General features: G+C 42.3%; 1 protein-coding gene across 1 annotated transcript; it reads left to right on the forward strand.

The window, feature by feature from the left end:
* Nucleotides 1-5,053: 5,053 nt before the first annotated feature.
* On the forward strand, nucleotides 5,054-221,579 carry LOC126412885 (protein O-mannosyl-transferase TMTC1-like). Its single transcript, XM_050082776.1, has 8 exons — nucleotides 5,054-5,121; nucleotides 134,054-134,243; nucleotides 141,280-141,401; nucleotides 156,932-157,099; nucleotides 164,994-165,107; nucleotides 179,868-180,008; nucleotides 221,172-221,383; nucleotides 221,542-221,579. The coding sequence occupies exons 1-8, from the start codon at nucleotides 5,054-5,056 to the stop codon at nucleotides 221,577-221,579; spliced, it is 1,053 nt and encodes a 350-aa protein (XP_049938733.1).
* Nucleotides 221,580-288,358: the final 66,779 nt, after the last annotated feature.

Genomic DNA, 288,358 nt, shown 5'->3' on the forward strand with positions numbered 1-288,358 from the left:
TAGCTGGTTTTCGAATACGAATAAAATGAGATGCTTTTTTCTGACTCGGTACTGTTTGTGTGAGAGAAGCATGTTTTCCTCCAGGACGCCATAGATTTTGAGCTTAGAATGTGCTCTAACATATTGCTGCAGACGAACGCCAGCGAAATTAGTCGATAATTGTGTGTATACGATCTATTTCCCTTTTTGGAAACAGGAGAGGCCTATGATCTTTTCCAGTTACACGCGAATGTTCTCTGTACAACAAATCATCGATAAATAAAAGATGGGACTGGAGCTAATCCCGTTCGTGTGAAATCTAACTCGATTAGGCAGCTTGTTCGCTTTAAACAGTCTTCACCTTTTTTCGATGCCAGAGAAAGTTTGGTTCCGTTTGGTGTTTGAATTACTATTCGCGATGCCATGTGAGACTAATTTTCGCAGCAGACGTTCCTAGCAAAAAACCCAATCCATCAGCCGGAGAAAACATCCAACACAACAAAGGATTTTGTGAGGGCGCAGTATTCCATGATTCGAGGAGTGCATAGGGGTATAGAGGCAACTCTGAGAATATTTGTGCATTTGTTATTACTTTACGATTAGACAATGTCCTGTGTGAGGAATTCATCTCAAAATCATGTCTCTCTCACACACCCTTTGTTTGACATTACAGTTTTCCCCGAGAGATTGCAGGCTGCCAGTTATTTCCTGTGATTAGGATTGCATGCGACTATGTATCCTGAAATGTGCCCATATGAAATGTCCTCATACACGAAATTTAGATTATGAAATCATATAATAGTGCTACCTGACTGCGGCAAAAGAAAAACAGGAGTAATTTACTTTGGGCAACATACTGATATTGATCATTCATATTTGAACATACTAAGTTGTGGTAAGCATACAAAACCACCAAGATAAAGCTTCTGTTATCGACCTCATAGCCACGTTACGTGTGTGGAGCATGCTTGGCCTAGCACTTGACCTTTCTGTTTACGACTACGAGAACACAAAGACGTTTTGTATGTAGCGTTGAACGCCAGTTCTCTCCGTAACAGCCACGGCTGACTCGCCAGGGATCATGAGTAAATTTTAGAATATTTAGGTAAGAAAAACAGGACAAAACAAGAGCAAAATATCTGATAAAAAAAGAGCTCTGAAGCGCATACCTTAAGAGATATGAGCACTTACTCCCTTTTGATACTATGAAACAAATCTCTTCTACTGCAAGCTCTTTGCTTTTGTTGTTTGGGAGGAGGCAGTATGGACCAAAACAAGAAAACATACTTTATGCGCTGTGAGCACTAGTTCAGTAGAAGTCGTGTGTTTCACACTAGCAAAGAGAAGTAAGTACTCGTACCTCTTAAGGTCTGCATTCTAGGGCCCATGTTTACTATACATTTCCTTCTTGTTTCTGTATCAGAAATCTGTCCCTAAGGTTTGTCGGTGAAGTTTGGGACACTCAGTATAATTGCAATTAAGACACGCCCAAGGTCACCATGATCCACACAACATTCTCGAGTAAAACGTGTGGTGCAGGGAACCGCTGCATGTAAAGTGTTTAAACAAAAGAACTATGTGCATTAGGAAATAAAGAAAGAAGCTCAGTGGGTGGTAATCTGACAACTTCCAATGCTGCCGTATTCAGATGTATTAATACAAACCTGAATCCGGCACTTGCTTCGGTAGTTAACCATATCTTCCAATTTCTTACCAAACAACTTCAAACGAATATGAACACGTCAAAGTCCTGAAAGTACTGTTACTACCTTCAATTTAAGCTGTAAGCTTTATAATACACTCCAACGAATAAGCACGCATTTATAACATGATATTAGTGAATGGACAACAGCCTTTGATTGCATACGTACTGAGATCTTACTGATTTGTGCAGTGTCATACCACACCAGCGCATCGCTTCCCTCAGAAACCAAAACTCGACTATTTTTGTCTGCTGAACCGATCGTTTCCCAGCTACCCATGCACCCTGCTCACTTTTCATAGGTCCGTCGCAACCGGCACCTCGAACAGCTTCCAACTAACATCCTAATAAGCTTGATCAAAGTCTTCCATGTTTTCTGAGATCGAGTGCTCGGTACAGAGTATATCTTAGCAGAATAATTGCGATTTCAAATACACGCAGCTAAGTTGCTGCTGAGAGTTGCAATTTTGATAGAAAATTTTGAAGATCTGAAAACGACATGAAGATCCCACGGATAAAACGATGTAAGTCACATGGAGCACGTTATTCAGGAGAGGATATCTGATCATTAAAGATCACAAAAACCACTTAAAACTCCAGTCGAGTGTAACCAGGATGATTATATGCCAAATGTACTGATTGTAGAAGAGTAACTTAGAAAAAATAAAACCTGAGATTACACAATAACACACAGAGTATATGCAAAGAAAGCACTTCCCTGCCGCGAAAATAACGTCATAACTCCATCCCTTCTTGGACGGCGTTCGTTCCTATTTTGTGTTGTTTGACTTCGGAAGTTTCTTTTAGCTGGTCTTGATTTTTGGTTCGTTATGTGGTAGACTGGAATAGAGGGTTCTTGCGTCTTGACCACAAAACTTGTCGGCACCGATAGCTGAGTGGTTCGAGTATAATGACTTTTCTGGAGACTAGAATGGTTCAAATGGCTCTGAACACTAAGAGACTTAACTTCTGAGGTCATCAGTCCCCTAGAACGTAGAACTACTTAAACCTAACTAACCTAAGGACATCACACACACCCATGCCCGAGGCAGGATTCGAACATGCGACCGTACCCTGGAGACTAGGAATCTACTCTGTAGGAATCAGCATGGGTTTCGAAAAAGACGATCGTGTGAAACCCAGCTGGCGCTATTCGTCCACGAGACTCAGAAGGCCATAGACACGGGTTCCCAGGTAGATGCCGTATTTCTTGACTTCCGCAAGGCGTTTGATACAGTTCCCCACAGTCGTTTAATGAACAAAGTAGGAACAATGGACTATCAGACCAACTGTGTGACTGGATTGAAGAGTTCCTAGATAACAGAACGCAGCATGTCATTCTCAATGGAGAGAAGTCTTCCGAAATAAGAGTGATTTCAGGTGTGCCGCAGGGGAGTGACGTAGGACCGTTGCTATTCACAATAAACATAAATGACCTTATGGGTAACATCGGAAGTTCACTGAGGCTTTTTGCGGATGATGCTGTCGTATATCGAGAGGTTGTAACAATGGAAAATTGCACTGAAATGCGGGAGGATCTGCAGCGATTTGACGCATGATGCAGGGAATGGCAACTAAATCTCAATGTAGACAAGTGTAATGTGCTGCGAATACATAGAAAGAAAGATCCTTTACCATTTAGCTACAATATAGCAGGTCAGCAAGTGGAAGCAGTTAATTCCATAAATTATCTGGGAGTAGGCATTAGGAGTGATTTAAAATGGAATGATCATGTAAAGTTGATCGTCGGTAAGACAGATGCCAGACTGAGATTCATTGGAAGAATCCTAAGGAAATGCAATCCGAAAGCAAAGGAAGTAGGTTACAGTACACTTTTTCGCCCACTGCTTGAATATTGCTCGCCAGTGTGGGATCCGTACCAGATAGGGTTGATAGAAGAGAAAGAGAAGATCCAACGGAGAGCCGCGCGCTTTGTTACAGGATCATTTAGTAATCGCGAAAGCGTTACGGAGATGATAGATAAACTCCAGTGGAAGACTTTGCAGGAGAGACGCTCAGTAGCTCGGTACGGGCTTTTGTTGAAGCTTCGAGAACATACCTTCACCGAGGACTCAAGCAGTATATTGCTCCCTCCTACGTATATCTCGCGAACAGACCATGAGGATAAAATCAGAGAGATTAGAGCTCACACAGAGGCGTACCGACAATCCTTCTTTCCACGAACAATAAGAGACTGGAATAAAAGGGAGAACCGATAAAGGTACTTAAAGTACCCTCCGCCACACACCGTGAGGTGGCTTGCGGAGTATGGACGTAGATGTAGACGGATTGCCGTTCTACGGGCCCTGGTTCGATTTACGGTTGGGTCGGGTATTTTCTCCGCTCAGGGACTGGGTGTTGTGTTGCCTTCATCATCGTTTCATCCCCGTCAGGCGCGCAGGTCGCCCAGTTTAAGACGTGCACCTAGGCGGCCGGACCTGCCTCGTTATGGGCCTCCCGGCCAATGACGCCAAAGCTCATTTCCATTTACCACAAAACTTGAGGGTCTGCATGTTTTGTCGTAAGACATTGGCAGGAGCTCCGAAAGTACAGGGTGATCAAAAAGTCAGTATAAATTTGAAAACTTAATAAACCACGGAATAATGTAGATAGACAGGTACACATTCAGTAACCGCCTATGAATATCTACGATGCTCTGGTTTTCCGCAAAAAGAAGCTGTACGACAGTTCTTTGCCTGGACTGCACCTCCGCCACATAGTCCAGTCTGAAGTCTACATATAGCGCCGCCATACGTAGAAAGTTCAAGAAACTATAGGGGATGAAGCGGGAATATTCCATGATGTTCCACAATAAAAATCTGCACGTTTGCAACCGAAATTATCCGAAGTGTGCTTCGTTGCTTAGTGAACGTCCCTGGTAGATGTAAATGAATGTGGTAAACTTTTCAGCAGTATAGGCAGTCGTTTTAGTAAAATACGCGTCGTACAGACCTTTCGGGAGAGGCTTACGGCGGACGTCGGCGGACCTGCCCGCTCGGCCGCAAAGCCGCGCTGTCGACCGCGGTCGGCGCGGCGGTCGGCAGTGGGTGGGTGACGTATTCGGCAGCGCCAGCCGCAGCCGCAACCCGCGCTACATAGAAAGCACGCCGCGCTGCGCCGCGATTCCGCTATGTTTTATTCGGCGCGCTGTTTATTTTTCAGCGGCGCCGCCGGCACATAAATCGATAGTCGGCCGCGGCCCGGACGCTAAGCGGCAGAGCACAGAGCACAGAGCACAGAGGCGCTTATTGCCTGCCGCCCGCCGGCCCCGCGATCACAGCCAGCGGCCGGCCGCCGCGTCCTGACCCACTTAGCGGACAGTGCGGCGCGCTTTCTGCCCTCGCATGGGAACGGCGCCGCGCGGCGTCTGCAATGCAGATGAAGGCCTCCGCTCCTCCACCGGGGAGCGCAGAGGAGGACGGGCCCACCAAAGAGGGACGGCAGGCAAATAATAACAAATGCAAAATTTCGGCACTGCAACACTGTCGCCAGACCAGAATGCCTTTCGTTAAATTCACTCGTGCCTTTAAGTGAAACAGAGAATGAGAAAAATCGTGAGGAAAATATTGTAAATCAAGAAATAATAAAGAAGTTTATGAAATAATAAAAAGATTGTTAGGCACAATGAGAATGACAAGACGTGTATTCCATGGATACCTAAGAAGGGTTCCTCATTTCCTGTTAGAAAGGTCAGAGTACGTAGTTATCGACGAAAAATCATCGAGTAAAACAGAAGTAATATCTGCTCAGCCCCCCCCCCCCTCCCCAAGGAAGTGTTATAGTCCTTCTCTCGCTCCTAACCTACATGAACAATGTAGGAGGCAATCTCAGCAGCTCTCTTACATAGTTAGCAGATCATGCCGCCATTTACCATCTACTAAAAACATCAGAAAATTCCAAATTAATTGCAAAATAACTTAGACAAGGTATCTGTATGGTATGAAAAGAGACAATTGTCTCTAAATAATCAAAAGTGTCAATTCATCCACGTGAGTACAAAAATAAATCCGTTAAATTTCGGATACACGATGAACCAGACAGATTTGTCCGCTGTAATCGGTCATTAGAGAGCCCAACAGTACAGAGGTAAGAAGTTGCACAATCTGATTGCTGTCTGCTGTCAACACACTGCCTGAGATCTTGGTAGTAAGGCATCTGAAGCATCGGCGTAATAAGGACAGGTAATTATTCTCTGACACCTCTCATTTGGTGGCACAGTACTCACGATTTTGCATGTGGATTTTTCATAGAGTTCCCATTTCTGATCGGCATTTTGTGGCACAGTCGGGGTTTATTATCATCTCTGCTCATTGACCCACTCATAACAGATAACCATATTTAGTATTTCAGAGTAGATACCCCTTAAGAAAAACTGCCAACTACTTACTCTCAACCTCATTATTTAGTGCCCTTATTCTATTACAGCGCTATTTTGTCAGTCACATATTTACATCTTTATTAGATAAATTATATCTCTTTGTGATTCATGATTTGTTTATCATTTACCAGGCAGATGATAAATTTCAAGTTTGCCCCATTTTTATAGCTATTAAGCATAGAGCTTCGGAGTAGGTATTAAATTCCATGGAGAAGAAATAAAAACTTTGAGGTTATCTGATGACATTGTAATTATGTTAGAGACAGCAAAGGACTTGGAAGAGCAGTTGAACGGAACGGACAGTATCTTGAAAGGAGGATATAGGATGAACGTGAACAAAAGAAAAACGAGGATAATGGAATGTAGTCGATTTAAGTCAGGTGATGCTGAGGGAATTAGATTAGGAAATAAGACACTTAAAGTAGTAGACAAGTTTTCCTATTTGGGGAGCAAAATAACTGATGATCGTCGAAGTAGAGACAATATAAAAATGTAGACTGGCAATGGCAAGGAAAGAGTTTCTGAAGAAGAGAAGTTTGTTAACATCGAGCATAGGCTTAAGTGTCAGGAAGTCGTTTCTGAAAGTATTTGTATTGAGTGTAGCCATGTATGGAACTGAAACATGGACGATAAATAGTATGGACAAGAAGAGAATAGAAGCTTTCGAAATGTGGTGCTACAGAAGAATGCTGAAGATTGGATGAGTAGATCACATAACTAATGAGGAGACATTGAATAGAATTGGGGAGAAGAGGAGTTTGTGGTACAACATGACTAGAAGAAGGGATCGGTTGGTAGGACATGTTCAGAGGCATCAAGCGATCACCAATTTAGTATAGGAGGGCAGCGTGGAGAGTAAAAATCATAAAGGGAGACCAAGAGATCAATACACTAAGCAGATTCAGAAGGATGTAGGTTGCACTAGGTACTGGGAGATGAAGAGGCTTGCACAGGATAGAGTAGCATGGAGAGTTGCATCAAACCAGTCTGAGGACTGAAGACCGGAACAACAACAAGCATAGAGCTTGATTTGTAACTCTATTAAATTATAGTGTGTGAGAAATCCCTTTTACTACTCATCTGCAAGGTCATATTATTAATTTTCATGTCGTTTATTTATCGATTATGCATAAGTTAAGGCGGTAGTCAAATAGGAGTTTGAATGTACGAGGGCCGTTCAATTAGCAATTCCCCACATTTTCTTTCTCAGAACATACGTATTGTCAAGAGCCAGAATTTGGTGTCAATGTACATCAACATCTCTTCTTCATGTCCTATTATTCTGCGTAGTCTCCATCACGTTCTATGTCCGTACGCCAACTTTGTGGAAGAGCATGTATTCCCTGCTGGTAAAAGCTCTTGTCCTGTAGGCGTAGCCATGTTTCCACTGCATGACTCACATTCTCGTCATCTTCCACTTGTGTGCCCCGTAGAGAACCTTTAAGCGGCCCAAAGAGATGTAAGTCCGAAGGTGCCAGGTCTGGACTGCGGGTGGATGAGGCAATGATGTCCAGCCCAATTTTACGATGTGTTCCTAAGTTCTCAGACTTAAATGTGGGCGTGTATTATCGTGTTGGAGCAAGATTTCTGCTGGATTCTTGTCCGATCCAACACGTTGGAAATGGTTCTTAAGTTTATTCAGAGATTTCACATATGCCTCTGAATTGATGGTTGACCGTCCCTGGCATCACATCCACGAGAATGAGGCCATCACAATCCCAGAAGACTGTCGCCATGACTTTTCCGGCAGAGGGAGATGTCTTGAATTTCTTCTTTTGTGGTGAATGAGGATGATGCCACTCCATGGAATGCCTTTTTGTTTCCGGCGCAAAATGATGCACCCAGCTTTCGTCCCCCGTAAGAATCAGTGACAGAAGGGCCTCTCAGTCGGTGTTAAAACGCTCCTATAATTCAGATGAAGTGGCCTTTATTTGAATCTTGTGGTCCGCTGTGAACATTCGTGGAACCCTTCGTAAACACTCCTCTGAATATCGGAGAGTTTCGATCATTTCAGACGCACCTCCAATGCTAACCGACAACTGTAGAGCCAATTGTTGAGTTGGGATGCAAGGGTCGGTACGAATAATGGCATCCGCACGATTCAGCATGTCTGGAGCAGTGGCTGTGACAGGCCGTCCTGGGTGGGGCTGATCATGGAGCCTAGTTTTTGCATTTTCTGAGGCTGTAACTTTCTTTACCCACTGTCCTACTGTACTCTTATGAACTGCAGCATCGTCATAGGCTGCACACATAAAAACATACTATACCTAATAGCTATAATGTTTATTCTGAAAATGAAGTGATTACCGATGCACATCATTCTCAGTCACCAGTGAAAATATCTGCACTATTACCCATTACATCTTGTATGTATATATCAGAGATAGTCAATAAATAATGCAATATATTTTTTTCTTGGCCAGTACTGGTTGAAAAGTTGCGGAATTGGCCGTGGGACGTCGTGGAATATTGCCACTTTCGTCCCTATCCTATAGTGTCATCATGTTCCGATCTTTAAATTTTTAAATAGAGGTGGAGCCCCTCCACGCCCACACCGGCATGATGGCCAACACAAAAGGTCTACTGCCATCTCTGCATAAGGGTTAGTATTCACTAAAGTGAGGTGTCGCAGGATGTGGGTACTGCGATGTTTGCGTACGTCTGGTTAGGATTAACCATTAATACGCGCTCATCTGGAGATAGATTGGTCGAAATCTGACGAAGGGTAGCGGTTTGAAGGGCAGAGGAAAAAAAAGTGCCAAGGCAAGAGCCAAGGGAAAAAAAACCTCTGCGAAAGTTTGGTCGGGCGGCAAGAGCAGTAGCGGTTGTCTTGCTGCCTGCGATAGGTTGTGCAAGGATAGGCTTTGTTAGTAGTGGGTATCATGCATGTCGATACCTTGACGTTGTGCGTTTGTGCTGCTCGGCGGCTGGCGCTGGGTGCTGGTACAGAGTCCTCGTTCAGCGTCCTGCAACCTGCAACAGTTATGTTTGTTATCGGTCTTGTGTCCGATAGGTCATATACCGGAGGCACAGTGTGAGGGAGTGTTGGGAGATTGTTCGTGCGTCTGTGGGCGAGCTCGTCGGTGTCCCTGCTGTGGCCTGTTGGTCGGCTCTAATAGCAGCTGGTAGTTGCCAGTCAGTGTTGCTGATATGCAGGGGCTTACCGACGTTTGTCGCTGTTTGCGTATGTTAGTTTACCATAGGTGGTTATGCCCTAGCTAGCAGTGTCTTTGGTCGCTTGTGTTTCCACCTGTGGTTGTGATCGTAGTTTCCCAGAGTGAGGATGAAAGGATTGTTCGAGTGTCTCGAGTTCCTGTATAGTCGTGTGGCGTGTTTCTTGAATACTTCCTTGAGGGTATCAAGGCGGTATTCATGGTGAAGATCCACGGTGCGTGTGTAGCGTGGAGCATTGCTAATGATTCGTAGCACTTTGTTCTGTATGATCTGCAGGCGGCGCAGTCGTGTGGGAGCTGCATATCCCCAGACGGGAGCTGCGTACGTCATCAGAGGTCTAATCAGTGTCGTGTATAAGGACCTCGACACCCTCCTATTCAGTGTGCTTTCCCTGTTGAGCATTGGGTAGAGCTGTTTGAGCCTCGCGTGCGCTCGGTTGGCAACGTATTCGATGTGGTCCCCCCATGTAAGTTTCCGGTCCAGCCAGACACCAAGGTATCTGACTTTCTCTCGGAAACGTATTGGGCGTGTATGTAGTGTTATCGGTCTACAGTGTTGGTGTTTGCGCAGTAGTTTCGGTCTGCGTGTGAACAGAACTGCTTCGCACTTGTCGACGTTTACTTTAATACGCCATCGCTCCAGCCAAGGTTCAGCTGTTCTGAGTGCTGTCTGTATTCGTGAGTTGATGTTCGACGGTTTCCAGTCTTGCGAGAGGATGGCTGTGTCATCCGCGTAGACGGCTAACGTCGTGTTTCGTGTCGCTGGGTAATCATTAATGTACAGGTTAAACAAGATGGGCCCCAGAATGCTTCCTTGGGGTACTCCAGCTTGGATACCGTGTTGTGTTGATTGTTTATCCTGCACGTTAGTGTTGAAACATCTGTTCGTGAGATATGAGTGTATGAGACGTACGAGTCCGTCTGGGAAACCAGCTTCGCTTAGTTTGCATATGAGTCCGTTGTGCCAGAGACGATCGAAAGCCTTTTCGATGTCTAGGAACACGGCCCCTGTGGCTTTGTTCATGTTGTAGCCGTGTGTTATATGTTCGACTACGCGGAGGAGTTGTTGTGTTGTCGAGTGGTGATTCCTAAAGCCGAATTGCTCCGGTCTTAGGGTGTCGTTGGCGATGCAATGCCTAGTGATACGTTTTAGTATTACCTTCTCAACAATCTTGCTGAGCGAGCACAGCAGACTGATGGGTCGGTAATTTTGTGGGAGGGAGTGGTCTTTCCCTGGCTTCCTGAACATCAGGACCTTGGCCACCTTCCAAAAGTCAGGGAAGTGTTGGTGTGTCAGGATGGCATTCGTTAGGTGTGTGAGGTATTCTACGGCTTTATCCGTGAACTCCTGGAGGACACGGTTTTGAATGCCATCAGGCCCAGGGGCTTTTCTAGCGTTGGTGTGCTTGATAGCCCATGTGACTTCATTTGTGCTAGCACGTCTGATTACGTCGCGCGAGGGCTGGGCTACAAGTCGTGTAACCTCCTGGTCCGTTTCAAGTGTGAATGCTGGGTCTGAAGGAACCAGATTCGGCATGAAGGACGCTGCAAGTGTTGTGGCCATAAGCTCTGCCTTCTCCGTCGCGGAGTAGGCTGGGCCGTCTGGTCCTTGTAACGTGGGAATGTAATGTTTCTCCCTGGTGAAGTGTCTGGCCAGCTGCCACACGCCAGGACGTGTGGTATCCAGCCGAGCGAGCCTCTGTCCCCATTGTTCGTTTCTGAATGTTTGGATTTTATTCCGTATTATGCCCTGGAGTCTGTTGACGTGCAGTTTATAGAACGGGCGCCTGGTACGCTGCCAGTATCTCCTGAGGCGGTTCCTCATTGAGATAAGGCCCAGGATTTCCTGGGGCAGGGCCGTCGAGTGTTGTCTTGGTGTTGTAAATGGAATGGCGTCAGTCATTGCGTCTTGGACGGCAGTTGTGAGAGCCTCCACAGCCTCATCGATTTGCTGTGTGTTGTTAATTTCGTGGGTGTCAGGAATGCGACTATCAAGCGTTTCCTTGAACAGTGTCCAGTTCGCACGCTTGTAGTTAAGCATCCTGCGTGGTTCGATGTCCTGCAGTGTCTCTTCCATGTGCAGTATTACAGGCATGTGGTCTGAGTCCAGATCGTTTTCAACCGTTAGGTTGAGTGTGCATGTGATGCCCTTTATGAGGGCTATGTCTAACACGTCTGGCCTTTGTCGGGCCTGTGTAGGCACAAACGTGGGAACGTCCGGCCCAAGTATAATGTAGTTTCGGCCTAGTGCGTGTTCGTACAGTTTCTTGCCGTTGGAGGTTCGTATTCGTGAGTTCCAATCGGGGTGTTTTGAGTTGAGGTCTCCAGCGGCTATTATCCGCGGTGCCATGTTGAGTACTGTGCTGATATCGCGTGTTACTATGTTTTTAGGAGGATTGTATAGCGATACCAGTGTGGTGTTGGCTCCGTTGAACTTGACCCTAACGGCCGTAGCCTCTAGTCTTTCAAGTGCTGGGAGCTCGATGTTCGTGTGGTCTATGTCTCTGTGTATAATGATTGCCGTGCCGCCTCCCCTCCTGCCATCCGCTCGGTCGGTACGATAGACGCAATAACCTGGGAGGTTTAGTTGTTTGCGAGGCGTAAGCAGTGTTTCGTTCACAAGAGCGATTCGGATACCCTTTCGCTCCATGAACGCGGCCATCTCGGCTTTTTTGTTTGCGATCCCGTTGGCATTCCAAAACAGGATCTGTGTGATTGTGTTTAAGTCTGCGTTTCGGGGCTGGTGTGGTGTATTATCCATGTAGTAGTGTAAAGAGCGGTGTGATAGTGGCTTGGAAGCTAGTCCAGTTGAGCGTACCCGACATGAACTGCATGAAGAGTTGTGAGACACACCCCATAATCTTCGTGACTATTTCGGTGGTCGTGCGTCCGGGGAATAATGTTTCCATTATTCTCTGGAATGTTGTTGTGATATTGGTCATGTCGGCCTGGGAGTTGTTGGTCGTGTTAGCGGCCGCTTGTTCCAGTGTTGGCGTTTGGTGAGGGCTGGCCTGCGAGTCGGTTGTTCGTGTGGCAGTTGTGGGCGCCTGTGTATTTTCTGAGGTGAGTGGGTGTGTTATGTGGGTTGTTGAGTTAGTGTCCGGGATGTGTTCGTGGGTGTTGGTGTTCTGTTGACTGTGTATTTGTTGTGGTGCGGTCGTGTTCCTCGTGCTGCGGCTGTTTCTCCTTCTCCTCCTCCTCTGACGCTGTGGTTGTCCCTGTGTGGGTGCGTTTTCTGTAGCGTGTGGTGGGCTGCAGTTCGCGATCTCAGGGGGTAGAGTGGTGTTGTTGCTTGTTTCGTGTGGTGTGCCCGGTGCGGGAGTGGTGTCATTTGTTGTGCTTGTCTGTTGTGTGTCTGTTGCTGGGGGTGTTTGCTGAGCGTGTTCTGAGCTCTGGGGCTCCTCTGACCGTCCCGCGCTGCTGGGGCTGCCAGCGACCACTCCAGCGAAGGATATTCCACTTCTTACTGGGCGCGGGGGCGGTTTTGGAACTGTGATGGCGGTAGGTTTCGCATGTTTCGCGATTTTGCGCCTCAGAGCTGCTTTGTAAGCAATGCACCCTCTGTAGTTAGCCGGATGGGCAGCACCACAGTTGGCGCACTTGCGAGGTGCTGTATTGGGGAGTTTGCAGCGTTGGGTTGTGTGACCGCCAGCGCAAATGCGGCAGCGGGGTGCGAGACCGCATCTGATACCCGCGTGCGCATAACGCTGGCAGTTGTGGCATTGTTGGGGGGTGCGCGGCGTGTTGTACACCTCTACATTAACGACCATGTGAAGAAATAATTTTAGCTTCAACAGGTCGCGGGATTTGGCCGTGTCGGCCAGCTCCGCCATGTAGTTATGTGACGGTCTCGCTGTGCCGAACTCTGACATCCGGTTTACCCGAATGCACTCCCACCCGAGAGCAGAGAGTTCGTTGTGTACCGTGTCGGTCGGGGTTCGTGAGTCTATCCCCTTAATCACGTACTGTTGTGTTTTTTCCAAGACTGTCCTGTACGTGAAGTGTTCTACCTTCCTTTCTTTAAGAAAGTCCAGTAGATTCGTGTAGTCTGCCTTGTTCGCCACGTACAGTGCGGCGTGTTCCCCGGTGAGCTTGGAGTAGTATGTTGTGGGGCTGTGCTTATTGTTAAATTCTTTGTTTAGGAGACTTAGGTCTCCATAGTTGTGAATGATGACCGGTGGGAAGCCAGTCGCGGTGTTGTTAGTGTTCTGCGTAGCTGCGTGTATGTTTGTGGTTGCTGCAGTCGCAGGGTTGTTTGTGTTGGTCCCTGTGTTGTTATTGTTTGTTCGCGGCGTGGATGGTGTTGGCAGCAGCGCTTGGCCGTTGCCTCGTGAGTTTGTGGGCTCACTTGTTTGTGTAGTTGGTTGCTGTTTGCGCCTTGGGCCGACCTGCTGCCACGGCCCGTCTTCATCGGTGTTTGTTGTATCCTCTGTCGGCTCTGGATCCGGTTCCGTCGGTGCCTGGGCCGCCAGAGGTGAAATAGGGGGCATGTCCTTCTGTTGTTCAGCAGGTGCCTGTGTGTGTGGTGTGGGTGTTTCTGTTCGTGTGTTTTCGCTGCCCATCAGCTCTGCGATCAGCTCCAGCTGTTCCGCGATCTGCTGGTCCTTCAGGGCAACCTGCTCCTGGAAGGTGGCACTGTACATAACTTTCAAAATGACGTCTGTAAATCAGGAACATTCCAAGGAGAGAGCTGCCATTCAGTTTCTTTTAGCAGAAACGCAGAACATCGCAGGTATTCATAGGCTCCTTCAGAATATCTACGGAGACATGTCGGTGAACAAAAGCACGGTGAGTCGTTGGGCCAGGTGTCTGTCATCATCGCAACGAGGTCTCGCAGACCTCTCTGATCTCCTGCGTGAGGGTCGGTCGCACATAGCTGCGCCTTCTCCGATGTTGAAACGTGTGGACACTCTCATTTGAAGTGATCGATGGATCAAAATCAAACACCTCGCTGCACAACTAAACGTCTCAGTTGAGAGTGCTGATGTGCTCGTCCAGTAACTGGGGACTCAAAGGTGTTTGCTCGCTGGATTCTTCGCCGCCTAACGGAAAACTATAAACATCAAAGAAGGATGAATCTTCCTGGCAGATTAAAACTGTGTGCCCGCCCGGGACTCGAACTTGGTCCCGAGTTCGAGTCTCGGTCGGGCACACAGTTTTATTCTGCCAGGAAGTTTCATATCAGCGCACACTCCGCTGCAGAGTGAAAATCTCATTCTGGGATCAAAGATGGATATTCTATGTGGAGTTGTTTTTTGCGGTACGAGGCTGATCGTGGCAATTTTCGGTCGAACATCGTCACAGGCGATGAAACATGGGTTCACCACTTCGAACCGGAAACAAAACGACAACCAGTGGAGTGGCGCCACGCCACCTCTCCTTAGAAGAAAAAAAACCAAGTCGCACCGTCAGCTGGCAAATTCACGTCGACGGTCTTCTGGAACTCTGAAGGGGATATTCTGCCTGAGTACTCCCTCATCGTGCAGCGATTAACTCTGTAGGGTATTGTGATATCCTATTGAAGAATGAACTTCAGCGTGTTCGTTGCCACAAAAATTAAAAGGAACTTCTCCTTTTCTGTGACAACGCAAGGCCTCACACAGTTCTTCGACCCCAGACAGAACTTCACTAAAACTTCATTGAGCTGTTCTTTCTTATCCACTCTATAGCCTAGATCTCGCACATTCCGACTTCCATCTGTTTGATTCAAATGGCTCTGAGCACTATGGGACTTAACATATGAGGTCATCAGTCCCTTATAACTTAGAACTACTTAAACCTAACTAACCTAAGGACATCACACACATCCATGCCCGAGGCAGGATGCGAACCTGCGGCCGTAGCGGTCGCGCGTTTCCAGACTGAAGCGTGTAGAACCGCTCGGCCACCCCGGACGGCAACCTGTTTGGTCCAATGTACTGTACATAGATGATGGGTACCTTATTGATGCAACAAGGTGTTGGCTCCGACATACACCAGTTGAGTGGTGCCACGTGTGCGTACAGGCCATCCCTGCAAGGTGGTGTAGGGCCGTGGCGTTGAACAGAATTTATGTTGAAGAACAGGGTTTCGTAGTCACAAGAACTTACTGAACGCCCATCGTATGTAATGGAGTATGAGTGCAGATAATGTTGTCGACAACTGATGACAGCCTGATGAACAACATTACATCAGTGTTTACTTCATTTACAGACTACTAATTAGAGCTATTATGTGTGGTACGTTTCTAGTGTAGAGGAAACTGTTCTAAAACGTGTATTTCGTTAAATTACAGACCGGGTATTTACACGACGTCTTGTTAGAAATAACCTAACTGGGTTGATGTTCGATTGTTTGTCGCCTAGAAGAACCCGCTGTGCTTCCGAACAGCGTAGATGTGGAGAATGTAATTCCCTGCCGGCCGTGGTGGTCGAGCGGTTCTAGGCGCGTCAGTCCGGAACCGCGCGACTGCTACGGTCGCAGGTTCGAATCCTGCCTCGGGCATGGATATGTGTGATGTCCTTAGGTTAGTTAGGTTTAAGTAGTTCTATGTTCTAGGGGACTGATGACCTCAGATGTTAAGTCCCATAGTGCTCAGAGCCATTTGAACCATTGGATTTGTAATTCCCTCTGGTTACTAAATTTTGTAAATCACACACAGTTTTTACCCTGATCCCGCGAACATTGGAGGGTTATGCTATATATCTGTTCACTTATCCCTGTAATCATCAACGACAAGGTAATTATCGTAAGAGTGGCATGACTCTAAATACGACATAAACATAGCCCGCGTGGTTTGATAGATGTCAGATTCCGTTTTGCCCTCGCCGCGAAGCTTAGACCACTAGTGGACAAGCAAGTTGAATTCTAATGGTCAGTGCCCGAATCTAATGGCGGACGTGCGATTTACACGCACGACCTTTCAAGCTGTAGTGTCTGCCAACTCACTTTGAAAATAACAGCACGATCGTTTCTAACAGTTCCCTCCAAAAGGCACACTTCACTCACGAAAATGCACCAGTATTAATTTCAAAGAAAGAGACTGTTTGACTAAAAGAAAAATATTTGTAACTAATGTCGGGTCACAAAGCTACATTGAAAGTTAATAGTTCAATTCCAGCATTTTATTTATGTACAAAAAGTTAAGAAAAAATGGAAGAAAATATTTTTGTAATGAAACAAACGATTTACAATATGAACTTCTCATTTCTGTTAGTCATTAACAGGGGGAGAGCGAACATCAATGCAGTTTATCTGTTCGTTCTTGGATAGGCGTGGCAGCGTGTTGAGATGACGGCAGCGGCTTTTGATGATGCAGATTAACGTTCAGTGACAACTCAGTTTGTGGTATTTCCGCGGCGACGTATGCTAGTGAAGTCCCTTCTCAGTTAGGCTGCAAAGTTATCCATAGAGGTATTTAACAGGCCACTGACTGTATAGACATAATTGGTGGTCATAATCCACAGTTTATCATGTACACGTTTATTACTCGTTACACTAAACTGAAATTCTATTTTCAGTACTTTATAAAATGTTCGTGATAATTTCCGACCGCGATATGACTGTTCGTGATGTTCGCAGATGTCTACCGCAATAGCAGATTCACAGAGAGTGAAACAGTTTTTGCACCAGATCCGCAACTGTAATTTCGTTAACCGCATCAGTTACGGCTTCCAACACTCAGCTGTTCAATAAGAAGACAAATATAGTACACAGTTTTAAAAAGCCTTGGTTCTCGCGTTCGGTTAAGTGTAAAAATTGTTTCACTCACACGGTGAACTTTGTTAGCATCGACAGAGACACAGTCCATTTAATATTACTGAAACAGTACGATCTTTCTGTTCGTAATGATCACTCGATTTTCATTGTTCACTACGACGTTAATCTCAATCGTCGGTCGTTAACTTCCACTATTCACTGTTTCTGGAGGTTTTTTCATCTCAAATCAACAACCTGCGTCTCCCCATTCTGTCGCGCACACACTCACTAACACCCCCTCACCGTATATCGCTAATCAGCTGCGCTTTCGATGTCGCTCTCTGTGCTTTCATGTCTACGATTTACATGGCACGTATTCACTTTGCCATTACTATTAATTAACAAAAGAATTTGAAGTCATTCTCCATCAAGTAATTGTAAGATAACGTATTTATCCATTAGAGAAAAGAAAATAATTTGCAGTTACATTTAAACATTATCACCAGACACAGCTCTGCTGCACTAACAGATATCTGAGTTCTTAGTCCAGAAAAGTAAAAGAAATGAGAGAGAAAGAAGAGGAAAAAATTACTTATGGTTAAGGGTCATATCTTCACATTATGTCGGTAAATACTTCTGAGTAGAAGGACACAAGGCACAAGTAAGCGAAGCACTGATGTGTGTAGGTATTAAGGTATTACTGATCACAGTATACGTACGTCTACCTCTAATGCCCTGTTTGGTGACAGACAGAGAAATGGAGAGAGAGAAAGAGAGAGGGAGAGAGAGAGGGACAGAGAGAGGGAGAGAGAGAGGGAGAGAGAGAGGGAGAGAGAGAGAGGCAGTGCAAGAAAGTGACCTACACCGGACCCCCATTTTGTTAATAGCATGTTATATTAAACTTATAATGTTGCTTAACAACATAAGTTAAATATTACCTGCTTTTAACAAAATGGAGGTCCAATATTGGACACTTTTTTTCAATGTCTCTTGTGCTATTAGAAGATATAACTAAACGCTATTGCGATTAGAAATTATTTTCAGAAGCCTTACATTTAATGAGCTTGAAAAATAATTCTCAAAATTCGACAAGTACTAAAACTAATCAAAATATCACTAAACAAAATTAGAAAAGATACTAAATTAGAGGAGAGATAATCCAGTTATGATGAAAGTGTAATATAACATTTTACAGAAACTGTTAGAATTTTTCGGTGTTGTCTTTGCTGTACGCAAGAGGCCAGCTATAGCATGTTCCTCAAGGCTTTCTTTACGACTGTTCAGTTCGGTGGATTTAAAGAAAACGACTAATCCACTTTTTCCCAGCAATTTAGTCTTCGAAAGGGTGCTCAGTGTGATTTGTTTCTGCCACTGGTACGGCCTTTATTAACTAATCATTGCAACTAAACTCAAAGAAAGAAGCCTTCACAGCGAGACAATACTAAACCAGCTTTTATGCAAGTTGCTTACCCAAAACTGTTATAGAGCCCCTTTTTCTTCTACTTCCTCAGGTGTGCCGACTTCATGCTGCACAATCTATAAGTTCTATTTTTGAATAATTAAACTGTTTACTTGCCTTCTTCCACCCCAGGTCCTTTTTCTGAACTGCACCAATAGCTTCAGTCATTTTAGTTGGATTCCATTATCTTTCAACAATGTTGCCCATCATCTACAATAGAATTTTAAGAGAATAAAAAGTGACATAGGCAGACTTTAAACATGAATAAGTAAGATGTCCTGTTGAGGCATTTGAAGGGGGAGATCCACTTTATGCGACTACAGCCTAATTTTTTTGACTAAATGTCGGAAAAAGAAAAGAAATTAATAAATTCTTTTAGATGTTTTCAGTTCACTCAAGATGCAGTAGTACCAGTGGAGTACTTGAAATGATTACATTTACAGACAATTCCGGTGTTCGTGCGGGCCAGAGAAGTAGGTGCAAGTCTTGAGGAGCACTTTGAGTTTCACGGGCAGTTTTTGGGCAAGCTTTAACCTGTTCGAACAACAAATCATCCTCCTGTTGCAAAAACAACGAAAGAAACGGTCTAACAACATTCTGGTACATCATTCGCTGACACATCAAAGGCGAACAAGAGCTGTAGCTTGTCGCATCCCAGACGAGACGACCTGTGTTGTGGCCAGTGTGTCTTGGACGAATGCACCGTACGACACAGCGCTCAACATATATATCTACGTCGTACACGCAAAAGGCCGTCACTTACGAGCAGGCAGGATCTGCTTTCATCACTGAAGACTACGGCGCGCCATACCATCTTCTAAGTGACCCTCCGACAGCACCAGTCTAGCTGTGCACGTCGATGCTACGTCATCATCGGGTCAAAATCGATTTCATCTGTCCAAGTGCACAAATTTTTTCCGACATAGTGTCATTCAAATGGTTTGGTCATGAAAACTAACTTTAAATCCTGTATTGTTAAACGATGCAAGTAGGTTGAAAGGCTTACCTGCTAATATCACGGAGAAATAAAGAAAATGTAGCGCAGTGCAGAAATATTTTCCATTGGTAAAATATGTAATGGCGAACTCATAAGTGACAAGTGAAGAGAGTGACTTGCCCACTGCGCTACAGAATAGTAGAAACTTAAACTACTATTTACACTTTCACACAGTTCCACTAGTGGTCAGGAGAATGTAGAGCCAAGTACCAAGGCGGTCGGCTTTTAAAGGGGGGGGGGGGGGGGGGGAGAGCAGTCCAGTTTAGGTCACTTTCAAATGCAAGATGTTTATTTAACTTGACTAAATATCTAGGAACTGACACGTCGTATTACGACAGTGTTGTGGGTGAAAAGTCAGTATAAGTGAAGCCAACGTATGTCTGTGCCACACCTGGCCACTTGCTGGCCATCCCTCCTGCTTGGGAGGGGTGAGCTTCGTATTTTCAACTGGGAAACTCCACTTTTACTGCACAGTCGGACTCTGCGTCAAAAAGTACGTCGTGGTACTAGTAGATGGCATTGTAACTGACAAATGTTTTTGCAACTAAGAACCGACGAATTTGATTCTACGTTTCATTAAATTAAACGTAAACCTTTGTGTTCTGACAGTTGATAATACGTTTTACTTTAGAGTCGCAAACTTGACTGTACAGCACAATACCGCTATCCGGTTCAATCTCTCATTAGAAATTACGTTTTTGTGGTGTTCGATTTCGGTAAGTCCCGTTGTCTCTCACCATTGGGAAGCTTGATTTCTATGGGTTTCCTTTTCTCTCACCATTGGGGTGCTTGATTTGGCAGGTGCGCCTGTCACTAAAACTTCAGAGACGTTTTACCTTATTATAATGGCTGTTGTTCGTATTCCTCTGGTAGCCACGTAACGGCCAGCGCGAGAGTTACGGTTGTTGCATGGCAGCACACACTGAAATCTGTCAACATGATGGCTGTGTTGTAGAGCATCCAGAGAAAACAATCTGTATAATGGTTTCGGCACTCACCGCAGTCAACCCCGTAGAGAACAGAAAACTACTGTGCCATACGGGTAGCTTATTTTCCAGAAATGTCAGTGTCTAGACCTATTATTGGTGCTGTGCAATTACATTTGGAGCACCAAAATAAATTTCAGGCCTAAATACCAACCGTTAAAACACAAAGATCTACAAATACATCATCAATGAAATGACCACGTGCTTAATAACTTATTTGTCCACTTTGGAATGAAATACATCACTGATTCTGCGTATCATGGATCCGAAAGTTTATTGGTACGTTTGTGGAGGTGTGTGACGTTAGATATCTGCACACAGGTCATGTAATTTGCGTAAATAACGGGCCGCTGATTTGCGTACCCTGTGGTAGTGCCCGATAGTGACCCAGATGTGTTCCATAGGATGTACTTGAGGCGAGACATCAACCTGCTCAAACCACTGTAGCACGGTTCTGGCTCCGAGACATGGACAATTATACTGCTGACAAATGACATCGGAGTGGGCGAAAATATCAAGCATACAGATATGTATGTGGTTGACAGCTGTCAACGTGTCTTCGATTACTACCACAGGTCCCATGCCAGAACAATAGAATGTCACCATGGCGCGCTGCACATTCCGAGCTGCCGTTCACCTCGATGACGACGTTTGTAGAGACGACCATCTATCCAGTGTAGCAAAAATGTGATTCACCCGAAGAGCCGACACATTTCCATTGATCGATGGTTGAATTCCAATGGTCCCATGCCCACTACAATAGTAACTGGCGATGTCGTCTGGGCAACATGTGAACACATGGTGGTGGTCTCCAAATTCACTCCATATTCAACAATGCACAATGACGGTCTGTTCCGAAACAATTCTGCATGAACCAGCATTGTGCTCTTTTGGCAAAGATGCTACAGATTGCCATCTACCTCAATTTACAGAGCAGAAAGGCCTCTGAACCTCACGTTCTATAGAGGGTCGTGGACGTCGAAGCACTTATCGCCTAGTGGTAATTCGACTGTCCATCTAACTCTTACCGTAGATGCTCACGACGGTAGCACATGAACATTCGACCAGCTTTGCCGTTATCGAGAATCGTGTTCACAGGCCTTGCTTAATAGTAGTCTGCCCTTGTGTATTGGGCATTAACCCGGGGACCTAGAAACGACGGAGAGGCTTCGCCCTGCCGTAGCCCTCAGTGGTTCACAACCACTTAACAGGGCACAGCAGTCCACCCACCCCACCGCCGCCACACACCGAACCCAGAGTTTGCCCTTAGTCAAAGTCGCTTATCTCAGTGGATTTCCCCATATGCAGCACATGTCTTTTGTAGTGTGATCCCCCCGTCCGTGTCTGCTTCGCTAACATATTTTGGTCACCGTGTCACCCGCCCGGAACGCCAGCAGGCTGCATCTATCGTCACGGTGGGTGGTGGTCATAATGATTTGGCTTATCAGTGCAGAATCGAAATAGTCGATTCTTAATTGCAAAAACATTCATACTTTTTGTCGATTACAGCGTCATCTACCACGAATGGAAAACAATGATTAGAGTAAACCGTATGTATTTTTTGGCGTAAAGTTCGACAACGCTATAAAATGGAAGGGGGGTTTCCTATTTGAAAATACGAAGTTGATCCCAAATACGCAGGAGGAGTGGTTGGGAGATAGCCAGCTGTAGCACAGATGATGTCCGTTTTACTAATATTAACTTTTCACGTGTAACACTGTTTTCATTGTTTTCATACGATGCGTCGATTTGGACACATGTAGTTATGACCAACGCTATGTGTATGTATCGATGCCTCTATACAGCTTAACCATTTATGCACACTTAAAAATGGTTAATTTACAAGAGCTCGTCCAATACATGACGTAAAGGGGGTTGTGGCAGCTCTTGTTAGATCCGCAATGAATGAAAATTAAGGCGCAATAAGCCTGGGTGCAATTGGTTTTATACTGTATCGATTACATCAGTACATATTCTGGCTTTCTTCAGGTTAATACTGAATTGCCGCATCTCTCCGTCTGGCGAGGTAGTACACGAATTTGATATCCGAATCTTTCTTTCTAGAGTGGGACACCTACCCTGGCTACCCCCAGCAGGTTACTCATTCTTGACACTTTACGCTCTGCATTGTCGACCAGACAGAAATCACCACTGCATATGTGAAATTATAATGAAATCCAGACTTTTAGCTGCTTACAGGCGTTGATAAATATCAACGGGGACAGTTGAAAAATGTGTGCCCCGACTGGGAATCAAACCCGGGACCTCCTGATTACATGGTAGACACCTATCCGACTGAGCCACCGCCTGTAAGCAGCTGAAGGTCTGGATTTCATTATTTCTTTCTTCGAGAGCTGCAAGATCACCAATGGTATCTGTACAGATACCAGCTTAATACTGTATTATGTGGGTCAAAGTTATCAGTTACCTAGAACGTACAGAGCTTCTGCATCCCCTAACAATAGCTACCCTCTAATCCGCTACTGTGATTCCCATTCATCCAGACTTGTTTTCTCTGACGAAGGTTGTATTGACGTTCGATCACTGTGAGGTAAGCGTTCTGAGCCCATTTCTTACCTGTTTTCTTGTTTTTCCATCACAATTCAACCAGTGCGGTGAGGCCTTAACGGATTTTTTTTTCTCGTATCCCGGGAATCTCTTAATTTATGGCAACAGTGTTGTATACTATGACTCATATAACTCTGCACTGTGTATTTTATTGTTTCATTTATTTGTGTCTCCGAGGTTAAAGTGAGGAACCAACTTGTCATTTCTTAACACGTTGTGTGAAACCGGCAAACATATTCATAACTCTTAACGCTTTGCAGTTTCGGCCGAAGTGGCTGCTCAGAGACGCAAAGAGTCGCCTCTCTGCTATGCAGTGCTCGCTGCCCACAAAGCTGTGTTAGTTCACCCACAGCTGCGGGCGGAAGGAGTCTCTCCAGAGGCCAGCTTTTAGCCGCCCACGGGCGCTGCACGCACGTTTCTTAAGAATTTATGGTCTCATTTCTCATTCGAGGCAAGACGTCTTTCGCAGAAGATTTCTAGTGGAAGAATCACGGCTTTGTGGACTGCATGGCCTATATTTTCTCTGAGGATGTAGAACAGAGGGACGGAAGTGCTTACTGTTGGAGCCTGTGTGCGAAAGGGTTAGCGTTCTTTCTACTAAAGGTAACGTACCTGAAACAACTGCCTCCTACAATATGCCACCGTATATTTATTTAAAGGTTAGATATGAAGTCAAAAATTTGTGACAGTAATGAATTTTATGGTTTTCGTGGCCTCCGACGCGCATTATTCGATAACCAAAGACGTGGTAGGAACACCCTCCTCCAGTTTCCCTGTTCAACTACGTCCGACAGAGCAAATTATAGTTTCATTCTAAAATACTCTTCTTCTAAATTTTAATACGGTTTCTGCACAGCAATGATGATTCTTACTCTCACACTACCTTCTTTTACTTATTATCTGCGACTATTCAGTTTTCAACTTTAGTTTTATAAAAGGAATCAAACTAGTCATGCAGAAAGAACACGCTGTTGCAACACACAAAGGACGCATGCACCGAACGGCTTACCAATTTTGATCGTTTTGATCGTCTTCCGCGTGGTTGCGGTACATTCAGTACATTCGCAGATAGAACAGATGCTGCTGCAGTACGATACGTATCTCCATCATCTTCTAAACATCAGGTTCAAAATTATACTGCTCTCGTTCAAACGAGGGCTATTCAGAAAATAAAGACCGAAAGGTCACGAAATGGAAACGACTGTGAAAATTGGATGATGTGTTGCACAGATGCGTTGGGCAGTATCTCTTGCATGCACGTCTATTGCGTGACGTCGCTCTTTTCACTTCTGAGCTTACAGTGGGCGCGTAAAGACGCCTAGAACAATAGTGTCTTCCGCCAAGTATGAATACCAGCTGCGAGGTTCCGCATGATGTCATGCAGCCCACACAACATGACTGTCATGCGTTTCCTTCTTAATGACAATTCTCGGCCACATAGTGCACGGGAAACGAGGACGCCGATGCAGCGTTTTCGATGGAAAACCTTTGATCACAGCCCGGACTTGGCTTCCTCTGATGTTCACCTATGCTCACATGAATCGATGCCTATGAAGACAACATGCTGGCTTAGACAACGAACTGCAGACCAGCGTAGAAAAATGCTTGAAACTCTGGAGGCTGCCTTCTACGACGAGAGTATTTGAAAGTTTCTAGAAAGATATTTTCACTCTGCAGCGGGGTGTGCGCTGGTATGAAACTTCCTGGCAGGTTAAAACTGTGTGCCGGACCGAAACTCGTACTCGGGACCTTTGCCTTTCGCGGGCACACAGTTTTAAGCTGCCAGGAAGTTTCATACCAGCGCAGACCCCGCTGCAGAGTGAAAATCTCATTCTGGAAACATCTCCTAGGCTGTGGCTAAGCCATGTCTCCGCAATATCCTTTCTTTCAGGAGTGCAAGTCCTGCAAGTTTCGCAGGAGAGCTTCTGTAAAGTTTGGAACGTAGGAGACGAGGTAGTGGCGGAAGTACAGCTGTGAGGACGGGGCGTGAGTCGTGCTTAGATAGCTCAGATGCCGGAGCTGAGTTAACGTATTAACAACGAACTAAAACGGGTGTCTTGTGACGTCCGCTCCGAGCAGATGCAACGAACGAATACGAACAAAATGAGATAAAAAAAAAAGTTGATAGAGCACTTGCCCGCGAAAGGCAGAGGTCACGAGTTCGAGTCTCGGTTTGGCACACAGTTTTAATCTGCCAGGAAGTTTCTTATTTGAAAGTTGGTACAACACTACGGGAAATGTTTCAGTCGGAGCGGCGACTAGGAAGAGAACTAATTGGAAGGTGAGTTAACTGTCGCAAACAAAATATATTTTTGATTTTCACTGCGGTTTCCATTTCGATACCTATCCGACCTTACTTCCCGAATAGCCCTTGTACTATACGAGAGGATCAGCTGTCAATCAGAAGCGTTTGCACAACCAGATAAGGTGCTCGACTAGAAGCCTGTTCGTGATCCATTCGAGGCAGCTTTTTGTAACAAATATTAAATCATGCTTCTTCGAAAAGGAACAATGGCATTTATTGTGGTACGTTAGTAGCGAGTTACTGTCAAAGTGTAATAAGATATCCGAAAGTATCTAACCAAAATTGTATCTTTCTATTCTGTGAAAGTATCAGTGATAAGATTGTCCTAAATTAATTATTCAGCAAACCTGCATCTGGCTGCGTCTGTGAACTTGTTTCTTGCACTCCTCTATTTTTCCATAAATGCAACATGTATTTGACTTAGCAATCTAGTTTAAAAAATAATGCCGTTTCAGCAATGGCTTTAAGATGATGCTGGAAAATTAACTTTTGGCCCTGATGCTTACTTGGTTCTTTCATTGGTGGGTAACTTTTGTTTACTACTTATTTTCATATTCAATACGAGCAAAGGATGTGGATTATGGTTCAGGCTGTTAGATTTAAACACAATGTTGATCTCAATATTGTATTGTTGAAATTTTAAGTCATAGACAAAACCTACCATTTCAAACATTTTCGTAGCACGAATCATTCTTACAAAAAATTTTAAAAAACGCTTACTGTGTCAAACCTTGGACATACAAATACTAACTCTGAACGTTATCTAACAAAAACCAATATGAAATGATTATACATTTTCTCTCATTTACGTGCTAAATTTTGGTCAGGGGCAGCGACCTAGCTTAACGCTGTCACCACACGTCTGCTTCCTCCGGGCACCTACCTGCGACTCTCCGGGTTTTTTTTTTTTTTTTTTTTTTTTTTTTTTTTTTTTTTTTTTTTTTACTGCACGCGCCCGGCTCTCTTAACCATCAAAGATCCTCCTACTGAAAGATATTATACTCGTTCCACCTTGCGGTTGGCAACTACCGACAATTTTCTGGAGCTACGCTGATCAGACCTTAGCACACACCTTTCAAATCGTAATTAAATATTCATTTATGGGTACAATCATGGTTTCTGATGATGTCATTGCACGACTAAGGAAAGTTAGCAGGAGTATTCCAGTTGATGTATACCTGTTTGTTGTAAGTGACATGAGGATCTGAAAATCCTCGTAATGTGTCACAAGTGTTCTGTGAAACAAACTCTGTTATTCAAATTATAAAAATTACTAGTTTTTATTATCAAGAAACGGTTATCCGTATTGCTAACCTACAATTTCTAGGGGTTGGGCACCTCTGTTTCGTCTACCGCACAAGAAACGTTCTGTTCCCTGCCGTTATACTTTCTGCCGCTCTTAATTGAGTGGTAAAGCGAGCAGTAATTCATCACGCCGGAATGAGATGTTTCACGGAGGTGTTTCCGCGCCGAGCCTAGGGCGCTTAACGACGGATTCGGCGGCCTTTGAGTGAGCGCAGATCGGGACTTTGCGTGTGGCGCCTGACGTGATCGGCTGACGTATGCCGACAGCGGCCGTCCCTCAGCTAGATGCCATCGCCCGGCAATCAAACGCAATTTCGCCCCGACGACGGCCATTATGAGGCTATTAATAGGGCGCCGGGAGGAAGGAGATACCGGCGGATTAACGCTGCGGCGCGCACCCCGCCGGCGCCCATCACCCGGCGCTAACCCCCGCACTTACCCAGCCACCCCAGCAGCGTCAGCGCTGGGGGAGGGAGGGAGCGCCTGTCACAAAGCAACCGGCTCATAATTGGCCTCAGCTGTGGCATTGGATTTCTACTCGGCGCTGATGCGTTATCACACGTGAGAAAGCGATTATTGCCTTCTAAAGAAAGCAATAGAGAACGGACGAGGTACTCTCAGCTAAAAAGGACTCGAACCATGTTTCGCTTCGTCCTTCATCCTCTTCTCCCCCCCCCCCCCACCCTCCCGCTCTTCTTCCTTCTCCAACCACTACTGCGAAAAGTATTTAAACCGACAAACTCTGGGAGGTTGTAGGGGACATAAAAACAAATATTTTCCCTAATGTCATTTTTTTCCCGTGAGGATTATTTAAACCAGGTGGATGCCGTATTACGCTCTTCAGTTGTAGGCAAGTGCTGTCCACCAGTGTAGTAGTGCATTGTCTCTGTCTGCTAATGGAGCGATACACCTGGAGTGACTACACTGATATGGTTGGAGCGTACTGCGTAGTGCACCACAATGGACGAGCTGCACAGCGAGTTTATCAACAACAATATCCTACTCGCCGTATCCCGCATCATACGACCTTTGCTGCTGTGTACCAATGTCTGCGTGAGACCGGATCATTTAGCAGATTACCTGGACAGGGACACCGTCGCACGGTAAGAACGCTGCAATTTGAGGAAGATGTCTTGCATCATGTGGAGCGAGGTCCTTCAATCAGCACTCTTGCAATTGCATGTAACATGGGGACGATTCAGACGAATTTAAGAACAGTCCTTCGAGAGAAATTCTTACGTCCATTTCACTTACAGCGTGTCCACAACCTGGAACCAGTTGATTATCCATCCAGAGCGCAGTTTTCGCAGTGGTACCTGGAACAGTGTGAAATGCATCCTACATTTCCATTCTCTGTGCTGTTTACCGATGAAGCAACTTTCAGGCTTGATGGCGTCTTCAACATGCACAATTCGCATATTTGGAGTGAGTATACCCCTCATGCCGCAGTTACTAGCGCTCATCAAGTGCGGTTCTTCGTTAATGTGTGGGTCGGGGTTGTTGGGGACTGTTTAACTGGGCCGTATCTGCTACCTAGGCCATTAAATGGCAGGCACTATTACAATTTTATCGCCAGAGCATTGCCAGAATTGCTGGAAGACGTCCCGCTCCCTACAAGACAACGCATGTGCTTCCAACATGAAGGGGTGCCGGCACATTTCAGAGGACATGTGCGTCGATTCCTGGACCGACGGTTCCCAGAAACGTGGATTGGCAGAGGTGGTCCTGTACCATTGCCTGCTCGATCGCCAGATATGTCCCTTCTGGACTTTTTTGTGTGGGGAGAGATGCGCAACCTTGTTTACGCAACTCCTATTGCATCAGAAGAGGATCTGGTTGCCCAGATAGTAGCAGCAGCAGTAACAATTCAGGGTACTCCTGGGGTTTTTGCCCGTGTCAGACAGAACATGATCCGACGGTGTAACCGTTGTTTACGTGTCAATGGAGGCATTTTTGAAAATCTACTGTAACTGAAATTGGGTTGTGTTAATGTGTTGTCTCCTGGTTATAAAAATGGAAAAGTGTTTGTTGGTTTAATTAATTTGCCGCCAGAGAAATCTTCCTCTACCGGTTTAAATACTCCTCATAGGAAAAAATTACATTAGGGAAAAATATTTGTTTTGATGTCCCCTACAACCTCACAGATTTGTCGGTTTAAATACTTTTCACACTGTGTTTTTCATTATCGCCCGTTCTCTTCTAACAAGGGAACCGTGGTAACTTCTCCTTACCAATTTAATTCATATTGACAAAACATATTGGGCACCTCTCTGAATTTGCCATACGTTTCCGTTTTCCGAGAATACCATGTTTAAAAATTTTTTCGCGTCCTTGTAAAGAGCATTCGGAAATTCCCGTTACAAACATCTAGGATTTTTAGAGTGGAGTGAGTTCATAATATTTTACATAGGAAATCACGTGAGGAAACGTACCATTTTAGTTCTATGACGATTTCAATTCAGGTGTTTAACTCTTCCGCTTCTGCTCGAGGAATTGAATTTGACGTGACGCAGTACAACTGTTATGTAACAACTGGAAAGGGAACAAAAAAGAACCCAGCATACTGTACGTCCAGAACAGTACTGATGTGTTGCAACAGCGGCTCGCCGTGGCTACCACCAACGTTGACACAGACACTGACCTGCGAAGCGTGTTCCGGTACACACTCTCCACCCTACCTGGTGTCTCTTCAGTTTCTAGTGCAGCGGCCAGAACTCGTGCCAGCAGCTCTTCCTTTATCTCTACGCCAGTCTCGTAAATTAAACTTTGCATACGACCCCAACAAGAAGTAGTCCATAGCAGTTAGTACACGTCATGCTGTCTACACTGTTGTATTTCAGGACAAGCAGCTCCGGGACTTTTCTGTTTCCCAAAGCAGCTGTTGAAGCGTTACACATCTTAGTTGAAACCGTCGCACAACGGAAACGATGCGTTTCCGGACATGGGTACCCATTCAAAATGTTATGTACTCACTCCACTCTATAAGTCCTAGAAGTATGTAACAGAAACTTTCGAACACACCGTATATTTTGTATTATCGCTAGAATTCAAGTGAGTAAACGCTTACTGCCGAACGAGTAAACGCTTACTGCATCCATTATCGCTGTCGGCACATTTTTAGGGTTCCGTCCCTCAACCTGTAAAACCGGATCCCTTATACGTATCGCCCTGTTGTCCGTCAGTCTGTCTGTCTGTCCGTCTGTCCGAGTGTAAAGAACCCTCTTCCTCAGAAAAAAGTAGACATATCAATTTGAAATTTGTGTCACATTTTGAGGTCTTTGGGCTCTAGGCAGCGGAAAGACTGTAAGCTTCTGTCAGTTCAGTCAAAAGATATGGCCATTTACGTCACATATTTTGAGATTCGAAAACTCCCTCATCGTGGGGTACTTCCCCTTGATCTCAACTACTGGCCATTAAAACTGCAATACCAAGGAGAAATACAGATGATAAATGGATATTCATTGAACAAATATATTGTCCGCAGCTCGTGGTCGTGCGGTAGCGTTCTCGCTTCTCACGCCCGGGTTCCCGGGTTCGATTCCCGGCGGGGACAGGGATTTTCTCTGCCTCGTGATGACTGGGTGTTGTGTGATGTCCTTAGGTTAGTTAGGTTTAAGTAGTTCTAAGTTCTAGGGGACAGATGACCATGGAAGTTAAGTCCCATAGTGCACAGAGCCATTTGAACCATTTGAACAAATATATTATACTAGAACTGACATGTGATTACATTTTCACGGAATTTGGGCGCATAGATACTGAGAAATCAGTACCCAGAACAACCACCTCTGGCCGTAATAATGGCCTTGATACGCCAGGGCATTGAGTCAAACAGAGCTTGTTCAGAAAAATGTTCAAATGTGTGTGAAATCTTATGAGACTTAAATGCTAAGGTCATCAGTCCCTAACCTTACACACTACTTAACCCAAATTATCCTAAGGACAAACACACACACCCATGCCCGAGGGAGGACTCGAACCACCGCCGGGACCAGCCGCACAGTACATGACTGCAGCGCCTGAGACCACTAGGCTAATCCCGCGCGCCAACAGAGCTTAGATGGCGTGTGCAGGTACAGCTGCCCATACAGCTTCAACACGATACCACAGTTCATCAAGAGTAGTGACTGGCGTATTGTGACGAGCCAGTTGCTCGGCCACCATTGGCCAGACGTTTTCAACTGGTGAGAGATCTGGAGAATGTGCTGGCCAGGGCAGCACTCGAACATTTTCTGTATACAGAAAGGCCAGTACAGGACCTGCAACATGCGGTCGTGCATTATCCTGCAGAAATTTAGGGTTTCGCAGGGATCGAATGAAGGGTAGAGCCATAGGTCGTAACACATCTGAAATGTAACGTTCACTGTTCAAAGTGCCGTGAATGCGAACAAGTGACCGAGACGTGTAACCAATGGCACCCCATACCATCACGCGGGGTGATACGCCAGTATCGTGATGACGAATACACGCTTCCAAGGTGCGATCACCGCCAAACGCGGATGCGACCATCACGATGCTGTAAACAGAACCTGGATTCATCCGCAAAAATGACGTTTTGCCATTTGTGCACCCAGGTTCGTCGTTGAGTACACCATCGCAGGCGCTCCTGTCTGTGGTGCAGCGTCAAGGGTAGCCGCAGCCATGGTCTCCGAGCTGATAGTCCATGCTGCTGTAAACGTCGTCGAACTGTTAGTGCATCTGGTTTTTGCCTTGCAAATGTCCCCATCTGTTGCCTCAGGGATCGAGACGTGGCTGCACGATCCGTTACAGCCATGCGGATAAGATGGCTCTGATCTCGACTGGTAGTGATTCGTGGCCGTTGGGATCCAGGACGGCGTTCCGTATTACCCTCCTGAACTCACGGATTCCATATCCTGCTAACAGTCATTGGATCTCGAACAACGGGAGCAGCAATGTCGCGATACGATAAACCGCAATCGCGATAGGGTACAATCCGACCCTTATCAAAGTCGGAAACATGATGGTACGCATTTTTCCTCCTTACACGAGGCATCACAACAACGTTTCACCAGGCAACGTCGGTCAACTGCTGTTTGTGTATGAGAAATCGGTTGGAAACTTTCCTCATGTCAGCACGTTGTAGGTGTCGCCACCAGAGCCAACCTTTTGTGAATGCTCTGAAAAGCTAATCATTTACATAACACAGCATAGAAATTTTAATGGCCAGAAGTATAGAATCATGAAATTCACCAAGAATCAAGGTTTCACAGTGCATTTAAAATAAAAAAGTACGAAACTCGTTAAATTGCATTTATATCACGTAAAAATTATCTTTTGCCATTTTAACGTAGAAAGGTGGTTAGCGAAGTTCTCGGAATCACCACGAGAGTCAGCGCTGGCGCAACGACTTATTCACCTGGTATTTATTAATTTGACTCTTGCCTGTAAATACGTGCCACATCAGTGCTCTTGGAAGAAAGCTGTGGCATGGACATGGCTCTGTGGTTGTTCCCACGTAGTGATTTGCGAAGATGGAAAAAAATTACCATTCGTGCAGTGATTAAGTACTTCGTAAAGAAAGAAATGAAAGCAAAGGACATTCATGCCGATTTCCAGATTACACTAGCGGACTCTGCTCCTTCATATTCAGTTGATGTCAAGTGGACAAAAGAATTTAAATTAGGTCGGGAGAGCTTAGATGATAATCCGCGCAGTGGTCGACCATGAAAAGTGTCACTACTCCAGAAGTCATTGCGAAAGTTAACAAAATTACCATGGAGTAACGCTGATTGAAAGCTGAAACGTCCCCTTAGAAATATTAGTGAATTATAAATGACTGAGCTTAAACTGACACACAATATTTTTAGCGCAACTCAATCTGACTTTCAAAAATCCCTACTAAAGAATGGCCCTGACTAACATTAACCTATACGTTTCACAAATCACTTACCTCACAAAAATCTTCGTTACTCGAACTACTGCAATACAGCGAGCGCCACTACTGCCAGCTAAATAAAAGATTAAAACTACTGAAGGCACTAACTACTGATAGGCACAGTTAGCAAAAGAAAGATTTTGATAGAGAACAAATAATGTATTTACCTTAATATTGTTCAAAAGTCATGTTTTATATATCAGTTCATGACATCCAGTGTTACAAATTTACTCTTTCTTAATGAGATACATCCAGATCGTCCGCTCTCAAAATTCCGCCATCAATCCCCCCACATCCACCACTGCTGGCGGCTCACCTCCAACTGCGCAACGCTACATGCTGTTAACATCCAGCTGCCCAACACAACAATGGCGAATATTACAACAATGCCACCCAGCCACAGACTGCACACAGCACAGCCAGTGATTTTCATACAGAGTGCCACGTGGCGCTACCAATATAAAAACCTAAAAAGCCTACTTACATAGCCCCCATGCTCCCCACAGAAAATTTTACAAATTGATTTGGGCAGTGGCCAATACAGATTTGAAAAAATTTTTCATTGTTACAATAACAAAGATATCAAATGCACACACTTATTGATACAATGTTGGTCAAAAGCTAAAATTTTCTCACAGTCCATAAAGACAGTCCTGATCATTCATCACAGTACAATTGCAGTTTCTTTTTCTCAAAGTCTGAGCAGTAAAAGAAAATGCACATGGAAGTAGTAGATTTCCATGCAATCTTGGAGAAGTAGTGTTGTCCTTCCAACGGAAAGACAGTGCTGACTCTTGACATGCAGACAGGTAATGGTCCACAACAGAGCAAACCCACAGCAGAGTCAGTCGAAGTTTTGAAGAATATTGGTAGGTAGGTCATCACAGAGCAGACCCACTGTAGTCCTGGTAGAGATTAGGTATTGCTGGGCCACCAGAGGTGCAGACCCACTGCAGTCCTTGTAGAAATAATGGTATTGGTGAGTCATCAAAGGTGTAGACCCACTGTAGTCCTTGTAGAGACGGCCGGCAGCCACCTGTTGCGACTGTGCAGATGCACAATCACCATCGAAGAGTCTTGCGGAGAATATAGCAAGTCCATAAACCACCACTTCTGCACTCACAATGTTTTTGGAATTATCCTTAGAACCAGCAATGCTGTTAATCAGTCCCTTGCTGAATTATTAACACATGTCTAAACATTAACAGTCCTCTTTTTTTCACATATTGTGCATATACTATGACCAACAGAAATATGTGCGGTGAAATGAAGTTACTTAATCTGATGAACTGGTGACAATTACAATTTTATAACATGGGAATACAATAACAAAGGTACAAAATACATCATTAAAGAACATAACAATACAGATAACATTTGTAGTAAAACAGGCTTTACAAAGGAATAGAAATAAACATGTACATCAGTGTTACAGGAATTATGACACAAATAAATATATAAAATAATGAGAATAGTTTTCGAAACATTAATTTCACACATGAGCATTAAAACAGAACAGAATAAATAATGTCTAAACATCTTTACAAAGAAAATAACATATTATAAATGCAAATTATATTTGAGGATAACAGTATTCCTCATCATAGTGAATGTAGCTTAGTACTAGAAAAATTCTACAACATAAATCTTATTAGCTAAACACATAAAGACAGGAAAAACACAAATACACAAGAGTACACAAACACATAGCAGAATAACACAGGAGGAAAAGACAGGGTTTGTTTTCAGTGTAACATTTGTTACTGCAAACCAACCCAAAACTTCATTCCATAGATCTTTCGTCTCATTTCAACATTTGTTTCCACCAAAAAAATCCTATCCAAGCATGCTTTCTGTATTCTGTTCACATCCTCTTTCAAAAATAGTTTTTCTCCACTGTACACTACTTTTTTGGTCAAACCATTTTCTTATAGCTTCTCAATGCATTTCTTCCAATTCATCATAGTTAGTTTCTTATATAGTCTACCCCCTCTTAAGGTAGCTTAAATCTACTGAGCTCAGATATTAAACTAAGGGACGAGGCAATGCAGCAGCACAAAACAATTAACACAAACAGCAATGACAAAAAATTCAAATTGGCAAAGCAAGCAGCAGTATATATAAATTAGCAAAGCAATTGCAATATTACAATTAATATAAGGCAATGTGCAGCAAACAAGAAAAATAAATCAGTAGTAAAACTGGCTGAACACAAGGTAAAATTCAGTAGAACTATGCCTGGCAAACAGCAGCAGCAAATGCTATAACTTATACCTAAACATGTCAATGCTCAAGCAGAAAAAACATTATACTGAGGACAACAATGCAGATAATGGAAATGTCTATTCACATCTTAATGTCTATGTAATTAAAGTGGTGCACCACAAAAACTTATTCCAAAAAATTACCAAGTACTTGAAAAGAAAATTATGTATGCAGTTACTGTTATTAGTCCCTTCTTATTGTTGTTTCCTTTCCAAGTGCTCCTTTTTCGAAGAAGGTGGATCATAAAAGTATTATTTAACAGATCTGTTGACAGAATGTGTTCACATTAGAAAATGCATTTAATTTTAGTTTATAAATCCGATGCTGCAACACACCTGGAAACCAGATATTAAACAAAATGAGCAATCTCTCAACTAGAAAGACAATAGATGTAAAATGTTTCTCATCATTTCATTAGGCATTTTAGTAAATACCATAAATTAAGAGCTCCACAGTGTAATCATATGTTTTCAAGTTCGAGCGTGTCATATTTGCGATGCTTTCTACAAAGGACTGTCAATAGCGAGATTAATGATCTCTCTTTTTTTTTCTCCACCTAATGGCTTTTTCTCTAGGCAGGTGGCACAGCTGGGCAGCAGTGACAGTCTTATATAAAAAAATTTCACAGGTTGAGAATTTGCATTACAAATGCATCGAAACAAAATCCTACAAATATAACAGCGACCAAAAAATTTTCGTCGACATTGTAATACATTCACCCATTTACACACATTTCGTAACTCTTAAAGTACGATTCTTGGTTTCCAACATCCTTTTTCACAAATCAGAGTCCCTAACCACTACTCATTATTCCTTACCTTATTACACATATACATATTCGTAGACACGTCAATCTTGTGTCGACACATCAATATTTGATCATAACAAGTACGTAGCATAATCAGATTCCTCATATAGCATCAGCTTATTGATCATAAACATACCTTAACAGCATAATACAAATCATCATCGTAATAATATCATCATAGCAGATCAATTACATCTCAAAATCGTCGCAGCTTCTTTCAATAATTGCAAGACTTTCAAGAAAGTCATCTACCTCAAATGTACTTCAAACATCATGATCCCTTACCAAGTACATCATTCAAAGCTCTCATATTATCAAAATGGTTTCCGAAAAAGATGAACAGTTCACAAAGTACAGAGAAAATACAATTTCATAAGTGTGAAGTTATCCAACTGTGCAATTACGTAAACATCTGTCACTGATGTAGTAAAATAAATGTTTGTCTCTCCCAGTTAAATGATCAGATAGCTGTGTAATTTATGTGTTAGAGAAATATGGTACCGGTGTGTAAAGTTGTATAAGCAAATACCATATTAGCTACGGCTCCTTGTGCTTGCCAAACACATGGTACACAAAGTAGGCGTGTACCCCCGGAGGATTAATGTAATTATACCCTCAGGTGTTACAGATTACAGCAATGGAATGAAATGTATCATGGAAAACCTTTCTATTATTGTAATTCAAAAATCTTTAAAAATAAATGTTTTAAGTACAAAATTAATCACTCAAATACGTGTACTGTAGCGCTAAACTGTGCGTCTTGTTGTAAGATAATCTCTGTGGAAGTGTCGTAGTTGTCGTCCTCCGAAAACTAAGTTCTGCCGAAGCCAATGTACTTACTTCATGATAAACAAAAGTGAAATGCTTTGGTTATACATATCTTACTTATTATGCTTATTGCCGTGATGAAGAAAGTACTGTGCTGTAACGCATTGTTGTGCTACGGAAAAGGCTGCCTCATTGTAGCTATACCACAAAAGTTACAACTAAAACATGTTTTCCCTTCCAGAAGAATTCAGAAACACTGTGCAGATATGAAACAGAAACACTGCAAAAGCAACTTTGTAAATTGCCAGTCTTTAGTAGCGTCGTGATAAAATCGTGTGGCTGTCACATAAACTAACCACTGTGTCATCTGGTATCTCACAGAAAGTACTTTAAATCCAGAATGTATTTTCAAGTAAACCAAAATGTTGCACTAAAATCTCATTAGCAGTACCAGTATATGTTCTAAGTATGTAAGCCTGATAGTCGTTACGTAATCGTGCAACTAACAAGCAGGAATATACAAATAACAACACTGTGTTGTCTGTTCACTATTACAATGCATTCGTAATTTCTGTTTAAAAATGTTCCCTAGGTTCTAGACTGGATAGTTAACTACAAAACATTGTTGCATGTTAACAGTTTCTCAGTGTGACAAATTGTACTAGTAGTGTGAAGTGAAAAATTTTATGGCAAAGACTAAGTTAAAAAGCAGATTATCTTTCAATAAACGGTTTTACATGTGAAATGTGGTGCAAGCCTTTACTCTTGCTACTATGCAGAGCTCCAGCTTCAACGGAATTATCATGTGGTATATGGTACATCGATAAAGAATGCTGAAATTTATCTCAAGCTTAGCATCTATGTTATTTTTCGCTGAGCCAGCCGGCGCACGTGGCTTCCTGCGGTGCGAGTCGTTGTCTGTATCTTTGTTGGCGCGCGTCGTTATTGGGATAGGGAGACCTAACTTCTACAAATTCACCTTGCCGAAACGGTCCTGCCCTGTGTGAATCCTGCCAGTTCTGATGCAATTCTGGTCTGTCGTTACGATTATATCGTCTGTCGTCATGTCGGTAATTTCCGTAATTAATTTCTTGTCGGACACGTGGTGGAGAATTTCTCCCTGAATTATCACTGCACTGTGGACCGTTGCGTCTGAAGTTATTCTGTCTCACGTGATAGCAATTATTTTGGTTTCCATATTGTCTGTATCTCTGATTGTCTCTGTGATAGTCATTACCGTGGAGATGTGATCTTTCTCTGTAATTCTTACTGCTCTGCCAACGGTTGTCATACCGGTGGTGTCTGTTTTGGTCACGATTTAAGTTGTAATAATAGCCTTGTTGTGTCCACTTATTATTTCTGTCATCGCGGAATTGTGACGGATGTGACCTGTAATTGTTGTGCTCCTATTTTCGCGTTCCGCGATTGTCAGTGTCAATTTACAATGCTTGTAAGAGTCCCTGAAAAGTTTCAATGTTGTCTTTGCAACGTCCAGCCAAAATAATATGTCGTAAATGTTCACGTAATTTGATTAAGCAAATGCGAATGAGTTCTAAGGGGCTGTATGGGTTTGACAGGTACTGATTCTTGTGCAACATGTCTTAAATATATTTCACAAGACTGGAAAATTCAGATTGTTCGAAATGTTTCCTCATTATGATGCTATGTTTTACTCGGTCTTGTGTAGTTTGAGACCAATATGCTGAGGGGAAGGCATGATAAAATTCTCCTTCACTGTGACAATCGTGAATGACCGATCGCATTCTTACAGCTGGTTCATTCTCTAAGTAGCCACACACAAATTCTAATCTGTGCTCTAATGACCAGTTGGGAGGTAAACAATGAGAGAATTGATGGAGCCACGCTTGTGGATGACTGTCGTTGCCAGAATTCTTAAATTTTTTGAATTTACGTTTAGTAATGAACAGCTTATACTCAAAATCATCGTGTCGGCGAGTAGCATATCAGTCATTGTTACGTCGTGTCGGCGGTTCCATCTCAAAATTTGGTGCACCTTGCCAATTTCTTTCATAATTTCCGAAATGCCCTGTGTTATTATTTTGTGGCTTTTCCGTATTTCTAAGTCCCTCTTCCCATGTTGGAGCGCGAGTGTCCTCTGAAATATGTAATTTTTGTATTACTTGTGCCAACTGATCTTGTACTTCCCAGATTTCTCTTTTGTGTTGCGTATTAATTTGATTCTGATTTTGTTTGAATTTCTTAATTTGTTCATACACTTCTGTGTCAGTGATGGCTACAGGTCTTGTGTCATTCAGATCATCATCTACTTTTGCAGATAAGTTAGTGAACTGAACCGAAAGTTTGGCTTCTTTTTCCGATAGTGTACTTATTTCCTCAGTGTGTTTTTCTGAACCAAGTTTCAGAGTGTCCATTTGTGTTGAAATCCTATCTACTGTGTCCTTTAAGTTTTCCTGAGTTTTTGCAAGTTGCATAACCGAATCGGTAGATGCAGCTGAGTCAATTTTAGCTTGCAAGTTCTCATGATTTTCGTGAACAATAGTTTGCAGTTCTTTTATGGCTGCTTCGTGATTCTGTAATGTATTTTCATGCCGCAAAAAATAGGTTGGAAATGCTCACAAATTTGTGTTTTTACGTCATTACAGACTTTTTGACATTTCGATTCGATTTTATGTAATTCAGTAGTTAAATCTTCATGTGTTTGTTCAAGCCTATGTTCCACTGAGTCTAACTTTTGAAGCTTTTGTTCCATTGCGTCTAACGGTTGCTGTGTTTGTCTCTCGTGTTGTTCCATTGTGTCTAACTTTTGAAGATTTTGTTCCATTGTGTCTAATTTTTGTAGCCTTTGTCCCATTTGTTGCATTAACTGTAATAACAATGCACTGGTGTCTAAAACATGTTCCTCAGTGCTATTCAGCAGTGAAGTTGAACCGGCAACATTCACATTTTGACAAGCAGAAAATGTGTCTTGACTTATTTGAGAAAACGGTGAGGACCCAAAACCTGAATCTGTAGTATTTGCAAGATTGTGTCCTGTCATTCCCGATTCCTGAGGCGGGCTGTTGCCGACCGATCGATCGATAATGCTTCCCTGTTCACTAATTGTTTCACTGTCTACACCATTGTTTGCCACCTGCTCCAATTCCCTGTGCACAATTACCAAATTACTATGTCGAACATTAGTTAATTCATTACACGGTGTCGCTAACACACTGCTTTTGTCTTCACTGTCATTTCTCAGTTTACTTTGGAGCCTAGTATTAGGTTTTTCACACGCCATTATTGTCACAATATTTCACACGATAACACAGAAAAGCACAATTTGAACAGCAAAAATAAGAAAACACATTAACATAGCACTTAAAGTAATATCTAGTTAATCATAAGTGCAGCTGCGAAATACTTGGTGCAAATCTACATGCATGCCACAACTGTTTTACTGTACAACAATGAAAGACTGCAACTACAAAGGAGATTCTCTCTACAATTATGTGCTAGCAATAAACAAGAGCTACACTACTTACACAAACTACAATAAAGAATCAGAAGATTCCAGTGAGGTATCCTGGCAGGGTCGCCATATGAAACGTCCCCTTGGAAATATTAGTGAATTATACAAGACTGAGGTTAAACTGACACACAATATTTGTAGTGCAACGCAATCTGACTTTCAAATATCCCTATGAAAGAATGGCCCTGACTAACATTAACCTATACGTTTCACAAATCACTTACCTCACAAAAATCTTCATTACTCGAACTACTGCAATACAGCGAGTGCCACTACTGCCAGCTAAATAAAAGATTCAAACTACTGAAGGCACTAACTAGTGATACGCACAGTTAGCAAAAGAAAGATTTTGATTGAGAACAACCAATGTATTTACCTTAATATTGTTCAAAAGTCATATTTTGTATATCAGTTCATGACATCCAGTGTTACAAATTTACTCCTTCTTAATGAGATACGTCCAGATCGTCCGCTCTTAAGATTCCGCCATCTCTCTCCCCACATCCACCACTGCTGGCGACTCTCCTCCAACTGCGCAACGCTACGCGCTGTTAACATCCAGCTGCCCAACACTACAATAGCGAATATTACAACAATGCCATCCAGCCACAGACTGCACGCAGCACAGCCAGTGATTTTCATACAGAGCGCTACGTGGCGTTACCAATATAAAAACCTAAACAGCCTGCTTACATAAGTGCGTGAAATTTCTGACGCTTGCCAAATGTCATCTGAAGGGGTATATCATATTTTAAGTCCGGAATTAGAAATGAAAAAATTATCTGCAAAATGGGTGCTATTATTCATGACGCTGGATCAAAAACGCATGAGAATGGACACTGTTTGGCCCGTTTTAGGAGAATCGAACAATATTTTTTGCACCGGTTTGTGACCACAGATGAAACTTGGGTGCACTACTATACGCCAGAGACAAAACAACAGTCAAAGCCGTGGGTAAATGCTGATTCTCTGCCACCAAAGAAAGCAAAGACAACTCCTTCGCGGGAAAGTTCATGGCATCAGTTTTCAGGGATGCGAAGGGGATCCAAGCAATTACTGGAGAACACTATGCTAACCTTCTGGACAAACTGCAACAAAAGTTACTCGAAAAAGGGCAGGTTTAGGAAGGAAGAAAGTCATCATCGATCAAGACAAAGCGCGCCCGCACACATGTGAGGTCCACATGACAAATTACACGAAGTAAGGTATGAATTATTGCCGCACCCGCCTTATTCACTTGATATGGCTCCGTCAGACTTCCATCTCTTCCCAAAATTGAAAATTTTTCTTGGCGGACGAAGATTCACTTCAAAAGAAGAATTGATAGCCGAAGTTGACAACTATTTTGCAGGTCTTGAGGAGACTCATTTTCGAGATAGGGTCAAGACACTGGAACATCGGTGGACCAAGTGCATTATTCTACAAGCAGACAATATTGAAAAATTAAAAAAAAATCATTGATGGAAGTACCTTTTCTGTATTCCGTCCCGAGAACTTTTCAAACTACCTTCGTACATTGCATTCGTCTTCCGTCAAAAGCATAACAGACGAACGTTACTCCATGTAAACATAATATGTAAGTTATAGTCATGTTTTAGTAAGTAAGTAACAAACGTTTTACTTAATAGTCTCTCTCCACGTATATAAAGTGAAATCCCATGCTCGCTTCTTTTTATACGTCCGGCCTAGTCTGAGGAACTACTGCAGAAATTTTGATACGCTCTTGTTATTCCACTATCTCACCGGTAACAGGCAAAAATCGTTGACAAGCTCGATTCTCAGGATGGAAAATTTATGTGTATGATGAAATAAAAAGCAGCCAGATGCATATGAGAAGTTTTATTTCTTGATCGGTTTCGGGCACTTGGTGTCCTTCTTCAGAAGCCTGCACAGGAAAACACACCACGAATAAGTATAAGTCAGATAAAATTAGGGGCAAAAAGTTTGTTTCGCTTGTTTGTGCTAGTTTCAGGCAGACACCATGAATACATATTGGTGTCTAAGAGAGAATTAATGGCCTTAGTACTGTATTACTTACTGCTTCTGCATATATTTTTAGGATCATGGGATTGTGCTACATGCACTCGCAAATAATGCGACAGACGTAAGTGTGTAAAATTTTTATCATTAATTTTTTAAGTATTTTTTTAACTTTTGTCCTTAATTTTAATATTCTTATCTGATGTATACTTATTTGTGGTGTATTTTCCTGTACATTCTTGTGAAGAAGGTCACCAGGTGGCCGAAACCGGTCAAGAAATTAAATTTCTCACGTGTAGCCGGTTGCTTATTATTTCATTATAGAAGTCTACAGTTGCTGAAGATACTACATCATACATATGCATCACAGTGTTTGCATGGAACCCTCAGCGTGCGAGAACTACTCGCACGTGGCCATTTTTTTTATTCCCACGTAATTATAACGAGAGAATTATTACGACTGTCCAAATTTTCAGTACTTAATGAACCATTTTTTAGTTTCATAATGTTTATCCTGAAAAATGGGGAAAGAAAGCACCATAAGGAAACCGTAAATGAGAAAACGTTAGACGAGAATTTTCAATGAAATTAGTATGATACAGTCATTTTATTTATTTTATTGTATCTACATTTAAAGCAAGTATAATGTGTAAGTTGTGAAGCACTGCCCGAAGCAGGATAATACTTGTCACAGAAATAAGGAAGAGAATAATTATTTAGAAATACAGCGCTAGTGATGAACGCCGAATTTTTGCATATGCGTAGTTTTCTCAGTGGGCCCATTTCCCATACCACCCATATCTGTTATTAGATTTGTGTGAAAAAAAATAGCGGCAGCAAGATTCGTTCCACATACCTCGTGTTTACGGAGCTAGGCGCTTAATCTCTCGGCGTCGGTATCCTGAAACAATAGCGGCCATACAGAGGATACAGGGTGTTTCAGAAGTCACGTTACAAATTTCTAGAGGTTGTAAAGGGGATCTAGTAGATCAAGTTTCAAATAGGACTCCATGTCCAGAAACGTCGTCCAAGGACTCTACAGCGTGCTGAAGTTACAGGCACCGGCGGGTGTAAAAGTATGTGTTTACAGGGTGATTCCGTGATGATGTTACAAACTTTCGAGGATGATGGAGATGGATAAATGTATCATTTTGGGGTAAGGGCCTCCGGTTCGGAAACAAATGAGTCGGAAATTACAAGCGAAAATGATTCTGATACTTCTGGTAGTGGAATACATGTACCGGTTTTTTTGTTGCTAAGAGCTAGAATATGAAACTGTCAGAGGCCGTAGTGCTCATAGCTCTTGAGGCATGCATTTTAGAACCCATATTCACTGGATATTTTTTCTTGCCTTGGTCCACACAACAACCCCTGAAACTTTTATACCCATCAACTTTAGCAGCAGCAGTACCAGTATACGTATTTCACTATCAGAGGTATCAGAACAGTTTTCGCTTATAACTGTGACTCGTTGTTTCAGGTACAGGGACCCTTACCTCAAATTGATATATTTATCCGTCTTCATCATCCTTGAACGTTTGTAACATTATCACTGAATCACCCTGAATGTACATACATTTGACGCTCTGTAGCGTCGTTGGATAACATTCCCGGACATGGGTTCCTGTGTAAAACTGGATCTACTGAATGCCTTCTACAAGTGTTAGAAGTGTGTAACATGAATTGTGAAACACCCTCTATAACCGTGCCTAAAATTCAGAAACTCTATTGATATGGCCTCTAAACCCGCTGGGCAGAACAGGTAATAGGATTCTCGAAAGGGCCAAATAGGTTTAGGTCAGTTTCTCCTTCTAATTGTAATTTATTAATTTTTACAACCAAAGCGGCACATAGCCGGACCTTTACCGAATGCAACTCTTTCACGGCTGAAGGTCTCCAAACAAGAAATCTTAACAAATCAACAAGATAAAAATCCAATTAAGATGGCAATAAAATCATTAAAAAAACATCTCAGCAAAGTAGATACAACCAACAAATGCAAGGTGCAATACAAATGACTGAACGCCACATTTAAATTTTAAAAATTTTAGTATATATTACCATGGACCTTTAAAGGCAGAAGGCCAGAATGTTTAAAAACAAGAAATCTTAAAAATCAACAATATAAAAATGCAATAAAAGAGACAAATTAAATAAATAAAAAACATATCACGGGTAAGTGGAAAGCCTCAACAGAAAGCAGATAGAACAAACATATGTAAGGTGCAATACCAATGGCTGAAGGCCACAACTAAGTTTCATAATTTTAAAATAAATTACCATAATCTTTTAAAGGCAGAAGGCCGCAATGTTTAGGCTTGAAAGATAAATTTAAAAATTAATTTTGTAAAATTTTTAAGAAAAAAGAAAAACTAACCATAATCCTTAAACTTTAAGTAGCTGAAAACAGATAATTAAACACCTTTGGCACTCAGAAGCCTCCAGGGAGGTCGGTCTGCCCTCGTTCACTTAGGCGAGATAGGTGGTGACCCGTCCGAACCCAACCAGGGGACAGCCGCGGACCGACAGACACAACGACTTGCTTCTCGTCAATCAGTACTCAATCAGGAAAGGTTACAAACGTGATAATCCACAATGGAGTGCGTGTTAGCTGTCAAAATTAAACACCATGTTGGAGAGCGACAACAGGTGAGGAAAGGACGCTGCCTGAAATTACGTTAGTGGCCAGGGCAGGTAACCGGAACACTAACGGCCACTAGGCAGAAAATTCCGCTGGTACACTTGAATTTGAAACACGGTAATATAGCTAACTTCACCTAAAAGAACACTGCCTGAAATTACGTCAGTGTCCAGGGCAGGTAACCAGAACACTAACGGCCACAAGTCAGAAAATTCCGCTGATGCCCTCTAATTGTACTCAACCCAAATAGTTAATTGCACCGCATGGCGGCTAAATTTCTGCAGTAGAAACACTCCGTGTTGCTCACAGGAAAACCTCCCCAACAGTAAACCATCAAAACGAACCACCAGGACATGATTGGACGTGGCTTGGGTAGTTGACACCACTACTCAACTTTGACGTCCTGGATCGGTGAACCACAAAGCTCGTAGCGATCGGACAGCTCCACACATGCTCCGAAATTGTGCAGAGGCTGCCAGCGGCCCCAGCCGACTGCACCGCGCGGACATAACTTCCCTCGTCCATAACAACCGACCGACTGCCTCCAGACCTCCTAGTCGGAAACTATATGCACTAAACCAAAGATGGTACACTGCGCAAATAACGATAAACATCACTGGTGCCACATGTAGAAGGAAGAAGAACCACGACATAACCGCAACAAGGGCGGAAAAAAAAACACAGACAGCGAAGTTCACGAAAACGCATAGTTGGGAGTGAGCATGGCTCATCTGCTTTTCTCGAAAAGGGTTGAGAGTTGTGTTTTCCTGTTGACATTATGTCCAAACTGTGTCCAACACACACTATCAATATGAATCAGATCAGTGAGGGAAAGTTCGTACTGTCCCCTTGTAAGATGTATCAAATAAGAAACCCGTCTTAGGTAAGGCTCGCTGATCATAATTCTTCAAGTATGAACAAGACTTGGAAGGTCGGGCTACTTACTGGACCTTCTGTTAATGAGCACTCGACGGCGCTGGTAACACGTTTCAGCTGTCATTTGTTTCCCTACGTTTTGACTGCTATACTTGAATAGCATAGGAAAGTATGACCTTTTCAGATACGAGGAGTAATTTTTTAATACTTTACTATGAATTTTATATGTCTGAAAGATCTTTTACTCATCTTTAAAACTGTGTAAATAAGTTTACTAAATTATTGGTGTCTGGAAGTAGTCAGTAACGGAACGTGGAAAAGTAGGATGTATCTCATAACGCCCGAGTGGGCCTTGTCTAATATGTTTCTTGTAATAATAATATTGATTAATGTTATAAACTGTAGAGTGCAGCAATCAGTCATCCTTTTTTCGATTTTATTACGCAGATCCAGATTTCGCCTAGTGGCTAGCCATTCTCAATGCACTATTTTCTATTCTCGATGCATGTAAGTTCCTGTTGTTCGGGCATCAGTTACATTTCTTACTCAAAGTGTTCAAAGAAGGAACCTGAATAGCGATTAATTTTCTATCCTGAGAATCACATCATACTGTATCATTTACCATAATTATTTGGCGTTTATGTGATTACTCGCACTAGTTAGATCTCTTTTTTATTACGAAGGTTAGTAATGTCAGGGGATGATGTGATTAGTAACATTAAGAAAACACCTCTAAAGAATAATGACTGAGAAATTTCTACAGTGTCTAGTGCATGCCGTAAATTTTTTCAAGATATTTTATCTACCCAAAACTGAGCCATAAAAGTACTATAGGACGTAAGGCTATAAATACCGAGGGTAATTTATTTGGAAGTCGTTGTATGCCGATCGTGAAGATGACCTGTAACATGATAACTTAACATTTCACCACCAGTTTAACGGAAATTTTTATACTTAATTTTACATCTGCTTTGCTCCCTTTCATTTTTCTGTTTGTAAATCGTAATAGATTTTGTTTTCATTAGCGAGGACTAATGCTTTTGTATTACAATGAATCATTTGCAGTTGAATTACTTTGTTACAACAATATAACAACATTAAGTCTGATGGTGTCGTTAATTTCCTACTTTTATAATAATCTAAGGATATTTGTTAAGTACCTCTACTGGGTTTTATTTAAAACCCATTGTATTATTAAGGCTCACTTAATGAATAACATAAACATTAATATAAGTAAAAATTTTGAATTTCTTCATTTCCCCTTTTTTCCAGTAACAGAGAAATAAACTTACTTTCTAATAATCTAAATAGCATGTTCCTGAATGTTCCAAGTAAAAATTCAGAAACTACAGCACCTTAAAAGGGCGTTAATCGATACACATATCTTCGTTTAATGTTTTTGCTCATATCTTCTTCTGCAGTTCTAATCTGTTAATCTGAATATATTTTCAAAAAGTTTAGCTCCTGTTTAAAAACATATTGGTGGACGTTCAACAAGACTAAACAAAGTTACTCGTTGAAGATATAATCATCTGGAAAATTACGCCGTGCCATATTCCTCTTCGAGCTTTGTTATCCCTTCAAAATTCTACGTTTCGACCCCTGAGCTGGTATCTAGCTGAGGCGTTTCTGGTGTCCCGGCTGGTAGGACATTGTCGAAAAGCAGTGTCGTGTGCAAGTACAAAAATGTTCTCCCGTGTTTTCTCCTTAGAAAGGGTGGAGTAACCAAAATTTCATTGGCTAGCATTATCGGGCCATAACCACTGCGTAAGTAATGGTAGCTCGTGGTGAAACAGAAGGAAATACTACCTTGTAAGTAAAGTCCTTTGGAAAAACCGTTGAAGTGACATACATAAGTAAAGCAAAATGTAAAATGTGCTGCAGCTGAAAACTAGGATCGTGTCAGATTTTAAAAACACATGAGCGCTAGCCAAAGACTGAAATACTTTTAACTTTTGTTGTCGTGATCCCCTCAGTTGCATGCAATTTTTTGTTGATAATTATCGCTGTGGATGCGTCTAAATTACAATTGAATGAAAAGAATTTATCGTGCCGTACGCGTTTCGGCTTTCCTAACTGCAAGGCAGATAAGTGGCCTGAAATATATGTATATATATATTTGACATTATACACAGTTACAAACAGTTCGGGCATCTCCTGCGTTTCTGTGAGGTAGCAGTATTTTAATTTACACTTACAAAATTGGTACATGTAGCTCTGCATCTGTTCTTCCACGTTTTACCGCTGTTGTTTTTGATCTGCTTGCTGCCATACGCTATACTGTTTGCAAAGCACTAAGAAATAATACTCATTTACTTGATGTTATGTTTTAGATGTTGTTGCCAACGGCTGAATTTTATTGCCAACAAATAAATAGTATCCGTTTATAAATCTAAATGTATTAAAAGAAATACAAATTCACACACACACAACACAGAGACAGATGACTGATATCTCAAACACATTTTCGATGGTTGGCAATATAACATTCAACACTTGACAACAAAATTCAAAACATAGCATCAAATAATTGAGTGTTAATTTCCGGATGGTACGAAAATGAAATTTCGTACAGTTGTAAGCAGAAAAAGAACAACTGGAAAAAGAATAAATGTAGATCAGAGACCACGAAGTTTTATACATGGATATTTACAATGTAATTACGTCAGAGAAAAACAGAAAGTCTCAGAACTGTTTACAACATTGCGTAATGTACAATACGTAAAAAGAAAGTGAAAACACAATTATGTACAATTTCAAGCACTGAAGATGTCTTGAATATAATAAAGGTGAAACGCATATGCCAAGAAAAGTTTGTTTTGTTCAGTTGTAAATAGACGGATCCCAAGTAATAATTACCAACGTAATGACATATTTACACAAAACAGTAAGAAGGTGAAATCTCTAAGACTACCTGTAATTTCAAAAGTGGTGTACTAGTAAGCTTCCAGCTTCGTGTATTTCCTCTGTCAAGAAGCATTAGTCCGTGAAATGTGTCAGAACTATCAGGATGCCACTAAGGCGGCACGAAAACAATAATAATGTAGTAACATCCTCCCCACCCCCATTCCCTCTCTCTTTCACTAGTATCTTTAAGTTTCTACCTGAGAGACAAGGAAAGTGGACGTGGCACAGGTTTTCAGTAGTGTTCAGACTGCTGAAGACAGCAAGAGTCGCTTGAGGAAGCTTGCAGCGTAGTAGCGGAAAGTCCACATTTCGAGGAAAAGTATGAGGAAATGTATGACTCAACCTAATTATCTACAGGACTTTTACCTTCAATGATATCTGCCACGAAAATCCGCAAAATTATTCAATAACTTGCACTTCAACAGACTGGGTATCCTGCCTCAGTATGTCATACTGCTGACACACGATAGTTCAGTGACTGTCATAGGGGGGAGTAAGTGATTTTAATTATAATTTGTCCTTAATAGATTTCGGCAGCATCTAACTGTCAAGGGGCAGTGTAGTGTGTAACGCTGCTAATGGAAATCCATCCTATCCACGAATTTGGACGTTCAACTCGGTGGTGTCCTTGGTGGTCTTCTGCAAAAAGTAGATCTCCGTCATCTCTCTTATCAACAGCTGAAACAGATACTGCACTTAAGGAGCACCCATCGCAATTACCAACATTTAATAATTACGTAAGTGAACTAGCAGCCATATTAAAATCCAGATGAGAGGTTAGAGCCAGGCAGTCAGCCACATGGAAAATTGAGGAGGTAACAGACTTGCATCATTCTTAACGTGCGCCCTTTGAGACTGTCGTCATTGCCACAACATCCGGCTGGCATTTAAACACTTAGTAGAGGCGCGATTAACTGAGGATTTGGACTTCCTTTCATTCGACATTTTTGTTTCTCACTATGATAATGTTGTTTCTATCAACAATGATTTACAATAGCCATTATCCAACACTAAGAGTAGTTCTGAAGCATTTGAACTGGTAGTTTTGCTCTCAATGACCCATTGCCATGCACATCTAGTAGACCCTGTTCTTATAGCACGGTGTTTTGTCATCATACGATGCATACACAGTCGGAAAGAAAATTAGTACACATACGAAGACAACGTCGATTTTGATCCGATGATGACATACCCAACGCGGAGGATAGCAGATAAACTGATAATGGTTTCAACGACGTCCGCCTACAAATATCGTACTGGTATGGCTACCAGAGCGCAGTTTGTGTCTAACCTTTGATGGGGAATTTTCACAGTCACAGGGCTCAGTGTGGTGCAAACGTGTGAAGCAAGCAGGAAACATACCACAGAGGCGAGCAGGAAGGAAACATACCACAGAGGCCTTCTCGTGCTTTCTACAGCTATCTGAGCGAGTTTGTGGCCTTTCGAATGCGCGATAGTCCTTTCGAGAATTGTCACACAGGCTGAAAGTGCTGCGTCAGTTGCGGAACGAAGCTGGTATCAGCGGTCACGTGAGCAATCTCACACCTGTAGACGCTGTTCTGGACGTCCACTCAGCACAGACGCCCGCCAGAATCGTAGCACTGTAAGGGCAGCAGTGGCAGATCGTACAGCTCGCATATCTCAGGAAAGAGAAATTGTGAGTACAGACGTTTCAACGCGAACTGTTGTGAATCGGTTTTCAGCACACCTCTAACTCGTCTTCCACTCACACCACAGAATCTACGTGCACGGCTCGATTGAGGCCATCAGAGGATAACTTGGATATGGAATGGCTCGGCGTTTTCTTCAGCGTTGAAAGCAGATTCTGCCTGCACGCAATTAATGATCATTTGCTCTTGCGAGATAGACGTGGTGAGCGGTGTCTCGTAGTATGCATTCATCCGAGACGCACTGGCCCCACCAGAGGCCTTATGGTCTGTGGTGTGATAAACTACAACTCCCGTTCACCTTTGGTGTCTCTGGAGGGGGCGTTAACCAGCGCCTCGTATGTTCAGTGTCGTTACACCTGTTATTTTGCCATTCTTGCAACATGAAGGTGATGTATTGTTCCAGCAGGATAATGCTCGTACGCAACCTGCCCGTGTAACTCAGCGTGCCCTGCAAGACGTGCTTCCCTGGTCAGCACGATCTCCGGACTTGTCTCCTATCGAGCACATATGGTGTGTGATGGGAGAAGAAGTGACTCGTGCGGCTCGTCATCCAACAATTCTTACAAAACTACATGAACAGTTCGAGGCGGCGTGCCTTAACGTATCCCAGAATAGTATTCAGTATCTGTGTGATCGACTGCATGCCAGACGTAAGAGGCTACATCATGTTCTAATATGGATATCTGAGCAAGGGTCGATACCAGGTGCTCAGAACCGCTTATATTATTGATCCGTAACTGTAATCATTTCATGTACTCCATATTTATTGTTACAACAATAAGTCTTGAGTGAATTGGAAACCGCTTAAAGTGTAAGTTTTATGAGCATATGCTAAATAGCGCTTTGGCCCACTTTTAGAACGCTATGCAACAGCGATCCTGTGCGGCATGGATTAGAAAAGTCCTTGGTTGACTTCCGCAGGTATGCTGCACCGGATGTCTATCCACAGGTCACCCATCAGCCGTAACTTATGATGAGGGCTTGGAGCCCCATAATGTCCCAGATGTATTTCATTGGGTTCAGATCAGGCGAATTTGTTGGCCACGACATCAACGTGAGTTGACTAGGACGCTCCTCAAGCCACTGCAACACGATGCTGGCCTTGTGCCATGCACAGTTACGCTGTTGGAAGATACCAACACCGTCGGGGAAGACATCAATCGTGATGGGATACAGAGCGTTCAAATAAAGTTAATATATACAGAGCGTTCAAATAAAGTTAATATAGTCCACAGTTGTCACGGTGCCTTCTGTTACTATCTAGAGCTAAGCCCGACTAAAAATACTGTTCGGTAGTTTTTTTGCAGTACATAAATGACGTCGAAATGGTAGGATTACAGGTAGTATTGGTACAATATGTGATCAAAAGTATCCGGACACCTGGCTGAAAATGACTTACAAATGCCCTCCATCGGTAATGCTGGAATTCAATATGGTGTTGGCCCACGCTTAGCCTTGCTGACGGCTTCCACTCTCCCAGGCATACGTTCAGTCAAGTGCTGGAAGGTTTATTGGGAAATGGCAGCCCATCCTTCGCGGATTGCTGCAATGAGGAGAGGTATTGATGTCGGTAGGTGAGGCCTGGCACGAAGTCGGCGTTCCAAACCAACCCAAAGGTGTTCTGTATGATTCACGTCAGGACTCTGTGCAGGCCAGTCCGTTATGAGGATGTTATTCTCGTGTAACCACTCCACCACAGGCTTTGCATTATGAACAGGTGCTCGATCGTGCTGAAAGATTCAATCGCCATCCCCGAACTGCTCTTCAAAAGTGGAAGCAAGAAGGTGCTTAAAGCATCAATGTAGGCCTGTGCTGTGGAAGCGCCACGCAAAACAACAAAGGGTGCAAGCTCCCTCAATGAAATACACGACCACACCATAACACCACCGCCTCCTAATTTTACTGTTGGCACTACACACGCTGGCAGATGACGTTCACCGGACATTCGCCATACCCACACCCTGCCATTGGATCGCCACATTGTGTACCGTGATTCGTCACTCTACACAACGTCTTTCCACTGTTCAATCGTCCAATGTTTAAGCTCCTTACACCCAGCGAGGCGTCGTTTGGCATTTACCGGCGTGATGTGTGGCTTATGAGCAGCCGCTCGACCATGTTTTCTCACCTCCCACCTAACTGTCATGGTACTTGCAGTAAATCCTGAAGCAGTTTGGAATTCCTGTGTGAAGGTCTGGATAGACGTCTGCCTATTACACATTACGACCCTCTTCAACTGTCGACGGTCACTGTCAATCAACAGACGAGGTCGGCCTGTACGCTTTTATGCTGTATGTGTTCCTTCTCGTTTCCACTTCACTATCACATCAGAAACAGTGGACCTAGGTTTGTTTAGCAGTGTCGAAATCTCGCGTACAGACGTATGGCTCAACAGACACCCAACCACCTGACCACATTCGAAGTCCGTGAGTTCCGCGGAACGCCCCAATGTGCTCTCCTGCACATGTCTAATGACTACTGAGATCGCTGATATGGAGTACCTGGCAGGAGGTGGCAGCACAATGCACCTAACATGAAAAACGTATGTTTTTGGGGGTGTCCGGATACTTTTGATCACATAGTGTAGTATTGGTAGACAATGAGACATAAATGACTATGTGAGAGAGAAGTTTGGAGCCAAGGACTTCTCTTTCTTTTTTCGTTCTTTCTTTGTTTTGCAGATAACTAGAACCACATCCTGTTCAGTGTTAGTCCACTGAATAGCTTAAATCCCTGAAAAACGTAAATTGCATTTTATGGGTAATAAAAATTAATTGATCACGTAACTTCGGCGTTTTTATTCAACGAAGGCAATTACTTTTGTTGAAAGTACAGTTTACATGCAGAAACACAAAAAAATATGTAATTATTGTTGTTATTTTGTGCGGAACATAACGATCTTCATCGTGATCAAAGACAAGAGTTTCCTGTTATTATTGATACGGGCGAAAGTTGTTTAGGAGTAAGAGAAACACGTTTTATAGAAGTACTGAAGCGATAAGAATTATGTTTTTGTTTTGTAATTTCTTGTATTTTACCTTTTTTTCAGGAAATCGCGTTTTCTGCGCTATATGATAAATCTGCATTCTTTTAGTTTTACAACAACATCCCTCTGTTACACACTGCAAATCACCAATTTTCGAATAAAACCAGAATTAAAAATCGATTACTTGAATTTTGTTATAGATACTGTTTATTTTTAATTAACAGGCAGGAAGATAACGACGTAGAACAAAAATGCTCCGTGTGTTACGAGGCACTTTATATGCCGTCATTCACTTTCCAAATGGTTCATCGCTGTCGGTTTCTAGGGGAAAGTAGTAAGAGACTGATCGCATACATAAACAAGACGATAGACATGAGATACTGCCCAAGAGGTATGCAATACTCTTAACGTATAGTAATGCGATTATGGTATTAACTGATTAAAGCTATTAGGAAAAGTATCGTAGTTTTCGCTGACTTAAAATAGTTCGTATCAACCTACGACAGTTTTACAACCCAATTAGTACCGCAGGGCCCTTGGAAGCCTATGTCAATTTTCTCCCGTAGCATAATGTCACCCTTACCTGCATAACCTACATTTTGAAGAAAAAAGTCATGCAAGTTCTTAATACTATTAAGAAAGGCAACGTTTTAAGGTTTTGCCAAACATGTAGGTGAAGTGAATTTCTATGGAAACGTGAAACATTTTAGATAATTGTAATTCATTTGCTGTCCACCTTTGACTGGAAAATAAACTCTTGTTTTTATAGAACAATACTGTGGTGTTTTTGATATTTGTTGATGACGGTACCCGCCGTAAACTTGTAAAGGTGTTTGTAACTTAACACTACCATGTGTACATATTGTTCGTAATTATTTTCACGGCTTTTTTACAGTAAATTTGAATTCGTATATCAGTATTACGCTCTCAAATCTGTTCTGAAGGCACTTACACCTCTAGGTAAGTTTATAATTTGGGCCTCATTGCATTGAGTGGTTTAATTTTGACAGGCCTCCTGGATTTTCGTACGTGGTTCACAACACAATACAGAAACCATTGAAGTTGTTTTTTATATTACGTGTTTCGCTCGGGTGACACAGATTGGAAGTTGGATGCTATGACACGTTTTGGTAAATTTACTAGACTTGGTGAGCCTCCAGTTTACGGAATGTTATTTAACAAATTTTTCTCTCAGTGGCACGGCGTTAAGCTTGTTAGTGCAGGGATGGCACACTGGAGATTCATACGGAAAAACCAGGGTTCCAAGACAAGTCTGGTCATTATGTAATCAGTGGATTCTAACAAATGCCACGATGTTTCTTTGAAAAGGTGTCAGATATTGTCCAGTCGAAGATTGTTCCCCGTCACTAATAACCGCGTCATCATCTGGAAGTACGATCTTCCTTTAATTTTTCCTGCTTTATTATGCCGCAGACAGTATTTCAGTTAACTGAAGCTCATGTTAACGATCGCAAAGCTCTGAATGTATGAAACATGCCTGGAAGCTGGCTACATAAACTGATGTATATTGATATCTAACCAATTATATTTGGGATACCTGCATCACGTATGTTTGTATGAATTGACTGACTTTGGAACGATTCGGCTTGTCTACTCGTTTCATTGTTACGTTAACATGACATCACCCTGCCGGAGCCACAGAAGCATGTGTGTGTGTAGGTCCATATCTGTAGCTTGCGTCTTTGTACGAGCACCATCTACGGACGTAGCAATATCTGGTATAGCTTTTTGGACTCGGAAGTAGGTAGGCGAGTGACATGCCTCACAGGACGCTCTTTTGTGTCGCCAGCCACTGAAACCCTTTTAACCTCGAGAGTTCGCTTTAAGGAGTTTAACATTGGTGTGGTGTGAATGTGATACTTTTGTTTCTGTTTTGGTTCTGGCCTCCACACGGTGGCTCGTTACCGATCGCTGTACTGTGTTCACTTGGTGCTAGTCTGATAGCGACATCGCTACATGCTATTGGCTTCAGCAATGTTTTGCAAGTACAGTCAGCTGCATTCTTGTATGACGCAGTTACTGTTCTGATCTCGTGATTAGGTACAGCAAATCTTTCACTTTTCTTTGGAATTTTGATTGAGAACGGAACTTAGTTTATTGCGGATAGCTGAAGTAAAATATTTGTACAAAATTGTTAAGGCTTCCGTGGCCACTTGTTGGCAAACTGCCTATTGGCTTCTGTCTCAGGTTCTTCGGCCGACGTTCATCTAATGATTTTCCTGACGTTTCGCCAGCACGAGTGGCTGGCATTGTCAAAGCTTCACCCTCCATTGCCGGTGGTGAACTGGAGGCGAGCTCGCGGCCGCTGACTATATGTACCTTGCGCGCCAACGTCCGAGGGCTTCTCCGCGGTCATTCCCGGTGCCGTTCTCCTCTTGCTACCTGCGACGGTCCTTCGCTGCAGTACGGGAAGCCAGGATCCGTTTACCTTAAGGCTTTCCTCTTTCTTGTTTGAAACTGTTCGCGTGTTTTTGGATTTCTACCGCTTCTCTGAACAAGAGCGTGTAATAGTGCTTCTCTACAGCCAGAACTTCCGTGTCGGCGAATTTTATTACGTGGTCGGTCTCATTCAGTGTGTGCTCTGCCACGGCCGATTTCTCCACCTGCCCCAACCTGCAATGTCGCTTATGCTCTTTGATCCTGGTGTTAATTGATCTTCCAGTCATTCCGACATAAACTTTTCCGCATGAGCATGGTATACGGTATATTCCCGACATTGCAAGAGGGTCTCTTTTCTCCTTCGCCGATCTAAGACACTCTTTGATCTTCCTTGTCGGTTCGAAAATCGTATTTACGCCATGTTTGCCCAATATACGGCCGATTCTGTCCGTTACTCTGGGAATGTAGGGCAGAAAGGCCGTACCCGACATTTCTTTTTCTGGTTCCTTTCTTCGCCGAGTGTTTGGCTCTATTACACTTCTAATGTAATTTGTGGAGTAGCCATTGCTCCTCAGAACAGTTTCCAGGTGTTGCATTTCTCGTTTGAGGTGTTGAGGCTCACATATTCGTCCTGCTCTCGTTACGAGCGTACTAATCATGCCTCTTTTCTGGCTCGGCTGGTGGTTCGACAGTTTGTGCAGGTATCGGTCCGTGTGTGTCGGTTTTCGATACACGCTGTGTCCCAGGTTTTCGCCGTCCCTTGTGACCAGCACATCTAGAAATGGCAATTTCTTGTCCTTTTCTACTTCCATGGTAAATGTTATGTTGGCATGGAGGCTGTTCAAGTGTCTCAGGAATTCACAGAGCTGTTCTTCACCATGGCTCCACACCACGAAAGTATCATCGACGTACCTGTACCACACCTTAGGTTTGCAAGTTGCCGAGTCCAGTGCCTGTGCTTCGGATTGTTCCATGAAGAAGTTGGCCACCACTGGACTGAGAGGACTACCCATGGCGACGCCTTCCAGCTGTTCGTAGAAATCGCCATTCCACGTGAAATAGCTCGTAGTGAGACATGCATGGAAGAGCTTTTTGATGTCTTGCGGGAACATGGGACCGATGTGCTCCAGAGCGTCATTGAGTGGCACTTTCGTAAATAACGAAACAACATCAAAACTGACCAGGATGTCGTTTGGCGCAAGTTTCAGTTTCTTCAGCTTCTCAATGAAATGTTCTGAGTCCTTAATGTATGTGTCGGTCTTCCCCACGTGTGGCTGGAGCAGAGAGGCCAAGTGTTTCGCCAGTTTATACGTCGGTGAGCCAGGAGCGCTAACGATCGGTCTCAGTGGAACGTTGTTCTTATGGATCTTGGGTAATCCATACAGCCGAGGTGGTAGGGCTTCTGTGTTGCGCAGGTTTCTCTGTATGTCCGCCGGCAGAGAAGACGCCTTGATTAATCGATTCGTATTCCGAGTGATACGCTGCGTCGGATCTGCGCTTAGTTTTCGGTACGTCGTCGGATCTAATAGGTCTCGGATCATTTGCTCATAATCTTCGGTCTTCATTGCGACGGTCGCATTCTCCTTATCTGCAGGCAGTACCAATATACTCTTGTCGGCGTTTAGATTCTTAATAGCTTGTACCTCTTCTTTCTTCAGGTTGCAAGTTGGTGGTTTTTCTCGGCGCAGTATCCTGGCTGTTTCAGTGCGTATTTCCTCTGCCCTTTCACAAGGGTTCACCGACGTATAAACTGGCGAAACACTTGGCCTCTCTGCTCTAGCCACACGTGGGGAAGACCGACACATACATTAAGGACTCAGGACATTTCATTGAGAAGCTGAAGAAACTGAAACTTGCGCCAAACGACATCCTGGTCAGTTTTGATGTTGTTTCGTTATTTACGAAAGTGCCACTCAATGACGCTCTGGAGCACATCGGTTCCATGTTCCCGCAATACGTCAAAAAGCTCTTCCGTGCATGTCTCAGCACGAGCTTTTCACGTGGAATGGCGATTTCTACGAACAGCAGGAAGGCGTCACCATGGGTAGTCCTCTCAGACCAGTGGTGGCCAACTTCTTCATGGAACAATTCGAAGCACGGGCACTGGACTCGGCGACTTGCAAACCTAAGGTGTGGTACAGGTACGTCGATGATAATTTCGTGGTGTGGAGCCATAGTGAAGAACAGCTCTGTGAATTCCTGAGACACTTGAACAGCCTCCATGCCAACATAACATTTACCATGGAAGTAGAAACGGACAAGAAATTGCCATTTCTAGATGTGCTGGTCACAAGGGACGGCGAAAACTTGGGACACAGCGTGCATCGAAAACCGACACACACGGACCGATACCTGCACAAACTGTCGAACCACCAGCCGAGCCAGAAAAGAGGCATGATTAGTACGCTCGTAACAAGAGCAGGACGAATATGTGAGCCTCAACACCTCAAACGAGAAATGCAACACCTGGAAACTGTTCTGAGGAGCAATGGGTACTCCACAAATTACATTAGAAGTGTAATAGAGCCAAACACTCGGTGAAGTAAGGAACCAGAAAAAGAAATGTCGGGTACGGCCTTTCTGCCATACCTTCCCAGATTGACGGACAGAATCGGCCGTATATTGCGCAGACATGGCGTAAAGACGATTTTCAAACCCACAAGGAAGATCAAAGAGTGTCTTAGATCGGCGAAGGAGAAAAGAGACCGACTTGCAATGTCGGGAATATACCGTATACCACGCACATGCGGAAAAGTTTATGTCGGAATGACTGGACGATCAATTAACAAAAAATGGTTCAAATGGCTCTGAGCACTATGCGACTTAACTTCTGAGGTCATCAGTCCCCTAGAACTTAGAATCCTAACTAACCTAAGGACATCACACACATCCATGCCCGAGGCAGGATTCGAACCTGCGACCGTAGCGGTCGCTCGGTTCCAGACTGTAGCGCCCAGAACCGCACGGCCACTCTGGCCGGCCCATCAATTAACACCAGTATCAAAGAGCATAAGCGACATTGCAGGTTGGGGCGGGTGGAGAAATCTGCCGTGGCAGAGCACACACTGAATGAGACCAACCACGTAATAAAATTCGCCGACACGGAAATTCTGGCTGTAGAGAAGCACTATCACACGCGCTTGTTCAGAGAAGCGGTAGAAATCCAAAAACACGCGAACAGTTTCAACAAGAAAGAGGAAAGCCTTAAGGTAAACGGATCCTGGCTTCCCGTACTGCAGCGAAGGACCGTCGCAGGTAGCAAGAGGAGAACCGCAACGGAAATGACCGCGGAGAAGCCCTCGGACGTTGGTGCGCCAGGTACATATAGTCTGCGGCCGCGAGCTGGCCTCCAGTTCATCACCGGCAATGGAGGGTGAAGCTTTGACAATTGCCAGGCACTCGTGCTGGCGAAACGTCAGAAAAATCATTGGATGAACGTCGGCAGAAGAACCCGAGACAGAAGCCAAAATATTAGTGTCGGATATATTCATAAGACGAGACAAACCTGGGAACCTTATTATTAATTATGCTGAGTGGGTCATAAGTTGTGAGTGGACAGGTCATTTGGTGGGAGCACTTTCCACAAAAGGCAAGGCTGTGGGTTCGAGTCACGATCCGGCACACAGTTTTATTGCACCAAGAGGTTTCACAGCGGAATGCATTCCACTGCAGAGAGAAAATTTATTCTAGAAAAAAAAAATTTATATTACCAGAGAAGCTGTTACAGGCATTCGATTGTGGACGTTAGCATTCGTAATAAGCCCCGGGAGGGTACTTTCCGCATTTTTAGGACGATGTATACAGTTATGTAACTTTGGCAGCAATATCCCTTAATCAGTAGGCTTCCACTGCCGTCTGTTACACTCGCTGAATTAGGATGTCAGCCTTGCACGTATGCCCAGCGTTGCCCAGGTTTCACAACCAGCATTCACTGAACTGTCACACTAATGAACCGTCATCATTAACTTTCGTATCTGTAATATTATACAGCTCGCTGAATCAATGATAAATTGGTCATGTAAACATCCATTTGTGGTCCCTTAAGGCTTTCACCTGCTTGTTTTATTGATTCGAAGTACTTGTTCACTTCGAAGTGTCGTGTGAAAGAAGAAAAGCAAACGGCATTAGTAAAGAAAGTAAGTTACCGGAACACTAACAATAATCGATTGTCGGGTGTAGCCTTGTTCGGCTCCTCGGTTTTTCGTGGGTGCAAACAAAATATTACGTACAACTGATTACGCGCACTACGTACAAACCTAACAATTCACACGAAATAATAAAATAGATATGAGTAGATTCCAGAATGAATCTTTAACTCAGTATAAAACTATATAATCATCTTGTGGTGTTGCAGTTCTGCTTGCTACGAAAATAGAACGAAGAATTCCGCCTTATGCAACACACCTTTTTTTTGTTTTGTTTCACCCAGACGTTTCAGTATCTTTTGTGGTAACTTCAGTGGGTTATTTTTTATTTTATAATTTTAAAATTGTTGATACATATTAACATTTAGTGAAACTTTTGGTACATAATATTTACGATTGTGAATGAATAATTGTTGTTAAATATTATACATCATTTGTTAATAGTTCACAGTTGAGATATGTATTGACAACCTGATCACTCTGTGTTGCTTATAACATTATGTCAGAACTCTATTTAAAGCTTAATTGGCAATTGGCAATTGGTTTATATACCTTACATGATGCTATTGAACATTTATTTTGGTAGCTATTCAGCTACACAGTCTAAAACTTCTCATCTGCAAACCACAAAACGTAACTTTTATTTTTCTGTTTATTATGCATATACAATCTGAAATGAGTATATATCACGTTTTTCGTGTGTAACTTACGGTTTTGATATTGTGGTGCGTTCTCATATGTTGTTGTCGAAGTGAAGACGCTTATTTTGTGACCTTTGGTCGCTTGACACTGCACTTTCTCCGATTTTTCAAAACATAGGCATTATTTTCGCCGCCATTACGTGTTGTTGTGGCTATGTAGTATTCATTAGTTTCGTGCATCTACATCTACACCTAGGTGATTACTCTGCTATTCACAATTAAGTCCCGGCACAGGGTTCAATGAACCACCTTCAAGCTGTCTCTGTACCGTTCCACTCTCGAATGGCACACGGGAAAAACGACTTCTTAAATATTTCTTTGCGAGCTCTGATTTCTCTTATTTTATCGTGATGATCGTTTCTCCCTATGTAGGTGGGTGCCAGCAGAATGTTTTCGCAATCGTAGGAGAAATCTGGTGATTGAAATTTCATGAGAAGATCCCGTCGCAACGAAAAACCCCTTGGTTTTAATGATTCCCACTCCAATTCACGTATCGTGTCTGTGGCACTATCTCCCCTATTTCGCGGTAATACAAGTACAAAACGAACCCCCCTTCTTTGAACTTTTTCGGTGTCACCCGTCAGTCCCACCTCATGCGGATCCTACACCGCACAGCAATACTCCAGAATGGGGCGCACATGTGTAGTGTAAGCAGTCTCTTTAGTAGATCTGTTGCACCTTCTAAGTGTTCTGCCAATGAATCGCAGTCTTTGGTTTGCTCTAACCTCAACATTATCTATGTGATCGCTCCAATTCAGGTTATTTGTAATTATAATTCCTAAGTATTTAGTTGAATTTACAGTCTTCAGATTAGTGTGACTTACCGCCTAATCGAAATTTACCAGATTTCTTTTAGTACTCATGTAAATAATTTCACACATTTCTTTATTCAGTATCAGTTGCCACTTTTCGCACCATACGAATATCTTATCTAAGTCATTTTGCAATTCGTTTTGGTCATCTGATGACTTTACAAGACTGTAAATGACACCATTGTCAGCAAATAATCTAACAGGGCTACTCAGATTGTCTCCTATGTCGTTAATATACATCAGGAACAAAAGAGGGCCTATAACTCTTCTTTGGGGAACTCCGGATATTACTTCTGTTTTTCTCATTGACTTTTCGTCTATTACTACGAACTGTGACCTTTCTGACAGGAAATCACGAATCCAGTCGCACAACTGAGGTGATATTCAATAGGCACGCAGTTTGGTTAGAGGACGCTTGTGAGGAACGGTGTCGAAAGCCTTCTGGAAATCTAAGAATATGGCATCAATTTGACATCCCCTGTCGATAGCACTCGTCATTTCATGAGTATAAAGAGCTAGTTGTGTTTCACAATAACGATATTTTCTGAATCCATGCTATGTGCCAAGAAATCTTTTTCATTGAGATACTTCATAATGTTCGAATACAGCATATGTTCCAAAACCCTACTGTAAATCGACGTAAGTGATATGGGGCTGTAATTCAGTAAAAAAAAATGTGTGTGAAATCTTGTGGGACTTTAACTGCTAAGGTCGTCAGTCCCCTAAGCTTACATACTACTTAACCTATATTATCCTAAGGACAAACACACACATCCATGCCCGAGGGAGGACTCGAACCTCCGCCGGGACTAGCCGCACAGTCCATGACTACGGCGCCCCTAGACCGCTCGGCTAATCCCGCGCGGCGTAATTCAGCAGATTACTCTTACTACCCTGGTGTGACGTGACAAATTTTCCAGTCTTTAGCGCTTTTGGCTGGGTGAGGCGTGCGTGTTTGAAGTGTATTCTGCATCTGTGGTGTTGTGTGAGTGTGCGTGTGTGCGCGAGCGCACATGTTTGTGTGTGTGTGTGTATGTGTGTGTGTGTGTGTGTGTGTGTGTGTTCAGGACTGGGGCAAAGAGGAACAGAGAGAGAGAGGGGGGGGGGAGGGGGGTGGAGAGAGAGAGAGAGAGAGAGAGAGAGAGAGAGAGAGAGAGAGCGAGAGGGAGAGAGAGAGTGTAATGGAGAGAGAGGGAGGGAGAATTTTGTTTTCCCACGAGTACTGCCGTGGGTGTTATTCTACGTTTGTGTTATTCTTCTATTGTGGCGAAGATGGTTTTATTGCACAGTCATATGTATTCACTGAGTACTTTCTTTCCTTGGGCTACTGATTTTTGGATGTGATGGTTTTCTTGTACAGTTTGTTTTTGATATAAGCTTCTACTAGTTTTAAGGATGTGTAAGTCAGTTTCAATGCTTGTTGGGTGGTGATTGTGTGCTATCAGGTGGTCTGCAAATTTTGCGTGTGACCTATTGCTTTTCAGTGCTCTGAGGTGTTCTGTGAACCGCTTCTGAAATATCTGCATGTTTGGCTCACATATACAGATTGACAGCATTTGCAAGTACGTTGATTTATACCAGACTGGCTGTATTTGTCAGTGTTGGTGGTATTTCTTACAAGTCTGCTAAGTCTGGTGCTGGGTTCTGTATTCTAAGTTGAGTCTTTGTTTCTTTAGTATATTACCCACCCTGTGTGTGACTCCGTTGTTGTAAGTTATTATGTGCAATTTGTTGCTTACTGTTTGCTGATTTGTTGTGCATTGTGTTTGTTTGTGTGTGTGTTTCATGGTTATGTGTTGTTTGTTTTTGTATTTTGTGGCTTATTTTGTCTACTCTCCTTGCATCATATCCATTCTCCTGTGCAATTTGTTTTGTTGTGTTCAGTTCTAGTGTGAAATCATGTTTGTTCATGTGTATTTTGTTGAGTCTTTGTAGTAAATATCTGAAGCTGGCTTCTTTGTGAGTTATCGGGTGATGGACTGGTTATGAATTATGGTGCTGGTGATTGTGGGTTTTCTGTAGATTGTGGATTCATGTTTGTTGTTTCTCTCGTGTATCGTGAGATCTAAGAAATTAAGTTTTTCATCTGTCTGTGTTTCAGTGGTGAAATGTATTTGTCGGTGTATGGTGTCTGTGTTGTCATAGAGTTCTTTTGTGCGAGGCTATGGTTCATCTATTAAGCAAATTATGTCATCTTCATATCTGTACCAATATATTATTTTGAACTGTTTTGGTGTTACTATTTTCACAAAGATTTGCTTCCTATCTGATTGAGGAAAATGTCAGCTAGGAGGCTACTGATTGGTAGTCCCAATGTTAGTCCATCTTGTTGAGAGTAAAACCTGTTGTTGAACGTGAAGTAGTTTTGCTCTGTGATGAGCCTGGGTGTAGCTGATATTTCTTGTATGTTTGTTGTGGGTATGTTTCCTTGTAGTTAGAGGTTTCTTTCTATGATGTTGACGGTTTCTTCTGTTGGGATGTGTGTGTACATGGAAACTATGTCAAATGCGATCATTGTTGCTGTGTTTGGTATGTTTTCATTTCCTATTTTTTCTATTAAGTCACTTGAGTTCTTTAGACTTCTGTTTTCAGTGTACTTGTATATTGTCTGTAGCAGTGTGTGTGTGTGTGTGTTTGTGTGTGTGTGTGTGTGTGTGTGTGTGTGTTTGGCTAAGTAGTATGTTGGTGCTTTGGTAAAGTTTATCAATGGATGTGTAGGTATTCTGGGTTTGTGAACTTCAGGCAATGCTTTTATGGAAATTTCTATGTTTCTATGTTTTTCAGGGATCTCTGTAACTTACTTTGGTATCGCCACAATAGAAGAACTATACAAATAACACCCACACCAAAACTCTTCATGGGTAAAGAAAAAATTCTTTCTCCCTCCCTCTCTCTCTGTCCCACTCTCTCCCTCTCTCTCTCTGCCCCAGTCCTAAACACACACACACACACACACACACACACACACACACACACACACACACATACACACAGACACACAGGCACAATCACACAAACCAAACACCACAGAAGCCAAATACACTTAAAACTCGCACGTACACCCAGAAAAACACGCCACGAACAAATGAATACAACACAGCCACAACAACACGTAATGGCAGCGAAGACAATGCTTATGTTTTGAAAAATCGGAGAAAGTGCAGTGTCAAGAGACCATAGGTCACGAAATAAGCCTCTTCACTTCGCCAACAACATTTGAGAAAGCACCACAATATCAAAACCGTAAGTTACGCACAAAAAACGTGATATAATCTCATTTCAGATTGTATATGCCTAATAAATAGAAAAATAAAAATTACGTTTTGTGGTTTGCAGATGAGAAGTTTTAGAATGTGTAGCTGAATAGCTACTAAAATTAATGTCCAATAGCATCATGTAAGGTATGTAAACTAATGCATGCATCCAGTCCTTTTGCCAATTAAGCTACAAATAGAACTTTGACATAATGTTATAAACAACAAACTGTGATAAGGTCATCAATACATATCTAACCTGTGAACTATGAACAAATGATGTATAATATTTAACAACAATTATTCATTCACAATTGTAAATATTATGTACCAAAAGTATCGCCGAATTTTAATATGTAACAACAATTTTACAATTAGAAAATAATAAATAACCCCCTGAAGACAGCACAAAAGTGCTGAGACATGTCTGGGTGAAACAAAATAGAAAAAAGGTGTTGTGTATAAGGCAGAATTTCTCGTCCTATAAAACTATATATTTAAAATTACTGAAATGAAGTGCAACGATCCACAAATACCTCTAAACTCTTATATTTTATTACTATTATCGAGTTCGGGCATGTTCAAATATTTACAGTTATTAAACACACTACGTGTTTAGCAATAAGTCGTCTGGTCCTAAAACGTACTGGACTGATATATGTTCTATTCCTCTTTTCTCCATATGCATTTTTGAGAGAAAAACGAAAAGCATGAAGTTAAACACTGTACAACCGAACGTGACTCATGAACAGACGTGTTTTTAGCGAGCTGTGTTTTCGTTCACAGACCACGTATGAAGTTCAGCAACATGCATTATGCGTAAGAAATGTGGAAACTTTGTGCCAGAGTGAGTCTCGAGATCGGACTATTACGTTAGGTGGGCAATGCTCTTAACGCGCCGCAAAGTTTTCACTAACGAGGAAACATCACAGACTCGATCTCCTATTTTAAGGATAAAATCGCACATGTTCAAGATACTAGTCACAGCAATTGATCCTGGTCGAAAATTTGGGCCATTGTTCTTACCGCAGTTATGACCTTCTGAAAGTACAGCTTTCAAATATGTGCGCGCATGGCCTGTTTGTCACTCGCTTGTGTTAGTATTTATTCCTTTCAATTTCGTTGTAGAAACAGTAGGCAGCTTCATGAAGGAAAAAATCGACTTACTCTTATGTCTGCTGCTTACTTACCAGATGATGACGATCACGATAAAGAGGCTGCCCTTTCACCACAGTCACATCCGTAGAACAGCGTCGGTGGTGCAATGGATCATGAATGTGAAAGCGAGGACGTAAATAATAATGAAGCTTGATCTGAAGATGCAATATCGTCGAATATCACTTTGCCCCTGTGCGCAACAGAGGTGTATATGAAACGAGCTATCGCCGTTTGGAAAAGTAGAAGAAGGGGAATCTCTCAGGACTACCAAGAAACTCACCAAATTATTAAAACAATAAAGAGATCTGTACACCTGGAGTAGACACCTCAAAACCATTGCTTGCATTAAACAAAGCACTCTAAGGTCAATAGAATCTGTCTATGTAAATTTAACAACGCAAAAAGATGTCGGTCCACGATGTTAATATACAGCAGTGGGGCGTTCAAGTCGCAATGGAGATGGGCCAAAAAGGTTTACAGCATCTTCTGGGCGGGTTTACGCTTTCAAGAAGTACCATAGCATTGCGCCGTGAAAAATAACTCATGTTACTACAACTAAAAGACTGGATAATGAGATAACGATGGTTAATGTGTGTGAAGAGTTTGTCGCTAACATCAGAGCTACACTGAAGCGCCAATGAAACTGGTATAGGTATGCGTATTCAAATACAGAGGTACGTAAAGAGGCAGAATACGGCGCTGCGGTCGGCAACGCCTATATAAGACAACAAGTGTGTGGTGCAGTTGTTAGATCGGTTACTGCTGCTACAGTGGCAGGTTAGCAAGACTTAAGTTTGTTTGAACTTGGTATTATAGTTGGCGCACGAGTGATGGGACGCAGCATCTCCGAGGTATCGATGAAGAGAGGATTTTCCCGTACGACCGTTTCACGAGTGTACCGTGAAAAATCAGGAATCCGTAAAACCTCAAATCTCCGACATCGCAGCCGCCGGAAAAAGATCCTGCAAAAACGGGATCAACGACGACTGAAGAGAATCATTCAAAGACACAAAAGTGCAACCCCTCTGCAAACTGCAGCAGATTTCAGGATTGGGCCATCAGCAAGTGTCAGCGTGAGAACAATTCAACGAAACGTCATCGATATCGGCTTTCGGAGGTGAAAGCCAACTCGTATACCCTTGACGACTGCATGACACAAAGCTCTACGCCTCGCCTGGACTCGTCAACACCGACATTGGACTGTTGATGACTGGAAACGTGTTGCCTGGTCGAACGAGTTTCGTTTCAAATAGTATCGAGCGGATGGACGTGTACGGGTATGGCGTCGACCTCATGAATCCATGGACCCTGCATGTCAGCAGGGGCTGTTCAAGTTGGTGGAGGCTCTGTAGTGGTGTGGGGCGCGTGCAATTGGAGTGATATGGAATTCGAGATACGTCTAGATAAGACTCTGATAGGTGACACGTACGTAAGCACCCTGTCTGATTACCTGCATCCGTTCATATCGATTGCGCATTCCGACAGTATTGGGCAATTCCAGCAGGACAATGCGGCAGCCCATACATCCAGATTTTCTACAGAGTGGCTCCAGGAACACTCTTCTGAGTTTAAACACTTCCCCTATCCACCAAACACCCCAGATATGAACATTATTGAGCATATGTGGGAGGCTTTGCAACGTGCTTGTTCTGAAGAGCTCTCCACCCTCTCGTACTCTTACGGATTTATGGACAGCCTTGCAGTCCATACTACGTCGTGTTGTGACACTTCTGGGTGCTTGCGGGAGCCCTACACGATATTAGGCATGTGTACCATTTGCTTTGGCTGTTCAGTATGTAATGGAAACGGGCGGTAAACAGAATGTGTGCACATACATCAGAGCGGGTTTAATTTTGAAATAAGGTCCGATCGATCTCTTACCAAGAATGACAGAATCGAGCAACACATCGAGACGTACCGCTGCACAATAATGCCGACGGTATCTGAAGATGGAGCCGACCGGGACGCTTAGGCCGCGACTCACAGCTTGTTTCATGCGGACAGTGTTCTAGAAGTTGCCTTATCGCCTGAAAAAATCAACAAGGAACATTTACCGATATGGTGACTAAAGGTGTTTCCTGAAATCGTACAAGGTCACAGAAGATCGCTTTTAATTGTGGATTCATTTTACGGCCACAAAAGCCTGTCAATGCATGAAGAGAACGTACAAGAAGAGATTGCAGTTTATGTATTGATAATACCACTAGGTGGAATAAGATACTTTCAACCGCTGGATGTATTTAGAGTTCGCATATTCAGATGTTTTGTCCGCAGGTTTACCAACTTGACACGATTTCTGAGCGTCGATGTGAACTTCGGCCAGCAAAACAACAGTCTTAAAAATCAGTTTCTTCTTTAAAGGTAGTCATGTGCACCAGTATTTCGGCTAGTTTTCCTGTATGTTAGGTACTTAAGCAGCTACAACAGTAACCGGCCAGATCAGGGGTGGGCAACCTTTTGAGTCGGAAGAATCAGAAATTACAATTTATAAAATTTCACAGTTTTTAAAGAGCTACAAAAATGTTTCCTGCCAACAATAAGTAATAACTGCGTAAATAAAGTTTTCTGACGAAAAAAATCTATTCAAAAAAATGTTCAAATGTGTGTGAAATCTTATGGGACTTAACTGCTAAGGTCATCAGTCCCTAAGCTTACACACTACTTAACCTAAATTATCCTAAGGAGAAACACACACACCCATGCCCGAGGGAGGACTCGAACCTCCGCCGGGACCAGCCGCACAGTCTATTACTGCAGCGCCCTAGACCGCTCGGCTAATCCCGCGCGGCAAAATCTATTCATTCATAAGAAAAATATATATATTTATTCATATACTATAAGTAGTGTTTTTTCACAACAAATTAGACAATATAAATATTATGTAATAATCACTTATTATTCAAGTAAAATATTAAAACAATCAAACATTCACTTACAAAACTAACTTGTATTTCAATAACAAACAATTGAGCAAACAAATTCAATGGGAGCGATGGCTTTGCATGGTTATTCAAGTATAAAATTTGAACTTCACTAAACAATGTAACATGTACTTAAAAATGAAAAAAAAGCGATAACAAACATTCGAGCGATCAAATTCAATGGGAGCGTGGGCTTTGCATGGTTTAAGAAAGTTTGGATAAATTTGGCTCATAACGTGTTGTTTTGAAGTTTGAAACACGAATATACTCGTAAATTTTCATTCGTTAGTTGGCTCCTAACTTTACTTTTAATTATATTCATACAAGAGAACGCTTGCTCGCACGAATATGTCGATCCGAAGATAGCCAGCACTCCAAATGCTAACTTCTTCACCTCACTGTAGAAATCTGGAAAACTATTCCGTGCGTCGAATATAAGTGCCTCAACTCGCGGCATTTCTATTACATCTGTCCACTTTTGTTGCGTTACGTACATACATTTCTGGACTTCCAACTCTTCCAGTTTGCTTTTCAACTCTGTGAATTTTCCACTCCACAAAGCTTTACTTTTTAAATCGATCAATTGCATTTCTAGAGATCCACTATCAACATCAAATGGCTCGATGAGGATTTCGTTAGTATTTGTGTTGAGAGGATTTACTATGGATTCGTTGGCTTTGAATTGCTGAAATCTGTCAGCAAATTCATCTTTCATTTTTTAAATAACTGTGCTGAAGTAACTCAAGTCAACAGTTGCACTGGTTTTATCGCGATGTTGCTTTAGAAACCGAAAATGAAGTAATTTATCGCTCTGAATATCTTCTGCAAAAACAATTAATTTATCTTCGAAACAAACCAATTCTTCTACCAAACGTAGGCTGGGTTTCCCTTTCCTTGCAGTTTTAGAATCAGCTCATTTAATTTCGCCGTGATATCCACCATAAAGTAAAATTTCTGCAGCCATTCACTGTTCTCTAATTCAGGGTGATTAATGCCTTTTTCATTGAGGAATGTATTTAGTTCATTCAAGCACAAAGCAAAACGTTTCAACACCTTACACTTGGAAAGCCATCGCACTTTATTGTGAAGGAGGAGGTCGGAATACCGTGTCTCCATTTCGTTTAAGAATTCTTTAAACTGACGACGGTAGAGTGCTTTTGACAAGATGCTGTTAACAATCTTGATTACAAAATTCATGACCTCAACTATTTCGGCCGGAAATGTTTGCGCACAAAGCGCTTCTTGGTGCATTATGCTGTGAAACGTAAGAATTTCGTGGTTTATTTTGCTCTGAAGAATCGTTGTTGACCCTCTATTTTTTCCTGTCTTACTTCTGGCTCCAACATTTGCTATTAAAACGATTTTATTTGAATCGATCTTATTATCGTCGAGGTATTTCTGCACGGCTCTCGCTATGTCTTCCTCTCTAGTTTGTCCCAAGAGCGGTAGCAATTGTAGAAGTTCTTCTTTCGGACCTTGGGAAGACATATACCTCACAAAAAGGGCAACTAGTGCCGTGTCTTTTATATCGCAAGACTCATCGATAGCAAGCGATAAGGGAGAAGCCAGTTGAATGTTTCCACCTGCCAATGTGTTACATTTGAAGGCGTTTTACTTATTCTATTTTGTACTGTTTTAGCGCATAGTAGCAGATTTTTCAAGATTTCTCGTTTGTTTTTGAAATCACGAAATGGTTCTTCAGATGCACCTATGAAGCAATCTTTGACATACTGGCCATCTGTGAAGGGTTTACCTTTTTTTGCAATGTCCAGTGATACCACGAAGCTTTCCAGATTAACATTACTTGTAGATTGCGTCGAGTTACTTAACATGGAACTTGATTGCTGTACTTGTTTCTGGAGCTCGTCGACAGATTTTTTTCGTTCTTCGGCGGCTGCATATTTTCTAGCAAACTGTGTATGTTTTATAGTGAAGTGTCTCTCTAAATTTGATTTCTTATTGTGTGCGAGTTTTTCGTGGCAAATGAGACAAGTCGGAAAGCCAGCTGAGTTGCATATGAAAGCGAACGACTCCTTCCAATCCCGATTGAGTTCTCGATGCTCTTCTTCAGTTTTTTTTTCTTTTTCTTTTTTTTTTTTTTTTGTAGATGCCATGCTTGCGGTGAAGCTGTGATAAAGAATTTTTAAAAAGAATAAATAATTGTCCAATAATTGAATAATTAAAATGAATAATTCAGACACGAAACACTGTTTGCCTCACTCTGTGGTCGCCTGCCGTGTGCGGTGATCGCCGACTGGCATGGACGGACTTGTCAGAACTCAGAGCGCGCTTATCGCGGTGCGACAGTGACGAGTATAACGGGGGAAGGGTGCGGTGAAAAGTGAGAACAATGGGCCGATTGTGAGGGATAGAAATGGTGCCTAATCGATTCAGAACGATTAAACAATTTTTTTCCTTATAAAATAAATAGTATCTGCGTATGGAACTAAAGAGCCGCAGCTTCACATCAAAATAGCCGCATGTGGCTCGCGAGCCGCAATTTGCCGACCTCGGGGCCATATCATATTGAGCATCCAGTGAAATACTGGTTTGACGTTGGTAACGTGCTATGTTGATTCAGTCAATGAAAGTGCGCCGTTTCTGACATGTAGCTGGTGCCAGAGATCTCTTTGTTTTGAACAGTCTTGTGTTGCGATTCAGAAAGATTCTCAAATGCATTGTAAGCGAACTGAAAAGATGACTGTGTCATTAATGAAGTAGTGTAGCGGTGTTAAATTATTAACGTCGGTGTCATGCGTTTTTTGCTTGGATTGTAAAGCTGACACTGTTGAAGTGAAGTAGATTTGTAGGAGTTGCGCTGTTCTTCAATAGAAGGACAGTGGTTGCCACTCCGCTGTAGAGTGCTTCGTGATCGGACTAGAAGCGGGCGCAGTGGTGGGAGCGTGTGACAAACAAGGGAACGGCGCTCATATTTACTTTCAGAAGGTCATAAATGCTTACTATCAGAAGAATGGCCCAAGGTTTCGCGAGAGATCGATTGCCGCAAGTGATAATTTGCAGCTTTACTATTTATCATTAAAATACGAGATCGAGATGGTGATGTTCCCTGCTTCCCTGCAATGTTTTTAAAAGTATTTATGACCATGATCACGATTTGGGCCTGTTACGTTATTTTCGAGTGAAAATTCATTATGAAGTGCGCTAATGTATCGGTGTGGTTAAGGTCATACAGTCCTCGTGTCAACGATTTTTGTATGTTCCATGTAGCTGCTACTACCGAATCTATGTCGTATACGCACAATTTCCACTGTACGTCGACAAGATCTAAAATCAGACAACTTGAAAGCAATCCTTTAGAAGCATATTTGTTATTGTGTACCGGTACACGTGTTGCTATTCACTCACGTGCCTCCGATATTACCTATTCGATGCTCTCGTCTGCTACAGAAGTCACATATTTGGTTACATGATAAAGCATATCTCCAAGATCTACAGGGGGTGGACAGAAATACGGAAGCACCGCGAGAAATGCATGCTTGAACAAAGATTGAGGTAACAGCCAAGCTTGCAGGTTGATCTGATGCGGAACTCGTGCTATGTCCTCAACACGTTGAAAGTGTCAGTGGTGGCCAGAACAGCGGTCACATGAGTGCATCATGTCGGTCGGACTTAAGTGAATTCGAAAGTGGGCAAACTGTTGGTGTTCGTACGATGGGTGATCCATAAACCAAGTTATCCCGAATGTTTGCTGTTTCAAGAGGCACAGCATCTAAGATTTGTACCGCACACAGGGTGAGAGGCACCCACATGCCTTGCTCGTACTGTGGCATCAAGCAGTCAGGCCTGCAAGATGAGTGGTGTGCCAAGTTAGTGGATTTTTTTACATTGCTGATTCTCTATCTTACGGTCTCGTAATTACCTAACGCTACAGTGCACTTTCCGGATAGGATGGTGGATCTTTTGCTATATCTCACACTTCCACTCTCACACCCATCATCACGAAAATTCACTCCAGACCGAGTGGTACAAATGGAACATGCATAACCCACTGCCTCTGAACCTATCTTGCTACTCTCCCATGCAAACCACACATACTTAAATTACATGAAATACATCACACTGGCAACATAGAATACATCACAAAGAATAGTCACAACGTTAGAATCACTTCACTTTCAGCTTTACCACTTCAGTTAGTGTTCATCACAGTTTCACACGACACTGACCCACTTCATAACTTGTCTTTCCTGTTATGAACTCTGGAGGATATATGTACGTATTCCTGTGCAATGCAAGCCAAGTGGCGTTGCTGGATAGACGGCTGACTCACTTTGCTTCTCTCTCAGAGTATTAGAGTTTGAATCTAGCATCACACGGAAATATAACACACAAAGTAATATTAAGATCATATTCGTCACACACGACAGTCCTCAACTGATACCTTAGACGAGTATTTCTCTTTATCCTTTGTCTCATACACAGATTGAGACTCACACAGTACTCACCACGTGAAAGTGCTCGTCTCTAATTTCAAGTCCTGCACACGCCATTTCTTAAATATTTCCAACTTATAGTACACACGCCAGTAATACAGCTTCACTTTAGCACTCGGAAGTATTTCAACTTAGTACTAGCACTCGCAAGTATTTCAACTTAGTACTAGCACTCGCAAGTATTTCAACTTATTGCTACATGTGGTTTCATTGTGACCGTTGGTCACTTCCGAAGATTACTACGATGCGCTTAATATTACCTGCCTGTCATTTAATTTTTCCCCCAAGAGTTCCTGAAATAGAGAAATAATTATTCCAAACTTCTCTTAAGTATTTGACATGCATACCATTTTCTCCACTCCTTTGTCTTTACGGAGCACACCTAAGACAGGTCCTACCAACACAAGATCCGGCTCCAGAGGTGGGGGAGCACCTTGCTACTGTATTGGTCAGCCACATTTCAGGCCCTCAAAGCTCAGGTAAATTTCATCTCCCTGCTTCCACCAAAGGCGACCAAAGGAGCGTCTCAAAGATGATCATATATTGCACATACACTATCTGCGGTTAGCAGACGACCATACATTCATTCATTTCACAGATCTCACCAAATTGGATGTAGGGATTTATTTTGTGGGATCAATTAAATAAATAAATTGTCCTTCTTCCCTACACTGGTATCCGGCTTCGGTGTATTAAGTAAAATTGAGTTATTATTACAAAAAATATGTTGTTCTGACAAGAATAACGAAGAATGTTTTACCTATTTTCAATGTCGGGCGGTACTGTACCTTTTCAAGGGAAAGTGGTGCAATGTCATTCACCAAGTCACAACGCGGACGAAAGTGTGTGAAGTGATCGTGTCAAACGGCCATTGAAGACCAATAAGAGTATGACAGCAGCAAAAGTCACTGCAGAACTGAAGCTCTCAGTCTCGAACCCTGTCAGCACCAAACCATATCGAAGGATTATGTGAATTTCAGGGCGAGCTTGAATTCGAAAATTACATCAGTCAAGCAAATGCTATTAACAGGAATACGTGGAGCCGAGCGCATGAAACCTGAACTATGGAACAATGGAAGAATGTAATGTGGTTGGATGAGGCTTCTGTGACACTGTTTTCAACATCTGGCCCAGTTTACGTCCCAAGAGTGAAACATGGCAGGGATTCGGTGACGATCTGGGCAGCCATTTCATGGGACTCATTGTTACTCTGCAAGGTCGCATTTCCCGCAAGAATTATGTGATCATCTTGGCTGTCCTGTCCCTATAGATGCGGGACGCTGAAAACGGTCTATGACATGTAAACAACGCATATGATTTAATATTGTATATACGTTATTTTTTCTAATCCTTTCAAAATCTTTACTTATTTACCATAGAGACAAAATTTAGTGACGACAAGATGAGCAATACTTATTCGCCACAGAGGCTAAATTTTACATGAATAATTACGAATCATTGAGCTCACGGAAGCAATCCAAATAAAAGTATATAAATTATAGCTTTTACACTAGTGCAGAGGATTACACTTTTTGGTAAGAGGAAGCAGACATATCTTTGAATTCTGTAACACCGGTTCCCGTCAGATCACCGAAGTTAGGCGCTGTTGGGTGGGCTAGCACTTGGTTGGGTGACCATCCGGTCTGCCGAGCGCTGTTCGCAACTAGGGTGCACTCAGCCCTTGTGAGGCAAACTGAGGAGCTACTTGACGGAGAAGTAGCGGTTCCGGTCTTGGAAACTGACATATGGCCGGGAGAACGGTGTGTTGACCACATGTCCTTCCATATCCGCATCCAGTTACGCCTATGAGCTGAGGATGACACGGCGGCCGGTCAGTACAGTCAGGCCTTCCTGGCATGTTCGGGAGTTTCATTTAGTTTTAGTTTTAGAAATCGGTATTACAAAGATCACATTCGGATGCACTTTAAAAAAAAATCAAAGCAGCAGAATTTGAAACTTCCCGCAATTTTTAAAAATAAGACAGTGAGCACCGACAAATCGGCAAACATAAGCAATTATTCACAAGGGTAACAAGGACAAATCAAGAGCAAATAAAGGGACAGACACATACGAATTAAGCAACGCACAGTAACTGGCTTGAAGACGGCCCACGATCTGAACTGTGGCTCAATTTACAGAATCTAGAACATGTACACATAAGACATCATAAATTTACATAACATATCAATGCCAAAAAGTACATGGTCGTCCACCCGTGACAGGGTGGTGGTGGTAAGTTCCTACAGGACCAAACTGCTGTCATCGATCCCTAGTCTTACTTAATCTAACTAACGCTAAGGACAACACACACACCGATGACTGAGGAAGGACTCGGACATCCGACGAGGGGAGTCGCTCGAACCGTGACAAGGCCCCTAGGACCACGCTGCTACCCCACGCTGCCAGTGACAGAGAAAATCTAAATCTGCATCATACTCCGCAAGCCACCTAATGGTGTGTGGCGGAGGGTACTTTCAGTACCACTGTCTGATCCCTCCAATCCTGTTCCACTCGCGAATTGTGCATGGGAAGAATGATTGTCGGTAAGCCTCTGTATTGCCTCTAATTTCTCGAATTTTCTGCTCGTAGGTAATGCGCGAGATGTATGTCGGGGGAAGTAATATGTTTTCTGACTCCTCCTCAAGACTGCTGTCCCGAAATTTCAGTAATTAATCTCTCCGTGATGAACAACGTCTCTCTTCTAACGTCTGACAGTGGATTTTGTTTAGCATCTCCGTAACGCTCTCTCGCCAGCTAAACGATCCCGTGACGAAACGCGCCGCTCTTCGTTGGATCTTCTATAACTTCTCTATCAGTCCTACCTGATAGGGATCCCAGACAGATGAACAATACTCAAGAATAGAGCGAACAAGCGACTTATAAGCCACTTCTTTCGCGCATGATTTCCATTTCCTTATGATCCTTCCGATGAATCTGAGTCTTGTGTCTGCTTTTCCCACTATATGTTTTATATTGTCATTCCACTTAAGATCGCTCTGGATGTTTACGCCTAGATATTTTACGGCAGACGCTGTCTCCAGCAGTTTGTCATCAATAGTGTAGCTGTACAGTACTGGATGTCTTTTCCTATGTATGCGCAATATGTTACATTTATTTACATTCAGGGTCAGCTGCCAGAGTCTGCACCATTCATAAAATCTCGGCAGGTCGTTCTGCAAATTCTTACTATCTTATGGCGTTGCTATTTTGGTATAAACAACTGCATCATCTGCGAATAGCCTTAAAGAGCATCCGACGCTTTCTACTAGATTATTTATATATATTGTGAATAGCAACGGTCCTGTTACACTTCCCTGTCGTCCTCCGGACATTACCTTTACATCTGTCGATTTAGTTCCGTTAAGAGCGACGTGTTGAGTTCTATGTGCAAGAAAGTATTGAATCCAACTTCAGGTCTGCTCCGATACACCGTAAGCTCGCATTTGTTTTTCATTAAACGGCAATGCGGGAAGGTGTCAAATGCCTCACTGAAATCAGGGAGCACGGCATCAGCCTGAGCGCCGTTGTACACTGCGCTGTGGATATCATGGAGCAGCAGAGCCAGTTGAGTTTCGCAGGGTTTCTGTTTGCGGAATCCATATTGATTTTTACAGAGGAGTTGTTCATTTTCCATAAACGTTATAATAATTGAGCATAAAACATGTTCCATAATTCTACAACAAATTGACGTCAACGATATAGGTCTATAATTGCATGGATTTGTCTTACGGCCTTTCTTAGAAACGGGAATGACCTGCTCTTTTTTCCAATCGTTAGGTACCTATAGTTGCTCAAGCGATCTACGATAAATTACTGCTAGAAGGGGAGAAAGTTCTTTCGCATGATCTTTATAGAATCTTATAGGTATCTCATCTGGTCCTGAAGCCTTTCGACCACTAAGCGATTGTAGCTGCTTTTCAGTTCCACGATCGGCTATCTCAATATCTGCCATTTCGACGTTCGCAACACGATTGAAAGGAGGGATAGTGTTATGATCTTCTGCGGTGAAACAACTTCGGAAGACCGAATTCGATATTTCGGCCTACTCTCTGTTATCTTCCTTTTCGGTGCCGTTGTGGTCGCTGAGAGGATGAATAGATGATTTTGACCCACTTACTGATTTTACATATGACCAAAATCTCTTAGGGTTTTTACTCAGGTCGGTTGGCAACGCCATATTTTCTAAATCATTGAACACTTCTCTCATTGCTCTCCTTACAGTCATTCTAGTTTCGTTCAGCTTTTGTTTGTCATGCTCTTGAATCGGAGATGAAGTGCTCTTTTTTTACGTAGTGCTTTTCTAACACAGATATGAAAGCATGGTGGATCTTTCCCATCGCTTAAAACCTTACTCCGAACATACTTGTCTAAGGCATATTGAACGATGCCTTTGAATGTTTTCCGTTTGTTCTCCATATCTTCCTCCCCATCGCCGAATATTTGGTGCTGACTGCTGACATACTTTGAAAATTGTGTCCTGTCACCCTTGCTCAGCAAATATATCTTCCTACCTTTCTTAACATTCCTTGTAGGACCAGTCGCATAGATGCTGTCACAGCCTTATAATCACTGATACCTTTCTCTACGTTAATTGACTCGATAGTTCAGGTCTGTTTGTTGCCAGGAGGTCTTAGACGTTACCCTCACGAGTTGGTTTTCTAACTATTTGCTCAAGGTAATTTTCGGACAAGACATCCAGAACAATGCCACACGATTCCTTATCTCTGGCACCAGTTTTAATGGCATAACACTCCCAACCTATAGCTGGCAAGTTGAAGTCACCCCCTATTACAACGGCATGATCTTGAAAATTACTAATGATATTCTGTAAGTTCTGTCTGAAGTGCTCTACAACTACAGGTCCTGACTAAGGTGGTCTATAAAAGCATCTGATCATCATTTTTGACCGTTCTTTGAAACTTAGTTTCACCCAGATTCATTCACATTCTGAATCCGTTATAACCTCGCTATATTTTATCGAATTTTTTAGTGCAATAAACAAGCTGGCTCCATTGGCGACTAAACTATCCTTACGATAAACATTCCAGTCTGAAATTAGGATTTCGTTGTCACTGACGTCTGGCTTCAACCAGCTTTCTGTTCCCAATACTATCTGTGCATTATATACTTCAATAAGCGATTCTAATTGTGGGACCTTTCCTTGGATGCTCTTGCACTTTACTCAAATCATATTAACCTTTTCCATCTTTGATCTGCGAGGACCAAGTTTCTCTGAGGTCGCTGTGGCTGATTTAACAGGGAAATCGTGTTTGCTCCCAAGGGAGGGGTCATCTAACCTAAAAAAGCCCCATGTGCATGCCACACGTATTCCGCTACCCTAGTAGCCGCTTCCTGCGTGTAGTGCATGCCTGACATATTAAGGGGAACCCTACAATTCTGCACCCGATAGCGGAGGTTGAGAAATTCGCATCCGATATCGGTTTTGGCCGATATATCACCTACCACAATCCAGTGAACGAGCCGTAGCTGTTTGCGGCGGTCCTGCAGGCCCTAAGCACAGAGATTGTGGTACGCTCCGTACTTAAATGAATTCAGCGATGGATTGTTTGTTGAGAGCCACTATTGAAGTACGTGATTTACTGTATGGTTGAGACTCGTCGGATGTTAACAGTCTGTCACCAGCAGTACTTCTAACGCGTGAGTTATGATAAAGGTCGATGAAGCACTGAAGGCACCAGTGACTCCGTATGCTTTCTTCCTGGATTGAATTCTTCTTGTGTTTCACGTTGTTTCGCTTTCTAGTAGACATTTTGGTGCCTCTTGTCCTACGAAATGAGGCTTTCTTACTCTCTCTAATACTTCTTTACATTAATTCCTCAGATACATAATCATTCTGATATAAATCCACCTAGGTTACTAACAGTATCTTAGCCACGTTCTATGGGTGCGGTTTTATAAGGAAGAAGTTGTTTATTTACTCTGACGGAACCCGCGCATGCTTTTGTTGGGGGGCGATTTTAACAGCGTCTTACGTCGTGTAGATCAGACCCCCAGTTATACATTTTGTCGTGAACTTAATGTTATGGTGACGTCTTTGCACCTCCAACATGCTTGGGTTTGCAGATATCCTACATTGGTGCGGTTTAAGTTATTCACTTCTACTTCAAGTAGCCGATTGGACCGCCTTTGTTTATCTGCCCCCATACGTAGTCAGCTTGTATCGATTGATGTAATTTCTGCCAGTTTCGCTGATCACTGAGCTGTTTCAATGACTTTTAACCACTTCCCGCAGCGGGTCCATCTTCGGCGCCCTTTATGGAAGCTAAACATTCTACATCTCACGGACCCCTCTCTGGAAGGCATCATCGCAGACGTATGACGGCGGACAACCCAGTCCCAGGCGCTTTATCCTTCACGTCTAGGTTACTTTTGCTAAACCCCAGATTCGAAATACACTCGAGCATTTTAGCACTGAAGAAGCGGCTGAAATAAGGCGAACTAGGGAATTTTATTATTCTGTCCTTCGCGATCTTTACGATAAAGCTAGTGATGCCCCCTTGAGAGTCGTCGACGTCCACCGTGCGAAGGCAAAGCTTCTACAATTCAAACGTAGCAAATGGATGGTGCCCGATTGCGTTCCCAGCCTCGTTCAATCGTACAGGATGAGTTGACCTCTCTCGTCATCTTCTTCGGCTTCACAAGCGCTCTCAAAGGACATGTCTTACTGTCATTCGTTCTCTAGATGGGCGTGAGTGGTCCTCCCAATCTGATATCATGCGTGAACTTTACCAGTACTTTTCCGAACTTTGTACTGAAGTGCACTCAGACGGTCCACCGTCTGTTGATTTTACCTTCTTCCTTGACAGTGTTGTTACACCAGCTCTCCAGGAAGAGTTTTTCTCTGTATTCTGTATTCCATCGCGATGATGCACTTGATACTGTGGCTCGTTCTCCGTCCCACAAATCGCCTGGCCCCGATGGCCTTCCGAAATAATTTTATATTCGATTTTGGCCCCTGATAGGAGATACGATAACTTCTATGGTGAATGAAGTATTCCACGGAGGCCTTTCCCGCCAAGCTGTAAGGTTGCTAAAATTGTTCTGATCCCCAAAATACCGGGACGCTTGCGTGTGGATCAGGTCCGTCCGGTAACCCTCTTCAACTATGATTATAAAATAGTGGCGCGAGCGTAAACAGCAGTCTATCGGTGTTGTTTTCTACTATCATCGCGAGCCATCAAAACTGTCTTGCGGGTCGTACTCTCCCGACTCCCGTTGCTAAATGTCGTGATTTAATTTCCATTGCTTCCACCATTCCCGTGCCAAGCGCTTTGCTTTTCATTGATTTTCACCAAGCGTTCGACGGCGTTAATCATGGCTTCCTTACCCGAGTATTGACGACTGTTGGTTTTAACGATGCTGCACGATGGGTGTTTAGCTCTCTAAGTACCGGTATTCGGGCGTCCATTGACGTAAATGGCCGTCTTACGTCCCCCATCGCGGTGTGTCAGTACGCCGTTCAAGGGAGTCCATTATCCATGTGACTCTACGTGCTGTTTCTGGAACCCTTCTTGCGATCTATAGCTGCTTGTTTGGGTGGCTGGTCGCTGTTTGGAGAAAGGTTTACGGTTCGTGCAAATGCTGATGTCGTTATGGTTCATCTGCGTACCCATGACGATATACCACTGCTGAAGGAAGCTTTGGATGCCTTTTGCCGTTTTACGGGGGCGTGGGTTAATGACCAGGAATGCCGCTTACTCAGTTTGCGACAATCTGACGCTGTTGAAATTCCATGGGCTTTGATGGTCACCCGATATCAATCGTTAGGTGTTATAATTGACAGGTTTCCGATAAAGATGGCTACGATAAACTGGAAGTCTGTCACGGATATGACTCAGGGTGCAATTATTGAATACGAGCGTCGCTCCCTCTCACTTCTTCATAAGATTCGGGTCATGGAAACGTATGTGTTAAGTAAGGCTTATTTTATTGCACAAATCTTTCCACTTCCTGCTATGATGTACCGCAAGTTGCAAAGTTTAAGTGGCAGGTTTATCTGGCGTAACTCTATATTTCGCGTGCATTATGGGGTCGTGGCGCGCCCCCGTTTGCGGGTTAACGCTTCTGCTTTATTCATCCGTCGCACCGTTTTAACATGTCTACGCGCCACCTAGTCACTTACAGCTCACCTTCATGACTGTATTCGACTGGCGAATTTATCACCTCCAGTGGATATTCGTAGGATTACTTATAAACTAGGGCACGTTAAGGAATTTTTTATTGAGGTCAGTTATTTAGGAGTGAATATCCTTTCCCAAGCGAATCTCTCCCTAAAAGTGCTGTTAAGCCGCTGGCCAATTCCTCATACTATTCCCTCTGTGGAAGCCCTGTCGCCAGAAACGAATTGGAAGATTGTTTGGTCTAACGTCAGCATCCCGATTTTCCCGATGGAAATGGCGTCCTCATGGTACCAAGTTGTTCATGATATTGTACCTACCAGCGTGCGACTTTTTCATATAGGTCTCAATGTGACGGATCGCTGCAATCGTTGCCATGAAACTGGTACATTATATCATCGGTTGATCTCTTACGGTCATGGCCATTGGAGATGGCTTCGGCGTCAACTGGCTTTTCTCCTTAGGACGTCGGAAGCGGCTATCTCGGGGATGATTCTCGTGCGTTCCGATTCAACCTTCTTTCCCCGACTGAAGAACAGTGCCATCATGTGGCTTGTTGGACATTATGTCCACTACGTGATGGTGAGTGGACATGACGCAGATCCGTGTGCCTTTTCCCAAATATGGCGACAGCCCATTGGACGTGGCTCAGGATGCCACGTTATCGTGAGCTTTTTTCTAATATGCTGTATCTTGTTTTTCATCGAGAAGGAGTTGGATGAGTTGAAATCCCCCCTTTTTTGTGGACACTATTGTTTGGATTTAAATGTTACACGATGTAGAAGTGACTGAGGAAAGAAGTTGTGAGCACGTTAAAATTAACGCAACATTCCTGCATATACGTTTTTCCGATTTAACCCTTTTTATTTTGGCGAAATGACTCATTTTGTTCTATTTTAATTTATTGCCTTAAATAAGTGCTTTGGAGGGAAAAATGTGGAGTTTTGTAAACTGAAAGGGCCCATTTTCGATTCCCAATTGAGTCAAGAATTTTTTTCCATTTGGGGAGCATAAAAAAAAGGGCAGCGTCTTTGACTAGTAATCAAAACATCGTGGGTCACGTGTTCGAACCTAGCCATTGCTTAAATTATGTGTAATAAACATTGGAAAAAGCGGACGAAGATTTCTTTCGTAGGAAATTAGCCTTGTTCTGCGAAAAGGCTTTCTAGCCATTGGGGTAGAGAACCGCCCCTAAAGGACGGAACAAACATAAACAATCGACGGCACGAGGATGCAGAAGGCAGTGGAAACAGCTCCATTAAAGTAACATAATGTGTATCCACAGGATATGTGGCCTTTAATATAAAAAGCATCATTGTGATTTCTCTATAGGCAAAAGATTCTGGATTAGTCCGCTATTCGGATCTCCGAGAACAGATGGAATGACCAGTGACGGAATAATATCCTACGAGTCGGAGCTTCGAATATCAGAAGTTTGAAAGCTAGAAGTAGGAAAGCTAGAAGAAGTGAGAAGGGAAATGCAATGGCTCAATTTAAATGTAGTGGGGGTCAGCGCCGTAAAATGCAAAGAAGATTAGGATTTCTGGCCAGACGATTATAGAATAATATCAACAGCACAAGAAAATGTTACAATGGGAGTAGAATTTGTTATCAATAGGAATGTAGGGCAGAAAGCAAATTGCTCTGGACAGTTCAATGGTAACTTGGTTCTCACCATATTCGATATCAAACAAACTCCGACAAATATAGTTAAGGCAATGAAGATATAGCGGAAGAATACGAGGATGTGGAACGGATAGTAGTTCAGTGTGTAAAGGGAAATGAATTCCTAACAGTCATACGGGATTAGAACGCTGGGAGGGAACAGAATAAAAAGTTTCTCGAGGATTTAGGGTCGGTGCTAGGTCTTAGATAGAAGAAAAACTTGTTGAATTCCGCAATGCATTCAGACAGAAATAGCGAATAGTCTGTTCAAGAACCAGAAGAGGAGAAGGTGCTCTTGGAAAAGACCCAGATCCATGGGAAGACTCAAGCTGGATTACATCATTGGCAGACAACGATTCCTAAATCAGATATTTGATTTTAGGCCGTACCTAGGAGAAGATATAGATTCAGGTCATAATTTAATAATGATGAAGAGACACAGAGGCTTAAGAGAATCGTCTGGAAGAATCGGTGTGGAAGGAAGAGAGTTACTGAAGTACAAAGGGATGATGAAACACGTTTGACGTTTGCTACGGATGTGGATGCTGCGCTGATGAATATTAGAATAGGCAGCTCAGGTGTGAAAATCTCTAAAAAGATGTTGGACAGACAAACATAGGTACAGGGAAAGTAACGATGCAGAAACCTTGGTTAAAGGAAGAAATACTTCAGTTGATAGACGGAGGAGAAATGCACAAAAATGTTCAGGGAAAGACAGGAATATAGCAACACAAATCCCTTAGGAATGAAATAAATAGCAACTACAGGGTAGACAAAGACAGCTGGCTGCAGGAAAGACATGAAAAAACTGAAAAACAAATGTTAGCTGGGAGACTAACGGACCATATAGGAAACTCAAAACGACTTTCTGTGAAACTTAAAGTAAGGATGGAATCAGCAGAGCAATGGGAGTGCCATTGTCAAACGCAGAGTAGAGAGCCGACAGGTGGAAAGAGTTTAGCAAAAGCTTGTGTGAGGTGACGATGTGAGGTGGCTTCCGCCTCCGTCCACTCAGTGAGTTCCGGAGCAGTTTAAGAATGTATGTTGTAATTGTCCCAGACTGGTGTTGTGAGCAGCGCAGCTAAAGATGTGGACCGATGGAATTTTTGAAAACGAAAATTGCATATCGCAATGTGACAAGAGTTCTATACTGTCCGATTAGTAGAAAGTTCTTGGACATCTTCTTCGAATCATTGCAAGTTCAGGTTGTACGATAGAAGAACAATACATTGGAAATTAGTAACAAAGTCTCGCCAATGGCGGTTAGATGCCACTTCAAAGTCTTGCACTTAATAGCTAATGCATGCAAACTTATGACAAGAATAATATACAGAAGAATGGAAAAAATGAACGATCTCTTCGAAGGCTTTAAAAAAGGTAAAATCACCAGAGAGGCAGTTCTGCCGTTGTGCAAAACTGAAGAAAAATCAAGTCACGTTCATAGGATTTGTCGACTTGGATAAAGTATCCGACAGTGTCAAATTGTGTGCAAGATGTTCGTCATTCTGAGAAAATTAGGGGTAAACTATGGGGAGAGACGGGTAATACACAATATGTACACAAACCAAGAGTGAAAAATAAGAGTGGGAAACCAAGAACGAAGTTCTTGAATTAAAAAGGATGTAAAGATTCAATCTTTCGCCGTATAGATCAGTCTATACTTAGAAGAAGTAATGACAGAAATAAAAGAATGGGTGAAGGGTAGGATTAAAATTCAATGTGAATGAATAAGGTAAGACTCACTGTAGAGATCGCTATCCTCAGTGAAAGTGAAGTAGATTTACATAATGAGTTGAATGGAATGAATCGTACAATGAGTGCAGAATATGAATTGAGAGTGAGTTGAACCAAGTCGAAAGTAGTAGATATGAGAACAACGAGGAACTTAATCTCAGAATTGGGAATGACGAATTAGACACCGGCAAGGAATTCTGCTATCTAGGCAGCAAAATAACCCGTGAGGGACGGAGCAAGAAGCACATAAAAAGAAGACGAGCTCAGACAAAGAGGGCATTTCTGTTCAAGAAATGTCTTCTGGTATCAAACATCGGTTTTAATTTGGGGAAGAAATTTCTGAAAATGTACGTTCGGAGCATAGCATTGTACGGCAGTGAACTGCGGGCAGTGCGGAACCGGACCAGAGGAGAAACGAAGCGATTTTATTTACAGTGCTACACAAGAATGTCGAAAATTTGGTGGACTGGTAAGGTAAGATATGAGGAGGTTCTTCGCATAATCGACAAAGAAAGGATCGTATGGAAAACAGTGACGATAAAAACGAAGAGGATGATAGGACATGTGTTAAAGCGTCTGGGAATAAACTGCATTGTACTAGAGGGAGTTGTAGAGGGTGTAAATGTAGGGGGAGGCAGAAATTGAAATACATCCCACAAATTATTGAGGCCGAAAACGTGGGGTGCAAGTGCTACCCCGAGATGAAGAATTAAGCGAAGAAGAGGAATTAGTGGCCACCGGTATCAAACCAAACTGGAGACCGATTACTCAAAAAAAAAAAAAAAAAAAAAAAAAAAAATACACGATTACAAATAACTTTGTCTCGACTTCTTCCAGACGGGGCCCAACAAAAAATGTTTTCTGAATATAAGTGTTATGCCAATAGGGATACTGCCACGCTATGATGTATACAATCTCTTACAGGTGATTGTTGACTGACGTACCTGGAGCTATAGAATGCTGTTATCAACTGCACAACGACTGTTAATCCAAGTTCATTTTGGTGCACTATTCTCGTCCAGAAATGCTTACAACTTGATTTGGCAATCCAAGATGCAGTAGTTCTATATCTACATTTACGTAGATACTCTGCAAGTCACCGTATGCATTCTCCGTGCTAGTCTATCCTGTGCAACTCACTGCAACCTACATCCTTTTCAACTTGCTATTAACTATTCAATGATGCCACCAGATGTCTCCTTCTACATCTACATCTGCACATATAATGAACAAGCCATCGTTCAGTGCTCAGCAGGCGGTGCAATGTGCTATAATCCATTCATCATAAGAATAAACCTGATGTAAACAAACACAAACGCTAAGATTGGTCAGAAACCATAGCACACGTATACTGGTGTTGTTACGGTCTTGGAAGCAGGTCTTACTTATGTATTAGATATATTATTAATAAGTTACATTAAATGAAACTTTAAGATATTTAAATGTATTAACAGCCATCAACATATTTCTTAATCACGCTTTAGCCACGTAATCTTTACTTCAAAAATCGTGTACAGTCACAGCCTCTGCAGGGTTTTGCTCTGATTGTCGCGTTGTTAAAGCGCAGTATGAAAATCGCTGAGCCTGCTTTCTGTTCTTTAGTGAAACATGCGCGTGGAACACGGTTAAAAAGTGCCGAGAAGTAGGTTGTATTTAATGTTTTCATACATTTACGGAGACAATCGGCTTTGAAGTTTTTCTAGCGGTGTATGTATATAGCAGTTGGTAAAATAACGTACATTGAACGTGTAGCGCAGTCGGTAGCGTAACGAAATGTGAACTAAATGCGATTATTCGTGCGTTGCTTCCAATCTTCATGTATCATTTTCTTTCCCGTTCAATTTGAAATACCTACGTCTCATAATTATAAAACTCATCATCATTTTTATGAGTAATGCACGCCTTCTTGTTTCTAATTACATACTGGACGCGAAACTCCTGTTTCCATTTCAAATACAAATTCTTAATTATCGATGTTTTATGAAAGACTGTTCATAAAAGTTGTTTAAATTAAGAAAAAATAACAATTTCATTTTTAAGGCAAAAAATAAATACCAAGTCCTCTTCATTTGGACTATGTCCCTCGCTTTACTCCACAGAGGTAGATAAGTATCGTAGAAACACGAAAAACAATCATAAACACAGCATCGAGCACATCATACAAATGCTGCATTTTTACATTTGCTATTGTACCATTACAGCATGAACCCAACAGAACTGATCTGGAGCCAAGCTGCGGGATTTGGCCCGAGAAGTAACAAGACTGTTAAGCTCCCAGACGTGCTGGAACTAAAGCACGCAGCTTTTTCACACGCCAGTGCTGAACGCTAGTGGGATATAGAACAACTCGTCATAAAAGAAGAAGAGGAACCTCTGCGCCTGGTTGGCTTCGTGGATTCTGTTGTTGATAGGCTCGTTATAAACGTAGCAGGTGACACTTCCAAAACTGAAATGTATTTTTCGGATTCGGATAAGAAAGGAGCTAAGAGATTACTAGACGACTGACTGTAAGTAATACCTTCAGTGGCTTCAATATTTAACTATACGGTGAAATCCTTCAATACTCTCTTATGTTACCCACAGCTTATGCAGAAAAATTAGCCTTTGGTTCAGTCTGGAATTTTCATCATTCTTGTTTTTAATAACAATAGTGCGTTAGTGTCGCGCTTTTCGTCTAGTCGTCTAAGGAGAGTATTGGGGCCGGCCGTTGTGGCCGAGCGGTTTTAAGCGCTTCATTCTGGAACCGCGCGACCGCTACGGTCACAGATTCGAATCCTGCCTCGGGCATGGATGTGTGAGATGTCCTTAGGTTAGTTAGGTTTAAGTAGTTCTAAGTTCTAGAGGAGTGATGACCTCAGATATTAAGTCCCATAGTGCTCAGAGCCATTTGAGCCATTTGAGAGTATTGTGGGAGATCTGCAGTGTATTATTTCATTCTGATTAAAAATTAAATGACATTCGAAGTTGTATTTTTCCTCTGCTCGTCTCTTTTTTACGTATGAACTGCGGCTGGTCAAGTCACTGCAGGCTAGCTCCGGCCAGGTGGCCGAGCGGTTCTACGCGCTTCAGTCTGGAACCGCGCGACCGCTACGGTCACAGGTTCGAATCCTGCCTCGGCCATGGATGTGTGTGATGTCCTTAGGTTAGTTAGGTTTAAGTAGTTCTACGTTATAGGGGACTGATGACCTCAGAAGTTAACTCCCATAGTGCTCAGAGCCATTTGAAGCATTTTGCAGGCTAGCTGTATCAGCTGACTGGCCAGAGCTGTCCAAGTTATATGCGCCGGTAAAGCTGTTGTCCCGTAATGTCGATAATTAGATGTGCGCGTAACGCACTGCACAAAATGTATCCTTATTACCGTACTTGACAGTATGCGAGACACTTTGGCTGCAGTCTTACGCGAAACGGAAATCCAAAGAGTTTCCAGCAAACGCGGAAGAATACATAGCGCAATGTTTATGCGCAATGTTTATGTCAGGTTTATTCCTATTATGAACGGATTATAATATTATCGGCTTTCCGGCTTTCCATCAGTGTATTCCACGAGAGAAAAGTGTCTGTCTGCATGCCTCTGTACACTATCTGATCTAAAGGTAAACCTTAATCTTCCTTTTTATTCTTTGATCAGAAGTGTGCAGACACCTATCAGTAGACATTAACGTGGGGTGTGCTGAGCCTTTGCCTTTATGAGTGCTTGAACCCTGCTGGGCACACTTTCATTAAGGTATCTAAATGTCTGGATGAATGGCAGCCCGTTATTCCTCAAGAACTTAAACAAGAAATGGTAGTGATGTTTTTGCGAATCAGAGGTTCTAAACCATCCCAAATGAGTTCCATCGTCTACAGATCGAGGCGCTGGGCTGACTCGTGCATTTAGGGAATGTTGTTTTCCACAAACCATTGCCTGGGATATGGCAGATGGCACTGTTATGCCGATGGACACTCTCTCTTCCTACACGTCGGTTAGGGAGCCTGAAGAGGACGTAATATAGCGCTGAAACTGGTTGACGAATTGAAATAACGACTCGAAATTTAGTTGGATTTAAGAGTTATGATTAGACATTTTGTATTGAATAGCTGGCAACCATCTGTGTAAAGATGCACTTACAGAGACTCGTCTCTGAAGTGTTCCACTAATGTATGCTATAGCCAGTTCCGTAAAATGTGATCGTAATCTTCCGCATTCACAGTTTTATTAAGCGTAGTTAGGGGACCACATCCTAACTGCGAAGGACACCATCATGCTGTAATCTCATCTTCTCCGTATTTTACTGTTGGCAAGTAACGTTCTTCAGGCTCTCGCCAAACCAAAAACCCTCCACCGGGTTGCCACGGCGTATACTGTGATTCATCATTCCAACCCATTCGTTTCAAGTCAATCACTATGTAGTGGCATAACCGTTTACATCATCTGAAACGTCACTAATCACTGACTACAGTCAGATGTGCCTTTGAAGAGATTCTCAGCCATTGTGCCTGATTCTTTTCAGCTACTCTCATTGAACCAGACGAACTGCAGGAAGAATTTTGTAACTCGCGTGTGATTTGATCCGCTGATTTAATGCATCCTTTTAAGACAACTGTCCGCAATGCTTGACGGTCCTCTCTAAAAGTACATGAGGTCTGCCAGGGCTTAATTTAGTGTGACTGTTTCCTTTGCATACACATCAGCAACAGTCAATTTGGTCGCCTATAGAAGGGTTGAAATATCCCTGATGGATCTATTACTCAAGTGGCGTCCAGTGACTAGTCCATATTCTATATCATTGAACTCCCGTAGGTGACCCATGCTTCTGGCAACACAATACACCACTTCACCTTTGATACTGGCAAGTCAGCCTCTCTTGATATTTACACTACTGGCCATTGAAATTGCTACACAAGAAGAAATGCAGATGATAAAGAGTATTCATTGAACAAATATATTATACTACAACTGACATGTGATTACATTTTCACGCAGTTTGGGTGCATAAATCCTGAGAAATCAGCTCCCAGAACAACCACCTCTGGCCGTAATAACGGCCTTGATACGCCTGTGCATTGAGTCAAACGGAGCTTGGATGGCTTTTACAGGTACAACTGCCCATGCAGCTTCGACACGATACCACAGTTCATCAGGAGTAGTGACTGGGGTATTGTGACGAGCCAGTTGCTCGGCCACCATTGACCAGACGTTTTCAATTGGTGAGAGATCGGGAGAATGTGGTAGCCAGGGCAGCAGTCGAACATTTTCTGTATCCAGAAAGGCCCGTACAGGACCTGCAACATGCGGTCGTGCATTATCCAGCTGAAATGTAGGGTTTCGATGGGATCGAATGAAGGGTAGAGCCACGGGTCGTAACACATCTGAAATGTAACGTCCATAGTTCAAAGAGCCGTCAATGCGAACAAGAGGTGACAGAGACGTATAACCAATGGCACCCCATACCATCACGCCGGGTGATTCGCCAGTATGGCAATGACGAATACACGCTTCCAAGGTGCGTTCACCGCCAAACACGGATGCGACCATCATGATGCTGTAAACAGAACCTGGATTCATCCGAAAAAATGACGTTTTGCCATTCGTGCACCCAGGTTCGTCGTTGAGTACACCATCGCAGGCACTCCTGTCTGATGCAGCGACTAGGGCAACATCAGTTATTGTCTCCGAGCTGATAGTCCATGCTGATGGAAACGTAGTCGATCTGTTCGTGCAGATGATTGTTGTCTTGCAAACGTCCCCATCTGTTGACTCAGGGATCTAGATGTGGCTGCACGATCCGTTACAGCCATGAGGATAAGATGCCTGTCACCTCGACTGCTAGTGATACGAGGCCGTTGGGATCCAGCACGGCGTTCCGTATTACCATCCTGAATCCACCGATTCCATATTCTGCTAACAGTCATTGGATCTCGACCAACGCGAGCAGCAATGTCGCGATACGGTAAACCGTAACCGCGATAGGCTACAATCTGACATTTATCAAAGTCGGAAACATGATGGTACGCATTTCTCCTCCTTACACAAGGCATCCCAACAACGTTTCACCCCGCAATGCCGGTCAACTGCTGTTTGTGTGTGAGAAATCGGTTGGAAACCTTCCTCATGTCAGCACATTGTAGATGTCGTCACCGGCGCCAACCTTGTGTGGATGATCTGAAAAGCTAATGGTTTGCATATCTCAGCATCTTCTTCGTGTTGGTTAAATTTCGCGTCTGTAGCACGTCATCTTCGTGGTGTAGCAATTGTAATGGCTAGTAGTGTAGTAGTCAGTTCCGCAGTACATGAAGAGATCTGCGGACTTTTAATCGGATTCTCTATGTTTCGTAATCTCTCTCGCATGTTTCTCATTATACATACGCATTGTATAAGACATGGTACCGGGACTGTCACACTCGAATTCTTTCTCGAATAGAGTTTCCATAAATTTATGCAGCAGGGAACAACGTCACCTTCGTTCAAAGTAGTAGAAGTTGAGTTCCGCGGCCTTTGCGGCTATACTGGGGCGTTAAGGGTGAAAATGCAGGTGTTGCTGCTTATGAGCGAGGACAACAACAATACACCAGTACGTCCTTCATTTGCAGATATATCAAAAGTAGTATGGTCAATATCCCCAACATCGCATGGCACAAGCAAGCTGTTAATGTTTATTCTCCCATGGACAGAAGATTTGATGTTAAAATATGGGCGCATGGACGAAAAAATTATGGACTGTACTGCGAGGCGTAATCTAGTTCGTGGCGCACTGAAATGGGTGCATAATAAGGTAGCAATTATCACGATATCTGTACCTATACCCTTAACGCCCTGTACAGTCGTATGGGCGGAAGCGACCAGTTATGTTACTTGCAGCACGTCTGTGAGTTCGTTCGATTTTTGTTGTCATGTGTATTTCATAATGACGCAAAACACTGGAACAGTGCTCTAGAATTTTTCTTTCACCTACCGTTTAAGACTCTTGAGGTAATTATCTCATCAATTTTCTGGCTGTTGCAGCTGTGCATTCCATCATGATCATCATTATCGTTGTCGTCGTGAGTGCTCCGCCCAGAGACAGGTTTTCTGCAGTACCTGTCCATGTTCTGCTGCCTCCTGCCACCCCTTTGATGTCCGCGTAATTTCCGCCTCCCCGTATGTCGGCTCTCATCTTGTATCTCCTCCTTCCTCTCAGTCTCTTTCCACAAACCAGACCAGGGCCGGCCACGACGTGACAAACTGTGGTGCAGGCCACGTGCGGGCCGCCGACACTGTGCCTGTCTCACCTTTGGACGGTCCTTCTCGGAAATACGCGGAGCACCGCGCCATTTCATTTCGTACTGCGGTGTGGTATTTTTCGGTCGACACAACTCCCTTCAGTTCCGCTGAATGGTAGTGACAGCGATGTTTACCCTCCTCTCTTTGTTCATGGTATGAAGGACGTACATAAATCCAGTGACTGTTTGCACAAAAAGAGGCTGTCTAGCGATCTGCAGTCACAGATCTTTAAAATGAATAGAAATACGTGTTATGGAGTTGCTTAAGCGACAGGCTCTGCAAATTTGCGAAGAAACAGCATTGTAGTACCATTCAGAAAGCATTTAAACTTTTAGTTGACAGTCGAAGAGAAAAAAATTACAACGCTCAACAGATGGGGTTTATTGTTCTGTGAACCAAGAAGCACTCAGTGCAAAATTCGCTGATGTGGAACACATGAAGAAGTTGATGGTACGAACAGTAAAATTTCTAAGGTCGCACACATTATTCCACTACTGTTTCCACCAAGTCTCAGTGGAATTAAAAGTAGGGTACAGATACTTTATATATTATTGCAAAGCACGTTGGTTAAGTCAAGGGATGTGTCTGGAACGATTTTTCAATTTAAAACCCACTATTCGTCAATCTGTGAACGGAAAAATAATGCAAGAACGAAAATAAGAACACCTGGAATGGATTGCAGATCTCACATTTTACGTGTATTTGACTCCACACTGTCCACAGGAAGACACCGAAAAGTGAGCAACAACCTTACTTCTGATTTGAAACTTCCTGGCAGATTAAAACTGAGTGCCGGACCGAGACTGGAACTCGGGACCTTCGCCGAGTTCGAGTCTCGGTCCGGCACACAGTTTTAATCTGCCAGGAAGATTGATAATAGCGCACACTCCGCTGCAGTATGACAATCTCATTCTACTTCTTATTTAATGGGGTGCATTTAAAACGAAATTTGGACACTTAATTGTGTCCTTGAAGGGATAGTTTCCCAATCATTTGTAAGTAGGCTGTTTAGGTTTTTATGTTGGTAAAGCCACGTAGCGCTCTGTATGAAAATCACTGACTGTGCTGTGTGCAGTCTGTGGCTGGTTTGCATTGTTGGAATATTTGCTATTGCAGTGTTGGGCAGTTGGAGGTGAGCCGCCAGCAGTGGTGGGTGTGGGGAGAGAGATGGCGGAATTTTCAGAGCGGACGATCTGGACGTGTGTCCATCAGAAAGAGTAAATTTGTAATATTGGCTATCATGGACTGATATATATATATTATGACTTTTGAACATTAGTAAGGTAAATGCATTGTTCGTTCTCTATCAAAATCTTTCGTTTGCTAACTATGCCTTTCAGTAGTTAGTGCCTTCAGTATTTTGAATCTTTTATTAAGCTGGCAGTAGTGGCGCTCGAGTAACGAAGATTTTTGTGAGGTAAGTGATTTGTGAAAGGTATAGGTTATTGTTAGTCAGGGCCATTCTCTTGTAGGGATTGTTGAAAGTCAGATTGCGTTGCGCTAAAAATATTGTGTGTCAGTTTAGTGTTGATCAGAATAGGTAAAAAGCTAAATGTCTGAGTACGTTCAGTTCTGTTCAGCTGTTTGAAAATCAAATAATGTAAGAGGTTGATCAGCACAGTAATTCATTAATTTTTCCAATGGGACGTTTCACGTTTAGAGGACACGGCTAATCTTGCATCTATTTTCGATCTGTTTTTGAGACCGTTAGCTGTTTCAGTTGAAAGCGCTCCTGCGCATGTGCACACGTAACTGGTTTATCTGCAAGGTGGTTCCTCCTTTAAAGACTAATTGTTTTACGTTAAAACTGTTCATGACGTCTACATTGCGTTCTTAGGTAGAGTTTCCACGTCTGCATAATGAGGCTGCAGAAGTGCTACAATATGTCGAAGAACATATGAATCTGAAAGAACTATTTTCGATTATGAAACTAAGTAACACAGAATTACATGGAAATCTGAGGGTGAAAATTTGTGAAATTGTTTTCTTCTATCTGTATTCTGACAGTTTGTACCAGATAAAAATTATTTTATTTCTACAGTGCCCCAAAAATGTTTAAATAATATTGAATTTTTTTTGTGTGTGATCTGTGTTGTTGAGAAACTGCCATTTAAACGCGCCCTTCCTCAGTTTTCCCCTCTTCCTGCTCTCACGGTCAGCCATCTTGGCGTGGTGGTGGGGGAAGTGCGCAGCGGGAATGAGCCCAGTGGCGCCTGTGGCAGGGCATTGCTCGCGAGCTGAATTCTTGGCTGCCTCTGAACTAGACCTTCTTATGCGTTTGTTAGCAAGCACTCACATCTCAGCGAATGTCCCGACCAGTTGTTCTGCGTTCTCTTATAACCCATAGCAATTGTCTCATCTTACCAATCCTTTCCAACATGCTTTCATTAGTCACTCTTTCCATCCACCTTATCCATAGGGAGATGTAAATTCCTAAACAAATATTGCGAAGGACAGTTACTTTATGTGCAATAATATTCTTACTTTTTCTGCTGTGTTTGTGTGTAGGGACGCGTAATCCGTTTACGAACTAGCAGACATACGCATGGGTTAACCACAAGTGCGCTCCGCACATTTCCAGTTGGCATACTCTGATTTTTAACGTGAAACATGAGATCGGCTTCGTGTAACTAAAACAAACTTACTGATTACGTAGTTTTATGGAGAGGAACCTGCAGCTGGGACTGTCAAAGTACTGGCACAACCACTGCACTACCCGTAGATGACCCACATGTGCTGCAGGGCAGAGTGTATTGATCAGAACCATCGTTAGACCATTCCAGTTGATTAGGCTGGCTCTGTTAATTCCACCAACTTCCTGATGGAATCGAGAAAGAGGTTGGATTTCATTCAACTACCGTAGCTTGTGATGATAAGGTAAACGGACTATGAATGGAAACGCTTAAGGTGTCAACCATCGCTTTGGTACTCCGTTTTCTTCTTGACTGTTGATTTATAACGCGATGGTAACTGAGAACTATAGTAGTTTGTGTGTGACAGTTCATCCGAAGCTAATACTGGATCTCTGCACCGTCCCCTTACCCAAAACACGAGGTAAAAGATAATCTTGAAATTCTTCAAGCACATTTTCTGTTTAGGTATTAATGATACATTTACCCTTTAGAAACATTTATTAAAATGATACTGTGATGTAAAACAGAAGTGGAACGACCAAAACTGCAACTATTACGTGAAACAAGTTGTGGCAAAAGCAGACGGAAAGTAACTGGTGGAACCGTGAGGAAATACAGTCCACGCACGAAAGTCGTAGCGGACAAGCACTCGCGACCGTTTCTTGAGTAATGCTTCGTCTGACCCCTTACCAGCCGAGATTAATACAGTGAATAGAGGAGAGCCAAGGATTTCGTCATGGTTTCATTTAACAAGCGCTACGGCGTCTGTAGGCTTTAATGGCAGATGCTACAAGGCATAACGAAGACAGTAAAATTCCGAAATCGATTACTCAAACAGTAGTAGAACACTATACTGCTTTGTAGTTTTTACACTGTAACTTTCCTATATGTGTGATGCCTAAGTTAACTTCTCAGCTGGTGATCCTTATACTCACCAGGGGCCCGCTCTTATTCGTCATTACCGATTTCGTCCAAATTTGTGGTATATACAGGGCTTGGGCAGACATGAAGGTGACAGAAGTGAGAGCGACGGACGGTCGAACATTCAGAAAAAATAGAATTTTTGGTGCGGACCGAGTGGGAAATCAGCTATTTATGCTGGCATGGTTCGCAGAAAACGGTTGGCGTAGCGGAAAGAGTATACGACCATAATATGCTTTATTTTTTATTTTCTTATTTTACGTTACTTACACTACAAATAGACAGAACATGCGTGCCGCTGGAACTCAGAGACGAGTACCGGTAAGATCAAGAGACTTATATGGTGTGGTAGCCGTCTGTTTCCAGTCCATGAAGAAGGTTCCTATTTTTACTTGAAGGGCGTATTTTAGAAGATATAACGCTGGGAGGTTTATCCCTCTAGAAATTTCTGGAACATTGTAGGACACTCGAGAGAGTTACAGAACATCCTAGAGTCTTCGAGAGCATTATTAAGCATTCCACAACATTCCAGAACATTCTGGAATGTTACACAATGATCCGGCATGTTCTGGAATGTTAAGAAATAGTTTGGAACATTTGGGAAGATTCAAGAATGTTCTAGAACATCCCGAAATATTACGGAACATCCCAGATAATTGCAGAACATTCCAGAACACATCAGAACGTTGTGGAATGTTCTAGAACATTGTGAACAATTCGAAGCCTTTTTGGCATATTCTGGAATTCGCCACTGGTGGGGCTATCCGTTGGTAGGGGTATGTAAAGCAAGACCCGTCGTGGGTCCAAACGTCGGTTTCTTATCATGACGAAGGGTCGGACCGAAAATGAAGTGCAGGGAATTGAAGGAACAGAAACAATGAAGTCTGAGTAGGTAAAGTGATACAGTTACTTGTATAAAGTGTGTAAAGGGTGCCTAGTGCATTTGTTAATAAAAAGCAAAACGGCGAAAACGAAAAAAGGAACAACAAAAAACCGAAAAAGACGAAGAGTGCGAAGCACATTTAAGTTCGAAAATGAACACCGTGAGAAGCAGAGAAACCGAAGAACAACGAAATGAACGGATGGAAGACTCAAGAATTGCGACACAATCTTATAATAGAAGACTGCGAGCCAAAGCCAGCCATGACAATATCACCCTACGAGAAGCGCATACGAGAACCAGTAAACAGTACAACCGAACAAATGAAGCATTCCGCTATAAACCGAAGAAAGAATATAACAAACACAAACACGTCGTAATCGGAAAAATGGATAACATCTGCCAATTTTGCAACGCGAAAAAATGTCGTAGACAAACGGACAAACGCAATGATTCTGTTGTTGTTGTTGTGGTCTTCAGTCCAGAGACTGGTTTGATGCAGCTCTCCATGCTACTCTATCCTGTGCAAGCTTCTTCTTCTTCATCTCGCAGTATCTACTGCAACCTACATCCTTCTGAATCTGTTTAGTGTATTCATCTCTTGGTCTCCCTCTACGATTTTTATCCTCCACGCTGCCCTTCAATACTAAATTCGTGATCCCTTGATGCCTCAGAATATGTCCTACAAACCCATCCCTTCTTCTAGTCAAGTTGGGCCACAAATTTGTCTTCTCCCCAATTCTGTTCAATACCTCCCCATTAGTTATGTGATGTACCCATCTAATCTTCAGCATTCTTCTGTAGCACCACATTTCGAAAGCTTCTATTCTCTTCTTGTCTAAGCTATTTATCGTCCACGTTTCACTTCCATACATGGCTACACTCCATACAAATATTTTCATAAAGTACTTCCTGACACTTAAATCTATACATCTACATCTACATCTATACTCCGCGAGCCACCTTACGGTGTGTGGCGGAGGGTACTTATTGTACCACTATCTGATCCCCCCTTCCCTGTTCCATTCACGAATTGTGCGTGGAAAGAACGACTGCTTGTAAGTCTCCGTATTTGCTCTAATTTCTCGGATCTTTTCGTTGTGATCATTACGCGAGATATATGTGGGCGGTAGTAATATGTTGCCCATCTCTTCCCGGAATGTGCTCTCTCGTAATTTCGATAATAAACCTCTCCGTATTGCGTAACGCCTTTCTTGAAGTGTCCGCCACTGGAGCTTGTTCAGCATCTCCGTAACGCTCTCGCGCTGACTAAATGTCCCCATGACGAATCGCGCTGCTTTTCGCTGGATCATGTCTATCTCTTCTATTAATCCAACCTGGTAAGGGTCCCATACTGATGAGCAATACTCAAGAATCGGACGAACAAGCGTTTTGTAAGCTACTTCTTTCGTCGATGAGTCACATTTTCTTAGAATTCTTCCTATGAATCTCAACCTGGCGCCTGCTTTTCCCACTATTTGTTTTATGTGATCATTCCACTTCAGATCGCTCCGGATAGTAACTCCTAAGTATTTTACGGTCGTTACCGCTTCCAATGATTTACCACCTATGGCATAATCGTACTGGAATGGATTTCTGCCCCTATGTATGCGCATTATATTACATTTATCTACGTTTAGGGAAAGCTGCCAGCTGTCGCACCATGCATTAATCCTCTGCAGGTCCTCCTGGAGTACGTACCAGTCTTCTGATGTTGCTACTTTCTTGTAGACAACCGTGTCATCTGCAAATAGCCTCACGGAGCTACCGATGTTGTCAACTAAGTCATTTATGTATATTGTAAACAATAAAGGTCCTATCACGCTTCCCTGCGGTACTCCCGAAATTACCTCTACATCTGCAGATTTTGAACCGTTAAGAATGACATGTTGTGTTCTTTCTTCTAGGAAATCCTGAATCCAATCACAAACCTGGTCCGATATTCCGTAAGCTCGTATTTTTTTCACTAAACGTAAGTGCGGAACCGTATCAAATGCCTTCCTGAAGTCCAGGAATACGGCATCAATCTGCTCGCCAGTGTCTACGGCACTGTGAATTTCTTGGGCAAATAGGGCGAGCTGAGTTTCACATGATCTCTGTTTGCGGAATCCATGTTGGTTATGATGAAGGAGATTTGTATTATCTAAGAACGTCATAATACGAGAACACAAAACATGTTCCATTATTCTACAACAGATTGACGTAAGCGAAATAGGCCTATAATTATTCGCATCTGATTTATGACCCTTCTTGAAAATGGGAACGACCTGCGCTTTCTTCCAGTCGCTAGGTACTTTACGTTCTTCCAGCGATCTACGATAAATTGCTGATAGAAAGGGGCAAGTTCTTTAGCATAATCACTGTAGAATCTTAAGGGTATCTCGTCTGGTCCGGATGCTTTTCCGCTACTAAGTGATAGCAGTTGTTTTTCAATTCCGATATCGTTTATTTCAATATTTTCCATTTTGGCGTCCGTGCGACGGCTGAAGTCAGGGACCGTGTTACGATTTTCCGCAGTGAAACAGTTTCGGAACACTGAATTCAGTATTTCTGCCTTTCTTCGGTCGTCCTCTGTTTCGGTTCCATCGTGGTCAACGAGTGACTGAATAGGGGATTTAGATCCGCTTACCGATTTTACATATGACCAAAACTTTTTAGGGTTCTTGTTTAGATTGTTTGCCAATGTTTTATGTTCGAATTCGTTGAATGCTTCTCTCATTGCTCTCTTTACGCTCTTTTTCGCTTCGTTCAGCTTTTCCTTATCAGCTATGATTCGACTACTCTTAAACCTATGATGAAGCTTTCTTTGTTTCCGTAGTACCTTTCGTACATGATTGTTATACCACGGTGGATCTTTCCCCTCGCTTTGGACCTTAGTCGGTACGAACTTATCTAAGGCGTACTGGACGATGTTTCTGAATTTTTTCCATTTTTGTTCCACATCCTCTTCCTCAGAAATGAACGTTTGATGGTGGTCACTCAGATATTCTGCGATTTGTGCCCTATCACTCTTGTTAAGCAAATATATTTTCCTTCCTTTCTTGGCATTTCTTATTACACTTGTAGTCATTGATGCAACCACTGACTTATGATCACTGATACCCTCTTCTACATTCACGGAGTCGAAAAGTTCCGGTCTATTTGTTGCTATGAGGTCTAAAACGTTAGCTTCACGAGTTGGTTCTCTAACTATCTGCTCGAAGTAATTCTCGGACAAGGCAGTCAGGATAATGTCACAAGAGTCTCTGTCCCTGGCTCCAGTTCTAATTGTGTGACTATCCCATTCTATACCTGGTAGATTGAAGTCTCCCCCTATTACAATAGTATGATCACGAAACTTCTTCACGACGTTCTGCAGGTTCTCTCTGAGGCGCTCAACTACTACGGTTGCTGATGCAGGTGGTCTATAGAAGCATCCGACTATCATATCTGACCCACCTTTGATACTTAACTTAACCCAGATTATTTCACATTCGCATTCGCTAATAACTTCACTGGATATTATTGAATTCTTTACTGCTATAAATACTCCTCCACCATTGGCGTTTATCCTATCCTTGCGGTATATATTCCATTCTGTGTCTAGGATTTCGTTACTGTTCACTTCCGGTTTTAACCAACTTTCCGTTCCTAATACTATATGCGCACTATTTCCTTCAATAAGAGATACTAATTCAGGAACCTTGCCCTGGATACTCCTGCAGTTTACCAATATTACGTTAACTTTTCCTGTTTTTGGTCTCTGAGGACGGACATTCTTTATCAACGATGATAATGTCCTCTCTGGTAAGCCGTCAGGTATTTTATCGTTTCGCCCAAGGGGGGGTCCCTCTAACCTAAAAAACCCCCGTGTGCACGCCACACGTACTCTGCTACCCTAGTAGCTGCTTCCGGTGTGTAGTGCACGCCTGACCTGTCTAGGGGGGCCCTACAGTTCTCCACCCAATAACGGAGGTCGATGAATTTGCAACCATTATAGTCGCAGAGTCGCCTGAGCCTCTGGTTTAGACCCTCCACACGGCTCCAAACCAGAGGACCGCGATCGACTCTGGGCACTATGCTGCAGATATTAAGCTCAGCTTGCACTCCGCGTGCGATGCTGGTTGTCTTCACCAAATCAGCCAGCCGCCGGAAGGAACCAAGGATGGCCTCAGAACCCAAGCGGCAGGCGTCATTCGTTCCGACATGTGCTACTATCTGCAGCCAGTCACACCCAGTGCGTTCAATAGCTGCCGGAAGGGCCTCCTCCACATTACGGACGAGACCCCCCGGCAAGCACACCGAGTGCACACTGGCATTCTTCCCCGACCTACCCGCTATTTTCCTGAGGGGCTCCATAACCCGCCTAACGTTGGAGCTCCCTATAACTAATAGGCCCGCCCTCTGTGACTGTCGGGACCTTGCCGGAGAATCGGCCACTGGCCCAACAGGCGAGGCACCCTGTGGTGGCTCGGAAACGATGTCATCACCACTAGGAAGCACCCCGTACCTGTTGGAAAGGGGTAAGGCAGCTGCAACGCGGCCAGATCCCACCTTCGCCTTTCGGCCAGGCACGCGCGAGCCTACCACTGTCCGCCATTCACCCTGGAGTGATGGCTGACCGGTAAGATGCTCACTGCCGGAAGACGCAGCGACATCAGGGGTTCCATGTGATTCCAAGGCCACCGAAGTAGGCATAGGTCTCACCACAGTTGCCCCAACGCCACTACGAGCCGACGCCTGCGCCTCGAGCTCGATGAGCCTAACAGACAAAGCCTCCACCTGCCCCCGGAGAGTGGCCAATTCTCCTTGCGTCCGCTCACAACAACCACAGCCCCTACACATGTCTATGTTTACCCTACTCTATACGGTGACAAATTCCCAAGATAATCTTCTGATGAGCTACTCTGATAATCAAGAAACACGAGACGCGAAAACTACGCTAGGTTTTCCCAGAAAAACTATTTAAAAGCTAAGGGCAGCAAATAAGTACAAAAACGCTTTATACAAACAGTACTCGCTGCTGCTGGTGCTGTCGCTCTGGCTGTCACAAGACAACTGCTGATTCAAGTGACTAGTGGCTAACGGCCGCGAAACAAACAAAAGACGGTTTTAGGGCGCTTTCTGTTCTAAACGATCAAGAAAACACTAAGAAATCTAACACGAAAACTACGTAAAGTTTTATCAAGAACTGTTAGTTACTATGCAGAGCAGATAAACACAAATAGAACCCCTTCCTTAGTGGAAGGTCGTAAACAAAATGCAAAATAAACGCTTTATACAAACAATACCCGATGTTAGAAAATTTGTCTTCTTCAAAAACGCCTTCCTTGCCATTGCCACACTATATTTTATATCCTCTATACTTCGACAATCATCAGTTATTTTGCTCCCCAAATAGCAAAACTCGTTTACTACTTTAAGTGTCCCATTTCCTAATCTATTTCCCTCAGCATCACCCCATTTAATTCGACTACATTCCATTATCCTCGTTTTACTTTTGTTGATGTTCATCTTATATCCACCTTTCAAGACACTGTCCATTCCGTTCAGGTCCTTTGCTGCCTCAGACAGAATTACAATGTCATCGGCGAACCTCAAAGTTTTTATTTCTTCTCCATGGATTTTAATTCCTACTCCGCACTTTTCTTTTGTTTCCATTACTGCTTGGTCGATATGCAGATTGAATAATATCGGGGATAGCCTAAAATCCTGTCTCACTCCCTTCCCAACTACTGCTTCCCTTTCATGCCCCTCGACTCTTATAACTGCCATCTGGCTTCTGTAGAAATTGTAAACAACTTTTCGCTCCGAGTATTTTACCCCTACCATCTTCAGAATTTGAAAGAGGGTATTCCAGTCAACAGTATCAAAAGATTTTCTAAGTCTGCAAATGCTAGAAACGTAGGTTTGCTTTCCTTAATATATTTTCTAAGATATTTCGTAGGGTCAGTATTGCCTCACGTGTTCCAACTAATTTCCTGAGCGATGTCAGATACCCCAACTAGTGCCAATATGTTGAATTCATTAATATTTTCTACAGAATTCAAGCTGATCTTCCCCGAGATCCGCTTCTACCAGTTTTTCCATTCGTCTGTAAAGAATTCATGTTAGTATTTTGCAGCCGTGGCTTATTAAACTGTTAGTTTGGTAATTTTCACATCTGCCATACCTGCTTTCTTTGGGATAGGAATTATTATATTCTTCTTGAAGTCTGAGGGTATTTGGCCTGTTTCATACATCTTACTCAACAGATGGTAGAGTTTTGTCAGGGCTGGCTCTCCCAAGGCTATGAGTAGTTCTAGTGGAATGTTGTCTACTCCCGGGGCCTTGTTTTGACTTAGGTCTTTCAGTGCTCTGTCAAACTCTTCATGCAGTATCATATCTCTCATTTCATCTTCATCTACATCCTCATCCATTTCCATAATATCGTCCTCAAGAACAGAGCGCCCTTGTATAGACCGTCTATATACTACATCGACCTTTCTGCTTTCCCTTTTTTGTTTTCAACTGGGTTTTCATTTGAGCTCTTGATAATCATGCAAGTAGTTCTCTTTTCTGCAAAGGTCTCCTTAATTTTCCTGTAGGCAGTGTCTACCTTACCCCTAGTGATATTCGCCTCCACATCCCTTCATTTTTCCTCTAGCCATCCCTGCTTAGAAAGTTTCCACTTACTTTCGATCTCATTTTTGAGACATTTGTATTCCTTTTTGCCTGCTTCATTTACTGCATTTGGTATCTTCTCCCTTCATTAATGAAATTCAATATCTCTTCTATTACCCAAGGATTTCTATTAGCTCTCGTCTTTTTACCTACTTGATCCTCTGCTGACTTCATTATTTCATCTCCCAAAGCTACCCTTTCTTCTTCCCCCATTCTTGTCAATCGTTCCCCATTGCTCTTCCTGAAACTCTCTACAACCTCTGGTTCTGTCAGTTTATCCGGATCCCATCTCCATAAATTCCCACTTTTTTGCAGTTTCTTCAGTTTCAATCTACAGCTCATAACCAATAGATTGTGGTTAGAGTCCACATCTGCCCCTGGAAATGTCTTACAATTTAAATCATGGTTCCTAAATCTATGTTTTACCATTATATAACTTATCTGAAGCCTTCCAGTATCTCCATGCTTCTTCCATGTATACAACCTTCTTTCATGATTCTTGAACCAAGTGTTAGCTGTGATTATGTTATGCTCTGTGCAAAATTCTACCAGGCGGCTTACTCTTTCATTCCTTACCCCCAATCCATATTCCCCTACTACGTTTCCTTCTCTTCCTTTTCGTACTTTTGAATTCCAGTCACCCATCACTATTAAATTTTCGTCTCCCTTCGCTACCTACATAAATTATCTCATTATACATTTCATCAATCTCTTCGTCATCTGCGGAGCTAGTTGGCATAAATAGTTATACTACTGTGGTAGGCGTGGAGATGATAACTACACTACTGGTCACTAAAATTGCTACAGTGCGAAGATGACGTGCTACAGATGCGAAATATAGCCGACAGGAAGAAGAGACTGTGATATGCAAATGATTACCTTTTCAGAGCATTCACCCCGGTGGCGACACCCACAACGTGCTGACATGAGGAAAGTTTCCAACCGATTTCTCATACACAAACAGCAGTTGACAGGCGTTGCCTGGTGAAACGTTGTAGTGATGCCTCGTGTAAGGAGGAGAAATACGTACCATCACGTTTCCGACTTTGATAAAGGTCGGTTTGTGGCCTATCGCGATTGCGGACAGGCATCTTATCCGCATGGCTGTAACGGATCGTGCAGCCACGTCTCGATCCCTGAGACAACAGATGGGGACGTTTGCAAGACAACAACCATCTTCACGAACAGTTCGACGACGTTTCAAGCAGCATGGACTCTCAGCTCGGAGACCATGGCTGCGGTTACCCTTGACGCTGCATCAGTGACGGTAGCGCCTGTGATGGTGTACTCAACGACGAACATGGGTGCATGAATGGCAAAACGTCATTTTTTCGGATGAATCCAGGTTCTGTTTACAGCATCATGATGGTCGCATCCGTTTTTAGCGACATCGCGTTGAATGCACAATGGAAGCGTGTTTTCGCCATCGCCATACTGGCTTATCACCCGGCGTGATGGTATGGGGTGCCATTGGTTACACGTCTCTGTCACCACTTGTTCGCATAGACGGCACTTTGAACAGTGGACGTTACATTTCAGATGTGTTACGACCCGTGGCTCTACCCTTTATTCGATCCCTGCGAAACCCTACATTTCTGCAGGACAATGCACGACCGCATGTTGCAGGTCCGTTACGGGCCATTGTGGATACGGAATATGTTCGGCTGCTGCCCTGGCCAGCACATTCTCCAGATCTCTCACGAATTGAAAACGTCTGATCAATGGCGGCCGAGCAAGTGGCTCGTCACAACACGCCAGTCACTACTCTTGATGAACTGTGGTATCGTGTTGAAGTTGCATGGGCAGTTGTACTTGTATATGCCATCCAAGCTCTGACTGACTCAATGCCCAGGCGTATCAAGGCCGTAATTACGGCCAGAGGTGGTTGTTCTGGGTAGTGACTTCTCAGGATCTATGCACCCAAATTGCGTGAAAATGTAATCACATGTCAGTTCTAGTATAATGTATTTGTCCAAAGAATACCCGTTTATCATCTGAATTTCTTCTTGGTGTAACAATTGTAATGGCCAGTAGTGTATCGTGGCCACAATAATGCGTTCACTATGCTGTTTGTAGTATCTTTATCCGCTTTTCCACTTTTTTACTCATTATTAAGCCTACTTCTTCATTACCCCTATTTGATTTTGTGTTTATAATCCTGTATTCACCTGACCAAAAGTCTTGTTCCTCCTGCCACCGAACGTCACTAATTCCCACTATATCTAGCTTTAACCTATCCATTTCCCTTTCTAGCTTACCTGCCCAATTAAGGGATCTGACATTCCACGCTCCCACCCGTAGAACGCCACTTTTCTTTCTTCTGATAACAACGTCCTCCTGAGTAGTCCCCGTCCGGAAATCCGAATGGGGGCTGTTTTATCTCCGGAATATTTTACCCAAGAGTACGCCATCATCATTTAATCATACAGTAACGCTACATGCCCTCGGGAAAAATTACGGGTGTAGTTTCCTCTTGCTTTCAGCCGTTTGCAGTACCAGCACAGCAAGTCCGTTTTCGTTAGTGTTACAATGCCAGATAAGTCAATCATCCAGACTGTTGCCCCTGAAGCTACTGAAAGGGCTGCTTACCCTCTTCAGGAACCACACGTTTGTCTGGCCTCTCAACAGATACCCCTCTGTTGTGGTGGCACCTACGGTACGGCTATCTGTATAGCTGAGGCACGCAATCCTCCCCACCAACGGCAAGGTCCATGGTTCATGGGGGGATGATTCTGTCATACAAATCGGAATGTTCGATTACTAATTTCCTGGGCGATGTCAGATACCCCAACTAGTGCCAATATATTGAATTCATTAATATTTTCATGAAATGCATGAAAAGGAAAGGCATAGAAAGCCATGGAATTGCAAATAAATGTTCCAGGAAGGGTATATATGGCGTTTACGAGAACTTCGTATATAAAATTACTTTTAATATTTTACAGCTGATAATTTGCACGTATTGGGGTGTTATTCGTAGTAAAAAGCAAGGAAATAGTAGTTTTCTCGGCATCTTGCACTCGTTATAAAATGCTGCATTTTTACAGTCACCTAATTGTTTTTAGGTTTCTATAGAAAAATAGACTTGCTTTACATTAATAAAACATTCTCCCTCATCGTACAATTTGTCAGAAAACCGCGCTAATTATTGGGGAGCATAACTGGTGATGTGCAGTGGAATATATTTAATGCAGTTTTCTCGTGATGTGATACTTTTTTCTTTTTCTGTGATGTAAAAGGGTTTTTAATCTTTTTGATAGAATTCTGTACTTGGCCCTAAAACAGACATCGAAGGGCTCCAATAGTGAAGTGTATTTGGGGGAAATCTCCTAATTAGTGCGCCATGGAAAGCATTGTTTGTCTTAAAAAGCCTCCACAACTGTGGATTTTTTGTCTTCCACGCGAGTCATTAAACAGATAAAATTCGTTTCCCTGCACAAACGGTTTCATCGTTTCATTCACAACTTTTTTGTATAAACCTGATGTAAGTTTCTAAGACTTTGATGGAGTAATGACAATATTCATATTCTGCAGATTACTCATGCAGAGTTTTTTGAATTCTCGGTCCTAAAGAGTATTGTAGACATACGTAGACTGTTGGCAATAATTTTTTAGTAATTTAATAGTATACTAGAGATTTACTTGGTTCATATCCTGTCGTGTCAGGAGAAACTATTTTCCTATTAATGGTCTGGAGTTCGGGTAGAAGTCGGGTCGGTTGGTACTGGCAAGTTATGAAAAGAACATATGAATCCAGAAAAAAAAGGAAATTATTATTCCTGGTGTCGAAATAAGAATTTCGATTGACGTCACGGAATGAGAATTCTCGCCTTACGAGTTTAATCGGACATTTTAATTAAACTTATTTGCAGAGTCTTTATGGATGCTGTAGGCACAATCCTTCCTTGGGAAATTATTTGCAGCCACAAATTTTTCTTTACCTTTTCTTTTCACATCTTTTATAAAAATCTTAATCAATACAATATACTGAGAATTATTTCGGTTTATTCGCTGTCTAAGAAACGTAAAAAAGGAAAACTGGTTTTCCCCGAAGGGGGCGAAACCACGACCCTCGTTTTTTCTGGTCGATCTTATTTTGTTTGTCATTGTTCGTTGCATTTGTTCGTGGCGGACGTCTCATGACACCCGGTCGAGTTCGTCGTTGATCTGTTTACTCAGTTTCTTTTATTACAGAGTGCAACTGTCACCCTGACCGAACATGCTGGGCTATCGTGCTGGCGTGCGCTAAACCGCTTTATGGGAACTACGCTCACATACGAGGTGCATTCAAGTTCTAAGGCCTCCGATTTTTTTTCTTCGGACTGGAAAGAGATAGAAACATGCGCATTGTTTTAAAATGAGGCCGCGTTCATTGTCAATACGTCCCAGAGATGGCAGCACCGTACGGCACATGGAATTTTACCGCCAGCGGCGAGAATGAGAACTGTTTTTAATACTTAAAATGGCGACGTTTTCCTTACTTGAACAGCGTGCAATCATTCGTTTTCTGAATTTGCGTGGGTGAAACCAATTGAAATTCATCGACAGTTGAAGGAGACATGTGGTGATGGAGTTATGGATGTGTCGAAAGTGCGTTGGTGGGTGCGACAGTTTAATGAAGGCAGAACATCGTGTGACAACAAACCGAAAGAGCCTCGGGCGCGCACAAGCCGGTCTGACGACATGATCGAGAAAGTGGAGAGAACTGTTTTGGGGGATCGCCGAATGACTGTTGAAGAGATCGCCTCCAGAGTTGGCATTTCTGTGGGTTCTGTGCACACAATCCTACATGACGACCTGAAAATGCGAAAAGTGTCATCCAGGTGGGTGCCACGAATGCTGACGGACGACGACATGGCTGCCCGTGTGGCATGTTGCCAAGCAATGTTGACGCGCAACGACAGCATGAATGGCACTTTCTTTTCGTCGGTTGTGACAATGGATGAGATGTGGATGCCATTTTTCAATCCAGAAACAAAGCGCCAGTCAGCTCAATGGAAGCACACAGATTCACCGCCACAAAAAAAATTTCGGGTAACCGCCAGAGCAGAAAAAATGATGGTGTTCATGTTCTGGGACAGCGAGGGCATAATCCTTACCCATTGCGTTCCAAAGGGCACTATGGTAACAGGAGTATCCTACGAAAAGTTTTGAAGAACAAATTCCTTCCTGCACTGCAACAAAAACGTCCGGGAAGGGCTGCGTGTGTGCTGTTTCACCAAGACAACGCACCCGCACATCGAGCTAACGTTACGCAACAGTTTCTTCGTGATAACAACTTTGAAGTGATTCCTCATGCTCCCTACTCACCTGACCTGGCTCCTACTGACTTTTGGCTTTTTCCAACAATGAAAGACACTCTCCGTGGCCGCACATTCACCAGCCATGCTGCTATTGCCTCAGCGATTTTCCAGTGGTCAAAACAGACTCCTAAAGAAGCCTTCGCCGCTGCCATGGAATCATGGCGTCAGCGTTGTGAAAAGTGTGTACGTCTGCAGGACGATTACGTCGAGAAGTAACGCCAGTTTCATCGATTTCGGGTGAGTAGTTAATTAGAAAAAAAAATCGGAGACCTTAGAACTTGAATGCACCTCGTAAATGACTCACGTCGCACCAGTCCCGCAACAAAAATGCTGTTTTTCTTAAACGTTCGGCCATCTGGGGCGCCCACATCCGTCACCTCCATTCCTGGGCAAGCCTTACATACACCATGCAGGCGCGGTCCCCTTGCCGGTGTAACTTTTCAGTCGTGTACGTGAAGTAACTTTACGCTCACAGTGCCAGTATGTAACCATTACTTGCATTGTACATGAAACTGCTGCGTTCAAATTACATACGTGCATTATTAAATATATTACATGCAGTCCTTGTGAACACAACGCATCTGACCTACCACACATGAATAATCTCAGCATTTTGAACTAAATAATATCAAAATGTGTGTCAAACCAATTATTATTTCAATGAATGTTACTTGAAATTACCTGAGCACACAAAACAATGTCTAATTTTGGCCCTAATAAGCACCTGGGTATGCCACAGGACAATACGTAGCTGAGCTCTTTGCAATAGCATTCCACTGCAGCTTTACATTACTTCATTCAACTTTGCCATATGCAGTGCGCTGGAATTACTCATCAGTTTGATACACAGTTGACAGACGGATCTTGCAACGGACAATGCGAGCTCGAATTGGTCTGTTTAAAGCTTTTAAACAGGAAGTGTAATGTGGAGGCTCAATGTCGAATAATTTAAAGTCTTTAAAATTAGTTTCCTATATTCTAAAACCAGATTAGAAATGTGGTAATTATAACATACGGTTTTGTTAGAGATTAGCTGAGTACCAGCCGTTGCCCAGGTCTGTATTTATTCCAGTCCCATCAGTCCATCTGCTCTTTCCCCTGTCTCTCTCTGTCCATCTTCTCTTCCCCCCCTTTGTCCATGTCCTTCGTCTTCTTCTTCTTCTATTTGTCCACATCTTCACACTCCCACTGTCTGCTCGTATCTTCTGGCCCTTCTCTCTATCTGCTCATCCACCCCTTTGTCTGCCCACCTTCTTCACCCTCTTTCTGTACGTCCACCTCCTCCTATTTCCTTTCATGTCCATCTCATCTTCCCTGTCCATCTCATCCTCTTCCCTTTCTCTGTCCGTCTCCTGCTCCTCTTCTTTCTGCGTCGCATAATGATAGAATTTTGTTTGTACATCGAGCGGTATATGTGGATACTGTCAGTGAAATGTGTTACGAATAAAGATAGTAGCAAAGAAGTTATAAATTCAAACGCCCTGATGTCATGCTTGATGCTTCAATGCTACTGCATGAACAGTGAGAATGTAGTAAATGACAATTTCTTTCCTCTTCATCATTTTGTGCGGGTTTTAAGCTAGAAACAATTTCGTTAAGTTTTGAAACTGTATCTAAAGTTCCTTGCAAGTCACTAAGTGCTCTAATTCGCGGTTCTTACTCCCACCATAAGTAGTAGACAGTAAATGTACCAAATCTGGCTGAAATCCGTGCAGTGGTTTCAGTATAGATGAGGAACATAAATACATGCCCACATTTTTAAAATATGTAAGGATGCATCCGTGGTCTAGGGGTACGTAGATCTTTGATTGCAGGCAACATTGTTAACGTTCCGAGACAACGCAGGACTTTCTGAAAGAAATGTAAAAAGCATAAGCAGCACAAAATAACTCAGTTCAAGAAGTCTAAAGAAAGACATGCGCCACAACGACGACGCCATTACGACAGAAAGCAGCAAGGTTTCTTTGGAGAGACGAAACTCATACTCAGGAAAGAGGAGAAACCTGCGAAGAAAATAGTTCTGTGAATGGAGTACACAGAAAGCAAATACAGGAAACAAACTCCTTTAAAACGTTGAAAACATCTTGAATTTGGTGGTGACAAAAAGAGGAAGGGCTAAATGATCAAGTTCTGATTATTTGTAAATATGATTTATTAAATACAATGATCATAACATTAAAGAAAAGTGGTACCATCTTCCATTCATAATTAAAACGCCTTCGGTCCCGGGCTCAAAACCCGGTAAACTGCCCCTAAAGGAGGAAGAATCAGCAGCGATCAACGGCTTGAGGACGCAGAAGGCAATGGAAACCACTGAATTAAAGACACATAACGTGTATCCACATGACATGTGGCCTGTAATTGAAAAGTGTCCTAATGATCTCTCCATTGGCAAAAGATTCCGGAATAGTCCCCGATTCGGATCTGCGGGAGGGGACTGCCAAAGGCGAAGTGACCATGAGAAAAAGATTGAGTAATCAACGATAAAATAACGTTGCACGATTCGGGGCGTGGAACGTCAGAAGTTTGAATGTGGTAGGGAAGCTAGAAAATCCGAAAATGGAAATGCACAGGCTCAATCTAGAAACAGTAGGGATAAGTGAAGTGGACAGAAGATAAGGATATCTGGTCTGACGAGTATAGGGTAATATCAACAGCAGCAGAAAATGGTAGCCGTCCGCTGTGGCCGAGCAGTTCTAGGAGCTTCCGTCTGGAATCGCGTGACAGCTACGGTCGCAGGTTCAAATCCTGCCTCGGGCATGGATGTGTGTGATGTCCTTAGGTTAGTTAGGTTTAAGTAGTTCTAAGTCCTAGGGGACTGATGACCTCAGATGTTAAGTCCCATAGAGCTCAGAGCCATTTGAGCCATTTATAAAATGGAAGGTGGGGCAGAGAGTGTATATACCGACGTCGCAAGCTGAAGAGGTAGAGAAAGTATATAAGGAGATTGAAAGGGGATATAGTTCGTAAAGGGAGATGAAAATCTAATTGTGACGGGACTGCAGTTGTAGGGGAAGGAGTAGAAGGAAAGGTTACAGGAGAATATGGGCTTGGAACAAGGAATGAGAAAGGAGAAAGACTAATAGAGTTCTGTGATAAATTTCAGCTAATAATAGCGAATACTCTATCCAAGAATCTCGAGAGGAGGAGGTATATTTGGAAAAGGTCGGTTGATACGGAAAGATTTCAGATAGATCACATCATGGTCAGACAGAGATTCAGAAATCAGATGCTAGATTGTAAGGCATACCCAGGAGCAGATATAGACTTAGATCACAATGTAGCAGTTATGAGGAGTAGGCTGAAGTTTAAGAGATTAGTCAGGAAGAATCAATAAGCAAAGAAGTGGAATACGGAAGTACTAAGGAATAACGTGATACACTTTGAAGTTCTCTATGGCTGTAGATACAGCAATAAAGAATAGTCCAGTAGGCAGTACAGCTGAAGAGAAATGGACATCTCTAGAAAGAGCAATCACAGAAGCTAGATAGAAAAAAAAGGTACAAAGACGGTAACTGCAAAGAAACCATGGGTAACAGAAGAAATACTTCAACTGATCAGTGAAATAAGGAAGTACTAAAATGTTCAGGGAAATTCAGGAATAGAGAAATGTCGCTGAGGAATGAAATAAATAGGAAGTGCAGGGAAGCTAAGGCGAAATGGCAACATAAAAATTTTACGAAGAAATTGAAAAAGAAATAATAGTCGTAAGGACTGACTCAGCATATAGGAAAGCCAAAAGATCGTTCGGTGAAATTAAAAGTAAGGATGGTAACATTAAGAGAGCAGCCGGAATTTCATTGTTAAATGCACCAGACAGAGCGGACAGGTGGAAAGAGTACACCGAAGGCCTCTGTGAGTGGGAAGATTTGTCTCATGCGATAGAAGAAGAAACAGGAGTCCATTTAGAAGAGATTGTGGATCCAGTATTAGAATCAGAATTAAGAGAGCTTTGGAAGACTTAAATCAAATAAGACAGAAGGCTTCGATAACATTTCATCAGAATTTCTAAAATCATAGGAGAAGTGGCAACAAAACGGTTATTCCTGTTGGTGTGCAGAATTTATGAGTCTGCCAATATTCCGTCTGAATTTAGGAAAAATAAGATGCACATAATTCCGAAGACTGCAAGAGCTGAAAAGTGCAAGAATTACAGCACAATCAGCTTAACAGCTTATGCATCCAAGTTGCTTACAAGAATAATAAACATAAGAATGGAAAAGAAAATTGAGGATGGGTTAGATGACGATCAGTTTGGCTTCAGGAAAGGTAAAGGCACCATAGAGGCAATTTTAACGTTGAGATTGATAATGGAAGCAAGACTAAAGAAAAATGAATGCATGTTCATGCGATTTGTCGTCCTAGGAGAAGCGTTCGACCATGTAAAATGTTGCAAGATGTCCGAAATTCTGAGAAAAATAGGGGTGAGCTATAGGGAGAGGCGGGTAATATACAATATGTACAAGAACCAAGATGGAATAATAAGAGCGGAGGACCAAGAACGAAATGCTCGTATTAAAAAGTGTGTAAAACAGGGGTGTAGTCTTTCCCCTCTACTGTTCAATCTGTACATCGAAGAAGCAGTGATGGAAATAAGGGAAAGGTTCAGAAGTGGAATTAAAAGTGAAGGTGAAAGGATATCAGTGATACGATTCGCTGATAACATTGCTACCCTGTGTGAAAGTGAAGAAGAATTACTTGATCTGCTGAATGGTATGGACAGTTTAATGAGTACAGAATACTGACTGAGAGTAACTCAGAGAAAGACGAATGTAATGAGAAGTAGCAGAAATGAGAACAGCGAGAAACCTAACAATAGCATTGATGGTCACGAAGTAGATGAAGTTAAGGAATTTTGCTACCTAGGCAGCAAAGTAACCAATGACGGACGGAGCAAGGCGGACATCAAAAGCAGAGGAGCACTGGTAAAAAGTGTATTCCTGGTCAAGAAATGTTACCTGGTATCAAACAAAGGCCTTAATTTGAGGAATAAATTGATGAGAATGTACGTTTGGAGCACAGCATTGTATGACAATGAAACATGGACTGTGGGAAAACCAGAACAGAAAGGAATCTAAGCGTTTGAGATGTGGTGCTACGAACGAATGTTGAAAATTAGGTGGACGGATAAGGTAAGGAATGAGAAAGTTGTGTGCAGAATCGGAGAGGAAACAAATATGTGGAAAACACTGACAGGGAGAAGGGACAGGGTGATAGGACATCTGTTAAGACATTTCGGACTGACTTCCTCTGACTTCCATGGGACTAGAGGGAGCTGTGGAGGGGGGCAAAAACTGTAGAGGAAGACAGAGACTGGAATACATCCAGCAGATAATTGAGAACATAGGTTGCAAGTGCTACTGTGACATGAGGAGGTTGGCACAGGACAGGAATTCGCGGCGCGCGGCATCAAATCAGTCAGAAGACTGATGACTCAAAAAAAAAAAAAAAAAAAAAAAAAAGGACATCCTTTGTGATTCGACAGAGTGACAGAGTGAACGGATTAACGATGAACTTGCCAAGGGGTCATGGGACGTCCGCTCCAGACAAATGCAACGACCATTAACGAACAAAATGAGATAAAAAAGAGGTATCATCTCTGATTAGTAATCAGCACGTCGTCGATTCCGGGTTTGAATCCCCCCACAGCTTGAATTTTGGATAAAGATTATCAGCAGTTGCGGCCGAAGACTTCCGGCATAAGGTGTCACCTCTCATTCAGCCAGTGGTCTTACCCAAGAGGAGAGGCGCAGTTAGAACATAATTAGGAGACTGGTACTGGCGAAAAGGGCATTACTGGCCAAAAGAAATCTACTATTATCAAACATAGACTTTAACTTGAGGAAGAAATTTCTGATAATGTACATTTGGAGCACAGCATAGTGAAACAGGGACTGTGCGAAAACGGAACAGAAGGTACTCGAGGTATTTCAGAAGTGATGCTACAAAAGAATGTTGAAAATTAGGTAGACTGATAGGGTAACGAATGAGGAGGTTCTCTGCGAAGGAGAGGACTATATAGAAAACACTGCCAAGAAGAAGTGCCACGATGGTAGAACATTAGAGAGTAGCTTACATGGAATTAGAGGGAGTTGTAGAGAGTAAAAATTGTAGACGAAGACAGAGACTGGAATTCATCGAGCAAATAAGTGAGGACGTAGCAAGTGCTACTCCGAGATAAACAGGCTGGCACAAGAGAGTAATTTGTGGTGGGGCGCATCAAAACAGTCGGAAGATAAAGTATGGGGATGTAAGTAGTAAGCTGATTGAAAATTGCGTAAGCCTTATATTCATTGCTTTGATTCGTATCACGTAGCACATATCGACAAAGAAAGCATTTTCGCAATTACGGTGAAGCTCAAAAGTCAAAGAGTAAATATCTTTTTCAAAGAGTAAATATATTTCTCTAATTCACGTAAAGTTTTTCAAATCAATAAGTATCTCATATTACACGGTGTCCTTATTGTTCAAGCTATCCTGTCACTAAATTTTATCTAAAGCTGTTACGGGCTCTGTAATAATAAATTTAAACGACACGCATGATGCGGCTGCTTTTCACGCATCTTGGTGTTTTTGATGTCACTTATCCTGAATTATTGTGTTGTACAATGATAGAAATTTGCCGGTACATTTATTTTTATGTGTGAGCACTGTCTGCAAAATGTGTCTGTATACAGTTTGTTGTAAAGAAGTTATAAATTAACAAGTTATGCCTGAAGCGGAAATGAACAGCGAAAACGTAGTAAGGAATAAACTTTTCCCTTTCCGCATTTTTGTGGGGGACGTCAGACAGAAAAAGTTTCGGAAAGGTTTGAAATTGTATTTAAAGTTTGCAAGTTTGCAAGTAATTAAGTGCTCTCGTTCTCAAATACTAGACAAAAACATGTGGGTATATGCGGGCCGTCGCAACACTACTTTTTCACCTCCACCCTCACCCCTTCAACAGGTAGGTGGTTCTTACGCTCACAGCGAGTCCTTCCAGACAGTAAATGACCTGTGTACCAAGTTTGTTTGAAATCGGTCGAGTGGTTTCGGAGGAAAGGTGGAACATACATACATATATATTTTTTTATAATATGTGTGGGTATCTTTCTTCCGTGATTCGATTTTTATGAAATAAAGCCTGTACAGTGCCAAATATTAAAGTTATCTGCGATAAGGCCATGAAAATTCGTCTACTAGTTTGGTAGATTAGCGTGTTCAGAGACAGATACACACAGTGGTTTTGCTTGTCTATTACTAGGACAGATATATATTGTCGTTTGTAAAAACCTTGTTGGTTATCTAGTTAATGGTAATAAATGTAGCGACTGCAGTCAGAGGATACTGAAATAAATAAAACAAATACTGCAGTCATTTGTTATATGAGTAATGTGGACCTCCTGCTGACGAGACAGTATTTCCGAAACGTAACGAGGGGACACCCTTACAAGGTACACGATTGTTTTTTACTGAATTTATGGCGAGTACGTCTTATTCGACGAAGATTGTCAAATTGCAGTAATTTCTTGAAACAGTGAAACACTGCGTTTTACGTATACCCGCATGCTATATTCGCATATGAAATTCGAGAAACAACGTTGCAATATTTTCCGGGAATCGCGCGCCTTTTTAATGCTAATGAAGCTGTTTACGTGACACAAACTGCGTGCCTCGCATGAATATTCATTTCTAGTTTTATCTTGGAACGTATACATTTTCACCAGAACGTAAACAGACGATATGCAGTTTTCATGTATTTTTTCCTGGCTGAGCGAGGCCCAGCAGACACTTTTGTGCGGAAGAGGCGCTGGATGCAGGTATCTCTCTGTGAGGTGAGGATGAAAATTTATTACTGTATGAAAGCATGGTAATTTGCCTTCACGTCCAACTGACGTTCTTCGCGATGTAAATAGTAATAGTGAAACTAATATTTATGTCTATTGTTAGCCAACCTTAACAACGCGAAGAAGAAGGTATACATTTTTGTCGAGGAAAATATGAAAATTAGTTAAACTATTTGTACATTGATATCACGAATTCCTGTCCCTCAAAATGACAGAAAATATGAATTTTCATTACCTCGTAGTAAACTACGTGCTGACAAGTAGTAAGGATTCAGAAATTATCCCTCTACTGAGACACAGGTTACTCCTTATTATCTTGAAATAATGCGTGGTATCGACAAGAGATCTGAAATTCATTCCATATTTCTGGATTTCTGGAAGACTGTTGACATCATTCCTTACAAGATACTTCTAATCAAACTGCGAGCCTACGGAACATCGTTTCAGTCGTGTGACTGCATTAGTGGTTTCCTCTCAGAAGGCTCACAATACGTAGTAATCGATGGAAAATCATCGATTAAAACATGTGATATTCGACGTTACCCAAGGAAATGTTATAGGCCCTCTGCTGTACCTAATCTACATAAATGATGTAGGAGGTAATCTTAGCAGCCCTTTTACATTGTTTGCAGATGATGTTGTCATTTACCTTCTAGTAAAGTCATCAGAAGATCAAAACCTATCGCAGGACGGTTTGGACAAGATACCTGTATGGTGTGAAAATAGGCAATTGACACTAAATAATGAAAGTTTGATGTCATCTACATTGGTATCAAAAGGAATCCACTTAATCTGAAGTTTTCGTATATCCATCCTTTTGACTGAAAGTCTTGGGGACCACGGATGTTCACAGGTGTCAGAAAATGAAACGCCTACAGCCGTCCTTATGACCTGATTTATCGTGTAGCTACCAGTTTCGGCGCTTCAGTGCGCTATCTTCAGGGTTTAGTTGATGCTGAAGGAGATACTATGATCCACATATACGGTGGATCTGTAGTCAACATAACTGGTTTACGCAGACTGTCTGTAAACTGTGTGGTGAGTACACCAACCACCAACTGCCAACCGGCATCACAGTTACAGTTAGTCTACGTAAACCAGTTATGGTTTCCACTGATACAGCGTATATATCGATCGTAATAACCCCTTAAGCATCAACTAAGGCCTGAAGATGACGGACTGAGACGCCGAAACTTGTAGCTAAACAATAAATAAGATCATAAGGACGACTGTAGGTGTTCAGTTTTGTTACCACTTAATTTGGGTTACACGATAAATCACACAAATCTAAAGGCTGTCAGTTTCCACTTAATATCTAAGGATAACAACTGCGAACAAAATAACCTGGAACTCTTAACGGATAATGTTGTGGGGAAGGCAAACTGCCTTTCGTTGGCAGAACGCTTAGAAGATGCACAAATTCCACGAAAGTGATAGTCTACACTGCGCTTGTCTGTCCTCTTAAAGAGTGTTGATGTGTGATATGGTATCCTTTCCAGATAGGATTTACGGAGGACATAGAAAAAGTTCAAACAAGGGTGCTCGTTTTGTACTTTCGCTAAATAGATGAGAGAGTGTCACAGGTATGACAGGCGCATTGCGGCGGTAATGGCGTTTTTCCATGAAGCGAGGTATTTTTACGAAATTTCAGTCCCCAGCTTTCTCCTCCGAATTCGAAAATATTTTGTTGGAACCAGCACAAGGAGAAATGATCATCGTAAGAATAAGAAAAATCAGAACTCTCACGGAAGGACTTAAGTATTCGTTTCTCCAGCACGCTATTCGAGAGTGAAACAGTAGAGAAATACACTGAGAAGACAAAAGTTCTGGGGTACAGATATGCACACATACAGATGCCGGTAACGTCGGGTACGCAACGTATAAAAGGGCAGTGCATTGGCGGAGTCGTCATTTGCACTCGGGTGATCAACTTTAAAAGGTTCCTGACGTGATTATTGCCGCACGACGAGATTTGACAGGCGCATTGCGGCGGTAAAGGCGTTGTAACTAGAGCATGGTACATTACATTTCTGAAATCATTAGGGAATTCAATATTCCGAGATACAGTGCCAAGAGTGCCGAGAATGGCAAATATCAGCCGTTACCTCTCACCACAGAGGATGCAGGGGGCCATCAGCCTTCACTTAACGACGGAGAGCAGCGTCGGTTCGGTAGAATTGTCTGTGCTAACAGACAAGCAACACTTCCTGAAAAAATCGCAGAAATCATTGTGGGATGTACGATGAAAGTATTCGTTTGAGCTGTGCAAAGAAATTCGGCATTAATGGGATATGGCAGCAGACTACTGACGCGAGTGGCTTTGCTATGTAGTGGCAACTTCTGCCACCCAATGTATCAGGATGACCAAATTTAGCGGTAAGAGGTAAAAGGTACTGTATTAAGACTAATCCGAGCTTTCCAAGTGATTTATTGTTTCCAACTACAGTGCTGTGTTCCCCTTGGTCTGCGTCGACAGGCCTCTTAGTTGTGAGGACACCACTTCGGTGTTTGCGAAACGGCTTGGCGTGGAATGGCTGCCTCAGTGACCCGTGCGTGCACTGTGTGTCGGCCTTGTATGCCAGCAGAGTTGCGGTATCGTCAGGATGCCGGCAGTCGACTCAGCGGCCAACTCAGCACCGCTCGGTGTGGGCTGCGGGCGGCCAGCTGTGTGCTTCTTGCTGGCATGGCTGAGATCGTGGTGACAACAAACCGCTACGTATACTCTTTCAGTAATTTGATGGCCCTTTGGCCTCTATTCTGTTTTGCCATACGCACTGCTTCACGTCACATACTCGTAACTCACTAGGTTGACCAGTGGGCCCCTTCTACCAGTGATTTGTGACATGCAAAACCGCTACGTATACTCTTTCAGTAATTTGATGGCCCTTTGGCCTCTATTCTACTTCGCAACTGTTGGTAGGCGTAACTCACTGCAATCCGTCCTGCACCTGGCTGTAACTTGTGCTCAGAATATTGCACAAAACCAACTTTCCCTTACCTAAACGTGGTGCCGCTACATTATTCCCCTTCTCGGAAAGACCCATATCTAGCTCTTAACTGGTTTGGGTCGGCACCTATGGCATACTTACTTACTATTACAACACTTAAATATGGTCTAGTGCCCCTTAAAACCTTGACACGAAACAAAACTTAAAAATATCTTACTGGACGACCGCTACTCTATCAACCCTTACCTACACGTCTCACGCCGTCGGTATCCAATCTACTGGGACATGGATTACTCTTGGTTCCCTTCTGGAATTAGATCTCCGTCTGAAAAGAAATAAACCAACACATAATAAAGTTAAGGCTGCGATGACACTTGGCACAGAGGTGCTCAAAATGATCGTTATTTGCTGTTGCTTTTCCCTGTACTGAGAGACATGTTGCACCAGCTGTTCGGCTGATATGCATCTCTCTTGCTCTAAAATGAACTGGTTTACGGATCTCTACAGACCTGGCTCCAGAGTTTGATTTAACAAGGTCAGATTCTGCCTTGGCAAAAATTCTAAAGTGGCTTCTGGCCAGGACAGCTGTGGCTGCGTAACATTCAGTTGTGTGACTCCTGAAATTGACGCTGGCAGGTGGAAAGTTGGTCCTATTATGTTGCACTTAGTTCCATTGACAGATTTTTTTAGGCACAAAGACAATGCCCGATCCCCAGAAACTATTACTATGCTCTATAATACCGTCCGCAAGCTGCTGATCAACGAAATCCTCCACAATCGGCTGCAAATACCTCAGTATTCCTGATGGTTTACGGTAAACAGGTGCATCATTCCCTGTTGGTATCCTAAACGTTGGTGCCGCTACAGCTAACTGCGCTACGTCGTCTGCCGCGCCTCTTCTGGTCTCATGGCCATATCGGTTGGACCGTGGATGACTGGACAACCGTGGTTTGGTCAGGTGAGTCCACATTTTAGTTGGTAAGAGGTGATGATAGGCTTCGAGTAAGGCGCAGACATCACGAAGCTATGGACCCAAGTTTTCAACAAGACACTTTGCAAGCTGGTAGTGGCACCGTAATTTTTGGGTTGAAGGATGAACCCTCTAAGGCAGTTAATTGTGAATTGCAGAATAGTTATATATGTGTAGAAGCCTAAGTGATAATGGAAAGTCTAGTCTCCATTTCATTATGAATCTGTTTTTGAAAAAGCCTTAATTCGTGGGTGCTGAAATAGAAGAGTCTATCGCACAATGCAGGCTTTCACGGCCGGTATTTAGCGTTTTCTACTGATATTAGTTTTCTTGTCATTAAGCCGTGACCCAAGGCATATTTCCCTGCCTAACTTTTCAGCTTCCCACTCTGGAGACATCATCAGAGGCAATAACAACTCGGAAATCAGTTGCAATCTCTAGCAAGCTCAGCACGCTAAACGTATCCTCGCTTCCTGACGTCATGAGACTACTGCGTAAGGACGCAGAATGGCACCACCTTGTTTTATGGAGATTTCTTTAGTACTGAGGCCAACAGCTTGTCTAGTTTCAGTCCTACTCCTTCTCTGTTAAAGCAGTTTTTTTGTTTTTGAATTGATATGACGTCTCACTTTACGTAGTAGCATAGTTATGGCTAGATCTTGTAATACGACGGTATCAGAGAAACGAAATTGTTGGTTCTCTTGCCCCTGTGCATGTTCTGCTACTGCCGAATTATCCTTATTGCCAAGACGACAATTATTGCTCTTGTGTTCTTTAAAGCTGGTGCTGATACTTTTTTCGTCGCTTCTATGTACACTTCACTGAATGTACAAGGGACTTTATATATTCCGGCTGCGACAAGCCAGAGGCATAGGTCTTTTGCTGTAATCAATTATTCGCGCACATTTCTTGTTGATTTAAGCACTGTGTCAATACCACGTGTTCTGTGTACTCTGCTAATGCGACTTGTGATCCGACAGATGCCTTCACAGAATTTCCGGTCACCATCCCAGGGATAAAACAGGAGTTACCAAATTTTGGTGAACCGGATTAAAAGAATCTACGAGCCACAACACTTAGAGGACGAGCTAGATCATTTAAGAATTGCCATCAAAAGAAGCAGCTACCGTGATAAAGAGACAAGTATGGCATTAAACCCTGAATGATCCGGAGCTTCTAATGATAAAGAAGCAAGTAAAGGGAATGTTCTCCTTCTTTTCTCATTATCGGTCACAGATTTTATCAGCAGAGTACACATAAGGCACTATATTGACACCGTGTTAAAAACAACAAGAAAATAAAAAACTTCCGCGGAATAGGTCTCGGAAGAACCAACAATATTGACCGACCACCGCGTCATCCTCAAAGGATGGGTGTCCCTCGATGCGGATATGGAGGGACATGTTGTCAGCACACCCCTCTCCCGGCCGTTGTCAGTTTTCGTGACCAGAATCACTACTTCTCAGTCAAGTAGCTCCTAAGTTGGGCTGAGTGCATCCCGCTTGCCAACAGCGCTCGGCAGACTCGACTGTCACACATGCAAATGCTAGCCAATCCGGCAGTGCTTAAATACGGTGATCCGATAGGAACCGGTGTTACCTATGAGCCGGCCGTTCTAGGCACTTCAGTCAGGAACCGCGCGACCGTTACGGTCGCAGGTTCGAATCCTGCCTCGGGCATGGATGTGTGTGATGTCCTTAGATTAGTTAGGTTTAAGTAGTTCTAAGTTCTAGGGGACTGATGACCTCAGATGTTAAGTCCCATAGAGATCAGAGCCATTTGAACCATTTTTGTTACCTATGCGGCAAGGCCGAAACCAACAAAAAAGATTTGAACACTGCAGATGATCTACGTCTGCCGCTTGCCACGAAAGGAATATATAAAATCCCTCGTACATACAGTACAGCGTGAGTGGTCATTGAGGGAAAAAAATTAACACCTGCTTTGAGGAACGAGAACAACTATCGTACGGCAACAAGGATAACCCGGCTATAGCCGAATATGCACTTGGACCAGGCAATCGCCAAATTCATTCCTCTGATGCCAAGGTTTTCTCAAGATCTAATCATTACTGCAATAGCAGAGGTCATAGAAATTCTCAAACACAAAAACAACTTTAACAAAAAAGGAAAAGGACTGAGTGTAGACAAGTTGGCATTAGTAGGTGACAGATTTGTACCTGGATGATAGTGTAATTAGGAACCGATGATGTTTCTTGGCCGATATTTAAATCTAGAGACCGATTTTAGATTCACCTGAAGGAACGCGCACCAGAGTCCTTCCGGCATTTCCTACAGTAATTGTTGTTGTTGTTGTTGTTGTTGTGGTCTTCAGTCCTGAGACTGGTTTGATGCAGCTCTCCATGCTACTCTATCCTGTGCAAGCTTTTTCATCTCCCAGTACCTACTGCAACCTACATCCTTCTGAATCTGCTTAGTGTATTCATCTCTTGGTCTCCCCCTACGATTTTTACCCTCCACGCTGCCCTCCAATACTAAATTGGTGATCCCTTGATGCCTCAGAACATGTCCTACCAACCGATCCCTTCTTCTGGTCAAGTTGTGCCACAAACTTCTCTTCTCCCCAATCCTATTCAATACTTCCTCATTAGTTATGTGATCTGCCCATCTAATCTTCAGCATTCTTCTGTAGCACCACATTTCGAAAGCTTCTATTCTCTTCTTGTCCAAACTATTTATCGTCCATGTTTCACTTCCATACATGGCTACACTCCATACGAATACTTTCAGAAATGACTTCCTGACACTTAAATCAATACTGGATGTTAACAAATTTCTCTTCTTCAGAAACGCTTTCCTTGCCATTGCCAGCCTACATTTTATATCCTCTCTACTTCGACCATCATCAGTTATTTTGCTCCCCAAATAGCAAAACTCCTTTACTACTTTAAGTGCCTCATTTCCTAATCTAATTCCCTCAGCATCACCCGACTTAATTAGACTACATTCCATTATCCTTGTTTTGCTTTTGTTGATGTTCATCTTATATCCTCCTTTCAAGATACTGTCCATTCCATTCAGCTGCTCTTCCAAGTCCTTTGCTGTCTCTGACAGAATTACAATGTCATCGGCGAACCTCAAAGTTTTTATTTCTTCTCCATGAATTTTAATACCTACTCCGAATTTTTCTTTTGTTTCCTTTACTGCTTGCTCAATATACAGATTGAACAACATCGGGGACAGGCTACAACCCTGTCTTACTCCCTTCCCAACCACTGCTTCCCTTTCATGTCCCTCGACTCTTATAACTGCCATCTGGTTTCTGTACAAATTGTAAATAGCCTTTCGCACCCTGTATTTTACCCCTGCCACCTTCAGAATTTGAAAGAGAGTATTCCAGTCAACATTGTCAAAAGCTTTCTCTAAGTCTACAAATGCTAGCAACGTACGTTTGCCTTTTCTTAATCTAGCTTCTAAGATAAGTCGTAGGGTCAGTATTGCCTCACCTGTTCCACTATTTCTATGGAATCCGAACTGATCTTCCTCGAGGTCGGCTTCTATCAGTTTTTCCATTCGTCTGTAAAGAATTCGCGTTAGTATTTTGCAGCTGTGACTTATTAAACTGATAGTTCGGTAATTTTCACATCTGTCAACACCTGCTTTCTTTGGGATTGGAATTATTATATTCTTCTTGAAGTCTGAGGGAATTTCGCCTGTCTCATACATCTTGCTGTAAATATGACAAGGTCTACGTATTTAATTTCTGATAATATATTAAAGCTATCCAGAAGATACTGTCAATTTTTCATACACAGAGCAAAATTCTAGATTTTTTAAAAAACCAGTTAATAATGCGTGGACATTCAAGCCATACCGAGTCAGTCGTGCCCAGTCTTGCACTTTAAAACAGAAGATATTATACTATGGAGCACGTGATATTTGCAACTGAACTGGTTTTCTTTAATGTCATAAGAAGTTTCCCAGTACTGAAAATGGAAACTTTCTTCATCTGCCAATAACTTTCGTTTCAAAACGTTTTCAACTTTAACTGGTTATTGATAATACTTCTCTTTAATTTGATTTTACTTGCTAATGTAACAAATAAGCTATTTAACCGAGTAGTGCAAAGATTTTCTCGACTGCAACATTTTATGAATGATTTCTTGAAGCCTTCAGCTGCCGTTTCCTTTATTTCCTGTACGATTGTACACTTTTGGCCTTACGCCATTTTCAAGTATTTTTTGGATGATTTTTTGGTAACAGATTATGTCATATATGTCGTTGCTCCTATGACGTCATGTTTTGCTCATAAATTAGTTCGAGGTCACGCTCAAAAGTAACGTGCTCGTAAAATAGCGTGAATACCTCGAACTAATTTATGAGTATATCATGATGTCATAGGAGCAACGACGTATATGACATAATCTGTTACCAAAAATTCATCCCTAAAATACTTGAAAATGACCTAAGGCCGAAATTGTATAAGCGTACAGGAAATAAAGGAAATGGCAGCTGAAGGTTTCAAGAAATCATTCAAAAAATACATCGTAGCTGCGGACCCTATCGCATTGAAAGTTATGCAACATTTTAAATTTGTTTCTAGGTGCATGACCACAATGTACATTGGAACAGATTTTCACATTTGGAAAAATATTACTTTTCTGGAGTAAGTTCTGTACCTTCAGAAAAGGGCTGCAGCATAGTCAATGCTATCATTTCAAAATGGGACAATAAAATATATTAAACCTCTGTTACACATTGTTATTTATAATATAGATGTTACTGAGAATTATTCAGATGTATTCTGCAAAAAGCGAAGTCTGTCACAGCATACCGTGGCTCGCAGGCTGATATTACATGCATAATTGATGAATGTGTCTATTTATAAAACGTGTGACGTGATATGCAACACGAATGAAAAGGTTGTCCAAGCGAAAAGAACACATAAATTTAAAAAAAATGAATAAATAATTGCTGATACGACAAGAAAAATACAGCAGAGATGCTGCAGATAGTTTGCTTAGAAGTGAGACTTGTCGGGTTAAATTATGGAATGAATAAATAAAACAAGCCGTTATATGCAAAATAAAAACAACATACACTGGGGACTGTCGAGTTCGACCTTGCTGTACCTGATTACTACCGATTACATGGGACGCAGAAAAGCAATCATCAAAAAATTCTCATATCGTAGGATGTAACGGCAATAAAACGCGGAAAGAGATTACAATTAACTTAACGGAGGTTCTTCTCAGGGAGTAAATCTGTTGATGAGTAATATTTGGATGGCGAACATCCTAACGTTTCTTAACGGCTGCGGTTTTGGTTTCCTATGCAGAATGTAAATGATTCCCTTGCACGCCACTGTTCTTCACTTATTGCAAATAGCACATGTTCTTTTCAATAAAAATATTGATTTGTAACAATTTGCTAGTCATGTCCTTACTGAAAAAAGAAACGAAGGGAGAATGTATAGAAATGAAAATCGCGAGGTCACTCCAAGACAGATATTTGAACTGCGACATCAAATAGTATGATCATTACGAGAAGACCGAACCGCCGTTCTTCACAGCTTACTTTAAATTTCACTTCGTAATAAAAGAAAACCCTTGTATCAGAATTAGCACATAAAAGAACTTACTGTTCACTGCTGTCATCTCCCATTACGCAAATGTATCCGCCGTTTATAATGCGTATAAAGATAAACGTTAACTCTAGATCCCTGTCTTCCGATTTGTAAACGAGAGGTTTCAGTAAAAGGACAGCACTCAACTTCTTTCTTCCGTCCATTGTATCACTGTCGCCATGCCCTATGTCCAGGATGATGACTACCTCCCATTGACCTCTTCTCGCGCAGTCCGGAACCGCGCGACTGCTACGGTCGCAGGTTCGAATCCTGCCTCGGGCATGGATGTGCGTGATGTCCTTAGGTTAGTTAGGTTTAAGTAGTTCTAAGTTCTAGGGGACTGATGACCACAGCAGTTAAGTCCCATAGTGCTCAGAGCCATTTGACCTCTTCTCGCCAATATTTGATATAAAGCATCCGACACAGTCTCTTGTTCCACTGTCCCCACTTAAAAATGACAGTATATTGCGTAAGACTTTCAATAGATAGCGCCTTTTCAATGATTGTTTTTCATAATCCAACTAAATAAATTCTTTAAACTTGTTTCTGACTTTCATTATTCTTCGTCAGTATTTTCTGCCTTTAGTATTCTCAATACGAAGTTAATTCTCGCTACTCGATGTCTGTAAGAGAAAAAGGAAAGTGGAAATGGAAAGAAATTTCACGGATTTGAGGGTATTTCATTTTATTTCGGTGATTCCAAAGTAGAGTAAAATTTAAAAAGAACTGCGCAGTATGATCTCATTTATCCGTATAGCTCCAGGCAACAAGACCATTGGGCCGACCTTGTACGAGGTGGAAAGATGACATAGAGAAGGACATCGCAGCATTAGGAATTTCCGCAGGGTGGAGAGAGCTGCGAGAGATAGAAGGCGGTGGAAGCAGACAGTTGATGCAGCGCGTGGTCTACAGGGCCTGTGATCGCTGAGAAGAGAGAGAAAGAGAGAACGCTGCAGTCCCTATGGTGTCTATGCATGCACCCACTCTGTTAGGAAGGATATCATCCTCTCCTGAGGCAAACGGACCCATAACTGTTCTGTGCAATTGATATCCGGAACGGAATTGACGACCGAACTTGTCTCACGCGTTTTCTATTGAGAATAGATCTAGGGATCTTGCAGGCCGATGGAGTGCCTCATTATCACGTAGACGTTTCATAGAGACACGTCCGCTGTCTGGACGAGTAATTGAAAAATGGCTCCACGATACTGTCGCATAAGAGGTAACAAATGACGACGCAGGATATTGGCGATATACCACTTGTGCAGGAAGGTTGTTTTGTAGTGATTCGGTTGATCTACTCGTATTAGCTCTGAGTATGATTGTTGGAGTTGCGCCGTCAAATTTCCTTCATCACTCCCAGCCGTGACCGTCATACCCGAAGGCTCCAGCACCATGGCGCTAAGTGTGCTACCACTTTGCCTCACCAAAACACTTGAAGAATACGACCTCTCTTCTGGTCGTCACCACAATCGCCGACGATGGTCATTCGGATAGTGTCGCGATTCATTGCTGGATACAATGTGACGCTGTTGATCAGTAATCCATGGCGCCGCTCCAAACGCAGGTGCTTCCTTTGTGGTGTTGAGGGAAGTTCAGTAGCCCGGCTCCTGCTAGTCTCCCACCACACAATGGTAGACGGACTCGTTATCGGCATGCCGGCGCAGATGTGACGGCTACGCGATGTCTGTGGGCCACAGGACGGAGGTCCTATCCGACGTGCTCCACGCGAACCTTTACGATGCGCGTACCTGCCCTCACGTCCCCGTGCAGTCGAATATCGGGCCACTGTCACGCCTACGCAAAAAATTACCTATTGCACGATTTGACCACCCCTCAACATCGAGACCCAGAATGAGGGCCCTTTCAAACTCGTCGGTACTAATTTCCCTGACACGAGTGCGCAGTATTTCCGTGTGCTTCACAGTGATCACTCAACATTTGGCGCTTTCACACTCCTTTTGTGCCATACTAATCCTGATAACAACAAAAAACACAAAAAACACTAATGCACTCTGTTGGTCCTTAAACCTGTCTTAGAGGTCTGCGACTCCAATCAGTTGCACGACCACTGATGGTGTGTATGGATACGATGTTACATTGACGTCTGAATACGTCATATGGCTGCTTCACATTTTTTGTCGGGCATTGTGTATGGTATCTAATCTGTAAAGATTGCTAAGTTTATCTCAGAGCATCTCTTAACCAAACAACTTTTATAATCCAAGTCGTGCCTCCATTACGTATTGACCAATTTGTTCCACAGTTGCTATTCGACGTTACCTTTTACTGCGAGTGTCTACTCTATACTGCGTATTCCCATCTGTTGTACATCATTTTATATTACATCAGTTTTATTTCATGAAATAAGATATATTTCATGAATCCAGTGGGCAGCAGACTCGGAAAATCCGATACATGTCTAGAATATGATCAAACTTTATACTATTACATTGACAGTATTTATTATTTTATCTTGTAATGCATGCATTTGTAACGTTCCGTGGCGATATATCTGATTAACTGAGTAGAAAAAAAGTCGTTAAGGTTTCTTCTGCTATTCATGGTATTTTAATGAAACGAATGATACTGTATAAGAAGCTTGATGAGTATGTGTGTAGAGTTAAACCACAATCAAGCATTAAACCACAATCAAGCACTATTCACATAAACACTGCAAAAGCCTTCAACAACTTTTACATTCAGTGACTATTGCAAGCAAATAGTAGGTTCAATATGTTTGTAGGTAGGCATATGTATAGTCTGACATGCACACCATCATTCTTAACGAGAGAGGCGCTCAACAGTCGTACTACCTTTGCGAGCAAACGTCATTGCGCACAGGTTATAAGTGTCGAGAGTGCCTGCTGCTAACGGAGTGATGCAGCATCTAGTTATCTAATTTTTTAGCTATGCACTATCACAGTACAAAGTGATTGAGTTAGCTAATCTCGGCTCATAGAACACCAATGAAGCTTATTTCGTACAAGAAGGGTACCAACTCTGCCCACAGTCGACTGGTATCAACAGATTGCGAAACGGTACCATCAATCTGACTTTCTGGAGGATAGTAAAAGCTTTCCATTTAGCTCGTTAAAAAAGTTACCATTGAAGAACAAATCTTCATTCGTGCCCAATCTTGTTGCCTACAGAATCTTTAATGCGAGTCAGTGTTCCAGATGTCTCTTCATTTTCACTTCACAAAGCGTAGTAACACGATACTGAAATAGCACTATTTGCAATTGCCGGTAATTACCGGTAATAATTATCACTCCAAATATAACACATTTTATACGCAGCAAATCGTAATGATGTGTAAATATTTCTTTCCCAGTAGCCTTCATACACTGGTTTCTCCACAAAATGTAAGTAAAAAAAAAAAAAAAAAAAAAAACTGAAAACACCTGTTACACACTCACGAAATCACTAATTACGAGTCATATGTTCTCGCAACTGACAAATAATAACTGAGCGAATTAGAGAAGACCTGTTATTGGAAGCGCACTGGAATGCCATGTACAGGGAGAGAGGCAAGCTTGCAGCGAGTGGAGCGAGCGAAACAGGTGGTATGGCAGCTGTTACTGACATTTCACATAATTACATAATTGGGTCGAGAGGAATTACGAGTTCCTCCGGAATAAGTATTTCAAGCATTGTTCGTATTTTGCGTACAGACAGCTTCCATCCGTACCACATGCCACTACACGAGCAGATTTACCAGCTGGATTGTAGAGAAAGTATGGAATTCTGTGCCGCAGTTCTGAGGCTATATTTTTTTTTTTTTTCAAATCAGCTGTTCCTTACCACGCACGCTGTGACTCAGTCTGGTTAAATGGAAAAGAGAGAAAATGCAATGCGAAGTACATGTTTCAAGTGTGTATGGGAACTGGATAAACATCCTAACTCCTAACTCCTCCCCCTCCCCCCCCCCCCCGTCCCAGTCCACATCCTCCTCGCCATCTCTTTGCCCATTACCGTCTTCTTCCTCTTTCTCAGTCCATCACCTCTTCAACCCTCTCTCTGTCCATTTTCTCCTCTCCTTCTCTCTCTCCATCTCCTCCTGCGCCCTCTCTCAGTCCATCGTTTCGTCCCCCTTTCTCTGTCTATTCCCTCTCTCTCTCTCTCTCGAGATCTTCTCCTGGCCCATCTCTCTCCCCCTCTCTCTGTCACCCCCCTCCTCCCTTCTATGGCAATCTTCTCCTCCTTCCTCTTACTCCATCTTCTCCTACACCTCACTCCATCTCCTATTCTGGACTGTTTCTGATCTTGAGCATTGTTTATTGTTACTGCAAATTTGGATTCTGTAGTAGCAGTAGTAATAGTAATAGCAGCAGAAGTAGAATTCTAATCATAAACTGATAAGCCATAAATACAGTTTCCCTGTTTACTAACAAAGTTTCACTGTGTATCCTTAATTTATATCCAAACATTGCGTACATAAAAAAATACGTTCTCTGGATGTGTCTATACGTTTATTACAGTGACGAGTAAAAAAATTGAAGGGAACAGGTCAAGAATCTTTCAAAATTTTTGGTAATAGCGTTTGTTCTTTTTATATATATATATATATATAAACACGCTCATATTCGAATGCGACGTTGTGTCAAAATTTCAATGCAATCGGTGAAGAACTTTGGGACATTTAAGATTTTGAACAAACGAATTTGTGGTTTTTCCTAACAACTTACTCAATTTATTACATAACAGTTATTTACCATATTGCGCTCCAGTAGGTATATAGAAAAATCCTCCAATTCGAATGCAGCACTGTTTCAAATTTTCAAAGCAATCGGCAGAGAACTTACGGAGTTACACGATTTCGAACAAACGAACGTTTATACTTTTATTTATGTAGATAGATAATGACCTCTACCGATGAAAAAGCTTTACGGATCATGGAAAGAAGAATAAAAGCAATATCCATTTTCGCTGAGATCTCGCACTGACTGCGGCAAGTGGAACATCAGAAACAGTGCAGTGTGAACGTTTGGTGATGAATTCTTTGTAAGTGATTCTTACTTCACTGAATAAGCATAGTTTATTACGGAAATGTTACCGGCTCTCTTAGAGAATATATCGCCTGAAAAAGTATCTGAATGTGATAGCGACAGGCTCGGTGTACGGATCAGCACTCGCTTGGGGCTAGGAAAACCTCATTCTGTTTTTACCGATAGAAAGACGTCACTTGGTCTGAGTTTTCGCCTGATTTGCCACCATTAGACTTTCTCTTCTGGAATGTTTTTTTGTATGTGTTTATAAACACATAATTTTGTGTTTTCCTTTTGTTGCTGTTCCTGATGCTTTTTTCAGTGTAAGTGTGTATTTCTAAATTAAACTTCCGTAAATGCTTTGAACTGAACAAAGTTATTATTTAACAAACATAATTTCTCAATTTATAGTTTTCAGCTCCCTTCAATTGGTGACATTCGCCTTTGTCTCATGAACAAGAACAGAACTGCTGCCGAATTTTTGTAAATTATCTTTAGATGCCACGTCGTTTCCTTTCTAGCTGATGTGTCGAGCCGGCAGGGATGACCAACGGTTCTAGGCGCTACAGTCTGGAACCGCGCGACCGCTATGGTCGCAGGTTCGAATCCTGCCTCGGGCATGGATGTGTGTGATGTCCTTAGGTTAGTTAGATTTAAGTTCTATGGGACTGGTGACCTCAGAAGTTAAGTCCCATAGTACTCAGAGCCTTTTCTTTATGTGTCGATCCAACTCACTTCGTATTAAACTGTTATCGAGAAATCGTATTTATAATTACAATTTCTTAGCTGCATCAAGTCAGACTGCACCATCCGTCAGAAAAGACGGTTCCTTATGATAATACGAAGTTTTCCATAAGACAGCAATTGGTTTGATGTACAAAACAGATAAATCCTATGTTAAGAAAGTAATTTTTTCGTAACTGCTTATTGGATTTTGGAAATATGGCTGTTTTGTCTGAGATTTACCACACTAGCAGCAGAAATTACTGCAGTTTTTTGGAAAAGAAAAGTTACATTGACAACTTTGTAATAAACGAAGTTCTAACAAGAGGCTAGGCTTCATTCAGTGAATGGCGGTGTTTTACAATTCGTCTGATTGAAAACAGAATTACAGTGGCACGTGCGCCGACCATAGAACCACGTCGAAACTCACTAAAATCTCGATAATCTGCCATTATAGCAGCAGTAACCCATCTAAGAACTGCGCGAGACATTTGTCGTCTTATATAGGCGTTTCCGACGGCAGCGCCGTACTCTACCTGTTTAGATATCTCTGTATTTGAATATTCATGCCAATACCCGCTTCTTTGGCGCTTCAGTGTATTTAAGACACACAGCGAGGAAAGCTGTCACTGTGAGAGGTGTAATAAAACTTTGTTTGATTGGATGGCTGCATCAGATCATCTGAGTATCCCAGCTTATCGCTCGACACGACTCTTTTTTTTTTTTCAGTATCAGTAGAGAATAAGATGCATTGTGATTTATTTGATGCAGCTTGTTTCGAAGCGACATGATCCCATAATCGAGAGCTGTGTGTGTGTTGAGGCTTTTGGGCGCTCAACATCGAGGTCATCAGCGCCCTTATCGAGGGCTAAAAATTAATACCCCATTAAGCACAGTCAAAATTAGCCCTACATTACTAAACCCTCGTAATATACGGAGGGGTCCAAAAAATGTATCCACTGTTTAAAAGTCCATAACTGGCAAACTAATTGACGGAGTTGTCTCATCTTTGGTAGTGTAATAGTTTGTAGTTCCGGCAATCGCCACACAAGAGTTGTATTGCGTTGTTTTGTTTTGTCAGATGGCAGTCGCCAGATAGTCAGTGTTTTGTTCCTAGTTGCACCTAGTTACTCGAGTAAACATGGCTGGCGCAAGCCTTACATTTGATGCAAGGAAGTCGGTTTTGAAGTGGTATTTTAAGTACGAAAACACTAATGAGGTTCAACGGCAATGGCGAAATGAGTATCAAACAGAGCCACCGACACGTTTAACGATACGTCGCGTTCGAGACAAATATGAAGCCGAAGGCTGTGTTAAAGATGTACACAAACAACGATCTGGACGATCTGTAACAGTAACAAGTCCAGCTAACTCCCGTCGTGTGTTGCAACAATTCACTCGCTCACCACAGAAGTCTGTGAGACAATGTGTCCGTGACACTGGAGTGAGTCGCTCAAGTGTTCGGCGAATCTTAAGACAGCAGAGTGGAAGTGCTACATCCCACGATTGCTACACGCAATGAACGAGGACAACCCAGATCGTAGAATGAAGTACTGCGAGTGGTTACTAACATGGTGCGCAACGATGAAGAGTTTACAGAGATGATTGTGTGGTCTGATGAGGCACAGTTCAAAAACAGTTCAAATCGCCACAATTGCATCTATTGGGCCGCCGAAAATCCGAACGTCCATGTAGACAAAGCCGTGAATTTGCCAGGAGTAAATGTGTGGTGTGGGTTGTCTTACCGTGTGGGTTGTCTTACCGCGGCTTGATTGGGCCAGTTACCGGTGAGTTGTACCTTCAGAAGCTTCAGACATCCATTTTACCTGCCATCCTTGTATAGAGACGGAGGAGTTTACTTTCAACAAGATGGCTCCCCAGCCCACTACCAAAATCGTGTTAGGGTGTGTCTCGACGATAATGTACCAAGAAGATGGATAGGCCATAGAGGTGCTGTGGAGTATCCACCACGTTCCCCAGACCTAACTCTTCTGGACTTTTACCTGTGGGGAACACTAAAAGACGTCGTTTATCGACAAAAGCCACGCACAGTCGATGAACTTCGAGAATCCATCGCACATTCATGTGCAAATATCCAACTTAACACGTTGCAGTCAGAAGTTCGTGCTGCAGTTCGTTGGCATCGTGTGTGTGTGTGGATGTTAATGGTGACCATTTCAAACACCTAGAGTGATATATTTAAGTTGGACTTGAAGCTACACTTTTACTGAAAATGAGACAACTCCGTCAGTTAGTTTGCAAGTTATGGACTTTTAAAGAGTGGATACATTTTTTTTTGACCCCTCTGTATACGATTGCAGTTGCTATCTCTTATCTGTTCCCTCCACTCTGGATACAGGAGCACCCGTGATCTTGAGCACCTTCATGGGATACATTGTTATTAACAATGGCTAGCTACGTGGTTCGCTGATGGTGGTGCTCTTGTCGCAAATATTACGAATGTTAACACTGGTGTTCCTGTTTTCTAATAGTTGGCATATTTGTTTTACTACGTAGAATTCATCTTAGTGTGGCATGATTTTCGACTGTGCCTAGTGGAATACTAATTTTAAGAACTTGGAACCGTTTCCTCCCGAAACATGTTGTGTTAAATAAATCACACAGGAGAACTGGTTCAAATGGCTCTGAGCACTATGCGACTTAGCCGGCCGAAGTGGCCGTGCGGTTAAAGGCGCTGCAGTCTGGAACCGCAAGACCGCTACGGTCGCAGGTTCGAATCCTGCCTCGGGCATGGATGTTTGTGATGTCCTTAGGTTAGTTAGGTTTAACTAGTTCTAAGTTCTAGGGGACTAATGACCTCAGCAGTTGAGACCCGTAGTGCTCAGCGCCATTTGAACAATTTGAACTATGCGACTTAACTTCTGAGGTCATCAGTCTCCTAGAACATAGAACTAATTAAACCTAACTAACCTAAGGACATCACACACATCCATGCCCGAGGCAGGATTCGAACCTGCGACCGTAGCGGTCGCTCGGCTGCAGAGTGCAGCGCCTAGAACCGCACGGCCACTCCGGCCGGCGCACACAGGAGAACTGATTCGTCTTACTCCCTACTGATATCTTTCTTTCCAAGCATCCTTACGTGGCTGCTTTGTAGGAAATGGTGAGGCAGCAGTAGAGGAGTTACACGCTGTCGGCACCACGCCTTAGTGATGAGTTATGACGTGTGTCCGGTAGGTTGCTGACGTTCTGCTACCTGGCGGCGTTCAACTGCTGGCTGCTGCTGTGCCCGGACACGCTGAGCCACGACTGGCAGATGGGGTCGGTGCCGCTGGTGGCGCAGCCGGCGGACCCGCGCAACCTGGCCACGGCCGCCTGCCTGGGCTGCGGCGCCGCGCTGCTCTACCGCGGACTCGCCGACCTCGAGGTGACAGCTACGTCTAACCCTATCCTTGTGCCAGATACACGGCCATAACTGTTGTTGTTGTTGTGGGATTCAGTCGTGAGACTGGTTTTATGCAGCTCTCCATGCTATTCTATCCTGTGCAAGCTTCTTCATCTCCCAGTACCTACTGCAGCTTAAATCCTTCTGAATCTGCTTCGTGTATTCATCTCTAGGTCTCCCTCTACGATTTTTACCCTACACGCTGCCCTCCAATACTAAACTGGTGATCCCACGATGTCTGAGAACATGTCCTACCAACCGATCCCTTCTTCTAGTCACGTTGTGCAACAAACTCCTCTTCTCCCCAATTCTATTCAATACCTCCTCATTAGTTATGTGCTCTACCCATCTAATCTTCAGCATTCTTCTGTAGCACCGCATTTCGAAAGCTTCTATTCTCTTCTTCTCTAAGCTATTTATCGTCCACGTTTCACTTGCATACATGTCTACACTCCATACAAATACTTTCAGAAACGATTTCCTGACATTTAAACCTATATTCGATGTTAACAAATTTTTCTTCTTCAGAAACGCTTTCCTTGCCATTGCCAGTCTACATTTTATATCCTCTCTACTTCGACCATCATCAGTTTTTTTGCTCCCCAAATAGCAAAACTCCTTTACTACTTTAAGTATCTCATTTCCTAACCTAATTCCCTCAGCATCACCCGACTTAATTCGACTACTTTCCTTTACCCTCGTTTTGCTTTTATTGATGTTCATTTTATATCCTCCTTTCAAGACACTGTCCATTCCGTTCAACTGCTCTTCCAAGTCCTTTGCTGTCTCTGACAGAATTACAATGTCATCGGCGAACCTCAAAGTTTTTATTTCTTCTCCATGGATTTTAATACCTACTCTGATCTTTTCATTTGTTTCCTTTATTGCTTGCTCAATATACAGATTGAATAACATCAGGGATAGGCTACAACCCTGTCTCACTCCCTTCCCAACCACTGCTTCCATTTCATACCCCTCCACTCTTATAACGGCCGTAACTATCACCACGAAAAAATCAAGTTATCACCATAAAAGCTGGTCCTAAAAGCGCCGTTTGCTATCCATGAGTTTATCAATCAAGTGAACTGCCATACCAACAAAGTACGCGAAATTTAGCCTCACTGTTCAGACAGTTGAAACGCTGTGTATATTGTGTCGCGAAGTATTTTGAAGCTGGCAGGCAAAGTAAATTTAAATTTTCGAAGTATGGTCCAGTAGCCAGGAAAAAGATAGCCTTGAAACTGTTAGTGTTTCACAAACGCATGTGTGAATGCTTATAGTTATTTTTCAACTCAGCTATTAAGTTCTTTAAAACAAGTCAGACACAGCCCATGTTTGACAAATATAGCTAACAGAAAAAAATGGTTCAAATGGCTCTGAGCACTATGGGACTCAACTGCTGTGCTCATCAGTCCCCTAGAACTTTGAACTGCTTAAACCTAACTAACGTAAGGGCATAACACACATCCATGCCCGAGGCAGGATTCGAAGCTGCGACCGTATCAGCAGCGCGGTTCCAGATTGAAGCGCCTAGAACCGCTCGGCCACACCGGCCGGCTGCTGCTGCCCCTACCAGGCGGACTTTTTAAATAGGTGTGAACAACCGTGGCATCCAACAACTGGCGATCTTTGTCGTGTTCAGGACATCGTCCTATATGTCTAAAACTGAACATTGACTCATTTTCATTCCTTCCACTACCACCTGCATTGTGATAGGCTGTGCTCTAGCATCAATGCGTCCACGTCTTTCTACATTGACTTCTTTGACTAGACTGGAATATATATAGCCGCGCGGGATTAGCCAAGGGGTCTTAAGCACCTTCAATAAGTGTTTTGGAAAAAACGAGAATATTTTCGTTTTTTGAAGGAATGCGCTGCCATTTGAGTGTATATTTCGCTGTCTTTCCTGTGTAAAAAAAAGAAAAAAAAGCGGAGTCGACAGCGTGATAGATTGATAAATTATTGCATTTCATGGTTGGCTGGTTCATAAAAAAAAATAAAAAATAAAATAAAAATAAAATACCTCCCTGGTGCCAATATTATTTCTCTTTTTACATTTTATTAAAAATATTGTTTGTGTCGTGGTACATATTTATAAAAGAAAAGAAGAGGTAATCGTTGTGCATTTTGAACCTGTAGTCATGTGTTCGCCTCTAACAATTTTTTTTTCAATATTCGACTAAAAAACAAAGAAAGTGGCTAGGATAACTGGCTTTCACCCAGCAGGCCCGGGTTCGATTCCCGACTTGGGAATAAATTTTAAATTTTCACTCCCGACTCGTGTTTGTGCTTCTGCTCTGACAAGCATCAAGAAACACATTTCATCGAAATACGTACTACTGTGGAGCAAAATCTGTTTTGATGTAATTTAATGCGTGATGGTTGTTATTGAATTTACTGGCTGTTTATTCATTGATCGAGTAGGGGTGGAGAACTCAGCCAGCCAGAAATACTTTTAAGATACTTTGTTTCACCACCATGATCGTTTTCGGGCTATCATGCCCATGTTGCAACAGCCACATTCCTTCTCTTATAGTATTACATTCATCAGCAGTGTAAGACTAACTCTAGTAGTTAGCGCCACTTCATATCCTTTATGGATAACTTCCGTAATATAGAAAAAACGTGTTAATGTGCACGCAGCTGATAATATATAAATTGAATGAAAAAAAAATAGCTCTGTAGTAACGTGCTGACCTGTGAAAAGCGTCGTCCTCCCTCGAGCATGGGTGTGTGTGTGTGTGTGTTTGTCATTAGGATAATTTAGGTTAAGTAGTGTGTAAGCTTAGGGACTGATGATCTTAGCAGTTAAGTCCCATAAGATGTCACACACATTTGAACAATTTTTTTTGGTCATATATCGATGGGTTATTCCCTCAAATTGTCACCATCTCAGCGTGGTGTTGTAGAGCTGTTACCCTGCAAACGCAGAAAACGAATTACCGCAAAATACTCGCTTTATCAGATGGCTGCGTCATTTAGTATTGCCTCCTCTAACAGCGTGATACGGTTTGGTGGCGAGAGGATTTCAGCGGTTACCTTGATTACAGACACCTGTCTTCAAATAAATTAAATTAGCATCATTTTTCTTCGAAGTGACAATTAAAAACTTGCCCTCTCCTCGCATACTACTGCCACGTCTCTGATTCTCTCCGATGAATATGTCAATTGAGATTATAAATAATATAATGCACTTTGTTTTCATCTGCCGTGCGTCAGTGACCTCGTTTTCAGTTGACTGCTGCTTCTCTGCAGACGGGGGACGTTACAAACGATTTATGAACTACAAATAAATTACAAGATTTAAGAATTTAAATGTATTATTTTTCCTTCCTTTTGAATGGAAACGGGCAAGGTGACAGTTCAATTCCAAATGAAACAAATGGTTGGAATAACGTCGCACATTGCATTAGGAAGTCTTCTTTATTCATTGACGGTAACTACACTGTGTCGCCGCTTTCAAGTGTGGAACATTCCTACATCTGTAGACCAGGTTCTGGATATCCACGTTGTACAGACCTACGCATTGTGCGAGCAGCGTGCTATGTCATCAGGGACCATTGGGGATCGTATGCCTGCAGCAGCATAAAGATCACGTGTGACTCCACCAAGACACAGCCAAGCATGGCTACTCTGGCGTCGTGCATTACTTCACTGGAGGGTGGAGCGGCGCTCTGTTGACTACAGTGATGTGAGTCACTTCTGTATGCATGCGAGTGATGGACGCACACGTGTACAGCACAGAGCTGGTGAGCTGCCTATTCCAGAATACATTCGCCTATGAGATACAGGTCCTGGCCCAGGCTTCAAGACCGAGCCACGTGGCGCAGTGGTTAGCACACTGGACTCGCATTCGGGAGGACGAAGGTTCAATCCCACGTCCAGCCATCCTCATTTAGGTTTTCCGTGATTTCCCTAAATCCCTCCAGGCAAATACCGGGATGGTTCCTTTGAAAGGGCAAGGCCGACTTCCTTCCCCGTCCTTCCATATTCCGATGAGACCGATGACCTCGCTGTTTGGTCTCTTCCCCCAAACTATCCAATCCAATCCAATCCAGGCTTCAAGATGTGAGGGCAATCAATTACAAACTAGCCGTCGTATTTCGCGTTTCTACAGGGTAAAGTAACAAGTACCAGCTACAATGCACAGACTGTTAGCACCGTTCCACTGCGGTTTCATCGACAACAGGGTAGTGTCCTGTTTCAGCAGGGAAATGCACGTTCACATACGGCTGCTGCGACGCAATTTGCTATTCGTCAAGATCACAAAATCTCTCATCAATTGAACAGGTAAGGAACATGATGAAGTTGGAACTGACTCATTGTCCAGGTCCTGAAAGGGTCATTGACTGGTGCAAAAGGAGCAATATTCTTGAGCCGGTCTACATCTACACCTACATCTACATTTATATTCCACAAGCCACCCAACGGTGTGTGGCGGAGGGCCCTTTACATGCCACTGTCGTTACCTCCCATTTCTGTTCCAGTCACTTACGGTTTGCGAAAAGAACGACTGCCGGAAAGCCTCCGTACCCGCTCGAATCTCTCTAATTTTACATTCGTTACCTCCTCGGGAGGTATAAGTAGGGGGAAGGAATATATTCGATACATCATCCAGAAACGCACCCTCTCGAAACCTGGACAGCAAGCTACACCGCGATGCAGAGCGCCTCTCTTGCAGAGTCTGCCACTTGAGTTTGCTAAACATCTCCGTAACGCTATCACGCTTACCAAATAACCCCGTGACGAAACGTGCCGCTCTTCTTTGGATCTTCTCTATCTCCTCTGTGAACCCAACCTGGTACGGATCCCACACTGATGAGCAACACTCAAGTATACGTCGAACGAGTGTTTTGTAAACCACCTAATTTGCTGGCGGACTATATTTTCTAAAGACTCTCCCAATAAATCTCACCCTGGCACCCGCCTTACCAACAATGAATTTTATATGATCATTCCACTTCAAATCGTTCCATACGCATACTCCCAGGTATTTTACAGAAGTAAATGCTACCAGTGTTTATTCCGTTATCATATAATCATACAATAAAGGATCCTTCTTTCTATTATTCGCAATACATTACATTTGTCTATGTTAAGGGTCAGTTGCCACACCCTGCACCAAGTGCCTATCCGTTGCAGATCTTCCTGCATTTCGCTATAATTTTCTAATTATGCAACTTCTCTGTATACTACAGCATCATCCGCGAAAAGCCGCATGGAACTTCCGACACTATATACTAGGTCATTTATATACCGAGTGATCAATAAGTCTGTATAAATTTGAAAACTTAATAAACCAAGGAATAATGTAGAGAGAGGGGTAAAAATTGACACACATGCGTGGAATGACAAGGGGTTTTATTAGAACAAAAAAAAAAACAAAGTTCACAAAATGTCCGACAGATGGCGCTGGACAGCAAAACGTCAGTGACTGCTACCGTGACGGGTGATAGGTACGCCGATATTTTACAGAATCGCATCACCCCCAGCCTGGCTGATAAACACCTGCTGGAACGTACGATGCAGGATGGCGCTCCACACCATATTGCTAGATCTCTTGCGGGCGTCGTTTGGTGTTGATCGTGTGCTCAGCCGCCACTTTCGTCATGCTTGGCCTCCCAGGTCCCCAGACCTCAGTACGTGCTATTATTGGTTTTGGGGTTACCTGAAGTCGCAAGTGCATCGTGATCGGCCGACATCCCTAGGGATGCTGAAAGACAACATTCGACGCCAATGCCTCACCATAACTCCGGACATGGTTTACAGTGCTATTCACAACATTATTCCTCGACTACAGCTATTGTTGAGGAATGATGGTGGACATATTGAGCATTTCCTGTAAAGAACATCATCTTTGCTTTGTCTTACTTTGTTACGCTAATTGTTGCTGTTCTAATCAAATGAAGCGCCATCTGTCGGACATTTCTTGAATCTTTGTATTTTTTTGGTTCTAATAAAACCCCATGTCATTCCAAGCATGTGTGTCAATTCGTACCTCTCTATCTACATTACTCCGTGATTTATTCAGTTTTAAAATTTATACTGACTTTTTGATCACTCTGTATATTGTGAAAAGCAATGGTCTCATAACACTCCCCTGTGACGCGGCAGAGGTTACTTTAACATCTGTAGACGTCTTTCCCTTGAGAACAACACGATGTGTTAAGCTTGCTAAAAACTCTTGAATCCAGCCACAAAGCTGGTCTGATATTCCGTAGGCTCTTACTTTGTTTATCAGTTGACAGTGCAGAACTGTATCGAACGCCTTCCGGAAGGAAAATGGCATCTACCTGGGAGCCTGTATCTAATATTTTCTGGGTCTCATGAACAAATAAAGCGAGTTGGGTCTCATACGATCGGTGTTCCGGGAATCCATATTGATTCCTACAGAGTAGATTCTTTGTTTCCAGAAATGACATGATACGCGAGCAAAAAACATGTTCTAAAATTCTACAACAGATCGATGTCAGAGATGTAGGCCTATAGTTTTGCGCATCTGCTCGACGACCCTTCTTGAAAACTGGAACTACCTGCGCTCTTTTCCAATCATTTGAAACCTTCCGTTCCTCTAGAGACTATCGCAGGGTACCATTCGGCACCTGTACAATCGTTTGCATGAGAGAACAAATTACTTTGTTGCCGCCAGAGGTGGGACGCAGGAATAGGGGGTGGGTGGTGAGGGCGGGGCAGAGGTGGTACAGTGTGTATTGATGCGACTGTCTGGCCACCCTTCACTGTGTCACGTACAATGCATTTGGCCTGAGCGTGTTATCATACTCTCTAGGAACGATGACCTACCTGTCACCTCACCTGTCAATAAAATGTTGTCCTTGAGGATGCTGCATTTTTCCCAACTGTGTATTAATCGTTATGAGCAAAAGAGGATTTATTGACTACTGTCGGTTTGTAGGATGCCACCTTGAGATGTATGTGGGAGACAGTAGACTTGGAATCCAGATTTAAGCTCTGAGACGCAGGGACTGACGGGGCTGGGCGCGCTGTGTGTGCTTCGCAGCCGCAGCGGCCGCCGGCGGTGCTGCTGGGGGTGCTGCTGCTGACTCTGCCCTTCCTGCCAGCCTCCAACCTCTTCATCACCGTCGGCTTCGTGCTCGCCGAGCGCGTCCTCTACATGCCCAGGTACAGCCGCGCCCGCTTTTGCCACTTCTGTAGCTGAAGGTGCTTGCTTGGTGCTGCAGATACTACTCTACGAGGGGCGTTCAACAAGTAATGCAACACATTTTTGTCTGAAAGCAGGTTGGCTTTATTCAGGATTTCAAGTACTCCACGTTATTCCCCAATCTTTTGGCTGCAAAACCTTATTTTTCAACGTAATTTCCGCTCAAAGCGACGGCCTTACCCCACGATTCTCGGAGGACCTTTATGCTTTCGTGATACCACTGTATTGGACGACGTCGGAGACAACGGTTTGTTGCATCAGTAACTACGTCACCGTCCACATACTGCTTACAGCAGAGTACATCCTTCACTGGGCCAAACAGAAACCCAGCGGACACACACCTTTGAGCACCCTAGGTGGTGGACGAATGTGTCAGCACTTCCAACAGAGATGTACAGTTGAGCATCGAGATATTTCATTATGATCGGTTGGTCATCTCTAATGAGAGTGTCCACACGTTCCAATACTTCAATCGTCCAGGACACAGGAAATCGGACAGGTTTGCGCGACCTTGTTGTGACGATGACGGATGCCTCACCCAGCGACTCACTGTGCTTTTGTTTAGTGCCAGATCTCCATAAACATTCCGCAATCGGTATGAATACCTTCGATGCTCTGGCTTTCCCCCAAAAGGAACTAAATGACAGGTTCCTGCTGGTAACGCACCTGCCTTACAGACGCCATTCTGGATGCTGTGTACAACACCGGCACCTCCCGGAACGTCATTACGCTTTAGGGGCTGTAGCTGGAAAATTCCACTATGCCTCAAACCAATCCCCCATTTTGTCAGTAGAAATTGACAGAGAAAAATGTGTGTTGCATTACATATTGAATACGCATCATCTATACAATGGGTTTAAAAATTGTGTCCTACTGTCTTAAAGGACACAGTGCTACTCAAAGTAGTACATATGTTCGCAAACAACTACTTACTCAGATTTGGGCCATTCTGTCCTATGATAGCCGTCTGTCTCTTGACACTGCAGGATCTGCTCTACGGTGGTTGAAGCGGTACAGAGTCTAGCATGAAAAGTGGAACGCGATGGTTTCAAACATTCCAAGCAGCAAATCAAATTTGTTAACGAAAACAGTCATAGCTTTACACATTGCTGCATGCATTAAGTCACAATCGGCCAAAGTGCCATAGCGTAGTAGCCATATACATTTGAATAAAATTAGTGACAAGACAAATCAATCTTCATCTTCAAAACCACTAAAGGACGTTTACAAATCACTAGCTGTTAATTCCTGTTTCTACTAACTAAGCTTCATAACCGACTCCTAAATGACATAAATTACAATGGGCGTTGTTTTTCAACCTCAGATCGGCCGCGAAATGGAAACCTCAATGAAAATAAAAAAAAAGTTTTACTTCCAACATTTATCTATAGATTCCAGCTACTTCCCTACATAGCCGCCGCTGCAACTTAGACATTTTTCGTAACACGGTCCGAAATTTCCAGTACCATCGTCATAGAAGGTGATTTTCGCCAGTTCTATACGCTGGTCTACAGCTCGCTGTCTGTGCCCAATTTCTGTCCTCATAGCCTGTGCTTCATGCGAGTGAAGAAATGAAAACCATAATACGCAAGGTCCAGGCTGCTGGGTGGCTGATCAAACACTTTCCATCAGGAACGCTGCGGGTTCGTTCTTGTTGCACTTGCAGTGTGCGGCCGAGCGTTGTTATGAAGAAGGAAACGCGTGACAGTTACGTTATGTGGGCTGCATGAAATCAGGCGGAACCCTTCAGCAGGCACTTCACGTTTGGCTGGAGTCACTATTGGTCTAAGAATCTTTACCTGGTCACTAGGTATTGGGAACTAACAAGTACAATGTAACATGATCGAGGGGCATATTGGAGGCACCACACAACACTTCTGCGGTTGTTGCAAGGCTTTAATTTAGCGGGTGATCAGAGGCAGCAAAAATAAAATAGCCTTTATATAAGCATACGTGAATACCGTTGGACATACGTGTACAAGCAACTAGATCTGATGTGATACTGGCGCCAGCAGCACACTAAATATTGAAAACAAAAATGAAAACTTAATTCACTGAAGTGCCAAAGAAACTGGTACAAACATGGGTATTCAAATACAGAGATATGTAAACAGGCAGAATACGGTGCTGTAGTCGGCAACTCCTATATAATGCAGCAAGTGTCTGGCGCAGTTGTTAGATCGGTTATTGCTGCTACAATGGCTGGTTATCAAGACTTCAGCGAGTATGAACGTTGTGTTATAGTCGGCGCACGAGCGATGGAACAGAGCGTCTCCGAGGTAGCGATGAAGAGATGTTTTGCCGTACAACCATTTCACGAGTGTACCGTGAATATCAGGATCAATAGAACATCAAATCCTCGACGTCGCTTAGGCCAGGAAAAGATCCTGCAAGAACGGGACCAACGACGACTGGACGGAATCGTTCACCATGACAGAAGTACAATCATTTGGCACATTGCTGCAGATTTTAATGCTGGGCCATCAGCAAGTGTCAGCGTTTGAACTATTCACCAAAAAATCGTCGATATAGAATTTCAGAGCCGAAGGCACACTCATATACCCTTGATGACTGCACGATACAAAGTTCTACGCATCGTCTGGGCCCGTGAACACCGACATTGTACTGTCGATGACTGGAAACATCTTGCCTAGTCGGATGAAACTCGTTTCAAATTGTATCGGGCAAATGGACGTATACGGGCATGGAGACAACCTCATGAATCTCTGGACACTGAATGTCAGCAGGAGACTGTTCAAGCGGGTAGAGGATCTGTAATGGTGTGGGGCATGTGCAATTGGAGTGACATTGGACCCCTGATACGTCTAGATACTACTCTGACAGGTGACACGTACGTCAGCATCCTGTCTGATCACCTGCATCCATTCAGGTCGATTGTGCATTTCGACGGTATTGCGCAATTCCAGCAGGACAATGCGACACCCCACACGTCCAGAATTGCTACAGAGTGGCTCCATGAACACTCTTCTAATTTTAAACACTTCCGCTGGCCACCAAACTCTCCAGATATGAATATTATTGAGCATGTCTGGGAGTCCCTGCAACGTGCTGTTCAGAACATATCTCCATCCCGTCGTACTCTTATGGATTTATGCACTTCCCTGCAGGATTCATGATGTCATTTTCCCGCACCACTACTTCACACATTAGCCGAATCCATATCTCCTCGTGTTGCGGCACATCTGCGTGCTCCCGGGGCCTTACACGATATTAGGTAGGTGTACCAGTTTCTTTGGCTCTTCTGTGTAGTAGGCGCCACGAGTGCACTGAATGGTAAAAGCCTTTAAACAAATAATGCTTTTAGAAAAATGTAACTCTCATTTAATATTACGTAAAAGGCATACAGTAGCAACACAAGTAACGAATAAAAAAACAATTACCTTAGTACTAATTCAGAAGAAATGAGAAACGAGGAAAAATCTTCATCCCTAGTAAATCCGAGAAACCATTGAATTTATACTAAACATAAACTGAACTGTATACCTTGAAGATACACTGTTTGTTTCTAGGAGGCAATCTCATACCACACCAACAAAACACAAGACCCATGCCGAGACCACAACCAAGAAAAGCTACACCGTAAAGAAATTAAATGCACGAAGCAAGACGCCGCCCTAACGCTGATCTGGCACAATATAGCGTTCCAGCCACACAGCACTAAAGAATTTGTTGAATAAGCGTTACCAGTAATAGAAATATTATTGAGCACCATTATCGTTAAGAGAAATATTATTGAGCGCTACCAACTAACAATCAAATTCCACTACACCGCTTCTTGCAGGCTGATTCCACTGGCAACAACAACTGACAATCACTTTGGCATATAACCGTCCCTTTCACATACGGCCATATCGGAATGCGTAATTTACACCATCGTGCCGTCCTCCGTACGTTTCAGCGCGAGAGAAAGAGAGAGGAAGAGAGGGAGAGAGACAGAGAGAGAGAGAGAGAGAGAGAGAGAGAGAGACAGGGCTGGCTGCATCTCATCAGCTAACTGCCTACTGTCCTTCCCCCCCCCCCCCCCTTTTGCTCCCCTCCACCCCCCACCTCCCCCCCCCCCCCCCCCCCTCGCCACGTTTTTGCCACAAGCTGCGTCTCCGCCGTTTCCGTCCACCGGCTGACTGACTGCCCATCCCAAGCTTCAGACGACGCGACGTCCACTTTATCATTGTTCAAACTTCATCTTACGCCACAAGGGTACTTACAGCGACACTTCTATATCTACATAGTAGTGCGTTGTGCTTGGCAAGGGTACCTTGTACCACTACTGGTAATTTCCTTTCCTGTTCCACCCGCAAACACGGATACAGAGCAAGGGAAAAGCGACTATCTATATGTCTTCTTTTGAGACCTAATTTCTCGAATCTTACCTTCATGGTCCTTACGCGCAACGTATGTTGGCGACAGTAGACCGTTTGTCAGCCAGCTTCAAATTCCGATTCTCTAAAGTAGTTTTTCTCGAGACGAACTTCGCCTTCCCTCCAGGGATTCTCATTTGAAATCCCGAAGAATCTCCGTAAAACTTATTTGTTGTTCGAACCTGCCGGTAACAAATCTAGTTCCCCACCTCTGGACTGCTTCGATGTCTTCCTTCAATCTGGCCTGGTACGAATCCCTGACAATCGAGCCATTCTCAAGGATAGGCCACACCAGTGTCGTATACGCGATCTCCATTACTGGTGAACCACTGTTTCCTAAACCCTTCCAATAAACCGAAATCGACCTTTCGCCTGCTCTACCACAAATCTCACATGCTCCGTCCATTTCATATCGCTTTGCAACGTTACACCGATATGGTTAAACGAACTGTGTCAAGCAGGACACTAGTAATATTTTAACCGAATATTATAGGTTTTTTCTTCCTACTCATCTGCATTAACTTACGTGTTTTCACATTCAGAGCCATCTCCTGTTCATCACATAAACTGGAAATTTTGTTTAAGTTGTCTTGTATCTTCCTACAGTCGCTCAACTTCGACACCTTACTGTACACCACAGCATCATCAGAAAACAACTGCAGATTGCCGACCACCTTGTCCACCAAATCATTTATGTATATAAGAGCACAACAGCGGTCCTATAACAGTTAACTGTGGCACTCATGACGATGCCTTGGCCTCTGCGGAACATTCGCCGTCGAGGACAACATACTCAGTTCCATTACTTAAGAAGTCTTCGAGCCACTCACATATCGGTGAATTTATTCCATGTGATCACCCCTTCGTAAACAGCCTACAGTGGGGAACCCTGTCAAATGCTTTCCACAAACCTATAAATACGGAATCTGACTGTTATATGGAATCTGAAATGCTTTTTAAACCATGGTGATTCGTAGACATAAGCTTCTCAGTCTCAAGAGTTTATTAGCTGAGAATATGATCAAGGATTCTGCAGCGGACCAAAGTTAGGGATACTGATCTGTAGTTCTGCGGGTCTGTTCTTTTTCCCTTCTTCTGTACTGGAGTCACCTGCTCCTTTCTCCAGTCGCTTGGGACTTTGTGCCAGGCTAAAGATTCAGTAACTACAGCTGCTCACCGAACAGCTCAGTGATCACCACACGTTCCTACACAGCATTCAGGTCTTCCCCTAATAAATTCAGAAGCCGTACAGACCGAAGTGCCTGCCCTAAGATTTGTTCATATGCATCGGTAACATCGTCTTGAAACGAGTACACGTTATTAATGAGTGTGAATTATACCATTGACTTTAACTTTCACCACAGCCAAAAATATGAAGGATTGAAGTCAGGCGAACAGGAAGACCATGTTACTGGATCTCCTACCATTAAAATTGTACTACGTACAGTAATGCTAGGTGTAACGGGGAATGGGGTGGTTCCTCATTCTGCGTAAATCATACACACTGTCTGATCAAAAGTATCTGAACACAACTACATAATTCGGAATGGAGTACCAGGCGTCACGAGAGGCGGACACGCCAGTATAAAAAGAAGCGGGGGCGGGGGTGTATTGTGTTGTCAGTAGAGAAGCTGTAACAGCAGAATGGGCCGATCAGGAGACCTCAGTATCTTCGAATACGTAATATCCAATAACTAGTTTATTGGATATCACGTGAGTAACAACACTTGAGCCCTTCTAAAGCTGGTCAAGTTCACTATTGGTGATATCATTGTCCTTGGGCATCGCGAAGGATCAACCACTGCAAAACTAAGATCAGCCAGATCTCACGTACCGATGGAGAGAGCATTCTGTGGGACACTGCAAAAAATCGCGTAACATCATTGGAAGAAATCAGTCGTGAGTTCCAAAATACTACTAGTGATCCAGCTAACATAGTGACCGTGTGTAAGGAGTTACAAGGAATGGGGTAAATAGGCTGAACAGCTCTTCATGAGCCATACGTGTCAGTGGTCAGTGCTTAGCAACACGTGGTGTGATGTAAAGACAACGCCGTGGGAGAATGGATGCCTGGAAACGAATAATTTGGATTGATAGATTACGTTGTATTTTGTGTCATTCGCGAAGAATATGGCGAATGTCTGGGGAACCATATCTGTCATCACGTGTATTGCTAATAGTGACGTGTGGAGAAGAAGGCGTTACATATGGTAGCGCTCTTCGTGGTTAGGATGTGGCCTCCCTATTGCGCTCAAGGAAACGCTAATTTCGTACCGTATACTGTAGAGGACTACTACGGAGACGATGAATATATCAGCATGACAATGCACCCTGTCATACAGCAGCATCTGTGAGGCAGTAGTTTGTGGGAAATGACATTCCTGAGAAGGACTGGATCAGTATCCAATAGAGAAAATTTGGAACGATTTAGAACGTCGACTTGGTTGCAGAAACCGGCGCCCAACGCCACTACCTCCTCTGGTTTCTGCTCTTGAGGCAGAACGAGTTGTCATTCCTCAAAAGAAGTTCAGAGACCTCACTGAAAGCGTCCCCAGCAGAATTAAAGCCGTCATAAGGGTGAAGTGTGGACACAGCTCCTATTAACGGCCGATGGCAGGTGTCCAGATACTTTTGACCAATTAGTACGCGTTGCCTCTCACAGGGGTAACGCAACAGCGATGGTAATTTTTCTCAAAGAGACTGATGATGACCAGAACTTAATAACTTGTTTCGCAGAATGTCACCCACAATTTCTGTCCAAACACTGATGCTAAAGCGAATCAAGTGCTCGTCCAGAATTGACCTCTCTGGAGTTGGTTTACTTCTTTAAAAGCTGTAATGTTTCATTCTATTCGGCTTAACATTCGTTCTTCCATATCCAAACTGTGTGATCTGTGGAAGGTAAATTGCGAAGCCTTGTCTGCAAGTTGCTGAAATTTTTTCAGGCTGAACTCGGCCTTGATGATGTACGTGGAAGATGTCAGTCGATTTACGTTGTTAGCTGAACAACAGCAAAATACTACTTCTGATACTTCCACTTGGAATAACAGAACTGTTTCAACTGTTCCCACTGCATGTTATTACGTCTTGACTGATGCCACTACAACCTCATAAAGCTACATAAGAGTGAATGAGGTATCGACAGCTGTGGGTGTTACACTATGTGACCAAAAGTATCCGGACATCCTCCAAAACATATGTTTTTCATATTAGGTGCACTGTGCTGCCACATACTGCTAGGTACTCCATATCAGTTACCTCAGCAGTAACTAGATATCGTGAGAGAGCAGAATAGGTACTCTGTGGAACTCACGGAATTCGAACGTGGTCAGGCGATTGAGTGTCACTTGTTTCATGCGTCTGTAGGCGTGATTTACACACACCTAAACATCCCTAGGTCCACTGTTTCCGATGTGATAGTGAAGTGGAAACGTGAAGGCACACATACAGCATAAAAGCGTACAGGCGGACCTCGTCTGTTGACTCACAGAGACCGTCGACAGTTGAAGAGGGTCGTAATGTGTAATAGGCAGACGTCTATCCAGAACGTCTCACAGGAATTCCAGACTGCTTCAGGATCCACTGCAAGTACTATGACAGGTGGGAGGTGAGAAAACTTGAATTTCATGCTGGAGCAGCTGCTCATAAGCCACACATCACACCCGTAAATGCCAAACGACGCCTCGCTTCGTGTAAGGAGCTTAAACATTGAACGAATGAACAGTGGAAAAACGTCGTGTGGCGTGACGAATCACGGTACACAATGTGGCGATTCGATGGCATGATGTGGGTATGGCGAATGCCCGGTGAACGTCATCTGCCAGCGTGTGTAGTGGCAAAAGTAAAATTCGGAGGCGGTGGTGTTACGGTGTGGTCGTGTTTTTCATGGAGGGTGTTTGTACCCTTTGTTGTTTTGCGTGGCACTATCACAGCGCAGGCCTACATTGATGTTTTTACCGCCTTCTTGCTTTCCACTGTTGAAGAGCAATTCGGGGATGGCGAATGCATCATTCAGCTCGATCGAGCACCTGTTCATAATGCACAACCTGTGGCAGAGTGGTTACAAAACAATAACATCCCTATAATGGACTGGCCTGTACAAAGTTCTGACCTGAATCCTACAGAACACATTTGGGATGTTTTGGATCGCCGAATTCGTGGCAGGCCTCACCGACCGACATAGATACCTCACCTCAGTGCAGCACTCCATGAAGAATGGCCTTCTACTCCCCCAAGAAACCTTCCAGCACCTGATTGAACGTATGCCTGGGAGAGTGGAGGCTGTCATCAAGGCTGAGGATGGGCCAACACCATATTGAATTCCAGCATTACCAATGGAGGGAACCACGAACCTGTAAGTCATTTTCAGACAGGTGTCCGGATATTTTGATCACACTCTGAGCGCAAATGTATGTCCGCGACATATTTTTGTATGATTTTTCCTAGAATTCTCCATTACCTCTTGTACTAATAAGAAACACTTCTCATTTTAGGATTGTGATTTAATAAGTAAGGCATCTGAATATCCTATATGAGTCAAAATCCGGGTCAAGACAAGAAATATAGCCATTGCTTAAGACCGTCACCGGAAGATGGAAGCAGCTAAGCATCTGAGTCTCTACATGCTGTTTAATGTGGAGCTGGTGACAGTCAAGATAGGCAGTCGAAGTCAATATATTTTGTGTACGAAGAAGAGGTCTCCAGTTGCAGATCAGGAAGCGAGTGTTATGTCACAACAAGAGGTGTGGTTTTGGTGCCATGAAATTTATGAAGGCAGAAGACGTGTGTGAAACGAGTAAAATGGCAGGGCTGCCAACGACAGCCATTTCAGATGACAACGAACGGTGTGTCGAAGGGTTTAATCAAGTCAATCATGGCATTCTTGTTAGGCAGAGTACTCAGGAAGTCAGCGTCTACATTGACAGTATAGTGGATTTCGTATACAGAAATAAACCTTTTATTCTGAGAAGACTTGGTACCCTATTCCTTGAATCATTCTTGTAAGCTATCTGCCCTAAATGTTAGTGGATTTCAAATATAGAGATGAGAATCAAGCTAAGGAATTCGGGTTGTAACTCTAGCTATGAAGACGTTTTTGAGATGAAGAAATCGTCAATGTCATGAAGAGACCGCTCGTCTTTTTCCTCGCCCTCCCGCACCCCCATAAGAATTTCAAACGAGAGGTAAGCGTGGAAAAGTCATGTCCAAATTCGTTTGTGTGACAGAAGGTGTGCCGCTGGTTGCTTTTCTCGTCCTCTGAGAATCCATGAATTCTTCCAATTATTTTCCTACCCTGCAACTATTGCAGATACCGATTCGAATGGAAAGAACGGAATTTCTTCCGAAAGGTGTGTGTGGTCGCACAGTAAATTCTTAATGCATAAGGTCTTAGTTGTGCCTCACATGGTCTTACGTTTAAGACTTTCATGTCTTCACACCACTAAAGAAGCACCTGGCTGATCGCGACTTCAGAACCGATGCTGAAATTCAGGAAGTTGTTGTTAAATGTCTCCTCATCTGGACCATTTCTTTAATGCAAGTTTGTATATAGTTTACTGATGCAAAAACTGCTTAGACAACATGTGCACCTTAGTAACATTCGTGTATTTTTTATTGCCTGAATAAACCTTTATTCTGAGAAGACTTGCTACACTATTTCTTGAATAAATGTTGTAAGCTAGCTGCTCTAAATGTTAGTCACCCTCAATGAAGCAACCTGGTCGGATAACAGAGCTATCAGTGATGTACAACTGGTAGCTATCGATCTAGAAATACCTCATCACTAACACAAAGTATGACTATGGACTTCTGTAATAGTATTGGGGCTGCAGTCACCATTAATTCTCAGAAAGGGCGTCTCTAACCCATAGCGGTATGTGCAGGACGATGGGTTGCACAACACTAGCAACTTAATTGTCGTAGACCTAGAACATATCAAGAAACAAATACATTCTTTATTCACACAGTGGTTGACGGCGGCTAATCAATGGCGTGGATTGACTCCCGGGCTCCAGTGCCTACCTCAGCACACCACAAGGCTGCGTGTTTGGTAGCGATCTCACATGGACACAGACAGGGGTGCTGCCACAGCCAAGGATCAGTGGCTGGTGATGGATGGCCTTGCAGACGAGAGCTCAAAGTCAAGCATGTCTACAGCCTGCTTGCTGCAGCAGTCAGTCAGCCACGCACGCTCCCAGCCCAAATCCACTTGGAGATGGCTGGAGACTATATGAATCCACCCTGGAAGTGGTCGCTACATGGTGGTTTTGAATCCGTTTTGAATAGAGCCCTGGAATCATGATGCCTACCAGGAACTTGTACACCAGCAGCTAGCATATGAAGCGGCTAGACATAGACGAAGTTTGATTGGCCTACATGGGATCTTCGATTGGTTAGGAGATACTGCTAGGATCTGAGCAGGAATGTTTATAGCGGCTCTGCCCAAGTTAGTTTTGATTGGACACCACCTCCCGTTACACAGAGGACTAAAGCAGCACAGCATGAAGAATTTTAACTCGCCACTGTGGCTGACTATGGTCTTGCACTGAGCAGATCAGACAGTATCGTTTGTGCAGAGGGCGTATGAGCAACAGTATCAAATGGCTGTAGAGAAATGTAGCAGTAAGAGGGTTCGACTGGAGATACCACAGAAAGAATCTATCATATTTCAACATGTTCATGACCGTGATGAAGCAGACCAGTTTATTGATATAGCAGTGCAGACTATCCAACATGTCTACAGGGAATGGTGTGCTACTCGGAGAGATGTCATTCCTTGTTAATGACAAACGATTTCAATCCAACATGAAGCGTTGCTGTCAGCGAGTGCAGGACCATCACAACCAATTTCATCCAATGGACATCTTGAGTCAGGTCCTCCAGTAATGCCTTTGGTCGCAGCTGCACAGAAGGCTGCTTATTTTCAGTGGGTCAGAAACCGGACCCAAAGTATACAAATGCTGGAAGTACGGCTGTGATGTTTTATTAGTGTTCTCCATGCCACAACTGTGGATCACCTAAGCTGATTACAATGAAAATCAACCGGAAAGTTCATTTCTACTTCATGGATGACCATTTCTCCTATATTTTCATCCAGTACTGTAGTATGACAGCGACCCTCTAAGTATTGTTACTGGGTAAAACTGCCTAGTCGCTTCTGGTTGCACTAGTTATTAGTAGGCGCCCCCATAAGCGTCAGGATGGTCCAATAGTCAGTGGGACTGTAAGACGTTAGGATGATTCAGGATGGTGAGCAGGGCAATGAGTGCAAAGCACCACTTACTTGGCAGTTGTGGAATTATAATTGCAATGATACGAACATGATAATCAGTTTAAGGTTTCGTACAGCAGCAGCTGGTGGGTTCCCGATGGTGTGAATCGACCCCAAATGCCAGAGCCCATGTCAGCATAAGACAAAGCAGCGTGTTGGTATTGCACAGATGCCAGAAGGCGACAAGGCTGCCACAGTCGCTGTGTCAGCTACCTTCAGAGTGCATTGCTACATTAGGTGTTCTGCTCGCAAGAAGGCAAAGAAGTACTGGACAGGCAAGCAGCTCCCATCAGTAGGTCAGGTTTTGGGTGCAACCAGCTGCAGACTTTGAATTTGGGTCCCCTCAGAAACCAAGAAACTGGTGACAGCCGGGAGAGGACCCCATCCAGATGGCACGGTTCAGGCACTGCCAGCATCAAGCCTAGGGGTGGCACATAGACCAATAGGTTTCGGACTTGTCGGCTATCTGTAGACGAGGCTATGTGAACTACTTCAGGGTCACAGGTGGCTTGGATTTCTCGATGCAGACAGGAGCCAATGACAAACACTGCTACACAAGATCGTCATGTATTTGTACTCGCTTGATGCGGTTGTGTTATGGTGAGGTACCACTTCTATTCAGGTACTGGGGCCGAGTTGGTTAAATCCATGCATCACCGCTCTAGGCTTGTGTCTTCCGCCATGCCACCTCAGTACTGTCCCAGCCCATACATCGGAATTTCGCAGGTAGCAGGTTGGCCCATCAGCCTACAGACTGCGAAGTCCGCTAGAAAGGATTTGGCTTAACAAAGATGACAGCAACAGAGTTCAGACGACTGAGCACTTTGAGAAACACTGAGGTACTCTATCGCATCTTCGCTGTTTCTCTAAATCAACAAGATTTTTAACGAATGTAAAATGTCAAAGACTATTTAGAACAATAACTATGACATAGCAATTAACATTCTCGCAAGTTTTCTTTTGTGTTTCGTGTTCTTGTCCTAGATGGGCTAATCAAGCTCGACACACCGCCATGTCATCCTCTGGTGTCATTGGAGACCAAGAGTCATTGGATGTGGTATGGAGTGGCATGTGATCAGCACACCACTGCCCCGGTTTTTCTTGGGCTTCTTGACCTCAGAACTGCAGCTCCTCAGTTGGACTCATGGCGCTGAGTGCACCCCATATCAGTACGCTCACCAACGAAAACTCCCTGGCAGTACTGGAAATAGAACACAAGTCCTCTTTCTGGCAGTCAGTTGCAGTTACCACTCAGCTATGAAGGCGAACATCCTCGCAGTTTGACACTTCTAAATAATCTAATCAACAGCGAGTGGCATTAGTTGCATAGGGCGTAACTCAATTAACTGCGTACTCTTTAGCTCTCTGATCTGAGGTCATTATCAGAGATAGAGACGATGATACATGGTATTAATGTGATGTTCACATGTCTGCCATGGGTAACTGTTGTTTGGTCTAGTGAACTTATAATTAAACTGATTCATGAGAAGATAGCATATTTTCCATGTGGCTACTTGTATTGTGATTTTACACACACACACACACACACATATATATATATATATATATATATATATATATATATATATATCTGCTCGACAGGAAGAAGATGCTGTGATATGCAAATGATTAGCTTTTCAGAGCATTCACGCAAGGTTGGCGCCGATGGCGACACCTACAACGTGCTGACAAGAGGAAAGTTTCCGACCGATTTCTCACACACAAACAGCAGTTGACCGGAGTTGCCTGGTGAAACGTTGTTATAATGCCTCGTGTAAGGAGGAGATATAGGTACCATCTCGTTTCCGACTTTCATAAAGGTCGGTCGGATTGTAGCTTATCGCGATTGCGGTTTATCGTATCGCGACATTGCTGCTGTCGTTGGTCGAGATCCAATGACTGTTAGCAGAATATGGAATCGGTGGATTCAGGAGGGTAATACGGAACGCCGTGCTGGATTCCAACGACCTCGTATCATGATGATGATGATGAGCGTTTGGCGTCATTGGCCGGGAGGCCCCTCGCGGGGCAGGTCCGGCCGCCATATCGCAGGTCTTATTACATTCGGCGCCACATTGGGCGACCTGCACGCCGGATGGGGATGAAATGATGATGAACACAACACAACACCCAGTCCCTGAGCGGAGAAAATCTCCGACCCAGCCGGGAATCGAACCCGGGCCCAGAGGACGGCAATCCGTCACGCTGACCACTCAGCTACTGGGGCGGACACCTCGTATCATTAGCAGTCGAGATGACGAGCATCTTATCCGCATGGCTGTAGCGGATCTTGCAGCCATGTCTCGATCCCTGAGTCAACAGATGGGGACGTTTGCAAGACAAAAACCATCTGCGCAAACAGTTCGACGAGGTTTCCAGCAGCGTGGACTATCAGCTCGGAGACCATGGCTGCGGTTACCCTTGACGCTGCATCACAGCCAGGAGCGCCTGCAATGGTGTACTCAACGACGAACCTGGGTGCACGAATGGCAAAACGTCATTCCTTCATATGAATCCAGTTTCTGTTTACAGTATCATGATGGTCGCATCCGTGTTTGGAGAAATCGCAGTGAACGCACATTCGAAGTGTGTATTCGTCATCGCCATACTGGAGTATCACCCGGCGTGATGGTATGGGGTGCCATTCGTTACACGTCTCGGTCACCTCATGTTCGCATTGACGGCACTTTGAACAGTGGACGTTACATATAAGATGTGTTACGACCCGTGGCTCTACCCTTCATTCGAACCCTTCGAAAACCCTACATTTCAGCAGGATAATGCACGACCGCATGTTGCAGGTCCTGTACGGGCCTTTCTGGATACAGATAATGTTCGACTACTGCCCTGCCCAGCACATTCTCCAGATGGCTCACCAATTGGAAACGTGTGGTCGATTGTGGCCGAGCAACTGGCTCTTCACAATACGCCAGCCACTACTCCTGATGAACTGTGGTATCGTGTTGAAGGTGCATGGGCAGCTGTACCTGTACATGCCATCTAAGGTCTGTTTGACTCAATGCCCAGGCATATCAAGGCAGTTATTACGGTCAGAGGTGGTTGTTCTGGGTACTGATTTCACAGGATCTATGCACCGAAATTGCGTGAAAATGTCAGTTGTAGTATAACATATTTTTCCAATGAATAACCGTTTATCATCTGCATTTCTTCTTGGTGTAGCAATTTTAATGGCCAGTAGTATATCTGTTTGTTTGGACATCTCTGAAAGAACAGGCACCATTCTGATCCTACAGCCACTATGAACCGCGACATAAATTATAGACATTAGCTGCCAGTGGACAGGGGCGAGTCTAAAAATTTCTGCCTGACCAGGATTAGAACCTCAGTCTTCCGCTTAATAGGCAGATGCGCTCTGGACAGAGTTGTCACCACAGCTGTGTGGACTGCCGTCGGGCGACGGCTCTCAGACACTAATTATACATCACTAGTGTGTGGCATAAGTTGAGAATTTTTGTTTGATAGGTAGTGTGCTAGGGTAGTCCAAGCGGTTGTTGTTATAACTGTGTCCGGGTGGTGTAGTGGTCAGCGTATCTGCATAGTAAGCAGGATACTCGGGTTCGAATGCTGCTCCGGCACAAATTTTCAACTTGTCCCAATGATAACCAATACCCACTGGCAACTAATGTCTTTCATTCTTTTGTGTCTTAATCCTTTTTTGTTTCAAAAAAGCTTATCCCCTGCAGTACTGGCAATGTGACACTTCTTTCCGATACTGACGGGATAACGGTACACTTGCGGTTAGTGTTGTGGATGTCAAATGTCCTGTGGTATCGGAGTGCTGGTGGTGAGTGTGGCGGGGTGACTGAGGCGTCGCTGGCAGCTTAGGTGGGGTGCTGCTGGTGAGCTACGGCGCGCAGCTGCTGTGGGGCCGGCTCGGCCACCGCGGCCGGCCGCTGCTGGTGGCTGCGGCACTCCTGCTGGCCGCTGCCTTCTGCGGGCGGGCGTTGCTGCGCAACCGCGACTGGCTCTCCAGGGAGACGCTCGCTAGGTGAGTACTTTTAACATTTTAATGTTCGGATAATAAGTTGCCGTCTCTTAATCTAAGAACAGATGATCAATGCAGCTAGCCGCTATCTCTGTGTAATGTCTTGTCCGTATAGACGTGTATCTGTTGTCTTTAAGATCCCTTCACCTTCACACATAAGTCTATACAGTAAAGTAATGCCCTCCCAGTTCTTGGCTGATCCGTGATAAGTCGGGCGAAAAATTAGACTAATGGCGGATTATTAGTATTATATCTATTTTTCATTCGCTCTCTCTCTTTGTCTCCTTTATCTATGTATAGTTTTTAATATAAGATTTTATTACGTGATATAGTGGTAAAGAAATCAGCCAAACAGAATCTTTGGTGGAGTTCTTCGTCTTGGTAATCAGCGGCTGGCTTGCTGTAAGAGATCTTTACATTTATTATTATTGTTGAACACTGCAGTCAGTCGGGAGAATCACTCGTTTGGACAATTTGTTCCTTTTACGGAAGATTGCGAATTCCAGATGTGTACGAAGCGTTTTTGGACGATTTAACACAGACTCATTGATTGCAGGCTCTCTTCGACACAGCTGTAACTTCCCCACTAATTACAGGCCCAACGTGATCAACAAATGATTCAGAAAAAACTTATTCGTTCATTCACTCCAGAACAAAAAAGTAACAAACCTTATTTATGGAGGAAATCGTGTATTAAATCCATCTCCATTACATGTCCAGATATCCGGTGATTCCACGCCTTAATTATTTTCCTTTTACAATCTCTCTACAAAACAAACCGCTAGCGGCACGAATGTTAATTGGCTCGCTTTTGCGAAAACAAAAGCAGAATATGTATCTCTCAGAAACACGTCGATCCCTCAACAGATACTCCAGAAGCTGTCCTAGTTACCCTTCTAACAACCATGGAGAATGCATATATGCACCTCTGTTATTTCAAAGAATAAATGCATTAGAAAATACTTTGGCGTCGACGAGCTGTCACCGCATATATTACTAGAAAATCAGGTCAGATAACTTTTCCAAAGTGAATGAATGTGGATGGTTTGATTGAAAATGATTAATTGGTGCGTGGTAGAGGGTATTTGCTGTGGGGACATTAAATACTGTCCAGCACTCTGTGCCTAGCAAATGGTCTAGCTGTGGAGGTATAAGCGGCAGTCAAATGAAAACGAGACAAATGGAAAGCCATTTATTCTTTCAAATGAAAACGAGACAAATGGAAAGCCATTTATTCTTTCAAAAGCAACCATTATAACTGTTAACAAATTTAACCCTCTTTGAAACAAGACGGTCAACGCATTCATAGAAAAATGTTTGCGTTTGACTACGGAACCGTGATTATACCCAGTCGTGCACCTGTTCGTCCGAAGCAAATCCACGGGCACGAATGTCTTTGTTCAGGGCTCCAAAAATATGGAAATTGCTTGGGGAGAGATTGGGACCGTAAGGAGGACGTGTAAGGGCTTCCCAACGAGACTTCTACAACGCACTTGAAAGAATCTTGACAACGTATTGGCGAGAATTATCCTACAACAGAATGATGTCGCCCATCAACCCGCTGCTCATTGATTTTCTGGATTAGGGCCCACAAGTAACGCACAGTTGTTTGCGAAACATGTCAATGTATGCTGCATAAGTTTCATTGTCATCCCTTATATGTCCAACATACAGTCTCGATCTCTCCTCATGCGACTTCTGTGTCCTTGGAGTCCTGAATAAAGACATCAGTGGCCGTCGATTTGCTTCGGACAGAGATGTACAGTCGCGGGTAAAAGCATGTGTCCTTAGATAGCCGCAAACATTTTCCCATGGAGATATTTACCGTTCTTGCCTCACTGTGGGATCTTTAATTAAGGGGGTAGGACGTCAAACGGGCCGACCTGGAGCAGGAGAGTCACCGCAGGACATTTTAATTTCTACTGTCTATACTTTTACAAATAAATTCATAAAACTTTGTCACTATGACCAGGAAGGACTGAGGACTCACACTCATCGCAGTGGAAGTTCAAAAACGTAGCAAAATACCTTTTTTACATGTGAAATTTCGTCATTTTTTAACTTATTACTGACTGCATTTGTTGCTATAGGTACACTTTTCTTCCTAAGTAAGAGAGATTCTTCGATGAATTTTTCATAGCATACGAACAGTAGTTACAGGTGTATGAAACTCTGGAATTTTGCAAACCTATTAAAAAACTGTGGAAAAATTGAGGTAATTAACTATAAAACTTGAATTTTTTCTAAACATGAACTTTAAAATGTAACAGTTCATTTATTTCTTCATAAATTAAATAACTTATAGACTTTCATACACCTGTAACTATCGTTTGCATGCTGTGCAAAAGTCATCCAAGAATCTCTCTTACTTAGGAAGATAAGTGTATCTATAGCAACAAATGCAGGCACTAGTAAGTGGAAAAATGATGAAATTTCACATGTAAAAAATGTGTTTTGTTACATTTTTGAGCTTCCACTGCTATAAGTATGAATCCTGAATCATTCCTGGTCATGCTGTTAAAGTTTTATGAATTTATTTGTAAAAGTATAGACAGTGGAAATTATAATGTCCTGTGGTGCCTCTCCTGCTCCAAGTCGGCCCGTTTGAAGTCCTACCCCCTTAACAGTTATGACAATTACATTTGAAATAACAAACAGTTCACTTCCTTCTTCATCCAGCTGTCTCATTCTCATTCATTTGCCCTTTATAAAATCCTTTGGGTTGCTACTCCGCGTCGTGTACCTATTCAGTTACTTCTACATGATCTATGCTTCGATCCTGCTGCTGGGGTTTGTATTCACATCAAATGGGGTGTTCAGTTGAGATAGTATGCAGTGGTGGTTTTTGAAGGGATCCCAAAAGATGGGCCTAAACGTAGATCGTGTAGAAGAATATGAAGAGGGATATGATGCGGCCGAGCAACCCTGAATATTTTTAGTTATAAATACAAGAGCCTTGAAAATCTGCAGACTTGCATTGGCTTAGCTGTCTCTGGAAAACTTCCCTTCATGTAGCCACTACAACATCTGTGTACTGGTCTTTTACCGACAATGGTTTGCAATACTTAAGGACGAAAGCAACTTTTGCATGATGTGTCATTCTTGATGACAAGAGGACCACACATAGAAAGAACTGCTGCAGTATAGTACGGAACGTAACTGTAGCACGTCAGAGAGGTGAACGGAAGTGATACCTTTATTGAAAGATTGCGTTACACTTAAGTCACCGCAATTCACGGCGGTCCCCTGGCATTTAAAAGGACGCGACCTGGTTCTTAATGGGGCGTGTGATAACAGAGAGCTGCGCATGCGCTGTAGCGTGCTCCCATGATGGACACAAGGTGGGTAAGGTGTTCTTCTGGTAGAGGGCACCATTTCCCCACCAGCTGTATGATCGTGCTTGTGGACGTGCAGTAATACGGTTACTCAACGCATTCCACACGTGATCGACAGGACTGAAGCCGGGAGAACGGGCAGGTTAGTCCATTCGCCAAATATGCTCCTGCTTCATGACCTCCTCCACCTACACAGTTGGATGTGGTGACGCATTACCATCCATAAAAATGAGGTCAGGGCGGAATGCGCATGGGAAATACAATAACATTAACCAAGGACCGAATCGTGATTTGGAGGTAAGTAAGCCCATGTGACATAAAGCTCTCCACAACGTAACACTTGCACCACCAAGACGATCATGATCGACACTGATTCTTTGCGTATTACTTACTCTCATATGGCGAGACGTGGGAGCATGTAATACACCCACGAACATGTTTGGAAATGTGTAAAGGGTTTCTTTTTTTTCAATTACCGCTACCAGTCACGAACTTTGTCAACTATTGTATTACTCATTTAGTTAGCAACATGTTTCTAGGTAATACCTCATCTTTAGACTAAATGGCATTACAAAAACAACTTTACAATAAGGTCATACTGATGTTACATAGTCTTTTCGTAAATGCAGTGGTCATCCTGTGGAAGAAGAGAAAACTTAGTAAGAGGCGATGTCACTTCGGAAGCTGGACTGATGTTTGCACGAAAATGTTTTGTAACGGTCACTCACTTTGTTCTTCTGGCGTGGCAGTCTCGTTGTGATGTGCTGAGGTGTTTCCATTTCCGTGGCTCCCTTGGTCACTGTTCACGAAATTGTTACTAAGATAGCAGTAACTTGGAAACACCATCACAAACAGTTCTGATGTGCAGTGGGCTATATGGCGGTCGAAATACAGCTGGTCTAGATTTGACTATCGATTTGTCGATCTATGTGTGTCAGATGTTTACATGACTTCTGCACGTCTTGTTATCGCATTACAGATGTAGGTTGGCAAAATACATTAGAAATTGGGCACTTGTTACATTTATTATTGAACACATCATGATATAAACTATTTATTTTACATATTTCTAAGCTACTGCTGGGGCTAGAGTCAAACGACTGTCATGTTATGTATTTTTATTCTAAGAGTACTGTAGTGAAATTGGAAAAGAAATGTGAACTTTTGAAGTCTGTCATTTCATTCAACGTCTCGTTATTCCCCATTGGCTATGGATGAATTTTTTCATTTCTTCCCAGATGTCCATTTTCCAGCTCTTTTCCAAATTATGTAATACTTTGTGATCGTTGTCTATTGTAACACTGTGTCCTGTTTCATTTATATGTTTCGCTACAGCTAATTTATTCGGTTTGTCAAGTCTGAAACAGTCAATGTGTACTTTAAAGCGGGTTTTAAAATTTCTTCGCGTTTGGCCAATATAATATTTGTTGCAATGACTGAATGGGACTATACAAATTCCTGCTTTGGTAAGTTTCTCTGTGGTATGTGAGATGTCATGAATCAGTTTCTTTTTTAAGTTGTTGTTGGTGGCATCACCACGAGACTGCCACGCCAGAAGAACAAAGTGAATAACCGTTACAAAGCATTTTCGTGCAAACATCAGCCCAGCTTCCAAAGTGACATCGCCTCTTATTAAGTTTTCTCTTTTCCACAGGATGACCACTGCATTTACGAAAAGGCTAAGTAACATCAGTATGACCTTATTGTAAAGTTGTTTTTGAAATGCCATTTAGCCTGAAGATGAGGTACTACCTCGAAACATGTCGCTAAATAAGTAAGTAATACAATAGTTGACAAAATTGTGACTGGTAACGGCAATTAAAAAAAAATACCTTTACATATTTCTTGAGACAGTCATGGTCGAAAAATAGTCAAAATGTCCTCAGATTGTTGAAATGATATTTGCGTCCGTAATTCTAACCGTCTCGTGCGGGATATTTTTTTTAATTTTTTGACGTAGGTGTTTACTGCCGTTGGTAGTAAATTCTACATTTGAAAAACTGTGCCTGTACCATATGTTCATATAATAATAATATAAAAAAAACACACACACACATAACACTGATCAAATTTAACGGCTCCAAATATTTACAATTTGAACTCGGCACCGACTGTTCGTGAGGACAGACTTCATGATAGTACACGTGAGTAAATACTTCTTCAAGTTCGGTAGCTGGATATGAAACTTGTAATTGCAGAATTGTTATCCTTTGTGAGCGTTACTCGACAGTATATTTTGGTGATATCGGGCGTAAAGACAAACCTACAGCAGAAAGGAACAGGCGTGGTTTGTACCAGCTATTTCCATTTACACTTCTCTTAGAAAAGTAGATAGTAACATTTTTGATAGCTTAGAAATATGAATGAAAATAATAATTTACCACAGTTAGACAAAAACTAAACTGTTACAGTTTTTCGAATGATAAACATTGACTCGGTTTTCTGTAAATTTATGATATGTAATTGTGTTAGAATCACTAAATATTACAAAGACACCAGGTGCGGCTTTCTGTCTGTATGTGAAAGCTAATCTCATAAAGAACTATGAATATTTTGATGTGATTTCGCTAGTAGATAGGCTGATTCATCGGGAATGTTTGCCTATATAATTTATGATTAGTTCGTACACACTGGTTGAACTATGATAAACTGAACTCCTCCGGCGCGTTTGTTAGTCAGTTGTGAAGGCTTATCTTAGGAACTAGAGTCAGGATTTTGATACGGCTTCCGCTAATAGATAGACTGACTCATGAAGGAGGTCTGTGTGTGTAATTTACTAGCGAACCCGGAAATGTTCCTCAATTGCTAAATTTGTGTGGTAATTCTCTACCCTTTCCCTCCTCTATCGTCTCTTTGTCAATCTGTTCCTCTCCCCCCCCCCCCCCAACTCTCTCTGCATGACCACCTCCTCCCTCTTTCTCCCTCTCAATCCATTTCCTCTTCTACCTCGCTATGTTCATTTCCTCCCCTCCTCCTGTCTGCCTATACGTCTCTCTCTGACCTCGTGACTTGTTTATTGTAATTGCAAACAAAACCATCATTAGGAACTGTACTCGCTTAAAGTGAATGGATAAGTCGGAGGGGTCGTTGGGTAGCAGTGAGACTATTTCGCATTATTTGAATCTGCGCATAGGTAGGATTATGAAGTTTCGGACCACTCATATGCAGTAGGCACATTCTAATCACAAGCTGATTGACGTAAATACACCATTCGTTTTTTCTGTGAAACTGACAGTAAGGAAGAAAACAAAAACAGCATATTGTTGTATATACACATTTTGTTTGAAATTATATATAAGGAAGAAGAATATGTATATATGAAACAATTTATGTCATCCAGAATGTAATTTTCACTCTGTAGTGGAGTGTGCGCTGATATGAAACTTCCTGACAGATTAAAACTGTGTGCCGGACCGAGACTCGAACTCGGGACTTATGCCTTTCGTGGGTAAGTGCTCTGCCAACTGAGCTACCCAGGCACGACTCATGACTCGTCCTCACAGCTTCAATTCTGCCAGTACCTCGTCTCCTGCCTTCGAAACTTCACAAAAGCTCTTCTGCGAACCTTACAGAACTATCACTCCTGGAAGAAAGGATATTGCGGAGACATGGCTTAGCCACAGCCTAGGGGATGTTTGCAGAACGAGATTTTCACTCTGCAGTGGAGTGTGCGCTGATATGAAACTTCTAGACAGGTTGAAACTGTCAGGAAGTTTCAATTTGTGGAATGGTTTACATGCTGTGCTATCGTAGTTGAAGTTGACCACAATAAAGAAAACGAAACCGCTAATTTTCGCAAAACAACACAATATTTCGTTTTTCGTAGTTGGCTTTAGCAGAGAACGTGTACACTGTCAGCTAAAAAAATATATAAGCCTTGTCCGTCTCAATGTTTATTAGTGTATTATGTAAAAATTTGAAGTAAATCGGTCAAAAGCTTTTCGAGGTTTTTGGTGGCTGCGTTTCCTCCGTCCAAATGCTCATTAGAGTATCGTGTAAGAATCTGAAGTAATCGGTCAAGGAATTATCAACATTTTTGGAAATAGCGTTTTCCTTTTATACATCACAAATATGTTTATATATTGTATACATATGAAAAAATTATATAGAACCTATTCCGTTCATGTGTTCATTAGACTACTTTGTGACGATCTGATCTAAATCGATCAAGAATTTTTCGAGAGTTTTGGTATCAATGTTTCCCTTTATGTATTACATATTTTCAGACGCAGTGCAACCCAGCATTCCTGTTACTAATGTTACTAGTTTTACCTCTTAATAGGGTAAAATAAGATTCAGAAGTTATTGAGAAACAGCATTAATATTTTGGAACATCCAATTTATAATTACCTTTCCACTTCCTTTGAATACTTCAGGTGAATGTGTGTGTGATTTTTACTAAATAACCACGACGAACAACACTATACACCCTTCTCCATCTAAACTTGCCTTTTCTGTAGCTCCCACCAAAGAACGAACCTTGTTTAGACTTAAAAAGCGTCGTCAGCTGCGTTACACTAACCAGTGTCGCTTAAGCAGTCAGACACTTGGTATGTTTGCAGGGCGGGCTTGCGGGCGCTGCCACACAACGCTAAGATGCACTACAACCTGGCCAACTTCCTGAGGGAGACGGGGCAGCGGGAGCTCGCCGTGCACCACTACAGGGAGGCGCTCAGGTGCGTGGCCGCGGCTGCCGCCTGGCTGCTGGAGCCGCACGAAGCGTCCGTCTGCACCTAGAGCATAGTCATGTGTGACTGTGCAATTTATTATTTATAATTAAGAGAGTTGATTGACATTACGCCTTTTAAGGAATCTGAAAATTACCAATTGTGGACGAGCCACTAGATAAAGCCTTGCAAATACACTTAGAAACCCAAAGTACACAGTACCCAAATAAACAGTCCCTTAAGAGAAATGTATAAAAAACGTAATCTGTCAGGCATTTATAGAAACCATAAGCATAGCGATTATAACTTACTTCACATAGCCACTTCATCAGACTCCTTAAAACCACATATTACATTAAGATGGCCACACTTAACGTTCTTCACTAAAATACCCTTATAAACTTACTATTTCAATCCGTTAAAGAAGCACTCGTTAAAAGATCAATAACAAACTTAACGTCCCGGTCACTAATACCCCTCGCTTTATTTTGCATTATTAAGAAAACAGAATTACTGACAAACTTCAGAAAATCAAACTCCCATAAGAACAGGTTACATATAAGAACCTTCAACATCGCAGCGCGTCAGCAATCGTTGGTTAGTATATTAAAAAACTAGAAACCCGCGTCAATTGCGAAAAAAGCACCTAGTGTTAACCTAGGTTTCGGCGTAAATAACTACACCTTCCTCAGAACAATAAAACCCACAAGTGTCTAAGAAGACCTTTGTCAATGATTAAGAGAACACCATAGCTATACATTTATAAACGAAAAAAAGGAGGAGAAAAAGGAAAACACAAACAGTTTATGGCGGGTCATGGCCCATTGAACACAGGCCGGTGTGAGGTGGAGCGTACACCATGAAGTTAAGTAATGGTTTTGACTTTGTACATATGTACTGTTTGTGGTTTCCTTTTTTTCGTTTATAAATGTATAGCTATGGTGTTCTTTTAATCATTGACAAAGGCCTTCTTGGGCACTTGTGTGTTTTATTGTTCTGAAGAACGTGTAGTTAACTACACCGAAACCTAGGTTAACACTAGGTGCTTTTTTCGCAATCGAGGCGGTTTTCTAGTCTTTCAATAGGTTACATATAATATATATTTATATATCTACCAACTTAACCCGCCTTGGCAGAAGGAAGTCAAATACTAAACTATCGAAGGCGGTATGTGAACAACTGCCGGTAGTGGCCAGGTTCTTAAACACTGCCAGACCTAGACCTCGGATGACATTTCACTCCCCGCCAAGGCTCTGGCACTATCAAAAGTTTTTGCGCGAATCACAAAGACATTGCAATAACTCTGAAACATAGAAACGCTGTGCAGAACCTTTGACTCGATATATGGGTAAGCGTGTAAAGGAACACGTTACACTACTGACAAATTCACAACTTCGACCTTAAGCATTTTACACATGGACAACTATATTTTATAGAGTGCAGGCTTTGGAAACGCCAACATAAAATCATTTGTTTACAAGAAACACAGAGCACTAGTAAACCTCTTGAGAAAACTTTCATATGACGGCCACCATCTAACTAGACCAACTTAACTCTTCCAAACCGTCTTAAGGTTCGACTATGAAAATCTCACCCTAATAATAAAATTTAAATGCCTCTAAGTGCGTCTGTCAACAAAACACAATTACGAGGACTTACTTCATATCACGTACACAATACGAAGGAGCGGGTTCCACAGCTTCACCGCTTCACTTCAAACTTTGTTCCCAGCGAAGTCACAGAACTTGTACCCTCAAGCTGCCCATGTCGCCAAAACACCCTACCAATTTTACACGACAACACATAACGGTCATCACGTTCGTTCGCCAGCCGTTGACACTCGTCTCCCAGCGAATGTCACGAGATCTCGAGGGTTACCCGTCGAGTGCTAACAACCCAATCGCTTCGTCCACCAACCTGGAAGGTAAGAAACGCGAAAAGCAACGATAGCTTAGCTCAACCACAATCGATCTCAACGATACATGGACAAAATAACACTGGCACCAGCTCGCCATGGCTCAAAGCTAAATTTAAATGTTCCTAGATTTAGCTTTAAAAATGCTTTCATAATAAAATATTTTCATAAGGAAGCTGATCCCCTATTTCACGCCATTAGGGTTTCAGTTCCCAAAAATACTGAAACATGGTTTTTTTTTCATTTGTAACCGAGAAGTCAAACACCAATGTACATAGAAGTAACTTTAAAGAAACTTGGTAGTTCTTTAATAATTGCGATATCTAAAAAAAGAATAAAAAGTTTTCACCTACTATGTGACCCTCATAGGGTTAAATCTGAAAAAATACTGAAACTCGTGTATCTTTATTTGTGACCGAGACACCAAATAATAATTTTCGTAGGTCTAGCGACATTTTTCAAAACAAAGGACTAAAAAACACTTCATCCCCTATTCCACCCCCTTATGGTTGGAATTTCGAAAAGTCGCATCTTGAACGACGATGCCCGCAATATAAGATCCACATCTCCTCCAAATTTGATATTTCCATCCCTAGCAGTTTGAGGTGGACGACGATGAGTCAGTCAGTCAGTCAGTCACTCAGAACGCTCCCGTGCCCTCCCAAGAACAGTAAGGCGCATTTTCTGTAATGTTTCAGTGTTTCAGCAGACAACAGCAATTTAGTTTTTACAACGTGTATCTGGACTCAGCACAGGCAAATCGTGCTCATCACGCACTTCACGCGACGTACAGCGTCGACGCTAAGCGTCGGCTTGTTTTGCATTCGAAACAAATAATTTTGAAATCGCAGTTGTACGTACCCATTCGGTGCAGTGGTCCGAAATCACTCTAGTGCGATATTCGTTTCATCGATATGTACTAGCAGGAGCACAAGACGCGAAGAATGACGAGTACTGCAGCAGCGACTAAGCAGCGCTCTGGTCTGCGCTGACTGCTAACGCAATGCAGCAGTGCTGCTCAGTCGCTACTTGTTGTCATGTAGTACTTTATGGTTGTACGTCCTGATATCAGCCCAATAGGTATATTAATTCGGAAGGTCACTTCGCCATCATCATGTAGTCACCTGATGAGGAAACTGTGATCATTTTCATAAATATCATTCTCTGTGGAGACTGGTACATAATGAAGTCGACACCGTTCCTACATATCGAACCTCGTCCTTACTCACTTCAGCCAGACGAGAGGCCACAGATGTTATGGGGATGCCTCATCTTCCATGTGTAGAGATGGTTTGGCGCCTGACGGTTTCACTTGCACCAGTTGGTGGCAGGGAGTCTCAGAGATAATCGCATGCTCAAAATGGTTCAAATGGCTCTGAACACTATGGGACTTAACATCTGAGGTCATCAGTCCCCTAGAACTTAGAACTAGTTAAACCTAACTAACCTAAGGACATAACACATATCCATGCCTGAGGCAAGATTCGAACCAGCGACCGCAGCGGTTGCGTGTTTCCAGCCTGAAGCGCCTAGAACCGCTCGGCCACACCGGCCGGATATCGCATGCGAGCACTATGTGTACAGTTACGCATCAGAGTGGGGAAAGTAGGCCCGAACGTTAATAATAATGTTGATTGCGGTCAGGCTTTTGTAAAACGAAATCAGAACAGCAATGGCTAATACCAGTGGGATGGTAAACTCGTGTGATTCCTAATCTACTGTCAATGAACTGTACTCACAGCAGCAACGTGCTCACTGAACATACAATATTATTTATTATGTATGTTATATATTATAAATTCAGGGTTTATTTCAAGAGACCTTTATCATCGTTTTAGTAGTTTACTGACTGAATTATGTGAAGCAGTGAGAGTAATAGATTGGTAGGCTACATGTCACTTAAGTGCACTGTTAGGAATCTTAATACCTTGATACGAGAGTAGTGCGACAAAGTGGGTGTCAGTGCATATTGTTAGTGCGAGTTGCCTACATCAGGGGCAGGTACGCAATCATGGGTAAACCTACTGATATCCTTTCATTGACAGGTCCTTAACCTATTGTTCTGCTAAAGGGATCCTCCTTTTTGATTGACAAGCACTTAACCTATTGTTCCCTGAACCCTCCCCCTTGCCCTCCACGCCTCAGGAAACCTCCCCCCTAGCTGCTACGGGTACACTTTCAGGTCTGAGTTACTGGAATAGCCCTCTCACGCTTATCAGTTTGATTGACTACTTAATTAAATTTATCAATTAAAGACCCCCTTTTGATAAACCCACACCCCTCCCACACTCCTTCCCACAAATTGGCGTGAAAAAGACTCAGTTGATTGGTCATTTGGAGGGAATTCGATTGTAGTGTATGGAATATTGTTTATACAATTTAGATATTGTGTGGAATATTCGGTATTTAAACAATTTAGGGGATTCAAGGCAGTGTATGGAACACATGGAAATTGATGGCTCTTTGGTGAAGAGGAAGGATCTCATAACGGGAAATTCAAGGATATATTGATTATGTATAAACAAATCAGTTTGTGGGGGTTGGATTTCTGTTGCTCATCATTCTCTGCTCGTTTGAAACATGTAGCTCTTGTAAGAAGTAATTACATGGGCAAACATGTTGCATAACCTAATGTTTGGCACTGTACTCTGGGTGTCTTAACTTAATGTTCGCCCTTTGTTTCCACTTAGCCTGTTGTTCTGTTAAGTAGTTTTCCATGTCACCCCCATTTCCTTAAACTATTGTACCGCCTTTGATACCAAATCAAGTAATTAGTTGTGTTCTCCCACCATTTTCTGGTACACTTTCCGAATATCACATGCTTTTGAACGCCACTGCTTTCGCATTCTTCTTCATCAACCACCTCCTTAAACTACTGTACTGAGTTTTACGTAAAATTATGCAAATTAACGTAGTGTTCTGCACTTAACCTGCTCTTCTGCTCCATGTCACCCACTCACACACACCCTCCCCTTAACTATTGTACTGCTAACACCACATTTTTATTGAAAATGGATTCAAACTAATTAAATCGATATTCTTCATATGGATGGTTTTTTTTTAATTTGCAGCATTCTACTGGTTGTTGAAGTCGATGGAATATTGTTTTAGCAAATGATCGCTAATAAAAAACACATCCCACCAACCGATGCCAGATGAAGATGCCACCGACTCCGCACCTGTCCCCAACAGTCAGGATGCACTGGTGGCCACCGCAAAGTGACGATGCGACCATTAGCTGCTAAGCCACACACAGGTGTTCGTTTGGGTACCGCAAGCATGAGGCAGTGGCAACCCGTTTTTCCTTGACACCTGAGAAATTCCTGTCGAAATACGTGTTCACCTAGGTACCATTGCTGGCGCGATGACGCTGAACTGTGGGGACCAGCGCTATAGAAATCAGTTCCAATGCTTCCCAGACTAGCTCAGAGTGCATTGTTCCTAGCAGTCCTAAAGGGACACACGAGACACGTCGGCCATGTGTATGTGTTTACCTGCCCAGTGAGGCTGACAGATCGCCACGCGATGTGTGCATAGCGTGGCTGTTATTTTCGGTGTCCTATAGCTACTGGTCTGGAGATGTCCTAATATCACAATGTTTGGTGAGGGACAACATCAAGCCAGAGATGGATGGTCTGCTTCAACTTGTCTTTCAACATATGAACAAAAAATACGTCACCTGACACTCAGAAATTTCTGTAGGTAAACAACGCATAAGTTTTCTACAGATCATCAAATACATACAAAACTCATAAGAATATTGGGAATCAGGAACATATCTACCAGTGTAACTACAATTTAGTATTACGATTGCTGCTGCTGTCTGACTCCGATCGATGTGCAGGTAATGTCTCTTCTTGACCGCTGTGGTTTTGGAATGAATCTCAGTATCTATTGCACACAAAATTTTCCACATAAAAATCTCTCTCATGCCCTCATGGTCTTCGATGTGCTGAATCTTCACATCCCTCACGATAGGACGCACTCTCATTTTCTCTGGTCATGCCACAATACAAGCCACAGTAATATTACACTGCAATATATACACATTTTACACAAACAGTGCAGTTATTTCTTATATCTGTGCAGCACCTGAAGAAATTATGATATGCCCACACTCACACCGACAATGTGTCTCGATTATCCTCAGTCCTAGGCAAATATCGGTCAAAGTATTTGAATCAGTGCTTCTGGAATGTGCTGCACCCTGCCAAGATTCTCTCAAACAAGTGTTATGAAGAACAGGTTTCCAGCACTATGTAATAATTAATACTGCACCTACGGATGTAGCGCTTGGAAAGAGAACACCAATGTGGGTTGGTGTACTGTAATCAACATCACTACCGATGGAACAACAAGGAAAATACGATTGTATGCTTAGGGATGCCGAACAGGGGACGTCTTCTTAAAACCATATTGCCCATTCTGATTGTACACTATAGCAGGTCCAGTTGAACACTTGCATTGCTATATTGTGCAGCTGTTTACGAAAAGAAACTATCACAACTTACTTTTGGATATACTCCTCAGTGCATTGAAATCACGATTCACCATGTCCAGTCTATCTTTCCGTTACGACTAGACATAGGTAATTCTCTTGGTTCTTACGTAAATAGTACTTTGATTACTCCCCACAAACATGTGTCGAAGCATAAGCCATCGTACCATTACGTTCAAGCAGCAGCAAACATTTCTGACTATCAATTACAGGAGTATAAAGCCCTACAGTCTTTTCAGTTTATCGGTTTCGCTGCTTCCACGAAACCTTTTGGTATTTTCGATACTTGTAAATTCAGGAAACACAGAGAAAGTTCTGAGTGTAAGGTGACGTATTCTTTGTTCAAGTGACAAGATGAATCAGACCACCCATCTCTGGCGTGATGCTGTACCCTCATCCAACATTGTGGTGTTACGACATCTCGAGACTAGCAGCTGCAAGACACCGGAAACACCAGCTATGCTATTGCACACATCTGGTGGCGATGCGTCAGCCTCGCTGGGCTGGTAAACACACGTGCCTGGCTGACAGGTCTTGAGTGTCCCATTAGGATTGCTATGAACAATGCACCCTGAGCTATTCTGGGAAGCATTAGAACAGATTTCTATAGTGTTGGACCTGCAGTTCCGAACCAAAGCGCCACCAAGATGCCTAGGTGAAGATGTATTTCGACAAATTTCTCAAGTGGCAAGGAAAGAAAGGGATGCCGCCGTCTCATGCTTGGGGGACCAAAACGGACACCTATGCATGGCTCTGGAGCTGACAATCACGTTGTCACTTCTGGGGTGCCACCGGTGCATCCCGACTCTGGGGGTGCATGCAGAGGGTGTGCGTGAATGGGTCACATGGAGCAGATCAGCAGGTTAATTGCAGAACACTATCCTAATTTGCGTAATATTTATGTAAAATGCAGTACAATAGTATAAGGGGTTGGGTGACAAGGAAGAACGCATCAGACACGTCATTCAAAAGCATGTGAAGTCTGAGAACTGTACCTGAAAATGGTGGGAGGACATAAGTAATTACTTAATTTGGTGTCAAAGGCTGTAAAATAGTTTAAGGAAATGGAGATGACATGGAAAATCACTTAAAAGAACACTAGGTTAAGTGCTGACAAAGGGCGAACATTAGGTTAAGACATCCAGAGTATAATGTCAAACATTAGGTTATGCAACATATTTGCCCTTATAATTACTTCTTACAAAAACTACACGTTTCCAAAGAGCAGAGAATGATGACTAAGAGGAATTCAATCCCCACAAACTGAATTTTTCATAAATTAGCAGTATACCCTTGAATTTCCTGTTATGAGATCCTTCCTTTCCGCCAAAGAGCAATCAATATCCTTACATTACATACACTGCCTTGAATCCCCTAAATTGTATAAATAAGCAATACTCCACACATTGTCTAAATTGTTTAAACAATATTCCATTCACTACAATCGAATTCCCTCCAAAATGCCAATCAACTGAGACTTTTTCCACCAATATGTGGAGGGAGGGTGGTAGGGGTTTAGCAGAGAGGGAGGGTTTAATTATTTGATCAATTTAATTAAGTAGTCAATCAAACTGATAAGCATGAGAGGGTCTATTCCCAGGGCTGGGGAACAGTAGTTTCAGTGCCTGTCAACCAAAAGGAAGGATTCTTTTACCAGAATAATCGGTTGAGGACCTTTAAATCAAAGGGGAGCAATAGGTTAAGTACCTGTCAGTCACAGGAGAACAATGCGTTTGCCCTGAGTGCATACCTGTCTCTGATGTAGGCAACCCACACTAACAAAATGCGCTGACGTCAACTTTGCCCCACTACTTTTGTGTACCTTGGGAGCAAGTCTACCTGCCAAATCCATCAAGACCAAGAGTCCGAAGCCAAGCCTATATGAGTGGAAAGTAAGAAGCCATTATTCAAGAACCAGTATTAATCAAAAGGGCTTTCCAACACCGACATTCGGTCGTATACCCATTCATTAATTTCTCATTACTGAAAAGTGAGAGCAATATAATTTACTCTAAAATACACATATAAGCTCGTTTGAAAGCATTCAAATGGTACACATATATTCTAGTCACTTGAAGGTAGTCTAACATGAGCAGTAACGAGGGGTGTATGAGTACACCTCAGGAGACAAAAAACACAGGTCATATTGGCAATATTTTCGTTCAGTGTAACTAGTATTAGTTACAAAATTACTGCTGTTTTTGTGTAGCGTGAATGTGAGTTGTACCAAATCGTGTGTCATAATGAGGTCGAGTAATGGACTTCATTTTTTTTTTTTACCAGACAACTCTGCCAATGTAATTTACATACGAAAATACTGGCGTATGAAAAATTACTAGGTTCACTAATTAACATTCCGTTGGACTGTCGGGAGCACGTGAGGCGCGTAACGAGCGCACGAGTAAATGACGGCAGCGTGCTTTCTGACATTTTAGGTGTACTACAGTGGTAAATTTCCAGATAAACCGAGTTCAAACAAAGAAAAGAAAGAAAAATAATGATTTTTATCATACCGAGAAGTGCACTTGTGGAAATTAAAATCAAGAATAACATCCAGTGAACGTAAAACAGTTACGTACTATTTCGACGATAGAAAGAGTAAAACAGTTTTCAACATTCTTGTCGTTATTAATTACCATAGATACGTTTCCTTGCGCTTTCTTTTCAGCAAGACCCTTCACGAAGTATAACTGTGCAACTCATACTCAGAATGTCATCGTAAGGTTGTGGCAGAGAGTACGTGTTGCATCAGAAACTATTTTCCCGCATACAATTCCATGTGGGAATGTTGGTGCCTGTGTGTATACGCCTGAATTTCTTTATATTTCCCTCGAGGTTATTAAGCCACATTAAAGCTGCAGTAAGTAATTTGTTTTGCGATTTGGTTTGGAATGCTGGCTCTCTAAAGTCTCAGAGTAAGCCTATCTGCAGTGTGCAATAGGTTCTTCTAACATGGTCCATCTGTATGTGTGGAACATTCTTGTGACGTTCTCTCACAGATTAAACAAAGCTATGACAAAGGACACAATTTTCTTTCAAAAACATCCTCGTCTTCCGTTAATTGAAGTTGTGAAGTGTCTCAAACTGACGTAAAATACTAAAAAAGAGACCGAACGAGCAGTTTGTCACTGGCTTTTTCATGAATGAACTAAAATCATCAGGGTTCTTGCGTTAAACCTCAGTTTCGCATGTTCTTCCAGTATAGCTTTATTTCTGTCGTTGTTCGCCCCTAAATCTCTCTGGACGTACACTGTCAGAGATTTGTTGTGACCGACTTCAGTAACTCATATCCAATCATGCAACAAGGGATATTTGGTTTTCCGTCTAAATATAATTCCGGACGTTGTATTGCACATACGTTACCCGCCACGAACTTCTCTCTTCTGCCTAACTCTTCGTCTGAGAGTACCACATGCACCCAATGTCCTGTTATTTGTTGGATGTATTCCAGTCTCTGTCTTTCCCTACAGTTATAATCCTCTACAGCTCCCTGTAGTACCACGGAAATCATTCATTGTTGTTTTAGCGCAAGTTCTATCCTCTTGCACCTTCTTCTAGTCAAATTTTTCACGAATGACTCTCGTCACCTATTCTGCAAAGAACTTCCCTGTTTCTTACAGTATGAATCCACCTAGTTTTCGACATATTTGTATAGAACCATTTGCCACATTTTCTTCCAACCCTGTTTCTCGCAGTCTATGATTCACTTGCTCCAAATGTACAGTCTCACAGATTTCTTCCTGGAATTAAAACGTTAATACTAATAGACTTCTTTTGCCCAGTAATGCCCCCTTTGCTGAACTAATTTCTTCCACAATGTCTAATTTTTTTCCAAGGTAGTAGAATTTTTTCACAGCATCTACATCGTTGCTCCTAATTTGATTTTCAGTCTACCAGCAATCTCATTTATGTTGCATGTCATTACCTTCGTGTATACTGAGTTTATTCTCAATCTATAGTGCGTGTTCTCATTCGACTGTTTCTTACACTCAACGGGTCCTGTAATTCTCTCTCACTTTCACTGTGGATAGAAATGTAACCAGTGCAGCGAATGTTGCTACTGATATCCTTTCGCTCTGAATTTTAGTCCCACTCCAGAACCTTAGTTTTATTTCCATCATTACTTCTTCTACTCATAGACTGAACAGAAGGGCGATAAGCTGCATTCCTGTCGTGCGCTGTCTGTGCACTTCGTTCTTTTTCTTCCATTTTTATTGTTCCTTCTTCGTTCTTATACACGTAATTAGTTGAGTACTCAGCGTTTCCTGGGTGTGTATTTATTCAAATTCGATTAGTGCGTCTTCGCCTTCCCCTCTCTCTGTCCATCTCCTTCTGTTCCCCTTCTCTATCAATTTCCCTCTACTCCTCTCCCTGCCCATCTCCTACTTCCCCACATATGTGTCCATGTCCTCCTCCTCCTCCTCCTCTCTGTCTGTCAATCCGCTCCTACCCCCTTCTCACTACCCCATGCCAACAGAACTTTGCTGGATCTTACCATCACAGTATTTCTTTTCAGATAGTAAATAACATGTATACCGAATTCGATTGAAATCGATCCGAGGGTTTAGAAGGTGTATTTTACCAGCGGATTTGCCCGCATACGCACAAGTCATACATATTTAACATATTTTGAATATTTTACCTTTATCTCTAGCGAATTTCAGCCTGCAGTTTCGTTTTCACACAGCTCAGTGTGTGTGTGCGTGTGTGTGAATTTCTAAGGGAACGAGTTGCTGAGGTCATCGGTCCCAAGACTGACATACTACTTAAACTAACATAAACTAACTTAAGCTAAGAACAAGAAACACACATCCATAACCGAGGGAGGACTCGAACCTGCGGCGGGAGAAACCGCGCAATCCGTGACATGGGGCCACTCCACGCGCCTATGTATCCTGAACTATGGGTCCCCACGCAATGTATTTTTGCAGGTACATCCAGTGGTGTATGTGAATACCGTCCACAAAATGTGCTGCGAATAGATTTATTAGCAAAATAGTAACAAATTAAAAGGTCATTCTTCATTCGACAGTTTTATTGCATGAACAGCGAGAATGTTGTGAGGGATAAACTTTTTTCTCGTTCAGTGTGTGTGTGGGACGGGGAGAAATTTGTGAGACTGTACACTGGGAGCTAGGGAATCATGGGATCGGGAGTGGGACCAAGAAAATATCCCATACAGGTTTGAGATTACGTTCAAAGTTCGATGCAAATCACTAGGTGCTCTCATTCTGAAACACTGGGTGAATGTAGTTTGACTGTTTATGCGTCATGAGCTACGCCTATTTTTGACCCCACCAACCATTTGTTTTAGAGGTAGATGTTTTTTAGCACCATTGTTATTCTTTCGACACAGTAAGTGATACGTGTACCAAATTTAGTTTAAATCGATCCATTTGTTTACAAAATGAAAAATGGAACATACATACATCCACCTTTACAAAATAAATGTTGTGCTTGTTAGCTTCGCTAGATCAGAATCAATTTTCAGGATGCGAAAGTTTAAGTCCTGATAAAGAAAGTATTTCCCTCTGAAGGTGGAGATTTAATGCTTGCAATCGATCTCAGATTCACAAAAGGAGCGGAGAATTCAACAGCGTTATACCACTGATTTTCCAAATGTTGTATTGTATTGTACTGTATGTTAACCGGGGGCCCAGAAACGACGGAGAGGCTCCGTCCCCGCCGCAGCCGAAGTGGTCCACAACCCCACGACGACTACCGCAGTCCACTTCACCAATCCGCCGCCCCACACCGAACCCAGGGTTATTGTGCGGTTCGGCCCCCGCTAGACATCCCCACTGAACGTCTCACACCAGATGAGGGTTTGGAGATCTTGTTTGCGCAGCAATCGCCGACATAGTGTAGCTGAGGTGGAATAAGGGGAACCGGCCCGCATTCGCCGAGGCAGATGGAAAACCGCCTAAAATCCATTCACAGACTGGCTGGTTCACCGGACCTCAACGCAAGTCCACCGACCGGATCCGTGCCGGTGACCAAGCGCTCGTTCCCGATCCGGAAGCTGTGCGTTAGAACTCACGGCTAACCGGGCGGGCTTTTCCAAATGTTACAAGCCTATTGAAGCAAAGAAGGAATATATCTTCAAACGTTTGCAATAACTGATGAGCCTTAGTCTTTATCACAAAATGTTCATAGATCGACACACAGTGCTACTCTACATTATTTGCATCTTTCTCAGTACATAAGCATTAGTTTCTATATTGTTTTTTTTTCACGGAGAAGTACCTACTTTATCTAACTTTTTTCCCATTTCTCACAATGCGATTGACTTTCGAGAAACAGGCTTGGTAACAAAAGCGCAGATATGCCAGCTGCTGATGCTTGCGAAGACTCATGTGATATTGATAAACTCCATGGAAGAGACCTTCAGTCCGTCGAGATAAGCCCAAGGGTGTGGTGTCTCAGTTACGCTCTGCTCATAAAAATATCGCCCGTACTCGTTGCGATGAGGCAGTTACGCCCGAGAGAGGTGGCGCCGTGGTTAGCCCAATGGAGTCGCAGTCGGAAGGGTGACTGCTGAAATCCCCATCAGGCCATCGAGAGTTAGCTTTTCCAAGATTTCTGCACATCACCTAGGGCAAATGCCGGGATGGTATACCCGATTCCCTTCCATATAATAGATTAATCTGAACTTATCCTCCGCCTCTATATTACCAGCTTGTCTCAAAGCCAATACAAGAACTGAACAACCCACCCGAATAATTGTGGCACAAACGATTTTAGTAAGTACGAGAGCCTAGTTGGAACTGGTAAATTCTTTAAATAAAATCCTGGTTATCTTAAACGTAATATAACATAACACTCATACTATAAAGAACTCCATGGCACAGTAGATAGCTCTGAATAGCTGCTCGTGCAGTCTGCATATACTCTAAGGTGCGCACCAAGTAAGTCCAAGCAGTGCTGATGACTGCAGCTCAGTGCTCGCACATTGCCCGTGAATTCTGTAGGCTCAAATAGCAGACGATTCAAGGCTGTCTTCCACCAAAACGAAATGCTTCTTTGGCATGTAAGTTGGTAGAATACGGAATCACACACCCGCTCGAAGTTATATTCAACTTCAGCAAATGCTGATAGTATCCACGTGCGACACGCCTGACAGCACTTCTCCTTCGATGACCATCCTGCAGTTTTCGGTGATAAACGACTGAGAACGGGCTCAGCCGCAACGTCGTTAAGTTGGTTCTGTGCAGGGTGTTCATCTCCACTGGGTGGGAAATGAAGGAGAAGGTTGCGAAGAGGGTATACCACGCTTTCGAGATATCACAGCACAGCACGCCTCATAACTGTCGACAACACGTCTAATATTAATAATGTTTAACAACCATTGTAGTTGTCTCATCAAATACTGTTCATATTTTACTTTGCTCATTTATTTAATGAAAACTGGTACACAGCCACTGCTTTGATTACAATGTTAATGTTAAAATGCAGTACCACCACGCTCTCAAACTCTAGGTTCCCTCAAACACCTCCATTTTCCTGCATTTATTTATTTATGTTTATCTTACTGATATGGCTTAAGTTCCTTATGTATTCTGTATTTACATTGATAACTGTCTCTTCTTTTAATTGGTTGTGTATGACTCTCCATGTTTCATACCTCCTGATGCAGCCTTGTCTAGTACTAATTTTATTTTATTTTATTAGTTTTATTTATTAATAGAAACTGTTATGTAGGCATGCTATTCCTATTTTATGCAAAAAGTTTTTCCTGTCTACTCCATTGTTATTTATGTACTGTTCAGTTTCTACTTTTTCATTGCAAAGATGTTACTTACTGTATGTCTAGATGTATTACTTCTCTTCCAGTGTTGTTTGCTAACATGTGACTTCTTTGGTGATAATACTCAGTAAATGTCTGAAGATGGCCTTGTAAGCCGAAAACCGGTTAACAATAAAAGTAATATTGTAGAACAGAAGCAAACTGTTGCTTTCCATTTATTATAATGTTGTTCTACCAAGAACCGAAGGAAGATTCTGTTAATATCACTGATATTTATTCTGCGACATTCTTGCGACAATTGTGGAATATATCTCTCGAACATGACATTGGTTTTCGGAGCGTCCCGACAAAACGATGAAGAGGGCTTAATACTCTGACGGTTGTTCAAGACTTGTATTTGGTCATTCGATGGCGGATACAAGATTTAACTCATACAAAAGGCAGTCTAACAGCCTATTAAGAAAGATTTTGTGCGATAGTGTATAGGTGGTTAAGTAATTCTGGCTTGCTGCTGCTATCGTTTTGATTTGGAATTGTCGCTGGCGATGTAGAAACTGCAGCATGTCCTTGTACGGCAGTGTGTGGTAACGCCCCTTTGTGTGCCCGCAGACTGTGGCCGGACTACGCGAGCGCACACAACAACCTGGGCACGCTGCTGGCGGGGGCGGAAGCCGAGGCCCACTTCCTGGCCGCAGTGGGGCTGGCGCCGGCGCACGTGCACGCCCACTACAACCTGGGCCAGCTCTACAGGTGAGGCGGGGGTTCGGGCGACCCACGTGCTGGCCTCTCCGAGGAGGTAGTGATCTCAACTCGCGCTTGTTGTGCCCTGGTGTTAATCAGCGAGAGACGGAGACAGATCAAATCTCCACAGACCAACATGTTTTAGCTGGTGTCTCCGGAGTCTTTTGCAGTAGCATGCATGAGTAAAATCTTCTAGTTTGTAAGCTGCATCAGTTCACATAAGCCAGGTGGGGTTTCGACCGCTGTCTCCGCCATCGTCATCAGGAGTACAAGCCACTTAGTATTGTGACTGGAACCGTGTTCATGTAAGGACAGAAAGAAAGACAGAGATATGCGTGCTGACTCGCCGCGCTGTCCAGCGCTGCTGTACGCGCTTATTGTTGCACACAGAGAACGCTGGTTAGTCAAGGTGCAGCAGAGCCATTACGTCATGTGCGCTCCGCTAGCTCTGTAGACTTTCTCAAACGATTCTACAAACCTATTAATAAAAAAAAACGATTTTTGTGTCATGTATAGCTTTATACGTCAGCTTTATGTTGAAGTGCCAATCATCTCGCTAATGCTCATACACTACTGGCCATTTCAATTTCTACACCAAGAAGAAATGCAGATAATAAACGGGTATTCATTGGACAAATATATTATACTAGAACTGACGTGTGATTACATTTTCACGCAATTTGGGTGCATAGATCCTGAGAAATAAGTACCCAGAACAACCACCTCTGGCCGTAATAACGGCCTTGATACGCCTGGGCATTGAGTTAAACAGAGCTTGGATGGCGTGTACAGGTACAGCTTCCCATGCAGCTTCAACACGATACCACAGTTCATCAAGAGTAGTGACTGGCGTATTGTGACTAGCCAGTTGCTCGGCCACCATTGACCAGACGTTATCCATTGCTGAGAGATCTGGAGAATGTGCTGGCCAGGGCAGCAGTCGAACATTTTCTGTATCCAGAAAGCCCTGTACAGGAACTGCAACATGCGGCCGTGCATTATCCTGCTGAAATGTAGGGTTTCGCAAGGATCGAATGAAGGGCAGAGCCACGGGTCGTAACACATCTGAAATGTAACGTCCACTGTTCAAAGCGCCGTGAATGCGAACAAGAGGTGACCGACACGTGTAACTAATGCCACCCCATACCATCCTGCCGGGTGATACGAATGACGAATACACACTACCAATGTGCGCTCACCGCGATGTCGCTAAACAAGATTGCGACCATCATCATGCTGTAAACAGAACCTGGATTCATCTGAAAAAATGACGTTTTGCCATTCGTGCACCCAGGTTCGTCGTTGAGTACAACATCGCAGGCGCTCCTGTCTATGATGCAGCGTCAAGAGTAACCGCAGCCATGGTCTCCGAGCTGATAGTCCATGCTGCTGCAAAAGTAGTCGAACTGTTAGTGCAGATGGTTGTTGTCATGTAAACGTCCCCATCTGTTGACACAGGGATCAAGACGTGGCTGCACGGTCCGTTACTGCCATGCGGATAAGATGCCTGTCATCTCGAATGCTAGAAATACGAAGCCGTTGGGCTCCAGCACGGCGTTCCGTATTACCCTCCTGCACCCACCGATTCCATATTCTGCAAAACAGTTATTGGACCTCGACCAATGCGAGCAGCAATGTCGCGATACGGTAAACCGCAATCGCGATAGGCTACAATCCTACCTTTATCAAAGCCGGAAACGTGATGGTACTCATTTCTCCTCCCTACAGGAGGCATCACAACAACGTTTCACCAGGCAACGCCGGTCAACTGCTGATTGTGTATGAGAAATCGGTTGGAAACTGTCCTCATGTCAGCAGGTTGTAGGTGTCGCCACCGGCGCCAACCTTGTGTGAATGCTCTGAAAAGCTAATCATTTGCATATCACTACATCTTCTTCCTGTCGGTTAAATTTCGCATCTGTAGCATGTCATCTTCGTGGTGTGGAAATTTTAATGGCCTGTAGTGTATTTATTGTGACATTCTGATTTAAGTAAGACGCTGCACGAAATTAAAAAAAAAAAAAAAAGATTGCAATGAAAAATACGGCTCTCTAGGTTTCTGCGTATGGTGCACATTACACTGTATGTTGCGACGAATGATATAAGCTAAGATTCTGAAATTCACTTTAGACTTAGGAGGTTTCTATCTGTCTCCAATCTCGACAAAATGGAATATACGTGTCTAGTTCACTTCCGACAAAATGAAATGTTTATAACGTACGTTACATCTCTTAAACCGTTGGAGATAGCAAAACGAGATTTCGGCAAATGATAGCATAGAAAGTGGAGAGTATTTTGCCATACGGATAAGAAAGGGACCTTTCTTATCTGCGTCGATATAGAGGAAGCTATAGCTTAAATTTACATTTTTTAATTCCGGTATTGTAAATTTTCAAAATAAGTCATCGGTAACTAGTGGAAAGTGAATCCGCTAGTATGAAAGTAAACGTGAACGTTCTTCTCTTATATTACCGCAAACCGACAAAACGACGTTTTTTGTAAGATACCGACCGTTCTTCTCGGCTATAACTTGTTCAATAAGACACATTGTTCCGTGGTTGTGTCGCAATAGATACTGGAACATGAGTTTGCGCATATTATACTGTGTTTTGGCAAAAGAAGCGAAATTAAACCGGCGAACATGAGACCTGTGTCTGTTACTCATAACTGATGAAGCTTCTTAAAATGAGGAAAGATTAATAATTCTGACAAAAATAAATCGCCAATTCTGTTCCACTCTTAGCGGAATGCTGTAATCCACCGTATTTTTAATAGTGGATGACAGGAGTGGAAACTTACCAAAGGATTTTCTTTCGTTTTTCATTTGAAAAATATGAAAATAATTCTTAGCAAACAGTTTAGAATTTCTGTTCCCTTCCCCATTCAGAGGAAAGTGGAGAAGTTCATCCAACCTGTAACCTATTTTAATCTTAATTACTACTACCAGGCGGTTCACAAAGTAATGAAAGAATGTAGTTCCTGAAGGGCATTGATAGATGGTTCAAATGGCTCTGAGCACTATGGGACTTAACATCTGAGGTCATCAGTCCCCTAGAACTTAGAACTCCTTAAACCTAACTAAGCTAAGGACATCACACACATGCATGCCCGAGGCAGGATTCCAACCTGTGACTATAGCAGTCGCGCGGTTCCCGAATGAAGCGCCTAGAACCGCTCGGCCACAACGGACGGCCATTGATAGATGGTGAAACGAGATTTGTTGTGGTTTCCTGTAACAACGTAAGTGAAGAAAATAAAAATTTATTTTCTTAACAAGAATGTACTTTTGATATCCTACCGACATTATTTGTTCTCAGTTCCTCACTTAATAAACGACTGTTTCTGGAGCTTTAAATCGTGGAAAGAAAATCATTTGCTAAATTTCAATACTGGCATTCCCTTGTCAAAGAGACACTGGGATACAAGATTAGTCTGAAATTGCAACAAAATGAGTGATTTTTTTTTGGCCTGACTTGTTAACATTCTCTCCCCTGGAAAGCGTCATCAGTGGCCATTTTTGGCTAAAAAGTTTAACAATTCCGATGCAATTAAATCCCCAATTTTGTTGCAATTTCAGGGAAAACCCGCAATGCAGTTATCTTTAGGAATTAACAGCTCCGACTGAAACTAAGCAAATGATTTCTATTTGACACACGAAAATAATACAGAAAATAGTATGCGATGTGTCGATTGGTTTCTCTATACAGAGTGGCGTGAATATTCTTACTACAAGTATTTTTTAATTCATCAGTGATATTGACTTTGGTGAATAGTTTGCAAGGCTCCGCAAGTCGTCAGTGTGTTGACAGTTTCAGAGTTAGGAAAGAGTTATACTCTGCCGCTTCTACTACGTGGTGCATTCAAGTTCTAAGGCCTCCGATTTTTTTTCTCCAGACTGGAAAGAGATAGAAACATGCGCATTGTTTTGATATGAGGCCGCGTACATTGTCAATACGTCCCAGAGATGGCAGCACCGTACGGCAGATGGAATTTTACCGCCAGCAGCGAGAATGAGAACTGTTTTAAACACTTAAAATGGCGACGTTTTCCTTACTTGCACAGCATGCAATCATTCGTTTGCTGAATTTGCGTGGTGTGAAACCAATTGAAATTCATTGACAGTTGAAGGAGACATGTGGTGATGGAGTTATGGATGTGTCGAAAGTGCGTTCGTGGGTGCGACAGTTTAATGAAGGCAGAACATCGTGTGACAACAAACCGAAACAACCTCGGGCTCGCACAAGCCGGTCTGACGACATGATCGAGAAAGTGGAGAGAATTGTTTTGGGGGATCGCCGAATGACTATTGAACAGATCGCCTCCAGAGTTGGCATTTCTGTGGGCTCTGTGCACACAATCCTGCATGATGACCTGAAAATGCGAAAAGTGTCATCCAGGTGGGTGCCACGAATGCTGACGGACGACCACTTAGCTGCCCGTGTGGCATGTTGCCAAGCAATGTTGACGCGCAACGACAGCATGAATGGGACATTCTTTTCGTCGGTTGTGACAGTGGATGAGACGTGGATGCCATTTTTCAATCCAGAGACAAAGCGCCAGTCAGCTCAATGAAAGTACACAGATTCACCGCCACCAAAAAAATTTCGGGTAAACACCAGTGCTGAAAAAATGATGGTGTCTATGTTCTGGGACAGCGAGGGCGCAGTCCTTACCCATTGCGTTCCAAAGGGCACTACGGTAACAGGTGCATCCTACGAATATGTTTTGAAGAACAAATTCCTTCCTGCACTGCAACAAAACCGTCTGGGAAGGGCTGCGCGTGTGCTGTTTCACCAAGACAACGCAGCCGCACATAGAGCTAACGTTACGCAACAGTTTCTTCGTGATAACAACTTTGAAGTGATTCCTCATGCTCCCTACTCACCTGACCTGGCTCCTAGTGACTTTTGGCTTTTTCCAACAATGAAAGACACTCTCCATGGCCGCACATTCACCAGCCATGCTGCTATTGCCTCAGCGATTTTCCAGTGGTCAAAACAGACTCCTAAAGAAGCCTTCGCCGCTGTTATGGAATCATGACGTCAGCGTTGTGAAAAATGTGTACGTCTGCAGGGCGATTCCGTCGAGAAGTAACGCCAGTTTCATCGATTTCGGGTGAGTAGTTAGTTAGAAAAAAAATTGAATGCACCTCGTATACAGCAAAAAAAGTACTGGATTATCAAAGATAACAAATTTGGTACCTGTGTATCTGTGGATAAAAATGTTACCAAAACATGACAGTAATTTATAAACCGCATGACACAACTCATTAAGGTTAAAATAGGTTGTAATTGTATGCAATCTATCTTCAACAGATTAAAAAATGGTTATGATGAAGAAGGACACCGCTTGATTCTGAAAGGGGATAGGATCAGAAATATGGTACACTGTTTGCTGTGAAATGTTTTATATTCCTCAGATGAAGAACAAGGAGAAAGATCGTTCGATAACTTTCATTTCCAGTCGTTCACTATTAAAAATACGATGGATTACACGATTTCGCCAAAATTGCAACAGTATTAGCGATATATTTTTGTCTGAGTTCACTATTCATTTCTCGTTTGAAGAAGCTACGTCAGTTATAAGCAGCGGTTACATTTCTCTTATTAACAAGTTTAATTTTACTTTTTTTTATCAAAGCAAATATAAAGTGCACTAACTCACTTTGCAGTAACTATAGTGACAGAATCTTGAAACAGAGTATCTTATTAAACAATCAATAGGAGACCATTGTGATCACTACCTTATGGAAAACTTGATGGTGTCGATTTTCTGTTACATAAGATAATAAATTTTACATTTGTTTCATTTCAGCAAATATTCTTTTCAATGGCTGTCAAAACCTTAAAAAATTACAGCACTAGATTGATAACGTAAAATAAAAACCACAGATTCTGCCAAATCGCCTTAAGATAACTGAGTTCCATGTCTCAATCATACAGCGAAATACTCTCCTCCTTGTGTTCTATCACTTGCCAAAATCTTCTATCGATGTCTAAGATGGTTTAGAAGATATTAGGAATGTTACGAATATTTAACTCTCGCTCCCGTGCGGTCGGAATTGTAAGTGCTACATAAAATCGATTTTCTCGAGATTGGAGACAGATACACACTTCCTCTCAAGTCTAAAGAACAATTAAATTTTATTTGCAGCAAAATGTGGTGTAATATGCACTAAACGCAATATCATAGCCATCCAAATTTTTCATTTTACACTTTTTCGAATTTCGCACAGCGTCTTACTTAATTGGGAATAGCACAATAAGTATGACTATTATCGACATTCTGGGCACTTCACCGTGAAGATGATGTTTAAAGTTACAGGTAACATGAAAATTAATTTTTTTTCTGATTAGTTTTTACAAAATCGTTTGAGAAAGACTGCAGGGCGTGCCCGACGATTATGTCAGTGAAGAGCGTCGCTAACTGGCATGCTCAAAGTGGGCAAAGAACGTCTCGTTCATTCCGGGTCGCCTGCAGGCACAGAGCTGAGCTGGTCAGCACTGTCACCCAACTGCCAGTACGTGCTGTTTCATGGGATAACAAGGGTTATTTCCCTCGCTGGGTCAGGCTGCCTCGCATGGTGCGTCACAAGCCCCTACCGATGTAGGCTTAACCGATCCATAATATTATATTTGACTTTCAAAAACAAACGCGATATTTTTATATTTTCTCGGCTACTCCACACAAACTGTTAGTGATACAGAAAAATGAGCAAGATCTTGTTGTAGGAAATTTAATGTAATTAAATTTTGTACTGGGAAATATTTTCTCTAGGGGCCAAGTTCTTGTGTTATTCAACTCGGCCCCACACTCAGCCCCAACGGACAGAATTTCTGAAAGGCTGTTCGTGGCACTGTCGCCTAGGATTATAAAGAAATTTGCGACTGCACGAATTATTTCGCACATTTGACATTTTTTGGTCTTCATTGACTGACTTTATTTAGCCACCAGGTTAGTCGAGCACTTACAAGTCGGGAAAACTCACGCTTGTGTAGATTTTACCTAACAGTTTTGTGAATACTAGCGGCATAAAATAAACAATTACACCGTCACATACATCATGCCTCCTGACCATGAAACTACTGCGCTTGTAGGGTTAAGTTTGGATTGAATTCTCAACATAGTTAAATTTAGCGTAACGCTTACAACAGTCAGTTCTTTTACCGTTACCGTCATGGGTAGGTCTCATTGTTAACATTAACGAAATACCGGACTATGCAGGTGGCAAAATATCGCACTGAATACAGTCCAAAGGACTTCTAATATCGGGAATAGTTCGTGTAGTCGGAAATTTTTGTACAGTAGTAAGAGAAGGTATCTCGAACAACATACTAGAAACACTGACTGATGAGGAATGAGTGTAGGAGTGGAGTTGCTTTTGAAGATCACTTTCACGTATTTTTCTTGAATAACTGGAAGACCGAGGCCTCCTGCGAAAAACTATCGTATTAAAAATTTAACTACATTAAATTTCCTACAAAAAGGTCCTTCTGTAGGACCAACAGTTTTCGTGAAGCGAGCCCAAAAGCACGAAAATCTCGCGTGTGATTTATGGAGGGTGGATATAATATTGCGGGTTACATAAAACTACATAGGTAGGAGCAGCTGAGTCACCCTGTAGAGGCGCGACTGTAGGGTCTGGAACCTTCCAGACAGAGCGGAAGTTATGCACGTGAAGTGAGGCATGTTAGGTAGCTCACTGTAAACTCGGCAGCGAAAGCTCGAACCTTTTCTTCCAAGCGGCGTCGCTTGTAAGCCGAGAAGATTACATTCATCTCTATCTGACAAACTCGGCACCGCCCGTGTGTTCGTTTTGCCAACATTCTATCCGAAACGAAAACAATAAATGAGTATATGTGATGCAATATTGAAAAAAATCAGTTGACATGTATTCATGGAAAGAACTTTGAAATTATGCAGTAGACTGTGAGATCATCCCAGACAGTTTCAGTACGCTGGGCGCAACTGCTTCACGAGTGTACAGCGTCATTTTGTAGCAACGCGTCTTCATAGCTCTACAGACGGCAATTGTCTTCTCCTACAGCCGTTAGCGCTTCGTAGTTGAAAGCTGTTAAAGGTCTGCCAGGTGTCAGGGATTCCCTTAAATTGACTCGACTGTAGGAGTGTCTTAGTAGTAAAGAACAACTTTATTAAAACTTCATGCACATGCGGTATTTCTTCACACATCTCATACTCATGAAGTCATAAGTATGACATCATGAAATAAGTTGTGAATATAATTGGTGGAAAAGAAGCAATAAATTTAAAAGTCAAGAATGATGCGAGAGTTTCTCGCGCATCTCAGTGTTATTGGTACCATATCTCCTGATAATTGCCTAGTACTTCAACTTCTCTCCCCCTCAAACTGAAGTCAAATTATTATGGCTGAATAATATCTAGTTACTTGAATGGAAAATCTTGGCCGAGAGAACTCGCTTACCAAATATTTTAGTACAGATATCTCCATACTCCCTCGTATAAATTTATTTACCATTTTGAATTATTAAGTCTATAAAACAAAATAATTAGACTATTACAGTTTACAATTATACTTTGTCTGCGGTTCGGTGTCGAAGTCAACACCTGGAATAAATCTCCGTGGCTCTGAAAGTCTTAGAACTGTCAGAGGCACAAATGTACAGCGTGCTATGATATACTCACTCTGCAGCATGGGAATCAGTGTCCAAGTTGTGCATTAAGTCCAAAAATTAATCTCTCAAAATGGAGCATAAACGATCGTGGTGCAGGCTCTACTGATTTCCCAGGATACAAAGTTCCCTACGGGTTACGACAGACCAAATGTTGATCTGAGCCTCAGACAAGGGATAGGTAAAAATGCCTAAAGAATTAGATGTATCTTTTCTATCTATGGAATTATATTTCTCCATAAATGATCTTCGTGGGTACATTCCAGGATACATCAGTTACTTGTATGAGATGAAATGTTATCATAATTAATCAGATTTCATTCACTATTAGAAATGGCGGTTTACAACAATGCCGGTAATTATATTTCCTCCACGATCCTACTCTCCGCAATTCTAAATTCAAGGTAAATAAGACCGTAGTACACTTAATGTTGTATATTATATCCACAGAGTTTTTATAGCACGAGTCAGAGATAGTCTGTCTCTCGCAGTCATAATGAGTCTGTGATCCATGTAGACCACTTGTGCAGTTACACATAACCATTTGAACTAAGCGAGAAAAAAGGTGATATAGTGTGATACTACACTACAGTGATATAATGTTGTAGGTATATTTAGCAGTGTATGTGGGTATAGTCTGTGAAAATTATTGTGTATTAAGTTAGGAGCAGAGAAGTAACAAATGTAAACTTCATGCGTAATGCGTCAGTTTTTCACGTATCTCATTTTTTATGACGCCATAACTCTTGCGTCTCATTGTTTATGACGTCATGTCTCCTGACCTATGACAGGTAGGTAGTTCTTACCCGGAGAGTAATTGATGTCTGACAGGGAGGGATATGTGTACGAAGGTTGGTTGAAATGGGAAGGAAATAGGAAAAAATCTGTTGAATTACGGAGCCATATCGCTAACGTCGATCTACAGTGATGTGCAATGAACATTTACAGTGCATACAGAGAACTGTATGCATTGTAAATGTTCATTGCACATTTTTGACATCTTCTTAAATGCCATTTCGTCGCTTATTTGAAAATGGGTCTTGGCCCCAAACAAGTCATCGAATGGATAAAAAAGTAATTTTTTTAAGTTGGACTGATTTTTCATTCTATAGAAGTAATACCTGGCTTTGCCCAAGGCAGTGTTTAGGTCGTCTGCTGTTCCTGGCCCACGGAAACGATTTAGGACAGAATCAGAGTAGGGCTCTTAGATTGTCTGCAAATGATACTGTCATTTACCTTTTTTAGAGTCAAAGATCATCAAAACTAATTGCAAAAGATTCAGACAAGCTGTCTGTATGGTGCGAAAAATGGAAATTGACACTAAATAATGAAAAGTGCGAAGTCATCCACGTGTGTACCAGAAGGAATCCGCTAAATTTCGGTTACACGATAAGTTGTACGAATCTAAAGGCTGTTAATTCTGCTAAGCACTTAGGGGCTACTGTTTCGAATAATCTAAGTTGAAATGATCATGTAAATAATGTTGTGGGGAAAGCAAAGCGAAGACTACAACGTATTGGCAGAACCCTGAGGAAACGCATTGTTTCACAAGCTACGACATTGTCGTGAATAAAACAGTGAGCCGTATATACAATAAGTTCCCTTTAAATTACGTCTATGGTCACAAACATTTTGTTAACAGATTGCCGTTTTCAGTCTATAACGACCATCATCAGATCTACAACAAAAAATGGGAAAAAACATAAACATAGATTGTCTATAGCTTAAAAACAATAAATAGACCACAATGAAAAGTACTACTGACATATAAATGCGTTTGTGCGCCTTAAGTATGAAGAAGCATACCTGTTTTATAAAACAAAGTCCTAATGTAATGCAGCCATTGTGGCATCGTCAAATGTTAAATACAAAATCAGCACCAGCATCGTCAAATATATATAAACAACATCATATGCACGAGTCATGATGACAGTAGCACTACTGTTCAAAACAATATGCCGTACAGTAGCCACAAGATGTTTGTGTTGTAAGTTCACCAGATGTCGCTCATGTAGACATACACTGGTTTTCAATGATTAATTGAACAGCGTAAAATAAAGGGGGATACAATAGTTGACGACAGTCGTTCCCAACAGAGCAAAATCATTTCTGGCCCTCTCCATCACTCAGCTGGTTTCTCGAGGCCCTTGTCAATAGCAGAAATTTGACCGTAGAATGACTTCCCTCATTATATCAGACAACTAAGAAATTTCTACTGTTTTAAAAGGCAGTTAATAACACGTCTACTGAAGCAACAGTATAGTCGACCTTTGTCCCTATACATACTCGTTATACCATTTTACTTTCTCCCCAATCAAATCTTCATTTCGAATGCTCCCAGCTGGTGCAATCTGTCTAATTTTCTCTCCTTTAGAGCTCTCTATGTGAGAAAGTATCACTTTCGTAACCTATACATTTTATTGTTGTTATTATTAGTGGAAGTAGTAGTGGTAACATTGGTAGCAGTAGTACCCCGAGTATTATCTCTATTAGCTCTTATTACTAGTTAGTCACATTGTCTCTGCACACATTCAGATTATATTCAGTTCTACAATGCTGTCTTATTACTATTTGAAACATGAAAATTATTCTTCTTTCCTAGACAGTTAGTGAGTGGAAATAGTACTGCATATGTGAGACTCTGGTCCGATATAAGACAGTACCTTAATATCCTAATCTGATCAGGTTATATACGTACATAAAACAAAAGATATACTTACATTAACTTTTTCTTCTTGTTTGACAACGAAGATTTCTTTTGTACAAAATGCAGATTAACTGCATTTCAGTTGTTGAAAATCGATCTGACATTTACTATTCCGGTGTACAGACCACCTCCCTCAGAGGTAAGGAAATCCCTTGCTCGCGTGTAGACGGAATATAGCCACGACATTATGATACAGCAGGAAAAAATGTCACATTTCAGAACTATCAAGTTCTTCGATTTCGATATGCTGTATTTCATGGTCTGACCGTTGTTAGTTGTGGATTTCGTCCTGTCTCAATTTATTGTTTAGCAGGCTTGGTGAGGTTCCGCGTTGCTCTACTAATGTCCAGCTGTTTTTCTGCAACTGCTTTAAGATGATGTTATGTAATTTGTAAAGTGCAGTTTATTGCTGTATAATGAATAATGAATTTCAAACAACGCATTACAGTGCGGAAAGACACGAGAAAAATAAAAATTCTACATATTCTTTCAAAACATTTAATGTTGGGCTGTGCCGATCAGACTTTCTCATGACATTTTGTTTCACTGCAATGTTTAAAACATACATTGTCCTTTTTATGTTAAATATTTATGCATGGTAGTTTTCATACCACACGTTTTCAACCTCAGTTATTGTATTTAAGCGGTCAGAGGTTTGCTATGTGTAAATAGCTGTCAACATGTGTCAGATATTTATCTTTCCATGGGAAAATATGGTAAATATACTGCATTTACCTTTGGAGTGTGAACACCAACTTGCTCATGACGTTTTATCTCAGAACAATATTCAAAATATACATTCGCCTGTGTTATGTTACGATTTAGATACGTTGTTATTAATTCAACACGGTTTCAATCTCAGTTACGTTATTTCAGTTGTCAGATGTTTGAAATTTGTAAATAGCAGTCATTATTTGATAGTTATTTTTCTTTCCATTAGAAAATACGTGGAGTACATTGTACTGCCGTGCTCTGCTGTTCCTCAGTATTTATTCTGTGAATAAACTACACAAGTGCGATATTCCACCATAAACTTGCACTTTCACTTAACAATATATCAACGTTTAGAGGCACTGGTGTCTTATCGAGAAATAGCACTGCTTAAGGGTGGTGTTGTCCTACAAAGAGATAGAGAGAGAGAGAGAGAGAGAGAGAAAGAGATGAATCTTGCATGTGCAGTAAGAGAGAACTGTTTGTAGGTTCACTGTGTGTTAACGACAACATTGACTACCGAACGACGTGCGGCTCATGGGGGAGGATTCTGCACTGCTGCTAGCCGTTCGCATACAGTGTTTCGTATCCTGGAAATTCCATAGGCTTGAAAGAACTTGTTTGTTAAGAAATATTTGACACCGCTAGATATTCACCCGATATTGGTGAAAATTTATTAAGAGTTTGTTGTTTAATTACCTACAGTTAAAAATCGGCGATGGAATCAAAAGGTGTCGTACTCCGATAGAAGCAGATACACGTGAATAACGTCCAAAAACTGCAAGCACACATTAAAATATTCAAAAGTACATATCATGGTACCGAACGATTGCACGTGTGATAGGAGGGTCCTATTTGAATTCTGACAAAAGACAAGTTTATGAGCTAATGTATAAGAAATGTTTCGACAGTATTAGAACAAATAGAGCTGACTTTCTTCGCTTGTTAGTTGCTATCAAATATTCTTTACTAAGTTAACTAGCAACTGATGCAACAACACTAAACAATAATAAGCAGCTATTCAGCAGCACATAAGTACATGGAAGGATTGGAATCGTAAAATAAAAGGGCACCTTACTTATCCAGAAACATGATTTAGCAATGACAAAGCAGTTGATTTAACATCCACTGCACTTACGAGATTTGGCATGTTGTGTCCTCTACCTATCGAGGAATGTAAAACAGTTGTATACAACTTGACTTTGCTGACCTATGGAGTACATGATTTGATTGTTCAGTACCACTTCCATTTGTACTGTTAGTAAATTATTATTCAGATTACCAGTTTAGAATGTTAAACAATAATCTAGAGGACGTAACAATTATTGGATTCTAGTGTTGTCTGCTGTAACAAAGTTTTCTATGATCTGTAGCTGATTTTGTAACAATTGAAATCGATAACCTGAACAATAATTTGCGATGAAGACAAACAAAACTTGTATAAAACTCCTTGTAGATGGAAAACACTGTGCTTCGCATAAAGAGGATTTGACAACGTAAATTAATGATGAAATCTACCCTATTGGGAAGCCGGCCGGAGTAGCCGTGCGGTTCTAGGCGCTACAGTCTGGAACCGCGAGACCTTTACGGTCGCAGGTTCGAATCCTGCCTCGGGCATGGATGTGTGTGATGTCCTTAGGTTAGTTAGGTTTAATTAGTTCTCAGTTCTAGGCGACTGATGACCTCAGAAGTTATGTCGCATAGTACTCAGAGCCATTTGAACCAACCTCTTGGAAAGCATTCGGACAAAGTACGTTGATGTAATCATGATAAACAGAGAAAATAAGTGAGATTTGTCCAAAGAAATGGAGCCCACCACTGAAGGGCAAGGAACTTAGTTAGCGACTTTGTTGAAATATTGCAACAATATCTGTTCACGTATTTGACTAATTTCTTCTTCGTCACTAAAGACATGAAGGTCTGACAATTTTTTTCCTGTAAACAGAAGAATTCTCTGTCACTTTAAAGATAAATTCACTGTTTTTTATCTCGTCGTTCCTGGAGGACTCGACATACGGTTTTGAGACCAGGTGGATAAAGATATACTTCAAACATTTACTGATTACTGTGTGTTGAGTTTCAGGTTTGTAGCTAGTGAGAGTGAGCCAAGGAAAGCGCGCCTGTGAGTCAGCAATAAGTGGCACGGCAGTCTCCATCCGCTAGGAGGCTGGGAGCACCGCGCCTACGGCAAGTAGGCGTCCCGTCGCGAGGGGATTGCCCGCCGCGCAGCGCAGCGCCTGGGAGGCAGGCATCCCTTTAGCCTTTGACGCGCGCGGATCCGCCGGTGCGTTATTACATAGCGCCGGCTCGAGCGCGCAGCTGCTATGCGATCAGGCCGGTAATTACCCGTTGAGGCCCTGGCCGGGCTCGTGTCGCGCTGGCCGAAGGCGGCCGCTTAGCTAGCACACGGCACACGGCACGCGCACTGCGGCAGGCGGAGAGGACGAGGTTGTCCGGAAAGTAACTTGTGCTGAAGTACTGTAAAAGTTATAGAAAGTGCATTACGGAAATCTAACTACTATTTCTTTGTAATCACCACTCACGTTTAGGCAATTATCATACTTGTTAAGGACCTGACAAAATGACGCACTCCGCGTAAAATTCTTCTTCCTGAGATTACAAGTAGCCCATGACAGAATCTTCAATGTGTTCGTCGTTTATACTACCTCTGTCGGAGTTAACAAATACCCTCGGCATAAAAGTCTTCCGCTTGAGATTGCTGATAGCCCATGACACAACCTTGAATTTCTTCGTCGATAATCCTACCTCTTAAGTAGTTGACACATGCCCTCAACAGAAATTTCTTTCTCCTGAAATTGCAGATAACCCATTGCAGAATCCTGAATTTCTTCATTGAAGTCAAGTCGTTGGAGAAAAAGTCACTTCGTCTTGCGTCTGATATCCCATTTCAACAGACGCCACAGCGTTTGTGTGTGGCCAAGAACTATCTTGCAAAAATACGACAGCCTTACAGAGCACAACATTTGTTTGAAGTGGCTCTTTTCAGCTTTATAATAGAACTGATTTCTTTCCACTTCAAAAATCCCAAGCAAAACGCTTTTATCATATAAATAAGGAAGTAAGGACTGTATCCACAATCTTTCCGGCCAACTGAATATGGCGTGCTTCAGTTAGTTTTCCGGGCTTACACAAACGCGGATGCATCGGAAACAAATGTCTCGGCGCCGATCACGATTCTTTTTACGAAGTCTTCTCCTTCCTCATCGTAATGGAAGAAGTTTCGAGTAGAAGTCGTGCACTGAGTGTGTAGCGGTCACAAAGGTATTTTGGAACCCAAGAGCACAGAACGTGTGGTACCATAATTGTTTAGTCACTAACGCACACCTAAGAACTCTACGTAAAATTGTTTTACTTACTTAGTACCTAGATACGCCGGTTTACTCATTTTCTTCATCAATTTTAATGTACCATTTCGGTGTTGCTACTGACGGACGGGCAGCCCCGTCATCAACATAAATGATCGTCCTTCCACCACTACATGAACAGCTCCATTGACCCACAAACATTTCACTCATTTGGTCACTATACGGATATGCATGACAACAGCGTTGAGATTTTTGGCACTAAAAATCGTGTTACAGATCGGATGTCACATTTTGCGGGATCTGTAATCACAATACACGTATTTTACTGCTACTGTTGACAAAAGATAAGCAGAGTGGTCTTCTAGCTATCGCAGCTCTATGGAGACCGACGTGCTACTTAAGGCAACTTAGCGCCTACCCGTTGGCCCAGCTATAACACACGCTACATGCACACGGAGGTTAATATTCAGATAGCTCTCCCATACTACTAATATTCACCTATAAGTGATTTCCGTCATAGCAACGGTACCATTAGTTCTTAGAAACACCATGAGTATTAAAAGGCTTCAGTTGCAGATTGTTACTTTTACAAAAACGAGTGTGCTGATGACCGCTTATACTTAAACAACAGCACACACAACATTTAAGTTATTAACATTTTCTGCAACAAGGAAATGCGTGTACTGCTACAACAAGCGCTTTTCTTTGTGAAGCGGAGGCATCGATCCAAACACACGTGCATCCTAATGTAAAGTTACATTTTCAGTTGTAACCGGACAGATTCAAGCATCAACTGGAATAATTTTATGTTTCTTGTGCTACGTATTTTTGTGATTTATGCAAATAAACAAATCACTTACATCTTTAATGTAAAGTCTCAATCGCACAATACATTTTTTGCATTATTTTCGGGTTTCAGTGCGTTCGCCTATATCGTGCGCTGTAATACATTTAAATAGTGAAAAATATGTATAATTATTTAAGCGCTGAACAGAATAACTGCTGATCTATATCGGTAATTCATGTCCTACGTCATTTTAATATGTCCCGTTTTTAATTTGCTTAAGCAGAAATAGCTGAACAAAACAAACCATGTCATTACGAACATCACGAAATCCAGTACTGCAAAAATTTACGTACTGCATTTTCAGCTGTAATAGAATTGACACGGCTACTTCAGTGAAATAATTTAATTGAATTACAGTTCAATTTACGTAATTTAATTGTATAATTGTCTATTTAATAGCCACTGAATTTACTTACTATGTTTATGCATTATCTCGGTCAATAAAAATTACATAGCCGCCATCTTTGTTTACTTTCATCAAGTTTTGTCAGGCCGTTGATGACAATCACCATTCTTTTAACAATATTACGCAGTGATTCGACTACATTTCATTTATTTTTACCACTCAGTTTATTAACGATTTTACGATGCGAAAATGATTAAAAAGTCTGTATTTTGGTAAAATACATCTCAAAATATCCCACTTGCATGGGATACATTTGTCCTCACATGCAGTGTACGTATTTTTTTTTGGAAAAAATCAATTACTACGCTCACTAATTTGGTGTTTCTTTAGTATTTTCAGTACGAAACGTGTGCTAGCAATTTGCACACCGTATGTAGTACTTTCTAACAAACCTAAGATCCTAATAGGAAAAGAAGGTTCACGAATCTCTTGAAATCGGATGGCCTGTATAGTTTTATACAGCACACATGTGTCAACTAATTCTAAAAGTTAATGGAGCGATAAATTAAGTTGTAACCTACCCATAGAGTAATACTCTGACTCAGTACGTAACAAGGGTAGCTGTGAATTGCCTGATTCAAATCCCATCACCCCAGGCGGTAGGAATACACACTATGTGATCAAAAGTATGCGAACACCCCCAGAAACATATGTTTTTCATATTAGGTGGAATGTGCTGCCACTTACTGCCAGGTACTCCACATCAGAAACCATAGTAGTCATTAGACATCGTGAGAGAGCAGAATGGGGCGCTCCGTGGAACTCACGGACTTCGAACGTGGTCAGGTGATTGGGTGTCACTTGTGTCATACGTCTGTACGTGAGGCTTCCACACTCCTAAACATTCCTGGGTCCACTGTTTCCGTTGTGATAGTGAAATGGAAACGTGAAGGGACAGGTACAGCACAAAAGCGTACATACCGACCTCCTGTGTTGACTGACAGAGAAGTCGACAGTTGAAGAGGGTCCTAATGTGTGATAGGCAGACGTCTATCCCGATCATCACACAGGAATTCCAAACTGCATCAGGATCCACTGCAAGTACTAAGACAGTTAGATGGGAGGTGAGAGAACTTGAATTTCATGGTCTAGCGGCTGCTCATCAACCACACATCACGCCTGAAAATTCCAAACGACGCCTCGCTTGCTGTAAGGAGCTTAAACATTGGACGACTGAATAGTGGAAAAACGTTGTGAGGAGTGACGAATCACGGTACACAATGTGGCGATCAGATGGCAGTGTGTGGGTATGGTGAATGGACGGTGAACGTCATCTGCCAGCGTGTGTAGTGCCAACAGTAAAATTCCTAGGCCGTGGTGTTACTGTGTGGTCGTGTTTTTCATGGGGGGGGGGGGGGGGGAGGCGCTTGCACCAGTTGTTGTTTTGCGTGGCACTATCACTGCACAGGCCTACATTGATGTTTAAAGCACTTTCTTGCTTCCTAGTGCTGAGGAGCAATTCGAGGATGACGAATGCATCTTTCAACACGATCAAGTACCTCTTCATAATGCACGGCCTGTGGCGGAGTGGTTACACGACAACAACATCCCTGTAATGGAATGATCTGCACAGAGAATTGACCTGATCCTATAGAACACCTTAGGGATATTTTGGAACGCCAACTTCGTGGCAGGCCTCATCGAACGACATCGATACCTCTCCTCAGTGCAACACTCCGTGAAGAGTGGGCTCCTTTCCCCAAGAAATCTTCCAGCACCTGATTGATGGTATGCTCGGAAGAGTTGATGCTTTCATCAAGGCTAGGGGTGGGCCAACACCATATTGAATTTCAGCATTATCGATAGAGGGCGCCACGAATTTGTAAGTCACTTTCAGCCAGGTTTCCGGATACTTTTGATCACGTAGTGTATGTCAACGGCATTAGCTCACTTGCTAAGTCACAGGTTCAGTACCGTAATTGTTGACAGTCTTGAGTAGATAGCGACGGCTGGGAAGTTAGCAAATAAATGATACTTGCAAAACTATAACGAAAAGTCGTAAACAACAGTTGTCGGTGATATTCAGGTATAAGAAAGAAGGGTAACTATTTATTCATTCAGTTAGTCTCACACTGCAGAATGTTTGTCTTAAATACAATATATATATCAGCATTTGAAACATCGTACAATTAAATCCCATTACATTCTGTTAGGCGTTTAAAGTCCTAATAATCACAAACAAGTTACATAAATTCCGTGAAGTCTGTCTTCGCAAATTAAGGCGTGTATTTTTGAAGTACCAGTGCAGCATAGCGTAAGAGTATCACATAAACTGCCTTCAGGGCTGCAACACACGAATCTCTTGCAAAAAGTTACCACGTTATTAGTGACTTTTATGGAAGAGGGGTCAGAAACTATCTTCGTAGCTACCAGCGAAAGATCAAGAGCGGAAGACCACGAACGAAAAGCCACAGGTTTGAAAGATGGTGTTCACTACATCTAGCTGTATCAAATGCCTTTCATTTCCTCTATCACCTGGTGGCATAAATATATCTCTCATCATACGGTAGCGCAACTATAAGCGTTAGCGCACTGTAAGATTTATAACACAGATCGTAAAAAAAATGCATTAAGCAGAAAAATATCTGCAACATTCCGAGTTTTAAATGTAGAAACAGTTCCAATTGTCAATTCGTTCGTCCCGTGGCAGTGGACAATTTGCTGTTTTCAGATAATTTTGTTGATTTATTGGATCAAGTGAAATAATAATCAGTCAGAGATTGAAGACTTAACTCCTCGCTTTGCGGAAGTGATCTTGCGTAAAGCGTTGTCAAGTGACAAGTTCCTCACTGAGGCCACCTGCTTCTAGCCATATCGACTTGGCACTTGCGAACTGAAACCCTTTTTGAAACTACTAAACTAGTTTGATGGTTTGAAATTTAATGTGCACTCGACCATCATAAGTATATGGCACGTACATCAGTCAGTCAAAATACGATCACATACCGTTGCAAATTAATTATTGTACAACGTATCGTTTTTTTAGTTCATTTCAAAATATGAATTGTGTACACCTGTCAGAATGTAGTTGGAGAGAATTTGAATGACCGTAACTCGACAACCAGGATTTACGTCTGATCTTGAGTTCTTTATTAATTAAAAATTCCTACATTTCGCGGCTAATAAGTAACTAGGTTCGGCAAATCGATAACTGTAACCAGGGCCGCTTAGAACCAATGCAGGGCCTGAGATAGGCTTTTTCATTATGCCCCAACTCCAAATAAAACAGTACAATTTTAATTTTATTGTAAGCAATGTTTGACATGATTTAAAACTAACATAAATTGGAGAACAATGGAGATACTCATAAAATGATCTTTGTAATGAAACATAGTATAAATATAATTTATTATTAAACGCTGAATATTTGATTATAAATGCAGTTTATACTACAGTACCATACGGTGCACGAGATATTTCCCAGAGAATTCGAGCGAACCAACAGTTGTTCATGGCGAAAGAAGTTGAATCAGGGCAGACCGGTAGTATAGGCACATGTATCATCGGAGACATGTTGGATACTGTTTTACAGAGCCGGTAACACATTCGAAGAAATTTTACAGACAGTGACATAACATTGCATTCTGTTTGTGAAGGAGATTAACCCCAAGAAATTGCGCAGTGTGTTCCGACGCAGAACAGGAAGTTCTATACAGACGTATCAGAGAAACTGTGCCTAATTTTCTGGTGTCGTAGACTACCCGAACAGTAACGTTACTTATTAGTAATACAGTGCCTGCAAATGCTTCGTTTTTTATGCCAAAGCCAGTGCTCATCATTAAGATTTCAGACGCTTTTGTTACAGCTTCTGTTCTTACCATGGGAACAAGGAACACTGAAGTTTATTTGTGACTTTAAGTAACAGAATACGTTCTTTCAAATTTTTTTACTTAGTTTCAAGGGCTAAAATACGTAACCTTGTGTTTCTACGAAAGTGCGTAAAGACAAGCTGAAAGTTCAGTCTCCTGTCTCCAGGGAGTAATTTTTTTCCGAGCCCATTTTTTGGATTCGCTTTTCTGATTTCGATCAACATTTTCAATCATAATTAGGATACATTGCGCAAGCTACAATTTAAATATAAATATATTTTGAATTTTCTTTATTATAATAATTTCGTAGAATCAAAAACAGTTTGCAGCACAATTGAGTGACGTATCATTGGCTAATATCGTGCTCTAAATTTCACTTTCGTTTGGCAATAAGGGTTTTCCAGAATTTTTGTTACAAGATACAGTTTCCTTCATCCTAGCAAGAGTTCAACACGACACTTCACTGCATATTGGTTTCATTCCCTCTAGATTATTTCAGAAAATTAGAAAAACGTTATTATGATACATCCTGTGTAATGCTCTGTTACAATCAAAATCATTTGTAATGAGGTCAAACAAAAAAAGTTGTAAACCAGGTCTCCAATTTCCCAATGTAGTTGTTGTGAAAGAAGTAACACGTCAATCACACCCATAAGTGTGCTAAGCTTAAATATATGGAGAAAGAATATAAGTGACATGACGCTTTCATGGAGTAGAAGAATGAAAATAAGATATTAAACTTTGGTGTGAAATGTACTGATGAAGACAGTTATCAAGAACCCGAAACCGTCACAGAAAGGGAACTGGACAGTAACTCGGCAGAGATCTACACGGGAAGGGAGAATACTAATACGGTTGCTGAACTTACAAGTTTGACTTCAGATACTACTTAGTAATCATAACAATTGTAAAATATACGTACGCTAAATAGAATTTAATTTTTTTAAATTTATTTAATTTGCTCCTACCTAACCTTAAAACACGAGGCTAAGTGTTGTAGTCTTTCGTACACTGACGAATCGTCTGGTGCCAGTGACGCTGCGACATGGCGTGTTCTGTCCCCGCATCTTCCCTGGTATGTACACACATTTCAGTAAACAGACATCAGCGCGTTTGCATTTGAACTACAATGAGTGGTGCGAGCGGCAGTATATTATAACCTACTTACCTGTAGCTTTGTCAATGGCACTTTGTGAGTCGTTCGTTCAGCAAATGTTTGAGTTACAGCATCAAGGTCGAGTTGCGTTGTAAAGTTATATTCTGTGGCCAACTTCCCCGAATCTATGAGTTAATCTGAGACCATTCTTAATTCTTAAAATGAGCCAGCATCCTGAACGACCTTTCTGCTTCGGCTACCGTCATTGGAAGAGTGTAAAAGGTTTGCAATTCTTTGCAGTCATATGGAATTAGGCTTGAAGTTTAAAGCTTGTGCATCTTAATCAAGAGGTCTAATGATTCCAAAGTGATATCTTAAAAGTAAAAGTATCAATTGTTTTCAAATCTTTAATTTATTCTCTAAATATGTTGTGACATTATTATGGTACTTATTGATAAACAACTTGTATTCCCAGCGACTTGACCATTAGTCTTCTTTGAATATTTCCATAAAAAGAAAAACATCCAAATGCTTCACTGTTTCTTATCGAGTTTTGAAGTTAAACACTAGGCTATCAATAATGAAATAAAACCGTTTATCTTGAATAAATATTCTGAATAGATATCTCTCATTTCATTTCTTGTTTTAACGTGGAATGATTTTCATCTTCTTAGTACTCACCGCCGGATAGTCAGGATCAATATTAATTGAAACAACTTTAAATTTAATGTGTCTCAATGTATGCGAAGATATTTTATATTATTTAAGAGGTTCTCAAAGAGTCTTACCTCAATACTAGTGGTAGTATTTCGAGCTCATAGTAACTTACTTCTCTAGTGAACTCGTGCCGACAACTTTAGCTATATCGGTGCCATGATTATACACTTGCAAGATCTCTTACAGTATAAAATATCTCATACCACAAAACCTGCTTCAGATAAGAAATTCAACATGCTGAGAGTTTCAGCAGCAATGGCAATCTTATCTATGAGAGTTGCAATTGGTGTCGCTACGGTCGCAGGTTCGACTCCTGCCTCGGCCATGGATGTGTATGATGTCCTTAGGTTAGTTAGGCTTAAGTAGTTCTAAGTTCTAGGCGACTGATGACCTCAGAAGTTAAGTCCCGTGGTGCTCAGAGCCATTTTTTGTTGTTGGAAATGATGCCAAATTATACAGGGGTTTCACAGTTATTTTGGATGGATTTCCAGCAAAATTTAAAGAAAGCGCACTTATGACTCCATCTCCAGGTGGATTTAGATTACGATAATGTAAAGAAAATATTGTGCATTCAAGATTAAACACAAAATAGAGCTGTATGCAGATGACCTGTGAGAATCATAAAAGCGAAGAAATGAAGTGGAAAGAAAGAGTTACAATGGTTGTGTTGGAGCTGGGGTGTTCTATTACTATTACATGATGCAAACATAATATTACAATATAACTTTCCGATATTTGTCAACTGAGCACACTCCTGTCCTATCACAGTTAGTAATTAAAACTGGTTACTAGTTGCTTCACAGTCCGTCAACAATCTTGCTAAATTATACTTAATTTACTAAATTTTTCTCTCGAATTTTGTAAGTGTCACAACTGTGCGCAAATGGCGTTTGCTAAGTACAACAGGTCTTCACTGTACCGTGATGTAGATGAAAGTCCCTTCTCACCGGATTAGGTACGAGACCTTACTTCACCGCGTCACAGACTACTTCGTATACTGTCCTAACCTATCACATCTCAGCACACTCGCTGCTCACTGTCTACAGCTTCCGCTGCTCCCCTCCTAGACGCTGCTGACTTTTCTGACAGTCACTCTAAAGTGCAACAAGTTCACAACATTCGAACCAATACGACGAGATTAAATCTGAAAACAAAGTCATTGCATGCAGGCAAATGGGATGAGCATTTTGATATAAAACATGAAGATGTTGACCCAATTTATAATCAAAAAATGATAAATTTAGTATATAAGATTTTGCGCTAGTTGAACCATTCACCTTTACTTCTACAGAAATGATCCGACCAAAATGTATAACACATAATTTTATTGGTATTCTTTCTTAAGTTTTGACTAGAGCTAGTTTAACTTTATTGTGTTACACCGTTTGTCACGTAATCACCAACTTAATACAACTATAACTACACATATTCACAACTGTACGGATAGAAAAGGATTAATTGTATAAGAAACTATGCCCTAACTGAAGATGGTGGACTGTAATTATTTCCTTGCTAATTTTACTAAGTGGTGGTCACTTTTGCATTGATATAGTTTCTTAACACACTAATGTATAAATAAGTTTAGACAGAATTTCGTGCCGACAGTGAATAGCGCTTTCCAATTTAAATCTAAAGATAAGTTTCTGATTATTGTGAATGCTTTTGTTCAGCAGTAAGAATTTAGTTCCTAGCTCAAATAAGGGTATTAATAGTAACTTTCAAAATAAATGACACAGTCTCCACCCCCCTCCCCCTCACCTAAGTAGAAAGCAGAGGACGTTCTTACAACTATGTGAAACTGCCAGAGAATTCCTTCTTTGGGCATTAACTTGAATGTCGGCTATGTCGTCAAAGCGTAATTCTTTCACGTGAACATTTGCGTTTTGGCATTTTGTGGTAGAATCGTGTCGATGATCAATTACGACGATTATATCCAGAAAACAACCATCCACGATTTACATTCACGCGGCAGGCGTCCAAGCATCGTTGGTTTTGTTCACGGGTCATGAAAGAAATTTTGCACGCACATTTCTCTTCTTCGAAAGATTTTGGAAAATATCTTATACAATTAATTTAGAGACGTTGCTTCATTGGGATTTGTGACACAGGGGCACAATAGGGCCGTACGTTCACTTCCTAACACCGCCTGTTGCACATCTGTTGTTTACAGTTGATAGTTCAAGCTGCCACAGTAGTAACTGTGCCGACGTTGTTTGTATGCCAGGAAAGAAAATCAGTTTCCAAACTTTTTGGACAGACGGGGTACTCCTGTATGAGACTGTCGGCGAAAGTTTTTGGGAGACAGTTAAAGACTGTGTAACACATGTTAGCAGTGTCGGATATCGGAATCTTTCTGAAAGTTCAAGCAGTAAAGGGTAGAGAAAACAATCGCAGTGATGTTTATTGCATATCTAGATTTAGATCACTGTGTGGCCACCTTCTGTGTCAAAAAAACGTGTGACGAACAATCACAATAGGGTAACATGCATGCCTTATTAAATGTGCAGTTGCATAAACTTTAAATGTAAGTCACTCATAAAATACCCGCCAGTGGATGTAAGTTAATATTAGAAACACTTGTATATGCACGTAGTTCTACCTGGGCTGTTTATGTAAGAGGTTCAGTTCACACTGTGGCTGCTAGAATTACAGCACCAATTTAAAGTGCCCTCCTTACATATATGATGCATTGACAACATGTATTAACTTTATTTTAACTTCATAATTCGTATGTAGTAAGTACCTGTGGTCTAGGGGTAGCGTCTTTGATTCATAATCAAAAACGTCTTCGGTCCCGGGTTCGATCCCCGCCACTGCCTAAATTTTGATAAATAATCAGCATTGGCGGCCGAAGACTTCCGGCGTAAGAAGTCAGCCTCATTCTGCCAACGGCCTTGGCAAAGAGGGCGGAGGAGCGGATACAGGTTCAGGGCACTCTCTTGTCCTAGGGGTGGGAAATTGCCCCTAAAGGCGGAAGAATCAGCAATGATCAACGCCATGAGGATGCAGAAGGCAACGGAAACCACTGCATTAAAGACACGTAACGTGTATCCACAGGACATGTGGCCTGTAATTGAAGAAGAGTCATGACGATATCTCCATTGGAAAAAGATTCCGGAATAGTCCCCCATTCGGATCTCCGGGAGGGGACTGCCAAGGGGGAGGTTACCATGAGAAAAAGACTGAATAATCAACGAAAGGATAACGTTCTACGAGTCGGGGCGTGGAATGTCAGAAGCTTGAACGTGGTAGGGAAACTAGAAAATCTGAAAAGGCAAAGGCTCAATCTAGATATAGTAGGGGTCAGTGAAGTGAAGTGAAGTGGAAGGAAGACAAGGATTTCTGGTCAGATGAGTATCTGGTAATATCAACAGCAGCAGAAAATGATATAACAGGTGTAGGATTCGTTATGAATAGGAAGGTAGGGCAGAGGGTGTGTTACTGTGAACACTTCAGTGACCGGGTTGTTCTAATCAGAATCGATAGCAGACCAACACCGACAACGATAGTTCAGGTATACATGCCGACGTCGCAAGCTGAAGATGAACAGATAGAGAAAGTGTATGAGGATATTGAAAGGGTAATGCAGTATGTAAAGGGGGACGAAAATCTAATAGTCATGGGCGACTGGAATGCAGTTGTAGGGGAAGGAGTAGAAGAAAAGGTTACAGGAGAATATGGGCTTGTGAGAAGGAATGAAAGAGGTGAAAGACTAATTGAGTTCTGTAACAAGTTTCAGCTAGTAATTGCGAATACCCTGTTCAAGAATCACAAGAGGAGGAGGTATACTTGGTAAAGGCCGGGAGATACGGGAAGATTTCAATTAGATTACATCATGGTCAGACAGAGATTCCGAAATCAGATACTGGACTGTGAGGCGTACCCAGGAGCAGATATGGGCTCAGATCACAATATAGTAGTGATGAAGAGTAGGCTGAAGTTCAAGACATTAGTCAGGAAGATATGATTGTCGGAAGGGCAGACTCAGTATACAGGAAAGTCAAAACAACCTTTGGTGACATTGAAAGCAACGGTGGTAACATTAAGAGTGCAACGGGAATTCCACTGTTAAATGCAGAGAAGAGAGCAGATAGATGGAAAGAATACATTGAAAGCCTCTATGAGGGTGAAGATTTGTCTGATGTGATAGAAGAAGAAACAGGAGTCGAGTTAGAAGAGATAGGGAATCCAGTATTAGAATCGGAATTTAAAAGAGCTTTAGACGACTTACGGTCAAATAAGGCAGAAGGGATAGATAACATTCCATCAGAATTTCTAAAATCATTGGGGGAAGTGGCAACAAAACGACTATTCACGTTGGTGTGTAGAATATATGAGTCTGGCCTTATACCATCTGACTTTCGGAAAAGCATCATCCACACAATTCCGAAGACGGCAAGAGCTGACAAGTGCGAGAATTATCGAACAATCAGCTTAACAGCTCATGCATCGAAGCTGCTTACGAGAATAATATACAGAAGAATGGAAAAGAAAATTGAGAATGCGCTAGTTGACGATCAGTTTGGCTTTAGGAAAAGTAAAGGGACGAGAGAGGCAATGCTGACGTTACGGCTAATAATGGACGCAAGGCTAAAGAAAAATAAAGACACTTTCATAGGATATGTCGACCTGGAGAAAGCATTCGACAATATAAAATGGGGCAAGCTGTTCGAGATTCTGAAAAAAGTAGGGGTAAGCTATAGGGACAGACGGGTCATATACAATATGTACAACAACCAAGAGGGAATAATAAGAGTGGACGATCAAGTACGAAGTGCTCGTATTAAGAAGGGTGTAAGACAAGGCTGTAGCCTTTCGCCCCTACTCTGCAATCTGTACATCGAGGAAGCAATGATGGAAATAAAAGAAAGGTTCAGGAGTGGAATTAAAATACAAGATGAAAGGATATCAATGATACGATTCGCTGATGACATTGCTATCCTGAGTGAAAGTGAAGCAGAATTAAATGATCTGCTGAACGGAATGAACAGTCTAATAAGTACACAGTATGGTTTGAGAGTAAATCGGAGAAAGACGAAGGTAATGAGAAGTAGTAGAAATGAGAACAGCGGGAAACTTAACATCAGGATTGATGGTCACGAAGTCAATGAAGTTAAGGAATTCTGATACCTGGGCAGTAAAATAACCAATCACGGACGGGGCAAGGAGGACATCAAAAGCAGACTCGCTATGGCAAAAAAGGCATTTCTGGCCAAGAGAAGTCTACTAATATCAAATACCGGCCTTAATTTGAGGAAGAAATTTCTGAGGATGTACGTCTGGAGTACAGCATTGTGTGATAGTGAAACATGGACTGTGGGAAAACTGGAACAGAAGAGAATTGAAGCATTTGAGATGTGGTGCTATAGACGAATGTTGAAAATTAGGTGGACTGATAAGGTAAGAAATGAGGAGGTTCTACGCAGAATCGGAGAGGAAAGGAATATGTGGAAAACACTGATAAGGAGAAGGGACAGGATGATAGGACATCTGCTAAGACATGAGGGAATGACTTCCATGGTACTAGAGGGAGCTGTAGAGGGCAAAAACTGTAGAGGAAGACAGAGATTGGAATACGTCAAGCAAATAATTGAAGACGTAGGTTGCAAGTGCTACTCTGAGATGAAGAGGTTAGCACAGGAAAGGAATTTTTGGCGGGTTGCATCAAACCTGTCAGTAGACTGATGACCAAAAAAAAATTCGTATGTTTTATCGTTTTATTTATTATTTCAGCCTTTTTAAAAAGTTATGTACATAAAACAAATATTGTGTTTGTAACCAAAAGCAATGACTGGTGGTTTACATTTGTAGATAGTGATAACTGTGTGAACTAGCCAGTGGCTTCAGTTATTGCTGCACGTTTTGCAACTGAACGTGTTTTAAAAAATACAAAATATGTCGTTTAATGACCTAAGGTAATAAACGTTATAAAACAGTGCTGTATACTAACTACAGTTAAATGAAATGGAACAGACAATACTGGTGCTAAAAGTCGTACCACCAGTAGTATGGCGAAAGGCCAGGAACATTTCTGCTTTAAAATGGCCTCTCTTGTAAGTTTCGTACGCAGATCCATCATAATTTACACGGTCTGGTGCTGAAGAGGGTCACACAGTGACAGGAATATAGATATGCGAAAAACATCATTGCAACTGAGTGCTGAATACAGTCGCCAGGCACAACTGTTTCGGTATGGAATGAAGACTTTCTGATAGTGATACAATGAAACGACTTGCCGCAGTTCTTCCTGCTCCGTCAAGCTCCACAAGCTGTATAACCTATAGACCACACAACGGTGACATACTGTGTAAAGATGCTAAAGAAGTGCTCACCACGGTGTTACTGCAGTTTCAAATTAAAGATGTTGTAGGGACTAGTTTTTAGAATTAGCAAGATTTTGTACCGTCACACTGCTAAATGAGAAGTGGCTAACAGATCATATGGAAACAAGTACAAATTGATTCAGCCATAAAGAGATGTAAAGTAACAATTTTTGTGAGGCTTTTATTGTACGTGTCTGATGAAAGATCCTGCAGAATATGAAACTCATGTGCAAGAATACGTTGGGGCACTTGCTTTCCCGAATGACAGTGTAAGGAACCAAACACACTGGATGGAGCAGTGGTTGACACTGGACGTACTTACTGGAGGGACAGCATTCCCTTTCCCTTGTAACTATTTACAGCATGTTCTCTATTGTTTCCCCAATCACTCCAGAAGTACGTGTCAGGAAACTTTCTTCGGCTTTATTCTCAAACTGAGTTACTGGTTGCTATATACCTGACGATTTAGAATTCTGCGAAGCGTTACGCATTTGCATTACTTATTTCCTTAGAATTAATTTGAACTTGTAGTATAGGCCACATTTTTGTTGTTTTGGTTTCCATTCCGAAAAATTGTCCGATACATCGTTTTGCACTGCTCTATTCAAGGCAAATATCTTCATCGCTGTATTACTAAAGTAACGATTATTTGCGGCTTCGAGGTATAACCCACAACAAGGAACTGCTTATTATTATTTAAGTATAAGGAATGTACATCATACCTCCGTAGCAGGTATGTGACTGTTAATATCACACCATAAGTTTAGTTACAGTAAGAACTGATTTGGAATGATACGCTTAATAACTTCTCCTGCATCCTTCCCCCACCCTCATACAGTATCAACTTAAATTTACGCTTAAATTACTGTTCACCATCGCAATGAAAATATCCACATAAATTTCGGCCTTCTACTTAACTAGGTTTGGTTTTTGTCTTCTGCTACTGGGTACTGCCACAGGTCGCGCACTAAAACTCGTACTTACAAATAGTCAGTGGCTCTTACATAGAAATAAATAAACCTGGAAGGCATAGTAAGAAGAAAAACGTTTGTGACTTGATACAGTGAACATGAAATGTTTGCATGCACTTTTTCCTAGATGTTAGCTTACTACTTAAAATTAGTTGGTTGGTTGGTTGTTTTGGGGAAGGAGACCAGACAGCAAGGTCATCGGTCTCATCGGATTAGGGAAGGACGGAGAAGGAAGTCGGCCGTGCCCTTTGAAAGGAACCATCCCGGCATTTGCCTGGAGCGATTTAGGGAAATCACGGAAAACCTAAATCAGGATGGCCGGACGCGGGATTGAACCGTCGTCCTCCCGTTAAAATTAGTTGCACTGTTTTTACAGCACAGTAAATATAGCAGTAATTTGTCTGATTCCAACTTTCACACTAAGATACATAAGTTTTGCACTAGGATGTGACACACTACTTTTATAGAATTATATTATCATTCTGTTGTAAAAGTGGTAGAGAACAGAACTTCTAACTGCCTTATGTAATGCCTCCATTCAGGCTGCTGACGCAAGTTTGAAGATTTTCGGTGACGGAGTCAGATTCAATAAAATTCTTTTGGGTTGTAAACCATGTCACATCACGAAATGGTGGCTCAGTGTTTCATCTAATATTGTAAGCTGCCATCATGGAAGCATAAAACACTAGTGGAGTAAATTCCCTTGAAATCGAGTAGCTTTGTTTCAGTACTAATTAAAGAAATTCAGTCTAATTTATTGTGAGCTATTACTGAGGCTATTTAAGCTTATTTCTTTGAATTGCTGATCTTGTCTGAATGCAAATTCATTTACACGATAAGATATTTGAAATATGTAGATTAAGGATGACGGAACTAATAAACGAAACGCTCGACATGTAATTCCTCTGGCTAGGAAAGTAGTATTGTACTCTACAATCTTGGACATTGTGGCATTAAGAACCAAGGAACACGAGCCAGTAATATCTACGCTAATGTGGAACGTGGCTATTCCGAGATAGTTGTTACTGAGACTTACGTAATACTACGCAATAATAATTTCGTTATTTTACATTGTAGGTAATTAGGTGGGACAGTGCGCATACGAAGCTGCGCTTACGAAGCTTAGCTTAATTGTAAGGTTTCGTTTAAACGACTGCAATGGTAATCATTATGCATATGATGCTTCTGTACCGGCAATGCGAGACTTGCCGACTACGTACCTGGAGCCAGACGTTGGTAGTTACTACTAAAAGTGCAACAATTACAGCTCTGCTACTATCTGCTAATTAGTGCTTCAGCAGCGTTCATGAGATGTCGAAAAATTTATGTTGTCTTTCAATGACTGAATATTGCTTTAATGTTGATAATGTCGGTGGCTAATTCTAAACATTGGTATTACCCACTATATCAGTTCCGTGCGAAGGTCGGGAGAAGCCAAGAAACCTGGACATTCCTCCCAATGCGTATCTTTTCCCTGTTATGTGTTTTCGCTTGAGTATAGTAATGCCAGCACTCTTGCGCCTTGCAGTTCAAGTTGCAAATAATGATTGCAATAAACCAATTCTGTGTTTTTATCGTACATCCATAAGAACCGTCGAGAATACTCGGATAATCTCTGTTGATGCGATATTGTTGGGAATCTCCCATTTGTAGGCTGGGAGATACATACAAAAGCGTATCAAATAATAACCTGAATTTAAAGCTGTCGGCTGTGGTAGTGCACAGAAATGGGCGCCACCTTGACAGGATGTTGGTGGGGATGTCTAGAACAGCACTGTGATGCCGCAGTTAGGGTGACATGCTGCTCTAGTCAGACCACAATGAGAGAGCAAGAGGTATGGTGCGTAGCGCACAATCACTACGAAAGAATGCACCAAGCCTGCAAAACTGATGACGAGTCTCCGTGCACAGTTAGAGGGAAGAAATCATTGGTCCAGGAAAAAGCCGCATACCGCAACAAATGACGCCGGTACGACAACGCAAGGCCGCATTCCAAGGCCGCAAGGCAAGGGAAAAGCTGAAAGAAATTCACTGGGCAACTCTGGAGCATACTCCTTGTTACTGCTTTTGAGTTATTAGTTGGTAAGATGTAGCCCGCCACTAATTCCTCTCCTGTACCAGTATTTTCGTCTTCTCCATTACTTGCTGGATGTATCTCGATCTGTGACTTCCTCTACAGTTTTTACTGTCTACATAGCTCTCTAGTATCATGAAAGTTATGCCAATACTTCCCGTTCTTCTCGTCACTGTTTTCGACATAGACCCTTCCTCGCCGATTCTGCGTCTTCCAGTGGGATAAACTGATTGTGGTGATTATTTATAATGGAACCGTTTCATTTGGTCCCGTTTCGGTGGGAGTCTACAGTTTAACTATGACGCAGTACCGCAGCCCACAGTCCAGAGTTCATCTCCCTGGGCGGCACTGCCTGCCACCGCTCCACGAAGACACCGCCGGCTACAACGTAAGACACCTTCGCTGTCCGTCACGGGCAACCAGCTCTGAGACACAGACTGTAACCACTGTGTTGTCGCAGCGGCTGGTGTGCCAGAGCCGAGGCCACACTCATGTAGTTGTCCAGATCGGATGGAGCACTAAAAAACTGTTTTGGTCATTGATGATTTCTCTGAAGTCAACTCCAGCCTTCTCGTGCCACCTTTGCCGTCATACGAGACCAGGACGCCCCACATGGGAGTCTAACGCATTCTGACAAGCATCAAAACGGCCACCACAACCCAGCAGCAGATGACTGACACCAGATGTGATGGGTGTAGACAGGAAGGCGTGTGGGAGTGGTTCCTTGCCGGAAGTGGATGGTGGTGTAGATGACGTAGGCAGCTAACTCTCTGCTAAAGTCATGTGTTAACAATCATAAATAAACGAAGAGTAATGTATGTGCAGTAGGCAGATAGCAGGCAACAGCCGATGACCCTTGACAATAGCGTGCGGCGATAAACTGTATGGCTCTATCTGTATGTCTCGGACCTTTTTGTGGCGGCTACAAAGAGCCCAGGCAGTCAGTGATCGACGGTACGTGTGCCGGAGACAGCCGTGGCGGCTGTGTTGTACGTACGGCACTGTCGACACAGACGCGATGTCAGTACTACCGTCCAGCAGATTGATGACCACGTGCTGGTCCTGGAGGATTTAAACACCGCTGTCTGGCGCTAACCATTGTGGGAGAGTCCTTGTTTCGGTCTCGCATCGAAACTTCTGAAACAGGGCCGTTGTTGTAGGCGCATGTGTCCCCGGAAGGAGGACAACGTTAAAGTTGTCAAACAGATCAAGGAATGCATCGTCAACAGGTCTTTATTCATGACTGTTGGTGGCAATGGTGGCCCGGATTTGCATCTGGGCTGTGGCTTATTTTCACACCACTGCGTGCGAGTCATTGATATTGCAGTCATAAAGTGACGGTTTATTGTTTTGTGAAGTGCAGAAAATCAACTTGCCACTTTATGTAGATGAGACTGAATATTACTGCAACTTTTGTCAGACAGTAGATAACCACATACCTGCAAAAGTATGAGTTACTAGTAATAGTGTCTGCAATGTTATTGAATTACAACATGAACAGAGAGAAGCCGAACACAGTTCCTTGTGACACACTTGAAGTTATTTCTGCTTCTCTAGATGACTCTCCAACCATGATAACATTCTGTGTTCTTCCCGTGAATTAGTTACTGGTCCAGACAAAAATTACCCTTCATACCCTACAAGATCATGCTTTCGCTGATAGGGGATTGAGTTCCACTACTAAAATGCTTCTCAAAAGTCGGGAAATATTGCATGTTTCTGACTACCCTCATCTATGGCGTGTAAGGTGTCATGTTACAAAGGCGTGAGTCGTGTATCATGTGACGGATGTTATCGGAATCGATGCTGGTTCGCACGGAGGGTGTCATTAAATAATAATGGTCACTTTACAGCTCACTGTTGTCACGTTTGTGTATTTCTAATTATGTTGCAAGCTCAAATTCGAAGAGAGGAAGTTTCTCACCGTACTACACAGAAATAGTAACTCAATGTGACTGAAATTACAGCTTTAGGCATTGACATTGTATCATCGTCTCTTTTAATACTTGCTAATACTAATTATTTGATAACCCCATTTGGTAATGAACTTTTCTACGTAAGTAATTCTGTTTTACACATTTTACCTTAACTTTCTATAATATATCTCTTTTGCTTTCATAACAAACACTAATTCTCCATTTTGATTTTCACACTCGTGACATTGTAACAAAACATGTTGGAATAAACCCATTTATTCTCCTATTCCTTTACGAAAATAATATAATTTTTCTTTCATTTGGTCTCGTTTCTACATGATGTGTATTTACATAAAATAGTTACCTTCTTATTTAGAATTAATTTCATAAAGTTTGATTATCCGTAAACGCAATTTCTCAGTTACTGATAATGAGTAATAACCTTCCTTGGAGATAACTAGCAAGAATAGATATTAAGAATTTAGGTCTCACAGAAACCTCGTTGAAATGGTAAAAGATGTGAGGTGGTAAGTAACTCTGAATGTATTGACACAACTCATTTGAAAGTTCCTCTTTTCAATAAGTATTTTATCTTTTCCAAAAATAAAATATTTCACATGTTATTCGTTATTACATTTTTCCGATATCCAGAATGTTCCATTTTTAACCCTTCTGTATTTGCAGGATTCAGTTACTTAGTATTGTAACGTAAGTTTTGCTGCTTATGAAAATTCTCATTTGATCTCGGAAAATTGTTAATTCGATAACTACTCTACACAGCAAATGAGCCAAATTTACTGAGGAAAAGAAGTTGCCAAGGAAGTACAAGTGGTATTTAGAAATAAGCCTATGAAACCTTGTTAATTTTAGAGTCATCTCACGTACAGTTAAACCAAATTACTTTTTGGCTGACTGTGATTCATTTTTTTCTCGTGGTAAACTAATATGTAACCGGTACTGACAAATTGAACAATTATCCATATGTTCGTCTGCAAGTAGAGCCACCATACAACAGTTCCGGAAAACGTAGTCTCGCTATCAACCGGTTAAGATCTTACGATCATTAGAAATCAAAATGTATGATTAATTGGTGCTGTAACGTTTGTTAAACAGGTATGTCGTCTAAATCATTTTGCAATTGATTTTGACCATATGATCACTTTAAAAAACGGTAAATAACAGCCTCATCAGTAAATAATGTAAGAGGGCTGCTCAGAATGTCTCCTGAATCGTTTATGGATAGGGAACATAAGGGGCCATATAACATTTTCTTGGGGACGCCAGATACTCGTATTACTTCGGTTTTATTCGATGAGTATCCGTCAATTAATGCGAACTGTGACCTTTCGGAAGCGGAACCACGAATCCAGTCGTACAACTGAGGTAATACTCCATCGGCATGCAATTCGATTAGAACTCGCTCTGGAATCTAGAAAAACGGAACCTGCCTGACATCCCCTGTCGATAGGAGTCATTACTCCGTGTGAATAAAGAGCTAGATTTGTTTCACGAGAACGGTATTTTATGAATACGTGTTATTTGTCAATAAAGCATATTCCTTGAGTTAAGTCATAACGTTCGAACACAGCATTTGTTGCAAAATCCTGCTACAAATCGACGTTGGTGAGACGCAGTTCAGTGGATTATTCCTATCTGATATCTGGAGCTCTGGTGTGACCTGCGCAACTCTACAGCCTTTATGTACGGATCTACCGGCAAGTGAGTGGTGGTACATAATAGCAAGGTATGGCGCAATTGTCTCCCCATACTCTGAAAGGAATCTAACTGGTATGTGTACAATTTGGAACGAAGACTTGGCGTTTATTACATGATGCTTAGCAACACTGAGAGTATCCGCGGCTGAGGTATTCAAGTTCGCTGTTGTCCTTGGTTAAATTTCTAGAATATTTACTTCGTCTTCTTTGGTGAAGGATTTCGGAGAGCGGTGTTTAGTAACTCTGCCTTAATGAAATCGTCGTCTGTAACATGACCATTGCTATCGAGCAATGAGGGTCTTGATTGCGTGTTGTTGCTGATGTTTTTTACATAGACCAGAATCTCCTTTTTTCTTTTTATTTTGACAGATTTCGGGACACAATTGCGTTGTGGGGACTGTTAAAAGCGTCTCGCATTGAATATCACACTAAATTTCGAGCATCTGTAAAACTTCGCGAAATTTGGGGATTTTGCGTTCTTTTAAATTTGTCGGGTTCCAAATTTTAAATGAAATGAGAGCTGTTTTTCTTGACTGCTGTTCTACAACTTAAAAATCTAATGCTGTATTTATATTCTTGTATTATCACAAATAATACTTAGTGCCTCAGTATTAATGGTAGTTGTAACAAAAACTTTCGTCCTCTTATTTCGCTGAAAACTGACATGTTTGAGACGGTGGCTCTACACAAAATGCAAGCTGATTCTATCAAAGAACAAGACAGCAACAAGCCACGGTTGATAATGCCAGTTATTTATACAATTAGCCCCGCTATCGGTTTCGAATCGACAGGTTTATCTTCAGACGGCTATTTGCAATTGAAAAAAAAAAAAAAAGGGTGAACAACGAATTTAAACAGCAACAAGTGTAATAAAAAGGGGAACATCCGTTTGAAGATAATCCTGTTGGTTCGAAGGAGAAAAGGCGCTATTTGTGTAAATAAACAGCATTATCCACAGTGGGTGGTTGCTGTTTTCTTCTCTCTCAAAAAAATGCTTCAAATGGCTGTGAGTACTATGCGACGTAACTTCTGAGGTCATCAGTCGCCTAAAACTTAGAACTAATTAAACCTAACTAACCTAAGGACAGCACACACATCCACGCCCGAGGCAGGATTCAAACCTGCGACCGGAGCGGGCGCTCGGTTCCAGACTGTAGCGCGTAGAACCGCACGGCCACCCCGGCCGGCCCTTCTCTCTCAGAAACAACTTTTGAACACTCTGTTGTTGTCGCCATCAACCAGTCAGTTTCCTTCTACAGCAGTTAGAACGTTCGTAATGAAGTATTTACTTTCTAACAGATAACCTTCTCAAGATTATAAAGAGGGTACACATAATTTTCGTTCCCCTGATAAATGTCTGGTTTAGCACTTAGAATTTTTTTCCATTTCCATTCTTGACACGTTTTTGTGACTCACTCTGGCAAGAGTCAGTTACTGACACTCTTCTTCTAAAATATGATTTGTAGAGATCTGATGAGTGTAGAGAAACAAGTGCTGAGATTGTTGTGGAACTTTTCGCTGAGTATGTTGACACTGATAAATTATTTTTGAGTCTAACTGCTAGTCTGTGTCCTGTGTACCCTTTACAAAGTGTATAGGACAAGGTGATCATCATAATGTGTGTTGGGAATAATGGACGTATAAAGATTCCAAGTTTATCCTAACCGTGTTGTACATATTATTTGACAGTAAGGTTACAAAACTAGCAAATGTCAGGGAGCGGGGGTCTCCAAGATCAGAGCGCTTCTGAGTAATTTAAGCAGAATATGTACAACACACGGTTGCCGGTGTGCAGTGACCAGTTTTGTTTTTTTTTTTATTTTTTTTTTGCAAGGGGAAGCCGACATTGTTTATCCGCTAATGGCGTGTTGGCGACGCACTACGACGACAGAATTGGGGAGCACGCCATGCAGACTATCTGGAATGCTTTGACACAAATTATTCGGTAAAAAATTTCATTTTTGCGAAACTGTTAGCTTAATATGTTGGTTTCATGATGACATGCCCATAATTTTCCTAATGATCATAGTCATCGTGATATTTTAATTTAATTCAGACACTGCACGAAATTTGAAAAAGTTTGCGATGAAACATAGGGGTCGCTATGATTTTATGTTTAGTGCGTATTACATAGTATGAAATTTAATTAACATATTGTATTTTTGTTTTGACTTGGGTGTAGGTCTCTACCTGTCATCAATCTCGATAAAAACTGATCATATGTACTGCACTCATTTGCTATCCTCACACCAACCATAAAGCCTGAATTAAACATTCATAACATTTCTCATATCTCTTAAGTGGTTTTAGATATCGAAACGAAATTTTGGTAAATGACAGCACGCAAAGAGAAGAGTATTTTGCCTTATGGTTACTTTTCGAAACTTCATTATCTACCGTGTCATTCCACTAATACAGACGTTTCGACGAAAGAATGTAATTTGTTAAGGGCCATCGATATCTGTTGAAATGAGAACTGCTGTGACATTAAGAACAACGTAATTGAAGACATTACATGTTTATTTTTGTATTGAAGATGTGTTTTTCATTATCTCCCCAGTTCCTGAAGTAAATGCGTCTGCATTACACGTTAGTGAGGTGACATTGTGCAAGCTCCGCTGTGTTACCGCAAAAGAAGCAAATTTTAACATGTCAACAAGAAAAATATAGGCCTGACTCAAAATTAGCCTTTCATGACACTTCTCTGGAAGTTTAAGTAAACAAGTCATGCAAAAATAAATCCCTGCATTTGTTGCATTTTCAACAGAATTCTTTCTAAATACTAACCAAAACAGAGGTGAGAGTATATATTTTTGGATGGTCACCGTGCAGATCTGTGCATGGAGAGGTTCCAGTTAATTTCCGTTTCTGTCTTCTGACTGATTTGAGCGACCAGCCACAGTTGGTTGGTTGATATGGGGCAGGGGACCAAACAGCGACGTCAATGGTCCCTTCGGATTAGGTAATGATTAGGAAGGGAGTGGGTCACGCTCTTTCAAAGAAAGCATCCCCGTATTTGTCTGAAGTGATTTAAGGAAATCAAGCGCAACCCACCACGAATTCCTCTTCTGGGCCCATCTTTTCTTATCAGGATAGCACTAGCAACCTACGTCATTTGATTGCCGTATTTCAGTCTCTCTCCTCCTATACAGTTTTTATCCTCTACAGCTCTCTCTAGGACCACGGAAATTATTTTCCTGATGTCTTACGACATATTCTATCATCCTGTCCCTTCGTCTTGTCAATGTGTTCCATATTTCCATTCATCGTTGATTCAGCAGAGAATTTTCTCGTTCCTCAACCTACTAGTCTACTTAATTTTCAACATTCTTCTGTAGCACCATATCACAAATGCTTCAGTTCTCTTCCATTCTGATTTTCCCACAGTCCATGTATCACTGCCATACAATGCTTTGCCCCAAACGTACATTCTCAGAAATTTCTTCCCCTAATTAAGGCCCGTTTTTGATACTAGAGGGCTTTTCTTGGCCAGTGATGCAGTTTTTGCCTGTGCTCGTCTGTTTTTTATATCGCCCTGGCCCCGTCAATGCGCATTATATCGCTTCCTAGGCAGCAGAGTTCTTTAACTTCATCTAATTCGTGATAAGCAATCCTGATGTTAAGTTTCTTGCTGTTCTCGTTGCTGCTACTTCTTAATGCTTTCGTATTTCTTCAATTTACTCCCAAACCATGTTTTGTATTCATACACTACTGGCCATTAAAAATTGCTACACCTAGAAGAAATGCAGATGATAAACGGTATTCATTGGACAAATGTATTATACTAGAATGACATGTGATTATATTTTCACGCAATTTGGGTCCATAGACCCTGAGAAATCAGTACCTAGAACAACCACCTATGACCGTAATAACGGCCTTGATACGCCTGGGCAATGAGTCAAACAGAGCTTGGATGGCGTGTACAGGTATAGCTGCCCATGCAGCTTCAACACGATACCACAGTTCATCAAGAGTAGTGACTGGTGTATTGTGACGAGCCAGTTGCTTGGCCACCATTGACCAGACGTTTTCAATTGGTGAGAGATCTGGAGAACGTGCTGGCCAGGGCAGCAGTCGAACATTTTCTGTATCCAGAAAGGCCCGTACAGGACCTGCAACACGCGGTCGTGCAATATCCTGTGAAATGTAGGGTTTCGCAGGGATCGAATGAAGGGTAGAACTACGCGTCGTAACACATCTGAAATACAACGTCCACTGTTCAAAGTGCCGTCAATTCGAACAAGAGGTGACCAAGACATGTACCCAATGGCACCCCATACCATCACGCCGGGTGATACGCCAGTGTGGCGATAACGAATACACGCTTCCAATGTGCGTTCACCTCCATGTCACCAAACACGCATGCGACCATCATGATGCTGTAAACAGAACCTGGATTCATCTGAATAATTGACGTTTTGCCATTCGTGCACCCAGTTTCGTCGTTGAGTACGCGATCGCAGGCGCTCCTGTCTGTGAAGCAGCGTCAAGGGTAACCGCAGCCATGGTCTCCGAGGTGATAGTCAACGCTGCTGAAAACGTCGTCAAACTGTTAGTGCAGATGGTTGTTGTCTTGCAGATGTCCCGATCTGTTGACTCAGGGATCGAGACGTTGCAGCACGATCCGTTACAGCCATGCGGATAAGATGCCTGTCACCTCGACTGCTAGTGATACGAGGCCGTTGGGATCCAGCACGGCGTTCCGTCTTACCCTCCTGAACCCACCGATTCCATATTCTGCTAGCAGTCATTGGATCTTGAACAACGCGAGCAGCAATGTCGCGATACGATAAACCGCAATCGCGATAGGCTGCAATCCGACCTTTATCAAAGTCGGAAACTTGATGGTACGCATTTCTCCTCCTTACACGAGGCATCACAACAACGTTTCACCAGGCAACGCCGGTCAACTGCTGTTTGTGTATGAGAAATAGACTGGAAACTTTCCACATGCCAGCACGTTGTAGGTGTCGCCACCGGCGCCAAACATGTGTGAGTGCTCTGAATAGCTTATCATTTGCATATCACAGCATCTTCTTCCTGTCGCTTCAATTTCCCGTCTGTAGCACGTTATCTTCGTGGTGTAGCAATTTCAATGGCCACTAGTGTATTACTGTTCATCCCAATCAACGCATGCTGTAATTCTTCTTCAGTTTCGATGATGCTTGCCATGTTATCAGCAAATCTTATCACTGATCTCCTCCAACTTGGGTTTTAATTTATTGAAACTCTCTTTTATTTCGTCATAGCTTGCATGATGTGTAGATTGAATGCAATTTTCAATCTGAGGACTTCGTTCTTGGTCTTCCTTATTAATTTTAATAGTTGCCAAAAATGTGTACACAGGATTCAGAGTAATACTGCACTTCGGCGCTCGGCCTTTCCCCTACAGCAACGGAGCGAGGTGGCGCAGCGGTTAGCTCACTGGACTCGCATACTTGAGGACGACGATTCAATCCAGCGTCTGGCCATCTTGATTTAGGTTTCCCTTAATCGCTTCAGGCAAATGCCGGGATGGTTCTTTTGAAAGGGCACTGCCGACTTCCTTCCCCATCTTTCCCTAATCCGATGAGACCGATGACCTCGCAGTTTCCCCCGAATCAACCCAACCCAACCCACTACAGCACGCTGACTGGCCACGTACAACCCCCATCACTACCGCTCTCCCACGCTTGCACTGCCGGCTGAGCATCTACCTGCCACATTATTCTGTGCGCAGTCTAACACTACGACAAGTCCACGTCAGTTGTGGGAACCACGTAGAGTTATGGGGTGTTGGAGAGTTGCTCGGATGGCTGTTGCCCCCGGTGTGCTTTTTTCCGACTTTTCGTCGCACTTCGCGCTGCCCAGACACATATGAGGTGTGTGCCTGGTGTGTGTGTACGTGTACGTGTGTGCAGGAGGGAGAACCGCAGCGCGGAGGCGGTGCGCGTGCTGGAGCGCTGCGCGCGACTCGACCCCGGCTACCTGCCGGCGCAGCGGCTGCTGGCGCGCCTCTACACCGAGGCCGGCGACCGCGGCAGCGCGGGCAGCCTGCTCGCCAGGCTGGCGCTGTCTCCGCCCACCACCGCCGACCGACTCGCGCTCTACGCCGCCTGGCTGCACGAACAGGGTGCGTACAGCTCGCCCGAAACCACAGGCCTTAGCGAATCGAGCACTCCGCTCTCGAGAACCGAAGAGGACAGCTTACACAATCTGAAACACAGTATAGCATCCCAGCTTTTCTCTTCCTGTTTACCTAACTACATGCGTACTTCTGTCCCTTGATAGAGGATGTGTACCTCCTGGATGCTAACCAGTCACAGTAATTCTAAAACTGGACAAGTGTTAGTGGAGTCCCGCTCTGAGGGTTCCATACAAACTTAATTATGCATGTAGTTAGTTCATCCCAGGAACTGGGAACTCGACTATGTATCCTTCTTATCGTCATCGATACTCGCAATGTAACAGTCCCAGGAATTCCAGAAGTTCGAGAATGTTTTAGGATTTAAGACTACATTTTAGTGCACCTCGAAAGTGAACCGTGGATTTACTTTCAAAATCTTTTCTTAAAGAATTTACTTTATTTACCAGCGATTCATCAAGAACATTAACACATTTAACCCCACTATGTGAGCGTGTAAGTAGTTGCCAGTGGGTAACTGATGAAAACAAATTTATTTCTACAAACGGAAATTTTATTCCTAAAAACCCTTTCCTTTTTTTTAAAATGTAAACATTGTAATCAGGAAGCACACTTTAAATATCAAGTTAAAATTTATTCAGAGGCAAAAATAACAATTTTTTTTGAGAGTATGAGCTCTTGAGCTGAGAACTTTGCCGCTCCCTTTTAACACAACCGTAGTCACGACCGCTCACAACATCCTCTGAAAGACTACACTGGTGCAAATCTGCAACACAACAGATTACTTCAAACTAAATTTTTTAACAACTCACACAAACACATAAACTATGGACCCCATAGGAGGGATGTAAATGGTACAAAACACTCACATTAAAAAAAAATTACTTGCCACGGGAAACGCAACTCGTTTTCTTTTTTTAAAAAAACCTCTTACGGTGGAAGGGTCATAATTTTAATGCTAAAATGACCATTTAAATAAAAACCCGTTAAATGCAGTCTTACATAAATAGTACAAACATGCTCTACATTACACATATACCGCCTCTCAAGATGATAAACATAATAAAAACATATATCAGGAATTCGGCCTCTACACCTTAAACAATAAATTTGTTAGCACCGAATCCGACAAACATGACAGAGGCAGCTAGTAACGTATGGCAGATTGACAGGGGGATTACTGGACAACCCGAACCGCAGATTGCTCTAACCCGCTCCTACTCCACAAGGGTAAAACGAAGCTCTCAATTCATAAATAACCACCTTCCCGCGGGTGGGCAAACAGAGAATAATGGTGGGACGACCCCAAAACAAAACGGCTGGTGACCTCACCAAGAAAACAAGTAGAATTTAACAAGTAAATGAAACAACATATCACTTAACTTCTACTAAACTGCAATTTGTAGCGAAGACCTAGCGCAGCACCCCAAAATCGCTCTCCCGCACCGTCCGCTGCCAGCCGCTTCAACGGACGCAGGAAGGCGCGCCGATCTCCCGTCTCACGGCGTCGCAGCTCGCACCGGCCAGCCCGATGTCGTCGTTTGACTCCTGTTGCTCTCATGTTGACCGCGGAGCCACCACCCCTTCTATACGGCGCGGCCCACTGGACTCACGTGGGGACCTCACATCCGTCGACGCTCAAGGCGGACAAGTCGTCTCGTGTCTCAGTGCGCGACCGACCAACCGATCCATCCAACCGCCAATGACCGTTGCCCGAGCAACTCGAGCAGACTGGCGGCCTAAAGCGCAGACTCAGATGCAGGAACTCAGCCCCGACCGGGTGACCACTAGCTGAGTTCTGTTACTGGCGCAGTGGCAAGACTCTCATTTTCTGGCTTCAAAGTTTGATCCAAGCGACAGACATACAAGCACTCCGACGACAGACAGACACTAACTGCCGCACAAACGCGAACGAGAGACAGACCAGCAACTGGTGACGCGAGACTGACCCGGCCTCACTCCTGCTGACCAACTGCCGAGCTCATAGCGCCCCTTAAATGCACGTGAACAGGCAGCCTTTCCACTTTCCCACCAGAGGGAGACACCAAAGCTGCGATTGCCACAGCAGCGCCACCGCCAGAAACGAAGGCGACTGCCTCACACAACGCGCTGCGGCGCGCTCTTTAAAACAGCAGTTTTTTCCACGGCTCAGAAAGATGTGCCGTCAGCATGGCGGATTCTTAAGTGAAAGCCCCTTAGTTCGATTCCCGGTGGGCTCGAAGACTTTTACGCTCGTGAACTTCATGATGATTTGTCCTTACATTCGCATCGTAATAACAGACATTCCACTGTTCAACTGGCAGAAAGACCACCTCCCGGAAGCAAATAAATTGAAAAATAAAAGTTTCTAAATTTGTTACGTAATTTCCGTTCGGTATTGTAATTTTCATTCATTTAATTAATTTTGGAGTTATATTAGCATATTATGCTAACTGGTAATAGCAGATGGATTGACTTGGTCTGCTCTAATCCCTGTTGCGATTAATTGTAAGATTTGATAGAAATCTCTGGAGAAGCAAACGGTACAGCTGGCCATGGTGCTATTCTTGTTACGCAAATGTCGAATTGTTCCGTGGAAGGTTTGAACAGATATTTTACGTGATATCAGAAGTTCATCCAAAACAAAGGTAGTTCAATATTGTATTATTTAACACAATTACTCTGCCTTGGAATATTGTAGATGCTGTACGTGCCGTAGTCATAGACTGTAAAGGAATCTTCCTATGTATTGGGTGGGTGCATACGATCGTAGCGTTTTACCATATGTTTAATAAACGCTACAGATACACATAACAGAGTCTTTAGTTATCAGTAATACATTCTCTTTCGCTATTTACAACAGTCTGCCAACGCTGGAGAAACTTTTCGATTAAACAACTGTAGGAGTCTCGTGATTTACAGGCCAAGATCTCGTTGGGCCATGTTCAAAGCTCATTTTCGTCCACAGAGGAAGTTGCTTGAAGGTTGCTCGATAACGAACGGAAAAGGTGAAAATGTGCGGGCGCAAGAATAACTTGGATGTGGAGTGACTTCTCATCCCAACTCCTGTGTAGTGTTTTTTGTCAGTCTGTCAGAATGTGGATAGGTACTATCGTGGAGTAACATTACTTCTCGCTGACTTCCAGATCGGTGTTCTCAAATTAAGGCTGCAAGACCTCTCAGTTACTGACAAAGAATTTTCTCAGTGATGGTTATACTTCGCGGAAGTAATTCACAGTACATCACACCGTCGGTGTTCCACAAGATGCATAACATCTTTTGTGGATCCGCGCAGGTCTTTCTTGTGGGGAGTTGCTGCTTTTCATTATACACTATTGGCCATAAATATTGCTACACCAAGAAGAAATGCAGATGATAAACGGGTATTCATTGGACAAATATATTATGCTAGAACTGACATGTAATTACATTTGCACGCAATTTGGGTGCATAGGTCCTGAGAAATCAGTACCCAGAACAATCACCCCCGGCCGTCATAACGGCCCTCATACGCCTGGGCATTGAGTCAAACAGAGCTTGGATGGCGTTTACAGGTCCAGTTGCCCATGCAGCTTCAACACGATACAACAGTTCATCAACAGTAGTGACTGGCGTATTGTGACGAGCCAATTGCTCCTCTCCCATTGACCAGACGTTTAAAATTGGTGAGAGATCTGGAGAATGCGCTAGCCAGAGCAGCATTCGAATATTCTGTATGTACAGGACCTGCAACATGCGGTCGTGCATTATCCTGCTGAAATGTAGGGTTTCGCAGGGATCGAATGAAGGGTAGAGCCACGGGTAGTAACACATCTGAAATGTAACGTCCACTGTTCAAAGTGCCGTCAATGCGAACAAGAGGTGACCAAGACGTGTATCCAATGGCACCCCATACCGTCACGCTAGGTGATACGCCAGTATGGCGATGACGAATACACGCATCCAATGTGAGTTCACCGCGATGTCGCCAAACACGGTTGCGACCATCATGATGCCGTAAACAGAACCTGGATTCATCCGAAAAAATGACGGCTTCCCATTCTTGCAACCATGTTCGTCGTTGAGTACACCATCGCAGGCGCTGCTGTCTGTGATGTAGCGTCAAGGGTAACCGCAGCCATGGTCTCCGGGCTGGTAGTCCATGCTGCTGCAAACGTCGTCGAACTGTTCGTGCAGATTTTGTCTTGCAAACGTCCCCATCTGTTGACTCAGGGATCGAGACGTGGCTACACGATCCGTTACAGCCATGTGGATAAGATTCCTGTCATCTCGACTGCTAGTGTTACGAAGCCGTTGGGATCCAGCACGGCGTTCCGTATTACCCTCCTGAACCCCCCGATTCAATATTCTGCTAACAGTCATTGGATCTTGACCAACGCGAGCAGCAATGTCGCGATACGATAAACCGCAATCGCGATAGGCTACAATCCGACTTTTATCAAAGTCGGAAACTTGATGGTACCCATTTCTCCTCCTTACACGAGGCATCACAACAACGTTTCACCAGGCAACGCCGGTCAACGGTTGTTTGTGTATGAGAAATCGGTTGGAAACATTCCTCATGTCAACACGTTGTAGGTGTCGCCACCGGCGCAAACCTTGTGCGAATGCTCTGAAAAGCTAATCATTTGCATATCACAGCATCCTCTTCCTGTCGGTTAAATTTCGCGTCGGTTGCACGTCATCTTCGTGGTGTAGCAATTTTAATGGCCAGTAGTGTATTAGCATAAAGACAAAAGGCGTCACCAGTAACGACTCAGGATAGGAATGGTCGGTATTTTTCACGAGCAAGCAGAGATGTTCTATGGCCACCCGCTATTGCATGTGATATTGGGCGTCGAGCGTGTGGTACGCACACACCCGACTTTCGAACAGTCCCATTGCATGAAAATGTCGTACGGTGGTGGAACGATCACAGTTCATCACATCTGCCAGTTCTCGAGTACACTGACGTGGATAATTTTGAATTAATGTAGTTGAACGATCTTCATTAAACCCCAAGGATCTTCCAGAACGTAGAGAGCCACTAATGCAAAAACGATCCTCCTCAAAACGAGAAAACCATTTTCTTTTCGTGCTGTGTCCTGTGGCATTGTCCCCACACATGGCGCAAATGTTACTGGCTGCCTCAGCTGCTGTAACCCCTCTACTGAACTCCAACAGAAGAATGTGTCGGAAATGTTGCGAAGTCTCCACTTGGTACTCCATTTTCTGATGTCGACAGTCCACTCACTATCTCCAAATGACAAAATGAGAACGTGTAAGCTCAAATTGCAACAGTAAACTACAAATAAAAATGGCAATTAAATAAACCCATAGTAACTGGGATACCAAAATTCAGAATAAACACGCTAGAAACTCAGCCACCAATTTAATAGTAATAAGTTTCGTATGCTAAACGTACATTGCTTCAAGGTAGATTCCTCTCACTGATAATAACAAAATTTAAAACGTTTTAACACGGGAAAATTTGAAAATTTGTGGTGGTATGTGGATCGTAAATAGGACTATGTGGTTCACTGTAAACTGTCATAGAGTTCTACACAATACGGAAGACTGTCCTTTTTAACTGTTCCAGTGTTGTTGCATGCATTTCCCGTAGCGGAATTGCTTACAACCAGCAGCTCCCACACAAATTTCGTGAAAACACTCCTTGTTCTTATCACTCCTAAACCATTCCTTTTTCTTCGTAGATCTAGGGTCATAATATTTGATATGTCAGAAACTATGAGGTACGTTTTCTTATTCTGAACCAGCTTCAGGTGATGATGAATGCTCTTCTGACTTCGAAGGCTTCGCTTCAACATCCAGCGCATTTCTGCAACCTTTGACCTCCTTTCTTTGAGAGTTTTGAAAACGCAATTTCCTCTTCCCCTTGCACGAGTGAGATGAACTGGTGAAGTCAGATAGCAAGCTGAATTTTTCTGCTCTCGCACGTGTGGTACCGGTGGTTTTTGTTGGGATTGACAAAACAGAAGACAATGATGAACATGACGTTCCTGAGCTCTGACTTTTGGTATTTCTTGTATGTATAGGAATGCAAGGCGTGGGTTTCTTTTAGATTCTGTTGTAGCATATCACTCAGGGATATGGACGAATGAAGAAATTTGAGTGATAGTATTTGGCTGGGACTGAAGGGGAAAATTCCCATGCTCTCTAAATCACCTCCAGGTCTCAAGGAGATGGCGAAAATTTTAACAAAAAACGAATTTCGAATGGAGGCTGAGGGACCATTGAGCATAAGTATGCTACATGAAAACTTCAGCAAAGAGGATATAATACATATTATGTTCCGTTCAGCTGACCGAAAAATGGTTCCAGTACTCATGGGTGACTGTAATTGTACAGAATTGACTGATTTATTCATTTTTAAATCCTTTATATATACTGAAAACGTAGATGACCTTAGGAATTTCATCATTTCTAAGCAGTTGGCTTTTCCAATCAAGGGAGTCATTTATTCGTGGTCACAAAAACGTAACATCTTTTTCGTTTTGTATATCACTGTTAGAGACGATTGTTTTTTGTTTTTTTTTGTTTATAAAGTTGTGTGAGGTGTGCTGAACTAGTTATGATGAGTCTGGTTAAAATTAAATGACAATTCGCATGTCTTCAACCTTCCGTTGATAATTTCAAATACTTCATTACCTTCCTTTTCAATAAAATGGCTACGACTTTTGTTTATTTCTATACTTGTATCATCTGCAAACATATTCGCCGCCAATCAAAATTTCATCATCGTCTCCCTTGACTGTCTGAATAATTTCTTTTATCTCATACATCTATTCAGTCTCTACATCATTTGTGACAGAGCTTGTCGACACATAAACTCTCACTAGTGTAGTAGGTCTTGCCTTTGCGACTATACTAGGATGGGACAATACATTGTCTATGTTGTTCACAGAAATTTTCCTGCTGCCCTATGTCTCATTAATTATCAGATTTACGAGTAATCCTGCATTACCCATATTCGATTTTGTGTTGGTAAGCTTGTAGCAACCTGAGCAAAATTCAGTCTATCCTGCCATTCACTTTTTTTCACTATACCTAACATCAACCCATCCAACTCTCCTTTAGAATTCTCTAACCTACCTACCCAATTCCACATTCCACGTCCACGTTTTTTTTATGAAAACGTCGTCATGAGTAGTCATCACTCAGAATCCCAATGGGGAATATTTTACCTCCGGATATTTTATCCACAACTTCATGTCTTCTGGAAACGGATTCAGTTTCCTAACCGTTTACATTGCCATTGTATTAAGTCCACGTTGAATAATGTTACAAAGCAACTATTCTCACATTTGCCATGTTATTGGGATATAGCATCAGTGAGCACACTAAATTTGAGTACAGAGATTTTGATTTACTACTTACATGTATTATTTGTTGGCTAAACGGACTGTGACAGTTACGTCAACCCCAATAGCTTATATAACTCCTTAACCGATTACTGTGTCAGTACGTAGGAAGAGAATGACATAGGAGTCGAAACAAATTTAAATAAACAGTATGTATACAAGGCCAGTTTAGCCACTTATTAAACTATTGTCCTTACAATTGGCCTCTCCATCGACAACCATCCGAAATGTTTGTACCTACGGTATGGCTGTCTCTTCCCGTAGAGGCGCTCAAGGCTCCCTGTCCGCCCCCCCCCTTCCCCCTCCCCTTCCCCGCCCCCGACTCCCGCCGCACCATGGCTAGACACATGGTTGATTAGTTGGATTATCCAGTACACGGTATTTCTTATTCTTCTCAGCCTCTATACATCCACAGCTGCATATAGGCCTCTTTCAAATCTTTCTGTACTAGCCTTAGCTGGGCATTGTGTATGCCGCCTCTCCATCTCGCCAGAGATTGTCCGACACTTTTCTTTGACTCCATAGGACGCCACTGCATCAGTGTTTTGGTCGTTTGAAGGTGTTCCAGGCCAAGTGTCCTGTCCTGCTCAGCGCCACTTCAGTCTCACTAAGAGCTCCCCGCTCTTCTCCTTATTAACTCCTTCTTGATCCCGTCTCTCAGACTCACTCCAAGATTTGATCTCTCTCTGCTGCTCTTTGACAGACCCGAAGTTGATTAGCGCTGCTTGTTGCGTCACTGTTCCGAGCCCGCATTTTGTAATTAGCAGGACGCATGTGTCATAAACCTTCCTTTTAAAATTTCTAGGATTTGTCTATTGGCGGAAAATGTAACAAAATTTCTCGAATGCCATTCACATGAGACCAGTTTGCCGGATGATCTGTACTGTCTGGTTATCTTACCTCAGTTGTATTTTACGCCAGAATAAATATATTCGTTTACTACTTCCAGAAAATGGTTTTCAGTGGAGACGCAATATTGACGGGTCTCAGGACTTTGGTCTCTTGAAGGTTAATTTTGAGGCCTACAGAATGGAAAACTTTTTTTCTCAGATAATTTTTGACTGTTTGTTTGTGCCACTCCTCAAAAGGATATCATCTGTGAAATGAAGATGGTTGAGAAGGTTTGTGTCTATGTTACATTTTCTCACGGAAACCTTTCCAGTGTTCCAGTCTTCCTTTATTCTCACTTGTAGAGAAGACATTCTCGTAAATGTGTTGGATTATGTTGGTATAACTTTAGTACTGCCCAGGTGTCGGTGATGCTGAACGTCTTCTGGTAGTATACGAAGGCCATGTGAAGACTGATATTACAACCCTTATACTTCTCTGTCAGTGTGTGTACTGCTGGCTTAAGTAAACGTTCTGACACAGGTCGTTGGTACCGATTTCTGTTAGTAGCTTGTGAAACGTACAGAAAGATTTAAAGGGGTTGTAATTATCGATGTTCTTGTAGTCACCTTTCTCGGAGAGGAAAACGAATTCTCCATTTTTCCATCATTCTGAAATCTTTTCTTCCTCGAGACATTTATTTCATAGTGTAGAAGTGTACCTCCTGCTTTATTAAGCAACTCTTCCGTGATTGGACTTACAATTCTTGAGTTGTTTGAGAGCCACGAGTATTTCCATTGTATTTTTATCGATGGAATCCATTTCTTCCGATGTCACATTCCTAACAGATGTTAGTGATACAACAAACAGCTTTGGTCTGTCACCGACTGCAGAGTTTCCAATGAACGTCTGCGACAGTTATTTTAATTTTGTCTCCTTCAGTTAAAACTTCTCATCGACCATATCCCTTCAGTTATAGCTTCTCGTCGAACTGTCCTAAATATGTGGAATAGCTTGCCTTCTCATTGGCTGCAACGAAGGACAGTTTTATGCACACAGTCTTTGATGGCCTCCTCGATCAGACTTGTGTTAATGGGTAACAGTATCAACGAAACTAATCACAATGTATACAACAAAAGTGAGTGAACACTGTTAGATAATAAACTGAGTTTTGCTGTTGAGATATAATACTACATTCGATGTTCAAATTAAAAAAAAAAAAAAAAAAAGAGTTGCGTTACTAAGCAAAACGATCGGCATTATGCAATGAATCTATTGATCACAGGTCGTTATCTAATGCTACAAGATACATTTTCAAAACAGCGCGTTTATAATAAGCTCAGTTCATACAAATTAAATGAGAAAAATCTAAATACCGGAAAAGAATAAACTTAAATCATTGAAAGCGAATTATTTATATTAGTTACTGGGTGTATAAATAAGGAAGAGAATGAAGTTACATCAGACTGAATACGAAGGAAAGCAGGCAAGAAATGTAAGAAGTGAACAAAGCTTACATAAGGTTATTTCAGTGCATCACTTTTCGATAAAGAGATTCAGAAGAGACTGAATGTTACACGGAAATACAAAATAAGTCGCTCAACACTAGGAGGAGAGGTACGTGCTGCTAATGTTGGTGTGTAACGAATTCATTTCAAATGATTTTTTCCCCAGGGCAATTTGATTTAGTATGAAAAGCCACTTCATTTACTTGCGTGCAGTTTTGCCTTGAAAATTACAGGGTGTGTACCCGTCGAAATATCGGCGATTGTCGACGACGTCACCCGGTTGCATTCCCGTAAGTTATTTGAACATTTGAGATGTTTATACATAAAGAAATGTTCAGCTTGGTTAAAGTTCAAAACCGGTTCGTTCTGCGAGCCTACTACAATAATATTTTCTGTATAGTATGTGTATTTATCCGAATGAGTTTTATGCTTGGTAACTCGCTTGGAGTATTCATAGTAAAAAGCAGAAATGTACGTCAAATGTCTTTGTTGTGTACCTAACAGAAAATCCGCGTGCACAACTGTGCGAGTAGCCACATAGTAGCGGGTGCGTTACAGTGTACGGCGGACTGTTCCCTCAGAGTACGTCGATCGTCATTAAACATTTGCCGTCACTGCTCCGTACGTAACGCGGCTAATTTTGTGTACCTAGTCCAGCAGTTTGCGCAGCGGTATAAACCTGTATCGATTCCCGTTATCTCTCTGGCCCCTATCGCTATAGAGAGATCTGAACTAGAATGTACTCAGTCTCACGGGACCTATTGAGGGGCAGCGACAATAGTGTTCATAATGCATCGCTACAGACAACACACCGCGGCGTTCCAATTGCCGAGATAATGTGGGTCTGCATTCCGAAACGGGGTCAGTCCATGCGACCCTACACAGCTCATGCTTGCACAGGATGGATCTTTCATTTTCTTAAACATCTTTCCACTGTTATTTTGCCGTCTTCCATGTTTTTCTGTCTCGCAGTGTTGTCATCTATACTTGTGAATATCCACTATAATGCGTTTTGTACCTCACAGTCTTTCTGTTTCTCCCGTCTAAGGTTTCTTTACTCACAAAGCTAACTGTTCTTGTTCCGTGCTTCATGTCGACTGACCCTTCTTGTGATTGACTTACTTCGTCGCCTAATCTTTAAAGTATCTCTATATTTTTGTGTTACATCTGTTTCCGTAATCGTCAGTGCCCTCGTCAGTTCTACAATGCAAATTCTTCTACTATCTCCTTCTGCGGGTGCCAAATAACAAACTTTTCACTACCACGTAATACCCTGCTCCAGGTGTACACTTTTTGCGATACGATTATGGGTCTTGGAAAAAATTTATCACCAGCCTAACGGATATACTTCAACGATAGGTCGTACTTCGACTGTCCTATATACACTTCATTTGTGGTAGGGTATTCTCTCATTTATTCTACTACTATGTTTTCTCAGAATTAATGTAGTCACTGATCTCCTGCTAAACCTTCATCTTACGCTTTTTCCTTCTAACTCGCTCTATGTGCAAAATCTTCCATTCAGAAGGAGTTCAATTCTTTCTTGTTTGCAACCAGAGTGGTTACGTTCTATGCTAATCTTATGATTGGTATATTTTCTCCTTTAACTCTTTTTTCTGTTCTCAAATCTCCGCTCACTTCCCTCATTCATTCTTCTCTGTAAAAGTAGAACAACACTGAGTTACACGTTTCTTAATATAGATATTTTTTTTATTAATCTTCGACTTAGCGTTTGTAGGTATCACAAATCTGACCACTAACACCATACATCCTTTCACTGCGAACTTTTCTTTTTTTGAATCGTCAGTCTTCTGATTGGTTTGATGCTGTCTGCCACGAGTTCCTCTCCTATGCAAAATCTCTTCATCTCAGAGCAGAACTGCAACGTATGTAATCAATTATTTGCTTGAGGTATTCCAATTTCTATCTTCCTCTACAGTTTCTGCCCTCTATAGATCCCTCTAGTACAATGGAAGTCATTCCGTAATATTTTAACAGATCTCTACCACCCGTCCCTTCTTCTTGTCTGTGTTTTCCATATATACCTTCCCTCGCCGATTCTACGGATAACCTTCTCATTCCTTACCTTATCAGTCAACCTAATTTTCAACATTCTTCTGTAGCACCACATCTAAAATGCTTCTGTCCACTTCTTTTATGTTCTCATAGTTCATTTTTCACTACTACAGCCGGCCGGAGTGGCCGAGCGGTTCTAGGCGCTACACTCTGGAACCGCGCGAATGCTACGGTCGCAGTTTCGAATCCTGCCTCGGGCATGGATGTGTGTGTTGGCCTTAGGTTGGTTCGGTTTAAGTAGTTCTAAGTTCTTTTTTTTTTGGTCATCAGTCTTCTGACTGGTTTGATGCGGCCCGCCACGAATTCCTCTCCTGTGCTAACCTCTTCATCTCAGAGTAGCACTTGCAACCTACGTCCTCAATTATTTGCTTGACGTATTCCAATCTCTGTCTTCCTCTACAGGTTTTGCCCTCTACAGCTCCCTCTAGTACCATGGAAGTCATTCCCTCATGTCTTAGCAGATGTCCTATCATTCTGTCCCTTCTCCTTATCAGTGTTTTCCACATATTCCTGTCCTCTCCGATTCTGCGTAGAACCTCCTCATTTCTTACCTTATCAGTCCACCTAATTTTCAACATTCGTCTATAGCACCACATCTCAAATGCTTCGATCCTCTTCTGTTCCGGTTTTCCCACAGTCCATGTTTCACTACCATACAATGCTGTACTCCAGACGTACATCCTCAGAAATTTCTTCCTCAAATTAAGGCCGGTATTTGATATTAGTAGACTTCTCTTGGTCACAAATGCCTTTTCCGCCATAGTGAGTCTGCTTTTGATGTCCTCCTTGCTCCGTCCATCATTGGTTATTTTACTGCCTAAGTAGCAGAATTCCTTATCTTCATTGACTTCGTGACCATCAATCCTGATGTTAAGTTTCTCGCTGTTCTCATTTCTACTACTTCTCATTACCTTCGTCTTTCTCCGATTTACTCTCAAACCATACTGTGTACTCATTAGACTGTTCATTCCATTCAGCAGATCATTTAATTCGTCTTCACTTTCACTCAGGATAGCAATGCCATCAGCGAATCGTATCATTGATAGCCTTTCACCTTGTATTTTAATTCCACTCCTGAACCTTTCTTTTATTTCCATCATTGCTTCCTCGATGTACACATTGAAGAGTAGGGGCGAAAGGCTACAGCCTTGTCTTACACCCTTCTTAATACGAGCACTTCGTTCTTGATCATCCACTCTAATTATTCCCTTTTGGTTGTTGTACATGTTGTATATGACCCGTCTCTCTCTATAGCTTACCCCTACTTTTTTCAGAATCTCGAACAGCTTGCACCATTTTATATTGTCGAACGCTTTTTCCAGGTCAACAAATCTTATGAAAGTGTCCCGATTTTTCTTTAGCCTTGCTTCCATTATTAGCCGTAACGTCAGAACTGCCTCTCTCGTCCCTTTACTTTTCCTAAAGCCAAACTGTTCGTCACCTACCGCATTCTCAATTTTCTTTTCCATTCTTCTATATATTATTCTTGTAAGCAGCTTCGATCCATGAGCCGTTAAGCTGATTGTGCGATAATTCTCGCACTTGTCAGCTCTTGCCGTCTTCGGAATTGTGTGGATGATGCTTTTCCGTAAGTCAGATGGTATAACGACAGACTCATATATTCTACACACCCACGTGAATAATCGTTTTGTTGCCACTATCCCCAATGATTTTAGAAATTGTGGTGGAATGTTATCTATCCCTTCTGCCTTATTTGACCGTAAGTCCTCCAAAGCTCTTTTAAATTCCAATTCTAATACTGGATCCCCTATGTCTTCTAAATCGACTCCTGTTTCTTCTTCTATCACATCAGACAAATTGTCACCCTCATAGAGGCTTTCAATGTATTTTTTCCACCTATCTGCTCTCTCCTCTGCATTTAACAGTGGAATTCCCGTTGCACTCTTAATGTTACCACCGTTGCTTTTAATGTCACCAAAGGTTGTTTTGACTTGCCTGTATGCTGAGTCTGTCCTTCCGACAATCATATCTTTTTCGATGTCTTCACATTTTTCCTGCAGCCATTTCGTCTTAGCTTCCCTGCACTTCCCATTTATTTCATTCCTCAGCGACTTGTATATCTGTATTCCTGATTTTCCCGGAACATGTTTGTACTTCCTCCTTTCATCAATCAATTGAAGTATTTCTTCTGTTACCCATGGTTTCTTCGCAGCTACCTTCTTTGTACCTATGTTTTCGTTCCCAACTTCTGTGATGGCCGATTTTAGAGATGTCCATTCCTCTTCAACTGTACTGCCTACTGCGCTATTCCTTATTGCTGTATCTATAGCGTTAGAGAACTTCAAACGTATCTCGTCATTCCTTAGTGTTTCCGTTTCCCACTTCTTTGCGTATTGATTCTTCCTGACTAATCTCTTGAACTTCAGCCTACTCTTCATCACTACTATATTGTGATCAGAGCCTATATCTGCTCCTTGGTACGCCTTTCAGTCCAGTTACTGATTTCGGAATCTCTGTCTCACCATGATGTAATCTAATTGAAATCTTCCCGTATCTCCCGGCCTTTTCCAAGTATACCTCCTTCTCTTGTGATTCTTGAACAGGGTATTCGCTATTACTAGCTGAAACTTGTTACAGAAAATTAGTCTTTCTCCTCTTTCATTCCTTGTCCCAAGCCCATATTCTCCTGTAACCTTTTCTTCTACTCCTTCCCCTACAACTGCATTCCAGTCGCCTATGACTATTAGATTTTCGTCCCCCTTTACATACTGCATTACCCTTTCAATATCCTCATACACTTTCTCTATCTGTTCATCTTTATCTTGCGACGTCGGCATGTATACCTGAACTATCGTTGCCGGTGTTGGTCTGCTGCCGAATCTGATTAGAACAACCCAGTCACTGAAATGTTCACAGTAACACACCCGCTGCCCTACCTGCCTACTCATAACGAATCCTACACCTGTTATACCATTTTCTGCTGCTGTTGATATTACCCGATACTCATCTGACCAGAAATCCTTGTCTTCCTTCCACTTCATTTCACTGACCCCTACTATATCTAGATTGAGCCTTTGCATTTCCCTTTTCAGATTTTCTAGTTTCCCTACCACGTTCAAGCTTCTGACATTCCACGCCCCGACTCGTAGAACGTTATCCTTTCGGTGATTATTCAGTCTTTGTCTCATGGTAACCTTCCCCTTGGCAGTCCCCTCCGGGAGATCCGAATGGAGGACTATTCCGGAATCTTTTGCTAATGGAGAGATCATCATGACACTTCTTGAATTACAGGCCACATGTCCTGTGGATACACGTTACGTGTCTTTAATGCAGTGGTTTCCATTGCCTTCTGCATCCTCATGTCGTTGATCATTGCTGATTCTTCCGCCTTTAGAGGCAATTTCCCACCCCTAGGACAAGTGAGTGCCCTGAACCTCTATCCGCTCCTCCGCTCTCTTTCACAAGGCCGTTGAGAATGAGGCTGACTTCTTATGCCGGAAGTCGTCGGCCGCCAATGCTGATTATTTATCAAAATTTAGGCAGTGGCGGGGATCTAACCCGTAACCGAAGACGTTCTGATTATGAATCAAAGACGCAACCCCCAAACCACAGTTAAGTCCCATAATGCTCAGAGCCATTTTCACTACTATACAGTGCTATGCTCTCAACTTACTTTCTCAAAAATTTCTTCCTCAAATTAAGGCCTGTGTTTGACACCAGTAGACTTCCCTTGGGCAGGAATGCCCTTTTTGCCAGTCGTAGCTTGCTTTCCATGTCTGCGTGCTCTATCCCTCATGCGTTATTTTGCTGCCTAAATTGAATTCCTTATCTTTATCTACTTCGTGATCACAAATTGTGATATTATGTTTCTCGCTGTTCTGATTATTGTTGCTCCTTAATACTTTCGTCGTTCCTAAATTTACTCTCAGTCCATATTTTGTAGTCATTAGAATCTTTATTACGTTCATCACCTCTAGTAACTTCTCTCCACATTTACTGAGAAGAGGAATGTCATCAGCGAACCTTATTATTGATGTCTTTTCACCTTGAATTTCAATCCAAGTCTTGAACCTTTCTTTTATTTCAGTCATTGCTTCTCGATGTACAGACTGAAAAGGGGGGATAAAAGGCTGCGTCTCTGTCTTACACCATTTTTAATCAGAGCATTTTGTTCACGGTCTTCGACAGTTATCGCTACCTCTTGGTCCCAACACATATTTATTATCCGACTTTCTCTACAGCTTACAACTTTTTCTCAGAATGTCATTCTTACACCATTTTACAATGTAGAATGCTTTATCACGGTTGACAGATCCTGTGAACGTCCCTTGATTTTTCTTCTGTCTTGCTTCGATTATCAACCGCATCGTCAGAACTGCCTTTTTGGTGCCCTTACGTTTCCTAACGCCAAAGTGATCGTCATCTAACTGATCGTTAATTTTCTTTTCCGTTCTTCTGTGTATTATTCTTATCAACAGCTTGGATGGATGAGCTGTTAAGCTGATTGTGCGATAATTCTCTCACTTGGGGCTATTGCTATCTGCGAAACTGTTTTGACGATTTGGGCGGCTACCGGAAATTGTACAAAATGTTTCAAATGGCTCTGAGCACCATTGGACTTAACATCTGAGGTCATCAGTCCCCTAGAGAACTACTTAATCCTAACTAACCTAAGAACATCACACACAACCATGCCCAAGGCAGCATTCTAACCTGCGACCGTAGTGGTCGTGTAGTTCCAGACTGTAGCGCCAAGAACCACTCGGCCACCTCGGCTGGCCGAAATTGTACAGACTGCCAGTCTTGCTTACGAGTTTAAGGAGGAGCTCACCATCTACAGCATCGTCGATAGAAGCGGCTGTGGTCCTTTGGTGCAGAGCCGAGTGGAGGCTCTGAATCAGTCTCAGGCAATTCTGTGACGGTGTAGGCTGCAGATTACTTGACTTGAGATGGGTTTCCTGGTTCCGCTTAATACGTCAGGACTCCACTACACAGGAAGCGGCTACACAGGTAGCGCGAGCTGTGTAGAAAAGACTGGGCGGTGTTTTGGGTTAGAGGGTCTCAGGAAACAACAGAAAGGACGTCCGCCTAAAAGGGGGCAGGTAAACCACCGTAAGGTAACAACAATCGGTATTGTAGTAGTAAATTGTCTTCGCTGTGTCGGTTAAGAATCAGAGCTCCAAGCCCTAATAGAAAGCACTGAAGCTCAAATAGTTATAGGTACGGAAAGCTGGCTAAGCCGGGTATAAGTTCAGCCGAAATTGTTTCAAGGGACGTAACAGTGTTCAGACATGATAGATTAAATGCAGTTGGTGGTGGAGTATTTATTGCTGCCATAAATAGTTTACCTTGTAGTGAAATTGAAATAGTTCCTGCAAAATAGTATGCGTAGAGGTTATACTTGACAATCTGACTAAACTATTAACTGGATCGTTTTACCGACATCCCTATTCAGAAGATATAGTTCCTGAACAGTTCAATGAAAACGAGGGTCTCATTTCAAATAGGTACCCCAAAAAATATTCAAATGTGTGTAATTCCTAAGGGACCAAACTGCTTAGGTCATCGGTCCCTAGACTTAAACACTACTTAAAGTAACTTATGTTAAGAACAACACACACACCCATGCCCGAGGGGGGACTCGAACTTCGGTGGGAGTGGACGTGCAGTTCGTCACATGACGCCTCAAACCGCGCGCCACGCCGCTCCGCTAGGCACCTCACTCGTGCAATTGTAGTCTGTGGTGACTTCAATCAATCCTCGATATTATTGAAAAATTATACCTTTAAAGCCGGCGGCAGACATAAAACGTCATCAGAAAGTGTGCTGAATCCTTTCGCAGAAAATTATTTTGAACAAGTAGTTCATGAGCCCGCTCGAAGCGGAAGTGGTTGCGAAAGCATACTTGACCTCTCAGCAACAAATAATCCTAGACAAATATGGAGTATCACGACGATTACAGGATCAGCAACCACAAGGCAGTTGCTGCTAGGCTGAATACCGCAACACACACAGCCATCAAAAAGAAACGCAATCTATTTAAAGAAGCTGATAAAAATCTTCTTAACGCCATTTTAAGAGACAGTCTCCACTCTTTCCGATCCGATCATGTAAGCTTAGAAAAGATGTCGAATGATATGAAAAAGATAGTATCGATGGCAGTTGAGAGATAAAATACCAGAGGAATTATTAAGTGAGCAACGAAAAGAGCATATCAAATTTAAGAGAACGCAATATCGAAAAGATTGGCATAGTTTTGCATAAGTTCGAAACATAGCGCTTACTTCAAAGCGAAATACTTTTAATAATTTCCACAACGAAACTCGTTCTCCGAATTTGGCAGAAAACCCAAAGATATTCTGGTCATACATCAATCACACCAATGACATGGTGGAATCAATACCTTCACTGCGCGATAACAATGGTGAAGTCACTGATGACAGTGGCATTAAAGTAGAGTTATTAAGCACGGTTTTCCGAAACTCCTTCACAAAAGAAGACGAAGGACATTTTCCTGAATTGCAGTCAAGAACAACTGCCAATGTGAGAAACATAGAAGTACCTATCCTCGGTCTAGCAAAGCTGCTAAAAGTTCTTAATAAAGGCAAAGCCTTCGGTCCAGACTGTATACCAGTCAGGTTCCTTTCAGAGTATGCTGATACAATAGCTCCATATTTAGCAATTATACACAACCGCTAGCTCATAGAAAGATCCGTACCTAAAGACTGGAAGATTGCTCAAGTCACACCAATATCCAAAAAGGGAAATAGCAGTAATCCGCTGAATTACAGTCCCATATCACTAACGTCGATTTGCAGTAGCTTTTGGAACATTATGAATTACCTCGAAGAAAACGGTTTATTGAGACATAGGCAGCACGGATTCAGAAAATGTCATTCTTGTGAGACACAACTAGTTCTGTATACTCATGAAGTAATGAGTGCTATCGACAGGGGATGTCAAATTGCTTCCATATTTTTAGATTTCCAGAAGGTTTTCGTCACCGTTCCTCACTAGCGTCTTCTAACCAAATTGCGTGCCAATGGAATATCGCCTTAATTGTGCGACTGCATTCGTGATTTCCTGTCGGAAAGGTCACAGTTCGTAGTAATAGACGGAAAGTCATTGAGTAATACAGAAGCAGTATGCGACGTTCCCCAAGGAAGTGTTATAGGCCCTCTATTATTCCAGATCTATATTAAAGACATAGGAGACAATTTGAGCAGCCTTCTTAGATGGTTTGCAGATGATGCTGTCATTTACCGTGTTGTAAAATCATCATATGACCAGAACGAATTGCAAAATGATTTAGTTACGATTTGTGTGTTTGCGGAAAGTGGAAATTGTCCCTGAGTAAAGAAAAGTGTGAAGTTATTCTCATGAGTTCTAGGAGAAATCTGCTAAATTTCGATAAATCACACAAACCTGAAGGCTGTAAATTCAGCTAAATACTTAAGGATTACAGTTATAAATAACCTAAATTTGAACTATCACACAGATAATCCTGTGGGTAGAGCAAACCAGAGTCTGCGATTCATTGGCAGACGCTTATAAGGTGCAACGGGTCTGGTAATGAGACTGCTTGTACCACGCTTATCCACCGTACTCTGGAGTATTGCTGTGCAGTTTGGGATCCCCATCAGGTGTCACTGACAGATGAAACCGAAAAAGTTCAAGGAAGGGAGCTCGTTTTGTATTAATGCGAAATAGGTTAGACAGTTCCACAGACATGATACGTGAATTGGAGTGGCAATCTTTAAAACAAAGGCGTTTTTCTTTGCGACGGGTTCTTCTCATGAAATTTCAATCACTAGTTTTCTCCTCAGACTGCGAAATCATTTGTTCTGTAGGCACCAATCTACACAGAGAGAAATGGTCATCACGATAAAATAAGAGAAATCAAGGTTGGCACAGAAAATTTGAGTGCTCGCTTTTCCCGCGTGCCGTTCGATAGTAGAACGATAGAGAGACAGCTTGAAGGTGGTTCATTGAACCCTCTGTCAGGCACTTTATTGTGAATAGCAGAGCAATCACGTAGATGAAGATATAGATATACATGTTTTCCGAAATGCATGTCGCCAGTTCCGTACATTGTACGCACTAACGCGAATATTCGTTTCTTTGCCGCTTCACCCGGTGACTTCCGAAATTTCGATGGAATTGTATCTATCCATGTTATTTGATCTTAAGTCGTCCAACGCGCTCTTAAATTCTGATTCTAATACTGGAGCCCGTACCTCTTCTCTGTCGACTTATGTTTGATCTTCTATTACGTCATCAGACAACTCTTCCCCCTCATAGAGCCCTGCAGTATACTCTTTCCACCTATATGCTTTCTCCTTTGCATTTAACAGAGTAATGTGCCACTGCGTTCCTGATGTTGACATGTTTCTTTTAATTTCAAAGAAGGTCACTTTGACTTTTCTGTATGCCTTACTTTTCTCAGGCCTTACGACAATCACTTTTTTTCGAGATCTTCATATTTTTGTTACAGCCATTTCCTGTTAGCTTCCCTCCATTTCCTATTTATTTCATTCCTTAGCGTCTAGTATTTCTGTATTCCTGTTCCCTTAACATTTTTGTACGTCCTTCTTTCATCGATGAACTGAAACATTGCTTATGTTACGGTTTCTTCCCAGTTACCTTCCTTGAAGCTGTGATTGCCCTTTTTAGAGATGTCCATTCCTTTTAAACTGAAATGCCTACTGAGCTATTCCTTATCTCAGTATCTATAGCCTTACAGAATTTTAACCACATCTCTTCATTCCGAAGTACTTCGTTGCCACTTCTTTGTGCATTGATTCTTCCCAACAAGTCTCTTGAAAACGTGAAGGCTTGTGACTCGTGCTTGGGTGGCTCACATGGTAGAGCACTTGCTTTTGTGAAAGGCAAAGGTCTCGAGTTCGATTCTCGGTCTGGGACACAGTTTTAATCTCCCAGGAAGTTTCATATAATCGCAAACTCCGCTGCAAGTTTCGCAGAACTTCGGTGAAGTTCGGAAGGTAGGTGACGAGGTACTGGCTCAAGTAAAATTGTGAGGACGGCTCGTGAACCGTGCTTGAGTTGCTGACTTGGTAGAGCACTTGCCCACTGAAGGCAAAGATCCCGAGTTCGAGTCTTGGTCCCACACACCGTTTTAATCTGCCAGGAAGTTTCATATCAGTGCACACCCCGCTGCAGAATGACAGTTTCATTCTGGAAGTCTCTTAAACTTCAGCCTAGTCTTCATCGCTACTAAATTGTGATCTGAGTCTATATCTACTACTGGGTACGCCTTACAACCCAGTATCTGATTTTGGAATATCTGCCTCACCATGAAATCTAACTGAAATTTACCGTATCTCGCGGCCTTTTACGTTATTCCTCGTGCTCTTACGATTCTTGAACAGACTCCTCGCTATTACTAGCTAAAATTTATTGCAGAACTGAGTTAGTCTTTCAGCTCTCTTTATCCCTAGTACCAAGTATATATTGTCCGGGAACCATTTCTTCTACTCCTCCCCCTACAACCGCATTCCAATCCCTCATGACTATTAGATTTACATCTCCTTTCATGAACTGATTTAACCTTTCAATATACTGTATTTCATCTATCTCTTCATCTTCAGCTTGCGACTTTGGTATGAATAACTGATCTTATGTTGTTGGTGTTGGTATGTTGTCGTTTGAGATGAGAATACCCTTATCATTCAACTGTACACAGTAACTCCTCTTTGTATTCATAACGAAACCCTCTCGTCGTATCATTTTCTGATGCTGTTGATATTACCCTATATTCATCTGATCGGAAATCTTTGTCTCCTAGTTTGAGGTTTAGTATTTACCTTTCCAGGTTTTCTAGCTTCCCTACAACGTTCAAACTTCCGACATTCCACATCCAGGCTTGTAAAACGTTTTCCTTTCTTTGGTTAGTCAGTCTTTTTCTCATGGTAAGCCCCCCCCCCCCCTCTCCCCTGCCCCACTGGCAGTCCCATCCCGGCCGGGCGGAGTGGCCACATGGTTCGAGGCGCCATCTCACTGACTGCGCGGCCCCTCCCGTCGGAGTTTCGAGTCCTCCCTCGGGCATGGGTGTGAGTGTTGCTCTAAGCATAAGTTAGTTTAAGTAGTGTAGGTCTAGGGACCGATGACCTCAGCAGTTTGGTCCCATAGAAATTCACACACATTTGAACAGTCCCATCCCGGATATCCGAATGGGGGATTATTTGGGAATATTTTGCAAATGGAGAGATCATCATGACACTTCAATTACAGACCACATGTCATGTGGATACATATTGCGTGCTTTTAATGTAGTGGTTTCTGTAGCCTTCTGCATCCTCATGTCGCTGATCACTGTTGTTTCTTCCACATTTTATGGGCAGTTTCCCACCCCAGTGGTGAGAGATTGCCCGCTTGACAAGGCCATTGGCTGAATGAGGGTGACTTCTTATGTCGGAAGTCTTCGGCTGCCACTGCTAATTATTTTTAATCCAAATTAGAGCGGTGGTGGTGTTCGAACCCGGAATCGAGGACGTTTTGATTGCTAGTAAAAGACGCTACCCTCTTCCTTTTTCAAAGCTTACCACGAATTTGTTTCTACAACTTTAAGAATCGGGTCGTAAGTTGAAGAAGGCAGACTGGAAAGTGATCGAAACACGACGCCTGCTTACAATATCTTCTCCATCCCGTTCCTGGGAATATGGTCCAAATGACAAAATAGTTTTTACTTGCATTTATTTTATTTTTTGTTTATTTATATTTTTACGATTTTCAGGTGAAGGAACACAACACAAAGAACTGAAGCTGCCACTCAACATATACAGACGCAAAACGGCTCCCAACGCGGTCAAAATGGAACGAATTCACTAACAAAACAAAAACGGGACGCTGCAACGGCTCAATTAAGTTGTATCCAGGTTGGCTTCTCTCTAAAGTAAAAGTCATATACATTCCCTTTAGGACATCAGGCACGAACTTAAGGTCCTGAACCATGATCTGTCTTCTCACTTCACTTCTCCCATCCGGAATATCCCAGCTAGCTAGAGGGTCCGTGAATAATAAACCAAAGTAATTGGCAAAGATGTTGAAAATATTACGTGTTGACGCAAAGAATGTGTTGCTCTTGCAATATGTTCCAGAAGTCCTAGACATCCTTGTCGTCGGCACGATACTGGCAAAACGTTGCTATCTCATTTATCCAGCTAACTGCGTTTGTCCAGGAGATGGGAAAATGTATTTCGTCAGGGAAGAGTAGATCATCAGATCTGATGGCCGTGTGCACCGTACGCAATAAAAGGGCCAAAAATTTACTTCTTGAGGAACAAACACTCGATTTCTGTGCCTCAAACCAAACGGTGCTCGTCGAAATTGACGACTGCGTAATGGGAGCATATCAGTGTGCCGCTCAGGTGAATAGAGTGCAGTTGTTTACGATTCGGGAATTTTCCTTTCAGCACTATGTACCACAATTCACGTACCTTCGTAGGGAGAGAGAGTGTATGAACCGCTCTCCGTATTCTCCATCACTGTTTTGTAGCGTACTTTGCCACGCGTGGTAGCGGCACGGTTTGGGGCGCTTTGCCACGGTTCACGTTGCTCTCCTTCCCACCCCCCCCCCACCCGCCCCCCCCCCCACCTTCCTTGGAGGTTCGAGTCCTCCCTCGGGCATGGCTGTGTGTATTGTGCTTAGCGTAATTTAGCGTAAGTTAGTTTTAAGTGGGATTAAGTAGTGTGTAAGCCAAGGGACCGGTGACCTAAGCAGTTTGGTCCCATTGGAATATACCACAAATACCTAATTTTCGGGTACTTTTTTCAACCATGTTTCTAATATTTTGTTGGAGGAGGCGACGATACCATCTTTCGTTGAGGGTTAATCTAACTTAAACTAACTTACGCTAAGGACGACACACACACCTATGCCCAAGGGAGGACCCGAGCCTCCGGCGGGGGCAGCCGCGCGAACCGTGGCGAGGTGCCCTTGACCGCACGCCTACCCCACGCGGACGACGATAATTAACCGCCGCTTACGACGTACGTTTCTACAGAGCACCAATCCCAAAAACTTGAAAGTGGGGACTTTGGTAATGACCACTGCTGTCCCTGGCGATTGCCCTCTGCCCACTTCCATTCATTGGGTCTTTCATAGGTTAGTGACACTACCCTCTACCGTTCCATACTGCTGAAGCCATCCGAGCGCGGCCTCGATTTCGTCTCCTGGCTTAACCAAACGAACGACGCTGTCAGCGTATGCATGGCATCGGAAGGTTGCAGTCCATCGTTGGGCGCCTTCAAGGCACCGACGAAGGCCGTGTAGTCTAGACTCAAGAGCGATTGCAAATAAGATGTCCGCAAGGGGGCAACCTTGCCGCACTGAGAGCTGGATCGTGGTAGGTTCTGAACTAGGAGCATTCAACAAGACTCTCGAGTGGGCGCCTTGAATCAACAACAAGATCATCTCCACAGACATGGGAGGGATTCTCATCAGTTCCAAGGCTGTGCATAGAAACACATGGTTCACTCGGTCGAAGGCTTACACGTAATCTCGTAACCTGCATGCCGACAACAGTGGCGTGACATTACTGTACGCCTCTAGCGCCGTGTATATGTTACTCTTCCCATCTAGACACGTTTGATCGATAGGTATCCTTCTTTTTACTGCCAACTGAAGGCCGGCACGAAGGATACGTACATTCTTTTTGCAGAGTGCGTTGAATAATACTTGAACACGACTCGAAATGTTCGAGGAACTCACATCGCAGTTCGGGAAACCTTGGGTTCTGTTCGACCTTTCGATTTGCCCGCACCCTAGTAACTGTTGTTGGTACTGTTTCCACGACCAGTCTTAGCGATTCTAATGCACTATGGCTCTAATAGTAAAAATAACTGTGAAACATGAACTGAAATATCTTCTAGCGTGCAGGTAATGAGTAACACCACCAAATAATAAATAAACAAGAGATTTTTATCATGATTACGCTCGTCCAGCGATCTAATAATGTCTGATGGTACAATTTCCAAGACTAGGCTGGTCTTAGTAATTTATTCTGGCGGCACCAATTAGTCAGTTCGACTGGTTAAAAATTTAATTTTTTATAAATTTTCTTCCTTGTTTCATGTGAATTTGGCCATCTTGTTTTCAATCTGATTAGTAACGTTTTACGTGCTATTATAATGGCATTGAGTGCTATTTCGTAACCCACTTGATAAACCATTAGTCTCTCGTGAGCGAGTAAAATATTGAACTGTCTTCATTTAAGTAATTTTTTTCAGAGTACAAAATTTTCGCTCTTGCCTGTTAACTTTACTTAAAAATCAACATTAGTATTTATATATATATATATATATATATATATATAGATGCGTACATACTGGCTCTGTGTGTGATCCCTTACTGCAAGTTTATTCAAATACAACAGGAGTTCACGAAGTGGTAAAATGTAATGCTGTTCCCAACTGAATTCCACGAAATTGTCAAATTTTGAGTACAGCCACAGTTGGTTGTTGTGGATAGTTCGTAATTTCTCGCGTATTCATTGCACCCGCGCGGCGCGTCTCAAATGTCACATGATTATTGGAGCAAACTTGATAATGTACCGAATGCTGCCGCTTATCGGGAAATCTCGAGCTCCTCCGAGTGTGAGTATCGCTTGCCCAGCCCTACTGCCGCGTACCCAAGAACTTGATCGTTGGAGGTGGAGAAAACAGCCGTGCCTTCGACACGGCTCAGCATAATGAATCTGCTGCTGCCATCGTCGATTAGTTTCAGCTGTAAATCATGCAGTGCCTTACTATTTACGAAAATCAAAGCACACAGTTGTAACTCCTTTGGACTTTTTGAAAAGGAGAATGTAAGGAACCTTCGCTTGCTGAGTTACTGCCTTCTCGACACAACAGCGTTTGTATCTAATGTGATCCAAAACGCTGCACATAAAAAATGAGATTTTGCAGTGCTCATACCTCGGGTCACAGCTGCAAAATACTAACTCGAATTCTTTACAGACGAATGGAAAAACTGGTAGAAGCCGACCTCGGGGAAGATCGGTTTGGATTCCGTAGAAATGTTGGAACACGTGAGGCAATACTGATCCTACGACTTATCTTAGAAGAAAGATTAAAGAAAGGCAAACCTACGTTTCTAGCATTTGTAGACTTAGAGAATGCTTTTGACAATGTTGACTGGAATACTGTCTTTCAAATTCAGAAGGTGGCAGGGGAGCGAAAGGCTATTTACAATTTGTACAGAAACCAGATGGCAGTTATAAGAGTCGAGGGACATGGTTGGGAAGGGAGTGAGACAGGGTTGTAGCCTCTCCCCGATGCTATTCAATCTGTATATTGAGCAAGCAGTAAAGGAAACAAAAGAAAAGTTCGGAGTAGGTATTAAAATCCATGAAGAAGAAATAAAAACTTTGAGGTTTGCCGATGACATTGTAACTCTGGCAGAGAAAGCAAAGGACTTGGAAGAGCAGCTGAAAGGAATGGACAGTGTCTTGAAAGGAGGATATAAGATGAACATCAACAAAAGCAAAAGGAGGATAATGGAATGTAGTCGAATTAAGTCGGGTGATGCTGAGGGAATTAGATTAGGAAAGGAGACACTTAAAGTGGTAAAGGAGTTTTGATATGTGGGGAGCAAAATAACTGATGATGTTCGAAGTAGAGATGATATAAAATGTAGACTGGCAATGGCAAGGAAGGCGTTTCTGAAGAAGAGAAATTTGTTAACATCGAGTATTGATTTAAGTGTCAGGAAGTCGTTTCTGAAAGTATTTGTATGGAGTGTAGCCATGTATGGAAGTGAAACATGGACGATAAATAGTTTAGACAAGAAGAGAATAGAAGCTTTCGAAATGTGGTGCTACAGAAGAATGCTGAAGATTAGATGGGTAGATCACATAACTAATGAGCAGGTATTGAATAGAATTGGGGAGAAGAGGAGTTTGTGGCACAACTTGGCTAGAAGAAGGGATCGGTTGGTAGGACATGTTCTGAGGCATCAATGCATCACCAATTTAGTATTGGAGGGCAGCGTGGAGGGTAAAAATCGTAGAGGGAGACCAAGACATGAATACACTAAGCAGATTCAGAAGGATGTAGGCTGCAGTAGGTACTGGGAGAGGAAGAAGCTTGCACAGGACAGAGTAGCATGGAGAGCTGCATCAAACCAGTCTCAGGACTGAAGACCACAACAACAACAATACCTCGGCTCCTATTGGCGACAGAAAGGTGTTTTGGACAGCCCTTAGGCTAGATAACATTTGTGTACCCACGAGAAGGATCTTCCTTGTGTCACTGTGGAATAAATCGGTTGAGTCTTTTTGCGTTTGATGTGGTCTACGGAGGGCTTGACGGGCCTTGGGGAGGGACCATTAGTTCAAGGGCGGCTCCTCGGGAATCCTCCCAACAAGGGGTTCCCTTTCGCGGTCACCAGCGGACCAAAACCCAGTCGAGGATTCCAAGACGGCTTTGTACAGTAAACGAATGAAGTTCTTACGGTATATTCCTATAATACCAGTATCGAACAACCATGAAAATTTTCTTGATATTTTTATCCGTTTATAAGATACGGAGGTTGAAAGTTACCATACTTGTACACGCAAAGTCCGGTACGAGGTGAAATATAAAAAATATATAACCGCAGTAAATGGGTGATATTTCAAAAGTATAGTCTCTATGCTTTTATCTAGAAGACATACGTCCTCGTTTTCAAGAATCCTTATCCTTTATCAAGAAACACCACAAAATCTCGCTTTTTGGGTAACTGAATCCAGCCGCCAGTACCGACACAGCTATGAAGAGAAAGTCCCATAGTGCTCAGAGTCATTTGAACCATTTAGTTTTAATGGAGAAATTAAAATTCAGCCGAAGTGTCTTCTTCGTTCGTAGAAAGGACATGGTCAAATCGCGTTAATAGTTTTGCAACACCATCAGTACTTTCCTGCGTTATGTGTGCAACATACCACGCGAGTGTGTCGTATGCACGTAAATGCTACAAACTATGTCCACATCATTGGCTCCTCAGTGTACAAACATCACAGCACCTTGCATCACAGGTCAAGTACCTTTCGTCGCATCACAGTAACAAGGTCTCACTTATCTATTGTCCTTCCTGCACCTATGCATAAAATAAAAACACGCAGACATATTTCCTGTTGCGCTATCGGCCATGGGAACGAAGAATACCGCAGTCTGCAAAATTCAGTATCCTATTGCATTTAAGAAATAGCTGAAATATCTCCTTTGGTCAAATCCCTTAACCTTTTCCTGAGAAATTAGCACGTATAGCCAGTTCTCTGTAAAATAGTTAAGCAAATACGTCCACCCTCTGCCAGTTATGCTTCTTTTACTTTTCGTTTTTCAGTTAGTGATTCCGTCCAGTCTGCAATACGAGGGTTTCTGTAAGGTTCCTGTTCCTCTTCTTTTCCCCGCCTTTCTACAATGTCCAATGCTTGCACCGGGCTTCACGCAAATCTTCCACGTCAGACTTTTTTTTCTTCTACTTTTCATGAACGAGTATAATTACACAATTATGACATAGTCACGAAAAGTTTCCAGTGATCCAGGAAAATATTTGCTTTATTATAATTCCATTCTTGGATCACAATGTTTTTTTGTGATCATGTCCTTAATTTCGGTCGGTAATGACCACTTTCAGATGTAGAAAATATGATACACATAAAGGTAGCCTAATTTGCAACACACCTGAATGTATATCAGAAACCAACACTAAAACAACTGTACCTGAGTAAAAACGTGTTGCATTACATATATCACGCGATTACAACTGATAGTGCAGTGAAAATCTTTAGTCATATCAGCTTCGTCAAACAAAGCCGATATGACTATGGTATGTAAAGAGCATTATTGAAGCGTTCGTACTGTATATGAAGTGATACTCACTTATACTGCTCTGTGGCTGCAGGTACCTTGATCCAAGGCCGCTAAGTGTTGCGGCCTCGCTTCTGCTTAAATGATTTCAAAGAAGTACAAACGTCATATTCAAGTATCTGAAATCTTAGCTCAAATTTTAGTAAAGGTAACGTATAAAATAAAACGGAACCGCACAGTACCCTTGGGTTCGGTGTGGGGCGGCGGAGCGGTGGGTGGACTGCTGTGGCCGGTTGTGGGGTTCTGAACCGCTGAGGGCTACAGCGGGACGAAGACTCTCCCAGTTTCTAGGTCCCAGGTTCAGTACACAATACACACAATATGGGATGTAATTGGAACATAAAATAATATTTGTAGAATGCTTGTTTAGATATAAGAGAGGGGCTGAGGGCTGTGAACTTTCATTCTTCTTCTTCCTTCAAACGGCTAAGTGTTGTTGTTACAGATACAGCTTCGTCTCTTGTGCAGTCTTCGACATCTCCATTTGTGAAGAACATCTCATCTCACTGGTCTTATTGGTTTAAGTGGGATTCTCGCAGTTATCCTCTCGTTTTCTTCCCTATGATCTAGTGTTTGAAAACATTGTTTAAAAGAATATCATGTCTAATTAAGTGTCCAATAACTTTGCTTCGCGTTGGACTACAAATTTCAGGAATTATGTTTTCTCCTCTACTTCTCGCAGAACCTGCTCTTTCGCTTTTCTGTGAGCAACTGATTCTTGCAATTCTGCTGCAGAACCACATTTACGCATCTTGAGAGCGAACTATCTCCTGCTTTGCTAGGTTTCAGGTTTCACTTTTGTACGTTAGGACACTAGATGAAAAGGACTTTACAAATCTTTTCCTAGTATGGTACCTGATATACTTCTTCAACAGAAGGTTCTTCTTATTTAGGAAAGTGCTCTTGGCCAGTGCTACTTCCTTGAGATGTCTGTTGTTTTTTTCCACATTGCTACATTGGTAACGAAATACGGCTACTTCCTCGAGTATCACACTGCTATGTCAGTCTTACTTTAACCTCCTTTCTTGTCTATAGCCATGGCTTTTGGCCTCTTGGTTTTTATTTCAGTTTGTTATCTTTTGATTTAAGAAGATAACCAATTTACTCAGTTCCTCCTTTGAGTCTGCTACTATTGCAGTCTCAAAGGACAGGAAAACTAAATCAATAAACAAGCTCACCTGACAAACAATTTGTCGTCGTTGCAGAAATCGTATAATACCGCGTAATTCCGCTCCTGGACTTGACAACCGCCTGGGTTCGGTTGGAACATCAGTCCACATCGTTGTGCAGATACGTCGCATCCAGTTCAAGCCACTTGCTGAGGATTTGATATCGTAGTTCCACCAAATTGCCGTGGTGCTGATCTCAGCGTTTAACCTTCTGTTCCAAAACATCGCACGTATATTCTCTGGGTTCGAATCAAGCGATTTTGAAAGCCAGTCGAGATGTAATACGGTGGGGCAATATACAGAAAACCAGATATATGTTCTTCCAGCCGACGAACATCTTTCCTAAAATGTCCTCTACAGTACCCTAACCCCAACCAATCGTGCGATGCACCAGCATTCCACACCATCATACTCATAGAACAGGAAGCATTCATACGACCAGCAGCATGACATCGATCATGTATTTATTACTGTTCTTTTCCTTTTGATGACATTTAATCTTGCCTGGAGAGCGGCAGACAGACCACTGCCGACTCGCCGGCTGCAGACCTCGGCTATTCGCAGTGCGTGAGAGCGGGCGGCGTGTTGCAGGTCGTTGCTGGGAGTCTCTGCAGCTGTTCCGGAGGGCGCTGCGGCTGGAGGCGGGCCACGGGCCGTCGCTGCTGGGGGCCGCCAGAGCGCTGCGGGGGCTGGGGCAGCTGGTGCGCCTGCGCGTGCTGCTCACCAGGTACCCGCACTCAGAATTACTTGGAGAAATGCATGATACGTACTGTGCGGTCTTACGATATACACTACTGGCCATTAAAATTACTAGACCCAGAAGAAATTAAGATGATAAATAGGTATACATTGCACAAATATATTATTCTAGAACATGTGATTACACTTTCACGCAGTTTGGGTCCATAGATACTGAGAAATCAGTACCTAGAACAACCGCCTCTGGCCGTAATAACGGCCTTGATACGCCTGGGCATTGAGTCAAACAGAGCTTGGATGGCGTGTACAGGTACAGCTGCCCATGCAGCTTCAACACGATAGCACAGTTCATCAAGAGTAGTGACTGTCGTATGGTGACGAGCCAGTTACGCGGCCACGATTGATCAGACGTTTTCAATCGATGAGTGATCTGGAGAACGTGCTGGCCAGGGCAGGAGTGGAATATTTTCTGTATCCAGTAAGGTCGGAACAGGACCTGCAACATGGGGTAGTGCATTATCCTGCTGAAATGTAGGGTTCCGCAGGGATCGAATGCAGGGTAGAGCAACGGGTCGTAACACATCTGAAATGTAACGTCCACTGTTCAAAGTGCTGTCGATGCGAATAAGAGGTGACCGAGACGTGTAACCAACGGCACCCAATACCATCAGGCCGGGTGATACGCCAGTATGGCGATGACGAATACACGATTTCAATGTGCGTTCACCGCGATGTCACCAAACACGGATGCAACCATCATGATGCTGTAAACAGAACCTGGATTCATCCGAAAAAATGTTTTGCCATTCGTGCACCCAGGTTCGTCGTTGAGTAAACCATCGCAGGCCCTCCTGTCTGTGATGCAGCGTCAAGCGTAACCGCTGAGATGGTAGTCCATGCTGCTGCAAACGTTGCCGAACTGTTCGAGCAGATGATTGTTGTCTTGCAAACGTCCCGATCTGTTGACTCAGGGATCGAGACGTGGCTTCACGATCCGTTACAGCCATGCGGATAAGATGCTTGTCATCTCGACTGCTAGTGATACGAGGCCGTTGGGATCCAGCACAGCATTCCGTATTCTGCTAACAGTCATTGGATATCGACCAACGCGAGCAGCAATGTCACGATACGAAAATCCGCAATCGCGATAGGCTACAATCCGACCTTTATTAAAGTCGGAAACGTGATTGTACGCATTTCTCCTCCTTACACGAGGCATCACAACAACGTTTCACCAGTCAACGCCGGTCAACTGCTGTTTGTGTATGAGAAATCGATTTGAAACTGTCCTCATGTCAGCACGTTGTAGATGTCGTCACTGGCGCCAGACTTGTGTGAATGCTCTGAAAAGCTAATCATTTGCATATCACAACATCTTCTTCCTGTAAGTCAAATTTCGCGTCTGTAGCACGTCATCTTCGTGGTGTAGCAATTTTAATGGCCAGTAGTGTATTTATTCATTACCAGTTTCGATCATGGACAACCTCTGCAATGGAAAAATACCTATTGTGACAACTTCATATACCATGTGTAGAAGTGTGAAACCGGAATTTGGTTTCAGTAGTTACACATCTGTTGTTTGAAACTGATAAAAAATATTTTATTCCAAATAATCTCCATTGCTGTTTACACATTTCTCCCACCTCTCCGTCCGGCTATGAACGCCACGCCAGAAAAACAGTTCTTCTTTTGAAGCGAACTATTCAGAGAGCAATTTTCGTACATTTTCATACGAAAAAATGCCTTGTTCAGCGAGAGTGTGTTCCAGTAATGCAAGTAATTGATAATAAGATGGAGACAAATCTGGAGAATAAGCCGCATGCCTTAGTATTTACTAACTGAACGTCTCGATCGTTTCCCTGACTCATTTTGGAGTGTGTGATGGGGCGTTATCATGGAGTAACATGAATTTGTGTTGCCTTTATCCATGTTCCGTTTGTTTTGCGCACAATTCTCGATTGAAATTGATCATTTGCTGTTGGCAGCGATCAGTGTTAAGGGTTTCAATAGTTCTTAGCAGCTCATAATAGATCACACCCTTCTAATCCTACCAAACACAGAGTATTGTTTTCTTTACAAAGCGATTTGACCTTTCAGTGGATGTCGATGGTTTGCCTGGTTCACCCATGCTTTACGGCTCTTAGGATTCTCAAAATGTATCCATTTTTCATCACCTGTCACTATTCGATGGAGTAGCATCTACCGAGAAGCATGCCACAAGTGGTCTTTCGATTTGCTTAGGGTGTCTTTAATTTCCCCCACTTTCAGCACATTTTCCATAGCTTTCAAACCGAAACGGCTTTCTGGGCCACATTCAATTGTTCCACGAGTTTCTGTTGACTCTGAGTATCATCTTCATCCAATGAGGCCTGCAATTGGTTGTCTTCGAACTTTTTTGGAGGTTTCCCGCCCTCATCGTTTCTTACGTAAAAATCACCACTTTTGAATTTTTTGAACCACTCGAAACACTGTGTTTTCCCAATAGCATGTTCGCCGAAAGCTTCGACAAGCATTTGATGCGATTCTGTAACATTTCTCTTCAAATGATAACAGAAAACCAAAGCTGTCCACAAATCGTAGTTTGTGGGCACCAAACTCGACATGTATACGTGTTTGAAACAGATACCGACATATGGAACTTGGGTTACTGTGTGCTAACAATTGTTGTCAGCTGTTACAGGAAGCAGATGGCGCTGCAGACGTGGTCTCACGGGCCCTACACAGACGGATAGCACCAACTATAATGAAATTCCGGTTTCATACTTCTACACCTCGTAGCATACGTACTAGTTAACCTGGAAACAATACGCCATTGATGATCTGAAAACGTAGGAAAACTGACTACTTAGCGCCGTAGTACAGTCTTAGCCAAGCAGGGAACAAAGATGAAAATATGAAAAGTTGTAAGAGCAGTAGGAACAAAGCACCAATGCTCAGGTACATAGAATTACTTTGCAGTGGCCATAGTAAATCTGCTGTAGTATCGAAACGAGGATCTTCCAATCCTGAGATGTCCGGTAGCAAGGTGCAGAACAGTTATTTTTAAGCAGATAATTTCTTGTGTTGTGAAAGGAACACAAATTCCGCTGTTGCACCGAGAACGAGTCAGTGGACAGGGCCTACTGTTGCAAGCTGCGTCTTCCGTGTCTGGATTGAGACAGACATTTGGACATGAAAATGAATGGCCGGTATATCGATTCGACGTACCAGGAAAGAGTAATAGAGGACGTTACGTGGAACACGCTAGCAAGTAGCCTTGGGCTGTCTAGTCTTTTAAATAATAACAATATTCTCCGAATGGCATTACCTTGACTAAGAAGGTTGTGTTCACCTACGGTTGATTAATAATGTCGCCAGTAACAACGTAATTTTACCTTCTGTCAGCGGTGTTTTCACTTATCACTACTTGGTTGCAATCTTTCCCCCACTATTCATCTTCTTGTGCTCCTACTTCTTCTTCTCTAAATGGTTCAAATGGCACTGAGCACTATGGGACTTAACTGCTGTGGTCATCAGTCCCCTAGAACTTAGAACTACTTAAACCTAACTAAACTAACGACAACACACACATCCATGCCCGAGGCAGGCTTCGAACCTGCGACTGTAGCTGTCGCGCGGCTCCAGACTGTAGCGCCTAGAACCGCTCGGCCACTCCGGCCAGCTCTTCTACTCTCATTTCATGGAATTGGTGCAGTCCCGTTCCGAAACCAAGGGACTTTAACAAAATCGTTGCTTCTATGTCTTCATCCACCATCCTGTATCCCGATTTTCGGTTTGACTGAAATGTAATGATTGTCATGACAGGCGGCCATGTGACATCCTTTTCAAGAAGTCGTACCTAATTTTTTGTAGAGTTTAATCTCCTCTCTCGTTGTTGCTTTAAGGTCTAGTTGAGTTTTATAGCTTCACTCTGCTCTCTCCGTCTCTTATCGTTGCTCCAAGAACTGACCGCAGACACCTCATCTCAGGTGCTTCAATTCTTCGTTCATTGTCTTCTCTTAAAATCTATTTTTCACCACCGTACATGAGAGCATCTTTAGCCACCGCCTTGTGTCCTAACCGGCCGCTGTAACCGAGTGGTTCTAGGCGCTTCAGTCCGGAACCGCGCTGCTGCCGCGGTCGCAGGTTCGAATCCTGCCTCGGGCATGGATGTGTGTGATGTCCTTAGGTTAGCTAGATTTAAGTTGTTCTAAGTTTAGGGGACTGATGACCTCAGATGTCAAGTCCCATAGCGCTTAGAGCCATTTGAACCATTTGAACCTTGTGTCCTCTTGGCGTCATGTCTTTCCTCATAGTTTTACCAAGATATCTGCTTGTACATCTATTTATAGTAGCATATTTCTGTGCATTTAGAACCACATCGTAATTTGTTTGGTACCTGATAGTTCACATGATTGATGTCCCTGATTCGCCAAGTCGTTGCTTGTAGTAAGCTTTTCAACTGTCCCCTTACCCTTTTTGTCATCAGACACATCCGTCCAGCTTTCTCCTTTAGATTTTCGAGCGAGGTGCTTTTTCTCCCACAAGACGACACCAACTTCTTGCTAGGAGTTTTCCCCTCTCCGAAACGTCGCAGTTAAAGCACCGAGAATTCGCCTTTCAAAGCCATCTGCTACAATCCAAATGGGAAAACTGCAGTCCCAGGGGCTACGCAGTTTTCACGTTTGTGGACGTGGCAGCGGGTTTTGTAGAAAGAGCCATGGTAGGGATCACTACGTTAATGATACATAAATCCTTGCAAGGTTCGCAGGAGAACTTCTGTAAAGTTTGGAAGGTAGGAGACGAGGTACTGGCAGAAGTAAAGCTTTGAGTACCGGGCGTGAGTCGTGGTTCGGTAGCTCAGTTGGTAGAGCATTTGCCCACGAAAGGCAAAGGTCCCGGGAGTCTCGGTGCGGCACACAGTTTTAATCTGCCAGGAAGTTTCATATCAGCGCACACTCCGCTGCAGAGTGAAAATCTCATTCTGGAAACATCCCCCAGGCTGTGGCTAAGCCATGTCTCCGCAATATCCTTTCTTTCAGGAGTGCTAGTTCTTCAAGGTTCGCAAGAGAACTTCTGTAAAGTTTGGAAGGTAGGAGACGAGGTACTGGCAGAAAAAAAGCTGTGAGTACCGGGCGTGAGTCGTGCTTGGGTAGCTCAGTTGGTAGAGCATTTGCCCGCGAAAGGCAAAGGTCCCGAGTTCGAGTCTCGGTCGGGCACACAGTTTTAATCTACCAGGAAGTTTCATATCAGCGACCACTCCGCTGCAGAGTGAAAATCTCATTCTGGGGAGAACGGGGTACTGTCAAATGAGGGTGACCATCATTGACATCTGCGCAATTACAGAAATGAACAGAGAACGAGGACGGATAGCTACGTGGATGTAACTGAAAACTTTTTGGAGACAGAATACTTAATTGTGAGAACCGGACTAAAGCAACAGAAGCGAGGGGAGATTTGAATGTATCATTCCGCACGACTGGCGCTGCTGCTCTGCCGTTGCATCGCGATATACTCGAGATCGCCAAGCGAACGAAATGATGATAGAAATAGGGCAACATGACTGAACTCTGTGCAAAGTAATGAACAGTTCAGCTTTACTGAAGCGGCGAAGGTCTAATGAAAGATGCGGTCCCTGCTGGCGTTATATCAACAGCTGCTAGTCGTTCGAGGCAGTTCTTAACAGTTCTTGCAGAATGGGTGGAAGCAGCCTGCAGCCAGACCTTTTAAAAAGGCCGGGTAAACAGGCTAGTATTCCAATGGCTTCAAAAAGACTGACTGGTGCCACCCTTCAGGACAATGAGTATGACTCGGTAAGAAGAGGCTATTGTTTCAACATATGGTACGTTGTGTCACCTCGAACCAGCACATACAGTTGTGAAAAGTTTCTTTATATTAGTATTTCAGAGTTAAATTACATTGTATGATTACACGTATCGTACGACTTAACCAATTCATATGTGGCATAGTTCTAGGCGCTTCAGGCTGGAACCGCGCGACCGCTACGGTCGCAGGTTCGAATCCTGTCTCGGGCATGGATGTGTGTGATGTCCTTAGGTTAGTTAGGTTCAAGTAGTTGTAAGTTCTAGGGGACTGATGACCTCAAGTGTTAAGTACCATAGTGCTCAGAGCCACATTGTGGCGTAATATCCGGCAAACGGAAAGATACGAAGATGGTCATCACTCATTGGAATCCCTCGTCTCTCATACTTATGATCAAAGAATGAAGTAAAGGAACGTTTACTATATTACCTGGTCGCTGTCGTGTTTCACAGTGTTACGTTTTAACAAAGATTTTTTGCCGAGTACAGATGCTTAGCTCAGTTCCAAAAAGAACAAAATACAATGGAGTTATGATGAGTATCTTGATATATAAAAATGGGTATGTATATACATTGTGTTAGTTCTGCCCAAGAGTTCTATAAAGCATGTGTTATGAATCCGGTGTAGTGTAACGACGCAAGTTTGTATAAATGATTTTTCTTTTGACATATGGCCATGTGCAGACTTCGTCACCTACGTCAGTTACAACACACTTCAAAATTATTTAAATTCTTTTTAAATTGTCTCTGAATGGTTCTCGAACGAAACAAAACTGTAATTAAAACATCATCATTTGAGTCGTATGCGCAGAGTTATGTGACTCAGTCCAATTGGTTTGCGCAAACTTTTTCAATTTACATGTCGTTTGTTTCTCCTCACAAATTATATTAATGCAGGTTATCTGCTTTACTAGATATTAGAACCATATTGAATAAACTTTCAAGACTCAAACTCGCGATGAACGCTGTCAAAAATTAGTAATCTTGTCAAATGAATTACTTAACATAATTCTTCATAAATAAATTCTCGGAACACGTATTTAAACTTTTGTAGCATCCACTAGTTTATTATCTTCCTACATATAGACGTGAACCTGAGCCTTGACAAGACAGAACTGAACATTTACAACATGATTAAACTTTCTATGACGTCATTGTTGTAGAAACATTACAAATTCTTAATTTTCAATTTTTAGAAGCACGACGCAACAACTCGGTTTCAGGATCTTTTGTTGCTCTTTGGCTGTCGACCCGCGACGTACAGTGGCCAGCAATTTTCTCTCTGGTCCCGGCAGCGAAGATGCTGTCTCCGTTCGTTGCGCCGCCCTCTCCGTACACGAAACATAAAAAATAAATACAAAACTTTAGACAATTCACAACCATTACAAATATTACAAAAATACATAAACAAAAAACTAAATTAAACTTATATTCACCTGCAAACTGGGCTGACACTGGCGGATGGGTGACGCTTCAGTTTCGCGTCCCACTACACAGGGTACTAATAATTACAATAATATTTGATAATTTCAGTAGACTTCGTCTTTTTAAGCAGAACACGAAAATCGGTGTGTTGGAACAGTTGTGTAACCTGGTCTTGCCTTTCTTTGCAATATTCTAACAACTAGGCTGTTGTAACCGCTCAATGTCGTTCAATACGACGACGACACTCCTCGATTGACGTTCACACTCGTGGTGCACTCGCCTTCATACATGGCAGTGGACGTTTGAAAATTCGTGCCCTAGCTCAATGGTCGTCAATTGATTTAAATGTATTTTCCGGCTGACTCTTAATTCAATTACTGCCACGGGGTGAGGAGAAAGAACACATCCTGGTGGTACCAGAATTATGCGTATTTAGATGTTCGATTAATATGAATGGTTTGCAGTGTTCCAGCGATTCTATTCGACTCTATCCTGATGTACCGACAAGGACCATTTTCGCAGATAAACATGCAAGTACGTAATGGATGTTCAGCTTCTCAATATAATTCGTCGCACTCACACATTATACATCCGCTGTAAGAACAACTTCATGCACTTACATTTCTGGTGTCCCAAAATATTGGTTGGCTACATATTATGACGATACGTTGCATACAACTTCCACAGATATTGTTTATCATGTAGTCAAGACTACGTAATGAAGCCAAAATCGTGGATAAAATTGAAATGTAGTTTGCTTATTAACACTTCTCTTTTCACTAATTAAATATGAAATATGAAGCGGGATTGGAGGTGATGATCCAATCCTTCTCTTTTAGTATGTTATGTCTCCGTTAATTAATATCCGGTAGTTAATAAGCGAACTACTTTTTACGCTGGCGCGTTGTTTGTATCAGTGACCCCCGCAACCGTCCAAGGATAAGATTCTATTAATGTTCGGCGCACACGAGTTTCACCATTTTATAAAATGCAGAATTACGTAAACTATAGCTTTCCGTTGCGCACTACTTTCGTGGGTTCCACAACCATAATAGTTTCCCAAGAGTATTTTTCCCAGCTGACACAAAGTTCAAATTATGTTGTCGGATTCATTTTCACTTCATCCGACGATAAATGTCTCTGATCACTTCGTCACACGTAATATATTTTAAACATGCTTGAAGAGTCTTTAAATAATCTCCTTAACGAATTTCGCAGTCGCGTGCCACGTTTTCATCGACTAGTCCGATCGCGATAACTGAAGGTAGAGAGCTCAATAATATGCTACATGTTCTTTTATGTGTATTAAAAACAAACGCTCCCCTATATCTTTCTGCCCCGCTTGGTCTTTGCTACTTTGCTTTTTATTACTTTTCATTATATTGCTTCTTAGTAATACTGTGCAGTTATTAAAGTTTCGTATTACTTTCCCCTTTTTAATTCTTCCAAAATAAAGTCTATTTATCGCCCATTTTAATTAATATGATGCTAATTGACACGCCTGCCCGCAAAGTACCGTTATACTGTCCAGCTTGTCCTCAGGAATTGTTGCTTATCTCCACTCAGGAAGTATACCTATGCTAGTGTCTACAAAGTTCAGCAAGCGATTCCAGTGTCGGTAGGCAAAGCAAAATGTTACTGAACTCTACCAATATGTTCCCATGAAGAGTTATGCATAAGTATTTGAAGCAATATAATGCTGGTGCTATTGAAACTTTGTGGCCGTCACGGGGCGTAATTGGGTATCTCAGTACATAATTCACTATTCTCTGCAAATAAATTTAATGGAATTTAGAAATATCGGTTTTGCAATGGGAGTCTGGATCATTAATTAGTCCAGTATTCTGACTTACATGCTTTATTCAGTGATTCACTTGGAAATATCTTTATAATTACCATAATGTTCCCGTTTTTTTATTTCTATTTTAATATGTATTTTCTGAAGTGACACATTTCACGATGATGTGACAGTGTCACAGAGGTCCTATGAAGCAAAATGTAAAACAATTAAGTTCTTAAAAGACATCAATACTTTATTTTCCAACTGCATAATAGCGAAATAAGCCTTTGGCCGTTTTCAAGCGAGTCAGTTTCGTTTTATAGCAAAAGGTTGGAATCCTGATCATGGAATTTTTAAATAAGGGAATTTTAACAAAGGTGAGAACTATGTCTTTTAAAAAGATTTCTATGACTGTGAAAATCCAAAGAAACGGTAATCTCAATGTAAGTCTGTGCAGGTGTTTTCCGCTTCTTTTAGCAGGTAATATGCTAAGTTTCCAAGAGAGTTAGCATAATTTTGTTTTGATGACTTCTGGTTGGAATAGCACATTTATTGAGATGTTACACATCTTTCTATTTTGAATAAAAATTCGATTAGATCTAGGTTTCGATCTTCCATAATGTAATATAGTCAGCTTATGTCTTCGGACTAATGTTTAGTATAACTCTTCTTTTTTTTTTAGTACATTTTACCAAATTCACTACCAATTATCCAGGGTGAATTGTTTTTGTATATGAGTTTCAGAATAATATAATATATTTTAAGGTACACACGATCTAAACTTTATCTATTTTAACTTTCTTAGTGACAGCAGAACATGCGAGGTTCTATCAGATTAACTTACTTAGTTATAGTAATTTCAGAAATGTGGAAACGTCTCAGAAAAGAAATAAAAGTTTGATTGACATTTTGACCATTTAGCCATTATCTGGGCATTAGAAGAGCACAGTGTTCCTACAACGTTATGTTCTGATTTTATTGTTTTATTTTTTCTATTATTAGTAGCTTTAACATTTAAATCGTGAAACAAAAGTCTCAGAATAACATTCACTCAGGTTCGTGAGCTAAAGTAGAAACAACAATTTGTCCTACCATTCGTAGTGGCACCTGCAATGGTTTTTCCAAGGTAGTAAGTAATTTTCTTTACCTTAATTAATATCTCATTGGAAACTAATATTCCGAAATATTTGAAATACGCTTTTATTTGTGTTTTCCTGCAAGGTAACTTACACTTGGAAAACATTTGTCATCTTTCAACATAATGTATTTTCAGTCTGTTTAAAAAAGGGAGACTGTCACCCATCTAGAACCGTTGTTCTTCTGATGCATTAAGGGCCTGAGTCAAGTTAAGCGGCCACAGAATAGGACAAGATTAACTCCGGTGAAGAGATCCTGCATATCTTTTGTTAAAGAGAACTGTGTGTTGTTTCATTGCTCTCATCGGTCGGTTATAGATGGAAATGTAGCTCTGAAAGTGGCCCAGGTTAGAAGTGCCGAAAACAGAGCTAAAGAACTTTCTTGATATCAACTTCCACCATTGTTTAAACGTAAAGTAAAGCAATAAGTTCCCAACATCAGGTAGCCCTTGGTCGCAATATAAGTGGTAACAATTTAAAAAGAAATTACGGGAAGCTGGAGATAGCCTACAGAAAAACTTCCCAGACTGCTTTCAGAAGAATAATGGATCTAAATAACTGCAGGGAACAAGAGCAATTAACTCAGAAAACGTTTTTTTTTACAGAACTAATAACCCACCTTCCGGGAGGTACGATAGAAGAGTTAAAAGAAAGAGAAGAGACCTGAGTCATCCTTCTAAGCTCAGAAATAATACAACACTTCAGAATCTCATTGTGATGTTGTAAGCAGGCTGCTTATAATGCTTTTGTTTCGCGAAGCTTCTCAAGCGAACGTAGCGTCTGATAACTTTTGGAAAGGCAATTAGTAAGAGAGAGAGAAAAAAAAACTTTCGTTCAATCATACGATAAGACAAATAATTTCAGTTTCTATCTCTCAGACTTTGTATTACTTCAAACTATTTGTTGCATTCTGTCTTTACTACTAGCATTCTAAAATGCCTGTATTTAGTCTGTTGAAATTCCTGTTTTACGTGATTTTGATACCAGTAAAACCATCAGTCGTAATATGACTAATGGGCTGAAACACTAAAAAAATAACGCAGTTCCCCTAAATGGTGAATCGCACAAGTGCCTATGTGAACAATGCTCGGAACTGTGAAACGCTGTTCCCTATGAGTAATTTTGCACCACTTAAAAATGTTTGTCATACGTTTCTGTTAGCATTGCTGTGGTCCAATTGACAGTAATGCCTCGAAGGAAGGAAGAAGATTAGGGTTCAAAGTCGTGTGGACATGGCGGTTAATAGAGACGGAGCTCAAGCACGAAATGTTCCGATGGTGGAGAAAGAAGTCGACCGTGTCCTTCCAAAGGAACAGTCCCGTTGTTTACCAGGAGAGTTTTAGGGAAATTTCGGGAAACCAAATTTGGGTGGCCGAATGCGAGTCCCCTTTGAATGCGAGTCCTGTGTGCTAATTGGTGTGTTGCCTCCCTGCTCGTTAAATTCCTCTAGGAAAATGAATGTTTAGCATATGAATTTCGTCAAATACTGGTATTCACTTTACCGGTAGGATGGTGTACGTCACTGCGTACGAATTATGCATGAACTGAAACACAGAATTGAGACCTACGTAACAGTAGTAAAGAACGAAATAGGGTAAACGGTAATAATTAAACCATATTACGTGCAGTACACCTACAGGAACGAGAAGCAGTTTCAGAATTAAATTTATGTAGCTCCCATTTTTTCATCAGTCTCTGGAAAATGTGCGTAATACGGTTATGTTTGAATATATCGTCTCCTACCTTCCAAACTTTACAGAAGCTCTCCTGCGAACCTTGCAGAACTACAACTCATGAAAGAAAGGATATTGCGGAGACATGGCTTAACCACAGCCTGGGGGATGTTTCCAGAGTGAGATTTTCACTCTGCAGCGGAGTGTGCGCTGATATGAAACTTCCTGGCAGATGTCTTCCTGGCCATGTATCCACAAATCCTTTCTTTCAGAACTGCTACTTCTGCAAGGTTCGCAGGAGAGCTTCTGTAAAGTTTGGAAGGTAGGAGACGAGGTACTGGCAGAAGTAAAGCTGTGAGGACGGGAGGTGAGTCGTGCTTGGATAGCTCAGCTGGTAGAGCACTTGCCCACGACAGCCAAAGTTCCCGAGTTCGAGTCTCGGCCCGGCACACAGTTTTAATCTGCCACGAAGTTTCATATCAGCGCACACACCGCTGCAGAGTGAAAATCTCATTCTGGGAACATCCCCCAGGCTGCGGCTAAGCCATGTCTCCGCAATATTCTTTCTTTCAGGAGTGCTAGTTCTGCAAGGTTCGCGGGAGAGATTCTGTAAAGTTTGGAAGGTAGGAGACGAGGTACTGGCGGAAGTAAAGCTGTGAGGACGGGGCGTGAGTCGTGCTTCGGTAGCTCAGTTTGTAGAGCACTTGCCCACGAAAGGCAAAGGTCCCGAGTTCGAGTCTCGGTGCGGCACACAGTTTTAATCTGCCAGGAAGTTTCATATCAGCGCACACTCCGCTGCAGAGGGAAAATCTCATTCTGGAAACATCGCTTTGGTCCACTCTGAGACGCCTGGACACATCCCTTGTCGGGAGCCATTCCTGACACAAAGTGACAATGTGGACGCGATCGAATCGCAGTTTTGACAGTCTAGGCATGGCTGAACTACAGACAACACGAGCCGTGTACCTACTTAATGGTGTAATGACTGGAACTAATCGTCTGTCAGACCGCCTCCGTCTAATAGGCACTGCTCATGCGTGGTTGGGCGGGTTTAGTGACATCTCTGAACAGTCAAAGAGACTATGTCAGTGATATAATATCCACAGTCACCGTTTATCTTCAATGGTTTTGGGAACCGGGATGATTAAAACTTTTTTTGATTTCTCTATATAGGATATCGTCTTAAGTGGACAGACTCCGAGAATGTGGAGTAAGGCTGCATACATTTCAAAAGCGTTGTATGGAGTACATGAACAAGCAGATTACGAAACTACCATATAGATCAAAATGTCTTAGTTGGCACTCAGTTAATTATTTAAATTTTCTTCATCATGGTTTTATCAGCTATCACACAAACTGCTAATCTGACGCTTTAAGAACGTACCCACTGAACAGTAGGGTAGCTCAACGTACAATCTTAGACGTAAAAACGGACCGTGGGTCGGCCGCTACATAGACTAAGTCCGAATCGATCACTTAAGGTGGCCATTAAAACCGACCGCTCCTGTTAACACTAAGTTCGCCCATCTGCACAATCTGGCAACACTGTAAGAATCGGAAGTGTCAGGAGTAAGTTTTGTCTACTTCCGAGATATCACCGTGTTCTGCGAGCACGTGATCTAGTGTCAAACCTCGTGCGTTCTGGACTTATATTTCCGTGTTCACCGCCAACGATTTCTTTCCCTTTTCTTTTTGTTTTTAACCACATTTTGACCGTCGTCTAAAGTTATGAGTCTGAATGAACATCGAAGATAATTCACTTCTGATTCTCCCCACCAGTAATAACAAATATTTCCAGAAACAAATCCGTAGGACAGCTCGTGGCTGCGTCCAGATCAGAACAGCTTACGCTCGAGCGTTCCCTTGCACTGCAGCGGCTAACGACCACCTGCCAGACGCCACTCGCCGACAGAAATCGGACGCCGCCCAGGTGAAAGCGGCGCGACGCTGTCAGTGTATGTATCAACTGTCATTTTTGAATTTGAAGTTCTAGTTATCATCTTGCAGTTAAGAATTGGAATTTGCATACTAGAAAATAATGAACCACGGTTAAGCGCTATAAAATTGGGTCGCAAGTGGAAAAAGGTATAACCTCTACAATACAGTATTTACTTCTGGTGTAATAGAGGGGTGAATGTAGGGGAGGTATCTCGAGAGATTTGAACTGTATGTGGAGCGAGTGCTTTTGGTAAAAATATGGCAGAAAAAGATATTCTTGTTTCAACAAAGATCGTTCTGGCATGAATGATTTTTCACGTGAAGGAAGTCTCGAGTGCTGATATAAGTAATGGATTAACATTTAACATTTGCACTCAACCGGTAAGGATCAGAAGTGTTGTGTAGGAGTACTGCACGCTCTAATTCGAAACATCAAAATTCAACACGGTGAATATTATTGCAGTTTCGCTTGAACGTCATCAGGTCACTCATTAGGCATTCCTATGCGATACTGTTACTGGTGACGAGTTATGATGTCTTTATCGTTAACTTACTAAGAATAAATGAAAGGCTGAGCCCTACCAATAGACAAACTCGAGCAAAGAGTAGTGTGAACATAGTATGTTCCATCTGATAGCTCCAAAATTGTGTTTTGCACTATGAATTCTTCCGCAAGAGTGTGTCCATCACAGCGGGAATATGTTGCCAACAATTGAGATGCCTTCCGGTCGCAGTGTAAGAAAATCAACCGACAAAACTACATCACATGTGCTACGCACTCTAATGATTTGATAAACAGAACTATCCAGGAGATTCATAGGGAAGTCATCTCTCAGGCACCTATCACTCTGATGGTATACTCGTAAAATTTTACCTTTGCCGCTCTTGATCCATCAACCGTCAAGGCGATTCATTTCTAGACGAAAATGCTCCTCAAACTGGACTGGTTTAATGACATTGATAGACCCAGTAGGTTTCTACATGCGTAAAATTTGTGAACTACTTTAGCATTGTGAAATTGTTTTAGATATTGTGAAAGAATATACTGATGCTGATTAATCTCTGTTTGAAGTTGACTGTTGTCTTCATTAAGCTAATGGAAAACACAATTTTGATTTTCTGTACTAATACAAATTAAATTCAACTTACTACAGGAACAGCATCACGGCAGTCTACCTCAATAAAGCATTAAGTGTCCGGGAGACGATTGTGGCTATTTTAACACAAATTAATATGATATTACCGAGCTCTGACTTCAAGAGGGTGTGTATTTACTTCATGTTCTGTACCGTACTGATTATGAAAATCTGGCAGTTCGTAGACAGAGTTATGTATTCACAAGAACAAAAAATACCTCGGCAGAAAACAAAATTTCCATTATCGATTATGCAGTACCATAAGAGTTTCGTTCTGACACTAAGCGTTGTCTTACGATTCCCTTATTGAGTTGCTATCTGCCAGCTTGATAGACAGTTAAAAATATGGCATTAGCGATTCGGGAAAGGCCAACAAAAGCAGCTTGTACGACGTAGACAAGTACGTTACCTCGGAGATACTGAAGAGGAGCGGTATATTTGTCTTACTTATTGATCAAGTAGTTTTTTTATAACAGATAAATAGCAATATACGAGACGAGAGTTGTCGTATTTCCCATGTCCCTCTTGGACTCAAAAGCATTAACTGATATCCTCATATAACATCTCAAGACAAAATCTCTCGCATTATTCAATTGAAATGACACGGTAATCTAAAGGGAATTTAGCAGGTTAGTTCTGTGCGCTCTGCCTCGTGATGACTGGGTGTTGTGTGCTGTCCTTAGGTTAGTTAGGTTTAAGTCGTTCTAAGTTCTATGGGACTGATGACCATAGATGTTAAGTCCCATAGTGCTCAGAGCCATTCGAACCATTTGATTTAGTTCTGTGCCATCAAGGAAGTAACTCGTCGGTCACAGAGTTGCCAAACCTATTCTGCATTCTTCGCATTTTTATAACTAGGTTTAGGGGCTAGAGTGTAATTACTTGTAATACGTCGATGCAGTGAGTGCAAACGAAACGTCATAAATTAATAACTGTGACAATTATTTGTGTTTTACCGTCTAAACCGGACCAAAACATTGAAACCGTTTTCGCCAGACGCGATTCACAATTTTGGAGCTTCTCCAGTGGTTGAGTTGGCAACGGATCTTTTGGTATGCAATCTTGTTATTGAGATCACTGTAATTGGCACACCCGGCTGAACACAGGCATGAGCTGATATCTTGTTGCTGGCTTTTCTGACGAATATCCTGCCGTTGCTCGAAATGTGAAGCGTTGCTCCAAATGTGAAGACTTAAGGTGAATTTCAGTATCCCAATCTCATCTTTATATACTTCAAGTCCTAACATTCAAAAAATAGTTACAATAAGCGGCAGAAAAGCGCCGGTACAACTGCAATTAATACTGCAGTCATAATTAGTGGAATCTGACAATCACCATCTGTCATCTGATAACTGTCAAAAATTCCCTTTTTCATCTGCACAGCACCGCAGCATGAACTCAAGGGTTTCGTAGGATTTCTATACCTAATTTCGTTGTGAACGTTTTCGAAGGACGGTAGAGGAGGAGCAGAGCCATCCGTCTTGAAATATATTTTTCTAGCTGGATTTGAATCTTTGGATGCAGTTGCAGTAGCACATACAGTGAGGTATCGAAAATGTGAGTATCCACTCATTGCTGTAGTATAGGCTCGTCCCACAGAGTAAACGATAAGAGTCAGTGAAGTTAACGCATGAAGCGACCATGTGGCAAACGCAAATTTTGCAAATCGTTGCCACTTAATAAACATGAATTGTTCAGAAAATTACAACTATATTCACCGAAACGAGTAGGTTAATGCAGCTACAATCCGTCAGTATCACTGAGTTGCCAAATATTTTAAGAACAGCACTTAAGATAGATATATATGAGTGTGTGGCGGGGGGGAGCGGTCTGTTCTTTCTGACAGAGCGTTAAAATACAGCTACGGCGGCAGATGAAAATTTGTGCCTGACGAGGTTGGAACCCGGATTCGTTGTGCCTTTCCTTTCGGGCATGTCCTAAAGAACGGACACGACACATATATGCATATACAGGATGTTTCAGGAGGAATAGTAGATATTTTAGCAGATGGTAGTATAGGCGAATTGCATTAAAAAATTCCATATAAGTACTTTGTATTGAGTACAGAGATACATCTGTTACTGCGTATCCATAACAAACTCAAAGCAAAGGCAAATGATGAGGCTCAAAGTTGATTTTCAATATTTTCCCGACCAACTTCAATGCACTTTTAACTTCTCTTGATAGCACCACGTGTATCCCTTCTGAGATCGTCTTTGCTTTCTTTTGTGAGAACTGCACTATTCATAATCCGAATGATCAAATGGCTTTGGGGTATAATTTTTCTTTTGAGACTTCGCCTTTCAACCATTCCCACACAAAAGTTCAAGGGGATAAGGTCCAGGGACTTTGGTGGCCGAGAAAAGTGTCCATATCTACTGATCCATCTTCCAGGAAATATTAGGTTTGGATGATGTGTCACCTGACGACTAGAATGTGGAGGAGCCTCGTCATCTGGAGGAATATACGCATTCTTGTAGCCAAAGCTCTTCCACAAATGCTGGAAGTTCATTTTCAAGGAAGTGTTGACAACGGGGTCCTGTAACGACCTACAGAAGATACGAAAATGCATTGAACCCAGGCACTCAATAGAAATTGGACGCATGTTATATGGCACTTTTTCTGCAGTTTGTCTATACCACAACCTCCTACAATATTTACTATTCCTCCTAAAATATCCTGTATAATTATTCAGGACTCGATGGGTCATCGAAAGTTTTTAGTGCTAGACGCACGCCATCGTCCCAACCCTCGCTGGAACACGGCTGCGAGCGAATGGAATAATGGACGAGGGGTACCGCGTATTTAGTATGCGGCGAAGACGGAAATTTACGTCTATTGAGGAGAGTCTGTAAATATGTCCTGCAGAAAGGTTGGCTGTTGTGTCCCGACAGTGGAGCGGTCAGCGCGTCTGCGTAGTAAGCAGGAGGTTCACGTTCGAACCCCAGTGCGGCACGAATTTTCATTTGCCGCCGTTGCTGTATTTCAACGCACTGTGACAGTGTTGACGTCTGTCCTTCGATATTTAAGGGGGGACGTTGATGAAAATGACCAAAAATATCCAGTTTCGATTTATTTTTTGTTTGTTAGAACAACTCATGGACAGTAAGTTCCCAAAGTTTCAATGTTGAAATCGCATCCGAAGTTCCTGAAAATTAATTAAAAGTGTGACGCGACCTCTCTGCCATGCCCACATTTTGAATCAGCACTTCAATACCAGCTCAGTGAACAACGATTCTATGTATTACTTTCAACAAAACGTGTGCGGGATGCATCTAGAAGGCCGTGATACATACTCTTTCATTTTGTAGACCATCTTTGAGTCTGTTCTGTATCTTATAAACTCATATGGAAACGATGCCTTAAAGACACATTTCCATCTGCTACAGTTGCCAGAATTGCAACTTCTGATGCAGTTACTGTATTTAATTATGGGAACGTCGGGAGGATGAAGGTATTAGAAAGAATGGGCTTCAAGATAGGAAATTTTATCCAAGACATCCTGAAAAAATAAATTTACAGCGCTTCCCTGCAGCTGTCAGTTGAAGACCTGGTAAAGGAAAGAAGATACACAAAAAGAAACAAGAAGAGAAGCATTGAAGGGAAAGACGACTCAGAGTACAAATTTGGTGCCTTCTGAAGAAGCGACACAAGAAAAAAAGCTATGTTGAACTTTAAATTGCATTTCCTGAAAAGTTTGTTTTTTAAAGTTATGTACCTTTTCCTCAGATTCTATGAATGTTAGAATTATGAAGTTTTGTACACGTATTTCTGTATACCTAATAAACGTTGTCTCAAGAGCAAATTTTGAAATTCTGATTGCAAGCTGAGATTGTGGTGAAGTGCTTGGAATTTTGCATGAATTTAAAACTGTACTTGTGGAACGATAATTAAAAAATTATGAAAATTCTCCTACTTGATCTATTCCAAAAACCTCATGAGAGAAGTTACAACACATAAAGAGATGAAACAGAGAAATTTTTGTAGAAATCTCTTGAATACTTTCTGAGAAAAAGGAATTTACATTTTTTAAAAATAAAACTTAAAATTTCATTAAAAAAGTTGAATATATATAAACAAAGGATTTTATATGTAAATGTGCTACTTTCATGTAAAGCGTGATACAAAATTTCACTGCCATATCTCCAAACCTGTGGATTTGGTACATTTTTGAAATAGTGTGTGTTTTTCATCAACGTCCGCCCTGAAGGTCCAATTGTTTTCCCAGGCAATACAGATGATTTGCGAACCTTTGTCTTGCCATCAATGTAACGGAGCTCCAACGGCATCCACACCTTTGTCATTGTCTTGTGACGCCGCTAACCCATGTTATATACATGCGAATCAAATTGCAGCACACATTCAGTCAGATAATGAGTGGTCAGTATACAAGTACTTACGAACAGCAGAAGCTGGATTGCAGCGAGCTGATCACTTAACCAAGTGCAAATAGAGTACCTGTGTAGTGAGTAATTTCAGCTGCATAGATGATGGTAATATTTGTCAAGCAATTCACTGTAGAATTAATGTAATACCCACACGATGATCGCTGTAGTCATACTGCATCATTAGCATCTCGTGAATGTAGTACTATGTTCGTTAAATCAGATTACTCAAGCTGATGCCAAATGAAGAGAAGCAACGACGCCACCAAACTGTCTTTACTTAGGTAGTCAGTGCTAGATTATGTGCGCCACCATTAACGTACTGTTAGCAGTTTGACAGCATAACACCACCACATCCACTAACAACCTGTGCCATTATCGTCATACAATTGTTACCCCCAGTGATTTCAAGTCGCTGATGTTTGTCAAGAACAGCGGAAAGCGCCTCATGAATATGAAGTTCCATTTGCATCACGCCTAGGAGTGAGCGAATCCTAAATAACAGTAACAGGTTACCCAGTGAAGGAAAGAGTCCACGTATTGTGTCGAGTTCTTGCAGTTTGATATTAATTTAGTTCCCGATGGTTTCACACTAACGGGTTCTTTTGGCTATCGGAATACTCATATAGGAATTATCAAAGTGTAATTGCTAGAGCAGTCCACTACCTTAATAGCAACTCATTATGGATTGAATATGACTCAAAGCGACGTTAACTTGACGTTTCCGTCCGTCTCCTGACGACTTACTGAATGAAGTCTGATGTGCCCTCACTACTGCGTTGCCTGCTGCATGAATTCTGTAAAGTGTTGTGGTAGCTGGTAGTCACTGCTGAATACAGACATGTGCAGATATCTTCACCGCTCTGGGGGAAGTCGTCTTTGCTACATTTTTTCTTACCGCTATTAGCACAATAACGTAAGGCTCATTCTGCTGACGTACTTGATGCCCGCAAGTTCTTAACGCGGCGGAGGTTGCGCTCCTCGAGGTAATGAGAGCGGTCGCACCGGGCCTCACAGACCCGGGAGTCATTTTAGTTGTTTAATGTTGTATGTTTAGTTCTCCTAAGTCATGTCATATGTTTGCCATCGTTATAGAATACAATAAAACGAAACTCAATAAAATAATATGTATAATACATGTATTGGCAAACTATATTTATAAATAAATGTTATAGGAAATATATATTAATCAACAATGTTTGTAAATGAGAAACAAATTTTAATAGTACGCTTTAAGTTTGAACTATCTTTACTTATTATTTACTTCTAAATAGTAACTATAACAATATTTACAAACGAACATGGAATGGTCCTTTATGAAAATGTACTTTTATCGTTTCATACATTGGTAGTTCGTTTTCCTATCAATATTACTTGAACAATAGTAACACCTTTTCCTTCCTTGGTTCGATGTCTGAGAACTGGTTCCACTGGATGGTTGTGGATACAATATTGCAAATAAGTTGTCAATCGATGATGTCAGTTGCCTGGGAATATTTTGCATGTACTTCCTCCGTTTCACCTGCTCAGCTGCAAGACCAAAAACACGCTCTTTCAAAAAGGTACCCCTTTGTCTCGGAAGAGTATCTATTTTCGAACTGTACACTACCATTGCATTAATTCCACAAACATTCAGCAGTTAATAGAAAACGGTCATTGGCCAACGTCGAGTATTTCTGGCCGCATTCACAGAGCTGTTTATCCTATGTACTCTGGCAACCCCAGATTTGGTGGCATTGTGAAAAGAAATTATTTCCGGGCTTTTAGTGACTGTTTCACTTTCAATCACAGCGTCATGATGCATACTAGATATCCAATAATAATTTTTGTGTCATCATACAAGAATAGGGTGGAGTTCAAATTTTATTTATTTGCAATTCCAGGTGGTAATTTTTTTTTATTTTTTCTTGCCGTCCCAACCATTGTCAACATTTTATTCATCAGAAGCATCATCACGTCGGATGGAGACATAACAGGCGAGGAGGGTCCAGTAGGCTGTTTTCCAGCATAAATTTCCAAATTGAAGGTATAAAGCCTCCGTGCGTCGGTAAGGGCAAACATGTTTACACGGTACCTGGCGGGTTTCGAAGGTATATATTGCTTGAAAGAGCATCTTCCTCTGAAAACCTCAATCTTTTTGTCAATTGTAGCATGTTCCCCAACAGTATATCAGTTTTGGAAATTACCAGCGATTCGTTCAAAAAGCTCTCTAATTGTAGATATTTTATCACCTTTTCCTCGCTCTTTACGATTTCGTTTAACATCGAATCGTAAATTTTGTAAAAAAAAATCTAAACCTCTGCATGCTCATCACTGCTCTGGCAAATTCATCACCGGTTGTATCGTTAGCCCATATTTCCTCGAGGTTTGTACGATTCAGTTTTTCAAACCAAGCATATATATTACGCCAACAAACGCCCTCAATTCTACATCGTCTGTATCCTTCGCATCGCTTTCTCGAAAAAAATTATCTTTTCTGGTGCTAATTTGGAAGTTTGTGCACTGAACTATAGTATATATTATGTGGTCCTCAAGAAAAGTTCCCAACTGGCTAAAGGGGTCGTAGCATGTTGTGCTTGTCTTTTCACACCAGGGAAATGTGTAATAATGTTCCTTTCCAGGCTTCTCCTATTTCTAGGCGGAATTTTTTTGCCCACATACTTTCACCATCACGATCAAGAAAAATGTCGCCAGTGTCATCCTTGTCCGAGGAATTATCTTGCTCCGTGTCAGATGTTTCCTCCATCTGTTCTAAATAGTTGTCGCTCGCCACACCTTCCGCATCCTCATCTTCAAATTCATTCTCACCCTCGAAGTAGGGGGTGTTGCGTAAGCCCAGCTCAGAAAGATCATCGAGGAGCATAGCATGAATTCATCGTACACTATCGTCGTCCTCAGCCGGTAATATGAATCCTTCTCCCTCCACAACTGAAAAGGCAAAAGAAAAATATGTTGACGTCTCCGAGCACAAACAAAAGTGTTTTGAGAAAAGTAACGTGACTAGTGTGGTGGTTCTGACGGACCGCTGAACCTCAGGGGCCTATTTAGGAATCCTACTATGCAATAAATGCATTACATAATGTCAATAATCGATATGTTACAAATATTGCACCCAGAAGGAAAAATAAATAAAACTTACTGTGACAAGGAAGGTCAGGGGGACCTGCAGATGAAAACTCGACAAAGATAAGTACACTTAGACAGCAGGGTGAGAACTGCAGCCGTGCTGAGGTTTTCCGCTTGCACAGGACGAGTGGAGGGAGAGTCCCACCGGACCTCCACACCGGCTATTTCCTGTAGAGTTTGTCTGGAATTGTCAGGTCTGTCAGACCCATGTGACGGCCGCGGGGTTAAAAAAGTATCTGTGAGCTGTAGTAATTCATGAAAGTAAACAGACTGTTGGACAAAAGAATGGAGAGATCCTTGCTTTTTGCGTTTCCGATAGCGCCTACAATAAGAATTGCTGTCATATTATGCTTTAGAACCCTAAAGTGCTTATTTTTTCACTTAATACTAAAACAAAAGCTATGATATGAGAAGAGGAAATGAGTTAAATGCTTCTCAGAAAGTTTATTTTTTGTGTTTATTTTCTCACATCGTCCTAAAACACGGCCGTTGATATGAGAGGAGGAAATGATATACACGCTTCCAAAACATTATATTTCCTTTTTCGTTACTACTGCGTGCATGGAAGCTCTGCAGTTAATTTTTGTGTGTTGGATAAATTTTGATATTTCCTCACAATACTTTGTGAAAAGGTTTCTTCACTGGTTAATATTCTGATGACTAATGACGTGATTACCGTTCCAGTTGCTCCATAGCAGCTGTGAGTAGAGACTCACGTTGGTTACTGTAAGAACATGCAGGGAGTGATGTCTGATAACTACAGTTAGAGACAAGGAGATTTCTTTTTTTTTTATGGCGAAGCGTCTGCTGCAGTGTCCACGCTCAGCCAACAAAAAAATCGCGTTGGCATTGGGCGCTGCTAATCGCTGCACATGTCACGAGCCGGAACAACAAGAATGCACCGTTTCTACTAAGGATTTTCTTCTGTAGTGGTCGATCCAAGGATTGGTTTGCAACAGCTACAATGGCAGCTTGTCTCCATTCTGTGCGTCTTTCAGCTTTTCTCTTCATTTCTTTATAGGTGTTACCTACTAAGGATATTATGGAGTTAATACATCTTACTTACTTAACATAATGTGCAGGACATGAGTTGGGAAAAAATTCAGTTCGTAGTAACTAGTCATTGCATTAAAATACTTTATTAATTTGAATCAATACTACTAACATTATAGAGACAAGTAAAAATAAATATTTCATGAAATATATCTGTCATAGGGGCTATTCGAACAATAAATAAGACACATCTACCGCACATCTTTGCTAGCTCCGAGGTAACGCGCTAGCCTACCCGGTGCAAGCTGCTTTCGTTCACCTTTTGGGACTAGCCGAAAGCCAGAAGTTTAATTCTTTTGTAGCAGAGCTACCAGCAGGCTGATAGAAACTCAATAAGGGAACGCACTAGCAAAATTCGTTTGCTACTTTCAGTAACCAATAGTGTCACAGCAAAAACCTTATGGTACTACGGAACTCATAATGGCACTTTTGTTATGTGCTGACGTGTTGTTTGTTCTTGTGAATACATAATTTTATCTATGAACTGCCACATTTTCAGAATACTTGAGTATGATACAGAACATGAAGAAAAAACACATCTTTTCGAAGTCAGAACTCGGTAATATCCTACTAATTAGTGTTAAAATAGCCACAATTGTCTGACGGACACTTAATGCTTTATTAAGACAGATTGCCGTCATGATGTTCCTGTAGTAAGTGAATCAAAATTGTCTTTTCCATTAGTTCATTGAACACAGCGGTAATCGTCAAAGAAAGATTAAATAGCCTCAGTATATTCTTTCACAATATCTAAAACAGTCTCTCAATGCTAAAGTAGTTTACAAATTCTACATCTGTAGAAACCTACTGATTCTAGCGAAGTCATTAAATCAGTCCAGTTTGAGGAGCATTTTCGTGTGGAAATGAATTGCCTTGACGTTTGATCGATCAAGAGCGGGAAAGGTAAAATTATCGAATATACGATCAGAGGGGCAGGTGCCCGAGAGATGACTTCCCTATCTATACAAGTTCCTGAGAGATGCCTTCTCTATCAATCTCCTGCATAGCTTTATTTATCAAATCAACAGAGTGCGTAGCACACGTGATGTAGTTTTGTCGGTCGCATTTCTTACACTGCGACTGAAAGGTATCTCAGTTGTTGGCAACATATTCCCGCTGTGATGGACACACCCTTGGGGAAGAATTCGTAGAGCAAACCACACTTTTGGAGATATCAGACGCAAAATATTACGTTCAAATTACTCTTTGCTCGAGTTGGTCTTTTGGTAGGGATCAGCTATTCGTTTCTTTTTAGGAAGTTAACGATAAAGGCATCGTAACTCATCACCAGTAACAGTATTGCATAGAAATGCCTAATGAGCGACCTGATGACGTTCAAGCGAAACTGCAATAGTAAATCACTCTGTTGAATTTTGATGTTTCGAACTAGAGCGTGCAATACTCCTACACCACACTTCTGAACCTTGCTAAATGGTAATCCGTTACTTACATCAGTACTCGAGACTTCCTTCACGTGGAAAATCATTCATGCCAGAACGATCTTTGTTGAAACAAGAATATCTTTTGCTGGCACATTTTTTCCAATAGCACTCGCTCCACACACAGTTCAAATCTTTGGTTCTGCCTCCTCTGCGTTCACCCCTCTATTATACAAAAAGTAAATACTGTGTTGTAGATGTTACACGTTTTTCCACTTGCAACCCAATTTTACAACGCTTAACCGTATTTCATGATCTTCAAGTATGCAAAATCCAATTATTAGCTTCACGATGATAACTATAATTTCAATTTCGAAAATGATAGTTCATACATACACTGACGGTGTCGCACCGCTTTCACCTGGGCGGCGCCTGATTTCAGGGAGCGGGTGGCCTCTGGCCGGTGGCCGGTAGCACCTGCAGTGCGAGGAAACGCTCGATCATAAGCTTTTCTGATCGGAACGCAGCCACGAATTGTAATGCGAAATTGTTTCTGGAGGTATTTGTTGTTATTGGTGGGTAGGATGTGAAACGAATTATCTTCGATGTTCATTCAGACTTATAACTTTACACGAGTGCCGATACACGGTAAAACCAATAATTGTTGGAAGCGAACTCGAAACTAGAACTTTAGAAAGCACGACGTTTACCACTAGACCACGGGCTCACACAAAATGACCACATCTCGGAAGTAGACAACACTGTCTTTTGTCACTTAAATTGTTGCCACGTTGTGCAGATGGGAGGACTTAGCGTGTCAGGTGCGGTCGTTTTTATTCGCCACCTTAAGTGAACGACCCGGACTTAGTATCTGTTGCGGCCGGCCGGCGGTCTCGTTTTATGTCTAAGACTGTACATATTTTGTAGATCACTCTCTCACTTCGTTCCCTGAACACTCTGCTTTCCGCAGACACCTCTCTGGACGACGGGCTACTCTGGTGCATGCTGCGGACCTCTACCCACGACCCAGCTTTCCCAGCTTCACCGAAAACGGCAACGGGAAATCCTCAATGCAGGTGAGTATGTCTTTCGGATTTCTTTAGGGTGGTATTCAGTGCAATACATCTTGAGTCAGAAAGCAATTTCCAACTTTGAAATGATATACAAATTTATTGAGATAACATACAGAATTGTACATGTGTCATCTTGCATCAAACAAACTCAAGTTTCTCATAAAAGTGTCAATTGTCATTTTGTGATGCGGCGAACATCCCACCAGTAACCAATTCCTTCCCACACTCGTTGCAGCAAATCGGGCGTAACTTGTTCAACGGCAGCTTAGATTCGATTTTTAAGGTGGGCTAAATTGTTTGGTAGTTTAGGAACACACACGGTGTTCAGTGAAACACCAGAAAAAAGAATCGGGTGTTACGTCTTCGGAGCGATGTGGCCGTGTGATTGGCTCTTCAAGGCCAGTCCGCCAACCAGGGAAGCGATTATCGACTTCCGTGAGGTGGTGCACCGTCTTGTTGGTAGTAAACCATCCCATCTCGGCCACGTTCATCGATCTGTGGAATTAAAATTTTCGAGCATGTGCTGATAGACAATACAGTTTTTCTATGAAGAAGGATGGGCTGTATATACTCAATTTGCTAAGAGCACAAAAGACATTAAGGTAGATGCTGTCACGAAGGTGTTCCATGGTGCGTGTGGATTTTCTCCGCCACATATTCTGCAGTTGTGGGTGTTCATCATGCCACTGATATGAAACGCTAACTTACCGCTGAAGAATAGTATGTACAGAAACCGTCGACGAGCAGCCTTACCTGCATCACTGATGCGATGTGCCATTGCTAACCTGTATGATTTCCAATGTAAACGTCGTCGTAGTAGTCGCGAGACATTCTTTTGTGGAAAGCCAGTCTTGCGAGGCGCACGTCACTTTGATATTTGTGGACGGTGGGTAAAGGTCTTCGTAACGTGTTCAACATAATCATCTACACGCGGGGTTTCTGGCGATTTATCATGTCGCAGTGAACAACCTGTCACAACAAAATTATTGTACCAAGAGCAAATTGTAGGCCTACTTGGAGGTTAGCTTATTCGGGGGGAAATATGTGCCGAGCAGTTGTCACAGAGTTCGTTTTGTGAGATCAAAACATACAGCGAGTACGCTCCACACCAGTGAACGTGCTCAACGCTGACGCCCGTGGTGGCAGAATGGGGTACTGATGCACTATGTGAATAAAACTTTAGGTTGTTTGTTACAAAATGACTCATTCGACGATGCTGTAAGTCATCTTAGTAAACTCAAATATCATTCCAAAGTTACAAAGTTCTTTCCCACTCAATCTGTATAGATGGCTTTGTTGAACTGACGGCAATGTATTACACTGCTGATGCGAGTGACTACTGAGATAACTACAGTGAACGCGGTAACCACTCGATGGAACTTAAATTATACACTCTTATTGGTCGTGAGGTAACGGGCGAGTTGAGGCGCCCTGGAAATCTTCTAAGTTCGGAGTTGGCCTGGCTGCACGGGCCGCATGGCAAGCCGGGGCCCGACAGCAAACACGTGGTGCCAAGCGTTAGCCGAGAACGTGGCTGGGAATTTCTCGGTGACGTCGTGTCGATGAAGGAGACACGCCAGGAGTGCCAAAGACTTTGTGAAGCCTTAATGGCAGACATTTCACAGTTCGTATGGAAATTAACAGTAGCCAGATGAATCATGATACCTCAAAAAGAAACATGTACATTACTATTATTTGCACGACGATACTGATGGTGTAATCAGATTTTCAATATCTTTATTAGTTTAAAGTTTAGTATCTGACTGTAAATTATACAAGTAACACCCAGCAGCGAATTTCAAAAATTTAAACGGTTCATCCGATTTCGTCGATCGACGTGTCTTTAGAAAACTATTAGTGTAAACCTAAATTGGTATGAATTACAGGCATGTAACTTGAATAGTACATGGGTTATTGGAGGTCAAAGTGGCCAATTACTGTTCATTGCGTCAGGCTGTAAGTACTCCACAGTTACATGAAAAAACGGTAACAGCATGCTTATACATATATTTAATCATCTATGTCTTTGTGTATATCCGATATTTGATATACACTCCTGGAAATTGAAATAAGAACACCGTGAATTCATTGTCCCAGGAAGGGGAAACTTTATTGACACATTCCTGGGGTCAGATACATCACATGATCACACTGACAGAACCACAGGCACATAGACACAGGCAACAGAGCATGCACAATGTCGGCACTAGTACAGTGTATATCCACCTTTCGCAGCAATGCAGGCTGCTATTCTCCCATGGAGACGATCGTTGAGATGCTGGATGTAGTCCTGTGGAACGGCTTGCCATGCCATTTCCACCTGGCGCCTCAGTTGGACCAGCGTTCGTGCTGGACGTGCAGACCGCGTGAGACGACGCTTCATCCAGTCCCAAACATGCTCAATGGGGGACAGATCCGGAGATCTTGCTGGCCAGGGTAGTTGACTTACACATTCTAGAGCACGTTGGGTGGCACGGGATACATGCGACGTGCATTGTCCTGTTGGAACAGCAAGTTCCCTTGCCGGTCTAGGAATGGTAGAACGATGGGTTCGATGACGGTTTGGATGTACCGTGCACTATTCAGTGTCCCCTCGACGATCACCAGTGGTGTACGGCCAGTGTAGGAGATCGCTCCCCACACCATGATGCCGGGTGTTGGCCCTGTGTGCCTCGGTCGTATGCAGTCCTGATTGTGGCGCTCACCTGCACGGCGCCAAACACGCATACGACCATCATTGGCACCAAGGCAGAAGCGACTCTCATCGCTGAAGACGACACGTCTCCATTCGTCCCTCCATTCACGCCTGTCGCGACACCACTGGAGGCGGGCTGCACGATGTTGGGGCGTGAGCGGAAGACGGCCTAACGGTGTGCGGGACCGTAGCCCAGCTTCATGGAGACGGTTGCGAATGGTCCTCGACGATACCCCAGGAGCAACAGTGTCCCTAATTTGCTGGGAAGTGGCGGTGCGGTCCCCTACGGCACTGCGTAGGATCCTACGGTCTTGGCGTGCATCCGTGCGTCGCTGCGGTCCGGTCCCAGGTCGACGGGCACGTGCACCTTCCGCCGACCACTGGCGACAACATCGATGTACTGTGGAGACCTCACGCTCCACGTGTTGAGCAATTCGGCGGTACGTCCACCCGGCCTTCCGCATGCCCACTATACGCCTTTGCTCAAAGTCCGTCAACTGCACATACGGTTCACGTCCACGCTGTCGCGGCATGCTACCAGTGTTAAAGACTGCGATGGAGCTCCGTATGCCACGGCAAACTGGCTGACACTGACGGCGGCGGTGCACAAATGCTGCGCAGCTAGCGCCATTCGACGGCCAACACCGCGGTTCCTGGTGTGTCCGCTGTGCCGTGCGTGTGATCATTGCTTGTACAGCCCTCTCGCAGTGTCCGGAGCAAGTATGGTGGGTCTGACACACCGGTGTCAATGTGTTCTTTTTTCCATTTCCGGGAGTGTACATGGAGAAATTTATTAAATATTTACAGAGACATTAGGCTACTGGCCTACCTTGTTTTTCTATTCCTTCGATATATGTTTATTTCGTTTGTTTATGTATTTAATAATGTGTGTTAGAGCGCGTTTATGGTCCAGCCATAGGAATATTTATTTAATTTTAAGTAATGTAAATGTAAATCCAGTATTTCGTATGTGTTGCAAAATATTTGTGATTGTGCGTTGCCTTGGAGACGTGACGGGAGCGCTATCGCCAATCACAGCGCTCGGTACTAAGGGAGGCGACTACCAAAGTGAGTGGAGAGGATTTCTGAACGGTGCGGCGCGAGGAACAGTCGCACAGGACACGGGGGATTTATCTATTGCAATCTCTAATATATAAATTTCTACCTTACATTCGCGATTACCGAGTGATAGGAACGTTCGACCATTCGACTCATGTGTATATTCACATTGTATACTGTAGACTCAGCAGTATTTGGCTTGTAATGCGGCAACTACGTATTCCAGCCCCCACACAAAGAAACCAGCAAAAATTTTTAATATTTCAACTTTGAGTCTCAGGGTACAGTCATGCTCAAAAGTATCCGAACGACCTGAATTGCGTTTCGCCTGATTCGCATGCTACCGGCATACCGCAGCTGTCTAGCAGGTCCTCTAATCCCGCCTTGGTACGGTCGTTTGACTATTGAAAATGGTTCCAACAAGTCAACACTAGAAAACACTGCTCTGCATCGCAGTAACTCAAGATTTAAAGTAATACCACGATGCTACCAATACCAGGGAACACCTTATCACAGATAAGACTGTCCTTAAGACTTGTAAGCTCACATTTATTACAATAAATTACGTACCTGAAATGTCACCTCCCTCATTATTACGTCAAATAGGTAATGCACGTAGTAAGTTCGTCGTATTCATGATTTCCTCTTCAAAGTAACGTACCGTACTTATTATTTAACACAAATTGACATTAAAATTTAAGTTATTCACGAGCAGCTAGTTGAGAATATGTATGAACTTCAAATGACACGACGAACCGTCTCGTTCTGCATATGGATTCAAACCAAGGACATGTGGACTAAGCAAAGATTTCGTGACTGATCGAAACTAACAGTCATTCCTGATTAGGCATACAGACAGGGATATACCTCGATTTTAGACAGTATCAGTTAGCAAATATCGACTTTAAATTACATAACGCAAACATTTTCAACAGACGCGAATTCCTACCTAGCATCTATTGTCCCTGTTAACGAACTACGAGAAATGTTACATATTGCTTCTTCACAAGTAACTTACTTGAAACGCCGTGAGGTAAAACTTTGTGTTGGACAGGGATTCGAACCCAGAACCTAATCGGATTGATATCGAAGCACAGTCAACTGTGACATATCGGATTTTCGCGGCAGTAGCTAGATGTTTTAAGTGAAATGACGAGACGAACCATTAATTATTTCCTTCCCAGGACTCCAACCCGGCACCTATCGCCGTTATATTCGAGAGAAAACGAACGTTAAATATGGAGGTGGTGCACCAGCAGCGACATGTGAGCATGTTTGAACTAGAAATAATATGACGAAGAATTCAGTGCTCACTGGGAATAGAGTCCCACACATATCATTGTTGTCTACACACAAACAGACGTCAGCTACCGAATTTCTCCACCAGCTGCTCGGAATAACATCTCGAACTTACAGTCAACTCGTAAATAGTTCTGTGTCTCACTGGGAGTTAAAAACGTCAGACGTCGTTAGTGTTGACAACGAATGAAAATACATAAAAATCAAAATTGGTATCCACCAGCAGATAGGTGTTCTTATGCTAGAGCTTGATAATACATAATGAAATCTTTAGTTCCGGGCCAGGATTCGAACCCATTCACGCGTAATATGTAGAGATGTTGAGGAATCTGCAGTTTTGAACCAACAACAAATTGTAGCCGAGCTGTATTGTCAGGAAGGGATCAAATTCCACGTTAAGGGCGGTCTGAGTTGCATTCCCAGTTCAGAACCAATTTTATCGACATACGAGTTGCATTCAAGTTCTAAGGCCTCCGATTTTTTTTCTCTGGACTGGAAGGAGATAGAAACATGCGCATTGTTTTAAAATGAGGCCGCGATCGTTGTCAATCCGTCCCAGAGATGGCAGCTCCGTACGGCAAATGGAGTTTTACCGTCAGCGGCGAGAATGAGAACTGTTTTAAATACTTAAAATGGCTGCTCTTGACTGCGACCGTAATCTTGAGGCAAAACGCGAGACTAGCTAGTATGATGTCTGGCGAGTGCAATTCAAACGAATGCGAGTTTTGCAACTGTGAAATACTTTCCTACATTATAGAAGCGATTATTAAATTTGAACTGATATTGCTAAAATTTTGTACTTGGATAGCTTAGAACGAAAATCATTCTGTTTATTTCAAAGGAAAACAATTGCTTTTCTATAACATTGTCTGTCATACACAGCTTGAAACAGGTCATGTTGACCAAATGATGTGGAAGAATTAACAGCGATGTATATCGGAAGGCAGTAAGATCTCTTGCCTTTTGGTTTGTCAGTACTCGATAGCCATTTCTATGCGCGAGTAAATGAAGAAATGCAGCGCGTGTTTGTTATCAAGTAACGTCTTTGTCAATTACTTTAGTTTTAACGTATTATATGAGTAATTGCTGATGTTTGATATTGACATGAAAAGGATTCCGTAGACAGGGAAAGAACCTGTTCTTGGGAAACTACTTCTATAGTAACCAAAAAGCATTAAATGATCTTCAAGCACATGTAATCCAGCAGCGGTATGAATAAAATGATAGTAATAATGGCATTAATAATCGGATTATCCGGTAACTTCACACTTCACAGTGGATTTTCTCGAACTTAGAAGTTTCCTGAATTTGTGAAAATTTCAAAATGGCTTTATATTGAGGCTATGATGCCTAGAAGAGTCTTTACATCCTGCTGACATGAGAGTAGCATAATCTCCATGTCAGAAGCGTGCTTATACTTAACCATTTAATAGACTCGCATTTCTTCCACCGTGACTAATTTTGTAAGCTAAGGCCATCATTCGTTACAGGACACTACTGGGGCTGGGAAATGTGGCCACAATGATGTGATGGAACGAACTATACAGGTGCAATGCATGGGTTCAGGCATTTACTTTTAAGAGACACAAAGAGATTTATTTTACCTCTGGTAACCTCAAGAGAAAGACGTTATAACCCAGAATCCGCATTAAATATCACGGTCCTTCATTACCAGCTGGGCAGAGCCGGTTTACGTTGGGAAATGATATAGCGGAAGTCGTGGTAAACAGAAATACAGTCGCCAGTAAACCTACTTACATTAGAAAATTTTATTTTATTTGATGAACCCATAGCCATTTAAAGAAACAGGGCTTTTAGTTTACTTGCACTTGATTGAAGTAGAGACGTTGAAACATTTGGTGCTGGACTGCGATTCGAATTCGTATCGCCGGCCGGAGTGGCCGTGCGGTTCTGGGCGCTACAGTCTGCAACCGAGCGACCGCTGCGGTCGCAGGTTCGAATGCTGCCTCGGGCATGGATGTGTGTGATGTCTTTAGGTTAGTTAGGTTTCATTAGTTCTAAGTTCTAGGCGACTGATGACCTCAGAAGTTAAGTAGCATAGTGCTCGGAGCCATTCTTGAATTCGTATCTCCACTTTCGAGGATCCGAATCTCTCAGAACAGTATAGTTCAATCATTTCGTTCCTTTTCCCAAGACTACAATCTTCTCTAGGTCTCCTCCAAAGGTACGTATGTGGGTCTGTGCCCTGATCCAGTGCAAAAATTTTCATAATTTCATTTCAAGCTCTATCAAGTGCACACCCACCAGCTAGTGAAAATTAGTGCGCATTTTTAATGTCTGCTCATGTGTTGCCAACAATCGCAACAAGTGTCGTTATTTCTGGTCAAACACGCACACATCCTACTGTTGGTGAGTAAGCAACTGATACTTAAGCTATATTCGTGGATGCACCGTAGGTGTGCAGTTCGATTGTGGCTTAGGCATAAAAGTTTGTATCCTTATTTTAGATTCAAACACCTAGCAGCTCGTAAGGAAAACCGATACGTAACATTTGATTTTTCTTAGTTAACAATCCGATTACACGTCGGTTTCGTATCTCTGTCACAGAACTTCACATCATGCACTTCATCTTTAAATGCATGCACACCTTGTTACTTCAGAATGGAGGTATATCAAAAATCTTTCGTGGTTAGCTAACAGGGACGAAAGGGTCTTGATAGGAGTGACGGTTTATTACAAAAATTGTCGTCTTTTATTTTCAAGTTCAGATTTGGTTACTGGTATTGGCAAAAATTTCGGTAATTCATGACTCTTCATGGCTAGTCATCAATATGATGTGATTAGATTAGATTACATTACATTAGATTAATTCTTGTTCCATAGATCATGAATACGACATTTTGTAATGATGTGGAACGTGTCATTATAATGAAAGATTTCTTTACATACCATGATTCAATTCCTTTACAACAATTTTTTACACTCTCTCCCTCATTCTTTTTTATTTCTCTTTCTCTCCCTCACATACACACACACACACACACACACACACACACACACACACACACATTCTTTTTTTTTTTTTTATTTGTTTGTTGTGCTCGACTCTCGGTGAGGCACGAAAACGTCTGTGAATGAGTTTCTTAATTTTGAGTACACTTGCGAAAGAATCATAAAAACAACTTAGAGGTTCGTCTCCTTCCCGCTGGTACTGTAACTGAGATTTGGCAACAAGGCAACGTATGTTTGGCAAATCTGTGATCGACGAGTTACTCCCTGGTGTGCACGGAATTAAGCCTCAAAGTTTACTTGATTTTACCTGTCATTTCCATTGAATAATCTGAGTTATTATCGCTTGAGGTGTAACAAAAAGATTGTAAAATCACGGTTTTCTGCCTAGGAAAGTCGTTGCAGGTGGAAATCGCAACTAATCTCGTCCTTTAAATAGCGGTTTACGAGTTCTAGCCACTATTGGCCTCGTAAGAGGAAACCAAGGCACATACCTCTTCGCCAGTTCTGTGGTAACGTGCTCACCTGTGAAAACGCGTCTGTTATGGATCTCAGTTACAGGCTCAATGAATGTAACATTTTTATCCCTTCTGTGAGAGAGGTGCAAGCAGTCAGATCAAACATTAATAACGAAATCACAAGAAAATACTTTCGGTTCATAGTGCAATGGTAAAAACTTACAATGCTGTACAACAGGTAACGCCTCATTCCGCTGCTGACAAGCAAATTTTGGGTCTCTAGGAACACAAAACTATATTTATGAAATGCCTTATTTACATACCTCTTGAGTATGACACAGCATACGAATTAAACACAGACCCAATCAAAATCTAAGTGAGTAGTATTTTACTAATTCGTGTCGATAGAGGCACGCTTGTGTACAGATACTCAGTTTTATTAAAACAGACTTTCGTCGTAAGGTTATCGTGGGTTGTTTTATTTCATTTCTTATAATACAGTGCACAATTTTCGTAAGGTTTCCTTTAGTGTTGTTAAAAGAATAGTAAACCTGAGAGAGAAATTAATCATCAACGATATACGCGAATTCTCTAATATTATCTATAACAGTCTGACGATGCACATGCAGTTTATTGATTACATGCATGTAGATAACTTGTTCTGAGTTAAAGCTGTCAAACAAGGTTTGAAGAAGAATAAAATGCCACTGCCACACGACAGCTAATGCAGAAAATACTTTTCTGACATATTATGGCACGATGCGCTCTCCCTACACATCTTCGAGATGCATCTGCTGCCTGGCGGTCTATTAAACCTGAAAAGAACAAAATGTCGCAGAAGTTAGCCCTTTTTCCAAATCCGACTACTTTGGGTTGAGAAGTGAAGGGAATTATGTTCAAAGTTTCATCAGATTAATAACCTCAGCAGACAGCGGAATTGCGTTTTAAAAAATGTAGCAGTGAATGTAGTCGAACTCGTGACATCTTATCTATGCTACTAACTGACACGTAGCTACAACAGCTCCAGAGCTCAACAACAATTCCTCCACAACTTCTGCATGCCACAGTGCTGTGAGATAATGCATATAGTCGGGTCTTGACTCCTGAGAGACAAACACTTACAGCTTTTCTTTAGCACTGAACGACGTTTTCTACAAACAGATAGCACAATAGAACAGCTACAGTGGAAAGGAACACTTCCTATTTAAATTTATGCATCCTTCACAGTTGGCAGTTCTGTGTAGGTGGCAGTTAACGTGATTTTATTTCGGTGATCACAAAATAGAGTCAAAAGTATGCACTGAGTAGCCGAGGCAGCTAGTTCATGGTGATTCGGTCAACCAAGTAAATGAATTTACTGAACATGCTGCAAATTACTACAGGAAGCTTGTGTGTCAGAATTCTCATCCAGTGTGGCGCAACGGCGTTACGATAGAAAAATGAGTCACAGAGAAGAGGATTTGGTGCTCTGTTGGACTGTTGGTAGGTTCTTATACCTATGGACTGCGTTCGATTCCAACTTCTGTAAATGATTTTAGATAGGGAGAGACAGATTCCATTCCCTTCAGGCTAAACCAAGTGAAGAAGATATAATTCCTTCTCTACCAAATAGACGTTAGGTTGAACCACAGCCACAGTAAAGTCTGGAGAGGCGACATGTAGAATCTCTATCACCAGTAACCTTTCTCATACTGGTTATTTATTTCTAGTGACGAAACAAACGCTATGTAGGGTCACAGGACACTTATTCCATCTTTTATATGGGCTTCCGTATGTCGATAAAATTGGCTCTGAACTGGGAATGCAACTCAGACCGCCCTTAACGTGGAATTTGATCCCTTCCTGACAATACAGCTCGGCTACAATTTGTTGTTGGTTCAAAACTGCAGATTCCTCAACATCTCTACATATTACGCGTGAATGGGTTCGAATCCTGGCCCGGAACTAAAGATTTCATTATGTATTATCAAGCTCTAGCATAAGAACACCTATCTGCTGGTGGATACCAATTTTGATTTTTATGTATTTTCATTCGTTGTCAACACTAACGATGTCTGACGTTTTTAACTCCCAGTGAGACACAGAACTATTTACGAGTTGACTGTAAGTTCGAGATGTTATTCCGAGCAG

This window comes from Schistocerca serialis, chromosome 7 (genome assembly GCF_023864345.2).
Source record: "Schistocerca serialis cubense isolate TAMUIC-IGC-003099 chromosome 7, iqSchSeri2.2, whole genome shotgun sequence".
Lineage (NCBI taxonomy): Eukaryota > Metazoa > Arthropoda > Insecta > Orthoptera > Acrididae > Schistocerca > Schistocerca serialis.

What these genes read in the sequence shown, in the direction of transcription:
- LOC126412885 (XM_050082776.1), top strand. Translation starts at nt 5,054, where the DNA reads ATGCAGATGAAGGCCTCCGCTCCTCCACCGGGGAGCGCAGAGGAGGAC. An exon ending in GGGCCCACCAAAGAGGGACG is followed by an intron (nt 5,122 to 134,053) that starts GCAGGCAAATAA and finishes TGTGTCCGGTAG; the next exon opens with GTTGCTGACGTTCTGCTACC. An exon ending in CGCGTCCTCTACATGCCCAG is followed by an intron (nt 141,402 to 156,931) that starts GTACAGCCGCGC and finishes CGTCGCTGGCAG; the next exon opens with CTTAGGTGGGGTGCTGCTGG.